This window comes from Tachyglossus aculeatus, chromosome X2 (assembly GCF_015852505.1).
Source record: "Tachyglossus aculeatus isolate mTacAcu1 chromosome X2, mTacAcu1.pri, whole genome shotgun sequence".
In the NCBI taxonomy this organism is placed as follows: Eukaryota; Metazoa; Chordata; class Mammalia; order Monotremata; family Tachyglossidae; genus Tachyglossus; species Tachyglossus aculeatus.
In genome coordinates this window covers 6147536-6391328 of record NC_052100.1, presented here as the reverse complement: position 1 = coordinate 6391328, position 243793 = coordinate 6147536, and the positions used below count along the sequence as shown (strand labels likewise).

General features: G+C 46.5%; 2 protein-coding genes across 3 annotated transcripts; one reads left to right on the top strand and one right to left on the bottom strand.

Annotated features, from left to right (window-relative positions):
* Positions 1-1706: 1706 nt before the first annotated feature.
* ADAMTS2 (ADAM metallopeptidase with thrombospondin type 1 motif 2) lies at positions 1707-145356 on the top strand. The gene is given in 23 exon segments (XM_038771086.1): positions 1707-1729; positions 3300-3661; positions 62928-63090; positions 104767-104969; positions 111989-112072; positions 119182-119338; positions 121629-121734; positions 123079-123222; positions 124161-124293; positions 125656-125769; positions 127035-127180; positions 127864-128039; positions 129551-129684; positions 130103-130226; positions 130505-130585; positions 132197-132360; positions 132835-132994; positions 134166-134298; positions 136151-136358; positions 139576-139705; positions 140532-140621; positions 144415-144644; positions 144646-145356. Coding segments are annotated over 21 exon segments (3000 nt in total). The 5' UTR covers positions 1707-1729; positions 3300-3661; positions 62928-63050; the 3' UTR covers positions 144889-145356.
* Positions 145357-157290: 11934 nt separating this feature from the next.
* CNOT6 (CCR4-NOT transcription complex subunit 6) lies at positions 157291-205716 on the bottom strand. 2 transcript variants are annotated; one of them, XM_038770830.1, is made up of 12 exons: positions 205544-205716; positions 181678-181791; positions 175318-175504; positions 169631-169716; positions 167955-168059; positions 167804-167872; positions 166954-167111; positions 166072-166226; positions 165056-165210; positions 164270-164500; positions 160840-161042; positions 157291-159604 (listed from the first exon to the last, which is right to left on the bottom strand). In XM_038770830.1, exons 2-12 carry the CDS (start codon positions 181787-181789, stop codon positions 159392-159394), a joined length of 1674 nt encoding a protein of 557 aa, XP_038626758.1. In that variant the 5' UTR covers positions 181790-181791; positions 205544-205716; the 3' UTR covers positions 157291-159391. The 2 variants fall into 2 exon arrangements, with proteins under 2 accessions (XP_038626758.1, XP_038626759.1); XM_038770831.1 differs by having other exon boundaries at positions 167970-168059.
* Between the last annotated feature and the right edge of the window lie 38077 nt (positions 205717-243793).

Below are 243793 nucleotides of genomic sequence, written 5' to 3'. Positions count from 1 at the left end.
AGTAGACTGGAAGCTTCTTGAGGTCAGAAATCACGTCTACTGACTCTACTGTACTCTCAAGCGCTTAATACAATGCTCTGCACACAGTATTTTGGTAGTTTGATCCCTTGAGGGCAGGGATCATTTATAACGAACACTTTTGTATCGTATTCTCCCATGCGGTTAATACAGTGCTTTGCAAAGTAAGTGCTCAATAAATACCACTGGCTGATGTTGTGATAGTGAAAGCATGTTCCGATCAGCGTGAACACTGTAGCGGATTGCCAAGCTTGGGGTGGGGTCGGGTGTGTGTGTGTGTGTGTGTGTGTAGCGCCGGGTACCTGTGAGCCCGCCCGTTGTTGGGTGGAGACCGTCTCTATATGTTGCCGAGTTGTACTTCCCAAGCGCTTAGTCCAGTGTTCTGCAAACAGTAAGCGCTCAGTAAATACGACTGAATGAATGAATGAAGGTGAGGAGGGAGCGCGGAGTGTGTGAGGACAGAGCGCGTTTTTAGGGGAGGAAGGAGCGGGGTATATCATCATCAATCGTATTTATTAAGCGCTTACTATGTGCAGAGCACTGTACTAAGCGCTTGGGAAGTACAAATTGGCAACATATAGAGACAGTCCCTACCCAACAGTGGGCTATGTGAGCGTTTAGTCCAGTGCTCTGCACACAGTAAGCGCTTAATAAATACGATCGAATGAATGGGAGGAGGGGGCGCGGTATATAGGAGCGCTTAGGCCAGTGCTCTGCGTACAGTAAGCGCTTAATAAATACGATTGAATGAATGGGAGGGGGGAGCGCGGTATATATGAGCAATTAGTCCAGTGCTGTGCACACAGTAAGCGCTTAAATACGATTGAATGAATGGGAGGAGGGAGCGCGGTGTATACGAGCGCTTAGTCCGGTGCTCCGCACACAGTAAGCGCTTAATAAATACGGTCGAATGAATGGGAGGAGGGAGCGCGCTTGTATGGGAGGAAGAGCGATGGGTTGGGGCGTGGGGGGGGGAGGAGGGAGCGCGATTTTAGGGGCGAGCGCGGCGGCCTGGCTGGGAGGAGGGAGAGCGGACAGTCGGGGAGGAGGGGGAGGAGGAGGAGGAGGAGGAGGAGGAGCGGGGCGGGGGCCAACGTGCCGCCGTCGGAGGCAAGGCGGGGGCGGCGGCGGCGGAGGGTTGAGGGCGTCGGGCGGGCCGTGCCGGGCGGGCTGCGGGCGTCGGGCGAGCCGGGCGGGCTGCGGGCGTCGGGCGGGCCGAGCCGGGCGGGCTGCGGGCGTCGGGCGGGCCGAGCCGGGCGGGCTGCGGGCGTCGGGCGGGCCGAGCCGGGCGGGCTGCGGGCGTCGGGCGGGCCGAGCCGGGCGGGCTGCGGGCGTCGGGCGGGCCGAGCCGAGCCGGGCCGGGCTGCGCCGGACGGACGGGCGGGCGGGCGGGCGGACCCTCGCGGCGGCCGCCACATGCGGGGCGGGCGGCGGGCAGCGGGCGCGGAAGTTTAGCGCCGCCCGGACCCCGGGCCCGCCGCGCCCACCGCCCCCACCGCCCCCACCGCCCCCACCGCCATGGGCCGCCCGGACCCAGCCGCTCGGGCCCCGCTCCGCTGCGCCGCGCCGCCCCCGGCCCCGCCCCCGGCTCCGGCCCCGGGCCCGCTGCCCCCGGCCCCGCCGGCCCCGTGCCCGCCGCCGCCGCCGCCCCCGCTGCCGCTGCTCATGCTGCTGCTGCTGCTGCTCCTCCTGCCCGGCTCCGGACACGGAGGTAGGTGCGGACCCCGGCCCCCGCCCCCGCCCCCGCCACGACTTGGGAGAACTCCGCTCGCCCCGCCGGACGCTTCCCAACTTTTGGGGCGGGCCCCGCCGGACCGGACCCGGCCATCCCCGCCCCACCTGGGGGCTCCCGTTCGCCCCCCGCCTCCGTGCCGGCCCCTCATTTGACCCCACAGTGCAAGGCAAACTACCGACTCGTGCCTTCTCTGTCCGCCGGACAGCCGCTTCCCGCCTGGGCAGACCCCGCCTGGGCAGCAGACGCCCCCTGGGCAGCAGACCCCCCGGGCGCTCAGCTGGGGGCCGAGGGCGGGGGGAGATGCCAGGCGGAGCCACCCGGGTGGGAGGGCAGCTCAGGGAGGACCAGATTGGGGGGAGCGTTGGGGGGGGGGGTGTCAGCAACTTGGGAATCTGGCAGGGGTGCCCGCCCAGGTGCGGAGATCTGGCCGAGGCGTCCAGGTGGGTTGATGGGTGGAGGTGCCCAAGTTGTGTTTGGGGGAAAGGGGGGCAGGTGGAAGGTGCCAGGGCCGGGTGCCCAGGTGTGGGTGCCAGGAGGAGAAGCCCCGGTGGAAGTGCTCAGGTGTGGGTGCCAGGTGGAGAAGCCCGGGGGAAGTGCTCGGGTGGGGGTGCCAGGTGGAGATACCAGGAGGAGGTGCCTAGGTGGGAATGCCAGGCGCAGGTTCCCCGGTGGTTTGGCAGGTGGCGGAGCCCCGGTGTAGGAACCCAGGTCGGGGTGCCGGACGTTTCCTCAAAGGGTTTACACTTCGCCCTCCCTCCGGCCCTTTCCCAGTCCACCACTCTCTCCCGGTCCCGGGCCTTATTTATTTTATTTTATTTTATTTTATTTTTTGGTGTGTGTGTGTGTTTGCGTTGCGGGGGGGAAATGAGTGGGTATTCGTTGGGTGTTTCCCACGTGCCAAGCAGTGGGGTAGACGGACAAGACAATCAGATCGGGCAGAGTCCCTGTCCCATAGAGCGTTCCCAGTCTAAGGGGGCGAGTCCTTTTCCCTCTCCCACCTCTCCGCATCCCCGCACCTTCCTCCTCCTCCCCTCTTCCCCCCTCCCCGCCGCTTCTCTCTCTCTCTCTCTCTCTCTCTCTCTCTCTCTCTCTCTCTCTCTCTCTCTCTCCACACACACACACGCCCACCGCGGCCCCGATTCGGGGGGTGTTGGAAGGCGAGCGGCCCACGCTTCGGTGTCTCCCATTGTCCGTTTCCCCCCGCACGAGTTTCCCATGGGCGGGAGGGTCCCCCTTCCTTTCCCGGGCGTTACAAGAGAAACCCTGCCCAATTCGCCCGCGGACGGGACCGAACCGCTCAGGATGCCGTTCGGAAAAGCAGCGGGGGGAAAAAGGATACTGAGAACTTACGCTGATGGACTCCTCCACTTTCCACCGCCCATGGCCCCAGTTCCCGTAGACAAGCAAATTCTGTCCTTGGGCCAAGGGTGTCCACCCCCTCACCCCCAGCATTAAAATCCAACCCCGGGGAGCCACAGCAGAATAAAAGTAATTCCCTCTGTCTCTTCCCCCTCTCTCTCTCCCCACCCCCCTTTTCGCTGCTCAGGTTCCCTTTGGGGGAGCATCGAGGACTACAGCTTGGTCATCCCGAGCAGCACTGATGCCGGGGGGAGATTCCTATCCCACACGGTGTCCGGAGCCGGCAAGGGCCGTGTCCGCCGGGATGCCATCCGCCTCCCGGGCGAAGAGGCCAACGAGCAGATATTTTACAATGTCACGGTGTTCGGGAGAGACTTCCACTTCAGGCTGAGACAGAACTCCAGGCTGATCGCCCCCGGAGCCACGGTTGAGTGGCAGGAAGACTCGAACGTGACCTATGTGGAGCCTCTCCTGGGGAACTGTCTGTACACCGGAGATATTACCGACCTGCCCAACACTTCGGTGGCAATAAGCAATTGCGATGGACTGGTAAGACGCCTTCTCATAATTGTGGTATTCGTTAGGTGCTTACTATGTGCCAGGCACCGTGCTAAGCGGAGCACATCTAAACAAAGCAAATGGATGCAAGCCAATTGAGTTGGACACAGTCCCCATCCCGCAGAGGGCTCACAGTCTACATCCCCATTTTACAGATGAGGTAACTGAGACACAGACAAGTTAAGTGATTTGCCCAAGGCTACACAACAGACAAGTGGTGGAGCAGGATTAGAACCCGTGACTTCCCGACTCCCGGCCCTGTGCTCTATCCACTCCGCCATGCTGCCCCTCTTACTCGTAGTATAACGACGACGGCTCTGACTTACTCTTCTGTACAGCCTGAGGATGAAAAAATCTCTTTGGGGAACTGGAAAACCAGATCATTTCCTCCATAATAAGGAATTCAGCTTAAACTGATGGTCTCCTAAAGCCAAAGATGATGATGATGGTGATGAGAGCAGGCAGTGGTAATCATCAAATAAAGGCACTTACTGTAGGTGTTAAGTGCTGGGTTAAATACATCCTAAGGAGTTCAGACTCAGTTCCTGTCCCACACGGATTCACAGTCTCAGGGTGAGGGAGAACAGGTATTTTTTATCCCCCTTTTATGGATTAGGACACTGAGGCCCAGAAAGGCTAAGTGTCTTGCCCAGGGTCACACAGCAGGCAAGGAGAGGAGCAGGGATAGAACCCAGGCCTTCTGATTCCCAGGCCTTTGCTCCTTCCACCAGCTCTCTCTGTTACAGGGATTTCTTCTTTTCTCACTTGGGAGAAATTTATTTGGCCCTGATGCCCACCACAAGTTGAGCTGCTTCCCAATGGGTTCTTTGAAAAGAAACTTCATGCCTTTCTTGTCGGTTGGTTCGCAGGCACGTTTCATCAATTCATTCAATCGTATTTATTGAGCGCTTACTGTGTGCAGAGCACTGTACTAAGTGTTTAGCACTGTAATCAGTCAGTGGTATTTATTGAGCACTTATTCTGTGCAGAACACTGCTCTAAGCGCTTGGGAGAGTACCCTACAACAGGATTAGCAGACATGTTCCCTGCCTATAATAAGCTTATAGTCTAGAGGACACTTTTGTATCATAATTTCCTCCCTGACTTTCAAGGATTCAGTGCCAAGCATCAGATCCTGAAAACACCTTGAACCTTCCGAAATGTCATCGTCTCTCCTATCTCCATGATTCGGGGGATTCTTAACAAAAGAGATTATACCTAAAACAGGCCACTGTCATACATTAATTTGAAGCGTGCTTAAGGCTTATTTTGGATCTGAAAAAAAAATGTGATCAGCTCTAGCCCTGACCCAGACCTAGGAAAGGTCTTTACACTTACTCTGGAACAAAGCCTCAAATGAAAGCTTCAATTGAAAATGCGATTCCGACTTTTGTGCAAGGAAACTGTTGAAATCCCTGGGGGTGAGAGGTTGGGTGTGGAGAAGCTGTTTGCAGTTATCTATTTTGAACTGTATGTTCAGTGGTCAAACTGTGTCTATTTGGGCCAGATACCTTTAAGCCAAGGCACTGTGTTGAACACTGATTGCTATGTAATGTTAAACTAAACCTTCAGTGAGGAAAGGAGTTTTTCATAGTGATTTCCCTCTCTTTGCCAATTCTTCTTGTTCAGTTTGGCAATCTCCTATTTGGGGAATATGTAATTGTCAGATGCATGTGGTGCTTAAATGACCGTTTACCAAGCATAGGCCCTCTTTTTATGGAATCTTTGAGAAAACTTGCAGTTGCAGTACTAGAAAGCCACAGAGTTAAAGAATATGCCTTTGTCTAAATATATTTCATAAACTTATACATCTATTTGAGGAAAATAGTCAAAATGATGGACCCACTCCCTCTCTAATTTTAAGATGTAAGATTATGTCTTCCTCTTGAGGCAATGGAATCATAAGCCCTCTTTTAGGGGTTTTATACCGACTCACCAAAACAATCTTTCAGCATGGCCTTCTAGACTGTGAGCCCGCTGTTGCTTAGGGACCATCTCTATATGTTGCCAACTTGTACTTCCCAAGCGCTTATTACAGTGCTCTGCACACAGTAAGCCCTCAATAAATGCGATTGAATGAATGAATGGCCTAGTGGAAAGAGCATGGGCCTGGGAATCAGAGGACCTGGGTTCTAATCTTGGCTCTGCCACCTGTCTACTGCGTGACCTCTAGACTATAAACTTGTTGTGGGCAGGGAATGTCTATTGTAATGTTATAATAATAATAATAACAATGATGGCATCTGTTAAGCTCTCACTGTGTGCCAAGCACTGTTCTAAGCGGTGAGGGGGTACAGAGTAGTCAGGTTGTCCCACATGGGGCTCACACTTTTAATCCCATTTTACAGGTGAGGTAACTGAGACACAGAGAAGTTAAGTGACTTGCCCAAAGTCACACAGTTGACAAGTGGTGGAGCTGGGATTAGAACCCATGCATGACCTCTGATTCCCAAGCCCGGGCTCTTCTCACTGAGCCATGCTGCTTCTTTATTATAGTTATATTGTTATAATTATAACAGTTATATTACTCTCCCAAGCACTTAGTACAGTGCTGTGCACACAGTAGGTGCTCAATAAATATAACTGAGTGACCGTGGGCAAGTCACTTCACTGTTCTGGGCCCCAGTTTCATCAAACGGGGATTCAGTAACTGTTCCCCTTCCTACTTAGACTGAGTTCCACGTGGGACCTGATGATCTTGTATCTACCCCTGTGCTTAGTACAGTGCTTGACACATAATAAGCACTTAACAGATACCACAATTATTGTTGTTATTATAATCGTTATTGTTTCACCAGCTGGGCCTACCTGATTAACATTGAGGATAATAAAAATTTTTCATGGGAATGGATGGGAATGGGTTGCTTTTCCCAGGGTTACTTATTGCTTTCAGGTAACTGTCTGATTGGATGCCAGTGCAGAAGGTACAGCCTCAAGCCAAAGAGTAAAGCATATCTTTGTAAAAGACTGTCGGTTTCCAACAAATGAAAGCCGCAGAGATTCTGTGACATATGCACTGCCGCGTTTGGCAAGGGATGCTGGTTGTTTAAGGTAGGTCAAGGGAAGGAAAGACAATTATATCATCAGGGGCTGGCTGGCTTTCCCTCTAGATAGAGTAAGACTACCACTGCATTATCATTCCTGCAAGGTGGGATTTTATGTGTTGAAGCTTGTTTAGGCATATCGATTAAGCAGTAGTATTTATCAAGTGCTTACTTTGTGCAGAACACTGTACTAAGCACTCTGGGTAGTGCAGTAGAAGTAGTGGACATCAGTCGATCAGTGGTATCGACAGAACGCTTACTAGGTGCAGAACATTGTACGACACCCTTGGGGAAGGACAAAAGAGTTAATAGACCCGGTCCCTGCCCTCGGGGAGCTTGCAGCCTACTTTGTGCGGAGCACTGTACTAAGCACGTGGGAGAAGACAGAGATAATAGACCTGATCCCTGTTCTCAAGGAGCTTGCAGTCTAGTCGGAGCTTATAGTTGGCTGCTTCCACTTGTCCCATGGTCATTTCAAATCGGGAAATAAATTATCCTAATAAAATGGCAGACCCAAGGAAGTTTTTGCCTGAACCTTAAACAGAATCTTCCTGTTCATCTTCTAACGCTGGTCCTTTTCCCTTTTTTCCTCGCCTTTGGAGTCCATTGTTTTAGGACCACTGTCTTGGAATGGGGATTATATCAAAGAAGTAGGAAGGAGATGGATTGAATCCCTATCTCACAGTTGAGGTAACCGAGGCACAGAACAGTTAAGTGACTTGTCCAAGCAGCAGACCTACAACAGGCAAGTGGCAGAGCCGAATTAGAACGCAGGTCCTCTACCCAGTCCCGGGCTCTTTCCACTCGGTTGCTTTGACTCGGTGTGCCCAGAGCATTTTGGAAACGCTCTAAGGGTTATGTAATACCTGTGAATGTGGAGAGAGAGAGCTTCCTGAGGATGGATCCCGGGGCAGGAGGGTTAAGTTTAAAGTTGTTGCAGTGAGGCAAAACCAGTTGATTTCAGGGAGAGAACATGAGTTGATTTCCATTTTTAGGTTTACCAGGCTGACAAGTGCGGGAAGGCCTTGAACACATGAAATTAATCTGCCTCCCTCCAGGCCCTAATTACCGGCTGAGCCCCTCCGTTCTCTCCGAACTGCGGCATCTTCTTTTAGAGGGCTCATTAAAAACTCCTTTAGAAGGGGTTTTAAACAGATGGTGCCTCTATAGTATGTCAAACTTGCACAGCTCGGAAGAGGTCTTCCAAGTCACATCTTAGTACAGTGCTTAGTACAGTGCTCTGCACATAGTAAGCGCTCAATAAATACGATTGATTGATTGATTGACATCTCTCCGTTGGTTTCTGCCTCGGAAACCCAGTCAGCTTTAGGTCAGTAGGTGGCAGTCTGGATGGATTTACAGATTATGGGGATACCCCCCTCCCCGCCCCTATTCCCATCCCCATCCCTGATATGGACTGGGATTTGTGGAACAAAATGTGCTGTGTTGGGCTGCTTGCAATGGAAGGAGGCTACAGCGGCGACGTCTTGGAGAGTTGGATGGAGAGCGGCAGACCCGCGTGGGAAGTTGTGTTTGATGCTTGTTTTGTGGCGTAACTATGCAACTGGAAAAGCCTCTGATCTGAGATCATTGGGAAGAATGGCCGCGCTGCCTAGTGCCAGGTTTCCCCTTTCAATAACTCGGACAACCAGGAGGGAAGATTTGATCTCCCGATGTCTGTAGGGAAGTCTGGATTCAAGCAAATGGGAAGCAGGTTTTTTTTTTCTCCGTGTGGTTAGGTGTCCGGAAAGGTCAACTTCCAAGCGCCTGTTTGGCCGGGGGCCCGGAGGGGCAGTGGAGATCCCGGGATTACAATGCTCCCAGACCTGGAGCTGTAGATTGGCAGGACTGGCCGGGTATGATGCTGCCTCTTAATTCATTCTATTCTCCCAACGTCCTTTGTACAGTGCTCTGAACAGGTCCGTGAATACCATTGATTGCTCTTAGGCACTCAGAGGTGAATATCCACTGTAGGTCGAGGCTAATGGGAGAGATCTATACAGGACATATGACCTAATGGATAGTTCTCTACACTGGGAGTCAGAAGGACCTGGGTTCTAATCCTGGCTCCACCACTTATCTGCTGGGTGACCTGGGGCAAATCATTTAACTTCTCCAGGCTTCAGTTATCTTGTCTGTAAAATGGGAATTCGGACTGTGAGCCCCATAAGTGACTTGGATTGTGTCTAACCTGATTATGGAACAGTGCTTGGCACATAGTAAGTGTTTAACAAATATCACGAAAGAAAAAAAGACACTAATTCTAGGCTATGAACGAATGTGAATGTTCAGACCTCCATTCTAATGTTAAGCCAAAGATTGGAGTGCCATTCTTGGTTTCCTCTTTTTCCCCCAACCATATTTTCCTCTTCCTTATACTACATAAAGATTGAGGATTCATTCATTCATTCATTCAATTGTATTTATTGAGCGCTTACTGTGTGCTGAGCACTGTACTAAGCGCTTGGGAAGTACAAGTTGGCAATATATAGAGACGGTCCCTACCTAACAGCAGGCTCACAGTCTAGAAGGGAGAGACAGACAACAAAACAAATTAAAAAAATAAAATAAATAGAATAAATATGTACAAGTAAAATAGAGTAATAAATATGTACAAGTAAAATAAATAGAGTGGGTTCTAGGTTCACTGAGGTTCATCAATGACACATGGTAACTGTGTGCGTTAATATTATATTTTAGGAAGATTATCAATCTATCCTATTTATTGAGCACTTACTGTGTGCGTAACCCTGTACTAAACACTAGGGAAAGTACAGTATAATAGAGTTGGTAGATGGGATCCCTGCCCTCAAGGATCTTACAGTGTACAAGGGGAAACAGACATTAATAAATTACAGATAGGGGAAATAGAAGAGGGTAAGGATATTTATATTAATGGTGAGTTTTCTCTGAGCTCCTAATACATACTTTTAAACCTGTATGAGCTGTAAACTGGGGAATGCAGTAAGGAGAGAGCGTTCTGTGGGGAGGGGGAAAGAGACCACCAGGAGAGGGAGAGTGGTTGGGATTTGGGTTGGCTGAAGGAAGAGAAGAGCTGGCGGAACTCTTAATCCTTTAATGCCATTAAATCACAACCACATCAATGTTCTTCTAGAACTATTTACGGAAGGTTTTTATTGGCTGCATGTGTTTTACATTAAATGTCCCCCTGGCCACTGTACCTACAGGGTTTCTATTTAAATGTAAAGTTCTGACACCTTGAATCAGTGTGGCCTGGGGGAAAGAGGAGACTGGGGTTTTAGCCTGGGCTCTACACTTCCCTGCTGTATGACCTGGGGCAAGGCACTTAACCCCACTGAGCCTCAGTTTCCTCACCTGTAAACTGGTCTCTCTCCCCCTTAGACTTGAGGCCCATCTGCCATGGGGGGTGGGAGGCTGCATCCTATCAGCTTATATCTACCCTGGTGCTCGACACAAAGTAGGTGCTTTAATAAATACCATCCTTAAAAACTTTGGTGGTTACTTTAATTCTTGCATGAGTTGCAGTTGCATTCTGGGTTTTCAGGATGCTACATACAGTACATTCCTAAGATAGGAGCTCTCTTGGGATACACAAGAACGAGGTATTTTGATTGGCTTCTTCAATGCTAATTCCCCTTTAATTCTTGGTATCCTGCGTTTTAGGGTCTCTGTGCAGAACACAGGGTGGTGAATTAATGACACTTAGCAGACAGCCATTAATTCCACAAAACAGTTGTTTTTCAATCTTTTAGTTCAGGTGTATGTTTTGAAAATTGTCCCAGGTGGTAATTGGGATATGTAGAGTTTTAATTTATTTTCAGCTGAATAAGAAGGCAACAGGCAGCCGGGGAAAGTGGCACTTTGCTTAGGATCACACTGTGAACATTTTTGTTATGCTGGCAGCTAATCAGACTTGTTGATAGTCCCTAGACCAGGCACCTGGACATCTAATATTGCATGATGGGGTTGTGGAGTGTTTAGTACAGGGTTGTGCACATAGTAAGTGCTCATCAAATACAATTGATTGATGGGGGGAGAAAGGCACGTGGAGCATCTGAATCAGGGCCTATATTTCCGGGGGTGTTGTCTCCACAACTGATCCTTTTCATTCATTCAGTTGTGTTTACTGAGCACTTACTCTGTGCTGGGCGGGGTGGGGGTGGGGGGTCAGGCGGGCCTGGGAAAGTGGTTTTTAGGACCTTTGAAGTGACTGTAGGTGAGATTTGGTTTGGGTTCACAAATTTGGAAAAACTAGAGGAGCCAGCTGAAGGTTAATTGTGTTCAGGTGTGTTAATTATGTTAATGCAATTAACTGTTAATTAATTAACAGTTAATTAATTGCATTAACATAATTAACAGTGTGTGCCAGCTGGCTATAGGAGTAGGTAATTCCAGGGACATCCTTTTTGCCCCACTTAGGTTCCTGGCCTTTACCTTTATTAGTAAATTGAATTTGCAGCAGGACAACGGATTCGCTGATCTCTAACTGCATTTTCTGCACATTTTGCCCTTCCTTCATGACCAGGATCGATGAAAATTTGTTGCTAGGGTTGTCAGGTTTGGTTCCTGAATTGAGGGCAGTCCTAGTTGCCGATTTTAAAAACAAACAAACAAAACTAGCAAAAAAGACCCCAGATGAACTCTCAAGTTCTGGGAATACTGAAACAACTGCTAAGCAGCAGGTTGGTAATAATCCACTACAGTGTTGGAGTGATTTTATCTTACCACTTAATGTGCAAATACTTGTGTTTCTGTTATCAGCGTGATTGTGGCAAAGATAATTGTGGTATTTGCTTAAGTACTTACTCTGTGCTATGTACAATACAGACGCATCCCCTGTCCCACGTGGGGTTCACAGTTTGAGGAGGAAGAACAGGTATTTCATTCCCGCTTTCCTGATGAGGAAACTGAGGCCCAGAGAAGTCAAATGACTTACCCAAGGTCACACAGCAGGGAAGTGATGGAGCTGGGATGATTAGAACTCAGGTCTCCTGGCCCTGTGCCCTTTCCACTCGGCCACACAGTTTCTCTTGCTGGTACTTTATTTTTTTCTGTCTTTTCAAATGAGTGAAACCTCCAAACACCTGTCAGTTCTCTGCCTCTAGTGTCAGACAGGTGGAGCAATCAGAATGGATCTGCCTGAGAGCGCGTCTTGAGAATAAATCAAAGCTATTTCCTTATGGCTTATTTTGACCTTCTCACATACAGCTCTCCCCACTGCTCAAGCGCCTCAGCTGTTAGACACGGTTAGGTTTGTTCAGTGCCTATTTTGTGCTAAGCGATGATATCAGGTCAGGCACAGTCCCCATCCCATTTGAGGCTCATAGTCTGTTTGTGATTCCCTGAGGGATAGGGACTGTGTCCAATTTCCAACTGGGAATTCTTTCCCAGGGCCTAGCCCAGTGACCTGAGCGCAGTAAGCACTTAATAAATGCTAGTACTGCTGCTACTTGTAAGTAGGAGGGAGAATGGATTTCTTATCCCCGTTTGACAGATGAGGGAGCTGAGGACCAGAGAAGTGAAGCTTCTTGCCCAAGGCCACACAGCTGGCAAGTGGCGGAGCCAGGATTAGAACCCAGGTCCTCTGCCTCCCAGGCCCGGGCTCTTTCCATCGGGCCCCACTGTTTCTCTAGGGAACAACCCTTCAGAGGATGGGGCTTGCCCAAGAATGAAGGTCCTCATGACTCTCTTTGGTTTTCGTCCGTTTTCAACTTTCCAGATTCAGACGTTAATTATGACAAGGTCACAAGAGCTTCAGCCAGTCAGAGAGTCTATTTTGAGAGGAGAGTTGCTTTTACCTCAGCCTCCAGAGCACACCCTTGGCCTCCTGTCATCCTCCAGCATTAAAGCCATTCGGGGGTGTGGTTTGTGGTATCCGCCCAGTGCCCACAGCTTCCTCTGGAGAACCAACAAGGCAGATTTCAGCATTGACGTTGCCTGCTTTAGCCTCTGAGAAGAGGTATTTGAAAATTCTCCCTATTCACATAGTCACCGGACATATCGCCCCATCTTGCTCGGTCTCTGTTTAGTTAGAGCACGTCTTCAACATCGATAGCATTTGCAAAATGCTTACTATGGGCAAAGCACTGGCACACAATCCAATCGGGCCTCTCTGTCCAATCAGCCAATCAATCAATGGTATTTATTGAGTGTTTACTATTCGTGTCTCTTGACCCCCAGGCCTGGGCTCTTTCCATTAGGCCATGTTGCTCCTTAAAGACAGTTGAATAACAGGGAGAGGGGAGGAGTAGAGTCTCTCCCTCTCCCTTCCCCCTCCCTCTCCCCCCGCTTCCTTCCTGGAGTTTCCAGGTGCTCTAATGGAGCACAGGTTGCCTACTTACTGTGTCTCAATCTTGTCTCTCCCGCTGTCGACCCCTTGCTCTAAACTCTCTGAGGGCAGATATGTCTACTAACTCTATTGGACTTGCCCAAGCACATAGTACAGTGCTCTTCACCCGGTACACTGTGAGCTCTTTGAGGGCAGGGATCATGTCTACTAACTCTGTTGGACTCTCCTAAGCACTTAGAACAATGTTCTGCCCCCAGTAGACTGTAATATTCTTGAGGGAAGGGATTGTGCCTACTAACTCTCTTGGATCCTCCCAAGTACCTAGTGCGATGCTCTGCACGCATTAGACTGTAAGCTCCTCGAAGGCAGGGATTGTGTCTACTAACTCTGTTGGACTCTCTCAAGCACTTAGTACAGTGGTCTGCATAAAGGAAGTGCTCAATATTATTATGCCATTTTTATTATTGAGATGCTATCGATTGACTAATTTAGGTGTTTGTCTCCTCAGCTAGATTGGAAACTCCCAGTGGGCCAGGCTCATGTCTACTAACTATTGTACTCTCACAAGTGTTTAGCTCAGTGGTCGTCCATGGCAGACTGTAAGCTTCTTGGGGGCAGGGATCGTGTTTGCTAAGTCTGTTGTGTTTTTCCAAATGCTTAGAAGTGTCCTGTACATAAAAATAACTCAAGTACTACTGATTGATTGATTGTAATTTTGGTGTCTGACTCCTCTGCTGGCTTGGAAGCTCCTGAAGGGCAGGATTGTATGTATGAACTCTACTGCACTCTCACAAGCACTCTGCATACAGTAGATTGCAAGCTCCTTGAGGACAGGGACTGTGTCTACTAACTCTATTGGACTCTCCCAAGCACTTAGTCCAGTGCTTTGCACGTAGACTGTAAGCTCCTTGAGGGAAGGTACCATGTCTACTAACTCTATTGGACTCAAGCGCTTAGTACCACCGCTCTATGCACAATAAACACTTAATAATCACCAGTGATTGATTGAGTCACATGCCAGCCAAGGGCACATTTCTATCTGCCATTGGAAGCCATCAGCCTGGGCATTTGCTCTCACTGAAGTACTGCTCCTTGCATCTTGGATTTTTCTTTTTTTAAATTTATGTCCAAATCAACCCTGAATGGGCCATTCCTCCTAAGGTCCGGGGAGGGTTATCCGAGTTCTACTGGTTTGTCCTTCCCACATCCCAGTGAGGGAAGGGGGAGGCAGGTGGATCCTTCCTCACCTCCCATGGGGAAACCAAGGCTTAGCGAGGTTAATTGGCTCGCTCAAGGTCACGGAGCGAAGTGGTGGCAAGCCAAGATCAGGAAATTCAGGTCTCCAGATTTTCAGTCCATGAGGCGAAGCTCCTGAAATGTTCACTTTTCCCAGATGGGCTTAATTTATTCGTGCCCCAGCAATTGTGTTTTTGAATTCTTGCCCAAAGATCCTGCATAACAAACTCATTTTCAATAAATCCTGTGGTTTTATGCAATCCCAGCTTGATTTTTATATAACGCTTTTAATTTCCCAAACACTTTGACGTTAATTCATTCATTCATTCAATCGTATTTATTGAGCACTGTGCAGTGCAGAGCACTGTACTAAGCGCTTGGGAAGTACAAGTTGGCAACATGTAGAGACGGTCCCTACCCAACAGTGGGCTCACAGTCTAGAAGGGGGAGACAGGGAACAAAACAAAGTATATTAACAAAATAAAATAATTAGAATAAACATGTACAAATAAAATAAATAAGTAGAGTAATAAATACATACAAACATATATACATGTATACAGGTGCTGTGGGGAGAGGAAGGAGGTAAGGCCGGGGGGATGGGGAGGGGGAGGAGGGGGAGAGGAAGGAGGAGGCTCAGTCTGGGAAGGTCTCCTGGAGGAGGTGAGCTCTCACTAGGGCTTTGAAGGAAGGAAGAGAGCTAGCTTGGCGGATGTGTGGAGGGAGGGCATTCCAGGCCAGGGGGAGGATGTGGGCCGGGGGTCGACAGCAGGACAGGCGAGAATGAGGCACAGTGAGGAGATTAGCGGCAGAGGAGCGGAGGGTGCAGGCTGGGATGGAGAAGGAGAGAAGGGAGGTGAGGTAGGAAGGGGTGAGGTGATGGAGAGCCTTGAAGCCGAGGGTGAGGAGGTTTTGCCTGGTGCGTAGGTTGGTAGCCACTGGAGATTTTTGAGGAGGGGAGTAACATGCCCAGAGAGTGGGCATGACAAAGACAATCTGGGCAGCGGTGTGAAGTATGGATTGAAGTGGGGAGAGAAAGGAGGATGGGAGATCGGCGAGGAGGCTGATACAGTAATCCAGACGGGATAGGATGAGAGCTTGAACGAGCAGGGTAGCGGTTTGGATGGAGAGGAAAGGGCGGATCTTGGCAATGTTGCGGAGGTGAGACCGGCAGATTTTGGTGACGGCTTGGATGTGAGGGGTGAATGAGAGAGCAGAGTTGAGGATGACACCAAGGTTGCGGGCTTGTGAGACGGGAAGGATGGTAGTGCCGTCAACAGTGATGGGAAAGTCAGGGAGAGGGCAGGGTTTGGGAGGGAAGACAAGGAGTTCAGTCTTGGACATGTTGAGTTTTAGGTGGTGGGTAGACATCCAGATGGAGATGTCCTGAAGACAGGAGGAGATGCGAGCCTGGAGGGAGGGAGAGAGAGCAGAGGCAGGGATGTAGATTTGGGTGTCATTAATTAGGTCATTTTTGCCCTCACATCATACCTGTCAGGAAGGGAGAGGCGGGTATTTTATCTCCATTTTACAGACGAGAAAACTGAATGAAGCTCAGAAAGGCTAAGGGATCAGCCCAAAGTCACAGAGCAGACAAGTGGTAGAATCAAGGCTAGAATCCACACCTCCCAGATCTTGAGCTTTTTATCATTCCACTCCACGATCTTGTCTCTCCACTATTTCTGTGGATGAGGTTCTGCTCTCCACTTGGGTTGTACTAAGCAGGCTTAATTTAAATTCAGTCAATCAAACAATGGTATTTGTTGAGCACCTACTGCTTGCAGAGCATGGTACTAAGCGCTTGGGTGAGAGTTCAAGTCAACAGAGATGGTAGACACGTTCCCTGCCCACAACTAGCTTTCAGTCAGAGGGAAACCCCTTTTTCTTGCAGTTTTTTCACGATCCTTTTCATTGAGCTTCCTATCAATCAATCAGTCAATCAGTCGAATTTATTGAGCGCATCTCTCCAAGATTTCTCAATTACCAAATCTTAATATGGATAATAAATCTCAAACCACTACCAGAGTTGTTTCGTGCTGGATCTTAAGTGGATGTGGAACAAAGCAAGGCTTTATCAGTGAAGCTTTGCTGTAACTTGAGAAGCCGTGTGGCCTATTGGCTAAAGCCCAGGCCTGGGAGTCAGAAGGACCTGGTTTCTAATTCTGACTCCGCCACTTGTCTGCCATGTGACTTTGGGCAAATCACTTCACTTCTCTGGGCCTCAGTTATCTCATCTGTAAAATGGGGATGAAGACTGTGAGCCCCGTGTGGTACAGGCACTATGTCCAACCCGGTTAGCTTGTATCTGCCCCAGTGCTTAGTACAGTGCCTGGCACATAGGAGGTAACAAATGCCATGAAAAAAAACAAGAGAACTTCATCACAGCTCATAGGATTTGCTCATAGGTTTGAAAGAAGAATTTTTACATGTAGGATATTTCTTCATTTTCCCCAAGAGTGTGATTCCTAAATTCACTCAGGAAAGCTACAGATCTAAAGGGAGCTCTGTGCTCTACAGTGATTTTGAGCCTTCAAAAAATACTTAGAATTTTACTTCTATCGTATATTTGCCAATACTCTACGAGGGTTGAAATCCCAGGAAGAATCTTGAGAAAGTAATTCAGTTCACATTAGTCATTCTGGGTTAACTTTCATTTGAGGGCTCTGTTAGCTGCATTTTTAAAAAAAAAATGGTACATGGTACTTGTTTAGCACTTACTATATACCAGGCACTACCAAGCACTGGGGTAGATACCAGGTAATTAGGTCTGTCTCAGTTCCCATCCCACATATTGCTCACAGACTAAGTGGAGGGAGGAAGAGTTAATCACAATTTTTTAAATAACCTGAGGCACAGAGAAGTTAACTTATTCAGGGTCACACAGCAGACAAGTGGCAGAGCCAGGATTAGAACCCAGGCCCTCTGACTCCCAAATTGGTGGTCTCTTCACCAGCCCACACTGCTTCCCTACATTGAAACCAAAGCACCCTCCACCGTAGTGAGGTCTAAAGATTTCTTTCTTAGCTGGAAAGGCAAAACCTTTGGTTTATGTCCTTTAACAGATTCCTAAAAGTTCTGAAGGAATGTAGCCAAAATGTCTTTATGGCTTTAATGAGCAGAATGCCACATCCTGAACCTGCCTGAGGTAATAAGTTGGAAGGGAATCCTGTGTGGTGGTGGTAGGGGTGGGGAGTAAGAGGAGGACTCACATCAGTACATTAGTGAGGTACAGTGATGCACAGCGTTCAGAGCAAAGGATAATTTGACCGGGAGCTTAGAATCTCAAAAGATGCTTCAGGGAAGGAAATTTGGGTTACTTTATAGAGGACTTAGACCAAATATGCTTTTTTAACTTTTTGGCTACAAAACTGTACCTGAATTTAGTCACTTGAAGTTGCCCACTTCTGTCCATCTTTTCCAGGAAGCTGGATTAAATGGATAGGAGTTGTAGAAAGCTACCTGTCTATCAACATAGTAATGACTGGTATTTGTTAAGCGCTTACTTTCTCTGTGCCAGTCAGATGAGACAGTTATTGTCCTGCCTGCGACTCACATTCTAGGGGCAAGGGAGTTGAATCCCCATTTTATAGGTGAGGAAATTGAGGCCCAGAGAAGTGGAGTGACTTGTCCAAGGTCGCACAGCAGGCAAGTGTCAGAGACGGGGTTAAATCACAGATCCTCTGACTTCCAGGCCTGAGTTCTTTTCAGTAGACTGCTCACCTTGAAGAAGATTTTCCTTTCCTCCTTAGCATCCAACAAAGTAATAATTACGTTACTTATTAAGGGTGTCTTCTGTACAGGCATTATGCCAAAACCTGGAGTAATTTCATGATACTCAGATCAGATAACAGTCTCTGTCCCACGTGGGGTTCAAAGGGAAAGGGGTAGAGATTTGGCTTATGTGCTTTCAGTTGTTTCACTTTTGGGTCCTTGTTGGTCAAGAACACATACATAATAATTATAATGATAACAATAATAATAATAATTATAACAGTGCCGATTGTAGTATCTGTTAAGCTTTTACTATTTGCCAAGCCCTGGGGTAGTTATGAGATAATCAGGTCAGACTGCCCCTGTCCAACATGGGGCTCACAGTCTGGGGGAGTGAAAATAAGCATTGAATATCCATTTTACAGATAAGGAAGCCCAGAGAAGTTAAGTGATTTGCCCAGTGACTCACAGCTGTCCCTTGGCAGAGTTGGGATTAACCCTCTGACTCCCAGAGTTCTTTCCAAGAGGCCACGTGGCCATAGAATGAGCCGCTCTCTGCCGCTCTTCACCCATGACTGACTTCAGTCCGTCTTAGAGCTTTTTTTGCTCTTCTCACTCCTGGAAGTTCCCCTCCATGTTGGACGTGGCTTTCATATAATGCCACGCATCATCGACTCATCTCAGCCTGGGAATAACATTTTGGCTGGTCTTTTGGGCAAATGCCACAGGAAATATAGTTCATTTTTTTTTTCTTTTTTAAAGCCCAAGAGTTTGTCAGAACACAGTCTTCTTTCTCAGGCATTCCAGGGAAGAGGGCACCATATTAACATTTAGTTCCTTATGCTACTGGCTAAGATATTCTGCAGGGAGAAGAATTGGCATGGAGTTTTATCTTGGAGCAATCCGGTTTTTAAAATGAGACACCGTTGAGGATTGGTGTGGGTGACCGGCTTGACGTGTTAGAGGGGGTTAATTATCTGTGTGTAGAGACACAGATATGGGCATCTAGCTAGTTGTAAGGTGAGGCTCAGCATAGGAAGGGGGTGGTGAAAACAACATGGTGGGAAGCAGCATGGTGTAATGGATAGAGCCCAGGTCTGGGACTCAAAAGGTCAAGTGTTCCAATCCTGGCTCCGCCACTTGTCTACTGTATGACCTTGGGCAAATCACTTAACTTCTCTGGGCCTCAGGTACCTCATCTGTAAAATGAGGATTGAGACTGTGAGCCCATGCCTGGCACGTAGTAAGGACTTAACAAATACCACAATTATTGTTATTATTATTATCCAAGGAGAAGGGTTCAGGTGCAAAAGCATGATATACCAGTCAGTCAGTCGATTAATTAGTGGTATTTATTGAGGGCTTACAGTCTGAAGAGCACTGTACTAAGTGCTTGGGAGAGTCCAACAAAATAGAGTCGGTAGACATGATCCCTGCCCACTAGGAACTTTTTTATGGTATTGATTAAGTGCCTACTTTGTCCCAGGCACTCCACTAAGTCCTGGCGTAGATACAAGCTAACCAGGTTGGACAAAGTCCATGTTTCACGTGGGGCTCACAGTCTAAACTCCCATTTTACAGAGGAGGTAACCGAGGCACAGAGAAGTGAAATGATTTACCAAAGTCCACACAGCAGACAAGTGGCAGAGCCAGGATTGGAACCACATTCTTCTGACTCCGTCCCATGCTGTATCTGCTGAGCCACACAGCTTCTCTGATAGAGCTTATCAGAGCTATCAATTAATCATATCTATTGAATGTCTGCTGTATGCAGAGCATTGTACTAAATGTTTGGGAGAATAATACAATAGATGGTAGACCTTTTCCTACCCACGAGGAGCTGACAGTTTCCAGGAGAGCTGACAGTCTAAAGAGGTTTGCTGTGCTGGGATGTGAAGTTCGAGAGACAAAGCATCTGATTTACATAGCTTTGTTCGGAATTCAGCTGCCTTCTATAGGGGGTTGATTTTGCAATTGAATTTTGGTATGAAATATGAGGGGAAAACCATAACCTAGCAAGAGGTAAGTGTGAGGCATTTGTTATCAAAGGAAGCTGTTCAGGCGGGACAGATTGGTCTGTTCCAGAAGGGTTTGAATCCATTCATGGTCCAGAGCTTCAGAGGTTCAAGAGTCATCCCTTTGGAGACCAAATAATAGGATAGATCACTGGTCTGATCCAGAATAATTGTGCATTTTGCTTACTTGGTGACAAGCACTGTACTAAGCTCTGGGGTAGAGACAATATAATCAGGTCCCACGTGGGTCTTACAGTTTAAGTAGGAGGGGGACAGGTATTGAATCTCCATTTTGCAGAGAAGGGAACTGAGTGCAGAGAGGTTAAGCAATTTGTCCAAGGTCACACAGAAGGCACGTGGCAGAGCCCGAATTAGAACCAGGTCCTCTGGCTCTCAGACCCAGCCTCTTTTCACTAGGCCTCACTGTTTCTCTGTCAGAATATTGACCAGGGCCAGAATTGTTAGTATTCTGACTGTCACTACAAGTAGGAACATGACTCTTACTCAATTATTCTGCCCAGGTTGGGTCTCTTTACTTTAGAACAGGATATGGGGAAATTGGAGAGAGTTTGTAGTGATTCGAGGGAAGAACACTGTATCTATCCCAGAAGAAAGAGTTAAGCAATGAAAGAAGTTTGGTTATCTCTCAGAAGAGATGGTTAAGGGGTGATTTACTGGTGCAGTGGAAGAGGAGAAGAGGGAGTATTGGAAGCCTCTCCTTTACTCTGACCTGTTGCTGCTATTTTTGTCTGCCTCAAGCCAAATCAGTTATCAGGATGAGTGTTTCTGGGTTTAAGAATTGTGGCATTTATTAAGCCCTTACTCTTTCCCACACAGAGCTCAGCATCTCTTTTATCCCTGTTTCACCAGTGAGAAAACTGAGGCCCAGGGAGGTTATGTGACTTGCCCAAGGTCACACTGCAAGCCAGTGGCAGAGCTGGGACTAGAATCTGGGGCTCCCGTGCTCTTTCCACGTTTGTATGAGTGAGCTGATGTGTCTGTTTATGTGTTGGGAGCTGACTGTGAAGTGGTGTGTGCCTGTCTTTCCCTCTCTGTTATTCTTCCTGTCTCTGTCTCTTTCCCTCTGTCTGGCTGTCACTCTCTGTATGACTCTGACTCTGTCCCCATCTGACTCTTTCTTTATGTCTATCTCTGCTCATCTGACTCTCGCGGTCTCTGACTCCCTGCTTGACTCTCTCTTGTGTCTGTCTCTCCCCGTTTGACTCTCTCTTGTGTCTGTCTCTCCCCATTTGACTCTCTCTTGTGTGTCTCTCTCCCCTTGTCTGCCTCTTTCATTCTCTTTCCCAAACTCTTTGCCTTGATTTTGCAATCTTTCCCTGTCTTTCAGTCTGTTTGTCTCTCCTTCTTGCCACACACATCTCACAGGATCAGAATGACCAGGTGGGTCTCCAGGACAGCCCTGGCTCTCCTGGGAGAAGGCGGGAGGGGATCTCTAAGAAAGGAAGAGAAACTATCTTGTTCTGTAAAGTTCAGTTATCTTTCTCCCTGCCTAAAGACAGGGATCAGGATTCAATAAAAACCATCATCATCCCTTCCAGTTCTGTATACTCTCTGATTTTATAATGATCAGATCACCAACAACTAATCTGAAAGTCCCCTTTCTTCTTGGTCAGAGTAATTTTTATTTTTGGATCCTGCACTCGGGCCTTATTTAGCATTCTGATTGTTGAATGCTTCAGTTGCAAGAGCCAACCTTAAGGGGAAAACAGAATTTTTCCCATTGAGTCCTCCTATCTGAAAAAAATTAATTGGTCCAACTGCCCATGAAACATAAGATTTTCTGATGTGGAGCCAGAGGAAATTGCCTTAACCTGTGAATGGTAACCTTAAAGAGAAGTCCCAGATTGAAACAAAGGTCTGACTTTAATGAAGACAAATGGACTGCCTTGAATAGTAATGAACTTGGAGGAGAGAGAAGTTGACATTTTAGGAAGGGAAAGGAGTCCTTTACCTGCAACAGGCATAGTCCATGAAGTGAGATAATGAGAAGCACATTCTGATAGTCCTCAACTGCAGCGTCACGCTGTGTACCTGATCATTTTATCTTCTTCAAGTGAAATGCAGCGGTGGAGTGGAGAATGGGAGGTCAAGATAAGGGACAGAAGGCATTGGAGAGACCTTGGGAACCTCTATGGTGAAAACTAGCAATTCTTGACCCAAGATGAGGGTTTGGGTCTGATAAGCAGCGTGGCTCAGTGGAAAGAGCACAAGCTTTGGAGTCAGAGGTCACGGGTTCAAATCCTGGCTCTGCTAGAAGTCTGCTGTGTGACCTTGGGCAAGTCACTTAACTTCTCTGAGCCTCAGTTACCTCATCTGTAAAATGGGGATTAAGACTGTGAGCCCCACGTGGGACAACCTGATCACCTTGTATCCCCCCCAGCGCTTAGAACAGTGCTTTGCACATAGTAAGCGCTTAACAAATGCCATTATTATTATTATTATATAATTTGGTTTGGAACCTAAGTCGTCTCTTCCGTGTCCCATATTGATTCCCAGATTCCTTCTCAAATCCTCTCGTCTTCCTAACTTTCCCATTTCCGTTGACATCACCACCATCCTCCCTGACTCTCAAGCCCATAATCTCGATGTTATCCTTGACCTTTCCCTTTCTTTCAATGCTCATATCCAGTCCCCAGATCCCGTCGGTTCTCGCTTCCCTACATCTCCAGAATCCACCCCTTCCTGTCCATCCAACTGCTACCAATGCTGCCCCAAGCACCTATCATATTCTGCCTCAACTACTGCATCAGTCTCCTCACTGACCTCCCTGCTTCCAATCTCTTCCCTCTCCAGGCCATTCTTCACTCTGCTGCCCGGATCATTGTTCAAAAACAGGGTTCTGCATGTCTCCCCACTCCTCAAAAATCTGCAAGACCCACCCATCCTCACATGAAGCAAAAACTCCTGACAATTTCCTTCAAGGCCCTTAATTAGCTTTCTTCCCCTACTGATCCTCAGTCCTCTCCCACTACACCCCAATTCATATGCTTTAACTCCTGTCAAGTCATCTTACTCCCTGTGCCTTATTTTCATCTCTTGCCTTCCCTCCCTCCTGCCATAGAATTCCCTACCCCTTCACAACTGGTAGACCACCGCTCTCCCCCTCCTCAAGGCCCTTCTGAAATTCCATCTCCTCCAGGAGGCCTTCCCTGATTCATTTCTCAGCTACCCACCCTATATTCTCCACTACTGCCACTTCAATAATAATAATAATAATAATAATAATAATAATAATGGCATTTATTAAGCGCTTACTTTGTGCAAAGCACTGTTCTAAGCGCTGGGGAGGTTACAAAGTGATCCAGTTGTCCCATGGGGGGCTCACAGTCTTAATCCCCATTTTACAGATGAGGGAACTGAGGCCCAGAGAAATTAAGTGACTTGCCCAAAGTCACACAGCTGACAATTGGTGGAGCTGGGATTTGAACCCATGACCTCTGACTCCAAAGCCCATGCTCTTTCCACTGAGCCACGCTGCTTCTCAATACTTCTGTATAATAATAATAGTAATAATAATGATGGCATTTATTAAGTGCTTACTATGTGCCAAGCACTGTTCTAAGTGCTGGGAAGGTTACAAGGTGATCAGGTTGTCCTACAGGGGGCTCACAGTCAATCCCCATTTTACAGATGAGGCAACTGAGGCACAGAGAAGTTAAGTGACTTGCCCAAAGTCACACTGCTGACAATTGGCAGAGCCGGGATTTGAACCCATGACTTCTGACTCCAAAGCCTGTGCTCTTTCTGCTGAGCCACACTGCTTCTGTATCACTTAGGCACTCACCCCTCTCTCCTCTTGTAGCATTTAGGCCACGAGAAACAGCATGTCCTTGGGGAAAGATCACAGGCCTGGGTGTCAGAGGATCTGGGTTCTAGTCCTGGCTCCAGTACATGCCTACTGTGTGACGTTCTCTATACCTCAGTTTCCTCATCTGTAAAATTGAGATTCAGTACCTAGTCTCCCTCCTACTTAGACTATGATTCCCATGAGGGAGAGGGACTATGTCTGACCTGATTATCTTGTATCTATCCCCAGGTGTAGTACAGTGCCTGACATAGAGTCAATGTTTAATAAATACCACAATTATCATTACTACTATTATTATTATTAATAATAATGCCAACAGGACATCTAGTACTTCTGCCAATTCTGCTTTAACTACTACCAGCACTACCACTGCTACTATTATCAGCCCTACTATAAATAGTAATGGTGTTGAGGGAAGCATTGTGGCCTAGTGGATAAAGCATGGGCTTGGAAGTCAGAGGACCTGGTTCTAATCCCCACTTGTCTGCTGTGTGACCTTGGGTCCGTCGCTTCATTTCTCTATGCCTCAGTTATCTCACCTGTAAAATGGAGATTGAGACTGTGAGCCCCATTCTGATGGGTCATGCCCCATTCTGATGGTGTCCAACCGATTTGTTTATATTAATTCCAGAGTTTAGTACAGTGCCTGTAACATAGAAAGCACTTGACAAATTCCATAAAAAGTACCACAAGGACAGTACCATTGCTACTATTACTACTGCTAGAACTACTAATGCTGCTATTACTACTGCTACTATTACTGCTATTGCTACTATAATTGGTATTAATACACTGCTGCTAATAGTTATTGATACTACTACTACTGCTAATACTCCTGCTACCAGCTCTACCACCCCCACTATTACCACTACCTCTACCAATATTGCAACTACTTCTATTAATAATAATAATTTATATCAGTAATTATGGAACTTAGGTGCTTACTATGTGCCTAGCACTGTTCCAAGAGCTGGGGGAGCTACAAGTTAGTTGGACACAGTCCCTTTCCCAAATAGGGCTCACATTCTTAACCCCCATTTTATAGATGAGGTCACTGAGGCCCAGTGAAGTGACTTGCCCAAGGTCGCACAGTAGACATGTGGCAGAGCCGGGATTAGAACCCATGACCTTCTGACTCCCAGGCCCGTTCTATAGCCACTAAGCCATGCTGCTTCTCCAAGTACGACTACTTTTAATACTATTTGAGAACTGGAAAGAGAAAACCCTAATCCCCTTATCCCCAACCCCCAGCTCTTTCCACATGCCAGTACTTTTAGCTTTCCACCCCAGGAACACTTAGTTTAGGCTGCAGGGTTAAAATGCTCAATGCACGATGAATTTAGGAATTAACAATTGAATCAGGTTGCCTGGTGTTATGTGGGTTTTGTCAGATTATAACATCAGCAAATAGGAATTTGGGGATGACATACGGATTGCTGATGTGGCGACAGATGTAGAACCCATCAGAGCGCCAGATTAAGAATAATTAATAAGCGTGGAATTCCCAAGCCCTGCCAGCTGGATGACCTGGTATTTAAAACATGAGACTGCTGGGTCTTCGTTCATTGGGTCATAAGCCATTTGCCCTGGTGGTTAACATCTTCTTCAGGGCTCTGGGCTATGTCATTGTTCAAGAGGGAAATCTGCCACCCAGAAGAACAGAATTTTTCACTCCGAACAGGGTTCCATTCTGGAAAGGAGGACGTTTGGAGGTATTCGTGTCTGAAGACTTTTCGTCCTCTCCAAACTTCACTTTTTGTTCCATTCCTTTTGTTATGAGAGGGAAGAAGAGAGGAGCGGCTTTGTGGGCTCCAGTTGCTGATATGGAGAGAGACATTAGTTTTAGTTCTGCCCATTCCAGTGCTTGGGCATTTTGGAGCAGAGCTTAAAACCCCCCAGATTCCTCCCCCTTTGCTTCAGTTCCTTCACCAACATAAATCCTGATGTGATGTCCTCTGGATCACAATCAATCAATCAGTGATACTTACTGAGTGCTTACTGTGTAAAGAGCACTGTACTAAGCATCTGAGAGAGGACACTACAACAGAGATGGTAGACACATTCCCTATTCACAAAGAGCTTAAAGTCTAGAAGGGGAGAGAGTCATTTAAATAAATGACATTTGGATATGTACGTGAGTGCCGTGAGGTTGAGAGTGGGTGAATATCAGGTGCCCAGGGATACAGATCCAAATGCATAAGTGATGCTGAAAGGAGAGGAAATAGAGGAAATGAGGGCTCAATCAGGGAAGGCTTCTTGGAGAAGATGTGATTTTAATAAGGCTTTGAAGGTGTGGAGAGTGGTGGCCTGTCAAATAGGAAAGGCGAGGGCGTTCCAGGAGAAAGGCAGGGCGTGGGCAGGGGGTCGATGGCATCCACATATTCAGTCTGTCACCAAATCCTGTCAGTTTTACCTTCACAACATTGCTAAAACCCACCCTTTCCACTCTATCCAATCTGCTACTGTGCTGATCCAAGCACTTATCTTATCCCACTTTTATTACTGCATCTACCTCTGCGCTGACCTCCCGGCTATCTGTATCTCTCTACTTTAGTCCACACTTCACTCTGAAAAAAAAATGTTCAGGCCGTGTTTCCCCTCTCCTCAATAACCTCCAGTGGTTGCCCAGCCACCTCTGCATCAAAAAGAAACTCCTTACTATTGGCTTTAAGGTACTCAATCCCCTTGCTCCCTCCTACCTCACCTCACTACTCACCTACTACAATTCGTGGGATCCTGGGCAGAATCTGGTAGGATGCATTAACGGCAGGGGTCTGCTCTGACCGTCAGGAAGAAAGCAGACCGAGGACTCATCCTCTTCAAAGTCCTCCTCAAAGCCCACCTCCCCCAGGAAGCCTTCCCTAACTGGTTCACAATATCCAAATTGTGCCAACCCAGCCATCCCTCTTGGCACTTCTATATTTTATTCCTCTCATGAGCACTTATGTATTTGTTCAGCCATTCCATCTTCTCATATTTATACTACTACCTCAGAGAAGCAGCAGGGCCTAATGGAAAGAGCAGGGACATGGGAGTTAGGAGACCCGGGTTCCAATCCTGGCTCTGCCACTTACCTGCTGTGTGACATTGGGCAAGTCCCTTCAATTCCCTAGGCCTCAGTTTCCTTACTTGTAAAATGGGGATGAAATAACAGTTCTCCCTTCCCCTTAGACTCTGAGCCCTGTGTGGGACAGGAACTGTGTCTGATCTGACTGTAGAGTATTAACTCCACTTTCTAGCACAGTTCATGGCACAGGATAAGCGCTTAACAAATGAAACGATTATTATTGTTCTTCCTCTTGCTCCTACTGTAAATCCTTTTTTGTCCATCTTTCTGATTAGACTGTCAAATCCTTGAGGGCAGGAAATTTGGGTCTTTCTTGCATGTCTGAGGACTCCCAAGCACTTAGTCCAGTGCTTTGCCCTCACTGAGAGCCCAGTAAATACCATGGAAAGATTGTTTTGATTGGCTGAATGTGGGTTGTATCAGAAAGAATCTGGCTCAAGGTTCTCACTGCTGTACGGAGAGTGCTTGGGAAGAAATCAGAATTTCCAGTCTGATGAGTCAGCCATGGAATTAGCTTGGATCTCCACGTCCTCATCCTGAGAGAAATCGGGCTGTGGACTAAAAAAAGTCAGCTAATGTGCAAGAAGAAATACTAATCAAGACCTTGGTCCTGATCTTCTTACAGATTTATGGGGTCATCACCCTCTGATGATTAATTGATTGATGATCAGTTGATTAATCAGTACCACCTCATTCCCAGGGAAGACTGGTAAAATCTTCATTAGATGAATTGCTTTAGAAACTCTAACTCCAGAGCTGTGATAATGAGTTATTTACATTCACTATGGATTCAGGTCTGTATTTGCCCTGAGGAAAGTTGTTTGAAAAATGGAGGCTAGTTGGTTTGGGATCAATAATCTGTTGACAAATCGATGAACTGCACAAGACTGAGAAAGTGATACTATTTTTCTTTCCCTCCCCCTTTCTCTCCCTCCATCTGTTTCTCTTTCCCAGGCTGGCTCAAATCCAGCATTTAAAGTTCTCTCCTCTCCTTTATATGTGAAAATTTTACATTGCTTCTTCCCTACTGAAATAGAATGGTCTTATAGTGTTACTCCTTGACTATATATGACCTAGTTCAGTTCACAGTAGATATTTGTCCACAGAATGCTAACTTAAGTAGTAGTGGTGGAAGGTATGGTATTTATTGATGCGATGCACTGAGTGCCTGCTTGAGAAAATACAAGAGGAGTGAGAGATGACATTCTCTGCCCACTAGGAGTTTACACTCTAACGGGAGAGACAGACCTAAAAATATTCACAAATAGAGTAATCAGAATAAAGCACCCTGTAGATGCCTAGTAAGTGCTAAGAGGGTATGAAGAAATACATAAATGTTAGAAGTGACGGTTAGGTTAATCCAACTTTGGGTGCCGGTAGTTGATCAGGGAAGGCTTGTGAAGGAGGAGGGATTGATTTTCAGATGGTTTTGAACATGGGGGGAGCTGGGTTGGGGGGGGTCGGGGCGGTGTCGGAGTTCCAACCCTGGGGAAACAGCATGAGCCAGAGGATGGAAGCGGGAGAGGAGAGAGTGAGGTACAGTTAGAAGTTGGATTGGGAGAACAGAAGAGAGCCAGGTGGAGAGAAGCGGGTGAAGAAAGCAGGAATGTAAAATGAGATTTGTGCTCCTGGTAAAGAATTGTGCTCTGTACTGTGATTGCATGTAAATTCTAAGGACATCTCATCCAATCCATTCACAAGAGCCACAGTTTAAGGTCACCTTCTTCATTATTATCACCATCAACATTATCATCATTATCATCCATATCATCATCTGTCACCAGGTAGAACCAACCACTGGGTAACTCATGTGTTTGCGGATGGGAGGGTTGGAAATGACCTCACAGACTCGAGGGTTATGGGTAATAGATTCAGGTTTATTAAGATTATAGCAGAAATAATTTGTGAGAAGTAATGTACAAGAGCAAAGCTATTTCTAGGCTAATAAGCATCAAGTACACTGGTCAGCATGGTCCCCAACTTCTAGCAGCTGGTGGAACTGGGAAGGCAACATGGGTTATCTCCATGGGCTACCTTTGAAATTACCCCAACGCGTGTTACCTTTTAAATCACGGGGCAATCGCACTCCCTCCCCGAGGGGATACTCACTTCTCCTTGCTCCAGCCAGGTGGTCTGATGAGTCACTTGGCACCACACAGGGTCTGACAGAGTGGACGTCCCCAACTCTGGGTAGAGGTGACTCTCCATGTCAATGTGACAGAGTTCCATCCTCCTAGCAGGAGTTCATGGAAGCTCCCCTCCAGATATACCAAGCTAATTCTCAACCCTCTTCCTCCGTGGCTGTTTCGAAGCCATATTTTGGGAGGATCAGGTGGCATGACCCATCAGAATTTTCCTTATCACTTGCCGCCAGCCCCTCTGGCTTCAGTGATTTTGTGGGGTTTCAGAATCATAGGGCCCCACAGGTATTGGGTTGGCATTGGGAGATATGTGGTCTGTTGTTCAGAGCAAAAATGGGGGCTTGTTACAAAATGGAGTTGGTCTGACCAAAGCCTGTGTGGTCACTTCATTGTCATCATCTCCATCATAGTTATCATCATCATCCTATCTATTGAGAACCTTCTGACTGCAAAGCAGTGTTCTAAGAGGAAAATTTGTGTCTTCCACGTAGGTGTGTTTCTGTGACTTTGCTGTGGATTTCAGACCCACCAGGCCATTGGAGGATTGATTCTATGTGTTGCCATTCAGGCTTGCTCTTCATTCATTCATTCATTCATTCATTCAATCGTATTTATTGAGCGCTTACTGTGTGCAGGGCACTGTACTAAGCACTTAAGTAAAGTACAGTACAACAATAAACAGTGACATTCCCTGCCCACAACAAAGTGATGGAAGGAGATGGGCAATGTCAGGGAATAGTGCCCTTCCCTCCCTCCCTCTCTTCCTCCTTTTCTTCCCTCCTTCCCTCCCTTCCTCCTTTCTCCGTGAGGACAGCTATGCAGGGCCCCAGAAAAGTAGCATGGTGGATAGCATTTCCAAGAAATACAGTAGTTTAGTCAGGAGATGATGACAGTCTTGAACCAGGGTGTTAGCCATAAGAGTGGAGGAAAGAGCAAATAAGGGAAGTTTTGTGGAAAAAAATTGGCCAAATTTAGCAATAGACTGACTGCAAGAGGTATAAAACAGAGTTAGAGCTGTTTGTATGACTGTGTGTTCAAGTTACCTAGCTTTTCCTATTTCACTCATACAGAGAAGCCAATAACTCCTTTATCATTGTATCCTTTAATGTAGAATTTTGTCTCTAAGGAGAATATGACCTGAACACACAATTGAAATGCGCAGTGCTACTTTGAAATTCCAAACAGCTCCACGGGCTCATGTAATCCCATCCCTTGGTTCTCCAGATCTTGTTCTCTAAATTGAAAAAAAAAAATACGATCAGCAAATTGTTTAGCTGAAGTAGAGGTTACAAATGTTTGATTTCCCGTAATTTGGGATAATCCACCCCAATTTTTATCAGGTATTTCTCATTTGTTTCTGTTTATGCTAACAAACTGGATTTAGAAAATATATTTGTATATTAAAGTATTCCACTGATTTTTCCCTTATGTATTTGTAATAATAACAGTCACATTAAGTGCTTACTACATGCTAAATCCTGGAGTAGATACAAAAGTCATCAGACACTTCCCAGTGCTTTCTCTTCAAGCTTGGTTTGTCTGCTTTTACGACCTGTACATTTAGGTTTGTCTCCCCCATTAGTAAATTCCTTGAGGGCTGGGTCAATGTGCCTTGCTACCATTGCATTGCCCAAGTAATAATAATAATAATGATGATGATGGCATTTATTAAGCGCTTACTATGTGCAAAGCACTGTTCTAAGCACTGGGGAGGTTACAAGGTGATCAGGCTGTCCCACTGGGGGCTCACATTCTTAATTCCCATTTTCCAGATGAGGTAACTGAGGTCCAGAGAAGTTAAGTGACTTGCCCAAAGTCACACAGCTGACAATTGGTGGAGCTGGGATTTGAACCCATGACCTCTGACTCCAAAGCCTGTGCTCTTTCTGATGAGCCACGCTGCTTCTCTGAGTACTTAGTACAGTGCCTAACATGTAGTAAGCACTCAATAAATGCCACTGATTGATATGTGGCCTTGTATGTGGAACCTTCCTTAGGCTATCTTTGCAGTCAGAAATGTAATAAGAATAATAATTGTGGTATTAAGCATTTACTATATGCCAGGCCCTGTAAAAAGTGCTGGGGTGGGTACAAGCAAATTGGGTTGGACACAGTCCCTGTCCCATATGGGGCTCACAGTCTTAAGACCCATTTTATAGTTGAGGTAACTGAGGCCCAGAGAAGTGAAGTGAATTGCCCAAGGTCACACAGCAAACAAATGGCGGAGCCAGGATTAGAATGCTTGGATGCCTTTAAAATGGGGATGGATTAGATAATGAGCCCCATGGGGAATGGGCAGTGTCCAGTCTCATTACTTCATGTCTCTCCCAGTGCTTGACACATAGCTTAGTGCTGAATAAATGCCATGCTTATTATATTCTAATTATTTTTCTATTACTTAAAAAAATACCAGATTGTGTGGTGGAAGCAAAAGTGCAGACTCCTTACAAATTTGATGCTTAGTCGTTCCTTCCTCTGCATTTTTTGCTTTGCCTTTAAGAATGGCTCATCTAGTAATTGCAGGGATTTAATCTAGGCTAAAGCTTTAGCTGTATTTCTCCTTTAGAGCCTAGGTTAATACAATCCAGCAGATTCAACTCTCTCCAGAAAAAACAAAAAGCAAAACAACAAAAAAAGTTTCCCACCCACATCCTGTAAGTATTTCAACTATTTCTATTAAATACATGTGTACTGCTTTCTCTTGTGAATGAAATGTATCCTAGATCTTCATCCTTGTTTTGTACTTTTAATCCTTTAAAATAACGTACCATAAATCTTATTTTGGAGGCCCTGCAGTTCTGTACCTGGAAACCAATCAATCAGTTGTATTTATCGAACATCTCGTCTGTGCAGAGCACTGGACTGAGTACTTGGAAATGGACCGTAGAGTTAGTAGACGTGATTCCTTCCCACAGGGAGCTGACAGTTTTGCAGGGGATGCAGACATTGAAATCCACTACAGGTAGGAGGAAGAAGCAACCCACTAGATTGTGAGAGCCTTGAGGACAGGGATCATTTCTACCAACTGTATTGGCCTCTCCCAAGTGCTTAGTCCAGTGCTCTGCACACAGTAGGCAGAAGACTTTTTTAGAGCAAGGATCCTGTCTAGCAACTTCAGTATATTCCAGCGTATAGTCCAATGCTCAGCATGTAGTAAACACTTAGCAAATACCACTATCATTAATATTACTACGAAGTTGACTATATTTAGTCATGTCTCTCCTCACACTGTTCCCATCAAACTAGTGGACCATTCCAACCCAGACCATACCTGGGCTGCATGGCCTAGTGGATAGAAACTGGTCCTGGGAGTCAGAAGGTCATGGGTTTTAATCCTAGCTCCGCCATTTGTCTGCTTTGCGACCCTGGGAAAGTCATTTCACTTCTTTGTGTCTGTTACCTCACCTGTAAAATGGGGATTGAGACTGCGAGCTCCACGTGGGACAGGGACTATGTCCAACTTAAGTTGCTTGACAAATGCCATCGTCATTATTATTAGAATAAACCCTACATTTCACCATTCCCAACCACAGTGCTTAGTACTGTGCCTGCATTATTCCCCATTCTCTTCTGACACTCCTGGTGAAAAACAGTGTCGGTCCATTCTGCCATGAATTACTGAGGGAGTTTGTGGTATCTTTTTTTCTTTTATAGTATTTATTAATCAATTACTATATCACTGTACTAAGTGCTGGGGTAGATACAAGCTAATCAGGTTGGACACAGTCCTTGTCAGACGTGGGGCTCACTGTCTTAATCCCCATGTTAGGGATGAGGAGACTGAGGCACGGAGAAGTGAGTTAAGTGGTGGAGCCACATTGTAGGCATTTAAACCGGGGATTGTCTTCTTGTGACAGGGGTTAGTTTCAGAGTGGTATCGCCAGACAATAACTTCGTGGTTTAGGAGACTGTTATTGGACTCCTCTCATCTCACTCTGTGGTTCATTAAGACCCAAGAGACTGGAGGGCTCACAAATATTTGGGGGAGCAGATTCAGATTCATTCTGGCATTGAGAGGGCAATGGCACACAGATACATGGATGTGACTGCCAGGAAACTGGAGATTCCACTTCCTTTGATCCTCACTCAATCAGTGGTATTTATTGAGCACTTATTGTGAGCAGAGCACTGTACTAAGCAGTTGGAAGAGTACAATAGAATAGGTAGTAATAATCCTTGCCTTCAAGGGGTTTACAGTGTACTGGGGGTGGGCGGGACCAGCAGTGAAATAGATTTTATACTATTTTAAAAGACTTTTTATTTTTATGAATTCCTTTTCCTCTTCCAGACTGTAAGCTCACTGTGGACAGGGAACCTGTCTATGAACTCTGCACATCATACTCTCCCCAGTGCTTAGTATGGTGTACTAAATGCACACAGTAAATGCTCAATAAATATCATTGATTGATGGATTGCCCAAAGAGATGGTCTTTGTTGTGCTTTTCACTTGCAGCTCCTGGCATCATTTTCGTTTCCTCCTGTTTGTCTCATGACTCTCTCTGAGGCTGCTTAATAGATTGGCTTAGAGCAGCCACTTGCCCACTGTGTGATTGTGAGCAAGTCAGTCAATTCATTCATTCAGTGGTATTCATTGAGTGCTTACTGTGTGCAGAGCACTGTACTAAGCACTGTGAGCCCGTTGTTGGGTAGGAATTGTCTCTATCTGTTTCCAAATTCTACTTTCCAAGCACTTAGTACAGTGCTCTGCACACAACACAGTAAGCACTCAATAATTACGATTGAATGAAAGTACAATACAACAAAACAGACACATTCCCTGCCCACAGTGAGTTTACAGTTTAGAGGGGGAAACAGACATTAATATAAATAAATAAATTACACTTCTCTGTGCCTCACTTTCCTCATCTGTAAAACGGGGACTTAATACCTTTTCTCCCTCATGCTTAGGCTATGAGCCCTCAGTGGGGCATGGACTGTGTCTGACCTGATTATCTTCTCTCTACCTCAGATCTTAGTTCAGTGGTTGGTATATAGCAAGCATTTAGCAAATAGCACAATTGTTATTATTGTTTCCACTCATTCTCTCAAAGGATCCTTATGTTCTGGCCAAATCGATCAATCAGTGGTATTTATTGAGCGCTTACTATGTGCAGAGAACTTTACTAAGGGCTTATTCATTCAATCGTATTCATTGAGCACTTACTGTGTGCAAAACACTGTACTAAGCACTTGGGAAGTACAAGTTGGCAACATACAGAGACGGTCCCTACCCAACAGTGGGCTCACATGATCTGTAGTACTAGATTTGGCTCAAGAGAACAATGAAATGTTGCTGCCATCTCCTCAGGATGCCTTTCCTGTCTCTGATCAGTTTAGAATCATCTTAGAATCAGTTTAGAATCATCCAAAAATAGGATAATTCATTCATTCATTGATTCAATCGTATTTATTGAGCGCTTACTGAGTGTGGAGCACTGTACTAAGCACTTGGGAGAGTACAGTATAGTAATATAACTGACACATTCCCTTCCCACAATGAGCTTTCAGTCTAGAGGGCGAGACCAGACATTAATATAAATGAATAAATTACAGATATGGACATAAGTGCTGTGGGGCTGGGACGGAGGATGAATAAACAGAGCAAGTCAGGGTGATGCAAAAGGGAGTGGAAGAAAAAGAAAAGAGGGCTTAGTCAGGGAAGGCCTCTTGGAGGAGATGTGCCTTCAGTAAGGCTTTGAAGACAGGGGAGAGTCACTGTCTGCCAGATATGAAGGTGGAGGATGTCCCAGACCAGATGCAGGATGTGAGCGAGAGGTCAGCGTTGAGATAGGTGAGATTGAGGTACAGTGAGAAGGTTAGCATTAGAGGAGCAAAGTGTGCGGGCTGGGTTATAGTAGGAGAGTAGCGAAGTGAGGTAGGAGGGAGCAGGAGGGGAAAGGGGTGAAGGTCTCATAATTATCTGTCATTGTCTGGATTTCTTTGACTTATTCTCCTTCCTTTCCTCTCCCCCTTGATTTTAGTCCAAATTTTTCTTCAGCATTTTCCATGTTACTTAGACCCTAGCTCCCCGAAGCAGTTTCTAACTGCAAGAGGAGTTGAACGGAATGTCATTCCAAGTGGAACCTAATCTCTCCCTGACCCTGGATTTTCCACCAGTCAACTCCCATGGTAGGAGTAGCCCAGATGTGCACACGTGGTGGTGCCTGAATTGTGGACTTAAAAAAAACCCCCACAGTTGTTGTCTTCATTTCTTTGGGGAAATTATTGTAGAACAGATTTTCAAAGAAATGGCAACATTCATCACTGGGCAAACTTTCTTTTGTTTGTTCCTCCTCCATCACTATCATTTCTCAGTATCGTTCAGTTTGCCGAAACCATCTTTGACTCCATGAAGGAAACTCCAAGAAACCTGCAGCCTTGTGGAACTGAACACATTCGTCAGAGACAACAGTAAAGGGTCTCTTAAGGAAAATATTTTTCCACATATTGATGTTGCACATCATGCTCTTTGGTTCTGACTGTCTGGGTCTAATTTTCTATTTCCCCCTCAAGTCGTTGCCAGTTACCGGCCCCTCTAAAACAGGCTGGAATGCCGAATTCTCCCAGTATGAAAGCTCGGCTTATATATCTGTGGCTACATGGGATCTGGTTTGACTGAAGGGAAGCAGGAATTTCAAATTGTTCTGAATTTCTGTTGGTGTGTCAGCCATTTCACAGCCACAGAAGCATGAAAAGTACCACGGAAATCCAAGCTTTGTGGTAATCACGTACCCTCAGCCTCCCAAGAACTCTGGGATTTCCAGTGAGGCCCTTATGACCGAAGGCTCCACTGAGGCTCCCCTCTACTTCCCATCTGTCTGATTACCATGCCGTCAATAAGTCACTTGTATCTATTGAGCACTTACTGTGTGGAGAACGCTGTACTAAGCGCTTGGGAGAGTACAGTACAACAATTTAATAGATACACACTTTGCCCACAATGACCTTACAGTCTAGAGGGGAAGACAGACATTAATATAAATAAATAAAATTACACATATGTACGTAAGTGCTGTGGGGCTGAGAAGGGTGATGAATAAAGGGAGCAAGTCAAGGTGACACAGCCGGAGGTCAGATATTGTGGTTTCCATGTTGAGAAATAGTCTCTTTGTCAATCGATCGATGGTATTTATTGAGTACTTACTGTGTTCTGAGTTGTGTAATAGGTGCTTGAGGCAGAACAATCCAGTAAAGTTGGTAGAGCCGAGCCCTGCACACAGGAGCGAACAATCTAGATGGGGAGACAGACATTAAGATAAATTACCAATAGGGGAATGGACGAGTGTTAAGATATATGCATTTGTGTGGTAGGCCTGGGGTGGTGTGAATATCAAGGGCTTATGGGATACAGATCCAAATTCATAGGTGACGCAGAGGGGAGGGCAAAAGGGAGAAATAGGGATGTAGTCAAAGAGGGCTTCTTGGAGGAAATGTGATTTAAATAAGGCTTTGAAGGTGGGGAGAATGATCATTTGTCAGTTATTAAGGGGGAGGGAGCTCCAGTCAATCAATCAATCATATTTATTGAGCGCTTACTGTGTGCAGAGCACTGTACTAAGCACTTGGGAGATTACAATAGAACAATAAAACAGAGTTGATAGAAACATTCCCTGTCCACAAGTTTACAGTCTAGAGGGGGAGACAGTAATATAAATGAATAAATGATGGGTATGTTTGTAAGTGCTATGGGGCTGAGGGAGGGGTGAATAAAGGGGGCAGAGAAAGCGCTTAACAAATACCACCATTTCATTATTATTACTATTATCACGGAGCTCTACAGGTTGCTAGGGAGGGAATCTTCTGCCTTTTATAATTCCTTTGCATCCTTCCTCACTCTCCTCCTGCCCATCCTCCAAGGTCCTCCTCTGCCCACTCCGATTCTGACTTAACAAGTGCCACAGTTAAGCACTTACTTTGTGCCTGGCACTGTACTAAGCACTGGGGCAGATAAAAGCGAATCAAGTTGCACACAGTCCTTGTCTCACATGGGGCTCCCAGTCTTGATCCCCATTTTACAGACAAGGTAAATGAGGCCCAAAGGAATGAAGTGATGTGCCCAAAGTCAAAGAGCAGGCAGGTGGTGGAATTGGGATTAGAACCCAGGTCCTCTGACTCTGAGGTGTGGGATCTTTCCACTAGGCCACACTGATCCTCAAGGTAAGCTCAGCAAAAGACCTGCTCTTGGGAGGTCTGAGTTTATTCCCATTATGTGCTAACAGTAATCAGCACTTAGAACAGTGCTTGGCACATAGTAAGAGCTTAACAAATGCTATTATTATTATTATTATTAGGAGATTTTCTCCTGGGAATTCACACTTCCAATGTCTAGAATCTCATTCCAGCCAAAGATTTGAGCTTTATAAAAATCACTGTGGAATTCATTAGCACTTACTACATGGCAAGCACTGTACTTAAGCGCTGGTGGCAGAGATACAAGATAATCAGGTTGGAAACAGTCCCTGTCCCACACAAAGTTCATGGTCAAAGGAAGAGGGAGGTCAAGTATCCTATCTTCATTTTAACAGCTCACCAACTTAATCCCCATTTTACCGAGGTAACTGGGGCACAGAGAAGTGACTTGCCCGAAGTCACACAGCTGACAAGTGGCCGAGTAGGGATTAGAATTCAGGACCTCAGACTCCCAGACTTGTGCACTAGGATATGTTGCTTCTCACGTTGATTTTCATGCTCTACTCTTTAGCTATGTCCTCTTCTTACCTATAATTCATTTTTTGTCTGTCTACCCCCTTTAGTTTATAAACTCCTGGAGGGTGGAGATCTTGTCTCTTAACTCTGTTTTATGTTCCCAAGAGCTTAGTACAGTTCTCTGCACAGAGTAGGTGCTCAATAGATACCATTACTAATGGTAACAATCCCAAGTCTAGGCTATTTTAAAGATTCTTGTACCTCCAAAAAAGTGAAATGATCTTGGAAAAAAGCAAAACACAAAGTTTTGCAGGCTTTAGGTGTTTTTTTTTAAAGGTTTTAGCAGTATTCTGAAACGAGGCGAATTTCATGTTCCTTAGTTTCTGACTCAAGATCAACAAATTTACTCTTGTTTAAAAAAGAAGGGAAAAAAGAAGGGAAAAAAGCGGTGTCTGTTCCAGGCTCCCATTGGTTCGGGAGGCAGGCCATTTGTTTGGGCTTCCCAGTCTCCACTTATCTCATTCTTGGCAGCATCCCATTTTCAAGTGAGACGTGGCAGCAAAGTATTCTGAGTCTGGGCCAGAGAGCGGATTGTTTTAGCAAAAAATGCCCCTTGTGGGCTCGGCCGAGGTACAGTTCTGCTGAAAGAGGCTCGCCCAGAGAATCTTGAGGTTAAGGTAGTAAGGGGCCACAAGGGCTGTTTACCATGGCAGCAGAACGGAGAGGGGATGGCTATATCTTGTTTAAGATGAGCAGTGTGGTCTAAGTGAATAGATTCCAGACCTGGGAGTCATTAGGACCTGGGTTCTAATCCTGACTCCATCACTTTTCTGCTGTAGGACCTTCGCTTTTCTAGACCTCAGTTACCTCATCTGTAAAATGGGGATTTTGGGTTTTTTTTCTTTGAATTAAGAATTCAGAGAATTTGTATTAAGCACTTACTACATACCAAGCATTGTGATAGGTGTGAAACAATCAAATCAGGCATAGTGCCTGTCCCACATAGAGTTTGCAGTCTAAGAAGGTGGGAGAACAGGTTTTAATCCCCATTTTACAGATGAGGGAACTGAGGCCCCGAAAAGTGAAAAGACTTTCCCAAGATTACCTAGCAGGCAGGTGACAGAGCTGGGATTAGAACCCAGGTCTTCTGACTCTCAAGCCCACACTCTTTCCCGTAGGCCCCGAGGGTTCTGTATGCCCAAGGATCTTGATTTCTCCTTCCACCAATTGAAACTCTCCATTTTCAGGGGGATCTGGGCAAGAGAGCCTGGTTCAGCTGAGCTGTAGGGAGGATGATGCAGATCTGCGAATATAAGGTGCAGTCAGCCTGACAGCCCTGGACCCTGCAGGTGGCCCAACCTGAGATGTATTTCTGGAGAGCGGGCAAGGGCAAGGGCATGGGCTTGGGCCAGAACCCATGGAACAAAGTCACTGCAGAAGGAGTCTTCCAGGGAAGGATGGCGTGAGATATGGTGGCATCCAGCTGAAAGGCTGTCCTTGTCCCGGATCAGCGACCCACCCCCAACCCCGTCCCCAGTCTCCACACTTGGAGTTTTCCAGCAAGAAAGCCATGCTCCTCTCCTAGCAATCAGTGGAATTTAAGGTGCAGAGCCCTGTACTAAGCTCTCCATGAGGGACAGGTACTGTGTCCAACTTGATTAACTTGTATCTACCCCAGTGCTTAGAACAGAGCTTGGTGCATAGTAAGCGTGTAACAAGTATCATTATCATTATTATCGTTGTTATTAATAACAGTTTTTGACACATAGTAAGTGCTTAACAAATACCACAAAAAAATACTAAGCACTTAACTGGGCAAAGCACTCTCCTAGCCCTTAATCAGCCTCCTGCAGAAAGACCAAAAAATTAGCCTTATTAAAAGGACATCTCCTGCAAAAGACCTTCTCCAACTAAGCCTCATTTCCACTTCTCCCTCTCCCTACTGCATCTCCCTTGAACTTGGATTTATGTCCATATCTGTCATTTATTTCTTCATATTAATGTCCGTCTCCCTGTCTAGACTCTAAGTGGGCAGGGAATGTGTCTGCCACCTCTGTTTTTACCATCCTCTCCCACGCGGTTAGTTCAGTGCTCTGCACACACTAAGCACTCAATAAATGCTGTAGACTGATGGATCGGGCAATCTACCCTGAAGTCAGTCTTTGCACCCGATCCGTTCTTGGGCAGGTCTAAGATCCTGGTACATCAAAGGGGAGATAGGCTGAGGGGGAAAAGGGAAAAATGACTTTTATGTTCAACATTTGTGTCGTCCTGTGGATAAGCATCTGGTGACTGTGTGACTTTAACATCAGCAGCAAGCAAACTTGAGAGAGAGCAGTTTGCTTTAAGCTGCATGATTGATGGATCTGTAGACTTTGCAGGAAAAGAGAGCAAACTGACAATTATTCAAGGAAAATCAGCCCAGGAGCAGGGAAAAGTATTGGTTTGCCTGACTTCCCCTTAAACACTCTGATACTCATTCCACCCCAAGCCCCGCAGCACTTTTTTAAAAAAAATGGCATTTAAGTACTTACTGTGTGCCAGGCACTGTTCTAAGTGCTGGGGTAGATACAAGCTTATCATTTTGGACACAGTCCATGTCCCACATTTTTACAGATGAGGTTAACTGAGGCACAGAGAGGTGAAGTGATTTGCCCAAGGTAATGCAGCAGGCAAGTTGTGGAGCCAGGATTAGAGCTTAGGTCCTTCTGACTCCCAGGCCTGGGCTCCATCCAAAAAGCCATACTGCTTCTCTGTCCACTTGTGGATAGATCCTTATACTCTGCTACTTCCCCGTCTGTACTGTCTCCCCCTCTGGACTGTCAGCTCCTCGAAGGCAGGGATCGTGTATACCAACTTTATTGTCTACCAGTTCTCTAGACTGTAAGCTCGTTGTGGGCAGGGAATGTGTTGGTTTATTGTTATATTGTAACAGAAACAGTGCTTGTAACACTGTTAGTACAGTGCTTTGCACACAATAAGCACTCAATAAATACAATAAATACAATATAATTGATTGTACAATAAATACAATAAATAATACAGTTGTACAATAAATACAATTGAGTGAATGTTGTGTTGTCCTTTCCTAGGCACTTAGTTCGGTGCTATGTAAGCAGTGGAGTGTAAGCTCTTCGAGGGCAGGGAATAACATCTGCTAACTCTATTGGACTCCCCCAAGGGCTTATTACTGTGCTCTGCAGATGGTAGAGTGAAAGCTCCCTGAGGGTAGGGATCGCATCTACCAGCTCTGTTAATACCACATTCTCCCAAATGCTTAGTACAGTGCTCCGCATCCAGAAAGTGCTCAATAGATACCATTGGTTGATTGGTTATAGGTGAAATCCGACTGCCAAAAGAGCTGTTCTTGGGGTCCAAGAATTTAAACTTGATGTTTGCAAGTGGGCAGCCTCTCTGCCTTGAGCAGATTGCTCCATGTTCTCCTTTCAGAAGTTCAGGTCTCCATTCCTCCTCTTCTGGATTCTTTGTTCATGGCTCTGAGGTCCTCAGTCCAGTTCCATTTCCCATCCTGGCCCTTGGGAATCCAGCTGTTTCTTGTTCCAGCTGACGTTCATGACCTTCGGTGCTGGAATGATATAAAGGTCTCATTTTCTGGATTCCTGATCCTGGAAGGGACCAGAGGCAACAGTATATTGGGCCTGTAGATCAACAAGGATGTTTTTCCTATTTTGTTTGGAAGTTTGTCCTTTTGGTAATGAACCTGAATTGTGCTTTCCAAGCACTTACTACAGTGCTCTGCACACATTAAGTGCTCAATAAATACAATTGAAATATGATTGAATGAAAGAGCTCCAAATAATGATAATAATGATGGTAAGAATAATGATACTAATAATAACAATAATAATAATAATAATCAGCTCAACCCTCTCAGGCTAAGAATCAAGCCCAAGTAGCTGTTAAAGAAACATCTCTAGTGGATACAGCACAGGTCTGGGAGTCATAAGGACCTGGGTTCAAATCCCAGCTCCGCCCCTTGTCTGCTGTGTGACCTTCACTTCACTGTGCCTGTTACCTCATCAGTAAAATGGGGATCGAGACTGTGAGCCCCAAGTGGGACAGGGACTGTGTCCAACCTGAGTTGCTTGTATCCACCCCAGCGCTTACTGGCACATAGTAAGTGCTTAACAAATACCATAACTATTATTATTAGTAATAGTAGTAGTAGTAGTAGTAGCAGCATTAGTAGTAGTAGAAGAAGCCCTAGTAATGCTGAGCTCTGACTGAATGAAATATTCTTTACTAGGTGTTCCGGAAAGTACAACTGGTGTTAAAGGTTTATTCTTTGTCCGTGAGAAGCTTTCAATCGGATTTACCTTTTTGGAGGTTGGGAGAGAAGTTAAGGAGGCCAAGGATACTTAGATGCTAGGTGCAATGGGGAAATGAAATACGGGCCGGTTGTTGGGGATCTGCTTCTGTTTGTTCATTCAAAGAGAGAACAATTTCCCCAAAATTGCTCACTGAATCTCATTACATCTTTCCTCCAAAGAATCAATCAATTATTCAGATTTATTGAGTGCTTACTATGTGCAGAGAACCATACTAAGTGCTTGGGAGAGTTCAATATAGCAATGTAACGGACACATTCCCTGCCTACAAAAAGCTTGCAGTCTGGAGGGGAGACAGACATTAATATAAAATAATTATCTACATGTACATAAGTACTGTGGGGCTGAGGAAGGGGTGAATAAAGCTTGCAAGTGCTAGGCAACACGAAGGGAATGGGAGAAGACGAAATGAGGGCCTAGTCAGGAAAAGCCTCTTAATCTTTCCCCTTCTGCTCTATTTTAACATTTTTGATTCACGGACTTCCTAACCCTACCTTAGCTGTGTGGCTGAGAAGCTGCGGGACCTAGTGGAAAGAGCCAAGGCTAGAGAATCAGAGGACCTGGGTCCCAGCTCCACCACCTTCCTGCTGTGGGACCCTGGGCAAGTCACTTACCTTATCTAGGCATCAGTTTCCTCATTTGTAAAATTAGGATGATACACCCAGAGGCAGTAGTAGTGGTGATGGAATTAATTGAGGACCTGCTGGGCTCACCTCACTGTATTAAGCATTTGGGAAAATCCAGCAAAAAGAAGAGAGACATTCCATTCCCACAAGAAGTCGACACTAGGGGCTCCTCTGCTGTGTTTTGGCTCCTCTGCTCATGTTGCCCCATCTCTTTTGCAAATGTTCCCTGTTTGCCCGCTTCAAGTAAAGGCTCCTCAACTCTAGAGTGATGGCTCCCAAACTGTGCCCCAAGGGTGTTGGGAGTGGTTGCTTCAGCCATTGAAGTAGTACGTACAGATCTTTGCCACCATTGGGTTGGGAGTGGGGGGCAAGACAGTAAAATGGGCTTGTCTGTCTGCCTAAATGCAGCCTCTTCACGGCTTCTGCTTCTCCCATCTTTTCACACTACTGAATCACGAGCAACTCTTTAAACAGATGCTTTTAATTAAGAAAGAAGTCGGAAGAGTCCCAAGCCTTTTTATCCATATAAAAGTAAACTCGTTCATTTACTTTTACTCTAATAGGCTGCAGCAGCTCCACTCAAATCTCTTTTGGCTACTGCTCGATGTGATTCAGTTTTTGTTTTTGGTTTTTTTTTTTTTTAAAAAATGCTTAGCGGGAAAAAATCTGAAACAATACCTTCATTTCCCATGTCCCAGTCCACCAGTGCAAATGGCTTGGAAAATATGGTTTGGCTTTGAACGACTGGAATGTAGGACTTTTCCTCCTCGAGTTACTGAAATTGGAGCATTTTGACCACATTGGGTGGTTAGGTTCAACCCCTGGGTTCTTTGTACCCGAGAAAATAACTCAGTCCGGTTTGAAATAGTGGAGAAACTCTTGAGGGCCTGCTTGCGTTTAAGACAGCGTGGCCGAGTGGAAAGAGGTCGGGGCTGAGAGTGAGGAGATCTGAGTTCTAATCCTGGCTCTGCCATTTGCCTGCTGGGTGACCCTGAGTGAGCCACTTCATTTCTCTAGGTCTCAGTTTTCTCATCTGTAAAATAGAGATTCAATACATGTTCTCCCTCCCATTTAGACTTGGGAGCCCCGTATGGGGCAGAGACTATAGCTGACCTGATTAACTTGTATTTAACTCAGTGGTTAGTGTAGTGTTTGGCACATAGTAAGTACTTCAGTCAGTGAGTGGTATTTATTGAGTGCTTACTGTGTGCAGTTAAGCACATGTCAGTTGGTAGACATTTTCTGTCCACAAGGAGCTTACAGTCTAGAAGGGGGAGATAGGTATTAAAATAAATTACAGATAAATACATAAGTGGTGTGGGGCTGAGGGTGGAGTAATTAAAGGGTAAAAATCTAAGTGCAGGGGTGACACAGAAGGGAAAGGGAATAGAGGAAATGATGCCCTAGTCAGGGATGGACTCTTGGAAGAGATGTGATTTTAATAAGACTTGGAAGGTGAGGAGAGTAGTGGTCTGTTGGATAGGAAAGGGGAACAAGTTCCAGGCCAAAGGCAGGACATGGGCAAGGGGTCAGTAGCGAGATAGACGAGATGGAGGTACTGTGAGTAGATTGGCATTAGAGGAGCCAAGTGAGCATACTGGGTTGTACTAGGAAATCAGTGAGGTAAGATAGGAAGGGGCAAGGTGAATAAGTGCTTTGAAGCAGATGGTGAGGAGGAGGAGGAGGATGTGCAACCACTGGAGGTTCTTGAGGAATGGGGAAACATGATGGCCTGAATGTCTGTGTAGAAAAATGATTCGGGCAGCAGAATGAAGTATATGGACTGGAGTGGGGAGAGACAAGAGGTAGGGGGCTTAGTAAAGAGGCTGGTGCAGTAATCAAGGCAGGAGAGGATAAATACTTGGATCAACTTGGCAGAAGTCTGGATGGAGAAGAAAGGACAGATTTTAGCAATATTGTAAAGGAAGAACTGTTAGGATTCGGTGACAGGTTGAATGTTATAGGCTTGTGAGACAGGGAGTATGATGGTGCTTTCTACACTGAGGGGAAAGTCAGGGGGAGGAAAGGATTTGAGTGGGGAGGATAGGAGTTGAGAGGAAAGATGAGTTGAACAGGTTGTTTGAGATGTTGATGAGGCATCCAAGTAGAGCTGTCCTGGAGGCAGGAGTAAATACTGTGAACCTGAGACTACAATGAACCAATACCACAATTGCTATTTAAGTAAGGATGCTTATAGTCGTAGGTTGGGTGCCATTTGGTTCAAGTGCTTTTGATTCCAATTACATTGTTATGATACCCTGTGTTTTCCTTTATAATCTCCTTACCAGTCACTTTAAATTCTGTTAAGCAACCGGCATCAAGCGTAGACTCAACTATGTACAAATGCCTTTTTTTGTTGTTGTTTTTCTGCTTTCTGGGAGCTTTTCTGCCCTCCTCTGGCATTTTCCCTCTTGCAGGAATATTTTCCTGTATCTCGGGAATCTCCCTTGTGTGCCCTAAGAATTTAGATGTGGCACCGTTTTTGAATTCAGGGCTCATGTGCCAAAATGGGGCCTTGTCAGTGCTTAGAACAGTGCCAGCGCTTAGAACAGTGCTTTGCACATAGTAAGCGCTTAATAAATGCCATTATTATTATTATTATGAAGAGATTAGACTTTGGATGCCCCTCTTTCTCATTTCCCCCAGTCCCTTTTGGTCTGTTCCCATATGCTTTTGGGTGGGGCGTAGTGTTGAGGGGAATATGTCCATAAGCCACCTCTCACCTTGTCTGGAGCAGGCACCCAACAAAAATGTTGACAGAGCAGAGGATTAAATAACTGGGTTCAGGGTTGGCTTTAGTTCAATGAAGACAGAAAAAATCCCTCCACCCACTCATGTTCTGTCTGATGTCAAGACAAAGCGTTTTGTAGAAGTCTCTAAGAAGAGCATCATGACTTGATGAAAGGAACACAGGACTGGAAGTCTGGAGGCTGGGGTTCTAATCTTGGCTCCACAACTTGTCTGCCAGGTAACCTAGGGCAAGTCACTTAACCTCTCTGGACCTCAGTTTACTCATCTGTTAAAGGGGGAGTTTTTCCTCCCCCTTAGACTTTGAGCCTCTAGACCATGAGCTCACTATGGGCAGGGAATTTTGACTTTTTATTGTTGTATTGTGCTTTCCCAAGTGCTTAGTCCAGTGTCCTACACACATAAGTGGTCAATAAATGCGATTGATTGATTTTCCCAGAATTGAGACAATCCAGTGGCCTGAGGAACAGGTCTAGAGCATTTCTTATGTCCTTTCATACGCATTTGTCTAAATCACCAATCCTTACCAATGGGTTCATATCCTGTATTCCCTTTCCCTCTGTCTCTTTCCCATCATCCAACGTGGCAATTACCTTAACTGTCTTTCTGGGCACCATTTTGGATGTTCCTTAACCAGCAGCACTCAGCATCTAGTAGGCTGGGAAGGAAGGAAGGGCCATCGATTGAGAGGTCTTCCTCCATTTCAGGTGACTTTTTTTAACGCCACGTGGCATTTGGGTGCCCCAGGAGAAGGTGGAGAATACCTGACTAGGTCACGAGCCCCTGATAAATCCAATTATCTCCCCATCTGTAGGTGGGCCCTGGTGCATCTCGGTCCAGATTCCCTCTCTCAGTCCCTGTCAGTGCCAATGCTCCCTCTCCCCCTATTCACTGATTTTCATCATCTGCAGAATGAAGCGGGGAATTGGGAGTTGTGCTTTTATTTTATCTCTTTTAAAGTCTGGCATGTTGGCAGGGCCCTTTCTGAACACTAGAACTAGAACTAAAGTCTGGAGAATCCAGCCTTTTTGTTTTGCCTGGGAATCATCGTCATCACCATTAATGTCATTTATTGATTGCCTCCTATTTGCAGGACCCTGTAATAGGCTCTTGGGAGAGTACCATAGAATTAGTAGGCGAGATCCTGCCCTCAAGGAGCTTACAATGCTACTGTGGTCAGAGTACTGCACTAAGCACTTGGAAGAGTAAAACAGAGTTGGTAGACATGAAGTGTTGCCACGGAGCTAGTTGAGGACTCCAGTGATTGGTCACTTGGTCTTCTAGAGTTGAAGATGATGAAGTGACTGACCTCCTCTCTCCTCTCTTCCTTCATTTTGAACTCTTGGAGGCCTGTGCCCTGAGCACAATTCCCCAGCACTGACCCCTCTGTGCCAATTGCCAACTTTTATATCGTACTCTCCCAAGCTCTTGGTACAGTTCCCTGCACACAGTCAGCTCTCAGTAAATCAATTGATTAATTGATTGATTGCAAACAGGCCAGGTAATCTTGCAGGTCAAAGTATGGTAAAACTTTTTTTTTAAATGTCAGGACCCCCATTTTAATTCTTGGCGAAGAAATTCTAGTGCAGTTGGCATCAATGGATAAGGTAGTGGCGATCCACCATCCTGCCAATTGTTAGCTCCTGCCTGGCTGCTCCCAGTTTCCCCAGGTCACCTGGGTCTCTAGGCATGGGAGAGGGCCGGGTCGGGGGCTGTCACAGGAGGTGGATTCATTAACTGAGACTCCAGGCCTAGGAAAGCAGTGGAGCCACATCAGATAATAATACAGGATATGAAAGGGAGAGTTGGATTTATCAATTCTGCTTCAGGAAATGATTTTGAGAGACCCTATGCGCTTTATAACTCGAAGTACCCATTAAAATCAAAGAGTCCAGTTAGAGAAACTCGATCATCAGGGAATGCCAGCTCTTGATTATTGGCTTAAACACAATATGTCTGGAGTTCAACAGGTTGGTCCCTCAACGGGCGCTGATATGGCACTGGGAAACTTTATGTTCTGGTGTGTCTTACTTCCGAGCCCAGCCGCTCCAGCTTATCCCCAAGTGCCATAGCTCAGAAGCAGTGTCTGTGTTCACGAGGACGGGAGGGAGGAGAACAGGCCCGGAATAGTTGAGGAAGGGGTTCAGAGTTGTCTCCCCAGCCCCCATCTATCAGCGACACCCTCTTGGTTCGGCAGATTTCCCCCAAGAATCTTTGTAGGTAACATATAATGAGAACATAGGTGTTACTTTCAGCTCGGCTGAGAGCTGAATAATAATAATGTTATTTGTTAATCACTTACTATGTGTCAAGCACTGTTCTAAAACGCTGGAGTAGATGCAAGCTGATTAGGTTGGACATAGTCCCTGTCCCACATGGGGCTCACAGTCTTCATCTCCATTTTACAGATGAGGGAACTGAGACATCAAGAAGTTAAGTGACTTGCTCAAAGTCACACAGCAGACACATGGCAGAGCTGGGATTAGAACCCAAGTCCTTCTGACTCCCAGGCCTTATCCACTAGGCCATGCTGCTACCCCTCCTCCCCTCTTGAAAATACAAGGCTGATAATTGTGCAAGTTGGAGTCATTGTAGGATCTTAGCATTGGAAGGATGCTAAAAATTCATGTAATCCACTAAATCACTATCAATGAATGGTATTTATTGAGCAAGTGCCAAACACTGTACTAAGTGCTTGGGACAGTACAAAAGAGTTAGAAACAGATTGCTGCCCACAAGGAGTTTACAGTCTACTATGTGCAGGTCACTGTCCTAAGCGCTTGGAGAGTACAATAGACTTAGTAGACTTGATCTCTGCCCTCAAGGAGAAACAGCATGGCCTAGTAGATAGAACATGTGCCCGGGAGTCAGAAGGACCTGGGTTCCAATGTCAAGTTAAAGGGGGTTCCAATGTCAGCTGTGCTACTTGTTGTGTGATTGTGGGCCACTTAACTTCTCTGGGCCTCAGTTCCCTCATCTGTAAAATGGGGATTAAGACTGTGAGCCCCATGTGGGACTTGGATTTGGTTTAACCTGATTAGCTTGTACCTACCCAGCACTTAGTACAGTGCTTGGCACATAGAAAGCGCTTAACAGATACCAAAAAGAAACGCAAAGGGCTGCCAATCTAGCAGATTGTCATCAACCTTCCTCTTCATCTTGCAGTCTGGTGCCCATTCTCCTCATGTCCTGGCCTTTGCCATAACCTCCTTCCCGGCCTTCCTGCCTCGATTCAGATCCACATAGTGTCTTTCTAAGACAGTGATCAGAGTTAATCACTCTCTCCCTTCTAAGTGCTCTTCTGCTTTTTTTTAGTGGTACTTGTTAAGCACTTACTATGTGCCAAGCACTGTAGTAAGTGCTGGGGTAGATACAAGCTAATTAGGTTGGACGCAATCCCTGTCCCACCTGGAGCTCCAAGTCTAGGCAATTTTGCAGTATAGATAAAATCGAAAATAGTCACATCGAAAACATAGCCTACTGGGTTTGAGCTTTGAGGCTCTTCATCAGCTGAGAAGCAGCGTGTCTCAGTAGAAAGAGCATGGGCTTTGGAGTCAGAGGTCATGGGTTCAAATCCTGGCTCTGCCAATTGTCAGCTGTGGGACTTTGGGCAAGTCACTTAACTTCTCTGGGCCTCAGTTCCCTCCTTTTAGACTGTGAGCCCACTGTTGGGTAGGGACTGTCTCTATATGTTGCCAACTTGTACTTCACAAGTGCTTAGTACAGTGCTCTGCACACAGTAAGCGCTCAATAAATACGATTGATGATGATGACCCCCTTTTGGCTATCTGCTCTCTTCCCCCTCCACACCGCATGTCACGCTCACTGTTCTTCTGGGACTGACTCTCACTCTCAACACTCCCATCTTGAGAGGTTCCTCCTGCTTTTTCGCCCTCCTGCTCAGCTCCTCCAAATTTCATCTCTCCCCTCTTTCAAAGTCCTCCTGAGAGTCAGAAGAATCTGGGTTCTAATCCTGGCTCTTGTCTGCTGAGTGACCTTGAGCAAGTCCCTTCACTTCTCTGGACCTCAGTGATCTCATCTGTAAAATGGGGATTAAGACTGTGAGCCCCAGAAGGGACAGGGACTGTGTTGAACCTGATTTGCTTGTATCCACCTCAGCACTTAGTACAAGTGCCTGGCATATAGTAAGCACTTAGCAAATGTTATTATTATTATTATTATTATTATTATTAATTTCCCCTCTCCTAGGCTGTTCCCCCTTGATCCACCCTCTCACCTTCTCTCTGCACCTCAGCATCCACGCATTTATCAGCTTAGTTACCATCGATCAATTCACTTGTGTGTATTATTTATATCATTCTGGACCAAGTTCTATTTGTCAATACACCTACTTTTCCCCAGCCAGTTTAATTATTTAAAGTTCTTCCCCGAGAAAATGGACAGTTCAGGCAAAACAATTTCATGGTCGGGGAGTAAAGCCCGAATGAACAATCGGCGAAGGTCAGCAAAGGAATATGGTCCAACAGGTTTGTCACCCCTGGAGTATTTCTGAAGAACAGAGGTTAGGGTTCTAATGCTGCTTTACCACTTGTCTGCTCTGTGACCTTGGGAAAGCCACTTCACTACTCTGAGCCTGTCTCCTCATCAGTAAAATGAGAATTCAGTACTTTTTCTCCCTCCCGCTTAAACTGTGAGCCCCTTGTGGGACAGGAACTGTGTCTGATTTGATTATCTTTATTTACCCCAGTGCTTAACTCAACATTTGGTTCAGTTGTACTCTCCTGAGCAATTAGTAATACAGTGCTCTGCACTCAGACTGTAAGCTCCTTGAGGTCAGGGATTGTGACTACTAACTGTACTACACTCTCCTAAGTGCTTAGTGTGGGGCTCCTCCCACATTAGATGGTAAGGTCCTTGATGGCAGGGATCGATCATATCTCCCAACTCTGTTGTATTTTCCTCTCCAAAGTGCACAGTACAGAGCTCTGCAAACGGTAAGTGCTCAGTAAATACCATTCACTGATTGATTGAGAAATAGACCTCAACAAACTGTCACTAGAATTTCCCCAAGTAGCCCTCACAGGTGAAGAAAGAAATGATGTCTCCTTTTGTGGAATGAGTAAATAAAATGTAGAAAAATATCTTTGTATCTTCCCAAAGGGATTTAAATATTGCATTAGATTTAGGTCATGTTGAAAAGTGTCAGCTTGAATTTCATGAGGGTTATTGGGAATAAAAATATTTTGCCTCATTACGAAACAGTGGTATAAATCACATGATGTAACTTCACAAAGATTTTTATTGTACTCTCTATTGTAAAAATACTTCTCCATTGGCCACTTCCCCCTGTGTGAATTCTAGTGAAAGTCTGGGGCAAATGGAAGCATTACTTGGAAAGGAGATAGTAATAGTAATTTTAAAAAAAGCTGTGGAATTTGTTAAGCTTTTACTATGTGCAAAGCACTATACTAAGTATTGTAGTAGATACAAGATCATCAGGTCAGGCACAGTCCTTGTCCCACATGGGGCTCGCAGATTTAAGTAGGATCGAGAACAGGTCTTGAATCCCCATTTTGCAGATGAGGAAACTGAGGCCAAGAGAAGTAAACTGACTTCCCCATGGACAACAGGCAAGTAGCAGAGCAGGGATTAGAACACAGGACTTCTTTCTCCCAGGCCTGGGCTCTTTCCACTAAGCCACAATACTTCCCAGGTCTTAAATCTTTTCTCACTCAACTTTCTTCTCCTATGATTTTCACCCAATTGAACACAGTATGTGCTCAGTTGATACTATTTTTATAAAAAGACATCTGGTCGAGGTTACCTTGGGTCTTTTACCGCACCGAGATGGCAGCTGGGATGGAGCATTGATCGAATCAAGTCTCTTGAAGGCCAAGTCCACTTTGAATGGGATTTTGCTTCCTGCTCCTGTAACTGGGTTTCTTAACGTTCCTGTGCCTCTCATCACCGGTTCTGCCCACGCATAGTTGTGCCCGTCTGGGATGGATCTGAAGCTTTCATTAAAAGAAAACTCAGTTCTACTTTTTGTGACCACAGTTGACAGCCGGTTGGTAACAGAACAGTGCTGTCTCCAAGACTGAGTGCATTTAACAGTCAAACAAATCAGGGTTTTAATGAAAACTGTAGCCTGAAATTTTTGGATGGTTAATCAAGGTGTGGTGCGTGGTTAGAAAAGACAGGCTTTTTTTGGATGAGACTATTGCCCATTTCAGTTTTTCACTTCGATTGACTTCTTATTTCTGAGCCTGGATTTTGCCAATTTGGCCCCAATAATGTCATTTTCTGAGTACAGTGAGAGCTCCGCAATAGACATTCAGAATAAGATGACCTGTAGGATGTTTCGAGCACTTACTAAGAGCCAAGGCCTGGCTTAGATACGAGATAATCAGATCAGGCACAGTCCCTGCCCCACAAGAAGTTCACAGCCTAGGGGAGCGTGTCCTGGTGGAAAGAGGCCAGACCTGGAAGTTTCACTCCCAGCTCTGCCACTTGTCTGCTGTGTGACCTTGGGCAAATCACTTTTCTGTGTCTTTTACCTCATCTGTAAAATGGAGACTAAGACTGTGAGCTCCATGTGGGACATGGACTATGTACAACCTGATTAGCTTGTATCTACCCCAGCACTTAGTACAGTGCCTGGCCCATAGTAAGCTCTTAACAAATACCATAAAAAAAAGAGTGATGAAAACATGGAGACTGGGAGACTTTGCTCTAGAGAGCTCTTATTATTGTTGCCAGAGATGCATTTTCTCTTCTGTGGAAGGCAGAGTTGTGAAATGGGGTTTTAGGGTGACCTTGCAAAAAGAGCCCGGGCCTGTGAGGCAGGAAACCTGGGTTCTCATCCCAGTTCCTCCTCTGTGTGACCTTGGGCAAGTCATCTGACTTCCCTGGACCTCGGTTTTCCCATCCGTAAAATGGGGGTTCAATAACCGTTCTCTCTGCTACGTAGATGATGAGCTCCCTGCTGTACGGGGACAGAGACTGATCGGATTGTCTTGTATTCCCCCCCCCCCCCCCTTAGCACAGTGCTTGGCACAGAGGAAGCACATTACAAATACCACCGTCATTATTACAATAGGTCAGAGGCGAACGTTTCATGCCGGATCTTGGTTTTTCCGTTACTTTTAGAAATAGGCTTGAACACCCTCCTTTCACCTGGCCAAGAAAATTCTCCAAGCTGCCCTGCCAGTTGGGGGGTGGAGGCAAGACTTCAGGGAGGGTCTTTGTGGGGGTGTCGGGGGGACTGGAGACATTCCTCATTCTATTGGTAGGGATGGGATGGCTCTGTATCAGCCAACTGAGGGTATTGATTGAGCACCGGCTGGGCACTTAGCACTGTACTAAGTACTTGGGAGAGTATAGCTGTAGCAAAGTCCAAAATCTTTGCCCTTGAGGAGTTTACAATTTAATGGTAGGTGGGGATGCGTGGAGGTAGAGACGTGCAAAAATTATGTGAGGATAGAGCGGGACCCGCAAAAGCTAAAAGTTTTATCTCCCAAGCTCTTAGTACAGTGCTCTGCACATAGTAAGCACTCAATAAATACCATTTATTTATTTATTCATTTTTAATGGCATTTGTTAAGCACTTACTATGTGCCAGGCACTGTACTAAGCTCTGAAGATCATCAGGATGGGCACTGTCCAAGTCCCTCATGGGCCTCAATCTTACATTGAGACTGTAGATTTGGGGTTGCTTGCCATGGCATTAGAACAATAATGTGGTTTTAGATAATGTTTTCATCTCCAACAAGCTCTCACGATACTTATCTTTCTTTGGTTCGTACAACCACCCCACGAAGTAGGTAGAAAGGCAGGCGTTGGTAGTGCCATTTTTGCAGATGGGAAAGCTGAGGAACAGAGGTTCTGCAGGCTGTGGCAGAACTCGAACCCGTGTTCCCACCTTCCAGGCCGACCCTCAGCCCTTTACACCATGCTGCCTCCCCCAATACCTCTCTGGTTCCCCAAGGAGACCATCTGCTCGTGGAGCCAGACAAATGTGGGCTTCATGCCCTCTTGTAGAACAGTTACGGGCCAACCGCTTTCCACTGGGGTTGCCCTTCCAACAATTCCCTTAATGCATTCTCTCGTCTGGCAATCTTGTGATCAATTGCATGCAGAGTGAGATATTCCAGTCCTAAACTGGAGTTTGCCAAAGAGGGAAAATTGCACAATTAGTCTGGTTTATCTCCTCTCTGTCTTTCCCTCCTCATCCACAACCCCTCTGATAAGAGTTTTTTTTTTCCACTGTGCCTCGATCTCAACTCTCTCACCATCGACCACTTGCTCACGTCCTCCTCTCTCCCCCTTCACATAAAACGGGGATTGAGACTGTGAGCCCCATGTGGGACAGGGACTGTGTCCAACCTGATTTGCATGTATCCAACTCAGAGCTTAGTACAGTGCCCAGCACATAGTAAGCACTTAAAAAATGCCACAATTGTTATTATCTGGCAGACCCCTTCCCTCCCCATCATCAAAGCCCTTCAGAAGCCACATCTCCTACAGGAAGCCTTCCCCGATTAATCTCTCATCTCTCCTCATTATTTCCCTGATCTCTGTCATGTCACCTAGACACTAAAACTTTTACCTCCCTCCTCCACAGCACTGATGTACAACTCTGTTGCTTCTCCCCAACGGAATTTTTTTTATGTTTCCACTTCCCCTGCTAGATTGTGCGCTCCTTAAGGCTGGGATCGTGTGTACTAACTCTGTTGTAGTTTCCCAATCTTACACAGTGCTCTGCACACAATGAGCCCTCAATAAATGATATTGAACCTCCAAAGCTTCATGGACTTGGTTTCAGAGAGGGCTGTTTAAGGCGTGGAGCTATACCTGCCTCTGACCTTGGATCTGAATGGAGTTTGGAGATTATCAAAAGAACTGGTCTGGCACCCTGATCTGCTGACCATTTCCCACAGTGTATAATGCCCCCTGGAACTTAACACTCCTACATTTTTACTTAAAATCTCTCAAATAATCAAAAAGCAAAATTTGTGGTTAGTCCATTATGCCTGCAGAATGTGTTCTGTATTCTTACCCCCATAAAATCAATTTAGCTCCAGTAAGAAAAATCAATATTGAATATATTTCACCTTTTACCAAACTTTTTGGGATTTATTGTTTCTTTGGAAAATTTGGAAGCCAGGAAGTAAAAATAATTGTTTTTCTGATTTTTGTCTCCTGGGAAAAAATGGGTGAAACTTTTTTTTTCTTCCTGGCTTCAAAATTCCTGGGAAATTTTACAACTCTTGTTCATTTCTCTCGTAATTCATAGTGAAAAGAAAAGGAAAAAAATAGTTTCCAAGAATGAAAATGTTTGAGTTGGTGGCTCACCCAATTTACACTGACTTCTGAGTAGTACTTTTGGATTCAAGTGAGGAGAGGATGTTCAGATGAATCGTAATTAAGCTGTTACTTACATTTAAGTTGAGTTATATATTTAAACTCAAATTATGTGACATCTTTGGTTTATTTTTAAATCCCATTTCACCGTATGTAACGCACGAGCTCTTCGTCACTCAATCAGCTCACCCTGTTCTACTGTACCGCATTGATTTCCTACTACAATCCAGCCCGCATGCTTCACTCCATTAACACCAACTTACTCACTGTACCTCGATCTTGCCTATCTCATCGACTGCCCCTTGCCCACATCCCCCCCCCCCCCCGGCCTGGAACTCCCTCCCACTTCGTGTCCAACAGACCACCAATCTGCCCACCTTCAAAGCCTTATTAAAATCACATTTCCTCCAAGAGGTCTTCCCCAACTAAGCCATCCCTCTCCCTTCTGCATCAACCATGCACTTGGATTTGTATCCTTGAAATATTTGGTATTCACCCCATCTTCAGCCCCACAGCATTTATGTCCATATCTGTAATTTATATCAATGTCTGTCTCCCCCTCTAAACTGTGAGCTCCTTCTGGAGTTGTCCTCTCCCAAGCACTTGGTACAGTGCTCTGCATACAGTAAGCTCTCTATAAACACCATTGATTGATTAATTGACTGATTTTTCAACCCTCTGGATTGCTAATATTTCCAGATCTTTCCCGGGTCCCTCAGATCACTTTTCTCCTTGTTTAGAATTTCATCATAAAGGTGTGTTATTAAAGATAATTAACCAGGTGTCTTTTACCCTTCAAGCCCCGGGTTTCAGTCCATACACCCATCTCTTTGCAGATGGAATCTTAAATCACTTATTGAAATAAGAGGACTTCTTCAACTTATTCCCAAACAGTGCAATGACTTTCAATCAGCCAGTCAATCAGTGGTATTTTTTGAGCACTGTACTAAGTGCTTGGGAGAGTACAAAACAAAGGAGGTGGTGGACACAATCCTTGCCCACCGGAAGCTTACGGTCTAGCAGGGGAGACAGACATTAATGTAAATTGTGGCTATGTCCATAGGTGCTGTGGGGCTGAGACCACCACACTCTTCACTTTCAAAGCATTAATAAGGTCACATCTCCAAGAGGCCTTCCCTGATTAAACCCTCTATTCCCTGGCTCGCTCTCCTTTCTGTGTCGTCTATGCACTTTGTGACCTTTGGACGTTTGATATTCACCCCACTCCCAACCCCACAGCCATTATGCATATGTTTAAACTATATATTAGAAATTACTTATTCATTCATATTAATGTCTATCTCCCCATCTAGACTGTAAGCTGGTTATGGGCAGGGAACATGTAATCTAGTTCTGTAATATTGTACTCTCCCAAGGACTTAGTACAGGGCTCTGCACATAATAATCACTCAATAAATACCATTAATTGATTGATAGCAGTGGGGTGATTATCACGTGCTTTAAACAGATGTCCTATAATTCATTTCTGTTCCTTCTGTCTGTGCACTCAGGGAAGTTTTCCCCAGGATCAGGTTCACACATTGAACACTTCTGTTGAAAGGGAAAACACTCATTAAACCAAGATCCCAGCTTCTTTCCCCATTTGTTTATCATCCAGTGCCTGACACATAGTAAGCACTTAGAAAATATTATTAAAAAAAATCTTAAAAGAACAAGACACTCCTCAGGTGTGAATCAATTAATTACCTCAACTGACTTGATGGAGGAAGACATAGCAACTTGGGCGTGTTTGTGAAAATTAGCACAGTGTTCGTGTAAGTGAGAGAGTCTCTCAAGTCAAACTGTCCCAGTCATGGGATCACCTTTTCAAGCAGGGAACATGTCTACCAACTCTGTTATAATGTACAGTGATTGGCACACAGGGCATTTCTGCCAACTCTGTTATATTGTACTCTCACAAGTGCTTAGTACAGTGCTCTGCTCACTGTTCTGGGAGAGATGTGTCTGTGGTGTTGCTATGGGTCGGAAACGAATCAGCGGCATAAGACAAGACAGTAATGGTAGTAGGAGGAGTTGCAGTACTAATAGTACTCTAGTAGTAGTAATAGACAGAGGAGGGGTAGCAATAACAATAGTAATAGTAGAAGCAGCAGCAGCAGTTGTAGGAGGAGAAGGAGGAAGAGTTGTGATGATATCTGAGCTTCCATTGAGTGAACTAAGTTTTTGGTAATGTACAGTAGCAGCAAAACATGTTCCGTGCTCACATGGTGCTTAGAATAACCCAGGAATATGTTTCTTTGTTATTTTGTATTTTCCAAATGCCCAGTACAGTGCACTGTGATAACTACCACTATTACGGCTACTATGACTACTACAATCTAATGGGGGAGACAGACTTTTTTTTTGATGGGTTCCTGAGTTAAAGTGTGAACTGGAAATTTCTTTTTCTTTAAATTTTCCAATGCAATCAAGATGTGGTGAGTCTCAGATGTCTACTCAGAATTCATTAGTCTTGCTCTCGCCAGTACTGTTACTATAGTTTTTGAAAAAAATAAATATCTCCTAGAGTTTGGCAGGTGTGTACGCCTGTCCCTGAATAACTTTATGGATGAATATGAATATGAATATTTAGTTCAGCATCTGTGATTTGAATTGGGGCCTCTATGCTGCTTTGTTTAGCCAAAGTCATTAATAAGAAGCAGTTTGGCCTAGAGGAGAGACCACAGGCCAGTGTGAGGAAGGGACTGCTTGTGACCTGATTATCCTGTATCTACCCAGGCAGGAGGCACAGGTTCCCATTTTTATTAGTATAGCTTGTAATTAGAAGATTGAGGGGAAAGCTCGCTGGTTCCAGGGAAGATGTCGGGGTGGGCATGGCAGAGGGGCTAGATCATAATGGTCTTCCCAGCATGGCTCAGTGGAAAGAGCACGGGATTTGGAGTCAGAGGTCATGGGTTCATACCCCGACTCTGCTGTCAGCTGTGTGACTTCGGGCAAGTCACTTAACTTCTCTGTGCCTCAGCTACCTCATCTGTAAAATGGGGATTAAAACTGTGAGCCCCCTGTGGGACAAGCTGATCACCTTGTAACCTCCCCAGCGCTTAGAACAGTGCTTTGCACATAGTAAGCACCTAACAAATACCATCATTATCATTATTATTCTTATTCCCTAGAAGTCAGTTAGGCACTTTGGGAGCAGTCACTCTTTCACACCTCGTAGGATGGTGTAGTGCATTGTGTAGTGTCTGAGGGTGCTGTCTGATGGTGCCGATCCACTTAATTGTTCCTTAGTGGTCTGAGCACATGGATGCACCTCCCAAAGTGCCCAATTTGCCACCAGAGAGGGTCTTAGTGTGTTAACCCTTCCCCCCACTGGGTGGGTTGAAGAGTTGATGCTTCTAAAAAGGGACCAGTTGTCCACTGAAGGACAGAAGAGTTAATGCTCCTCCCTAAGTGCCCAATTTGCCTCCGGATGGCGGGAAGACTGTGTTCCCCTCAAAGTGCCCAATTTACAACTGACGGGGAGAGGGGCAGAAGAGCTAATGCTCCTCCCCAAGTGCCCAAGTTTCCAACAGGTCAGAAGGAATTGGGCCTCACTCTCTTGGCAGAGGCCGGTGAGGGTGGGTGCTGGGAAGGACAGGCTCCAGTATATCAGAGCCAAGCTTTGAGGGTGGGAGATGGGTTTTCATTTGGGCTCCTCCAGTGGAAAGAGCTCAGGTCTGGGAGTCAGAAGGACCCAGGTTTTAATCCTGGCTCCACTACTTGTCTGTTGTGTGGCCATGGGCAAGTCACTTCACTTCTCTGGGCCTTAATTACCTCATCTGTAAAATGGAGATTAATAACGTGAGCCCCATGTGGGACATGGACTATGTCCAACTTGAAAAGCTTGTATCTACTCCAGTGCATAGTTCAGTGCTTAGCACGTAGTGCTTAACAAATACCATTTGTAAAAAAAAGTTGACATTTGTGTTTGAATAAAGTATAGCTCAAACTCTGCAAATATTTAAGAGCCATCCTCTCAACTTTAAACTCATTGTGGGTAAAGAATGGGTCTACCAACTCTGGTCTGTTGTACTCCTCCAAGTGCTTAGTACAGTGCTCTGCACATAGTAAGCACTCAATAAATATCACTGATTGATTGATAGATTGATTCAGTGTCAGGGATTGACATTGCCTGGATCTGGAAGGAGAAAGGTGAGGGTCCAGCTGTGCGCCAGGTGTTTCACATTGATGATATTATTTTATCCTTATGGTCTAGTGAGAGGCAGCATGGTCTAGTAGATAGAACCCGGGCCCGGGAGTCAGAGGGACCTGGGTTCTAATCCCGGCTTTGCCACTTGCGTGCTCTGTGACCTGGCAAGTCACCTCCTGTCTACCTGTCTACATGTTTTGTTTTGTTGTCTGTTTCCCCCTTCTAATAATAATAATAATGATGGCATTTATTAAATGCTTACTATGTGCAAAGCACTGTTCTAAGCTCTGGGGCTGTGAGCCCGTTGTTGGGTAGGGACCATCTCTATATGTTGCCGACTTGTACTTCCCAAGCGCTTAGTACAGTGCTCTGCACATAGTGAGCACTCAATAAATACGAATGAATGAATGAATGAACCTCGCTTCTCTGGTCCTCACTCATCTCATCTGTAAAATGGGGATTCGGTCCTCCTCCCTTTGACTTAGACTGTGAGCAGGGCAGGGCAGGGACTGTGTCCAACCTGATGATCTTCTATTTCCCCCAGTGCTTTGTTCAGTGCCTGGCACATAATGAGTGCTTAAAAGTACCATTTTTTAAAAAAAGAAAAAGGAGAGAGATTGAGAGAGAGAGAGAGAGACCCACCTCTAGTGGAAAGACACAAGGCTGAAAGGGAGGAGTCCTGGGTTCAATCCTCAGCTCTGTCTGTGCATTGCTGGGTGACCTTGGACGATCGAGTGATCTTTGTGACTCAGTTTCTTCATCTGTTAGAAGGGGATAATGTTACCTGCTTCTTCCTGTCTCCTAGGGATGTGGTGAGGATAAAATAAGATCATCAATGTGAAAGCTTTCTGGAAAAATAAGGGTGGCAGAAATTCAAGGTATAACATTGTTATTTTGAGCTGTGGTGGAAGGAATCACTTCCTTATGATAATAATCACAGCATTTCGTTAAGCACCAGGGTAAATACAAGGTTATGGGATTGGACACAGTCCCCCTTCCACCTTAACCCATTTTACAGATGGCAAGACTGAGGCCCAAAGAGGTCTGGGGCTAGAACTCGGGTCTCCTGACTCCAGGTCCTAGGTTCTTTCAAACCACTTCAAACGTCCAGCTTTTTCAGTGGTAAAATAAGACTCTCCTCTTCATACCAACAATATCTACTGAAGGGTTTGCTCTGTTCCACGCCTTTCCAAGGCCCAGAAGGGAGTGAGAGGACAAAGCTCCTACCCTCAGCGAGTTTAGAATCTGGTAAAACATAGTTGTCCTTTGTAGTCAAAGAAGACACCTCTTACAGTGAAAGTCACCTGTGAGGATGTGTGTGACTGAAAAGGCCACTGTGAGACCCAGTGTCCTGGCCACCTTGGACACACAAGAAGCTTGTCCTTTGTTGTGATGTTGTGTTTACTGCTTCCAGTGCTGTTAGCTCTTTTGCCTCCTCATCTTCATGACCCCGATGAAGCTTCTTCACAGAGAGCTGCTCAGTGTCTTGAAGGCGGGGTCCTCAGCTGTTGGCTCCCAGGGTTCATCTGGGCTGCAGCCTTGCCTCAGGCTTGGCTTTATCCTGTCTTTAAGGCACTTTCTCTGCCCTCCCGCCTTCTGGCAGCTGTTTGAGTCTCCTGCCTTAGTTCATTCTCCTCATAGGTCCCACCCAGTGAGGCCGTACTAAAGTGAGTGTGGCTTCGATGCTAAGAGACTGATGGAGTTCCAGAACTTTATTATTCATGATCTAATCAGTACTGGGATGAGGCCAGGGCTTCAAGCTCATGTGGGAGTGACCCATTCTGCTTCCTGCCCCAAAGTTCCAGATTCTGAGGCCCTGTCTGTAATTTCTTTTAAGATCTGTCTCCTCATCTAGTTTGTAAGCTCCCTGTGGGCAGTGTTCATGACTACTAACTCTATCGTATTGAACTCTCCCAAGCTTTCAGTACAATGCTGCACATATGGTTAGCACTCAATAAATACCATTGATTGAAGGAACGTTCAGGTATAGAACACCAAGTATGGAGGTCATCCTGAGCTTAGAGGCTAGTTTACTGATTAGCTCTAGATGGAGCCTAAGGAGAAGGTGTTTTCCTTTGAGTGTGACATCATTAAAAGGGAGAAGAAATGTAGAAGGGAATGAGGTCTTGAGGGAGGGACAGCAAACACAGTCAGGCCTCGAGCATGCTGAGTAAAAAGTGGAGACCGACTTCTTGCTTTCTCAATGAGCTGGGCAGCTTCCATCCATTCAGCATCCATCCAGGAATTCTGACTTAGCGACCACTTAACTATTCATCCTCTTTCTGGTCATCTTGACCTCCAAGCCTGACCGCCACCGAGGCTCATGTCTGGAGCAGGATCCAAGCTGATTAAGAAAAATTGGGACCGGATTTCAAATTTGGTTGGCCAGCTTGGATTTCCCACAGCATTGTTACAGGCCGGATGATTTGAAAGCCATTTCATCTCTTTAAAACATCTAGAGTTCCAGTTTGAGCCACTAGTCACTAATAATTATGGCATGTATTAGGTGTTTCCTATGTGCAAAGTGCTGAGATTGCTGCAGAAATATGAAATCATACAGTCCCTGTCCCACACAGGATTCAAATCCATCATCTTCCCATTTACAGAGGAAGATGCTGAGGCCCAGATAAGTTAAGCAGTTTGGCCAGTGCCACACAGTAGGCTGGTGGCGGAGGTGGGACTAGAACCCAGGTTTCCTGACTCCCAGTTCTGGGTGCTTTCCACTAAAGCCGCACTGCCTAGGCCCAGACTCCCGGAAAAAGCCATGCTCTGGGGCCCAAGAAGAAGAAACAAGGTTGTCACTTTGAAGAATCAACTTCATTCAGTCAATCAATTGTATTTATTGAGCTTTTACTTTGTGCAGAGCACTGGACTAAGTGCCAGGGAAGGGATAATAAATTAGAGTTGAATAACAGGAAGCTTGTGGAAAGAACTTGGGTGATGCAGATTCTAGTCCTGGCTCTGACACTTAAAGGCTGGGTGACCTTGAGTGAGTCTCTTTAACTCTGTCTCAGTTCCCTCATCTGTAAAATGGGAATGCAGTCCCTCAGTGGGACTGGGACCGGTTCTGTTTTAGTGGCCTTGTGTCAGCCCTAGTGCTTAGCAGAGGGCTTGTCACAAAGCCCACACCCTTTGCTCCTCTAATGCCAATCTAGAGGAGCAGTGTGGTCTAGTGGATAGAGCATGGGCCTGGGAGTCAGAAGGACCTGGGTTGTAGTCCCGGCTCCACCACTTGTCTGCTGGGTGACCTTCAGCAGATCATTCAATCAATCAATCAATCGTATTTATTGAGCGCTTACTGTGTGCAGAGCACTGTACTAAGCACTTGGGAAGTACATGTTGGCAACATATAGAGACAGTCCCTACCCAACAGTGGGCTCACAGTCTAGAAGGAGTTCTCTCAGCCTCGGTTACCTCACCTCTGAAATGGGGATTAAGACTGTGAGCCCCATGTGGGACAAGGGGTGTGTCCAACCTGATTATTTGTATCTACCCCAGTATTCATAACATTGCCCGGCACATAGTAGGGGCTTAACAAATATCAAAAAAGAAAAACATAACCTACTTGCTGTACCTCGATCTCATCTACCTCACTGCCGACCTCATGCCCATATAGTTCCATGTCTGTCATTTTATTTCTTTACAGTAATGTCGGTCTCCTCCTCTAGAGTAAGTTCACTGTGGGCAGAAAATATGTCTACCGACTACATTCTATTGTTCTCTCCCAAGTGTTTAGTACCGTGCTCTGCACACAGTAAGTGCTTGGGGTAGAGCAGAGTCTTGGGAGTCAGAAGGACTTGGGTTCTAATCCCATCTCTGCCACTTGTCTGCTATTTGACCTTGGGCATGTCTCTCTACTTTCCTGTGCCTCAGTTACCTCATTTGTAAAATGAAGATTAAAACTGTGAGCTCCGTGTGGGCAGAGACTTTGTCCAACCTGATTACCTTATATCTGTTCTGGTGCTGAGAACAGTGCCTGGCACATAATAAGTGCTTAACACATACTATAAAATATGATTGATTTAGTGATTGATTGAGAAATACCCATACAAAAGGGCAGGAGTTTAAAATGTTCCACCTGTGTCCCATCCCTTTAGGCAGGCCTGATTCGCACGGACCAGGATGAGTTCTTCATCGAGCCCCTGCAGAAGGGAGAGACAGAAGAACAGACCGGCCGAACCCATGTGGTGTATCGCAGACCCCCGCCCTCCTCGGCCCCCATGCCCCTTCCTCCAGAGCACAATGAGGGCCCACGTGAAGGTAAGCTTGGGTTTCGGGGTCCTATACCGGGAGCTTCTCTGGCTGGGCCGGCGTCCCCCCTGCCCCCAGTTTCCTGTCCTTGGGGCCTCAGTGCACCTCATCACTGTTTCTGCTCTTCCTGCTTTAAATGGGAGAGGCTATGGGAGACAGTCCTGATTTTACAGTCCTGGCAGCAGGATGTCATATTTATTCACATAATTGCTCCACTCTTTTGCCTAATATTTGCAACCCTCTAAACAGGGGAGGGACTTTGATGTGAGGAGTAATAATAATAATAATGGTATTTGTTAAGTGCTTACTATGTGCTAAGCACTGTTCTTAGTGAACCACTCCCTCTCCCACATGTCCTTTCTCCTCTTCTTGTTCAGGCCCCTCCACTTTGATGCTCCTCTGGTAACCAGGCTCTTGACAGTCCCCTGCAGCAGTAGCAGCTCTGATGCTCTTCTTGGATTCAAGCTCCCACAGTGCTCTGGTTCTGGTCTTGTATCCAAGCCCAAAAGTACTCAGTTGAGTACCCCTATGTCTAGCAAAAGAGGAAGTGTGAGGGGGCATCTCTGGTTTCCAGCTCAGTCTCCAACCTAGAGATTCAGAATTCCAATCAGGGAAAACATGTGAAAGGGAATTTGTAGAGTCACCCTATTCCCAAATGGATGGAAGACTCTAACAGAATCCGCATATTAATCAGTTAATCAATCAATCATATTTATTGAGCATTTATTCTGTGCACAGCACTGAATGAGGTACTTCGAAGAATATAATACAATGGGATCGGTAGATTACAATCCCCATCCTTAAGGATCTTACAGTCTAGCAGGGGAGGTGGACACTGAAATAAATTATAGGTGGGGGACGCAATATAGTACAAGGAGATGGATATAAGTACTAGGAGAGTGATGTGCAGGGTGATTCCCAAGGGCTTAGGCAATGAGGACTCTAGTGCCTAGGTAATGCAGAAGGTGGGGAGACAAGAGATGAATCAGGGAAGTCTTCTTGGAGGAGATGGGATTCAGGAAAGCTTTGCAGATGGGAAGAGCCATGGTCTGCTGGATGTGAAGGGGGAGGTACAGGAAGGAGGGAGGGTGTGTTCACCAGATCAGAGGCTAGAGTTGGCATTTTACGAGAGTCCTGGGGGTACAGTTAGAGGTGAAGGCATAGGTAAGAGACCTGGAAAGTGGAACCATAAAAGGTTGGAAAGATCTGCTTTCGCAGGTTTTGATGATTATATTTTTGCTTGGGGGGTGGGGTAGGGGAGGTCATCCTGCCAATGCCACCCATTAATCCCCTGACAGTGTGGGCTTCCTAGCATATCGCCGCACTCTGAAGAAACCACTGGCCATTTATTTGCTCAGCACCACCCAGAATGATGAATAAATAGGCCTGGAAAGTCACCAGTATAATTTACAGAGTCTATGCCAGTTACCTCTGCAAGGGAATTGTTCTATTAGGAAACTCAAGTATCTCCAGGTCCAATCGACAGTTGGGTTTTTTTTTTTTTTCCAATTCGGGCTTTGGATGATTAATCACCGTTCTCTTATTTTTAGAGTCAGGGAGAGATGGCAAGATTTTTTTTTTTTTGGTCTACTGCCTGCATCACATCTGCATTAAAAAAAATCCCTTGATTTCTTATGCTGGGTTGCTTTATGGTTTTTAAATTGTAGAAGCTACTTGAGGGGACGGAAAGTGTCATTTTCTTGTGTTGCACTTCCCAAGCCCTTAGTTCAGTGCATTGCGAACAGTGGTTGCATAATAAATACCACAACTCTAATAATAATAATTCTGTGTTTGTTAAGCACTTACTACTTGCCAAGAAATAGTAAGTGATTAATAAATGCACATATTCATTATTTTTTGAGTAGAAATATTCATGGTATTTATTGAATAATAATAGTAATTGTGATATTAGTTAATAATAATTATGGTATTTGTTAAGCACTTACTTTGTGCCAAGCACTGTTCTAAGCTGCTGGGGTAGATACAAGGTAATGAGGTTGTCCCACGTGGGACTCAAAGTCTTAATACCCATTTTACAGATGAGGTAACGGAGGCACAGAGAAGTGAAGTGACTTGCCCAAGGTCACACAGTAGACAAGTGGCAGAGCTGGGATTAGAACACATGTCCTCTGACCCCCAAGCCTGGGCTCTTTCAACTAAGCCACACTGCTTTTCTGTTAAGTGCTTTCTATGTGTCAAGTCCTGTACCAAGAGCTGGGGTAGAGTCAAGATAATCAGGACCCACATGGGATTCACAATCTAAGTAGGAGGAAGAACAGGTATTGAATTCCCATTTTTCAAATGAGGGAACTGAGGCTCAGGAAAGTTAAGTGACCTGGCCAAGGTAAGTGGTGGAGCCGGGATTTGAACCTAGGTCCTCTAGTATAGTATTGTAGTGTAGAATAATATTTATTGTGTTATTTATTGTTTTTGCTAGTATGGAATTTATTGTGTTACTTTTTTACCATGTACTCTAATATAGTTTTGATTGTGTTATTTACCGTCTACCCTAGTATAGTATAACTACATTACATAATAATTACACAATACTGTAAATTCATTAGTTGTGTACTCTAGTATAGTATTTATTGTTTATTCTAATATTAATTGTGCCAAGCCCATAGTTAGAGCCTTGGCCTGGTAGAAAGAGCAGGAGACCAAGGAGTCAGTAGACCGGGGTTCTAATCCCAGCTCTGCCACTTGGGGACCTGGGGCAAATCGCTTAACCTCTGTTCCTCAGGTTCCTCATCTTATAAATTGGAGATTAAATACCTGTTCTCTTTCTCCCTTAGACAGTGAGCCCCATGTAGGACAGGGACTGTGTCTGATCTGACTATCCTGTATCCACCCCAGCGCTAGCACTATCCTTGGTACCATAGAAAGCATTTAGCAAATACCACAGTTGTTATAATGAAGAACTGTGCTAAGCGCTGGAGTCGATTGAAAATAATCAAATTGAATGCAGTCCCTTCCCCTTGTGTGGCTTACGGTCTAAGGGAGGGAGGAAGAATGAAGATTTTATTCCCATTTGGCATCTTAGATTTTAACAGACCATCCTCACAGTCTAAGCGGGAGGGAGAATAGTTCTTTTATTCCCATTTTACAGATGAGGAAACTGAGGCCCAGAGAAGCTTAGGGACTCAGCCAAGGTCACACGGCGAGCATGTGGCGGATCTGGGAGGAGAACCCAGGCCCTCTGACTCCCAGGCACATGCTCCTTCCCCTCGGCCCCACGTCTGCTCTGACCAGCTGCTCACAGCTAGTTTGGCTTCTGTCTCTGCCAAGGCTCGGGGCCTCTTCTGGCTTCAGTCTCTTGCTCCTGCTCTCCTTATTCCTTCACTCTGTTTTCACTTCCCGCCCCTCTCCTAGATCTCCCTGGGTAGAGTTCTGCTAAGAATAACTTCGCTCCTTCACCCACGGTCTGGGGCCTGGGCCACACCTGGGTTGGGAGGGGTGGGTGGAAGGGGTGGGGAATTCCAGGAGGGGCAGGGGCAGGTGGAAGCCAGAAGTGAGGAGATGAATTGTGGAGGACGGGCTTGGCGCCCAAACTGCCTCAGGATGTCTCTCCTGGTGGCATCAGTGGTGGCGGCTCCCTCTTGCCTGCAGCCGATCTCTGGGAAAGTCATTTGTGCTCCTCTGCAGCCAACATCCCCGTCTGAGGTTTGTGGCCCAGGCTCATTCTTGATTCGTCTTTCCCTGGACCGGAGCCCGCCTTCCTCCCTGCTGGATGGCCGCTGTCGAGGGCCTCATTTAACGAGGGATTTGGGAGTAAAGGGTTGGGAGGCCGAGGTAGCCCCGTGTGTCCAGGCACTAGCCAGGATTGGAAGGAGTCCCTCTAGAGCAGTGAGCGATGGATGGACAGGGGACACTTGGGGCTGGGAGAGGTGCGTGGCCTAGTGGATAGAACACAGGCCTGGAAGTTGCGAGGACCTGGGTTCTCATCACCACTCCACCACTTGTCTGCTAGGGGACCTTGAACCAGTCCATTTTTCTGGGTCTCGGTTCCCTCATCTGTAAAATGGGTATGAAGACTATGAGCCCCAGGAGGGACAGGGACTGTGTCCAACCTTGTATCTACCCCAGCGCTTAGAACAGTGCCTGGCACAGAGTAAGTGTGTAACAAAAACCATAAAAAAAGCAGTTTGGGAAAGCAGACGCTGACGTTAATCCCTGCCTCTAAGCCAATTTAACACATCTTGAAAGTCGGTCTTCTTGGAAGCGGATGACCAACTGGCCAGCCATCGTCCCTGCCCCCACCCCCTCCCACACAGGATGAATGCCTCCATGGGACACCTAGATGAGTTTTCAGTTCCAACCCACCTTTCTGGCTGGACTTTCTCCGGGTCCATCCGAGATAAGTTTGGAGAGTCAAGGGGCCAGCAAGTTTCCTCTCAGAATTTCCTCCCACAGCCTGGCCCGGTCCCCGAGAGTTATCTGTGTCCTCCTGGGGTGGTGGCGGAGGCAGAGTAGAGTCAGAGGGCCGGGCCAGAGGTCAGGCGGCCTGGTGAAGCCAGCTGGTCCGTGTCACCCCTTGCTTGCTCTGTGCATTCCCAACTTGACCAAGAGCCACGGCAGGAGCCCCAGGCAGCTGCCGGGTGGGGAGCTGAAACTGGGAGAGTGAAAGCCAGCAGAGGGAGAGAAGGCAGTTTAAGGACACAGTATAACAAAGCCTCAGACAAGACTGCCTCCCAGCTGAACCCTGGGAGCCAGCTGCTGAGGACTGAGGACGGACCCGCCCGGCACCCCGCCATCCAGAAGGGAGCGGCTCTCTGAGCAGAAGCGTCCTATGGAAAGAGAGTCGAAGAGGCGAGAGAGAAAACAGTGCCAGGCGCTGCAGACATTAAGTGCAGTATCACACCAGAGGGCATCCATTTTGTGTGCCCACCGTGGCCAGGGCTGCGGCCCCCGCTTGGGCTTCTTCAGTCACACAGGCCAGTGCACTAGTGAACTGCACTGTCAGCAATGTTTTCTTGGATTGCTCAGGAAAGAGGCAGTCAATCAGTCAGTCGTATTTATTGAGCACTTTGTGCAGAGCACTATACTAAGTGCTTGGGAGAATACAATATAACAATAAACAGGCACATTCCCTGCCCACAGCAAACTTACATACATTTTTCTGGGTCACTGGGTTGGGGTAAGATTGGGGCATGTCCTTTTACGATCCCCCTCTAGAGGCCTGTTTCTGACGTAAGCCTTGTTTGGTGACACACCCCTTCCAACATCGTCTGACCTCATCTCTCCATACCTCCGTGGGTCCTGGGAGCCAGGTCTACTGAGGCTTGAACTTCTCAATGGGGTGCTTTTCACGTGGGTTAAGGGGGCGTTTCAGGAGGAAGGAATGGGGTCCCTCTTTGCTGGTCATTTCTTGGGGAACAGGAAGCCTGGGCTGTGATCATCATCGGTGGTATTTATCGACCGCTTACTGGGTGCAGAGCCCTGTACTAAGTGCATGGGAGGGGACAGTGCGACAGAGTTGGTTGACATATTCTCTGCCCACAACGAGCTTATGGTGTAGAGGATGTGATGAGGAATTTCAGAGGTGGAATCTCCCAGCATTGGAATGATGGCAGAGGTGATGGAGGATGGAATTCAGCCCATTTCCCTAATGCTTTTCACCAGACTTTCTTCTTGATTTCTACTGTAAGCCCCTCAGACTCTCCTAAGGCGCATCTACCTGTCCTGTTTAGGCCACTTTGACAGCCATGTTTTAAAGATGCCAAAGTCCTTTGGTTTGTAATGGAGGTGCCAAGGTCCATTGCAGTATTTTCCTTATTATTATCAAAGAGACAGGCAGCTGGTCAACTCTGGGATGGATGTGGTATCCATAGGCATCATCATTGTTATCTTTATCATCATCTTTGTTAAGCACTAACTATGTGCCAGGTGCTGTACTAAGTGCTGGAGTTGATACAAGATAATCAGGTAGGACACAGTCCCTGCCCCACATGGAGCTCACAGTGTACGAGGGAAAGAGAACAAATGTTGACTCCCCATTTTACAGATGAGGAAACTGAGGCAAAGAAATATAAACATCAATATCAAAAATAATATATCTATTAAGCCTTTACTCTGTGCTAAGCACTGTACTAAGCACTGGGGTAGCTGCAAGATAATCAGGTTGGACATAGTTCCTGTACCACATGGGGCTCACAGTATAAGTTTGAGGGAGAACAGGACTTGAGTTCCCATTTTACAGATGAGGAAACTGAAGTCCAGAGAAGTGAAGTGACTTGCCCAAGGTCTCACAGCAGGCAAGTAGTAGAGCCGGGATTAGAATCCTGGTCCTCTGACTCCCAGGCCCGTGCTTCTGCCCCTAGGCCACATTGCTTCTCTCTGGACCTTGCTTCAGTTTCTCCACCTGTAATTTATATTAGTGTTTACCCTGCTTGATTATAAGACAGGAATGATGTCTAACTCCATTGTAATGTCTCAAGTGTTTAATTCAGAGCAAGCACTCAGTAGATTGATAGATTGATTATTAAATCAGACTGCCACTCCTTTCGGAATGACAGGGTTTGCACTTGCTTTCACCAGATCAAGGGGGAAAGCAAATTGCCAACTCTTCAGAGACAATGGACAAGCATCCGTACTGGACATTTGGAAAACAATTTTCAGTGTTTATACTGATGGCATGTATTAAGCGCTTACTATGTGCAAAGCGTTTATACGTCCCGAGTTCCCTTTCCGTATATCGTGAGGACACGTGTGATTTTACAAGAAACTTAATCCACATGCTCTTGCTCGATTTGTTCTTGGAATGCCGCTAGAATTTGATCCCCTCACTTGATTTCAAGGAAATTGTTTTTGCGAGGAAATAGGAAGTTTGGCAGAATAAAATTTGGCCCGAAGATGTTAGAGATATATTTGAAGCTTAGTCTGCAGTTGTCAAGGCTTAGTGGATAGAGCGTGGACCTGGGAGTCAGGAGGACTTGTGTTCTCACTGCAGCTCCCCCACTTGTCTGCTGGATGCCACGGGCTCATGGCTGTAGTTGATCGGCTAAACCGTGGCCTCGTGGAGATGTCCAGGTGAAGCTGTCATTGGAAAGTGCTGGCAAAAGTTTCTGTCATTTAAAGGGAGATGAGTCATTTTCGCCTTGGGTTTTGCCATGGAAGTTCATCGATTACCTTCTCAGCGGCAAGATTTTGGTCTGGGAGCTGTGAAATGCTATTGAATGTGGACACCATGCCACTAGGAAAGAAGTGATCTTTCGAGCACAGGCTTGGGAGTCAGAAGGACCTGGGTTCTAATCTCAGCCCCACCATTTGTCTGCTGTGTGAGCTCACTTCTATGTGCCTTAGTTTCCTCATCTATAAAGTGGGGATTAAGACTGTGAGCCCCATGTGAGACGTGGATTGTGCCCAGCATGATAATCTTGTATTTAGCCCACCACTTAGTGCTGAGCCTGGCTCATAGTAAGTGCTTAACAAATACTACTAAAAAAAAAAGTGATCATTGCCAAATTCTGACAACTTGGCGAGTAAGTTTGTGACACTTTATCTTGGTGTGCCCGGAAGGGGAAATTGTCTGTGTTGGAACAGAATGCACTGAGGTGTATTACGAGACTTATTTTACTGATCCACAATGTGGCCCCCAGCTGGTCTCTGCCCTGGAGCAAGTACTTGATGAAGCAGTGTGGCTCAGTGGAAAGAGCCCGGGCTTTGGAGTCAGAGGTCATGGGTTCAAATCCCTGCTCCACCAACTGTCAGCTGTGTGACTTTGGGCAAAGTCACTCAACTTCTCTGTGCCTCAGTTACCTCATCTGTAAAATGGGGATTAAAACTGTGAGCCCCCCGTGGGACAACCTGATCACCTTGTAACCTCCCCAGTGCTTACAACAGTGCTTGGCACATAGTAAGTAAATACCATCATTACTATTATTATTATTACTTCAGAATTACAGCCGCTATCATTCCCAGAAAAATGACCAGAAAGGAAGTTTCAAGCTTGAACATTTCCTCGTGGGAAGAAATGTATGTCAGTTGTTGCTTGGCTGTCTGATGGCCTTTTCTTTTAGAAGCCCTGTCACCACTTGACTTCTGGGTGACCTTGAGAAAGTCCTTTAATCTCTTTGTGCCTCAGTTTCCTTAGTAAAATGGGAATAAAACATATATTTCATTAATTCATTTAATCATATTTATTGAGCACCTACTGTGTGCAGAGCACTGTATTAAGTGATTGGGAAAGTACAGTGTAACGATAAACAGGCACATTATCTGCCCACAAAGAGCTTACATTCTAAAGGGGAAAGCAGATATTAATATAAGTAAATAAATTATAGATGTGGACATACCTGTTTTCTCTTCTTAGACTGTGAGTCCCATGTTGCACAGATACTATGTCTGATTAGATTATCATGTGTCTATTATAGTGCTTGGAATGTAGTAAGTACCTATTATTATTATTATTATTGTTATTTCTTATCCTATCTTTGTAACATCCCCAGTGAGGTAGGGAAGGGCAGGTGACATCTTTTCCACTTTTTCAGTTAGATGATGCTGCAGTTCAAAATTCAGTTAGTTGCCCAAAGCCCCACAGCCAGTGGCAGGATTGAGGTTAGCACCCAATTCTCCTGATCCTGGTGTTCTTTCTAGCCTTGTATGTGAAGATGATGTAGTGGTAGTGAGTTTTCATCCCCATAGAAGTAGAACACATATTTAAGTTCTGCTTTACAGAGTAGGGAAACTGAGGCCCAGGGAAGTGAAATTTGCCCAACGTCACACAGCAAGTGGCCAAGGTGGGATTAGAACCCACATCTCCTGACCCTCAGCCTGGGCTCTTTTTTATGGAATTTGTTAAGCACTTACTATGTGCCAGGCACAGTACTAATCCCTGGGGTAATACAAACTCATCTGGTTGGGCACAGTCCCTGTCCCATATGGGGCTGACAGTTTTAATCCCCATTTTACAAATGAGGAAACTGAGGCCCAGAAAAGTGAAGTGACATGCCCAAGGTCACCCAGAAGACAAGTGGCAGAGCTGGGATTAGAACCCAGGTCCTTCTGACTCCCAGGCCCGTGCTCTATCCACTAGGACGCACTGCCTCTTTCCATTAGGGTCTGAGCAGAGGAGTCTTTACCTTGGCAGTTGGCTCATGAAAATCAAGATTCTTCCCCAACTGTTGAGACAGCCTGTAGCCTAGTCAAAGTTTCTGGATTTAATGACATTCCTTCAGAGTTCTACAAGCGCACCAGGGGTTCATGCTTTGAATACTGCCTGGGGTTTTTTCCTACATCTGGAAACCTGAGGAAATGCCCCAGGACTTCAAACATTTCACCAGGATCATTATCTCCAGCAAGAAAAGAAGTCGACACTGAGCGTTGTTGGGACACTTCAGAGCTCTTTGTCACTGGCAAGATCCTAGCCAGAATCCTCTCGACAGGCAACTGGAGGATCTCAATAACCAGGGACTCTGTGAATCTCAGCATGGCAACAGTCCAAACCACAGCAGATGTTCACAGCCCCAAGTGGTTAGAAGATTCCAGGGGATATTATTAATTCTGCTCTCCTGTGTGTATGTAGACCTTACAGACCTATTTCACCCACTATTGCATCACCAATGCACTTGATAATAATAATAATTGTGATATTTGTTAAGTGCTTATTATGTACCAGGTACTGTACTAAGCCCTGGGGCAGATACAAGCTAACCAGCTTGGACAAAGTCCCTGTCCCACGTGGGGCTCACAGTCTTAATACCCATTTTACAAATGAGGAAACTGAGGCCCAGAGAAGTGAAGTGACTTGCCTGAGATCACACAGCAGACCAAGGGCGGAGCCAGGATTAGAACCCAGGTCCTCTGACTCCCAGGCCCAGGTTCTTTCGACTAGGCCACGCTGCTTAGGTTAAGGGATCCCCTCTCTAACCCTGCAATCCATCTCTCCCATCTGTTCATCTCATGGATTCAAGGAAATTTCCTACTGCCCCTTCACCTCCAGCAGACTTTCATTTATTTATTCATTCAATTTTATTTATTGAGTGTATACTGTATGTAGACCACTGTCCTAAGCTCTTGGGAGAGTACAGTGTAACAATAAACAGACACATTCATTCCCTGCCCACAGCGAGCTTAGGGTCTAGAAGGACCACCACTCTCCTGTAATCCCTCCTCTAGGAGGTCTTCCCTGATTTCTCACTCATCTCTCCAACTCTTTATCCCTCCCAACTCCCACCTCTATGCCTAACCCAAGCACTTGAGTACTTTCCTTCTTCCCCCTCCTCCACCTCTCAGTGCATTCATTTACTTGGCATCCATGTTTCCGCACTCCTCCAGAACCTCCACCTCTGCATCGAACAGAAACTCCTTACCATAGATTTTAAAGTACTCAGTTACCTTGTACCCTGCACTTATGTCCATATCTGTAATGTATTTATATTAATTTCTGTCTCCCCCTCTGGACTGTAAGCTCATTGTGAAAGGGGAATGTGTCTGTTATATCAGTACATTGTACTCTCCCAAGTGCTTAGGACAGTGCTCTGAACACAATAAGCTTTCAGTAAATACGATTGATTTAGTGTTAAACTCAATTGCTTCCTTCTATCTGTAATTTCGTTTAGACTCTGATTCCCCACATTGATTGTAAGCACCTGTAATTTAGTGTAGGCTCTGGTTCCCCACATTGATTGTAAGCACCTTGAGGGCAAGGATTGTTCTGTCTTCACCTCTATGCAACTCTGATCTGGGCCCGGCCCCGGGTCCAATCATCCCTAAATCGGCCGGATCTCTGCACTGCAGCCCGGGACTCACGTAGACCTGGATACCCGACCTAAAATGCTGAGTTTTGAAGTGATTCCCTGAAATTTGCCATTTCCCATGGCCTGTTTCTTTCTGCAATTAGTACCAAGCAGCCCTGTTCCCTTGGTCCCCAAAGAAGCTCTTAGGAAAAGTTCAAGTAATTAGGCAGACTGGAATGAAAACATGAGGTCCTGAATGTCAGTGGATAAAAAAGCGTTTTACGTTCTGGGCTGGATCTGATTTCTACAAGCTTTAGTTGGGGAATCGCCGAGTTGAGCCCAAGACAATTCATATTATGGAAATACTGGCCTGGAATTTATTCATATCATCAGTGATACTTATTGAGCGCTTACTGTGTGCAGAGCAGTGTTGCATAATGGTTAGGGTACGGGCCTGGGAGTCAGAAGAACGTAGGTTCTAATCCTGGCTCTGCCACTTGTCTGCTGTGTGATCTTGGGCAAGTTACTTCACTTCTCTGGGCCACAGTTCCCTCATCTGGAAAATGGTGATGAAGACTGTGAGCCCCATGTGGGACAGGGACTGTGTCCGACCCAATTTGCTTATATCTGCTGCAGCGCTTAGTACGGTGTCTGGCATATAGCAAGCACTTAACAAATACCACAGTTATTATTATTATTTTTATTATGCACTTGGGAGAGTCCAGTACAACTGATACATTTCCTGCCTACAACGAGCTTACAGTCTAAAGGTTTGTGTTGTGGGGGTGGCAGTGAGGTCACAGGTAAGTGACATCTCACTAATCAGGACTTGACACTCTTTTTAGAGTGGAAGCTCCTTGTGGGTAGGAACCATACAGTGTGTTTCTGTTGTACTTTCCCAGGCCCTTTAGTACAAATCATTAAACTCATTGTGCGCTTGGTAAAAAATAATAGTGGTCATATAATGATGATTGTATTTTTTAAGGGCTTACTATGTGCCAAGCATTGAACTAAATGTCGGGGTAGATTAAAAAATCATCAGGGCGGGCACAGTCCCTACCCCCATAGGGCTCGATGTTGAAGTGGGAGGGAGAGGATGTATTGAATTCTCATTTTACAAGAGGGAAACTGAGACACAAAGCAGTTAGATGGGTTGCCCAAGATCACATCGGAAAGAAGCGTCAGAGCCAGGATTAGAATCCAGGGCCTCTGGCTCCCAGGCCTGTGTTCTTTCCACTAGGCCCCACTACTTCCGTAACTACAAATAGCATTACTATGACCAGCACAGTAGATAGAGGGACTCAATGGTATTAGTTGAGCATTTACCCTATGCAGAGCACTGTACTGAGTGCTTGGGAGCAAGTGCTGAAAGTCTAGAGGGCAGAAGTGCTTTAGTTGGCCTGTTGGGTCTGGAGTTCAGTCATTGCAATAGGAAGGGCAGAAGCCTCCCAGGTTCCTCAGCCACCTCTGGGTTTCTTCCCATCATTGCATGTCCATTATCCCATCCTGCCTTGCACCTCCATGGCGGGAAAGTAAGACAAAGCAGCGGCACAAGGTCTCCACGAATGCAGGCCGTGGGGAAGTCCGAGGCCTTGGCTACCACTATGGATTCTGAACCACTGGAAGCCTGAAATTGCGCTCCTCTCACCACAGGAGTCAAATGCTTTTTTGGTTTGCTTTGATTCTGTGGGTATGTGTACTGGTCTTTGGTTATTTTGGGTCCTTCTATGTTTGCCACCAGTCCCCTCTCCCCATTTTATTCTTAGAGTATGAGCATCCCCTCTCCCTAACAAGAGCAGGGACCTAATTCTCACCGGTGTATTCTTTCCCAGCACCTAGTACACTGCACACCAAAAGCTCTTAAAAAAGAGATTCTACTACACGAAAATAAATTAGACAGGAAGTGGCCATACAGTATAAAGATAGGTAAGTCCATAGGGACTGTGAGTGAATACCCAAGTGCTTAAATCAATTCATAGATCAGTGGTATTTATTGAGCATTTACTGTGTGGTGGTTGGGAGGGTAATAATAATAATTGTGGTAATTGTTAATTGTTTTCTCTGTGCTAGGCACTGTACTGAGTGTTGGGGTAGATACAGGAGTACAGTATAACAGAGTCGATAGACATGTTCCCTGCTCACAGTGAGCTTAAAGTTTAGAGGATTCAATTGTATTTATTAAGCATTTACTGCAAAGCATTGTACTAATCACTTGGGAGAGTACATTATAAAGTGTTAGAGTGCTGAGCAGGGGGTTATAAAGAGAACTCTGATCCAGTCAGGTCCCCAAATCCAGCCTTGTCTTGGGCCCAAGATAACCCCTGATCGCTTGCAGACTCAAACGGAAAATCCAGTCACCATTTCAAACTTGAGCAGCGTTCTTTCTCAAACTCCACAGGCAGGAGGCTTATTTTCCATTCTCAGCACTGGCTTTGCACCAAATTCTGCTGAATCTAAAGGAAACCTTCTGGGCTCTAAGAGGCTCAGGATCTCCGCCAAGGAGGCCGGTCGGTTCTTGTTATGGGCATGGGTAGAGTTCTGCCCAAAAGTGCACTCCCGAGGGCCTGCATGCTAGCTAACCTCCATATGAAGGAATACACTAAGATCCTTTGTTCGCCCTTCCTTTCTCAGACAGATCATTCTTGGATTCAGCTCAGCTAGCAAAATAGCCACGTCTTCTCCAATTTTTTCCTAAGGAGGCTTAGGTGCTTTTTGAGAGAGCTTTTCAGTGAGTGGTTAAATTAAGTGGGTACTCCTCCTTTCTTGATTTTCTTCAGTCTTGCTAAAATTTCTTACGCCTCTTTCCTCTCTCTCCTCTTTATTCTCTTCTTTCTTCTTTTGTCTGTGTCTTCTCTGTCCTCTCCTCTTCTCTCTCCATTTCCTCTTTTTTTCTCTCCCCTCCCCTTTCATCGTTTCCTTTCCTCTCCACTCTCCTTTCCATTCCCACGCTTCTCTCCTCTTCACTCTATCCTCTCTCCCCTTTTCTCTCTCCTCTCTCACCTCTCCTGTCTTCAATCTCACTCCTCTCTTCTCTCCTCTCTTTCTTTTCTCTCTCCTCTTCCTCCCTCCTCTCCCCCCTTGCACTTCTCTCCTCTCCTTCTCCTTGCTGCCCTCCTCTGTATCCTCTCCTGTATCCCAAATTCTCTTCTCTTACGCTTCCACACACACAAACATTTGTATATATTCACACACAGACACACACAGGTACACATTCTATATCTGCTGTATCCTCTCCTTTATCCCTTATTCTCTTCTCTTACCCTTCTCTTAAGAAAATATAAGAACATATTCACATACACGTACACACCCACATGAACACATTCACGCAGTCATATACGTATGCACCCACATATACACATGCCTCCTACTATTTTGTTTCCTTACCATTCATGCCCATATTCTGGATCTGAGTTCATGACCCAAATAAGTTTAATTCTGTCATCGGAGCTGGTCTATTCCTGAAATGCCAGCTGGGCTCTGGGAAACTGTCCTTCAGGAGGGTTAACCTTGTCATTGCCTGTGGGCACCAGGGCACATCAAATGTCTCCTTTGAGCAAATGAACAATCGACTTGAGAGGGAGCCATGTTTGATCTTTTTTCCTTTTTTTAATGATATCTGTGAAGCGCTTCCTGTGTGCCTGGGAAATGAGTTAGAAGCATGGTGGCCTAGGAGAAGCAGCATGACCTACAGATAGAGCATGGTCCTGGGAGTCAGAAGAACCTGGGTTCTAATCTTGGCTCTGCCACTTGTCTGCTCTGTGACTTTGGGCAAGTCACTTCACTTCTCTGGGCCTCAGTTCCCTCATCTATAAAATGGGAAATGGGACATGGACTGAGTCCAACCTGATTAGCTAGGATCTACCCTAGCACTCAAAACAGTGCCTGGCACATAGTAAGCGCTTAAAAAATATTATAAAAAAAAAGAACCAAAGAACCATTCACTCGCTCCTCCATGTTGAGTGGGGATGGAAAATCCCCTGCCACGCTGACCTGGGAGGAGGCCGGACCGTCTCATGGGAAGCTTTGTTTATCTTGGTCTTAAGATAGCATTGTGGTTCTTCATAAAACTTCACCCCAAAACCACTTTAAAAACATGCTAGTGGATAATGACTTGTTGAACAGACTAATTGTCGTAGCCAAGTAAGAGTCCAGATCTTTGGGCCAAACCAAATCATCCGGAAACCTCCTTTTCTATTCGAGCAAATTCCAAGCCATTTGGGTGTCCAGGTTGCAAGCTTGTTCTGTTCAAACAATGCCATATGAATCTCCTGGCCCAGTGATTTCATCCCATTAGGTCCATTTGATTGCAAGCTCCTTGAGGACAGTGGGAAGAACCCCAGACTTGGAGTCACAATCTGCCACTCGCCTGCTGTGTGACCATGGGCAACTCACTTAACTTCTCTGGGCCTCCGTTTCTTTCTTTTCTTTTAAATGGTATTTGTTAAGTGCCTACTAGGTCACCTTACCATGTGCTGGGGTCAATACAAGATAATCAGGGTCGACATAGTCCCTGTTCATTCATTCAATCGTACTTATTGAGCGCTTACTGTGCGCAGAGCACTGTACTAAGCACTTCCGCATGGAGCTTACAGTCTTCATCTCCATTTTACAGATGAGGCACAGATATGTGAAGCGACTTGCCCAATGTCACACAGCAGATGAATGGCAGAGTCATTCATTCATTCAATCGTATTTATTGAGCGCTTACTGTGTGCAGAGCACTGTACTAAGCGCTTGGGAAGTACAAGTTGGCAACATATAGAGAAGGTCCCTACCCAACAGCAGGCTCACAGTCAAGAAGGGGGAGACAGACAACAAAACAAAACATATTAACAAAATAAAATAAATAGAACAGTAAATATGTACAAATAAAATAGAGTAATAAATCTGTACAAATATATATACAGGTGCTGTAGGGAGGGGAAGGAGGTAGGGCGGGGGGATGGGGAGGGGGAGAGGAAGGAGGGGGCTCAGTCTGGGAAGGCCTCCTGGAGGAGGTGAGCTCTCAGTAGGGCTTTGAAGGGAGGAAGAGAGCTAGCTTGGTGGATGTGCGGAGGGAGGGCATTCCAGGCCAGGGGGAGGACGTGGGCCGGGGATCGACGGCGGGACAGGCGAGAACGAGGCACAGTGAGGAGGTTAGCGGCAGAGGAGCGGAGGGTGCGGGCTGGGCTGTAGAAGGAAAGAAGGGAGGTGAGGTAGGAGGGGGCGAGGTGATGGATAGCCTTGAAGCCGAGAGTGAGGAGTTTTTGCCTGATGCATAGGTTGATTGGTAGCCACTGGAGATTTTTGAGGACGGAAGTAACATGCCCAGAGCGTTTCTGCACAGAGATGATCCGGGCAGCAGCGTGAAGTATAGATTGAAGTGGGGAGAGACAGGAGGATGGGAGATCAGAGAGGAGGCTGATGCAGTAACCCAGTAGGGATAGGATGAGAGATTGAACCAGCAGGGTAGTGGTTTGGATGGAGAGGAAAGGGTGAATCTTGGCGATGTTGCAGAGGTGAGATCGGCAGTTTTTGGTGACAGATTGGATGTGAGGGGTGAACGAGAGAGCAGAGTCGAGGATGACACCAAGGTTGCAAGCTTGTGAGACGGGAAGGATGGTAGTGCCATCAACAGTGATGGGAAAGTCAGGGAGAGGGCAGGGTTTAGGAGGGAAGATAAGAAGTTCAGTCTTGGACATATACCGGGATTAGAACCCAGATTCTTCTGACTCCCAGGCCAGGTTCTTTCCACAAGGCCATGCTGCTTCTGATCTGTAAAATGGGGATTCAATCAATACTTGTCCTTCCTGCTCCTTAGACTGTGAGCCCTGTGTGAGACGGGGACTTTGATGATCTTGTATCTACCGCTTAACAAATAACACAGATATTATTAGGACAATTAGATGCCATTGTTTCCCCCTTTGAACTTGAACTCTAATGGCTAGTTTGGTGAAGAACGGTGCCGTTCTAAAAGCAATCTCTGCTGGGGCTAGAATGCCAGAAACACCCCATTAGCATGAGAGAAAAATATCACTGCCGGTGTAACAACTGCTCTTATTAAATAGTGTTCGGCCGGTTGGGGAAAATTGAAATTGACTGGCACGTGGAGACCCTTACCAGAAAGATTCATGTGGCTCAAGTGTGAGTCTCTTTGAGGCTTATCTCTACTGGCAGGTGGCAATCCAGCATTTCAATCAATCAGTCAATTGAGAAGCAGCATGGCCAAGTGGATAGAGTATAGGCCTGGGAGTCAGAAGGACCGGGGCTTCTATTTCCAGCCCTGCTAACTTGTCTGCTGTGTGACCTTGGGCAGGTCACTTCACTTCTCTCTGCCTCAGTTAACCTCATCTGTAAAATGGGGTTTAAGACTGTGAGCCCCATGTGGGACAGGTACTGTGTCCAACCTAATTCAGCGCTTAGAACAGTGCTTGATACATAGTAAGTGCTTAACAAGTACCATCATCATTATTCACACGTGAATGATAATATGGGAGGTTCAGCCCTAAGAGAGAGAGTGACCCAGAACCCGCCCAAGCCCGTCAGTCGATATGTCTGCTTCTATATGGGGAGTTGATTCATGGAAGATGATGTCGTGAGAACGACGGCCCTTGGGATGGAACCAGGATGACTCACTTGTCTGGAAAAAGAAGGGGCAGTTAGGATGGGGAAATAGAAAGCTGAAATGATGGCTGGCTGGGATGAATTCCTTTCCCTGAGCATGGCAAGCAAGGACTCAGTCATTCAATTGTATTTATTAAGCACTTACCATGTACACAGTACTGTACTAAGCACTTGGGAGAGTACAGTATAACAATAAACAGACATATTCCCTGCCCTCAGAGAGCTTATAGTCTAGAGAACTCACCGAGATTTCCGGTGGAGTGATAGTGAAGATTTGTCTCTCGATGTCCCTGAACATAGTTCGTGTTCCACAGATCAACCGGGGTCTATGTTGGTGTCACTTGGGTGTAGATACTAGGGGCTGGGTCATCTGGGGATTATTTTACCTCCTGTTTGAGTTTAACACTGGCCTAATTATTTAATTGTAGTATTTGTTCAGCACTTACTCAGAGCCAAGCACTGTACCAGACACTGGGGTAGATACAAGATCATCAGGTCCCACATGAAGCTCACAGCCTAAGTAGGAGGGAGAACAGGTATTAAATCCCAATTCTACAGATGAGGGAGCTGAGACACGGAGAAGGTAAGTGGCTCACCCAAGTTTACACAGAAGACAGTGGGCTTCTCGTAGCGGAAGAGGAGTCAGAAGAAGTAGGGATTGACTGCCTTAATGTCGAGTTGGGGTCTCATAGGATCCCAGGCATGTACCCTAAAATAATAATTGTGATATTTGTTGAATGCTTGCTATGTGCCAGAAACTGTACTAAGTGCTGAGGTGGACACAAGCAAATTGGGTGGGGCACAATCCCCATCTCACATGGGGCTCACAGTCTTAATCACCATTTTCCAGAGGAGGCAAGTGAGGCCCGGGGAAGTTAAGTGATCTTCCTAAGGGCACTCAGAAGACACGTGGCAGAGCCGGGATTAGAACCCAGGTCCTTCTGACTCCCAGGCCCTGGTTCTATCCTCCAGGTCACGCACCTCCTCCAAAATGCATCCCACCCTGCAAAGTCGTCTTTGAGACCAGTCTGAGAATTCATTTCAGACAGGCCTGGGATTGGGACCGATCAGATCATCTCCGTCTCTTCCCCAACCCCTAACACACTGCAAAGTGCTTAGCAAACACCACCCTTAGTACTCCTTTTTATTCAGCCTCACCCACAAATAGAAGATCTCTCTGTCAATTTCATTTTCTTTGGATTCCAAAGACAGCTCTATGCAAGTATGACATACATTCTTTTCCTCTTAATGATCTCATCTCGGAGAAGCGCGGCAAAAACACCGGTAAATTCCAGTTAATGGATCACCGACGCTCGCGAGTTAATCTGGCGGGCCTCCGTCTTTAAGTTTTCCTTAGAGTTTGGTTAGAAAGACAAGCTCTGCCTGCAGCATCAACGGGCTGCAAAAAACCTGGACAAGCAGAATCTGCAGGCAAGAAACCTGGCCGAAGATGAAAAGCCTGAGAGGGGTGGGGAGACGAAGGAATCCTATGTTTTAGACTCAAATTCCAAAAAGGGACCCTTGAGAAAAAGTAGGAACTTGGTTGGGAAGGGGCCCGTTTGCTTTCTGGAACAGAAATCTGAGTTTCCCCAGCCAACCCTCGTTCTCACTCATTGGCTGGTGCTTTATTTTACGGGGTATTTTCAATGGAAATACCTTTTGTAGCTTTGAGTCTACCTGGGACCAGGCAGCCCCCAGAAGCCAAACACTTTGTGGGATTTGCCCGGTGTGCACAAAGGATTTGTGGATAATAATAATAATAATAAGAAGAAGAATACTTGTTAAGCACTTACTATGTGTCAGTCATTGAACTAAGCACTGATGTAGATTCAAGACAACCAACCTTGACACGTGCCCGGTTCATACAAAGGGTTTGTGGGAAATAGTAGTAGTAGTACTTGTTAAGCACTTACTATGTGCCAGGCACTGAACTAAGTGCTGGGGTAGATTCAAGACAAGCAGCTGTGATACACATCCAGTCCCATATGGTGCTCACAGTCTTAAGTGGGAAGGAAAATAGGTTTTGAGTCCCTATTTTAATAATAGTAGTAATAATGTTTGTTGTATTTGTTAAGCACTCATTCTGTGCCGAACACTGTTCTAAGTGCTGGGGTAGATACAAGATTATCAGGTCCCACATGGGGTCAAGATAATCAGTTTGGACATAGTCCCTGTCCCATTTAGAGCTAATCCCCATTTTATGGATGAGGTAACTGAAGCCTGGCGAAATGGAGGGATTTGCCCAAGGTCACACAGCAGGTAAGTCATGGAACCGGGATTAGAACCTTGGTCCTCTGATTCCCAGGTCAGGGTTCTTTTCACTAGGCTAAATATGCTTATAACTTATTTCTCTGATCTGTTCTTGGAGCTTGGAAATTTTGAGATCAGCACACCTCTCTGGATGACGGACTTAATATCCGACTTTTCCACCCACCTCTCAAACCCTGTTCCGTTCCGTAACTGCTTTGTCCCTGGAGCTGAGAATTTAGAACTCCCCATTGAAGTCTGTCTGCTACAGACTTTAAGAGAGGCCAATATCACTGCGGAGCCCTGCCCTCATGGAGCTTAAAGGAGTCTGGAGTTTAACTTTCCATTAGGCTCAGTTTAAAGAAGAGATGATGATGGAGGGGCCATACTCAAAGTTTGAGAAGCAGGGTGGATAGAGCATGGGCCTGGGAGTCAGAAGGACCTGGGTTCTAATCCTGGTTCAACCATTTGTCTGCTGTGTGACCTGAGTTAGGCAAGTCACTTTACTTCTCTGTGACTCCATTACCTCATCTGTAAAATGGGGGTTAAGACTGTGAGTCCCACATGGGGCAGGGCCTGTGTCCAACCAGATTAGCTTGTTTCAACCCCAGCGCTTAGTACAGTACCTGGTACATAATATATGCTTAATCGATACCATTAAAAAAAATTTTACCCTGGGCAGAGAGGGACCCGTGGGTTCACTGGGTAGAAAATGCTGAAAAGGCTAAATAAGGAAGAACAAGTAGAAGAGGCAGATGGCCAAGGAGCTGGAATTCAGGGTTTTTTTTGTGGTAGTTAAGTGCTTACTGTGTGCCAGGCACTGTACTAAGCACTACGTTAGTCCTTGTCCCTCAAGGGGCTCACGTAATAAGATGGAGGGAGGAAGATTTAATCCCCATTTTACAGATGAGCGAACTGAAGCACAGAGCAGTGAAGTGACTTTCCCAAGGTCACGCAGCAGGCAAGTAGGTTCAGATAGTGGAGAAAATATTTCAGAAGGCTTGTAGTGAATGGGGAATGAACTTAGAAATAATTGAGTAACAAAAAGTAAATGACCAGGGAAGCAGTATGGCCTAGTAGATAAAGCACAGGCCTGGGAGCCAGAGGACCTGGGTTCTAATCCCAGCTCCACCACTTGCCTGCTGTGTGACCTAGGGCAAGTCACTTCATTTCTCTGTGCCTCAGTTTCCTCAAATGCAAATTAGGATTCAGTATCTGTTCTCCCTCCTACTTAGACTGTGAGCCCCCTGATTAACTTGTATCTACCTTAGTACTTAGAACAATGTTGACATAGAGTAAGCGCTTAACAAAACTGTAAAAAAAACTTGATGAAGCTGGGAGTAGTACCCAGGTCATATGGTTCCCAGGCCCGTGCTCTTTCCACTAGGCCATGTTGCTTCTGTTTAACATCCATGTAGAGTATTATAATGTGGTCCATGTTCAGTTGATAAAATGCAAGATTGATAGACTTCTCAAGTTGGTGCTTGGTCTCACAAAGCCACTTAATTGGATCCAGTTTCTATTGCCTGAGGACTCTTTGGGGTCAAGCTGATGGCAGAGACTCAGCTACCACGGGATTGGATGAGACTGTTCTAATAATAATAATGGTGGTATATGTTAAGCACTTACTGTGTACTCAGCACTTTACTAAGTGCTGAGGTAGTGCTGGGGTAGATACAAGATCATCAGGTCAGACATAGTCTCTGTCCCATATGGGGCTTGCAGCCGAAGTAGGAGGGAGTAGGATGTAATTCCCATTTTACAGTTGTGGAAACCGAGGCCCAGAGAAGTTAAGTGAATTGCCCCAGGTCACACAGTAGGCAAGTGGCAGAACAGGATTAAAACCCAGCTCTTTTGACTCCCAGGCTTGGGCTCTTTCCACTAGGCCAGGCTGCTTCAACAAAGTCAAAAGAAAGTTGCCTGGCAAGATTTTGAGTTGTTAGAGGACCCCGGAATTTGTCTCAAAGAGGTATGATTATATGGGGTACAAATGTTGAAATCTAAGGTCTTTCTGTATTACCTAGACACTTGGATTTGTACCCTTGAAGCACTTGAAACTCACCCAACTCTGAGCCCCACAGAACTCATTTACATGACTGTAATTTATTTTAATGTCTGTCTCCTTCTCTAAACTGTCAGTTCTTTGTGGTCTGGGAACATGTCTACCAACTCTTGTATTATAAGCACTTAGTACAGTGCTCTGTACACAGTAAATGCTCAATAAATAGCATCGACAGAAAGATGGGAAACATTCACTCAGTAGTTCTGTTCACCCAGGTGCCTCATGAGGTGGTGGAGAGAGGGTGCAGGGGGCTAGAAAATGGAATCTTCCTTACTCAATTAAAATGTAACAGGAGGTATTTAAGCTGCATATTGAAACTTGGTTGATTGATTTAATTAAAAATTCATGGCTCTTTGGGATTGTTCCTGGCTCAGGATGCTTTTGGAGTCAGAAATAATCATTTTATTCTTAGAGATGGTAGAAAGACCAAGACGCCAAGGAGGTAGGAATGTGTGAATGAGTAGTGTCGTGAAGGAAAATCTTTCTGAGAGTTTTTCTGTGGTATTTGCTAAGCGCTTACTATGTGCCAGGCACTGTACTGAGCATTGGGATAGATAAAGGTTTGCAGGGACTGATTCTAGTAGTAATGATGGCATTTATTCAGTGTTTACTATGGGTTTGGATAGCTACCACATTGAGATTGGTCACTGTTCCTGCCCCACACTGGTCTCCAAATCTAGATTTTCCCCATTGTACAGATGAGGAAACTGAGGCCCACAGTGGTTAAGTTATCCGCCTAAGGTCACACAGCAGGCCAGTGGCAGAGCCAGGACTAGAATAATAATAACAGTTATGGTATTTGTAAAATGCTTACTGTGTTCCAGGCACTGTACTAAACACTGGGGGAGATACAAGATAATTGGGTTGGACACAGTTGCTATCTCACATAGGCACACACTCTTAATCCCCATTTTACAGACGAAGTAACTATGGCACAGAGAAGTGAAGTTACCCACCCAAGGTCACACAGTAGACAAGTGGCGGAGTCGGGTTTAGAACCTGGATCCTCTGAATCCCAAGCCTGTGCTCTTTCCACCGGGTCACATTGCATTCCAGTGTTGAAATGGGCCAAGAAAATAGCCCAGACCTCTAGCTGATCTATGTGACAGTGTCAGGGTGATGTCTCAAAAGATCTTCCAAACATAAGGTAAAATCAGTAGCCTTGATGTAGAATCACCATCACATCAGCTGAATGAACATATATTACCTAGTGCCAGAGAACTTGAATTAAAAGGTCAGGGTCCCCCACCTTGACCTCTAGGAAAGAAGGGAGCAAGAACCTGAAGTCAGGGTTTTCTCCTGTTCTCCTGCCTGGACCTCATGCTTTTTAGAGACATTAAGGAGGGTAAGGGTTTTGGGGCTGGTTTTGAAATGGTAAGGGATCATTCCTTGGGAAAAATCTGTTTGCATTTCAAAAATGCCAGAGCCAGTTTGGTCTCTCTGCCTATTGTACGGAGGGAGGTGAAGGCCCAGGATATGTTAACTTTCACCCGGTTTAGGGAGGCTTTCCTTCTATTTGAGTTGTAACCGGGCCCACAGACACAGGCCCCCAGATCAGTGGCAATTCTGAATGCTGTGGAGACGGAATTCAAAAAGTTAACTAAAATCATATAACTGTGGCATTTGTTAAGCGCTTATTGTGTGCCAAGCGCTGTATTGAGCTCTAGGGAGAGGTGGGATAATCGGTTCAGATATTAGTCACTGTCCCACATGGGGTTTATAATCTAAGAAGAAGCAACGTGACCTAGGGGAAAGAGCATGGGCTTGGGAGTCAGAGGACCTGAGGTCAAATTACAGCTTTGCCATTTGCCTGTTGTGTGACCTTGGGCAAATTCCTTAACTTCTCTAGGCCACAGTTACCTTATTTGTAAAATGGGGATTCAATATCTGGTCTCCTTCTCCCTTAGATTTTGAGCCCCAGGTGGGATAGGGACTGTGTCCAACCTGATTATCTTGTTATTATCCCAATGATTAGTACAGCATTTGGCACATGGTAAGTGCTTAACGAATACCACAATTACTATTATTGTTAATAATAATGCTAATGTTAAAATTAATGATCACAACTACAGGTGGATTGAATTTTACATGTTGCCTCAACCCCACATTGCATTTGCTCCTTTCATCCACCACCCCCTTCTTTAGTTCTCTCTCCCTCCTTCCTATCACCCAGTTGCTCCTGAAATCCCACCCCATCGATTGAAAAGGATTCCCCATCATATCAATCTCCCAACCCTCCCCTCTGCCACTCCTCCCCTCGTTGAGAGATGTGCCGATTCTCATTAAATTAATCAATGGGTTTAATGTTCAATTCTTTGTTACGTTCTAAATGGTCCAGTGTCATGATGAGCTGCTTAGGTAGTTACATCTGTCTAAATTCCCCAGCCGAGGGGCCAAGCACAATTAACTGCCTGATGATTGTGGGGTTTAATCCGATTAGTTGATCTCTGACAGTAGCTCTTGATTAATTCAAGGCAGGGGTGGAAAATTACTTCTCTGGTCTAAAGCCAGGATTTTCCATTCAGTGGTTGAAATTCATGTCTCAGAAGCCCCCCTTGGGCAAATTTAGGATGACTGTTTCCCAAGCACTCTCTTAGTGCTGGAATGAAGACAGAGATTGCCTGTTGATCAGTCAATCAAGAGTATTTATCAAGTGCCTACTAATCAATCAATCAATTGTGTTTATTGAGTGCTTACTGTGTGCAGAGCGCTGTACTAAGCTCTTGGGGAGAGTACGGTAAAACAAGGTTGGTAGACATATTCCCTACCCGTAATGAGCTTACAGCCTAGAGGGGGAGACAGGAATGAATATAAATAAATAAATTATGGGTATATGCATAAGTGCTGTGAGGCTGAGGGAGGGGTGAAAAAAGGGAGCAAGTCCAAGTGCAAGGGAGACACAGAAAGGAGTGGGAGAAGACGAAGTGAGGGCTTAGGGAAGGCTTCTGGGAGGAGATGGACCTTCAATAAGGCTTTGAAGATGGGGACAGTAACTGTCTGTCCGGTATGACGAGGGAGGGCGTTTCAGGCCAGAGGCAGGACTTGGGTGAGAAGTCAGCAGTGAGACAGATGAGATCGAGGTATAGTGAGTAGGTGCACTGGGTGCTGTACTAAGCTCTTGGGAGAGGTCAGTAGATATGATTCCTGTCATCGAGGAGTTTACAGTGTAGCAGAGGAGGAAGACACTACATTGACATATAGATTTAAGGAAGGAAGAGGGCTTAAATAATATGACATCTCAATGCCGTAGGAAGTGTTAAGTACACAAGTGCCTAGACACTGGAGAATACTAAAGTGATTGTTGGAGGGCAATCTTGGAGACTTGGAGAGACTTGGAGACTTGGAGAGATGAGAAATTGATCAGGGAAGGTTTCCTGGAAGAGATGAGAGGAGGGCTTTGAAGATGGGGAAAGAGGTGATCGGTCAGATTTGAAGGGAGAGGGAGTTCAGTCAGGGGAAAGATGTGGGGAAAGGGCATGAGCAAATGGTGGTGGGAGAGGCGAGAATGAGGAATGGGAGACCATTGGAGGTTTCCAAGGAGTGGGGGTGTGTAGGCAGATTGGAGTAAGGAGTGGAAGGGGGAAGGTTGGAGGCAGGGAAGTCAGCAAGAGGCTGATGCAGAAGTGGAGGTGGGATATGACAAGGATACAAGTATAAATCGCTTAATACAGATAGTAAGAACACAGTAAATACGACTGAATTGAATGAATCTTGACTGGCGTGTTTTGGAGGAAGAGGAAGGGATGATTCTAGATATCCCGAAGAAGAAAAACTGGGCACAGACTAAATATGGGGGTTGAAAGAGAGGAAGGAGTCAAGGATGATGCCAAGATTGTGGTATCGAGAGGTGAGGAGGATGGTGGTGTGGTCAGCTTTGATGGGAAAGTCACAGGGAAGAAGAGGGTTTGGGAGAGAAGGTGAAGACTTCAGTTTGGGACGTGTTAAGCCAATGAGATGCTTCCAGGAGAATCTTTACCTGTATCTGTGGCTTTTAGTGGAGAGAGCATGGGCCTGGGAGTCAGAGGACCTGGGTTCTAATTCTGCTTCCACCACTCACCTGCTGTGTGACCTTGGGAAAGTCATTTCACTTCTCTGGGCCTCTGTCCCCTCATCTGCAAAATAAGGATTCAATGCCTGTTCTCCCTCCTTCTTAGGCTTTCAGCTCCATATGGAACGTGATGTTGGGGCTTAGTGCAGTGCTTGGCACATAGTAAGCATTTAACAAATACCATAACTATCATTATTATTAGTATTATTATTATCCGCTGCTTTGGCTCTTCTTCAAACCCTATTGGAGCAAACTGTTGGTCCTAGGATCTGCTTCTCCCTGACGCAGTTTCAGTGTGAAAGACACAACTCTCCACCTGATGAATTTCTCAAAGTCTCCTCGTTGACGGCAGGAGTTTGGGGCAAGGATCGAAAGTCAAGGTTGTTGTCAAGGAAACTCAGTGGGTGGAGGGGAAGAGGAAAATCAGAAAACCTAGTTTGTGCAACTCTTCTGGAATCCATAGCAACCGTCTCTGGGGGAAGAAGGAGGAGAAGTTGACAGTGTTTTGTATTCTAGAGCAAGATCCATTGTGTGCACGGATGCACACACATACACACACATACACACTCTCTCGCTCTCTCTCTCTTTTGCAGTGTGTGTATACATATACAAGGCTTCTCTCTCATCCCAAGCCCCCTTACTCTCCCTCTGCAGAACAGAAAAGTAACTGAAGTTTTGGAAGTCCTTATTGGAGGCAGTTTTCAGCCTGAATTTTTCCCCCTAGCTAAGCAAATATTGGCATTTTCAGAGTCTTGGCTGGGTGGACTGGGCCTGGGAGTCAGGAAACCTGGGTTCTAATCCTGGCTCTGCCAATTGCCTGCTGTGTGATCTTGGGCAAGTCACTTAACCTCTCTGAGCATCAGTTTCTTGATTTGTAAAATGGGGATGAAATCAGTTGTGATTGATGGAGAAGCAGCATGGCCTAGAGGAAAGAACCTGGGCCTGGGAGTCAGAGGACCTGGGTTCTAATCCCAGCTCCACCACTTACCTGCTATGTGACCTTGGGCAAGTCAGTTTACTTTTTGGTGCCTCAGTTTCCTCATCTGCAAAATGGGGATTCAACACCTATCCTCCTGCCTACTTAGCCGCATGTAGGTCCTGATGATCTTGTATCTATGCTTTCACTTAGTACAGTGCTTGGCACACAGTAAACACTTAACAAATCACTGTTATTATTGTCATCATCATTATAATATCCCCTGTGTGGGAGCAGAGACTGTGCCCCATCAGATTATCTTAGTCTGCCCTAGTGCTGAGCACACAGTGAGCACTGATCAAATATCATAATTATCATTATTACTTCTGACACAAGTGCTGACTCATCCAAAGTTTTACGAGGAAGTGGAGGGATATGAAAACAAAAAAAGAATCGGTCTTCCTTCAAACCTTGGATTTTTCTTCCCTCCCTGGTAGAAACCACAGATGACAAAGGAGCAGAACCTCTAAAGCAGAATAATTTTCTGTGTTTTTTTTTTCCTCCTTTCTTATTTCATTTCTTGTGCTTTCTGAGTGGACACTGCAGTTTGAAATGCTCATTTTCTTTTTCAATCAGTAAACAAAGGGAACATTGATTTCTTCACAAAGCTGGAGTGGATAGGGGAAATCAATGTTTACAAAGTAGAATTGGGCAACATTGGGAAATAAATTTTAGGTACAGGCTTCAAGGGGCCATTAGAGCGAATACAAATACAAATTTTAAATATTCAAACAAAAAGAAAATCCCTTTGGCCACTTTCCTAGCAATCGATGGTCAAGCTGTCCTCTTCTTGAAGATTTTTCTGATGAAAATGAACGATGAGTATAGTATAAAGAAACTCGAAAATAGCAGTCTGGCCTAGTGGAAAAAGCAAGGGTTTGGGAGCCCAACTCTGCCACTTGTCTGCTGCATGACCTTGGACAAGTCACTTCACCTTCCTGAGCTTTAGTTTTCTCATCTGTAAAATGGGATTTAAATACCCATTCTCTCTCCTCCGTAGGCTGTGAGCTCTATGAGGGAGGAGGACAGTGTCTGATCTGATTGTATTCTATCTGCTCAAGTGCTTGACACAGTGTCTGGCACATAGAAAGCCCTGAACAAAACCCACAATTGTTGTTATTATTGCAATATTATCAGAAATAATAATGATAAAAAAAGAACTGTTGAAGCGAATCATAGGAAGACAAGGCTGCATGTCAATTGAGAAGTAGCATGGCATAGTGGATAGAGCACAGGCTTGGGAGTCAAAAGGACTTGGGTTCTAATCCGACTCTGCCACATGTCTGTTGAGTGATTTTGGGCATGTCACTTAACTTCTCTGTGCTTCGGCTACCTCATCTGTAGAATGGGTTTAAGAATGTGAGCCCCATGTGGGACAGGAACTGTGTCCAACCTGATTAACTTGTATCTACCCCAGTGCTTAGAACAGCACACAGAAAATGCTTACCAAGCACCATTATTATTATTATTAGGAGGCAAAGAAAGTCCCTCCCTTTTTTTTAAAAAAAAAAAAAAAAGTGGTGTTAAGCATTTACTGTGGGTCAAGCACCATTCTAAGTGCTGGTGTAGGTATCTGTTAATTAGGTCATTCAGAACTATTCCAAACCATCTTTAGATAATGTGGCTTGAAAGTTGGGGAGGTCTTCCTCGCCTATATTACTAATAATTTTGCTATTTGTTAAGCACTTACTATATGTTAAGCACTGTATTAAGAACTGTGGTAAATGTAGATTAATCAGGTCCCACATGGGGTTGCAGTCTAAGTAGGAGAGAGAACAGGTATTGTATTCTCTGTATAATCACCTCCTGTGGAGGCTGTGGCTCAGAATGCTCTCACCCATAAAGAGGACCACCTGGGCCATTCATCCCAAACAGCTCGTTAAAGGGAAAACGCTATGCCATCTGACCCAGAGGTCTAGCCAAGCTTCAAAGTAATTTCAGAGGTGCAGCTGTAGACCCTAACCCTCCATATATCTTACCCTCCTTATTGTTCGCTTTAAAGTACTGTCACCTTGCCCCCTCCTACTTCACCTCACTGCTCTCCTACTACAACCAGCCCCCCACACACCTTGCTGCTCAATTGTCAACCTACTCACTATGCCTTGATGTCCTCCAGCTTGCCACCGACCTCTCACCCACGTCCTGCCTCTGGCCTGGAACACCTTCCCCCTTCATTACTCTCCTTACCTTCAAAGCCTTATTGAAGGCCCATCTCTTCCAAGGGGTCTTCCTTGACTAAGCCCTCTCTTCCTTTTCTTCCACTCCCTTCTGTGACACCCTGACTTGTTCCCTTTATTCATTCTCCCCTCCCAGCTCCACAACACTTATGTATGTATCTATAATTTATTTATTTATATTAATGTCTGTCTCCCCCTCTAGACTGTAAGCTCATTTGGGCAGGGAATGTGTCTGTTATATGGTTCTCTCCCAAGTGCTTAGTACAGTGTTCTGCAAATAGTTAAGCGCTCAATAAATACGACTTACTGACATATCTGCCTAAGTCACTTTGGGATTAAGATGGTGAGCCCCATGTGGGACTCTGACGGTGTCCAACCTGATTAGTTGGATCTTCCCCAGTGCTTAGTACAGTGCCTGGCACATAGTAAATGCTTAGCAAATACTGTAAAAAAATTTAAAAAACAGAAGTAAAATCTATTCTTGGAGGAAAGAGCACAAGTCTGAAAATCAGGTGACCCAGATTCTAATTCCTATTCTGCCACCTTGCCCGAAGTGTGACCCTAAACTTCTCTGGTCCTCAGTTCCCTCATCTGTAAAATGGGGATAAAATACCTGCCCTTCCACCCTCTCAGGCTGTGAGCCTCATGTGGGACAGGGAACACGTCTGATCTGCTCATATTGTACCCATCCCAGTCCTTAGTCAGTGTTTGTCATATAAAAGGTGCTTAACAATTAGCATCTCAGTTTCCTCCTCTGTAAAATGGGTCTTAAACACCCTTTCTCCGCCTGTAAGACTGTGAACCCGTGTGGAACAGGGACTGAGTCCTATGCGATGATCTTGTTTCTACCACAGGCATATAATAAGGGTTTCAAAAATTCCATCATCATCACCACCATCATCATTATTCATTATTATTCATGATTACAATGATATATTATTGACATATGATATTAATATACAACATAAATAACAGTAATAACAGTGCTTAATAAGATGCTTGGCACATTTCAAGCACTTCATAACTTGCATTACAATTATTAATATTAATAACGCTTCAGGGCAAGACACAGGGAAGCTTTCTGGAGTTCTGGCAAAACCACTTTGGCGACTTGAGAACCGCCTGAACCTGCTGTTCCTTGGGCTCGGTTCTGAACACTGGCCCAGCTAAGAAACATGCTCCAATCAATCAATAAGTCAATCATTGATACTTATTGAGAGCTTGCTGTGTGCAGAGCACACTACTAAGTGTTTGTGAGAGGACAGTATATCAGATTTAGCAGATTTAGCAGAAAAGTTCCCTTGTCCAAAAGGAGCTTGCAGTCTGCCTCTTTGTTTAAAAGCAATAAACTAAAATTCCTTCTCTTTCATGAAGGTTAACCCTTCTGCTCTGCTCTTGCAAGCAGCTTGGCTTAGTGGATAGAGCATGGGCCTGGGAGTCTGAAGGGTCTGGGTTCTAATCCTGGCTCTGCCAAATGTCTGCTGTGTGACCTTGGACAAGTGATTTCACATCTATGGGCTTCAGTTACCTCATCTGTAAATTGGAAATTAAGACTGTGAGCCCCATGTGGGATAGGGACTGTGTCCAACCTGTACATAAGTGCTGTGGGGTTGGGAGGAGATGCTTTGGTTTCAGCATTTTAGAGCTTTTATCCAAGAGTCTGCCTCTAAGAAGAGCAGACATTGGTGAGACGCAATGGATAAAAAATAAAGGAACTTAAACAGAAGAGTCAGGCTGGGAACTTCCTTTTAAAAGCCGAATGGATCAAGAAGACCAGGGGGTGGTTTTGTTTTTCTAATAAAGTGAAAAACAATAGAAAAAATGAAGGGTATTGATTATTTCATGTCAAATTGCATAAAACCACTGTCTGCCATCCATGGAAAGGGAAGCTACCAAGAGCAGCAAGATCAGACTCTCCAGGAAAGTTATGGGTTTCAGCGGCATAGGAGCCAGACAGAATTTTTATTGAATCTGTTTCTTTGGTTTCTTTCTTACTCTCCCAGTTTAATAATAACACAAGATTGCTGCTCTCTAAATGCTACTTCGGGTGACCTTTTGGAGAAACTTTTTCCTCTTAGGAGACTTGCAGGAGTGTTAAAGCGGGGCTTTTTATACTGCATTTCCGGCAAGAGGAGGTTCAGTTTGGGGCTGACTGGCTGCCTTTGGGATGTCTTTGTGGCTAGGGGAACCAAATAATAGTAGTTATTATTAGGGGGAGGCGGGGGGTAGGGCGAGCCGAAGGGCTGCCCCAAACTGGGCTCACGGACTCTTTTATCTGCAGTTGGGGAACCTGAGGTTCAGAGAGGTTGAGTGACTCACCCAAGGCCACACAGCAGGCCCACGGTAGAGCTGAGACTCAAGTGCAGGTTTTCCAACTCCCAGCCCTGGGCTCTTTCCACTAGGCCAATGCTACTGGGTAAAGAGCCCTTGTTAGATTTTATATTTGGCTTGTGGTTCCATACATCATTTTTAATTGTGTCATCAATTTAAGCCTTTATCGCCGGTGTCAAAAATACAAGGGATGTTTGCCGTGTTGCTGCTTTCCCCTATTCTGGTTTGAGCACAGCTTGAGATTTTAGGTGAGCACAATTTGTCTCAGTTAAGATGCCAGCAAGTGACATAAATACTTCAAGGCATTGAGATTCATCTCTGTTTGGCTCTGGGGCCGGTTTTAAGAATCTTACCAAATCACATGGCCCCAAGGTGTCAGACTGAGCTCTGTGAGTGACCTTCACATGTATTGCGGAGATTTTGTCTGTTCTGATTATTGGAGTGAGGTATAAATACCTCACACTCCATCTTGTTTTCTATAATGATAATTGCAGTCTTTATTAAGCACTTACTGTGTTCCAGGCACAGTCCTAAGCCCCTGACCCACATGGGGCTCACAACCTAAAGGGGAGGGAGAACAGGTACTGTATTACCGTTACGCAGATGAAGAAACCGAGGGCCGGACCAGTAAAATGACTTGCCCGAGGTCATTAGGCAAGTGGCGGAGCTGGCACATTAGAAGTGAGGTCCTCTGCCTCCCAGGCCCGCGGTTTCTCCACTGGGCCACACTGCCTCTTTATGAGCTATTCCTCGTTCCATACTATGGAAGAGGGTGTCCCCATCCCATTGCAACCCACTGCAAATCCAACCCCCAAACAAAACCCTTTGAAAGCTTCACCTTGCCATCAGGCAGCCCACCTGCAAGATATATTGGTGCTTCCCATTTCTGCCTCCCGTAAAACAGAGATCCTAAGGAATTCTTCCTTCTGCTGGGAGGAGTAGGTGTCTGGGCTTTGTTCTGAAGTTCAAAGTAAATATTTTCATAAAAAAAGATCTGTTCGTTTCTCCATGAAATACCAGCCGCCATCTGGCCGGTTTGTGTTGGGGATTCACATCGCAGGAGAGAACTTCAGTTTAATAACACACATCACGATGTCACATGTCACAGCATTTCCCATTACAGTGTGTGTGTGTGTGTGTGTGTGTGTGTGTGTGTGTGTGTTGGGGGCGGGAAGGAGGATTGCTTGGGGAGAGGGGAACAAGACAGAGGGAAAAATCTGTAAACCTAAGAGAATGGAAATATGGTATATAGGTTTGCCAGAAGTAAGCTCCTTCAGGGCAGGGATCATGTCTCCTAACTCTTTTGGATTCTCGCAGACGCTCAGCACAGCACTCTGCACATAGTGGCCTGTAAACCTCTTGCGGTTAGGGATCATGTCAATTTATTGTCCCTTTCCATGTGCTTTGTAAAGTGCCCTAAGTACAGTAAGTGATTAATGAATTCCATTGACTGATTAGATGATGCCAATTTGATTTCAGGCATCACACTGGCATTAGAGAGAGTCTGCCAAGGCTTCAGAGAGGGAGCAGGACTCGGTCCAGAGCAGAGCTGGAAATACTGGAAATTCATTCATTCTGTTGTATTTATTGAGTGCTTACTGTCTGCAGAGCACTGTATTAAGCTCTTGGGAGAGTACAGTATAACAATAAAGTGCCACATTCCCTGCCCACAACGAGCTTACAGTCTAGAGGGGGAGACAGGCATTAATATAAATAAATAAATTACAGATACATACATAAGTGCTGTGGGGCTGGGAAGGGGGAATGAATGGAGGGAGCAAGTCAGGGTGATGCAGAAGGGTGAGGGAGAAGAGGAATGGAGGGCTTAATCAGGGAAGATCTCTCGGAGGAGATGTGCCTTCAATAAGCGTTTGAAGGGGGAGAGAGCAATTGTCTGTCTAATTTGAAGAAGGAGGGCATTCCAAGTCAGAGGCAGGACTTGGGCGAGAGGTCGGCGGCAAGATCGACAAGATGGAGGTACAGTGAGAAAGTTAGCATTAGAGGAGCAAAGCATGTGGGCTGAGTTGTAGTAGGAGAGTAGCGAGGTGAGGTAGGAGGGGGTAAGGTGATTAAGTGCTTTAAAGCCAGTGGTGAGGAGTTTTTGTTAGGAGGAATACAAGAACTCAGGACTCAATCCCTGCTTTCCCCTCCGCCCCTTAGTCTGGGAGCCCTGTCTACTACCTCTATTGGACTCTCCCAAGCATTCAGTACAGTGATCTGCACACTGCAGACTGTAAGCTCCTTGAGGGCAGGGATCGCATCTATCGTGTCTATAATCTCAGTGAATAAATTTCTAGGAATTCGCCTGCCCTCCATGAGACCCCCGCCCACCCGATTCGATGCTCCATTAACTGTAAAAATGGCACTGAATTTCGTGACCTCCGTTCGCGCGGGCTAAATTAATTGGTGGGCCATCCATTTAGTTTAGGAAATAAAGTTATGAAATGTTACAGAGCAGCAATTCATAATGAAATTCTTTTAATAAAGGAAGTCACTAGGGTACAGGATTTATTACCGCTTAGCACCGACTTGGAAATGTATTTGTTAGGTTGGTTGACTCTGAAGACAGTTTGGTTGGGGACAGGGGGAAAACTCTCTCTCCTAAATTGCCATTCAGACCCCTCCAGTTGGCATTGTCAGTAGATTATTACGGTGATCTTTTTCTCTGGAAGGAATTTACTAGACGGCGTAAATGTTCAATAGTCCCTTTTATGTATGGGGTTTTTTAAGCTCTTTGTGGCAAGTACTGGTCTAAGCACTGGGACAGATCCCCCTCCCCCCCCGCTCCATCCCCCCCGCCTTACCTCCTTCCCTCTCCACAGCACCTGTATATATGTATATGTGTTTGTATGTATTTATTACTCTATTTATTTTACTTGTACATATTTATTTTATTTATTTTATTCTGTTAATATGTTTTGTTTTGTTCTCTGTCTCCCCCTTCTAGACTGTGAGCCCACTGTTGGGTAGGGACTGTCTCTATATGTTGCCAACTTGTACTTCCCAAGCACTTAGTACAGTGCTCTGCACACAGTAAGTGCTCAATAAATACGATTGAATGAATGAATGAAAGGTTTTCAAGTTAGGCACAGTCACTGTCAGTCAATCAGTCAATCATATTTATTGAGCACTTACTGTGTGCAGCACCCTGTACTAAGCGCTTGGAAGAGTACAATATGACACTAAACAAACACATTCCCTGCCTGCAATGAGCTTACAGTCTAGAAATATTAATAGAAATAAATGAATTGAAGTTATATACATAATGGTGTGGAATTGGGAAGTGGGGTGAATAAAGGGAACAAGTCAGGATGATGCAGAAGGGAGTGGGAGAAGAGGAAAGGAGGGCTTAGTCAGGGAAGGTCTCTTGGAGATGTGCCTTCAATAAGGCTTTGAAGTGGGGGTGGGAGTAATTGTTGGATTTGAGGAGGGTGGGAAACCCCATCCCGCATGGGGCTCACAGCTTAAGTAGGAGGATGTAGGATTTAATCCTCATTTCACAGATGAAGAAACTGAGGTACCGAGAAATAAAGTGACTTGTGCAAGGTCACGCAGCAGACAAGAGGAGGAGCCAGGGTTTGAACCCTGGATCTCTGACTCCTGGACCTGGGCTCGTCCTCCTAGACCCCGCTGCTTTTTTTGAAAGTAATAACAGGAGGTCGTTGAATAGGCCCTGGCTTTGTCCCACAGCAGAAGGAGATGTCAGTAAGAAATTTGATAAAATTCACGCCCTGGACACCTTGTCAGAAACATGGGCTTCTGGAGTCTCCCTCTCCCTCTCCTGTCCTCTGTCCTGTGGCCTTTATTTAGGGCTGAGGAGGCTCACAGCAATAAAAATAATAATTATAATAGTGATATTTGTTCAGCCACTTACTATATGCCAAGTGCTGAGGGTAGATTCAAGATGATCAAATTGGACCCAGTCCCTGCCCCAGATGGGGCTTACTGTCTAAAGAGAAGAGAGAACTGCAGAAATGACCAAAGCCAGGACAAGGGAAAGAATCCATCAGTAGAATCCTGCCATTTCCTGCTTCTGTTTTCCCTCCTTGAACCATATCTTACCCTGGTTGCATTTTATGGCTTCAGTCCAGGACTTGTGCTAATTATATTCTCATCTCCGCTGCATTCACTGGCTCTTCCCCCTCCCCTCTGTCTTGTTTCTTCCGTTCGCCTAATTATTATATTCTCATCTCCGCCACATTTACTCATTTTCCCTCCCCACTCTTTGTGTTTCTTCCGTTCTACTGACTCTTTAATAAGCAGTGACACAGATCCTGATATGGGTTATTCTCATCAATAATAAGCAGGAATCAGCTAGGGCCCACCTGCCACCACGGATGGCTTCTGTTCCCATCCCCACCTCAGATGAGAGGTGGGATAGGATGACCAGGGCTCTCTTCTCTGTACCAATTGGCTGGGCCGGGATCCTGTTTTTACAGCCCCGTCCAGCGACTGTCCCATGACCAGACTTCGGCTGGTTTTCTTTGGCTGCCAGGTGGCTGACTTCCGTTTTCTCAGGTAGTTGTCTTCAGATGAGAAGCTGAGCAGGAATGTATCCGTTTATTGTTATATTGAACTCTCCCAAGCGCTTAGTACAGTGCCCTGTTGCTCTGCACACAATAAGCACTCAATAAGTACAATTGATTGGCTGAGCACCCTGACTTGAGCCTTGCCGCTGCAAATGATAAAGTGTCTCTGTTTTTATCAATAATAATATGTTAGTATTAATTCTTTTTTTTCCTCTGGCATTCATTGAGAACTTACTCTGTGCAGAGCCCTGGGGTTGTTAATACTAATTATAATGGCATTTGTTAAGTGCTTAGTATGTGCCAAGCACTGTACTAACACAGTTCCGGTCCACAGTCTAAATAAGAGAAAGACTAGGTATTGAATCCGTATTACACAGATGGGGAAACTGAGGCACTGAGAAGTGAAGAAACCTGCCTGAGGTCAATCAATTAATCAATCAATGGTATTTGTTGAGTTCTTATTATATGCAGAGCACTGTTCTAAGTACTTAGGACAGTACAAGAGAATAAGTAGACACGTTCCCTGCCAACGTAGAGTTTACCGTCTCGAGGGGGAGACAAACATTAATATGAATAAATAATTTATAATAAATAACATAAAGATATGTACATAAGTGCAGTGGGGTGGGGCAAATATCAAATATCCAGCGGTCACAAATCCAAGTGCAAAGTCACATGGCAGGCAAGTGGCAGAGTGAAGATTAGAATAAGGAAAAGAACCCAGATCCTCTGACTCCCAGAGCTGGGCTCTTTCCCCTAGGCCATGCTGCTTTTCAAGAGACACTCATGTAAGGTAATTAGGTCAGATACAGTCTACAGCTCCTGTCCCACGGGCTCACAGTCAAAGGGGGAGGGAGAACAGGTATTTTAACCCCGTTTTACAGATGAGGAAAACGAGGCCCAGAGAAGTGACTTGCCCAAGGTCACAGCACACAAGTGGGATTATTACCCAGGTCTCCTGGCCCCGGGCTCTTTCCACCAGGCTACACAGCCTCATACCTTTAACTGATGCCTCACTTGGCCCCATTGGGTTTCTGTCTCTCCCAGGCAGTTTCTCCTCTGCATTAAGAAATGTGGGCAGATTTTTATTTGGGTTGGAGATGTCACTTCACATTATTCCAACACCATTTCTCCAAGGGAGTCACAGTTATGACAGCCTTGTTACTGAGTTGTGAACTCCATGAAGCAGAGGAAGAGTTACCTCATTAAAAGAGCAGCGAAGTAGCAGTGTTTCTGAGGCAAATTTAGATTTCAGAAGGCAGCGCAAGGTGGGGAGAGAGGGGAAAAAAAACATCAGTGGGGTCTAGTGGAAAGAGCCCAAAATTGGAAGTCAGAGGACTTGGGCTCTAGTCTCAGCTCTTCCCCAAGCCTGCTGTGTGTTCTTGGGCAAGTCATGAACCTCTCTGAGTCTCAGTTTCCTCAGTGGTAGAATTGGCATGCGATAGATTGGGATGGGGATTGTGCCTGATCTGCTTAGTACAGTGTAAGCGCCTGTCAAATCCTTAGGGGTTTTAGATGTCGAGAGAAATCCAAGTGATGAAGGGGTATGGTAGAATGTGTTTAAGACAAAAAATAATAAAGGCTCTTCTCTCCAGTTTCATCTACATGTATTCAGTTCTGTATTCAGTTCTTCATTTCCTTAATCGTGAACAACTTTTTTTCCCTTTGTGGCATGTTTTCCTCATGGAGGATTATTAATTCTCGAATTGTCAAGTTTTTCTCTCCAGCATCCTTCCCTCCTTCCCTTCCCCCTTCTGGTTTCAAGCCAGAACGTCCCCTGAGCCTTCTGTTGAGCTGAATTTGCTCTTGGGCGCTCTTTCTCTGGTCTTTTGCCAAACTCTCCTTGAAATCAACTTCAGATGGTTTCCTTCCAACTTCTCAACTCCCACATAGGGCATTGCTGTAGAAGAAATAACTTGATTTAAACACACATGCGCACACATTCCGAAGCACACAACAAGCACAGACACAGATACATGAACATACACACACACACACACACACACACACACACAAACACACACACACACATACATACATACACCCTAACCCTAATCTTCTCCTGGATGCCACTGAGCATGGGCCTGGGAGTCGAGGGACCTATGTTCTAATTCCAACTCTGCCACTTGTCTTCTGTGTGACCTCGGGCAAGTCATTCAACATCTCTGTGCCTCAGTTACCTCATCTGTAAAATGGGGATTACTGTGAGCCCTAGGTGGGACAGGGACTGTGTTCAACCTGATTACCTTGTATCTACCTTAATGTATTGTATAGTGCCTGACTCATAGTAAGCATTTAACAAACACTATTAAAAAAAAAAAAAAGTAAAACTCAGGATATCATGCTAAGCATCTAATTTATTCATTCAAGTGCATTTATTGAGTACCTACTGTATGCAAAGCACTATACTAAGTGCTTGGGAGAGTACGCTATAACAATAAACAGACATGTTCCCTTCCCACAACGAGCTTACAGGCTCACCTTTTGTTTCCCTTCTGAGTTCCCTGTGCACTTGATTCCTCACCCCAAATCAATCAGAGATATTTACTGAGCACTTACTGTGTTCAGAGCACTGTACTAAGTGCTTGGAGAGTACAGAAGAGGGCTTGATTTGTTTTGTTTTCTTATGATATTGTTAGTGCTTACTCTGTGCCAGGCACTGTACTAAGCCCTGGAGCAGATACGAGTGAATCAAGTTGGACATAGGCCATGTCCCACGTGGGGCTCACAGATGGAATCCCCATTTTACAGATGAAGTAGCTGAGGCACAGAGAGGTGAAGTGGCTTTCCCAAGGTGACACAATAGACAAGTGGCAGAGCCAGAATTAGAACCCAGGTCCTTCTGACTCCCAGGCCCATGTTCTATCCACTGGGCCACACAGCTTCTCAGAGTTGGTAGACGCTTTCCCTGCTCGCCGTGAGCTTACAGTCTAGAGCACTCTAACCACTGAGGTAGTCACCCCTCCCTCCCCACAGCCCTTATACTCAGTTGCTTCCCCCCTCCCTGGAATTTATTTTAGTGTTGGCTCCCCTGCTAGATTGTAAGCTTCTTGCAGACAGGATCATATCTACTAACTCTGTTGTGCTTTTCCAGATGTCTAGTAGAGTACTCTTCACAGAATAAGCCCTCAAGAATACTACTGATTTGCTGATAAGGAGGTTTCTATAGCCCCTAAGAAGCTAACTGAGGAGGATACTAGTGGAAGTGTCATCCTCATTGATAGATAGCATGTACTGAGCACCTACTGTGGGAAGAGCACTGTACTAAGTGTTTCACGAGCACAAGAAAGGTATTAGACGGTTAGCCCCATGCAGAACAGGGACTGTGTCCTACGTGATCAACTTGTATCTACCCCAGTTCTTAGAACAGTGCTTGACCCATAGTAAGCACTGAGCAAATATAATAATAATCATAATAGGCACAATCCCTGCCCTCAAGGAGCTTACGATCTAGCGTGGGAGACAGTAAAATAAACTGTCTCCCCCTCTAAACTGTAAGGTCATGTGGGCAGGGAATGTGCCTGTTTATTGTTATATTGTACACGCCCAAGTGCTTAATACAGTGCTTTGCACACAGTAAGCGCTCAGTAAATACAATTGAGTGAATAAACTACACCAACGGAGTATAGCAGATGTGGACGTGAGCATTGTGGGGTCACGGTTGGGCAAGAGAGACAGTTTCCTTGGAGGTGCCCGTCAAGGGGTGAGATTTGGTAAGGGCTCGGCCTCCCTCTGCCTTGAAGCCTGCAGCCCAGTTCCAGGGCTCAGAAGCGGCACCCGTGCTTATAGGGACCTGAGAAGGGAAGATGGAGACTCTGGAGAGAGTTGGAGCTGTAAGACAGAGAGGGAAGGGGTGGCATTGAGACCGGAAGGTAGGTCCCAAACACTGACAGTGGTTTTGATTTTTGATGACCAAAAATCGTGTGAAGATGTGTTGTATTCTCCTTGTCGTTCGGTTGTTAGGGGTAACTATGCTCTTATGTGCAGCAATAATCCCTTGTTCCACAAACAAAGCAAGGCATTCCTGACTGATGAGTTGAATGTCAGCTGCAGGGAAAAATCTTGTCCTTCATTTTTGATATTTGTGATAGAGCAAAGTTTGAGAAGGCCGGTTAAAGTGGAGTACAGCTGGAGAAACCACAATTAAATAGTCTGATAATTGTGGCATTTGTTAAGTGTTTACTATGGGCCAAGCCCTGTGCTAGATACATCAGCGGATGACGCGGCCCCTGTCCCTCATGAGGCTCACAGTCTAAAAGGGAAGGAGAACAGGTACTTTAATCCCCCTTTTATAGATGAGGAAACAAACCTAGAGAAGTTAAGTGACTTGTCTAAGGTCACAGAGTGGTGGAGCCTGGATTAAAACCCAGATCTCCTGATTTAAGAGTGCCTTATTCCTTCCAGTAAACTCCACTATTTCTCTAGGGATTATGTCTATTTTACAATACCATAATTATTATTATTAAAGTACTCTCACGGAGCCCTTAGGTTGGCAACTTACCCACCTCATTTCTGAAGCACTTATATGCATATGACCTTTTTGTAGTGTGTCTCTTCCGCTAGATTGTAAGCTCCTTGAGGGAAGGGATCGTATTCTATTGTATGCTCCCAAGTGCTTTGTACATGTTTGAGAGTCAGGAGGCCTAGGTTGTTTCTTTTTTTAAAAAATATTTCTTAAGCACTTACTGTGTGCCAGGCACTGTCCTAAAGGCTGGGGTAGATACAAGGTAATCAGGTTGGACACAGTCCCTGTCCCAGATGGGGCTCACAGCCATAATCTCCATTTTACAGATGAGGTAACTGAGGCCAAGAGAAGTGAAGTGCTTGCCCTAGGTCACACAGCAGACAAGTGGCGGAGAAAGGCTTAGATCTGAGGTCCTTCTGATTTCCAGGCCTGTGCTCTATCCTCTAGGCCGTGCTGCTTCTCTTGCTCTCTGGTTCTAATCCTACTCTGACCCTTGCTTGTGGTGTGACCTTGGGCAGTGCTTGGCACATAGTAAGCGCTTAACAAATACCACAATTATTCTTCACAACCCAATACATGGCATTGCACCAAGAGGACACTCAATAAGTATTACAAGTACTCATTCCATAAATATGTTTCTACTTGTAAGCAGGGAACATGTTACTTCTTTGTTCCATTCTTCCCAAGCATCTGGTATAGTGCAGCACTCCAACTGGCCACTCAGTATATACTCCTCTTCCTCCTCCTGTTAATTTATTTTCCCTCATTAGAGTGAAAATTCCTTGCGGGCAGGGATTGTGTCACTTCTTTATTCTGGACTTCCCCGGCTCCTAGTACAGTGCACTGCACCACATGGACGCTCAGTCAGTGTTACTTAGAACAGTGCTTGGCACATAGTAAGCGCTTAACAAATACCGTCATTATTCAGCATATGCTGCTGCTCCTCTTTCTCCTCCTCTTCTTTTTCTCCTCCTCCTCCTCCTCTTTTTCTCCCCCTCCTTTTCCTCCTCCTCCTCCTGGAAATATTTTTCTTTCTGTCTCTCCCTTCAGATTGGAAGCTCCCTATTAAGTTGGAAGCTCTGTATGGGAAGGGGATGTGTCGTTTTGTTATTCAGCATTTCCCAAGTGCCTAGTTCAGTGCTTCTCACCAAGTGGGCACTCAAACTACTATGCCTACTTCTTATACTGCTACTACTACTACTATTACTACTGTAAATATTTTTCTGTCTCCCCCTTCAGAGTGGAAGATCTCTGTTAGATTGGAAGCTCCATGTGGGTGGGGATTGTATCATTTTGTTATTCTGTATTTCCCAAATCCTAGTAGAGTGCACCTCACCTAGTGAGCGGTCAATATATAGTACTAGTACTACTACTACTGGAAATATTTTTCCATCTCCCCCTTCAGACTGTCATCTCCCTGTTAGATTGGAAGCTCCATGTGGGCAGGGAGTGGGTCATTTTGTTATTCTGTATTTCCCAAGTGGCTAGTACAGTTGGCACCGCACCAGTTTGGGGCTCGGTCTGTGCTGCTGCCCCGATCTGAACTGATGACCGCTGTCTGTCTCGCACTGTAGGGGCTGGCCTGGGCATCCTGGAGAACCTAGGCAGCGGGCTCAGTGGGCTCGAGCACAGCATCGGCAGCTTCCGGAGGAGGCCGAGGCGCCACGCCACTGAGGACGACTACAACATCGAGGTCCTCCTGGGCGTGGATGACTCTGTGGTCCAGTTCCATGGCAAGGAGCACGTGCAGAAGTATCTTCTCACTCTCATGAACATCGTAAGTCACCGACACCCGGCTGCGGGACGGCGGTCGTTTCACGCTCCCCCACTCATTGCCTGCTGGGCGACCTTGGGCAAATCACTTGCCTTCTCTGGATCTCAGTTCTCTCATCTGTAAAATGGGGATTAAGACTGGGAGCCCCATGTGGAACAGGGACTGTGTCCAACCCAATTACCTTGTACCTACTCCCAGCTCTTGGTACAGTGCTTGGCATATAGTAATGTCTTAACGCATACCACAGTTATTACTATTATTATTTGTCGATCACTTACTGTGTGTCAAACACTGTGCCAAGAACTATGGAAGTTTACAAGGCACGGACTCCAAGAGCACCAGAAAATCCTGTGGGAATTGTCACTTTCTTGGGGTGCAGATGTGGCCATTTTGGCCTCCTTGATTTTTAATTTTTTTTTGTCTTCAGCTGAAACAGATGGCTCTGTCCATTTTAAAATTTACAGAAGCTGTAAGAGCGTAACAGCAATGTGGGGAATGACTGCCATGGCAGATTAAACAGTACTCTTTCCATTTCATGGCAGTGGGGTCTATTTTTACGGAATCAGATCTAATCGTAAGGTAGCTACAGAAGTTCCGGCGTTTTGAAGCCTGCCTCCAGAACGCCAAATGATGAGGGAACATGTTCAGCACTTGTTCTGTGAGAAGCAGCGTGGCTCAGTGGAAAGAGCACGGGCTTTGGAGTCAGAGGTCATGGGTTCAAATCCCGGCTCCGCCAATTGTCAGTTGTGTGACTTTGGGCAAGTCACTTAACTTCTCTGGGCCTCAGTTACCGCATCTGTAAAATGGGGATTAAGACTGTGAGCCCCCCGTGGGACAACCTGATCACCTTGTAACATCCCCAGCACTTAGAACAGTGCTTTGCACATAATAAGCGCTTAATAAATGCCATTTAAAAAAAGCACCTTGCTAAGTACTGGGAACAATAAGATAAGCCAATCGGATGCAGGCCCCATCTCCCAGTCTGAAAGGGAGAGTGGACAATCAATCGATCAGTAGGATTTATTGAGTGCTTACTGTGTGCAGAGCACTGGACTGGAGAACAGGGGTTGAATCCCCATTTTACAGTTGAGGAACCTGAGGCACAGAGACGTTAAGTGACTTGTCCAAGGTCACACAGCAGGCAAGAAGCAGAGCCGGGGTTAGAACCCAGGTCCTCTGACTCCTGTGCTGTTTCTGGCCAGAAAGGATGGTGGTGGTGTAGACTGAGATGGGAAAAGTAAGGGGAGGAGTTTGGCTCAGGGGGAAAGATGAGGAGTTTGGTTTTAGACATTACGAGGTGCGGGGAGGCAGTCAAGCGAAGATGTCCTGGTACAAGAGAAGATGTGGGGGACTGCCGGCCTGATGAGAGGTGAGAGGTCACGGCCAGAGAGGTAGAGGTGCTAGTGAAGTCTTGACACTTGGCTGAGCTCTCCAAGTGAGGGAGTGAAGACTCAGAACGGAGGCTCATGGGAAGCCGGGAGATGAGAGGTCGAGGAGGAGCCGGCGGTCGGAACTGGGAAGGAGCCATCTGGGAGGTTGGAGAACCAGTTTGGTACCATTTCAGGAAAGCCAAGGTCTGATAGTGTTTCAAAAAGGAGAGTTAGTGGAGTGGAAATAAAAGCAGCAGGTGAGGAGTTGGTTAGGAAGGGGAGAAGAGAGATGGGGAGATCGCTGAGGGGACAATGGGCAAGAGAGGGCTTTTTTAGAATGGAGAAGACTTAAATATGTTTGAAAGCAGAGGGGAGCGGTCACGGGAGAGCGGAAGCCTGAAGCAGTGTAGCCTAATGGAGAGACACGAGCCTGAGAGTCAGAGAACCTGTTCTAATCCCAGATCCTCCACTTGTCTGTCATGTGACCTTGGGCAGGTCATTTACATTCTCTGTGCCTGAGCCTCATATGGGACCTGGACCACCCAACTTGATTACCTTGTGTCTGCTCTGGCACTTAGAACAGTGTCTGGCACATAGCGCTTAACAAGTACCATTTAAAAAAAAAGCGACTGTGTCCCACTTGATTGTCCTGTATCTACCTCAGTGCTTTGCACACAGCTTGACACATAATGAGTGCATAACAAAGAAATGACAGTGAGGGAGGGGAAAAGAATAGGAGCGAGTGATTTTAGGAGGTGAGAAGGAATGGGGTCAGAGGTCAAGGAGGAGGGTTCACCGAGTAGGACACTTCATTTGTCTGGGATTCTCAGAAGGTCGCATCTGCCGCACTCCGAAACCAAAACACTGCAGGGTGAGAGATGCTGAGAGAAGCGAAGGAAATGAGCTCCGCGTGGTTTCTTTCCTAAAGAGGCTTGGGTGTTCCCGGCTCCCAGCCTGCGCTGGCCCCCTACCAATGTGGTTTTTCCTGGGGGAGCCCCTCAGCGACCCCTTCTCTGAACTAAAATCCAGAATGAAGAGCAGGCCAAGGCAGCCTCCACTTTCCAGCTATCTCTCCCACCACCCCCACCCCCGTGAGCTCATCAGCTCTGAATGACTGAAGTCCAGCTGGAAAGGGTGACTGACATCAGGACGGGGCAGGGGGGTTGGAGGTGGGTTTGTTTGGACACCCCTGACTGAGCTGACATGTCAGCAGACTGCAAGCCGCAGCTGCCTTTGGGAAATACTTGGGAAATTTCCAAATGCTGCGCTGACCTCTCCCCACATCCCTTGCCTTGGATTCTGTTTTGCTTTCTTCGATTCTCTGGGTTTTTTGAGGTCAGGCATTCCTGTCCAGCAATGGGATGGCATTCATTTATTCATTCATTCAATCATTTATTGAGCACTTACTGTATGCAGAGCACTGTGCTAAGCATTTGGGACAGTACAATAGAACAATAAACAGACATTTTCTGCCCACAATGAGCTTACACTCTTAATAATAATAATTGTGGTATTTGTAAAGTGCTTACTATGCACCAAGCACTGTACTAAGCCCTGGAGTAGATATGAGATAATCGGGTCCCACATGGGGCGCACGGTCTAAGTAGGAGGAAGATCAAGTATTGAGTCTTCATTTTGCAGATGAAGGAACTGAGACACAGAGAACTAAAGTGATTTGCCCAGGGTCACTAAGCAGGCAGAGCTGGGATTAGAACCCAGGGCCTCGGACTTCCAGGTTTGTGCTCTTTCCGCTAGGACATGCTGCTTCCATGCTGCTTGACTGGGCTGGTTGGCCCAACCCTCTAGACTGTAAACTTGTTGTGGGGAGGGAATGAGTCAACTAACTCTGTTATATTGTACTCTCCCAAGTGCTTAGTACAGTGCTCTGCACACAATAAGCATTCAGAAAATACAATTAATTGATCTACTGCTACTACTACTGCTAATCCTACTACTCCTACTCCTACCACCACTACTACTCCAGTAGCACTGAAGTGCTGAAATGGCAGTTGAGAGGAACTAGAATTCACAAATGAGCGATTAATCAGGGGAGGCGTCCTGGAGGAGCCATGATTTCAGAAGGGCTGAGAAGCCGGAGACCAGACTGCTCCGTCACTGGTCGGAGCCTCTGGAATGAAGCAAATAGTTCGACAGAAAGACGAGAGGCTTTGCCGAGGGGCTTCCCTGAGGGAAATAGCCCTTCTTCTCCAAACGCCCATAAACCCTCCTTTCTTTTTCTCCCACTCCCTTCTGCGTTGCCCTGATTTGCCCCCTTTATTCACCACCTCCCCAGTCCCATAGCACTTCTATTCATACCTGTAACGTTATTTATTTAATGTCTGTCTCCCCCTCTAGACTGTAAGCTCATTGTGGGTAGGGAACATGTCTGTTTATTGTCATATTGTACCCCCCCAAGCGCTTAAGACAGTGCTTTGCACACATTAAGCGCTTGATAAATATTATTATTATTGTTATTATACAATGACATATATAATCAGTATATGGAATACGTTATTATTATAATTATTAGCTAAAGTGCCACCTACTGGCAAATGGGTACTTAAGCCACCTCAGAGAGCAGCCTGGCATTTCCTTTCAAAATCTCCCCCATGACTCATTCCAGTATCTCACAACCCTGGATTTCGGGGAGTTCTTACTGATGTCTAACCAAGAACATTCTCTGATAAATTGAAGGGGCAGAAAAAGAGGATTAAAAAGTGAATACACTCAGGAAACTGGACCTCAAGGCTAGAAAAACATGCAAGGTACCAAACAGCTCTTTTTCTTGGCTAGAGTAGATTTTAGGAGTTTTTGTTTTGGTTTGGTTTTTTATGGTTTCAATCTTGGGATCATTTTGTTTTTTATTTCTTTTCAAACAAAATAATGGGACCCACTCTGATGCCAACAAATGTATCGTTAGCTGAACCAGAACTAATGTGAAACAGACAGAAGATGATGAAAAATGCCGGAAATGCATCATGAACCATCAATGGCCTCTTACTGAGCACCTACCTAAAGAGCATGAGTCCGGAATAAGAAGGACCTGTGTTCTAATCGTGGCTCTGCCTCATGTCTGCTGTGTAACTTTGGGCAACTCAGTTCACTTCTCTGGGCCTCAGTTCCCCCAGATGTCAAATGGGATTAAGAGTGTGAGCCCCATGTAGGACAGGGACTATGTCCAACCTGATTAACTTGTCTCTACCCCAGCATTTAGAACAGTACTTGGCACATAGTAAGGGCTTAACAAGTACCAACATTACTATTATTATTATATTAAGCAGTTGGAAGTTTATGGTAGTTTATAATTCAATAGATTATTTTTTAATGGTATTTGTTAAGCACTTACTATGTGTTGCTGGGGTAGATACAAGCTAATCAGGTTAGATATAGCCCTTGTCCCACTTGGGGCTCACAGTCTTAATCCCCACTTTACAGTTGAGGTAACTGAGGCACAGAGAAGTGAAGTGACTGGCCCTAGGTTACACAACAGGCAAGTGGCCAAGTCAAGATTAGAACCCATTTCCTCTGACTCCCAGGCCCCTGGGCTCTATCTACTAGGGCCACACTGCTTCTAACCGGATGGTGGATGATGGTGGCTTCCCATCAATGGTATTTGCTGAGCAGCTATTGAGTATTAAAGCACTTTACTAACCTCTTGGAGGAGGAGTACAGTAGTAGTAAGACATATGCTTCCTGCCCTCAAGGAGCTAACAACGGATTTTTCTTTGTCTGCACCCTCATCATCTTTTCCCAGAAGAAATCATCTAGGTGAAGGTGATGGTGTTATTTTTGCGGGTGGGAAGCCCCATTTTGTCAATCTGAGGGCTCTCGCCCCCCAACTCCTTTCATGGCCCCCACCCCCAGCCCCACCACCCTGGTGTGACTGCAGAGAGAAGCTGAGTGCGGCTGGCTTGGCCTCTCCCTGGAGGCCCGGCCCTAGAGGGCGGAGATGTTCAGCTGTGGTCTCAGGGATAGCGGGGAGGAATTCCCAGCCGAGTGCCAAAATACAAGAGTGTTACACTAGTCCCCCGGGGTACTCAATGAATCTGCTTGGAGCTGGCATGGGAAGAGGCTAGAAGTCACGAGGACAGCACGATCAGGCTTGGGCTATCTAAATTACCCCAAGATTCCCAAGCCGTCCTGGGCTTAGGCCAAGATTAGTCCCATAATACATTGCAGGGAAGGTCGGGTAACCTCTCCGATTTGGGCCACAGCCAGCTCTGGCCTGATCATTCTTCAAGGGTTTCAGAAGAGGAGACTAGGATGTGGGCTTCTTCTTCCTCAGCGGCCAACCACAAGAAGTGAAGCCTAGTGGTAAGAGCCTGCGCCTGGGGATCAGAAAACCAGAGTTCCAATCCCAGCTCCTTGGTCAGTCACATATACCTCTCTGGGCCTCAGTCTCCTCCTCTGTAATATGGGAATAAGTATCCGTCCTTTCTTCTTTTTAGATGTGGGCTTGGCACAGAGTGAGCGCTTTATAAATGCCATCATCACCACTACCCATTAAAAAGTGTTCCCAGAAGAGAGGGCCAACAGTTGATAGGATACAGGATACGTCTGGAGGCGTTGGAACGCTTAGTCTGGTGCTCTGCACCACAAGAAGCACTCAGTAAATACCACTGATTGACTGATCGATCATTCCTCCAACTCCTCTGATCATGAGCCTCCCAACCTCCCCCAGTGCCTCTGCCACTCCAGTGTCTGGGGTTAAAGGAACTGCCGTGCTCAAGAAGCCAGGCCTTGGGACCAGACACGAAGTTATCAGGTTGGATAACTTTTCCCTCTTGGGGCTCACAATCTAGATAGGAGGGAGTAGGATTTAATCCCCATTTTGCAGATGAGAACACTGAGGCACAGAGAAGTAAAATGGTTTGCCCAAGGTCACACCAGCAGACAAGTGGCGGAGTGGGATTAGAACTCAGGTCCTCTGACTCCCAGGTCCATGCTCTTTCCAGTAGGCCACATGGCTTCCCTTCCGGTCTGCTGGGTGCAGAGCACAGTATTCAGCACTTGGAAGGCTTTTGAAGAGTCCGTTGGTGGTGGTTTTCTTCCTAAAACTTCAGTTCCCAATTTTGAAGTCAAACGTTTGTCTGGGGGCTGGGGAGGGAACGGGGAGGGATGTAGGCAATAGAACAGTTTTAAAAGCCCAAGGGATGAAATTGGTGATGAAGTCAGCAGAAAGTTAGTGACCTTTTCAAATGTTCAGTTACTGTCCAAGATGACTGGGGATATAATGCCAAGCAGAATTCTTCATAGCCAACACATCTGTCCTGTGGATTTTGATCCTAAATTACTAATTCTGGAGAGGTTTGCTTTCTTTGGCAAGTCCCACACACACACAAGAACTAGGGTGAATCTGAGATGTTAAGCCGCTAGTCATCCACTCATGGTGAGTTAAAAAGGAAAAATCTCTTGTTTCCCCACTCTGCAATTTATTTTAGTGTGTATCTTCCATTGAAAGCTCTTTGAGGGCAGGGATTGTATCTACCGTGTACTCTCTCAAGTGCTTAGTACCATACTCTGCGCACAATGTGGATCATTCTGTCAGAAAATGATCGGGCAGGAAAGGGAAGTGAGGAGCGGAGCGGTTTCGGTGGCCAGCGAGATTCACTGATTGGGCTCGACTTGAGGCATGTCAACCCTATCTTTCAGGTGAATGAAATCTATCACGACGAGTCCTTAGGCGCACACATCAATGTCGTCCTGGTTAGGATTATCATGCTGAGCTACGGAAAGGTAAGTCGAGGTTCACTTTAACAGTAATTCTTGTCTGGGTCTCCTAGTGAGGAAGCGAACATGCCGAGAGAAGCAGTATGGTCTAGTGGATAGAACACGGGACTGAGAGTCAGAAGGACCTGGGTTCTAATCCCAACTCCTCCACTTGTCTGCTCTGTGACCCTGGGCAAGTAACTTCACTCATCTGTGCCTCAGTTACCTCATCTGTTAAATGGGAACTAAGACTGTGAGCCCCATGTGGGACATGGACTTTGTCCAAACTTTGATTAGTTTGTATCTACCTTTGGCAGATAGCAAGCGCTTAACAAATCGGTTTGTGTGTCTGAGTATGTAAGGGTATCACTGTGTGTTTAAGCACGTATGGGTATGTGAGTGTGTGTGTCTGTGTGTCTCAGTGTGTCTGGGTGTCTGGGTGAATTCACATGATCTAGGTTTGTGACGTGACTCCATTAGGGGTTTATTATTGATAAGGATTTGTGTGTGTGCATCTGAGTATGTATGGGTATCCATCCCTCTGTGTGTGTGTGTGTCTGTGTGTCTGTGTGGATGGGTATCTGTGTTGTTGTTTGGGTGAGTTCACATGCTCTAGGTTTTTAATGTGTATTGATTAGGGGTTTAACTTATATTGATAAGAGCTTGAGCCCCGAAGTGGGCTCAAGCCGAGCCGCTCCAGCTGTTGCCTCGGAGCACCATCTAGAGGTCTGCCTGGCAAAACCCTGAGGTTTTCCCAGCCAGCGGAGGGGATGGGCCGGCTGAAGGCTGGGTTTTGGCGAATGACCCCTCGAGGGCCCACGCAGCTCAGGCCAGGAAGGGGTTCCACAGAGGCTCACGGCTCTCTGATTTGTCTGGAAGCCAAGAGAGCCCTTCCTGCCCCGGGAACCTCCATCCATCCATCCATCCATCCGTCCTATTTATTGTGCACTTACTGGGTTCAGACCACTGAGTTATTAAGCAGCGTGGCCTAGTGGATAGAGCATGGGCCTGGGAGTCAGAAGGACCTGGGCTCTAATTCCAGCTCCACCACTTGCCTGCTGTGTGGCCTCTGACAAGTCACTTTACTTCTCCGGGTCTCAGTTCTCTCATCTGTAAAATGGGGATTAAGTCCGTGAGTCTCACGGTCGTGGGACAGCGACTGTGTCCAAACTGATTACCTTGAATTTACACAGCACTTAGTACAGTGTCTGGCTCATAGTCAGCACTTAACAAATACCATCATCATTATTATTATTAATGTGATCCCTGCCCACAAAGAGCTTACAGCCTATAGGAGGAGAGTTAGACTTGTTTTCAACTGCATTGGTCTTGCCCAGAGATCAGAACAATGGTGGTATTTTTTTTCAGCACTTACTATGTGCCAAGCTCTGTACTAAGATCTGGGGTTGATATAAGCTAATCGGGTCAGACCCTATCCCTGTCCCACATGGGGTTCACAATCTAAGGGGAAGGAAGAACAAGTATTGGATCCCCATTTTACAGAGGAGGAAGCTGAAGCACAGAGAAGTGAAGTGACTTGCCCAAAGTCACACAGCAGGCAAGTGGCAGAGCCAGAATAAGAATCCAGGTCCACTGTCTCCCAGGCCCGAGGTCTTTTCACGAGGCCATTCTGCTTTCAAGGGCTAAGCAGCCTAACTATTCATTTTTGAAGCTCACTAGAGGGCAGAAAATTCTAGCTAGCCTTCCAGTCAGGTCCAGTGCTCATTGGCTAGATCTTTGCATTTCTCTCCACTACATTTACCAGAGTGAACCCTTCCTTAGATAACCCTTGCATCTTGATGGGGGCCCTTGGAATGTCTGCCTTTGGCCTCTGAAGGGCATCAAAGAGAAACCCATCTCCGGATTTTCATCCTTTCATTCATTCAGTCGTATTTATTGAGCGTTTACTGTGTGCAGAGCACTGTACTGAGCACTTGGGAAGTACAAGTTGGCAACTTATAGAGACAGTCCCTACCCAACAATGGGCTCACAGTCTAGAAGGGGGAAACAGACAACAAAACAAAGCAAAACATGTGGTCAGGTGTCAAGTCATCAAAATAAATAGAAGTAAAACTAGATGCACATCATTGACAAAATAAATAGAATAGTAATTATGTACAAGTAAAATAAATAGAGTAATAAATCTATTACTAATAATAATAACTATTATTATAATAGTAATAAATCTAAAAATAAAAACATATATACAGGTGCTTTGGGGAGGAGAAGGAGGTAGATGGGATGCTGTGTGACAACTGGAAATAGGACAAGCCTGGGAGCCAGAGGACCTGGATCCTAATCCTGGCTCTGCCACTTGTCTATCCTGGGATCTTGGGCAAGTCCCTTTATCTGTCTGGGCTTCCCTTTCCTCACCTCTAGACTCTAAGCTCATTGTAGGCAGGGAATATGTCTGTTATATCTTTTTAGTGTCCTCCCCCAGGATAAAAGTACAGGGCTCTGCACATAGTAAGTGCTTAATTCACTCATTTATTGTCATATTTATTGAGCACTTACTGTGTGCAGAGCCCTGTATTAAGCACTTGGGAGAGGTCAACAATTGCCAACAACCAATCCTTGAATTCCCTGGAGAACCACAGAGGACTAGTGTGGCTAGCGTTTCCCTGGAGAGGAAACTCCTAGGAAGGAACGATCAGAAAAGCCGGCAGCCTGGTCAGAGCCCAGATTTGGGAAAGAGGAATGGTCTGGAGCCACAGAGCCAGTTGGGCCCAGCTGTTCACTCTGCCTGGCATTAGCCTGGAGCCACAGATTTTTTCAATCCAGCAGGGGTTGAGCCCTGGGTGAGCCCAGCCACAGGGGGAAGGCTGACCTACTTAGTCAGCAAATTAGTGCCTGGAGGGAGGAAGCTTGCCTCTCCTGAAGCTACTCAGGCAACTGTTAATTGACTGTTCCTGGGAACTAAGTAGTTAATGAGCAAGCAAACTGGCTTGGTCATGCTCAGCCCAAGAGAGCCCTCAGTTGGCTTGCCTATAAAAACCCAAGTGAAAAGGTGTTGAAAAATATGCACAAGTACCGTGGCCTAGTGTAAGGAGCACAGAAAAGAGGACCTAGTTCCAATCCCGGATCTGCTACTTGCTTGCTGTGACCTTGGGCAAATCCCTTTATTTCTCTGTGATTCAGTTTCCCCATCTGTAAAATGGGGATTAAATACCAGTGCACCCTACTGGGTTGTCCTCAGTGGTTGGTCTGGTGTCAAGGCTTGGGAGTCAGAGGATGTGGGTTTTAATCCCAGCTCTGCCACTTTTCTGCTGGGTGTCCTTGGGTAAGTCACTTAACTTTTCTGGGCCTCAGGTACCTCATCTGTAAAATGAGGATTAAGACAGTGAGCCCCATGTTGGACAGGAACTGTGTCCAACCTAATTACCTTGCATCTACCTCAGCACTTAGAACAGTTCTTGGCACAAGGAAAGTGCTTAACAAATACCATCATTATTATTAATAATAATAATTATTAGCTGGGCTGCAGGCTTGATGAGGTTTTGTAATTTCGTGTCCTTTAAACAGCTTCCTCTGCCCTGCTGGTTTTCAGTCTCCCAGTCTCAGCCCTCCTTCTGGCAGCAGTTTGGGTCTCCTGCTGACATTTAGTCTTCTCATACTTTCCTCCCAGTGTAGCCACGTCAAGGTGAATGTAACTTCAATTCCAGGAGGCATTCCAGAACTTCACTGTTCGTGATCTGGACCGGCAACTTTACCATCTAGTGTTTCAGCATTTTTCAAGACCCCAACTATCCCATTCAGTGAGGCGTAGCTCCCAGAGCTCTGCACAGAAAGCATTAACTAAAACACTTAAGAAAAATAAGCAAGCTCCTTGAACTCTCCCAAGTGCTTAGCACAGAGCTATAACTCAGTTGGACTGGCTGGTTGATGAGAGGAGATGTTTACTTAACTTAGTAACCACCCCCCCCCCCCCCCCCCCCCCCCCGACCTGCTAGACTGTGAGCCCGTTGTTGGGTAGGGACCGTCTCTATATGTTGCCAACTTGTACTTTCCAAGCACTTAGTACAGTGCTCTGTACACAGTAAGCGCTCAATAAATATGGTTGAATGAATGAATGAACTGAAATGGGAAATGGGGAGAGACCTGGTAAGGCAAAAGGGATCTAGGTGAAAGAGAATCATCAATCAATAATACTGATTGAGCTCTTCCTTGGTGCTGAGCTCTGTACTAAGTACTTGGGACAGTATAGTAGAGTAAGAAAACTGATCCCTGCCCTCAAGGAACTTGCAGTCTACTGTAAGCGCTTTGGCTAGTCAGCTCAGTCAATCAGTTGTATTGAGTGCTTACTTTGTGCTGAGTCCTGTACTAAGTGCTTGGGAGACTACATGACAAAAGAGTAGACAAATTCCCTGCCCTTTAAGGAGTTTTCAGTCTAGAGGGGGAGACAGACAGTAATATCAATAAATAACTTATGGGTGGGGACAAAAATTACAGATATATATATATATATACATACATATATATACATATATATATATATATGTGTGTGTGTGCATATACACACACATATGTAATTACAGGTATGGGTGTTTTTCTCATCAAAACACATTCCCCCTTGCTGGGATGTTGCTATGACTCCTAATTGGTACCTGATGTACCTCAGAGAATCTTCTGAAAGGGAGAGAGAAAATGCTCAGAGCAATCAGTTCCCACCTGGCTACATGGTGATATATATATATATATATACGTGTATATAAATCTCATTATATACTACTATATACATACTAGGCCACCCTGTGTCATATGGTGGAGCCTGGGCCTGGGAGTCAGAAGGACATGGGTTCTAATCCTGGCTCCACCATTTGTCTACTGTGAATTTTTGGTCAAGTCACTTCACTTCTCTGTGCCTCAGTTACCTCATCTGGAAAACAGGGATTATGACTGTGAGCCCAGTTTGGACTGTGCCCAACCCTATTTGCTTGTATCCACCCCAGCACTTAGTACAGTATCTGGCATATAGTAAGAGCTTAACAAATATCACAATTGTTGTTAATTATTATTATTATTATATACTTGGTCGTCTTACCAGGTGACTTTGAGATTACACCCTTCCTTAGGAGGACAGACAAGTGTTAAGGGAGTGGGAAAACCAAACCCTAACTTTTTGGGGAACTCTAGCATCCTGTTGGATTAGTTGGGACTGTCAAAATGTCACCAAAACTTGATCATTTTACCAACAAATACAGGTGCCTGTTGCCAGGGAGAAACCAAAGTTTTTATGAGGCGAGTTTCGCTGTACCCGGTCCCTGACCTTTTTAAGTTATTTGCATCCTTGTAGTGTCTTAATCGTTTATCTCCTGGGCTGCCACCGCTTCTCTGGTTTGCTTGGATTTTTCTAATTGATCATCAGTTGTCACTTTGATGCATCTAACCTTTAAGCCCATTCTTTCTTTGCCAGCTGGGCAGAGCATAATGAATATCATTTAGTGAATAATTGTCCTGTTTCCTTGGAGCTGGCTGGGGTAGCTGGAATGTTGGAATCCAAGACTAGAATTCCGAGTGCCCTAATGAAATAGAACTAGTGAGCAGCCATAAGTAAGGCAAAATACCACAGGGACCAAACGGGGAGTTATTCTTTGGGGAAAAAGCACACATTCCTCAAATATAATATGGGGTGTCCTGATGAAGCAGTAGCAGTAGTATTAATTGTACTAGCAGTAGTAGTAGTTCTAGCGGTAGAAGTAGTAGTAGCAGATAGTAGTAGTAATATTTATTATTATGGCATTTGTTAAGCACACTCTAGTCAGTGATGGGAAAGAATATCCAGGTGGGAATTTGACACAATCTCTGCTGTCATAGGGGAGTAGTGGTAGTTGGACTAGCTATAGTAGTAGTGCGATAAAGCGTAGAAGTACTAGGAGCAGCAATAGCAGTTGTGGACAGGGAACATGTCTACCCAATTGGTTATATTGTACTCTCCCAAATGCTTAATACCAGTGTCCTATGCAGTAGTAGTTGTAGTAGCATTTATTATGCACCCACTTGGTTCTGGACACTGAATTAGACTCTTGAGAAGTGACTGATTCCCACAAGGAGCCTGACACTCTAACGGGGGGACAGGTGTAAATATATATACCAGCAGAGCTGAGTGGTCAAAATGAACCCACCAGTGCCCCATACATGACTATGTGGATCTAGTTTGGATATCCCAGAGCTCAAGGGGGATGGGAAGATGTGGGAGTGGGAGGACTCAATGGAATGTAAGAATGATGGAAGGGGTTGGGGGGGACTTTGGCATTTTTAAGCTCGGTTGGGGAAAGTAGAGATAGGGCTACGATGTAGGTGTTAGACAGCCAGTTCCACTTCTACTGAGATGAGTAAAAGAGGGCAAAGAGTCCATCTTTCACTGAATGAATTAGGTTTAATTAGATCTCATCTAACTATCCCCAAAACATTCCCCAGAACTGTGCCTTATATTCAGTAAGCTTAATAACTACTATGACTACTACTACTACTACTTCTACTACTACTAATAATAATGATGGCATTTATTAAGTGCTTACTGTGTGCTGCAAAGCACTGTTCTAAGCGCTGGGGAGGTTACAAGGCGTTCAGGTTGTCCCGCGGTGGGCTCAGAGTCTTAATCCCCATTTGACAGATGAGGTAGCTAAGGCACAGAGAAGTTAAGTGACTTGCCCAAAGTCACACAGCTAACAAGTGGCGGAGCCGGGATTTGAGCCCATGACCTCTGACTCCAAAGCCCGTGCTCTTTCCACTGAGCCACACTCCTTCTATTATTACTACCACCATTACTAGGGAAGACCACTTGACTGTAAGCTCCTTAATGGCAGGGATCGTGTTTACTAACTCTATTAGTAGAACAGTGCTCTATAGGCCTTAAATTATAATCTCCTTAAGGGCTGGAATCATACGTACCAACTCTGTTGTACTCTCCCAAGCATTTAGTGCAGTGCACTGCACCCTGTAGGCTGTTAGCTCCTTGAGGACAGGGATCACATTGACCAACTCTGTGGTCCTTTCCAAGTGCTTACTTCAAGGCTCTGCACTCAATAAATGTCATTGATGGATTGCTTGGTAAAGAACCTGAGGGGATTTTTCATGTCAGGTGAGAGTGATCGGAGTAACGGCTTTCCCGTCTTCCTTCCTTCTACTCGGGCCAGTCGATGAGTTTGATCGAGATTGGGAACCCGTCCCAGAGCCTGGAGAATGTGTGTCGCTGGGCCTACCTCCAGCAGAGGGCCGACACAGGCCACGCCGAATACCACGACCACGCCATCTTCCTCACCCGGCAGGACTTTGGCCCATCCGGCATGCAAGGTGAGAACGGGGTGACCGGATGGCCCCGTTTTGGCGGGGTGGTCCCCCTGTGACCAAGTCGTCTGGACCCGCTGCCCTCTCTAGTCCTGTCTGGGTTCCCCTGAAAGCATCCCCGGGTAACTGGGTCAAAGAAAATGGTGGTCTAAGACGCCTGCACCACTCAGTCAATGGAGCCCATCTCCCTCCTCATATAAAAGTAGTATGGCCTAGTGCAAAGAGCACAGGCCTGGGAATCAGTGGACTTAGGTTATAATACCGACTCCGTACTTGCCTGCTCTGTGACCTTGGGCCCGAACCCCATGGGCCTTGATTCAGAAGGCCTCCTTCCCTCTCCCTCTTCTGGGGACATTCCATCAGTCTCCTTCCGGCCACCTCTGCCTCCCTCCCGACTTCTCCCCCTCAATAATAATAATACTAACTGTGGTATTTGCTAAGCACTTACTCTGTGCAAAGCACTGTACTAAGGACTGGGTAGGTACATGATTATGAGATCAGATACAATCCCTGTCCCACATGGGGCTCACAATCAAAGTAGGACGGAGAACAGGTATTGAATCGCATTTTACAAATGAGGAAGCTGAAGCCCAAAGAAGTGACTTGCCCAAGGTCACACAGCAGACAAGTGGCAGAGCCAGGATGAGAACCAAGGTCTGCTGACTAAAGCCCTGGGTCTTTCCATCACTAATGGTATTTCATCAGTGGTATTTAGTGAGTTCTTATTATGGGTAGAGCACAGTGCAGTTCTGGTGACAATCAAACCCCCCTCCCACACACACACACAAACACACCACCCTCACTCTCCTTTGGCCTTAGAGTGGGATTCGTGTTTTCTGAAGACCCCGTTTCCCTCCATTCAGGCACTGACAGTTGATCTGTCTTCAGCATCACCCCCTTTCAATGCCTTGTTTTGGGTGAACTGCAGTGTATGTAGGATCCAGCCTGAAACACCAGGAAGTACAATCTGAGCCTGAAAATGGCTGCTTCCCCACATACCCTGGCATCTTCCTGTCCTCTTCTCCCAGCTTTAAGGAGGAAGAGGGTTTCCCCTTCCTGTTGGTGGCAGCAGGAAGCCTGTAACTGAAATCAATCAGTAGTATTTATTGAGCACTTTCAGCATGTAGAGCATTGAATTGAGCACTTGGGAAAATACTGTCGCGTTAGAAGACCCATTCCCTGCCCACAAGGAACTTTCAGAATGCTTCCTCTGGTCTTTCAGCCCCCACTTCTTGTCTCACCTCCTGGCCTATTTCCTATCACACTCCCTATCACATTTTCTGCCCCACTTCCTGTCCTATGCCTTTCCAGATCCCCCAAAGAATAAGCAATTAAGAATAAACAAAGAAGAATTAAGCAATAACTGCTTAATCCGGTAGTTTCTTGAGGAAATTGTTGATTCAGATGCAGATCCTTGAGAGTGAAGAGGCCAGTGTTTAGAAGTAAACCATGAGGCTGGGTTGATATGTAAAAATCTGGGATTTTCACTTGGAGGTCAGGCAGACACAGCCTGACCTGTATTCTCCACTGTGGATTCAGGCCCAGCTGCAGGGAAAGGGAGAAGATTCCTACTTTACGAGGACTTGAACACCTCATCTGATCACTCCCTCTGCTCTACCAATTCCAGAAGAACTGCTCTATTTCGGGTCATCTTAAGCCCTTAGCATGTAGCCCAGTGCTCTGCGCACAGTGGACTGAGTTCCTATAAGAACAGGGATCATATCTACCAATTCTATTGGTCTCTCCCCAGCACTTAGTACAGTTCTCTGCACACAGCTCTTTGAGGACAGGAATCATGTTTACTAAGTGAATTACACTCTCCTAAGAGCTTAGTATAGTGCTCTGCATGTAGTAAGTGCTCAGTAAATTCCACTGATTGATGGAGTCCCATCAAGAAAGCACTGTCTGACTCCATCTGCCTGGCTGCCATCTCTGAATGGAAAGGGAATGGGTGTGTTTCTCCTTGAGCTTTAAGGTGGGAGGCTGGAGGAAAGTTCACATTGAATCCCCTCCTAATCTCCTAATCTCTCTCTGCCTGAGTGTTTTCCAGAGAGGTGGGGCAGCGTGGGTGAGGAGAAATCACCCAGATATTTTGGTTCATCCCACAAAGAGTCAGGAATGGGGGGCCTCGCAGAGTTGTGACTGCCTAGATGGGGGAATGTGAAGGTCGAGAGTTATTCAAATGGGCTTTGGAGTGGAGATTCTCAGCAGGAAACGTGCATTGTCCTGGTTAGAGGGGACCCTACCCCAGGGGACTCTGAGATAGAAATGGTACCTGCTTGTCTTCCATGCTCAGGCTACGCCCCGGTGACTGGAATGTGTCATCCCGTCCGCAGCTGTACCCTGAACCACGAAGATGGATTCTCTTCAGCCTTTGTAGTGGCCCATGAAACAGGGCACGTGTAAGTGTTTCTCAGAGCCTCCCTCTGCCCTGCCCTTCAGGTGGCCAAAGGTTTGTGGCCCAGAGAGTTATTCTAAGCTTCTGCCTGGCTCCCTGACCTGTGTTCCGGCCTTCCTCCTCCCCCTGCCCTGACAACCTCACTGCCAGGGCACATAGGAAATGCCAACTCCTGCCACCAGCATGGCCCAGGGGAAAGAGCATGGGGCTGGGAGTTGGGAGACCTGGGTTTTAATCCCAGCCCTGCCCCTGGCCTGCTCTAAGACCTCGGGTAAATCACTTACCTCTCTGGGCCTCAATTTATCTGTAAAATGGCGATAAAACAGTGTTTTCACCTGGGAGCAATATGTGGGACAGGGACCGTGTACAAACTGTCTTGTATCTATCCTAGTGCTTAGCACAGTATTCAGCACATGGTAAACACATCAAATACCATCATTATTAAGGGACCATGACACTCAGAATATGCCTCCTCTTGGAGCGTGCTTGTTCCTGGCTTCCCTTATCCATGGTCTTGAACAGACGTAGAGTTCCTGGGTTTATCAAAGTGCTTACTACAGTGTACTAGTACAGCGGTCTGCATATAGCCAATGCTCAATCGATATCATTGATTGGTTAATTGGCAGGGCAGAGGGGTGGTGGGGAAGGGAAGGAGATGAGAGGGAGGGAAAGAGGAAGGGCGGGAGAGAGAGAGAGAAGGGAAGAGTCTGGGGTTAGGGATTTTCCTCCCAGCCCTACCCCTGCCCTATCACATGATTTCAGACTGGAGCCCCCCCTCTCCTCCTGCCTCAGTTTCTCCTCCCAGGAAAGGAACAATTTCTACTTTTCACACTCAGGCCCTACTTATTATAAATCGGGTGAGCTTTGCTGCTGTTTCAGTGAAAAGCCTGTTATTGTTCATGGTATTTGTGCCAAGCATGGCCTACGTGCTGGGATAGATGCAAGATAATCAGGTCAGACAGAGTTCCTGTGGCACACAGGGCTCACAGTCTAAGGGGTAGGGAGGGAGGTATTTTCCTAGCATACCTAAGGAAGGGAAGGAGAGAAGTATCATTCGTCTCAGTTGTGAAGTGGGTGGAATGGAGGCCCAGAGGAGGCTAAGTAACTTACCCAGGGTCACACAGCAGCAGGTCATTGGCAGAGCTGAGCGTCTCCTTGCCTGACTCCTAGCCTTGTGCCCTTGGACAAGCTCTCGTTGGGGAAGCGTGGGCCCCCATCCCAGAAAACACCCCATTCTCTTCTGCTGACTGGCAGAGATGTTTGGTTTATCGTGACCCGGGGCAAACCAGGAAAGATTCCCCGCATATACTGATTCAGTGTGCCCACTGTCTCCCTGCATCTGTTCTAGGTTGGGCATGGAGCACGACGGCCAGGGGAACAGGTGCGGCGACGAAGTCCGGATGGGGAGCATCATGGCCCCGCTGGTCCAGGCCGCTTTCCACCGCTTCCACTGGTCCCGCTGCAGCCAGCAGGAGCTCAACCGCTACCTCCAGTGAGTGGCGGTTGGTGGTGGGGGCCCCCTGTCCCTCCCACCCTGTCACCACCTTGCTGAGTCTCCCCACCCCCCAGCCCTTTCCTGGATGTGTCTAGGTCTGTAGGATGCTCACCCTCAAAATGCCCTTCCAGCCCAGCTTCCTCCTACAACAGGCCCAACTCAGGGTTTCCGGTGCCCGGTGCCTGCCGCCCGCCTCCTCTGGGAAGTCTGGTCCCCCCCAGGACGCGAACTAGCTGTGCCCATCTGGAATCTGAAAAAAGAGAAGGATCATTAGTCTTAGTGGTGAAATGGTGGAATGGAGGCCCAGAGAAGTTAAGTAACTTACCTAGGGTCACAAAGCAGCAGCTGCGGGCAGCCCCGGGGCCGAGAAAAGTCCCCTGCCCCACTGGCCCCAGGCTGTCTGATGGTATCACGTATGGCTGTGTCTTTTAGCTGTGTTCTGCCCACATGTGTATGCTCACGGGATTCCTCTCTGTGTCATTACTGGACAGTGCCCATGTCCCCACCCCCCCGGTGAAGTAGACCCAAAGTCCTGGGGCAGGGACCCCCAAGGGTCCCACTGGGGTGGGGTTAGGGCAGCTTGCCGTGCCCGTCTGCCTCCACCCAGCTGGTGGCCTTGGTTGTGCCCGGCCCAGGCCTGCCGATCCACAGTCCCCATCCACACCTGCTCTCCAAGCCACACCTGCTCCCCAAGCCACACCTGCCATGAGTTCCCCACATCACGCTTGCCCCACGGTCCTCACATCACCCCCATCACATGGTCTCCAAGTCACGTCTGCCACACGTTCTCCAGGTGACCCCCCCTTCCCACAGTGTCTGGGTCTGGTGCCCACGGTGTTGGCTGGGCCACGCCCCTACCCTGCAGCCTGTGCTATCTGGGTGCCATGCGCTCCTCCTCACCCCTCAACCCCCGACCACCGCCTGGCCTGTTGCAGCTCATACGACTGCCTGCGCGACGATCCCTTCGACCACGCCTGGCCAGCGCTGCCCCAGCTGCCGGGCATCCACTACTCGATGAACGAGCAGTGCCGCTTCGACTTCGGCCTGGGCTACATGATGTGCACTGCGGTGAGTGCCATGCCCGCTGCCTCCTCACCCGCCTGCCCCTGCCCATCTACCTGTCTTCCCCAGGACAGCGGCCCCGGAGCCCTACCACCGGACGGGCCTGCCCCTCTGCCCATCCGGCCTGTCGGCCTGTCATCACCAGAAGGGGCAAGGCTCGCGGCTTCTCCATTTGGCCTCTAGAGCCTCGAATACGGTGATCTCCCAACTGGGCCATGGGCAGTTGTCTCCCCGTCAGTCAGTCTTTCAGCCATCTCTCCATCAGTCAGCTACCCTGGCCTGGCCCCATCCTTCAAGTCGGGTAGCTAAGGCGGGCGCTCACTCACTGGATGGGAGCGACATCGCCATTCTGGGCACCTGAAAGGCCATGAATCTCTGTTGGAACTGCCATGCCTGGCAGTCCATTGCTGCCAGCTGAAGGAGGGGGACAATGAGGACTGGAGTGGCTGAGAAGCCATGGGCTGGGCCACCTCTCGCCCACAAAGAGTGGGCCCCAGTTTTTTGGAAAAGGCTCAAGGGACTTGTTTTTCTTCAGCTGGAGCCTTAGTTGACCTTTTCCAGAAGGCTGTGAGGCACATCCACCTGCCCACTGGCCAGTTGGGCAGCTTTTATGGGAGGGCTTCCCCCTGAGCCTCTTGGGGACCAGGTACAAATTATTCCCTGACCAGGTGCAAATTATTCCCTGACTTTATAGCCCATTTAACCCCTACTCAATTGATCAATCAGTCATATTTACTGAGCTCTTAATGTGTGCAGAGCACTGTTCTAAGCACTTGGGAGAGTTCATTATAGCAGTGTAACAGAGTAGGCACATTCCCTGCCCAGGTCGAGACTATGGCCTATTCCATTAGCTCATCCCAACTCTTGTGCCATTAAAGAGCTCTGCAGAGAGAACTCATGTTCCTCAGGAGTTGCAGAACAGGGTTTTGTCCTACAGGTCGGTCCCAGGCACCCAGAAAAGGCAGAAGCAGCCCATTTCACTGGATCTTTTGTCCTTCTTTTCCTTTTAATAATAATATTGATATTTGTGGAGTGCTTGCAACATGCCAGACACTTTACTAAGCACTGGGGTAGACACAAGGTCATCAGGTTGGACAGAGTCCCTGGGTCCCAAGGGCTCGCTCCCAGACTAAGATGGAGGGAGAGTAGTTATCGAATCCCCGTTTTACAGTTGAGGAAACTGAGGCCAGAGAAGTGAAGTGATTTGCCCAAGGCCACCCGGCAGGCAAGCATCAAACAAAGCCAGAGTGAGAACCCAGGTCCTTTGACTTGCAGGCCTGCGCTCTTTCCACAAGGCCACGTTGCTTTTAACAGGAGGCTTAGCTGAGCCTTCCCAGGATCCATTGTGCTGGTTTTCTTGTCTTCCAGTTCCGGACCTTTGACCCCTGCAAACAGCTGTGGTGCAGCCACCCTGACAACCCATACTTCTGTAAGACCAAGAAGGGGCCGCCTCTGGATGGCACAATGTGTGCCTCTGGAAAGGTGGGTTCGTTTCTGAACCGCCGGGTGGGGGGGACAGTCAGGAGACACCGGGGACCTCGGGACACTGGATAAGACAGCTGCAGAATCAATCCATCAGTGGTATTTATTGAGCGTTTACTGTGTGCAAAGCACTGGACTAGGGCTTGGGAAAGGACAGTCCAGCAGAGTTGATAGATGCGATCGCTGCCGTCAAGAAGCTTATAGTCTTTGAGGGGAGACGGATGTGAAAATAAATTAGGGATAAGAGAAATAATAGAATATAAGGATATTTACATTCAGTGCTGAGGGGCCGGGCTGAGCAGAAAAGACCTTAATTGATCCATCGTATTTATTGAGTGCATACTGTGTGCAGAGCACTGTACTAAGCGCTTCGAAATATACAAGGCAACAGAGTTGGTAGACACATTCTCTACCTTCAAGGAGCTTACAGTTTGGTGAGGAGCCAGACATTAATTTACAGATTCTGTCACTGCAACTACTTATAATCATTGTAATGGTAAAAGGAAGGATAAAACAGAGCAATTCCCTCAGGCTGCCGTTAAAGTTCAAGCGGGCTCTCCATAAATGGTCTCACTACTCTACTCTGTTCCTCACCCTGTGCACCAAGTCCCGCCTGCTCTCTCTCTAGGGAAGCATTGGCATTATCAATCTCATGGCGTGGACTGATCCATATGCTTGGCTGCCAAGATGCCTGCCTCGTTCTCAGATTCCCAAACTGATTTATGCTGCAGAAAACTTCATGTTGACTTAGAAAAGCAAGGCAAATGATTACACTTGTTACAGATCAACAGATTGATATTCTGTTAGGGTACCACTATTCCTTTCTCCTATTTGCAATTAATTTCAGTCTCGCTGTCCCCTCTGTTAGGTCGATAACTCCTTGAGGGCAGGGATTGTGTCTACTAATTCGATTGGATTCCGTTGTGTTGCGCTCGCCCAAGCGCTAGTCCAGTGCCCTGTACCCAGCAAGCACTCAACGGATACCATTTATCGATTGACTGATCCCCTAGCGCTTAGTACAACACCCCGCCTAGAGTAGACACTCAGAAAACACTCTCGAATGACAGATCAATGGGGAAAGAGGGGCAGCTTTCAGGCCTCACCCAATGAAGGGGGAAGGAAGACAGATGAGTGTCCAGTGGTTAGAATGAAGGGGATCAGTTGTCCCCTTCAGAAGACCCCCAAAGATTCAGGGAGCTGGGCCTTAGGAAGGAAGCCGTGACGTGAAGAGCTTCTCACTGTATCTACGCTGTGTTCTCTTTCAGCACTGCTTTAAAGGTCACTGCATCTGGCTGACGCCGGATATCTTAAAGCAGGATGGAAACTGGGGCACGTGGAGCAAGTTCGGTGCCTGTTCCCGCACCTGTGGCACCGGAGTGAAATTCCGGACACGGCAGTGTGATAACCCTCAGTAAGTTTTTTGGGAGGGGGCTGCGTGCCAGGCATTCCGGGGCAGATTTGGCTGCAGCAGTGCAGCTGTGGAAGCCGAAGCTGCCCTGAGCACCCTCTGAGCACCAGGTGGTGGTCTTTTTTTTTTAATGGCATTTGTTAAGCACTTACTGTGTGCCAGGCACTGTACTAAGCGCTTTGGTAGGTACACTTTAACTAGGTTGGACACAGTCCCTGTCCCACATGGGGCCAGAGAAGTGAAATGACTTGCCCAGGGTCACACAGCAGACGAGTGGCAGAGCTGGGATTAGAACCCATGGCCTTCTGCCCTCCGGGCCCATGCTTTATCCATTACGCCATTTTGGGAGGTTGTATGGGGTCTCGGAAAGGCCCGCCCCTTGCTTCAATGTAGGAGTCTGGTGCTTTCCCAGTGACCCTCTGTCAGCTCCCATTAAGCACCCTGCCTTTCTCTCTGCTCAAGGTTCAGGCAAGAGGTGGCAGCTCCTATCTCCCCTTTCTCCCTTCCCCTTAGACTAGGTGTCCTGTGTGCCACAGCAGCTGTGTTCTACCTGATGATCCTTTAGCTCTCCAGTGCTTAGTACAGTGCTCAGCTACATAGGAAGCTCTTAACCATTGCTACAGTAAATAAATTTAAAATCTGCTTTCCAGTTGAAGCAGATTACTATTATCGTTATTATTCCCCAGCCCAGCCAACGGCGGTCGCACATGCATGGGCCCCAACTACGAATTCCAGCTGTGCAACACTCAGGAATGCCCCTCTGTCCTGGACGACTTCCGAGAGGAGCAGTGCCGCCAGTGGGACCCGTACTTCGAGCATCAGGACGTCAAACACCACTGGCTCCCATACGAGCACCCAGACGGTGAGCTGTAGGCCGGGGGGACCCCAGAGAGGAGACATGGGGAGCCTCATTCCCACCCGCCACTGCCTTGTGGCAGGGGAGGACCTTGTCTGTTATATTATTCTGTATATTGTCCTCTGGGCTTCCCCTTCCATGTAGAAGTCAGTGGTTTGGGCAGGCGGATCTGCAGGCGGCAGGTGGGAATCCTGGGAAGTCTCTGAGCACCAGGCCTGATCAGGGAAACTACGTTTTCTGGGGCCCTGCTCCCGTCTGGAGGCGCCCCTTGGACCTCATAACTTCTCCTGGGGCTGAAAGCGGAACCGGGGATGCCGCCATGTTCTGAGGGGGTCAGGGCCCACCCCCAGGGCCAAGCTTTATAATTCAGATCCCATAAATTCCCTTTCCATGTACCAAAGAGATCTCCATTTTCTCGGTGTCAGCCAATCCTCTGGTTCCCGTTGGTATGAACCCAATTATGGAATTACAGATTTGGGTTTGAGCAGAAATCAGTCAGTGGTTTTTGGGGGGCATCCACTGAGCTCTAGGCACTGTACTAAGCAGTTGGGAGAGTCCAACAGCAGCAAGATACCCATGGCCTGCACTCAAGGAGCCTCTCCAACCTCTGGTCTCACCTCCCCTCTGTGCTCTCTTCTCCCACTATTTCCCGATTGGTTGTCTTCCCTCCTCCTAAGCCAGCCCACTTCTATCCCCTCACTCACACTCTTCCCCCAACTTGAAACTCCTTCTGCTCCTCAGACAGCCCAAAGCTCTCCCCACCTTCAAAGCCCTCCTAAAACCCACCTCGTCCAAAAAGCCTTCCCTGGCTAATCTCCCCAAACTAAATAATCCCTGCAGCCAACTCCAGCACGTAGGAATTTATTTACATCCTCTTCAGCACTCATTATTTAGGAATATTTTTATTCTAGTCTCCTCATTAGAGTAGAGGCTCCCTGTGTGCAGGAAACACAGCATATTATTATTCTGTCCTTCCCAAGAGCCTGCTACAGTGCACCGCACCAAACGGACAGTAATGTGGCCTAGTGGAAATCCCGACTGCAACATTTATCAGCTGGGTGACTTTGGGCAAGTCACTTTACTTCTCTGTGCCTCAGTTATCTCATCTGTATAATGGGGCTTATGACTGTGAGCCCCATGTGGGATATGGGTTTTGTCCAGTCTCATTCTCTTGTATCTCCTGCGATGTTTAATATAGTGCCTGGCACATAATAAGCATTTAATAAATAGCATTAAAAATGGTGGGGGGAAGCATTCAATAAATATGATGGCTAGTACTACTATTATTTCTACCACTACTCTTACTTCCATCTAATGAGTGGTGAGGGGGAGGCGGGAGAGACGCAGGCAACCGCAGGCTGACCAAGCACTTAGTACAGTGCTGTGCACCCAGTAAGTGCTCAATAAAGCTGCTTCATTGATTAAGTGAGCCCCCCCAGAAGGGATGTAAAGCCGATCGCTGCTTACGGAGTGGATGGATCAATACCTGAAGCTTGTGTGGTCCTGTCTCCCTCTAGCTAAAGAGAGGTGCCACTTGTACTGCGAATCGAAGGAGACAGGCGAAGCCGTGTACATGAAGCGTATGGTGCATGATGGCACCCACTGCTCCTACAAAGACCCCTACAGTATCTGTGTTCGAGGAGACTGCTTGGTAAGCGGCCGGACAGCTTCAGCCTGGGGGGTCCCAACAGTGGGATTAAAGCTGAGGAACTGGAGTAGGGTTGGGAGTCAACCGGTTCACTGAGGAGGATTGCCATTGAGTCCGTATAAGGGACTGGTTTATTGTGGAAGATCATACTTAGGCAGGTGAAAGGGACCGATTCATTGCGGAAGATTGTTCTTAGGCTGATGTACGGGACCAGTTCACTGTGGAGGATTGCTGTTGGGGTGGTGTAAGCGACCGGTTCTCTGTTGAGGATTGCCGATTGGCCCGGGTAAAGGACCTGCTCACTGAGGCCGGCATAAGGGACTGTAAGGGAGCTGCAGACCCTTTAACCCTTTCCAAACCAGGCTGCCCTGGACGTGTGGGCCACGAAGAAACTTGGGGCCGTGTCCTTCCTCCCTTCCAGAAAGTTGGCTGTGACCGGGTGATCGGGTCCACGAAGCAGGAGGACAAGTGTGGCGTGTGTGGCGGGGACAGCTCCCACTGCAAAGTGGTCAAAGGGACCTTCTCGCGGTCGCCCAAGAAACCAGGTCAGCCAGCCCCAGCCCCCAATCCCCAGCCATCAGGGGAACAATAGATGGCTTTGGGAGTCCAAGCCTTAACCCTACAGTGGTTCCAGGGGCGATCTGATCCTCTAGTCTGTGTGGCCCTTTCTCCCTCTAAGGAAAGATCCTCTCCATACATTTCAGTGGGTAACAACCTAATGATTCCAACTGGTGTTTTAAAGATCCAGGGAGATGTCATGGTATTATCTACGTCACTTTTCATGGTAACTGAATTTTCTTCCTCTTTCCATATCCAAACGAAGGCTACCTGAAGATGTTTGAAATTCCAGCAGGCGCAAGACACCTTTTGATCCAAGAGACCGATACTACCGTCCACAACTTGGGTGAGCGTTTAAGTTCCTGTCTGCCCCCCTCTAGACTGTAAACTCACTGTGGGCAGGGAATGTGTCTATTTATTGTTATAGTGTACTCTCCCAAGAGTTTAGTACTGTAAGCGCTCAGTAAATACAATTGAAAGAATGAATGAATGCTACCTCAGAAGAGGTCGCTTTGCACTCTTTGGGGATTCAAAATGGATGGCAGGGGAGGGTCTCCTCTCCTTTTCTATTGTGGAATGATCGTTTTCAGGTGTTGTGGTCCTCTAGGCCTGTCAGTCGGTCAGTCTGCCTGCCCATCATTCCTCTGGCACCTACTCTGCAGACGTCAGTACTCACCCAAATTCAGGCAAACTCTTGCCCCCTAACATCCAATTCCTTTTCTTCTCTCTCAATTGGAGGCATCCAGGGCGAACCCAAAGTAGGCTGGAATAGCATCCGTGTTGGCATTGGTGATTCCATCCTGACCTCGAGACTGTAAGCTCACTGTGGGCAGGGAATGTGTCTGTTATATTATGATAGCGTCCTCTCCCATGAGCTAAATATAGTGCTTTGCACACAGTAAGCGCTAAATAAATACGACCAACTGACCTGACTTTTTGTTTTGTGTTGGGATTGGATAAGTGCTTACTACTTGCCAAGCGCTGCACTAAATGCTGGGGTAGATAATAATAATGATGATGATGGTATTTGTTAAGCACTTACTATGTACCAAGCACTGTTCTAAGCACTGAGGTAGATGCAAGATAATCAGGTTGTCCCATGTGGGGCTCACAGTCTTAATCCCCATTTTACAGATGAGGTAACTGAGACACAGAGAAGTTAAGTGACTTGCCCAAAGTCACACAGCTGATAAGTGGCAGAGCCGGGATTAGAACCCATGACCTCTGACTCACAAGCCCGTCCTCTTTCCACTAAGCCACACTGCAAGATGATGAGATTAGATGCAGTCCATGTCCCTCATGGGACTCACATACTGTCCTGCCAGACATGTGCTGTCGGAAAACGTTTCCTAATCCATCCGTCCCGCTCTAGCCAAAGCAAAGCAAAAACATGCACCCTGACAGCATTCTGAGTACCAGCGATCTCCGATACAGAGGGGACCCAAAACTAGAGGCCACTCAGGTTCAAATCAGTGGCATTTATTGAGTGCTTCCTATGTGCAGAGCACTGTAGGGACCGCCTCTGTATGTTGCTGATTAGTACTTCCCAAGCACTTAGTACAGTGCTCTGCACACAGTAAGCTCTCAATAAATACAACTGAATGAATGAATGCAGTACAATACATAGTACATAGTACAATACATACAGTACATAGTAGCCACGATCCCTGCCCTGAAGAAGCTAACAGTCTGCTGTGTGCAGAGCACTGTAATGAGCACTTGGCAGCATTCAATAAAGTTGGGAGACCTGATTCCTGCCCTCAAGGAGCTTTCAATCCATCAATTACTGATTATTATTGAGCTCATACTGGGTGCAGAGCACCAGACTAAGCGCTTGGGAGAATTCAATACAATAGATTGGTAGACATGATCCCTAACCTCAAGGAGCTTACAGGTAGAGTATTAAGTGTGCACTTTTATAGCATCCCAGTGCTGTTTTCTTTTTGTTATGTCCTAGCCATCAAAAACCAGGAAACAGGAAAATTTGTTTTAAACGAAGAAAACATCGTGCCGGACTCCAGAGTGTTCATCGACATGGGTGTGGAGTGGGAGTATCGGAATGATGAAGACAGAGAGATGATCCAGACCATGGGGCCTCTACACAGTAGAATTATAGTGTTGGTAAGTCCCTGTTGAATACGCTCTGCAGAGGACCTTGAGCTGAGAGCCTGCTCCATTTTTTTTTCCTTGATATTTATTAAGTGCTTACTATGTGCCGGGCACTGTATTAAGTACTAGGGTAAATATATGCTAATCAGGTTGGACGTGGTCCCTATCCCATATGGGGCTCACAGTCTTCATCCCCATTTTACAGATGAAGTAACTGAGACCCAGAGAAGTGAAGTGACTCGCCCAAGGTCACGCAGCAGACAAGTGGCAGAGTCGGGATTAGGAACCAGGTTCTCTGACCCCCAGGCCCCTGCTCTATCCACTAGGCCATGCTGCTTCCAAACCCTTTGGAAAATATTCATTCTCAGGTCCTGGATTTCAGCCGCTTTCAATTGTCCCAGCCCGGTCAATGGCCCAGTCAGTGAAGGAACGCCCCCTCCTCCCCCAACGCCTCTCCCCCTCCGGCGTGTGTGCTTGGCTGGCTAGGTCTCCACACGAGGCACTGAGAAGATCACTCTGACGTACAAATACATGATCCACGAAGACTCGTTGACCGTGGATGGCAACAACGTTCTGGTGGAGCTGTCTATCAGCTATGAGTGGGCCCTGAAGAAGTGGTCCCAGTGCTCCAAGCCCTGCGGAGGAGGTGAGTGCGCTGCTTGGCTGCTCTCGCTCACCCGGCAGCGGGGACAGATTCCCAGACCCCAGGCTGGGGTGGCTCCAGGACCATCCCATGGCTGTTTCTCAGAGGTTGTGGAGGGACCACTCCCCCAAGTCCCATTTCGGACAGACCGATCGAATGACGCCTTACCCAGGCCGTCTCATGCCTCTAGACTAGGCCCGTCTCCCCTCGAACCCTTTGCCTGACAGCTTTGCTCCGCCTTGAGGGAGAGATCAGTCCCCAAATGCCTCATCGTTCTGCCAATCCGAGGATTGTGGGGGTCCAGTTCTGGATGTAAAGGTAATCCTAATAATAAGGATGGTTTCTATAAAGCACTTACTAGGCACCAGGCATTGTGCTAAACTCTGAAGAAGACACAAGAGGATCAGGGCGCCCATTCCCAAGTGAGGGGGCAGGATGAAACGGGTAGGGATCAGAGGGGTGCCGAGGGCTAGGGGGTGGGGAGGAAAGGGGCAAGACTCTGCTTTCCAGTTTCGGATCTGGTTATCAGTTCTCCAAGACATTCAGTTGGGCCTAGTTCCACCCGGAACTCATGGACTGAGGGGGAGAACAGGGATTGACTCGCTGGGGTACAGATGAGGACTCTGAGGCCCAGAGAGTTTAAACGACTTGCCCCAGTTCTCACCCAGCTGGCCAGGGGTGGGACTAGAACCGGAGTCAGCCAGCTCCCACTGCCGGGCTCTTTCCACCAGTCCACTAGCCCCCCATTCATCACTCCTACCCACTGTGGCGAGCTGCCGATGGGCACGGTTTGGGGTGGGAGGTGATTCAAATCCCCTGCCAAACCTCCAGCTCCTCAGGGGCGGGCATTGTGTCCTCTCCCAAAGAAGCCTCAGGCTTCCCCAGCCCGGGGCCATTCCTGTGGGGAGTGGCGAGATGCAGGGGGCTGTAGAGGGGCATGATGGGGTGGGAAGGGGCATGGAGAGCGGTGGGGAGCAGAGGGCTACGACGGGGTGCAGAGGGGCATGGAGGAGCACGACAGGGAGTGGAGGGGAATACAGGGGCCCAACGGGGTATGGAAGGGCACAGAGGGGGCCGATGGAGCTTGAAGGGGCATGCTGGGATGGGGAGAGGCAGGGAGCAGAGGGGTGTGGAGGGGCGCAGGCCAAGGCTGTGCTCCTTGGTCTCGATTCAGGTCACCAGTTGACCAAGTACGGGTGCCGGCGGAAGGCCGACAACAAGATGGTCCACCGGCGCTTCTGCGACTCCATCAAAAGGCCCAAGCCCATCCGCCGAGGATGCAACCTACACCAGTGTTCTCAGCCACTGTAAGATCCCGCCTGCTCACCCCCACCCCGGGACCTCTGAGGCTGACTCGGGGTGCAGCATGGGCTGGGGCGGGACACCCCACATGACAGGGCAAGGGCTTTGGAGGGAGGGCTGGGGGCCCTGGGGCGGGGGGGGGTGGGGCTTGCTCTGTGCTTGAGGGAGGGAAGAAGGAAGGAAGGGAAAAGAGGAAGGAGGAAAGGAAAGAAGGAGGGGAGTGAAGGGAAAGAGAGAAGGAAGAAAAAAGCAAGAGAGGGAGGAAAAGATGAAGGGAAAGGAGGGAAATCTTAATCATTCCATCTGTCTAGGCTTAGTGTCCTCTAGACCGTAAGCTCCTTCTGGGGAGGGAAGTGTCTGCTTACTCTGTTATACTGTACTTCCTCAAGCGCTTAGTTCAGTGCACTGCATACAGTGTGCTCAGTAAATACCATTGATCGACTGATGGTGGGGGGTGAGGGAGGGAGAGATGTAGGGCCTAGAGAAGGGAAAAAGAAGAAAGACAGAGATGGGGGGATGATGGCAGAAGGGAGTGAAAGATCAATCGTTGATATTTACTGAACACTTACTATGTGCAGAGCACTGGGTTAAACACTTGGGAGAGTACAATACAACAGAGTTGGTAGCTGACAGTTCCTGCCCAAAGGCAGCTTACATGGAGCGAGAGAGGGAGGCAGGAAAGGAGGGGGAGGAAAAGGAGGAGAGTAGGAAGGAAGGAAGGAGGAAGAAGAAGCAAGCAAGAGAAAGAGAGAAGGTAGGGAGTCAGGTGAGGGGTTGGAATGGGGGAATCCCCAAGGTGAAAACCAAGATACATGTCTTAGCTGCCTGTTTGACCCAGAGGTGTTCCAGCCCCTTAGTTCCTGGAATTACCAGCCAGGGGTCTGTTTGTTCTGCTGGTGCCCATCAGATCTGTGCCAGGAATAGCACTTGGGAGGCAGCCTGTCTCAGGGGCAAAGTGTCAGCCAGCCTCTCCTTCCTAACTCGGCTCTAATTAGATCACACAGGAGGCTTTACCGGGTTTTAAAGAGTGGAAACCGTCACTCCCAAAAATATTTACGGAGTGCTCTTTCAGAGCACAATTGCCACATTTCTCCTCAAGCCTAACCACTAATGAAACTAGATTATTCAATCAATGGTATTTATTGAATGCTTATTATGTTCAGGGCTCTGTAGTAAATGCTTGGGAGAGGACAATACTACAGAGTTGGCAAACACACCTGCCCTCAAAGAGTTTACAGTCTGGAGGGGGAGATAGACATTGAAATGGAGCTCAGAAGATAATATTAGAAAACCAAAGGCAGTGAAAGAGTTTGGATTTTAATGATAACTCTAGAGCCACCTGAGGATTGCCATAGATTCCTCAATTTAGACATCGTATATAGTCTACATGCTTTGTGATTGTTCCGGGGAAGGGGCCGGACATGAATGTAAATTACATATAGAGGGAAGCCACAGAGTTTGAAGATATGTACATAAGTGCTGTTTGGGGTTAGGAGGACTCTTCCAAGCACTTCTGTGATTTGTAAGTACTGGAGTATCAGCCAAGGGTGGAGGGATGAGTGATGAATCAGGGAAGGCTTCCTTGAGGAGGTGCAATTTCAGAAATGCTTTAAAGATGGGGAGGGCGGCGGTCTGCTGGGCGGGAGGGAGGTCCTGAGCAAGAGGTCCACGGCAAATTAGATTAGGGCCACCTTGGGCCCAGCATTCTCAGCCTTACAGGCGGAAGCCCTCATGGTATTGGGAGGATGGGGGAGGACAGTGGGAGAGGGCCAGGGAGAAGAAGGAGGAAAGTACCGAGAGAAGGGTCAGTTCTCGGTCTCTAAGAGGCCTGCTGCTGCTGTCTCCCTGCGGTTCCAGGTGGGTCGCTGGGGACTGGGAGCCGTGCAGCAAGAGCTGTGGGAAGATGGGCTTCCAGGTGCGCTGGGTGCGCTGCATCCAGCCGCTGAGCGACCGCACCAACCGCTCCGTCCACACCAAGTACTGCGACGACGACCGGCCCGAGGCCCGCAGGGCCTGCAATCGCCACCTGTGCCCGGCCGAGTGGCGGCTCGGGCCCTGGTCCCAGGTAAGTGCATCCAGCTGCGCTCACCCACAGCTCGACAGCCTGGCGGGGATGGGGAGGGTCCCACGGGGGCATAGCTGGCGGGGGGGGTGGGGCGCCCAGACCTGGGAGTCAGGGGACCTGAGTTCTCATCCCGGCTCCACCTCTTGCCTGCCGTATGACCTTGGGTAAGTCACTTCACTGCCCTGGGCCTCAGTTTCCTCCCCTACTAAATGGGGATTTCATGCCTGTTCTCCTTCCCTCTTAGACTGTGAATCCTGAATGGAACAGGGCCTGTATCCAAGCTGATGATTCTGTATCTAACCTGGCTCTTAGTACAGTGCTTTGGCACATGATAAGCACCTAACAAAGGCCATGATTATGTAGCTGGGAGAGTATAGTTAGTAGCCAAGATCCCTGCCCTCAAGAAGTTTATAGTCTAGAGCGGGAGACAGACACTAGAACGGACTGTCGCCTAATGGAAAGGGCATGGGCCTGGGAGTCAGGGGACCTGGGTACCTAATCCCGGCTCCACCACATAATAATAATAATAATAATAATAATAATAATAATAATAATAATAATAATAATGGCATTTATGAAGCGCTTACTATGTGCAAAGCACTGCACACTTGTCTGCTGTGTGACCTTGAGCAAGCCGATTCACTTCTTTGTGCCTCAGGTACCTCAGGAAATGAAATAATAATGATGGTATTGGTTAAGCGCTTACTATGTGCAAAGCACTGTTCTAAACGCTGGGGGGGGATACAAGGTGATCAGGCTGTCTCACATGGGGCTCACAGCCTTAATCCCCATTTTCCAGATGAGGGAACTGAGGCCCAGAGAAGTTAAGTGACTTGCCCAGAGTCACCCAGCGGACAAGTGGCAGAGCTGGGATTAGAACCCATGACCTCTGACTCCCAAGCCCGGGCTCTTTGCGCTGAGCCACGCTGCTTCTCTAATACTGTTCTGGAGTACTGTTCTGAAATACTGTTCTCCCGCCCCTTAAATTGTCAGCCTCATTGAGGGACAGGCACTGTATCTGATTTAGTTGTATGTACCCTGGTGCTAGGCAGATAGTAAATGCTTCTATTATTTTGTCCCTAAAAATAAATTACAGGTAGGGGAAGCAATTGAGTAAAAAAATTGAAGTGCTGTAATGGGGTAGGGTGGGGCGAATACCAAGCGCTTAAGGGGTAATGCAATAAAGAGAAAAAGAGGATGAAAGGTTAGTCGGGAAAGAGTTCCTGGAGGAGATGGGATTTTAGTAGCGCTTAGAAGTTGGGGGGAGCAGTGGTCTGCCGGATATGGAGATATCAGAAGAGACAGAGTAAAGTCTGTCCGAGCATTCTCAGGGCTGTCTGTCCAAAGCTGGAGAAGAAGGTTCTGGAACTGGCAAGGCGTCTGGGAGGGGCGAGACCAGTAGAAACAAAGCCCAGAAGCTGAGTTGGCTAGAGAGAAGTGGAAAAGGAAGGAGGTGGGACCTGGTTAGCACCAGACCCTGTGGGAAGGAGTAGAGGCCAGTAAGATAATGGTGGGAGGGAGGACAAGGAGAATTTTGTAGAAAACAATGGGAATCGCTGGCTTGAGGAGAGCTGCCCACAGATTCCAGAGACCCAGATTTTGATCCTTGGTCAACCTTGGCAGATCACTTCACCACTCTTTGTCTTAGTCTCTCTGTGTGTAAAATAGGAACAGTGCCATCTTACAGAACTATCTGATGGGTTTGTTAAGTCTCAGAAAAAATAGACATGATAATTAGGACAAGATAATGTTATGTATTATTTGAGGCGTTGGATTTCAGGTCCTACTGAAAAGTAAAATTGCCCCTTCTCCTCCTTTTTCTGCTGGTGAACAATAGCTTTATATTTATTGACTCATCTATGGGTAGAGACAGCTAGGGGCTGGATTTCTAAAGTCTTTTTTAAACTCACTGCTGGGGTAATTACAGCTAACCGATAGAGCTGTTGAAGCCAGACACACTGGTTTATCGTGATCGGATTACGTGGTTACTCTTTAATGTGCAATTATTTTTTTTTTGGTAAATAAGGCTATCTAAATGATAAATAGCTAAATAACTACCTATATAGATAGGTGTAAGTTGTCATCTCCATATATTTATACATCTGTCAATATATCCATCTATACAAAACTAAGATATACAGAGATAGAAAGATGGGTAGGTAGATGGGTAGATAAATAGATAACTGATAGACAGACAATAGATAGGTAGGTAGATGTTATGTTATGCCAACAGCACCAAGACAATGCGATACTGTCAGAATATTTTCCAGAAGAATGTTTCCGTGGCTACCCTTCCATCAAGAGCTCTGAGCAGCTCAGCTCTGACACCCCGACTTGTGAATTCAATCCCAAAGCAGGGGCTGTCTTTGGAAGGTCCAGAATTGACGGTCGCCTTCGGAAGAGCCAGAAATGGTGGCCGTCTTTGAGAGAAGTTATGCAGTTACCACCTTGGAGAAGGCTTACAGTGAGCCCATCTTGGAGAAGGGCTGTGATGCTGTCTTCCTTTTACGATCTGGAAGGGGCAGCATCTTTGAAAAAAGCAACAGTGAGACCATCTTTGAGACATGCAGAAGTGCAGTCATCTTTGGAAGGTCCAGGAGTGGCACCTATCTTGAGGAGAGCAGCAGAATGGCCATCTTTTAGAGAATCTGTGCAGTCACCGTCTTTGAGGAGGGCAATAGCAGCACCATTTTAGAGATGGGCAGTGGTATGGCCATCTATGGAAGGCCTAGAAGGGGCAGCCGTCTTGGCGAAGGGAAGGGGTGCTGCCATCTTTAAAAGAAGCCTCATGGGACGGTCCCTCGGGGTTCCCCGAGCGGATGGCTTATCCGGTTTTCTGGCTGAAGCTGCGCCTGTTTCTGCCCTTACTCTGCACAGATTCTCCTTCCCAAGGTCCAGATTAAAACTCAAGAGCTCTGGGATGTTTCTGCAGCCCTGGTGCCTGAAGGGCCCTCTTCAACAGGCCCCACAGGGAGATTCTTCTATTGTGGTCTGTTGAGGGTTTTTTCCCCCATGCAGAGTGGGCTGGAGAATGAGGGAGAGCAAAAATGACCCCCTCTCCACCCAGCATCATGAGAAGCAGAAGTTCAGTGTTTAAATGTGCACAGGGCTTAAGCAAGTCATGAGCAAGGATCCGGGGGCGGGGGCGGGGCAGAGGGAGAAAGATTGAGATTATGATGATGATCATGCTGTGTGGATTTTTTTTTTTTCCCTTCAGTGCTCGGTCACCTGTGGCAATGGCACTCAGGAGCGGCAGGTCCTCTGCCGGACCAAAGACAATGTCATCGGCTCCTGCAAGGAAGACAGACCCGAAACGGCGAGGATCTGCAGGCTGGCTCCTTGCCCCAGTAAGTGCTAGCCAGATGGGCAGGTTCGGTGCCCATGCCGCTCTTTTCCCTGTAAAAGGTTTCTCTGAGTGAAGTGACGATCCGACACTGATACGGTTGTGAGCCCCTTGAGGGGCAGGGTCTGTGTCTAATTTCCATCTGTGCAGTCTTTCCCTACACTTAGTACAGTGCCCTGCACTTAATAGACAGTATTCATTCAATCGTATTTATTGAGCATTTACTGTGGGGAGAGCACTATACCTGGGAGAATACAACAGAACTATAAACAGACACATTCCCTACCCATAATGAGCTTACAGTCCAGAGTGTGACTGCTATTGTGGTCTGAGGTGACTCATCTAGGGGCTGGTGAGGTGAGAAGCAGCGTGACCTAGTGACTAGAGCCCTGGCCTAGGATTGAGGAAGACCTGGGTCCTAATCCTGGCTCTGCCACTTGTCTGCTGTGTGACCTTGGGCAAGTCACTTCACTTCTCTGGGCCTCAGTTATCTCAGCTGTAAAGTGGGGATTAAGACTGTGAAACCCCCACGTGGGTTGGGGACTGTCCTGATTAGCTTGCATCTACCCCAGCAATTAGTACAGTGCCTGGAACACAGTAAGTGCTGACCGAATACCTTTTTTAAAAAAAAGTGAAGTGGGGTAGGGAGTGACCAATGTCCAACCGTCCTTGCTGGTCACTTGGGGCAGGGTTTTCGTGATGACTCTCTCCAACATTCCCGATTTGGCCCCGAGGGTCCTAGGTGTTTCTGGCAGGGGTGGGGGGGGGTCCCAGACGCCCGGGAGCCTGTGCCCATGGTGGGTGACTCTGCCTTCCCTTCGCCCCCGCAGGAAATGCCTCCGATCCCACCAAGTCCAACTACATCATCCAGTGGCTGTCCCGACCAGATCCCGACTACCCCATCCAGAAGATCTCTTCAAGTAAAAGACCCGTTTATAACTCTGCCTTTGACCTTAAACGCATGCCACGTCAAATGTGGGTCCTGCCTTTCGCGCTTTTCTTCTCTCTCTATGGAAAATTCCCCTGAGCTCCGCCTCGGATGGAATTCCTTTTTTCCCCCCCCCTCCTTCCCGCTGAGCCTCAGCGCTCGACCTCGGTCTTGTTTGGAGCGGGCGGCAGAGGGCCATGCCCGGCGGACGTAGGCCGGACGAGAGGCGGGGGACCATCGGTTCACTTGAGGCCCGGTGGCAGCGGGGGCGGAAGAAAGGCTCGTACTGGGTTCCGGGATGTGCAGTTGGGTATCCGCAAAAAGAAGAAGAAAAAACAAAAAACCGAGAATTTATTGTGAATGTGATCACATCACAATAATGACACGTACCTTTGCAGTGCTCAAGTTCTCCTTTCCTGCCAAGGCCCCAAATCTCATAACATGCTGGTCTTGGTGTCCTTCTAACAGGGTAGATGGCTGGATGAAAGAATGGAGTCCATTCTCCTTTAGAGGACCATGCATGGTATGCCTGCTTCTTGGGAGGTGGAAGGCAGGGGAAGGGGACAGCCTCTGGTTGCTCCCTCGCTTGAATTTTGTGTTGTTTGCTGGGAAGAACCCGGCCTTTGTTCCTGTGGATGTTTTCAATGCCGCTGTTCTTTTTGTTTCCTTAAAACTCCTCTCTTTTTGAGTTCGGGCGATTCGACTGTTGGCTTTTTTACCCCCACCCGGCCCGCACAATTAAGCAAAAACCATCCCTCCCCATCTTCGCTAGTACACGGTCTGTGCGGAAAGGCTTATCTGGAAACGTATACGGGGTGGTGGTCAGCCATCGTCATAGCGTGCTATGCTTTGAGACGCTCAACCATTCACTTTTGCATTCATTACCTCCTCTGGTCTTTTCTCACCATGTGCATGTTGAGTTGATCGATTATTGCTTGTGTGTGTGAGCGAGAGAGAGAATATGTCTCATGCAAGCGTGTCAACTGGCAAACATAACAGTGTGAACTACAGAATTACCTCAAGCTTTTATTGCTTTTTTGCTGAGAAAAAAAAGATTAGACAAATGCCTTAAAAGTGGAACGAACCGTAATGGCATTAATCGATCCAGCTTTAAATTCAAAAACGTAAGATGGGAACCGTAGGCCCACGGAACTCCCGCTCCACAATCCCCTATCGAGCCGATGCGGACGAAAGGACAGTTTACAAACCCGCCACGGTTCATAGAGGTGGAGGGGGTGGGCGGGAGGAGAAATGGTTTTTCTGCTCAAAATCCGATGGGCCTCGTAAGCCTCCCCTGCTGTATTGGGGTTGAGGATGGCCAGTGAATTCTCAGCGGAGCCATCAGGAGGGTTGGGGTTGATGCGGCCAAACGGACATCATCGGTTTGGTGTGGCCGCCCTCGACCGCAGGGGAACCCCCGCTTGGCCATTGTGGAGCCTGGCCTGGAGAGAGCTGGGAGGGAGGTGAGCCTGGACGCCTGGGTCCTCTGGCCACGTAGCACTTCAAATCTGTCATTATCATGTGATCACATAGCTGAAGTTTTGCTGTCGATAAGAATCGTCGTCCTGGAGGCTGTTTAGTCCATTGCTCGATCAGCTGAGGCGGCAGAGATCCATTTCTGGCACTGAATACTGTTATGTAAAATACTCGGTGTTTAACTGTATAACTATATCCTTGACTGTTAACTTCGAACTTTAATAGACACGTGTTTAGTGGTATTTCAAGGTATGGGTGGCCACGGAGCATGGTGCAATAAGGTATCTGGGCATTGTGCATTATGTCGATATGCACTTTGGTTTATCAGGGACATTTTGTTAGTGTTTTGTATGTATTTAACATATTAAAATGTGCCATTTCCGTTCGCTTTCAATATTTTTTATGACAACTATGGTGTGTACCAAAGTGACTGTGAACAATGACTTTTTTTTTTCTTACTGATGATTGGAAGACATATTGTCATGCATACTACAAATAAAACAAATAAAAAGTTCAGCCCCGATGGATACAGTGGTTTGAGAAGATAGACCAGGAGATTCATTTTGATTTTCCCAGCCTCTGCGGGTCAGGGACATGTGAGTTTTTGAGATGACATTCAGGGCCGCCCCCGCCTGACATCAGGTGGGCCAGGTCATGGAAAAAAACAATCAGGCATTTTTCTAAAAAGTGTTTTGCTATTTTGTCCAAGATTGACTTACCACCAAGGCTTCCCAGCATATGGCCTGAGTTTTTCACTACTGCAAATGCAAGAATTAAATATACATCTCTATTACCTCAGATGTATTCTAAGTATAAATTACATGTGTAAATGTATAGTTCAACATCAATTGAGTATATATCTCATCCTTACATTTGCAGCAAGGAAATTAAATGTAAATTAACCTCTTCTAGCTCTCTGTCTTATAGGTAGGTAGCTAGATTCTGGAGGAGGTGAATTTAAATCCAGGGAGGGTCCTGCTACATGGGACAAGCAAGTTTGGCCCATCTGGTGCAAAGTGAAAGGACTACTCCCACACCGTACCCTCGGTCCAGTCCCATGATTAAAATATGGCACATTAAAGTGGCTTTCGGGGGCAAGACATAAGGTATGCAGTGAAGACGGAGTACCGGGCTCCTGGGACATGTTTTTGGGCAGGAAATGCATCAAGGATGGGGATCCCTCCCCGTCAAAAGGGCCTCTTTTCCAGGATCCGAATGTCAGAAGGAGAATGGGAGAGGATTCCCCCAGCCTCCCCCGGCCCCTTCCCCAACCACCGGGGACTGCTATGTTTGCCATTGAAACACTTTACCGCTCTACCTTCTCCCTCTCAGGGAAGAGGGCATGTCCTCTTTGCTTTGCTGAGTTCTTAACTTTCTGAATCTTCTCAAGGGCTTACGCAGTGCTTTGGGGTGCTTGGGCCAATTTCCTAGCATGAGGGGAACGTACTTTACAGTGCTCTGCACACAGGAAATGCTTCGCAAATACTATAATTATTATTAGCATTACCATCGTTAGAGTTTACAGAGCACCTACCTGAAGCCAGGTGTTTCAGAACTGCAGAAAAACAAAGTAACACATTTCCTGTCCACAGAGAGCTTACGCGCTAATCGGAGAGACACACATAAAAATGCTTACAACCGCAGGGGACGGAAAAATAAACAAAGCCAACATGCTCTTATGAGCGCTAACGTTCACTAGCTCACAGATGTAGTTAGTGAACTAAGCCAATCATGAGGAGACGTGCTGGTTCTTGTTTGGTTTCCCCAATATCACTGCCTGCCCAGATCAGGGTTTGTAATAATAATGAGGATGGTATTGATTATGCACTTACTATGTGCCAAGCATTGTGCTGAGCACTAGGAGGATTGTATGGTGCTTGCCCAAGCGCTTAGTACAGTACTCTGCCCCCAGTGAGTGCTCACCTAATACCACTGATTGGTTAATTGGCTAGATAAGAGGGCACCAGATTGGACGTAGTTCCTGCCCGCCCTGGGGTTCGCAGCCAGGAAGGAGGGGAGAACAGATGTCATGTCCCCATTTTACAGATGAGGAGACTGAGGTTAAGTGACTCGCTCCAGGTCACATAGCTGGGAATTGGTAGAGCCGGGACTACAACCCGGATCTCTATCTGGTCCCGCCGAGTTCGTTGGACTCTTGTGTTCTCTGTCTCTGGGTAACCTCACTCACGCCCACGTGCCAAGGTCTCGGGGCAAGAGTGGGGACAGAGTAAGCCGGCCCCCTCCAGCCACCCACTCTGCCCCCCCTCCTCCCCACACGAGATCCATCTGGCCCTTCTTTTCTCTTCCAGAGGGCCGCTGCCAAGGAGACAAGTCCATGTTTTGTCGCATGGAAGTCCTGTCTCGCTACTGTGCCATCCCCGGGTACAATAAGTTGTGCTGCAAGTCCTGCAACCTGCCCAACACCAGTGAGGTGGGCGACGTGCCCCAGCGGCCTCCCGCCAAGAACAACGACATCCGGGCCCTGCCCACGCCCTCTGGGACCCCGGCGGTTCCCCCCCCCGACCTGGGGGTCAGGTTGGGCCCCCAGCGGCTCCCCGCCGCCCCCCACCCACCTCAGCCTCAACACCACTGACGACCACCCAGAGACCAACGCCCTGGACGGCCCCTACCGTGGCTCTGGCCCCACCCCGGCCGACGGGGCCCAGGAGCACAACGCCATCCCCGCCCCGCGCCGGTCCACGCCCCTGGAGAAGACGCGCAATCGCAGGATTCAGGAGCTCATCGCCGAGAAGAGGAAGAGAGAGAGTCTCGGGAACTTGTAATAAAGTGAAAAGATGGCACCGGGACTGACTCACTCTTTCTCTCAGAGAGACTCAGGCGGTGGAGCGGAGCGTGCGCCGCAACAGCCAGGGGAGGAAGGGGAACAACCGCTGGGAGAATCCCCTCGGTTAAAGTGGGAATGGCCGAGGCCAGTGTACACAGCCACTTACTTTTGCCGCTCCTAAAGTGGCTCCACAGCACACAAGCCTCGGGAGTTCCGTCCTGGGCAACCTTAAAAAAAAATAAAGCAGTTATGATGAAGTGATAGAAAATGATTTTTGACAGGGTCCAAGGCTGTCGGGAGTGGGGGAAGCACCCAACGTTCCACTCCAGAGTGGAGGATTTTCTGGCCTCTTTCACTTGAGTCTGGAAGCTTGGCGGAGGGTGGATGTGGAAAGGAGAGGGAGAGGAAAGAGCGCAACCTTCTCGGGATGTATTCGCTGGGGAAAGAAGATCCTTATAAATAAGAGCTGGACTTGAAATACCCAGAGTAAAGTAAGTTTGTTTTGGTAGCTTCTTGTCTCGCTTCTGGGAGAATTCAGGGTCACGAAGTGATACTGAGTCACGTGGATAATAATAATAATTGTGGTGTTAAGTGCTTACTAAGGGCCAGGCACTGACCTAAGTGCTAGGGTAGACACAAGCTAATCAGGTTGGACACAGTCCCTGTCCCACACGGGGCTCACAGCCTTAATCCTCATTTTACAGATGGGGGAACTGAGGCAAAGAGAAATCAAGTGACTTGTGCAAGGTTTTACAGCAGACAAGTGGCAGAGCCAGGATTAGAACCCAGGTCCTGATTCCCAGGCCCATGCTCTATCCACTATGCCACGCTGCTTCTCAAAGGTGGTTGCAATTTCACCGTTTAGAATGGAGGTGGATTTAAAAATTAAGAAAAACTACTAAGCCTCAATACCAACACTTTGTGCCTACCAACTCTATTATACCATACTCTACCAAGTGCTCAGTACTGAGCTCCGCCCACCCGGTAAGCGCTCAATATGTACCATTGATTGATTGATAGTTGCCTTTGCAAATCAACGTAGGAATCAGCCTACAGAAAATTCTGCAAGAAACCCAATAGCATAAAGTAGGCGTCTTTTGGACTGGTCTGGGCCAGTGACTATTTGCGAGTCTGTTTTAAGAGACAAGACCACTTGGCTCCTCTCCCGTTTTCAGGGTTTGGATCAACAAGCAGACACAATCAGAGAGAATGGAATTCATATACGTAAATTCATCTTCTGATCCGCCATTAGTCACAGGCAAGGACCCCCTGAGAGCAGAAGTCTTAGATGGGCAGGACCTGGATCTGGTTTGGGGAGGCTCTGATGGCTGGGCGTGGGCGACCTCTCCATTTCTTTGGTGAATCATTTCCCACCCCAGCCTGCAAGTTAATTGTGCTGCTTCTTGCTAGGTGGGTCTGAGTTCTTAAGCCATCTGCACCAGGGAAAGAAAAAAAAAAATCAACTTCCCTCTCTCAAACTTCTCTCGGAGAGGACGGTGGGTGGTCCCAAGGTGACTACTGGTATCACAGACAGGACTGTGGCCAGTTGGATGGGGATTCATGGAAAACACTTTGTTCCGAAACATACTTTCACACCAGTGTAGAGGCTTGCAACTACAAAGTCAGAGTAGTTTCTTCCCAGTTCACAATCTGTGGGATGAGATTAGAATGTTGTCACCGTCAAGTAGAATAATCAGATCCCAACCTTAAATGCCACCATTTTCCCTTGCCAAGGTGCTTGAGGTGGGTTTGGGGAAGAGGGGTTGGGAGAACTGTTAGGGTGAGAGTCTTTCCCTAGGGATTTAGATGAAAAATCCCGTGGGCGCTGTGGTTCCTGATTGGCGAATAAAGCGGGATTTGGAGAGAGAATAGGAAGGCAGAGGTTTCACTCCAGAGGAGAGAGCAGGGCGTTAGTCATCTTTTCCATGACCACGGCCTGCCTCGACTCGAGAAACCACATTCCTGACCCTGGAACAGTCTTCTCTGACACGAGCGGGGCCGGAAGGAGCCCCCGTGAGACTAGACCGGCCCTCTCTCTGACTCCAGACTCCCCAGTCAGGGGATTCCACGGGAGGCCCTAGTTTAGGGATGATAACGATGTTAAGCACTTACTAAGTGCCAAGCCCTGAACTAAGTGCTGGGGTAGGTCCAAGCTAATCAGATTGGGCACCCTCCCTGTCCCTCATGGAACTCCCAGCCAAAGGGGAGGGAAGCAGCATGACCTAGTGGATAAAGCAAGGGCCTGGGAGTCAGAAGGAGCTGGGTTCAAAACCCCGCTTCACCACTGTCTGCTGGTTGACCTTGGGCAAGTCATAAGAGAAGCAGCGTGGCTTAGTGGGAAGATACCAGGCTTGAGAGTCAGAGGTTGTGGGTTCTAATCCCTGTTCTGCCACTTGTCAGCTGTGTGACCTTGGGGAAGTCACTTCACTTCTCTGTGCCTCAGTTAGTCATCTGTAAAATGGGGATTAAGGCTGTGAGCCCCACATGGGACAACCTGATAACCTTTGTATCCACCCCAGCGCTTAGAACAGTGCTTGGCACATAGTAAGCGCTCAGCAAACACCACCATCATTATTATTATTTCACTTCTCTGTGCCTCCGGTACCTCAACTGTAAAATTAGGATTAAGACTTTGAGCCCCACGTGGGACAAGAATTGTGTCCAACCTGATTAACTTGTATCCACCCCAGCGCTTGGTACAGTGACCCACACATAGTAAGCCCTTAAATGCCATATAAAAAAGTGTTAGGTTGAACACACAGCTCACAGGCGTTGAGACAACAGAGGTGATAAGCTCTCCCTCTCTCTGAGGACTTTTCAGAGCCAGAAGTTAAATCTTTCAGCCAGAGAGTCTGACCAAACCCTTCCCCGTTCTTAACTGTAGCGGAACATTGTCCCAGGTTAATTTTCCTTATGTCCCTGTCCTCAGCGCCCTTGCATCATTTGTCCACTAGATGTCGCTAGAACTCCAGTGAATTTTCATTTCCAGGAAAGATGGGCTAAACTAAGTCATTACTGAGTGATTTTTTGTTTGTTTGTTTTTTTGTCCTAGGATGCAGAAAATTGCCTTTTGGTTTTCCTGGTTTCCCGGACTCCCAGCGTAATAAAAACAGAGGTTCACAACAATGATTATTAATGGTATTTGTCAAATGCTGCGTTGGATACAAGATAACCAGATTAGACACAGTAGCTGTCTGGGAGACAGGGAGAGTGAGGAGGGGCAGTGGGGGAGAAAGAGGGGCGGGAGAGCGGGGAAAGAGGGAGTCTGACTGAGAAATAGTGGCTGGAGGTTGGTCTAAGGTAGGAGAGAGTGGGGGAAGTTATTCTGCCAATCAATCAGTAGTATTAACTGAGCATTTATTGTGCGCATAGCAGTGTACTAAGCACTAGGGAGAGTCCAATACAATAAAGTTGATAGACCCAATTCCCAGCCTCCAGGTGGACACGAATCAGTTTTTGTGAATTTCCCCAGTCTCCAAAATTCCAAGACTGTCCTAGCCAAACCAGGGCAGATAAAAGCTCACAATTCTACAATGCCAGATCTAGAGAGAACTGAGAATTTAGCATTTAAATAGCAGTTGAAGCACAGGGTCGCTCTGAAGAAAACTTATCATTCCTCTCCCTGCTGGGGGGTGACCAGGACTATTTTTCCCCTTCTATCTTTGTTTTGGTCTTTATGTTTGTTATCTTGGTGTTTTGTTCCATTTCTCTTTACTTGCCTGTTGCCCATACCCTCTCCCCATCATACTTTTAGATTGTGAGTCTCCCCAGAGGGGCAGGGACTGTGTCTAATTCCCCCCTGTATAATCTCTCCCAGCCCTTAGTACAGTCAGCTGCACGCAGTAAGCATTTAATAAATACCATTATGCAGAAAGGCAAGGGAATAGGGGAAATGAGAGCGGGGAAGGCCTATTGGGAGGAAATGTGATTTTAGTAGGGATCTGAAGACAGGGAGAGCGGTGGACTGTCCTATGTGAATGGAGAGGGAGTTCCAGGCCAGAGGGAGGATGTGGGCGAGAGGTCAGCAGCAAGATAGGCAAGATCGAGGTCCAGTGAATAGATTGGCATTAGAGGAGTAAAATGTGTGAACTGGGTTGTGGTAGGGAATCTGTGAGGTAAAATAGTAGAGGGTTGAGCCGACAGAACTCTAAAACCCGATGGTAAGGAGTTTATTTGAGGTGGAGGCAGTTGGACAACCCCTGGAGGTTCCTGAGATACGATATGGACTGATTTTTTTTTTTTTTCCAGAAAAATGGGAAGCAGAATGAAGTGAGGACTGGAGTGGGGAGATGCAGAAGGCAGGAAGGTCAGCGAGGATGCTGAGGCCCAGATCAAGTGACACAAAACACCCCGCCATGTAAGCAAGCCTGGCTCACCCTCCTCAGCAGAAATAGGTCTTTTGCAGCCTGGGGTATTGAGAGAAAAAGACTGAAATAAACGCATCTGTTCCCAGTGAGCTCACATCTAACTCTCTCTTGGAGTGAAACCTGACTTGAAGGGAAGAAAATCCACTGCATCTTAACTGGAATTTATTCAGAGACTTTACGGCGGAATTTAGAGTAGGGCAGCGCCAGGATTAGGGAAGACTACTCCACTGAGCTTTCGCAACATGAACAATAAATCCCGAAACAGGTTTTTTTAAGGGGTTGAGGGGAGATGGGACCATGTGATCGTTTTACCAGCTAAGAGGTCCTTTAGCCATCTACTTTCACTTGCAGTTTCTTCCCTCCCATGGGGAATTTCCTCATGGAGGGGAGATACTGTGGCCAAGGGGTCGGGGCTTGGCCCACCTGATCCCTATTAATAGACGTACATCACCTAGTGACCCCATGGCAAATGTGCAATTTGGATGAAATCACAATTCTTTACACCAATCGGAGGAAGGAATATAAAACAACCTACGTTTGGCTGATGATACTACCTTGCGAGCAGCAAGTGAAGCAGATTTGAAGGACTTATTGTTAAAAGTTAAGGAACAGAGCAAAAAGATGGGCCTGCATTTGAATGTCAAGAAAACAAAGATCATGACAACTGGAAGTTTTGAAACATTTGCAGTGGATGGAGAGAAGATTGAAATAGCTGACATTTTTTTTTCTCCTGGGATCGACAATCGATAATAAAGGAACTAGTAGTCAAGAAATACACCAGAGATCAATGTGAGGAAGACTGGCTGTGAAGAGCCTGGACAAAGTCATGAAAGGTGCTGATGTGACAAATTCTATGGTTTTTCCAGTGACAGAGTCTGGATCCAAAAATTGGACAGTGAAAAAACAGAGTAGAAAAAGCATCGACTCCTTTGAAATGTGGTGTTGGAGAAGGCTTTTATGAATACGATGGACTGCCCAAAAAACAAACAAGTGGATTTTAGAGCAAATTAAGCCAAAGTGGTCTTTGGAAAGCCAAATGACTCAACTTATGTTAGCATATTTTGGACACACAATCAGGAGGACTAATTCTCTGGAGAAGACACTAATGCTAGGAAAACTCCAGGGCAAAGGTGAAAGAGACAGACCAGCAGCTAGATGGACAGAGACCATAATAACAATAACCGTTAGCAAGGTTACAGATTAAAGCAGAAGACAGGATGTTCTGGAGAAAACACATCCATAGAGTCTCTATGAATTAGAAATGACTCAACGGCACTTAATAATAATAATTGGCACAGAAGCTCCATAAATAAAAATGATGGGATTTATTGTGCACTTATTAACAGTAGGATTTGTTAAGCGCTTGCTTTGTGCGAAACATCCAAGCAACATGGCTTAGTTGATAGAGCACACTATGCTGCAAGAGGATGAGATGATTTACTTTTAAATTAATTGATTGTATTTATTGAGTGCTTACCATAAGGCTTGGAAGAGTACAATATAACAGAGCTGGTATGCGCGTTCCCTGGACACAGTGAATTTACATGATTTTTTTTTTTATGGTATTTGTTAAGCTTTTACCATGTGCCAGGTGCTGTACTAAGCTAATCAGGTTAGAAACAGATCATGTCCCACATGGGGCTCACTCCCCATTTTACAGATAAAATAACTGAGGCCCAGAGAAGTGCAATAACTTGCCTCAGGTCACACAGCAGACAAGTGGCAGGGCCAGGATTAGAATCCAGGTCCTTCTGACTCCCAGGTCCAGCGCTATCCACTAGTTTGCACTGCTTCTCCATGATGTTCCGAGCTGGTTGGAACCCAGAAGAGGAAACCAAAGGAGACAGGAAGGCGAATACATTAAATCTTGTCTAGGAGAAGGGAGTAAATTGCTCACCTTTGGGGATGACTCCAGATTTCCACTCCACAGCATTCAGTCCTGCAGTTCAGAGGAGTCTCGGAAAGACACACATCCTCCAAGGGCGCGAGAAAGTTCTGACGGGCGATGGGATGCTATCCTGCTTCATAGTTTTGTTCTTTCCATGAGGACACCCTGCTTCTCATAAGGATGTTTTCACGTGAGGGTCTTGTCTTGATTCATGCTGTTGAGTGGTCTCCGAGCCATAGCAACTCCATGGACACATCTTTCCCAGATTGCCCCATCTCCATTTGCAATCGTTCTGGTAGTGGATCCATAGGGTGGGAAGGCTAATTGGGGCCCAGGGCTTATTTTAGAGCTCCTCAAGACACTGTCACTTAGCAAGGGCTCACAGCATCAGGCTCGAAGACTTCATGGGCTGGGGAAGCCCTTCGGATCCCCTTAGGGGAGGCTGGGGGAAGAATCCCAGACGTGGAACCAGAACACCTGGGTCCTCCTCCCCATTCCTCCATCTGGGTGACCCTGTCCCTTGACTTTGCCAGGCCTGTTTTCACATCTGTAAACCGGGAACGAGATACCAGTTCCTCTCTCTCAAACTGAACACCTCATGAGGGACAGGGCCTTTGTCTGATCTGTTTGGCTTGAATCTGTGAGGGCTACAGGGACAGTTCAGTGCAGTGGTTTGCACATAGTCAGCACTCAGTAAATACCACTGATTGTTCGAATGGCACCTAATCAGAAATGGTAACACACTCAGGCCTGGGAGAAAGGGAAAGGGGAAAACTATTGTCTAGAAGTGCGACTGGGAGTAAGAGCTTTGCACTGAGCTACACTGTCGCCCCCCCCCCGCCCCCCCCGGGATCTGGCATGTGAAACATGGCAGAAGCACTTTTGTTAGAATTCAGTTTCGCCTTTCTTCAGGGATGGACATGGTGAAGACATTTAATTCATAAAAAGCAGGTGAGATACTTTCCAGTGTTAATGCAGTTCCACAAAATTGTGCATTTAACAGGCATCCAGGTCTTTTGGTTTTTCTGGGGGGTGTCATCCGTAGTGTGAAAGCTGGATGTATAAACCAAATAAAGGCCTCAGAGACTCAATAATCATTGTGGTGGTATTTGTTACATGCTTACTATATGCTAAGCACTGGGGTAGGCCAGTAAAATCAGAACAGACACGGTCCCTGTCCCACACGGGGCTCAATCTGAGAGGGGAGGGAGGACAGATATTTCACCCCCATTTTACTGATGGAAGAAACTGAGGCCCAGATAAATCGACTGATTTGCCCACGGTCACCCAACAGGCAAGTGTCAGAGCAGGAATTAGAACCGGGTCTCCTGACCCCCAAGCCAGAGATCTTTCCACTGCTGCTTCTCAGGATCAAAGAGTAGAGCAGTTTCTTGAATGAGCCCGCTTCGAAATGTTGCAGAAACATCTGCATAAAGCAGGGAACAGCTCTGCTCTCTGATAACCTTGGCACTATACTCCTAAAGCTATTAGTGTCTTCTCCAGCTATTTCAAGCCCTATCATCAATAATTAGAAACCAAAGGCCTTACTAAAGAAAACCATTAATGGGCAAACACTTCCATAATGGCTTAAGGGGGTGAGGGGGGAAGAAAAGCAAAGCTAATGGCCAGGATGAATGAAAGCTGGAATGCATAAAAATGCCAGCTGCCTACTGAGTAATTCAAAGGCTAAAGATTTTGAGCTAGCCTAGCAGCAGAGACCCTGGAGGGTCTGTTACCTGCTGGGTTTTAAAACCAGCCAGGTGTCATTTGTTCTGAAGTGGCTGATAAGCCTAGTAGCTAAAGCCTGGGAGTCAGAAGGTTCTAACCCCAGCTAGGCCACTTGTCTTCTGGGTGACTTAAGGCAAGTCACTTGGCTTCTCTGGGTCTCAGTTCCCTCATCTGCAAAATGGGGATTTAGAGTGTGAGCCCCATGCAGGACAGGGACTGTGTCCAACCTGATTAGTTTACATCGACCCCAGTGCTTAGTACATAGTAAGCACTTAAGAAATACCAAAATTATTATTACTATCAAACTCATTGCTGGCCAACATATGCATATTTCAATCAATCATTGGTATTTATTAAAGGTATACTGTGTGCAGAACTCTACTAAGAACTTAATCCTTAATACTTCAGCTCATGAGCTAATTAGAGACTGTAGCTTTGTTGTGGGCAGGGAGTGTTTCTACCACCTCTTATACTGTCCTCTCCCAAGTGCTTAGTACAGTATGGTGCTCTGCATACATTAGGAGCTCAATAAATACCACTGATTGTTTACTGAAAGACAAAATGTTAACTGTGGTATCAAGTGCTTACTATGTGTCAAGCATACTTCTAAGCACTGGGGTAGATACAAGATCAGGTTGGACAGTTTTTGCCCCACATGGAGCTCCCGGTCTTAATCCCTACTTTACAGATGAGGTAACAGAAGTGAAATGACTTGCCTCAGGTCGCACAGCAGAGCCAGGATTAGAACCCAGGTCCTTCTGACTCTCAGGCCCATGCTCTATCCACCAGGCCATGCTGCTTCTATTGAAATTGTGGCAGAGGGAAATTTGGAAGAAAAATTTGTCAAGAAAAAAAACCGATAGCTAAACACACCCACTAATGAACTCAGTAAGCCCAATTCTCAAACTCAAAACTTCCTGCTTTAACCAGACTACGGCTCAATTTCTTCTCTTCAAGCCTCCCTTAAGATTGTCAGGGGAAAGGGGGGCCGGGGGTTGGGGCTCAGAAGAGGCCTTTCCATTGGGCTCGTGACAGGGATGGAGGCTCATCTTACCTGGAGTAGCTTCCTGGACGTCCAAGCCGGGCAGAACTTCAAGCTTCATAGGGAGGAGGAGCCCCAAATGCTTCTGGGAGCAAACACCCAAGTGACGGTCTGGCGCGGCCCATTCCCCTCCGGCTTCCGTGGATCACTTTTAAGATATTCTTGACAATTAATTAAACCCAATCGCAGAAACAATAAAATGATTCTATTGCATGTTTAGTAGATGCGGAGAGCCAAGTGCTGGAATCTCAAAGGAAACAGCGCAAAGTTTATCTTGGAAAGGCTAGAACGAAGTGGGGCCTGCCCCTGCCCGCTCCCCGCAACAAAAAGTTGTATGATGCCAACGGTAATAATAGCTGCTACATTTCATAAGGGTTTTTTTTCCCCTCCTGTGGTGGGGGGAAGGTAAGAGCATTAGAGATACTTCCCATTCTGATTGATTAAAACCCCCTCGTTCCTATTTTTGAAAGGCCACGTCGATTGGACGCTATTGGCAGGTGAGGTTTTTTCAGTGAGCATTACCGAAATAGATGCATTAAGATCAGTTCTTGGAAGCAGCAAAGAGGTCACCTGCCCTTGGGGGTTTTCCAATGGCACCGGCCCCCACCCCCGAGGAGGTAGTTCCCTGGACCATCCCTGGACCAGTCTTCTAGATTGTGAACCCACTGTTGGGTAGGGACCGTCTCTATATGTTGCCAACTTGTACTTCCCAAGCGCTTAGTACAGTGCTCTGCACACAGTAAGCGCTCAATAAATATGATTGATTGATTGATTAATCGATCCATTTATGGAAGAGGTAAGCACTGAGGGGATGGCACCAGGATGTTTAAAGGCTGCCTCCATTCAAAATGTTGGGGTTGCATCCTGAACCTCTCCTCCCTCGCCTACCTACAACCCAAACCCCTCCCCACCCACCCAAACTACTTAGCAAAAAAAAAGCCTGGGCATAGAAGTCCTAGGACTTGGATTCTAATCCCAGATCTACCTCCTACCTGCTGTGTGACCTTGAGCAAGTTACTTTACAGGGCCTCAGTTTCCTCATCTATAAAATGGGAATATACTACCTCTTCTCTCCCTCTCCATTAGAGTGGGAGTCCCATGTGGGACAGACACTGTGTCCAACCTGATGAACTTATATCTATCCCAGAATTAGAATAGGGTTTGGCACATAGAAAACACTTAATTACTCTAAGTCATCACTGTCTAAAGAGAACATCATTGTGTTGAAACAGATGGGGAAAAAAAATTACCAGAAAATAGAATGTTGGATGTACTGATCCCAATAAGACACCCAGTTCTGAGAAGCGGAAAGCCAACCTTTGTTTTCTTTTTCCCCAAATGCGTCTCTAGTGAAGAGCATGAATTCATTAGCAATGCACTTTAGGAAAAAAAAATAAAAGCTAAAATCACAAGCCCTCCCACTCCCACTTTGAAACTCCATTAATCCGAGATTACAAATTACACTATGAAGCAGTCTGAAACAGATATTGAATTTATTGGTCAGCTATGAGTAGGAAAATACATTGGTAAAGAAAAAAGAAGACCCTGTATATAAATATAATACTAGCTAGTTAAAATTTGACCAAGGAGAAAAAGTCCCACTGAAGAGAACAGTAAAAGCCCTTGTTTACCTCCAGACCATAATCAGTTTCCCAATAATCTTATTGAAGAGCTGCCTAGACAAATGCAACATTCTTTGAGCTTTAGTGCAGATAATGTGCTGGTTTTTTGTTACATGAATGGTAAACAAGAGTTAACCCAGTGCATTACAAATGATACAGAAGTATGGTGGATAAACACTAGAGACTATTTTCGACACTACTGGAACATACCAAGACATTTAAATTTACGTAACCGAAAAAAGACTAGCAGAGTTAACGTGGGGTAAAATACTGTTTTCAGGATGGGTGACCAAAGCTTATTACCTAAGCGGTTTTCAGTATAATTTTGAGTCACCGGTCAAACGCTTCGGTGTACAGTTCAGTTGCTCGACACGATCGTCGTTGTTGTCATTGTTAAATATGTCTTGGCTGGACCTCTTTGCCTTGCCTAGCTAAAAAGGAGACCTGAAACCTTCAGTTCCGCTCAAAGGTTTCACCTCAGAGGAATTAAAAAAAAAATGTTGGGACAAAATTCACCTTTTAGAAATGATGAAAAATTCCGTTCCAACCAACCATGGCTGTCCATCAAAGAGGGTTATTTAATTTTTACGATTTACTAGATGTTACTAAATAGGGCCAAACAGTGACAAACACACACCCCCGAAAGATCTTCCCCGCCTTCCTCTCTATTATTTTGATTAAAAGGCGCAATCCAGGGTTTCACAATCATCTTTGTTTCCACAGCTTCAGTTGAGACTTTGCCCCAAATCTAGAACAATGCCATTTTCTTAGAGCAGGAGTGATTCCTGCTACCATGGCAGACTGTACTTCCAAGAGATTTTGCAACACACAATCAATCCAGAGGCCCAAGACATTTGATCTTTTTTTTTAACAGAAAAGTCTAACCCCCAAATGCTCAGAGAAACATTTAGAGGGCATGCTTATTCTCCAGGAACACTGAAGGTGCGTTATTGGCAACACCAAAACCACATTAAATAAATAAATAAGACTTTTTTTAATAAGAGAATATCGTAAATAACCATTTTATGTTACATAATTTTGGGGGGGGGAGGGGTGACTGCATTCTGGGAAGAGAAATGGTTTTTATTGCATTTCTATTTAAGTACGGCTCTCTGGAAATTGGGATGTGCTGTGTTTGATGCAGGACACCGGAAAATACTTTTTTTTAACATGGAAACTCTCTTGACAAAGTATCTACCTTAGTTCAGTTTGGGGGAAGGGTATGTGTGTGTGTGTGTGTGTGTGTGGGGGGGTTGTCCTTCCCCTAGAGGTTCAAGAAACCTCTTCAAGACGGGGAGCGCTGGCTGCTGACCGATCATCTGCTGTTGTGTGTCACTGCGTTCCTAAGGGGTGGGAGAAACCACGCCGAGGGGGGTCCGCGGAGCAACGGCGACGTGGTCTGGTCTACACAGAAACAAGGGCCAAGGCCCAGAGGTCAAACCATTTCCACTAAGCTGCCGTATATTCACATAGACCTAGGACACTGACAGATATAGGTGAAAACCTAATGTGTAAAGCTCAAACCTTTTATGCCCTAATGAGTGCACATAAGGTCAGGCACTCAGTAGAGTGAGACGTCCCCCTCTGACTGATACAAACTGAATTAAGTGCTTCCCCCCTTCCCTTCCGTAAAGCTCTGCAGACCTCTTAGTTCATAATCTAGATCAGAAAAATAGTTCACTCAAGTCTGACGAGCCAAGCTGACTCATCACTACTGGACATTGTCATGATGCACATTTATAACAACACATTCTTCAGGAAACATGAGTAAACACCTTTTATTCACACTTTACAAAAAAAAAAAACCAAACAAAAATAAAAAAAAATCCCAAAATAGCTACGCTTTGAATCTATTACATCACTACTACCAGCATTTCAATGAGTTGATTATAAATTGGACATGTTTGGTGCTTGCACAACTAGAAATAATAATAATTAAAAAAAACAAAAACAACCCACAAAAAACCAGGTCCCAGAAAAGGGTTCAAGATCAAAACTTCTGGTGAAACCTAAAACGTACCCTTTGGGATTTCATCAGTATTTCATTTTATTTTCATCTTAAAAGAGAACGGCTTATGTACACTGAAGTGCAAGGAAATTTTGCCGTAAAATTTCGACTTGTCATTTGGGGATGACTGTCTTAAAAAAAGGGTCTGTGAAATTCCACAAAATCCCCTCTTCATGCTCAGGTGATATGGGTCCTTTTGTTCCCCTGCCTGCAGTTGAAACAAAAGCAGTTTGGACCCAATGTTCTCTGAGCTCATTTGATTGATTTTGGATGAAGGAATATTTGGGGGCCAGGAGGGGCAGAGAATACACAAGGTAACTGCCACGAGTTCTTTTAAAATTTGGCTTTGCGGCGCTCATCTAATGGCACTAGGAGCAAAACGCGGGGGTTGGGGGGGGTCTAATATCTTCGTCTTACTTGACACTTTAAAATTGGACTTGGTCACTTTAAAACCATCTAAAGGATGGTTTTGGGGATCTGTCTGGAATAGGCCCCTAATTTCCACTGCTTCATAAAACCGAAAAACGTGACATCTGTTCAGATAGACACCCACCGCCCCGGCCCCTCCTTCTCCTCGGAGACAGAGGGACACCCGGAACCAGAAAGGATTCGCGGGCGTCGTGTTTCTTTAATGAAAACGTGGTCCTGGGGACGGGGGCTTGGCGGCCGCCATCGGGACCGGTTCAAAACTGGGATGTTTCAATGCTTCCCGAAGGAAAAGAAATGCCACGCCTTATACAAAAAAAAAAAGCATCTTCATAAAAGTTTCATAACTGTCTCAACGGTATTTAAAAAAAACGAACAGAAAAGAGGATGCACAGAGTTTCTCTGCATGCACAGGCAGTGCGAGTTGAGAACAAACTGAGGCAGGCACAGTGGACATAGGTCGGAAGGTATTTTAAGTGAGAGATGGAACCCAGGTCTCCCTTAACGTTCAGCCGAATGGTTAAAGGTCTAAAAGTCTGAGGAGGCCCACTCATCCACCCCTGGCTTTTTCAGAGAGGCCTACTCGCCTTTTCACCCATTCAGCCATGCGCTTTTGCGATAACTTCCAACATGCACGGGAAGGGGGTGGGGGAAATGGCTCGCTCATCAGAGCCGAGGTCTCGAGTTCGAAATGGATTTAGATGGAAAAAGCGATGTTCTCAAGTTTAAAATAAAGTGGTACGAGGGGGCTCACAAAAGCCCAACAGTGCAAATTGTTAGCAGAGAAAGCCTGTGGCAACTTCTTTTACACGCTGGCCTTTTATAACACATGAAACAGATTTAAAAAAAAATTTAGCCTTAGTTTACAATACATTCCCAAATCAGATCTTTTTTTTTCAAAGTACAAAATTTTCATAAATCAGGTCTTCTGTGGTTCATATACAATCGATAAAGGCTAAATTCAAATTCTCTATTTTACAAACAACTCTGAAAAAAAAGGAGGAAAGAGTGAAGTAACGCGGAAGGGTGATCTCTGGCTCTTACTACTGGCCTCCAAAAATAGTCATGCTACAGGTTCCTGTGCAAAGAGGAGAGGCGGGTGAAAAGGGGTCCCTATTTCAAGGCCTGAAGAGGAGAAACAGGAAGGTAATTTGGGACGAAGTCAAGAGAACCGCCAACGCACCCGCCCCTGTCTGAACGGTAAGGTAGAAAAACATGTCGGGCTCAGAAAGGTGTGTCTGTTGATAGCACCTGGCTTTTGCTGGGCTCGTCGGTCAGGTCGTCCGCTCACAAACGAAGACCGAGAAAAGGGAAAAAACCAAACCCAAAACCACCCCCGGGGTTGGCCGTACCTCGCTCCTCTCAGACCTGGGATATTGTATAATTCCTTTCCTCGAGGTCGCCCTCTGAACTTGCTTGACTACCTCCTGTTCGGAAGGTGGAGTCCGTTCACCGGGGGCAGGAAAGGCAGCAAAAGCTCCAGTTGTGCAAAAAGGGAGAAGTGGTCGGAAGGGATGAGGGGGTGCGGGCAGCCGCTAACATTGTTCTCCATTAGCCAATGGGGGTCCAGGGGCCCGAGAATGCCCAAAATATTCAGCTGAGGTTTAGAGTAGAAGATGTAATCAATTATACCCTGAAAGAGAATAATAATAACAATTGTGCTATTTCTTAAGCATTTACTATGTCAGGCACTGTACTAAACGCTGGGGTGGATACACGCAAATTGAGCTGGACACAACCCCTGTCCCACATCAGAGTCTGTCTCAATTTCCACTTTACAGATAAGGGAACGGAGGCCCAGAGAAGTGAAGTGATTTGCCCAAGGTCACACAGCACACACGTGGCAGACCTGGGATTAGAACCAGGATGAGCTCTCCTAACTACGCCTGGCTGTTTCAGAAGAGAAGAGTCAGTCAGTTGGATTTACTGAGTGCTTACCGTGTCCAGGGCCCTGGACGAAGCGCTTGGGAGAGTACAGGGCAGACGCCCATCACCTGACTGGGCTCAGACGTGGCGAGGGCCTCCTCCCTGGGTAGAGCTTCCCCCCTCCGCCACCCTGAATGCCCTCAATAGGCTCTCCCACACACTGACTCTGCAATACCGGTGGATTGATTGTCACCCGGCTATGTTTCTAGAGATGGGCTTGAGCTGCGCCCCTGCCCACTCCTCTCGTTTCAGGTCTCGGTAGGCTGGTGGAGGGGCCAGCACGGTGGCCACGAGGTTCTCCCCCAAATCCTGGGCAGTCACCTCTCTTGGACCACTGTGGGGCCTGGGGCTCAGTTCAGGCAAACCGGCAGGGGAAGGGATGCACCCCGAAAGGAAATCCGATTAGTTCAAATGCAATGGCCCAACGCTGTCACAAACTTAAGCAGTTACAAAAAACCCCAGCCTAAACACAAATGCTGAGTGACTGAAATCATTTTCAGAAGACAGCTCTCGGCGGGGCTTTTATAACACACTGCTCCTGCTGTCAGTGAGGAGACTAATGTAGATAAGTGCTCTTTACTGAACCTGAAACATTCTATACATGAACCAGGAAGTACTCCAGGCAGTGTGTTTCCTCCACCAAGATAAGGGGCCTTCCGGGTAAAGAAACCAATCATGCCCTCCAATAGTCAGGGGAAGAGCGGGGTGGGGGGAAAGGGGTTTATTGCTGAAAGAATAAAATCTGAGGAATGAGATCGGGATAATAATCAACTCCAATGCTTCATGATGAGCTGTGTGACACACCGGCTATGCCCAAGCCTGACATAAATGCTCACCCAACTCCCAGAATTCCCCAGGAGAGACATTAAATATGTGTTAATTAAATGATCGTCACCTGACAACCCCTAGTCTTCTAGTTTGGGATGAGGCCGACATGCTCACCTTGAAATCAAACGTATAATTGGTGTAAGGCATCAGGCCATTCTCGTAGGCACTCTTCAACTTGAAACCGTGGGTGATTCGGCCATTCGTTGTTCCGTTTTTCCCATTGCAGCTGAAGTTGGTGAGACTTTCGTTGTATCGCAGTTCTTTAAAATCTTTGTGGTTTGTTTCCACACCCCCAGTGCTCAAGTATTCCACCACACCTGGAATAAGATGGTTTACTCATCAACCGTATTTTTAAAAAAACTTCTTTAGGGTATTTGTTAAGCCCTTACTATGTGCGAAGCACTGTACTGAGGTAGAGACAAGCAAATGGGGTTAGACACCATCCTTTTCTCACCTGGGGCTCACAGTCTTAATCCCTGTTTTTCAGATGAGGTCAATGAGGTCCAGAGAAGTGAAGTAACTTGCCTAAAGTCACACAGCAGATATGTGGCAGAGCCGGGATTAGAACCCAGGTCCTTCTAATTCCCAGGCCCAGGCTCTATCTGGTAGGCCACACTGCTTCTCAAGCCCTGAGACTTTGCCATCGCAGCCTGTCTGCTCTCTGAAGGCCTCACAAGTCCCATCCCCCCTAAAATCTCCACCCTATTTTATGGCGGGGTATGACCCCTGCCTCCAACCACCAATCTCTATACTTGGAGCAATTCTTCCTCATAAAATAAAAAGAAACCTACAATTGGGGCTTTTGTGATTTGAAAAAAATGGACAAGCAAGTCCTCTCACCTCTACTAAAGGTGCACTGTGCAGGCACTTCTCCCCACAAAACACAATCACACCTAAGACCTGGTACCACAGCCACGATGCCCTGATTAATAAGAAGGTCGCTGGGAAAGTGCTTACTGTGTGCCAAGCCCTATACCAACCACTTGCCTACCATCAGCTGCAGGACCCCAAAAGCAGACCTGCGGAGAAGCAATTGAGCCCACTCTGTTTAGGGGTTCACTCCCGTCAAGACAGCCAAAGACATGGGAAGCAGCATGGCCTAGCAGCAAGAGCACAGGCTTGGGAGTCAGAGGACATGGATTCTAATCCTGGCTTTACCACTTGCCTGCTATTTGACCTTGGGCAAGTCATTTCACTTCTCTGTGCCTCAGTTACCTCACCTGTAAAATGGGGATTAAGACTGTGAGCCCCACTGGGGACATGGACTGTGTCCAACCTGATTAGCTTGTATCTTCCCCAGCGCCTAGAACTGTGCTCGGCACATAGTAAGCATTGAACAAGTGCCATCATTACTGGTATTATTGTCTAGACAAGATAGCTCCCTGTGGGCAGGGAACGCACCCACCCACTCTATTGCACAGCCCTCTCCCAGGCACTTAGTACAGTTCTCTGCACACAGAAAACACTCAATAAATACCACTGACTGACTGATACATGCCATGGAGTTTGGTAGGTTTCCTTTCTTGGTGCAAGATACACCCCAGTGCAAGATACACACGTCAGCATGGTTTTGTGGGGCCCTTTAAAAATACCATGCTGAAACATACGCTCTCGTGAGCCATATTTTCTGGCTACTTCCATATTCTTGGGGAGCTGTAACCAAGTTCCATGTGTTCTCCCATGGATGTGTTAACAGCGAAAGAACGAGCAAACTGGCACATTCGGCGCCGATCAGGAAAGTGCCATTTTGCTTGCAAAGTTCAAGGATGTATTTTCAACATTTCTAATTTGAAGCGCGAGTGTTTTCAAGTGCTTCTAAACACATATGCCGCATGCACTGAAACGTCAAATGAGCCACAGGGAATTCTTCCTGCAAGAACCCCAACTCAGACACCCAAATTCCACAGTAATTCTACCACCTGCTCTTCAACCACGTGAATTCTTTTTTTTTTTCTTTTTTTTAAATGGTACTTCTTAAACCTTATAAGCCAAGCACCATGCTCAATGCTGGGAGAGGCACACAAGATAGCCAGGTCGGACAAGGTCCCTGTCCCACGTGGATGGGGCTCACGGTCTAAGCCTCAAGCACTCAGAACAGTGTTGTGCACCCGGAAGTGCTCAGTAGTTCCCCCGTCTGATTGATCAATGGAGGGGTGGTGGTGGTGGCCTGTCCTGCCCTGGCCCGCCTCAGGACGCATGCCACACTACCTGGGTTTGAAGAGTCCTGGCCAGCGTTCCCCGAGAAGGCCTCCCTTGGAGACCTGTTGTTTCCCGGATGTCCCACCCACCTCGGGGGGGCAGATGGGGACCGGCTAGTACATTCCCACTGCCAAATCCGCCCCATCCACCACTTCCTACCTGCTGGACCCTCCTGGCCCACCCCCGACCCCAGGCTGGACCTGGTACCCTCTCTGTCTTGGAACACCCTCCCTCCTCATATCTGACAGATGATTCCTCTCTCCGCCCTCAAAGCCTTATTGAAGGCACATCTCCTCCAAAAAGTCTTCCCCGACTAAGCTCTCATTTCCTCTTCTCCCGCTCCCTTCTGCATCATCCTTGCGCTTGGATTTGCTCCCTTTATTCACCCCTCCCTTAGCCCCACAGCCCTTATGTATATGCCCATAATTTATTAATATTCACGTCAGCCTCCCCGTCTTGATTGCAAGCTCATTGTGGGCAGTGAACGTATCTACTGACTCTGTCACACTGTACTCTCCCAACCGCTTAGTACAGTGCTCTGCAAGCAGTAATTGCTCAGTAAACTGCATCAGCCTTCTCTCTGATCTCCCATCCTCGTGTCTCTCCCCACTTCAATCCATACTTCATGCTGCTGCCCGGATTGTCTTTGTCCTGAAATGCCCTGGGCATGTTACTCCCCTCCTCAAAAATCTCCAGTGGCTACCAATCAATCTGTGCATCAGGCAGAAACTCCTCACCCTGGGCTTCAAGGCTCTCCATCACCTTGCCCCCTCTTACCTCACCTCCCTTCTCTCCTTCTCCAGCCCACCCCGCACCCTCTGCTCGTCTGCCGCTAATCTCCTCACCATGCCTCTTTCTCGCCTGTCCCGCCATCAACCCCCGGCCCACGTCATCCCCCGGGCCTGGAATGCCCTCCCTTTGCTAGCTCTCTTCCTCCCTTCAAGGCCCTACTGAGAGCTCACCTCCTCCAGGAGGCCTTCCCAGACTGAGCCCCTTCTTTCCTCTCCCCCTCGCCCCCCTCTCCATCCCCCCATCTTACCTCCTTCCCTTCCCCACAGCACCTGTATATATGTACATATGTTTGTACATATTCATTACTCTATTTATTTATTTATTTTGCTTGCACATCTATTTATTTTATTTTGTTAGTATGGTTGGTTTTGTTCTCTGTCTCCCCCTTCTTGACTGTAAGCCCACTGTTGGGTAGGGACTGTCTCTATGTGTTGCCAACTTGTACGTCCCAAGCGCTTAGTACAGTGCTCTGCACACAGTAAGCGCTCAATAAATACGATTGATTGATTGATTGATTAAACACGATGGATCTATCGACCCGCGCGGTTCTCACCCGAGTCGGGCAGGGAGTTGAGATCTGCGCACAAGACGAGAGGGATGGTCCCCAGCTCCCCGAAACCGCTGGATTTCAGGCCGCGAGAGGCTTTGTCGATAATGTTCTTGACCTCGGAGAGGAACATCATCGTCTGAACCAGCTTCACGTCCGAATACTCGGGGTCCCAGTGCATGTGAGCGTTAGCCACAAGGATAAGCTGCTTTTCCGTGCCAAGCTGGGGCTTACCGGCTGTGAGTGGAAGACAGGAGAACACGCTTGCAGTCACTGAATGCGGGTGGCTTCTTAATGGTTCTAAATTGCTAACAAAAATGCTTTCTGAACCATTTCCGAAGCGCCAGATTGGAAGACTCCAGAAACAAATCACAACTTCAGTCGACAGAAAAGAAGGTAAGCATCCAAAGTGGCCTTCGCCACCCCTGACGTGTGAGAAAAGACTCCAGATTCACTTTAGGCTCGACTACTGGGAGATGGAGGGTCACTGTTTCATCTCGGTATTCCACAGGACTCAACAAAATACAGTTTTAACTTTAGGCCAATTAACTATATTTTGCCCAGAAAATCCTGTATATTGCAAACTTCATGGGTTAGCAAAATTATCTGACCTCCTGGAAGAGAAACTGCAGACTTCCATTCCCACTCTTTTCCTGGGCAGGTGCACTACAAACATAAAAGGTGAGGAACTCTTTCTTTTTCTTTAAACGTTTTTTCAAAATTGCCCAGTGAGAATCCATTTGTATTTTATGGCTCCATGGGGATTCTTTTAAAAGTTAAATGGCCACTTACATGACATTTCAATCAGTTCCTTCCGCAGTTCTAGCAGCACTGCCACGCCGATGTTATCTTTTGTCATGACTCTGTTCAGCATAGCTTCGGACCCTTCTGAATTTGCCATAGCTAGTTGATTGAATTCAACAGTATGTTTCTGAACCAGAGTGAATCTTAAAAAAAAAAATAAATACAGAAAATTAAGAAAATGCACCCTTTACAAACACTGGAACAATAATATTTTCCCTATTTGTGTCCCTGGCTGGCTTTCTACTTCCCAAGGGCTCATCAGCACAGAGCAGGAGCCGGGGAATGCTATGACTTCCACTGAGATGAAACGTACTTCTAACATCAGTCACAGTCAGCCATCTGGTTTGAAACCAGGATCACATTATGAGGAGATATTTATTCACAGATATCCACTTCACAGAGAAATCCAACTCAAACCATTAATCACAATCACCTCAGCACCAATCAGTTTTAACATCAGACTCCCAGCATCATATTCAACTTGCTTTCTTGCAGGTACCAATCCCAATTATTGGGGCCCAATATCTAGCTCAGACTTAAGCAATGTCCTTAGATTCCCCTCCCCGCCCCCGCCCCCAAACCCAAGAAAAGACGAAGAGCTAAAACTACATAAAAATCCCTTCTCCTTGTCCCCAGATGACACCTTCTCAGGGAACAATGTTCCAAAAACCTGCCCTGGTCAATCAATCCATGGCATTTATTGAGCGCTTACTACAAGCAGAGCTCAATATAACATGCTCGGGAGAGTACATGGTGACCTGGGGAGTGGTTCTTAGTTCAATCCTAGATTCAGGAAACCCTTCTCAAGGGAAATGATTCTGGGCTATCATAACTTTTCTCCCAAGAGACATTACCACCAGTAAAACAGTGGGGAGGGAAACAATCAAGATGGAAGCTATCTTTTCTTTATCAATACCCTCACTTACCCACTCCCAAAGCAGATTCTGGCCAATAAAAACCCAAAGATTCATGCCCAAGGCCCCTGGGAAGAAGGATTTACTTACTTTTCTATTTTGAAGAATATTGCACAACCGTCGACATGCTTTCTTTCCTGTTCTGACATTGTCCGGGCTCTGGATTTTGGACTAAAGAATCCATTATATCCACGTTCCTTCAGCTCTACCAGAAAAAAACTGTAATACTGTTCAGTTTCAACCTCCTGAAAAATGACGGAGAGCACGACGTTATCGCGGGCCTGGCCGAGCAGACGCTTCCCTGAAATTCTTACTGAGCCGTGTGTAGGCTCTGAAAAATGAGCCCTTGAGAACGTCAGAGCTTAATTCGGGGACACACCTCAAGGGGCCTGTCCACCACTTTCAAAGGATAAGAACCCGACCCCAGCTCTCCTCCTCCAAAAGCCAAGAACCCTGAGCAGATTCTTTGATTCTGAAAGTTTATCCTCTAGACTGTAAGTTCATTGTCAGTAGGAAATGTTACTATTTATTGTTGTATCGTACTTTCCCAAGCACTTACTACCGTGCTCTGCACATAGTAAGCACTAAATAAACGACTGAATGAATGAATGAAAAATAAGGTGGAGGACACTCATGCTTTTTATTAAGCACCTACTATGTGCCACGCACTGTACTAAGTTCTGGTGTAAATCCAAGCTAACCAGGTTTGACACAGTCCATGTCCCACATAGGGCTCACAGTCTTAACCCTCATTTTTACAGATGAAGGAACTGAGGACAAGTGAAGTGACTTGCCCAAGGTCACCCAGAAGACAGGTGGCAGAGCAGGGATTAGAACCCAGGTCCTTCTGACTCCCAGGCCACACTGCTGTGTCCGCAAACCCCTGACTCGATGGCTGTGAACACAGAGATATCTTGAACATAGAGATATCTCGACAAAAGCGTCTCCCGCCTTTTCAGCACCGTCCCTTACCTGGAGGCTTATGATGTCAGCGTTGCAGCTCAAGATTTCCTGCATGATGGCCTTTTTTCGATAGTCCCAATTCAAGGCCCAGGATGGGCAGTAGCCATATAGCTGCCTGGTCGCATACTTGTCACAGAGAACGTTGTAGCACATGACCGAAAACAAGGCTGCGGAGAGGGGGGGAAAAAACCTCTTTTTTCCTGCCCTCTTTGTTGACACCAAAAAACACAAACACACAGTCCTCTAGACTGTAAGCTCGTTGTGGGCAGGGAACGTGTCTACCACCTCTTTTATACTGGACTATCCCAAGTGCTTAGGACAGTGCTCTGCACTGTCAGTGCTCAATAAATATGACTGACTGATTGGAAACAAAAGATCAAATGGCACAGCTACTCTACCTGATCCTCCGCCAACGGCTTTTAGCTTCAACGGAGAGCATAATGGGGGCCGTGGAGGAAATCCACAGGATCTCACTAAGATAGAATACCCAGGGGACGCACCTGGTCTCACCAACATAAAACACCCTCCATTCCTTGCATCAGCTTGAGGGAGACTTAAACCCCTGCCTCCCTGTAATTAAAGGGATGGGCAGAAAATGGGTAGTTGGAACAAGAAAAAAATTGAATAAATACACCTAGGAAGAAGCCCAGGCATGAGAGGCAGAGGGGGAGAATTTCGCCCTTTAAGAGGCTGATTAGGATAAACTTCCTGATTAATATCAGACTGCCCTTTGCCAAAAGCAAATGGTTTCCTGAGAAGTTTGCTTTAACTAAAGGATATCCACAGGCACCCGTCTGCCTTGATTTTAATTAGCAGGGACTGTGTTTTAATGTAGTGGAAAAAAAAATTTGCTACCAACCAGTTGGCCTTGTTCTGTCTGGCTCTTGTAACATAATCCAAGATCGTGGAGGTGGCTGTTCTGTCGAAACTATTGGAACATTTAACACAAAGTGAAACCACCATCTCTATTTAGTCTCCCAGTTACATTTTCCAGACAAATAAACACTTACTTCTTTTTGCAGTACCTGCCAAATTATCAAGCAAATAATTCAGTAGCCTTCTTGTTCCATCTGGTTCCTGATAAAGGTTCAATATATCTTGCGAAAGTGGATTTCCTGCAAACGTAGTCAAAGGAATTTTTGTGAGACTCCAGAGATGTGGCTGAGCATTTTAGCATTTCTGGGGATACAGGATCTGTTCCTTCTTAGACTGTGGGCCTCATGCAGGTCAGGGGTTATGTGTGACCTGATGATCTTGGATCTACTCCAGCGCTTAGAACACTGCCTGGCACAAAGGATGCACTTAAATACTACAATTGTTCATTTTTATTGTTTCTAGGGCTTAAGAGCCATTTTGCACATTTATGAAGGAAACTTCAAAGTTTTAGGCATCTAATTCATTGTGAAAGTTGTTTAGTGCTTACTATGTGCCAAGCACTGTACTAAACACTGCAGTAGATACAGGATCACATGAGGCTCGTGGCATTAGTACGCAGACTGGTTACTGAGTTCCCATTTTGCAGATGAGGGAACTGAAGAAAGTGACTTGTCGAAGGTCACAGCAGGGCCGGGATTAGAACCCAGGTCCTCGGACTCCCAGGCCTGGACTCTTTCCACTCAGTCACACTGCTTCTCAATTGACACAAACAGGGCTTGTTTGAGTTTATTTTCCGAGTAATTTCACTGTTGCCATCTGGACTAGAAAAAGTGTGCTGCCTTACTTGAAAACTGGTGAAACAGACTTCCTTCAGAACATAACTGCTTTCCTATTCATTAAACACTTGGAGTGGGGTGGATACAAGTGAATCCAGCTGGGCAGAGTCCCTGTCCCACATGGGGCTCATGGTCTTAACTGTCATTTTAAAGACGAGGTAACTGAGGTCCAGAGAAGTGAAGCGACTTGCTCAAGGAGACACGCGCACACACACACACTCCCCCCCGACCGAGTTGCGGAGCCAGGATTAGAACTCCGGCCCTTCTAACTCCCAGGCCCGGACTCTATCCACTAGGCCACATTGCTTTCGACCACTATTAGAGGTCCAAACATGGAATGAAGAGACTTTTGAGGGCACTGTTGATTTAGTTTTAAGTACTGCACGAAGGTGCAAATCCTGAAGTCCTTCATCAAATCCAAAAGTCCTCTACCTTTGCGCTGCACATGGTGTGAGACGTGACTGTTATTTTTGACATTCTCCCCTAAAGAGGAAACAACGGGTCTGGGACATTTTGACCCGTGTAGACTTATCATGGAGCCAGGAGAGCCATCACTCAGAAGGACTGAAAACTGGACAGAGGGAAATTAGAGATGAGAACCCTGAGGGAGGGGAAAGGATTGGGGAAAACTCAGCAGAGAAGAATGAGGAGAGATAAGAACAGGAACCAGAGTTGAAAGAAAATCAGTCTGTGGAGAGAGATATGGTTAACAGCTCGGTGACTAGGACAAAAGAGAGTTAGAGAAGGCCTAATTGATTGACCGCCCTGCCTGCCCCCGCCACTCTATGTAGGGGCCTCATACCTCTGCTGGCCAAATTTTTCAAACCCAAAGAAGTTCCCACTTTCAGTTTAACAGCTTTCCCCTCATAACCCTCTGCCTTCACACCCCAGCTCACTAGTACTTCTACTGTAAAGATCAAAAGCTCAAATGAAAGCAGAAAATGAGGGGCAAAGAAGAAGTCAAAAAATCATACCTTTTAGACCTAAGGTCTGCAACTGAAACAGTTTCCCCAGCTCAAAAGGTAGAACTCGTAACAGGTTGTTATTTAAATGGAGTTCCCTGTGGGACAAACAGAAGCACCATTAATAATAATAATATTAGTAATAATAACAATAATCATAATAATGGCATTTAAGTGCTTACTAATGTGCCAAGCACTGTTCTAAACACTGGGGTAAATAATAATAGTTATGGTAGTTGTAAAACGCTATGTGCCAAGCATTGTACTAAGCGCTGGGGAAGATACGAAGTAATCATGTTGGACACTGTTTATGAAGCTCACAGTCTTAATCCCCATTTTACATGTGAGGGAACTGAAGCCCAGAGAAGAGAAGTGAATTGCCCAACTTTGCACAGCAAACAAGTGGTGGAACCGGTATTAGAACCCAGATCCTTTAATCCACTAGGCCACGCTGCTTCTCAAGCTCATAGTTGACCTTAGAGGCGGGGAAAGAGAATTGATTTCAACAGGAGACCCAACTAGCTGAAGTACGGTGGGGTCAAATGATGCACAGTGACAAACTAGGACAAAAGAGGGGCTTTCTAAACCCCCACGAACTGGACCACGTGGACTCCCGGAACCAGCTGCTGCAACCGACCGACCTGCTTGGCAAATGACATCTGAGAGAGAAATGATTCCCCCAGAGTGAAGGACAGGGGGTGGTCATCATGATGCCAAAAAACAAAACTAAAAACAGCACCTGGAACTGCATATAGCAAATGCTGGATGGCTGAGCAAAGGACAACTGTGGATGTCAATCAATCAAGGGTATCTATTGAACGCTTACTGTAGGCAGAGCAATGTACTAAGCACTTAGGAGAGCACAATTCAGTGAGTAGACACAATCCATACCCTCGAAGGGTAAACACTCCACTGTGTGCAAAGAGCTGTTGTACTAAGTGCCTGGGAGAGTCCAAAAGAGTTAGTTGGCACACTCCCTGACCTCCAGGAACTTCTGTCCTTTCATTTAATCGTATTTCTTGAGTGCTTATTATGTGCAGAACACTATACTAAGCACTTGGAAAGTACAATACAGCAATAAAGGGAGACAATCCCTGCCCACACCAGGCTCACAGTCTATTTGTCTTTTCTTTTATACTTTGTCTGGGGTTACAAAAAAAAAAACAAAACAAAGCATCTCACTCATTAGCATTGTCTTTGAACCTGAAAGACAAAAACTACATATTAAAGAATTACCCTTTTTCAGACCTGACTTTTCACTCAGGACCATTTGATTTATGGATCCCAGCCCAAGACTGGCAGACCTTCCATTGCCAATGTGGAATAATGACGAATAAAGTCCCCACAGCAAGAATTACAGGACTGAAAATAAAACCCAGGTCTACAGAATTACAGGACTGAAAATTAAAACCAGGTCTACACGATCTCCAGAAAGCACCGAGAGGAACTCTCTAGACTGTAAGCTTGTTGTGGCAAGGGAATGTGTCTACCAATTCTGGTATACTGGACTCTCCCAAGCACTTAGTACAGTGCTCTGCACGCAGTAAGTACTAAATACATGATTATACTGTCCTCTCCCAAGCGTCTAGTATAGTGCTCTGCACATAGTAAGCGCACAAATACAATCCACTTACTGGCATTTTGTCCTCTCCCAAACACCTAGTATAGTGCTCTGCACATAGTCAGTACCATCGAATAATCTGCATTAGATGTGAAGAAAACCAATTGTCAATTGGCTCAGCTTTCACCCAGGCCCCCTGGGTACATTCTGGCAAACTGCTCAACTGCTGGCAAAGGAGGGAGCCCAGGGCCTGGGGAATCTGTTGGCCAATCAGGGCATGGGGATTCTGTCACCCAATTCCGACCTGACATTTGGGTGGTGCTTTGCCCCATCACACTTGGGATCCAAAGGGTGCCCTTGGGCCTTCAGAGCAGGGTGACCTACTGCAGCTGCAGGGCTGGGAGTGATGGGGTGGGAGGAGGAAAGAAACGTAGCACTGGATCAACCGAGATATTGGGCTGTGGTCAGGGGAAGTGCCAGCCTACCAGGGTGGGGGCTGAGCCAGGCAGGCCGTGGCATTAACAGCCCTTAAGACGTCATTTGCGTTTCCTGAGGCTGTCCGGGTCACCCACTTCCAAACTCCAGCCAAATAGGATTACTTCCAAGGAAACCCGATTATCCTAAATCCAAAAGAGTTTGATGGGACAGTTGGCTCTCGTTTTCCAAGTGTTAAAGAGTGCTTTGTTCCTGAACTGCTTGTGTGATTCTGGAAGCTGTTATTTTCATTTTTAAGGCACCTACACCTCTGCAATAATGTGGCCTTGTAACGCCGGGACTGGAGCAGAAGAAATGTGAGAGGAGTCGGCTGGGAGAAGAGGTTCCAACAGTAGCTCCATTAACCTGGAGTGGGGGAGAGCGAAGCAGGAAAGAAGAGTGGCCTGGTGGAAGGATCCTGGGCCTGGGAGCCAGAGGACCTGGGTTCTTGTCCTGGCCCGGCCACTAGTCTGTTGTGGGACCTTGGATGAGTCACTTCACTGCTGCTCTGGGCTTCAGTTTCCTCACCTGTAAAATAAGGGTTCCCAAGAGCTGTCTTCCCTCCAGGGACAGCGACTGTGTCCAACATGATCATCTTGGAGGCCTACCGGACAGCTTAGCACAGGTCTTGGCACACAGCGAGTACTTAACCAACATCCTGATTATTGGAGACGTCCGATCCACTCTCGGACCCCCAGGACAAGCTGCCATTCCAGGCGCCACACCTGGGGCCTCTCTGTCCACCCACCTCAGGAGAGGACAGGCTGCCACTGCCACCCTCCCTACACCCATTCCCCACACCCCCCTCTAGAATCCAGCCTCCAGAACCTTCTCATTCCCAGCTGCCTCATGGGGTCAGATGCCTGGCACCCTGGCGTGGAGAGCTAAGTATCCTCCTGTTCTGCCTGCAGGGCTTTCTGGGCTAGGGAAGTGAGGGGGCTTCTGGGCTAGGGAAGTGAGGGGGCTTCTGGGCTAGAGAAGTGACGGATTCAGGGCTAGGGAAGTGACGGCTTCAGGGCTAGGGAAGAGAAAGCTTCAGGGCTACAGAGGAAGGCTTGCGCATACGTGTGTGCATATACACATACATGGCCCTCACTTGGCTTTTCAGGAGCTCTGGAAAAGAGTGTTTGTTTTTCAGGCGTTTCATTGTTTTTTTCCAACAAATACACGCCCTCTCAAATTCTGAACCTCTTCTAACCATCGATTGATGGATTGGTGGCTTAATTCAAAATGAAGCCAATCAAGCAATTCTTTGGGCAATTGAAAGTTCCATCACACTTAAGCGAGAGAAATCCCAAAAGGTTGAAAGAGGTCTTCTTTCTGAAAAAGAGCTGTTTTTCAGAGGGGAATAAAAAAAAATCACATCCACGCAAGTCACTTCCCTGCTCCTCCTATCAATGGGGAGCAGAGAACCCCTCTGAAAGAAGATGTCATTCTGATATTTCCAACGGACTCCAAATACCGGTTACACAAAGATGGGAACTACTGAAGATTGAAAAACTTCCAAAGACGGAGCCCAGGAGTCAGTCAGAATGCTCCCCTGATCCAAAGGGCCCAACCCACCCGGCCCCTCGAATGTGGCAAACTTTGCAATGGTAAGGGAACATTTCACTGACGCACTGATATTTCCCTTCTTGGCTAATGCTTAGACATATTTTTTTTTAACTTCCCTAGATAAGCTCCAGGCAGGCAGATAAAGTAGGATAAGGCAAGCCAGAACCTACAAAGCTAAGTAAGCCTTTCATTTGGAAGCAGATTTTAATTTTGTAGAAAAAAGGACAATTTTAGAAAGAGTGCTTGTGTGCTTTACTCAAGTCTCTGGCCTACTATTAACTCCTTACTTTTATGTGCAAAATGATGAAAACTTAATCAAAATAATCCTGGCCTTGCCTGCAAATTCAACTCAGTCCAAGGAGGTGCTTTCAAGCCAAGTATTCACATCCCAATGACTGGAATAATGAAAATACCTTAGACTGAGAAATGAATCTACACAATGTAAGAAATCTTATATTCCAGAAAAATAAAGGCTAAACCTAGAGCTTTATTTGTTTGGGGTTTTTTTGACATGTGAAAAGATCTTCAGAATCCAACCCTTCCATTTCAATCCAAACTGCTGCCATGCTGATCTAGCACTTATCATATCCCAACAGTAGCCGCATCAGCCCCCTCGCTGACCTTCCTGTCCCTAATCTCTCCCCTCTCCAGTCCACATCTAGCTCTGCTGCATGACCCCTTTTTTTTAATGGTGTTTGTTAAATGCTTACCATTTACCAGGCAAAGTACTAAGCGCTTGGGCTGATACAGGCTAATCAGATTGGACACAGTCCCTGTCCCACAAGGGGCTCACAGTCTTAATTCCCATTTACAGCTGAGGGAATTGAGGTCCAGAAAAGTGAAGTGACTTGCCCAAAGTCACATAGCAGACAAGTGGCAGAGCCAGGATTAGAACCCAGGTCCTTCTGACTCCCAGGCCTGTGCTGCTTTTTCTCAAAATCCTTCACTGGCTGCCCATCCCTCTCCGCATCAAGCAACCGGCCCTAATCATTGGCTCCAAGGCACTCAGTCAAATATATTTATTGCGTGCAGAGCATTGTACTAAGCACTTAAGTATGATAATAACAGACACAAACCGTCTACAAAGAGCCTACAGTTTAAAGGGGAAAACGGACATTAATATAAATGAATAAATTACAGATATGCACATAAGGGCTATGGGCCTTGGAGGGGGAAATGAATAAAGGTGGCAAATCACAGTGATGCAGAAGGGAGCTGAAGAAAAAGGAAAGGAGGGCTTAGTCAGGGAAGGCCTCTTGGAGGAGATGGGCCTTCAATAAGGCCCTGAAGAGGGGGGAGAATCATTGTCTATTGGATATGAGGAGGGACAGAATTCCAGGCCAGAGGCAGGATGTGGGCGAGAGGTCGGCAGCAAGACAGACAAAATCAGCTCCCTCCCCTCTACTTATTCCTGCTCTTCTCCCACCTACCCCTAGCCTCCACACTTCATTCCTTTCCAAGACAACCTTATTCCCGTCCTCCTTCTTGTCTATTTCACCACTGTCCTCTGGCTCGCCCTTTTACCTTCTGCCTGGAACTCCGTATCCACCAGGCAAGGCCCTTCAGAATTCACATCTCCTCCAATGAGGCCCAACCTGATTCAGCTCATCTTCCCACCCCTTTCCCCTCTCTAGACTGTAAGCTTGTTGTGGGCAGGGAACGTCTGTTACACTGTTATATTGTCCTCTCTCCAGTGCTTAGTACAGTGCTCTGCACATGCTAAGTGTTCAATAAATATGACTGACTGACTTTTCCCCTTCTCCGGCCACTTAGGCACTCTCCCATCATCCAAGCACAGGGGAACTTCTGTATGTTTCTTTAGACTTCGCCTACCCCTCGTTCATTTTACACTGGCCACCCCTGCTAGACTGTAAGCTCCTACGTAAGTAGGGGCGGGCCTACTCATTCTACCGTACTCTCTCAACAGCCTATTATAGAATTCTGCACCCATTAAGTTCTGGATAAACATGTCCGACAGATCTATCGGGCACCTACCTACCCGTAAATACCACTCATTCATTCTTTAAATGCCTTCCAAGAAGTCGCAGCCAGTCGACGTCGAATGATCGGACTCTCTACGGCTTTTCTCAGTCTGGTTTGCAATGCTTACCTGAGTGACACCATGCTTCCGAGCTCAGCTGGTAAACTGCGGATTTTATTAGAGGACAGGTCCAGATACACCAGGTTGTGAAGCTTGGCAATGTCTGAAGGGATTCGGGACAGGGAATTGTCGCTGAGATGCAAAGCCGTCAGGTGGGTCAGTGACCACAGGGATGCACTTAAGCTTCTGACTTTTCCTGCCAAGAGAGAACAAAAATTGAGACTTGGGCCTCTGTTACGAGAGAAAACAAGTTTGGGATCTCATTGCGAACAGCTGTAAAAACTCCAGTTGAGTGGGGCAAAGACCACATGGAAAAATATGCTGCTTGTCTCAGACAGTGTCCTTGCTACAAATAAATCCCTGCAAACTCTCTTGGGCTCATTAAGAAGTTCACGCCAAAGCTTTAGTGTTTGGTTGGCTCTTGTCCTGATTTCTAAGAAGGGCACCGTTGGAAGTAAATGTATAATTCAACTGACCTGAGATGAGTCAATATTTCAAGGGAAAACTATGAATAATTTAGGTTTTTAATAAACCCTATCGTATTTGGATTTAAATTTCACCTTTGCTTTATGCCAGGAGGACTGATGATGGGAGAAAGGATCCATTTCCTACGAGGGGCCCACTTTAGGGGGAAAAAAGCCAACACGATACTTTCTGATGACAGGACACCTTAGGGTTCTTAATTTGGTGGGTTGATTTCAGTTCAAGTCAAGGGTAATTTTTAGAAATTGTCTAAATACCCATCACAGAACCAAAAGATGGAGCCATCTGCAAATCTGCAAACCTGCCTGCTCCAAAGGTTTGCTGGCCTGATTCTGAGCACAGCCAAGAACATGTGACATGAGTGACCATCTGACACATTAAATATAGGAGAAGCTGTACTAAATTCAGACAAATCTAATCGTTGGCAGTGGGATGCACACTCTTTCCCAACTGGCAATCAATCAAGCCCTGCATACCACGCTCCTTTTCCTCGGCCAATCTTGAGACGATGAACATGGAATGCTTCCAAAGCTGAACAGATAGTGTACACACAAAACATACAAAATTTAAGGTGTACGGATGTGGTGTTCCTCTGTTATTTGTGGACAGTTTCACACCACTGTCCACTCCAGCCACCATTTTGAAATCCGCTCTGGTTCCTCTCCCTCTCCCCTAAGAAGTGGGAAAGAGGAGCTTGGGGTAGAAAAGTTTTAGAACCCACATTGGAGAATTAAGACAACACAGAGGTAGAGCAAAAGTGACCCCATACGTAAGCCAACTGAAAGAGCATATTTGTCCTTGCAGTACCTAAGGATTCTGGGAAGTTCCACCTCTGGGCCAAGTACCCCCGGATGAAAAGTATGACAGATTTATCAGGCCATCTGGAGGGATCCCAATATTCTTGTCACTTAGGGTGTTGGGAGGAAACTGGAAGGAAAATTGCAGGAGCCCGCTGTGGTTGGGGCCGTTCCAGGTTTGAGGGCAGCTATCTGTTCACCCTCATAAAGGATCCGGTGATAGTCTGCATTTGTACTTTCATGGTTCCAATATCCTACGATGATTAATATATCAAATCCCCACCCAAAAATATTCTGAAGGAAAAATAAAGAAAGGATTTCCTGCAATTTGCCTTTGCTTTCATGACTTGGAGTTTTTCCCACTGTTGGCGGATGAGCATGGCTACCCTTACAATTCTACTACTTCCAGATCAGTTCGGCGGGAAGCACAAGAGTGAAGAGAATAAGGAATTCAAATGACATTTAAGTACTTACTACATGCTAAGCGCTGGGGCAGACAATCAGATCAGCCTTGGTCCCTGTCCCACAAGGGGCTCACACAATCTGAGAGGGAAAACCTGACATGAGGAAAACAAGGTACAGGCAGGTAAAGTGAAATGCCCAAGGTCACACAGAAGGAAACAAGTCAAAAGAGGGTTAGAACCTGGGTCTCCCAACTCCCAGGCCCATGCTCTTTCCGCTTGGCTGTGCAGAGAAGGGTGAGGGATGAGTGCCAGTGGGTAAACAGGACAGCTAGTAGTCATGAGCCAAAAGAGCCCAATCACCCAGGCAGGAAGTAAACCTGGCCAGATCTCAATGCCCCTCTGGCATCCTGATGGGAACCTAACCACCACTCCCACATCTTGGGCTCTTCCTGGAGTGCAGTGACAGAAACAGGAGGGGGTGGGAGAGAGGGAGGGAGAAGAAGGAAGGGAGAGCGAGGGAGGGAAAGAGGGAGAGAGAGGGAGGAAGGGGGGGAGAGAAGACTGTCCTTCTATTTCCTGAGTGCAGCACAAAAGCTCAGCTCAGAGATGGCCAAAGTGGACAGAGGAAATCCTGGCCCTGTAATCAATCAATCAATCATATTTATTGAGCTCTTACTGTGTGCAGAGCACTGTACTAAGCGCTTGGGAAGTACAAGTTGGCAACATATAGAGACAGTCCCTACCCAACAGTGGGCCCACAGTCTAGAAGGGGGAGACAGAGAACAAAACCAAACATATTAACAAAATAAAATAAATAGAATAGATATGTACAAGTAAAATAAATAAAGAGTAATAAATATGTACAAACATATATACATATATACACGTGCTGTGGGGAAGGGAAGGAGGTAAGATGGGGAGGATGGAGAGGGGGAGGAGGGGGAGAGGAAGGAGGGGGCTCAGTCTGGGAAGGCCTCCTGGAGGAGGTGAGTTCTCAGTAGGGCCTTGAAGGGAGGAAGAGAGCTAGCTTGGCGGATGGGCAAAGGGAGGGCATTTCAGGCCAGGGGGATGACGTGGGTCAGGGGTCGACGGCGGGACAGGTGAGAACAAGGTACAGTGAGGAGATTAGCGGCAGAGGAGCGGAGGGTGCGGGCTGGGCTGTAGAAGGAGAGAATGGAGGTGAGGTAGGAGGGGGCGAGGTGATGGAGAGCCTTGAAGCCACAGAAAAGGGAAAGCCGGGGGGCAGGGGGTGGGGGGGGGCGGGCGTGTTTAACAGAATATTTTCCATTATTGTATCACTCACTTCTGTTACCAATGCCTCCTCACCAACATCTAAAAGATAGTTACCAACCACATGGCAGCTATCCAGACTAATTCTTTTCTCATGCACTAAGGATTGTGAAAGAGGAGAAAGGACTGATTCACCTCTTCAACCTAGAAATAAAGCTCCACGGAAAGGATTAAAAGAAACTACCAAAAGCACAAAATGACAAGTCTTTATTTACATGCCACTTTCCATCATTTAAGGTCTTTCCTTCATCTTCAAATTTGAGTATCAGATCCTATTTTCACAGTTCCCCCCACCCCAATCTTCTCAGTTTCTAAGTATATCTTCTCAATTCACCCACTGGGTAAGTATATAATAAGGGTACACAAAAAAGGTATTTTAATATCCTAATTTGCCCCGAACTTCAGTTTCAAGGGAAGAGTTTGAAATTATCTTTAAATGTTTCCTGTCTTCGACTTTTCTCTTCAGAGCCCATCGCAACTGAACATCAGTGGTGTGGACATTTTGTCAAATCCAACAGATACTTTGACATCTCGGCTGGGTCAGTTTTCTTTGAAAAAACTTTTTCAAGAATCATTCTTTCCCTATTCAGCCCCTGGGTTCCATGACAGGCTATTTTAAAGTGTCTGTTTCCTGTATGTACCTGAGGCTTTACGAAACCACTACTTCGCCCCACCACCTCAAAGAAAGATGCCCTAAAAGATAATTACCTAAGGTCATCGGCTACCACAAACCAGGAGTAGTCCAGGTTTATATCGTGGGACAAATTTGGCCAATGACTCATCCCCTCACTAGACTGTAAGCTCCCAGGGGGCAGGGATCTTGTCTGCTATGACATTAGACACTCCCATGTGCTAATAATAATATAGTAATAATAATAATTATGGTATTCATTAAGCCCTTACTATGTACTAAGCACTGGGGGGGATAAAAGCAAATTGGGTTGGACACAGTCCCTGTCCCATGTGGGGCTTCAGATGAGGGAACTAAAGCACAGAGAAGTGACGTGACTCGCCCAAGTGACGTGACTTGCCCAAGGTCGCAGAGCAGACAAGTGGCAGAGCAGGGATTAGAACCCAGGTCCATCTGACTCCCAGGCCATGCCACTTAGTACAGTGCTTTGCACCCATAAGGCAGGAAAGCTCCTTGAGGGCAGGGATTGTATCTGCCAATTCTATTGTATTGGATTCTCCCAAGTGCTCAGTACAGTGCTCTGCATTCAGTACGCTGCAGGCTCCTTCGGGACAAGGATCAGGCCTACCAAATCTATTGTACTGGACTCTCACAAGCACTTAGTACAGTGCCCTGCACACCATAAGCTCTCAATTAATACCACTGATGGACTGCATGCCAACTGCTCCAGATCCCAGGCTGCAGGCAGTGAATTTGGGCAGTGGTCACCTGTGGCGGCTGGCATTTTCCCTGCAAACCCCAACCTGCATACAGGGGACAGGATCAGAGTTCGAATAACAAGCTCCTCGAGATCAGGGACGACTGTGCTCTCTTAAGCACCTGGTACTTGGGTTCTCTGGGCAGGGAATGTGTCTGTTTATTGTTATATTGTACTCTCCCAAGCACTTAGTAAAGTGCTTTGCACACAGTAAGTGCTCAATAAATATGACTGAAGGAACAAATTAATGACTGGCAAAGGAAGTCCGCCTTGGGGCACCCCATTGGCCCAAGGAATGTGGAAGGATGTGCCAGCTCGGCAGGGGAGGAAGAAGCGAGCTGGAGGCTTGAGGGGAAAGGAGGATTTGGCTGGAGATAACCGGGATTGTACCCCCACCCTCCTTCCCCTACCACCTCCCCAGAAGTAGCAACAGAAGACTCTAGTACCACATGGGTGCCAAACCCAATGACAAAGATCAGTCACAGATTTCTGCGGCCGAAACGACAGACAGGACGGTGGAAGGCACATTCAGGGGGAGCGTAAAAAGCCCTCCACCTCCTTGCTTTCAAAGTGCTAGAAGTCCTCTAGACTGTAAGCTCCTTGTGGGCAGGGAACACGTCTATCAATTCAGTTGCACTGTACTCTCCCAAGTGCTTAGTATGGTGCTCTGTACACTGCAGTTACCTCATCTGTAAAATGGGGATTAAGACTGTGAACCCCACGTGGGACAACCTGATTACCTCGTACCTACCTTAGAGCTCAGAACAGTGCTTGGTATAAATACCATCATTATTATTACTATTAATAGGGCTTTAAAGGGGGGTTACGGAGAGAGTAATTTGAAGCCTGCAAGAAAAGCTTCTGTCCCAATCCTTTGCTCTCCAGGCCCCTCTCTCTATTTCAGCTGAAATCCAACAAAATTTACACAAGGGGTGGCTAAATGGGCTAAGCAGAGTCTGAGGTCCTGCCAAGGATGTGCGCTTGTATGTGTTGTTGTTTTTTTAAATGGTATTTGCTAAGTGCTTACTATGTGCCAGGCACTGTACTAAGCACTGAGTTAGATATATGCCAATCCAGTTGGACACAGTCCCTGTCCCACATGGGGCTCCCAGTCTTAATCCCCATTTTAAAGATGAAGGAACTGAAGCACAGAAAAATCAAGTGACTTGCCCAAGGGCAGGCAGCAGACTTGTGGCGGAGCCGAGATTAGAACCCAGGACCTTCAGACTCCCAGGCCTGTGCTCTACGCCCTAGGCCACGTGGCTTCTGAGCTCCACCAGCACATTTCAGCCACCAGCCAACTGTTCTGTTATGGGCGGCGTGGACGGCTTCGCCCTGCATTCCCTTGGTGCATACCCACCCCCTCCCAGGCTGTTGGCTCCTTGTGACAAGGAAGTGCCACAGTTCCCTGGCGCATAAGTCCCACTGGCCCGTCTTGGGAGGAATGGAGGTGGCAAAGTCCAAAACTGGACGTGCCCCCACTAGCCCTAAACTCTGTTTTACACCTGAGCAGAGCCACAGCTTTGACACCGGCCTCTTCTTTTCGGGCAATAAATCTGGTGACATAAACCCATTACCTGAAGGCCATGGCCTCCATCTCCTGGCACCGCTAAAAACCAAACTGCTGTCAGGCCCTCAGAGAAATGGGGCTTACCCCTGCAAGCTGGAAAGTCCAGAGGGATAGGTGAACCCTGATGTCAAGTGATACTCTGGGAAGCAGCATGGCTTAGTGGAAAGAGCTCGGGCCCAGGAGTCACACCTTGGGCAACTCACTTCACCCCTCTGGACCTCGATTTCCTCCTCTGTAAAATAGGGATTTGGTATCTTTTCTCCCTCCTATTTAGACTGAAGACCTCATGTGGGACAGGGACTGCGTCCAGCCCTGGTGCTTAGCAGAGTGCAAGGCACATAGTGAGCGCTTCACAAATACCTCAACAATTAGTATTACTATCACTGACTGAGTTCCACCTTCTCTCGTGTCACCGGCCCACCCCCTTCATCTCTTACCGCTGATCTCCAGCTCTGCCCAGTGAGATTTCTTGCCGTTGGCTGCTTCTTCTGTGGACATAATTGTGTACATCCTCCGAGGGTCTGGAGGGCCGTACTTTTCTTTGGGCATGCCTGTGGAAATAAAAGTCAAAGATGGGCTCTGAACCAGATGCTGTGTGGCTGAATTTATCAAGACACACCACTAGGTTCACACAAGACAGAACCTGAGAAGATGACTTTGACTGAGATGCCACCTGACCAATCAATCAATCATATTTATTGAGCGCTTACTGTGTGCAGAGCACTGTACTAAGCGCTTGGGAAGTACAACCAGACCAGCCCAACCGTAACTCTCACCTTGAACTATACCCAGAAGGAAAATAGATGGTGAGCTTTCAGTGAGTCCAAAGAGGTCTAAAATGGAGTCTAAAAATACAGAGGATGAGTTTTGTTTAGGGTTGCTTTCTTAAAAATATATTTGTTAAGGGCTTACTATGTGTCAAGCAATGTTTTAAGTGCTGTGATAGATACAAGAAAACCAGTGGGACACAGTCCCTGTCCCACATGGGGCTCACAGACTAAGTTAGAGGGAGGAGGATTTAATTCCCCATTTTACAGATGAGGGAACTGAGGCACAGAAAAATTAGGAGATGTGGTCGAGCGGTCTAAAGCGCTGGATTAAGGCTCCAGTCTCTTTGGTGGGGGGGGGGGGGTGTGTCAAAACTGACTGCTGCTAAAAGTGTTTTCCAGCACTTACTACAGTGTCTGGCATATAGTAAGCACTTAACAAATATTATTATTATTAGAAGTTAAAGTGACTTACCCAAGGCCAGACAGCAGGAAAGTGGGAGATACTTGTTTGTTTAGGGGTGGGGTTTCTCAACTCTCAGAAACAACTACACTGAGGATTAGACAAATAAAGTGCCTCTTTGCTTTTGGAAAAAAGAAATGAAATCACCAACAGCAGGTTCCAAAATCTCCTGCTCAAAGTTCTCCATTAGAATTCATGGTTGGAAAGATGACTTGAGGGAGATTATTAAGAAAGCTAAAATATTTCTTCTTTACTCTGTATCTGTGCCCTTAACCGTTATTTGCCTAGGGTCTCAAGATGCACCTGAAAGGTTACAGTAACCAAAATGTCTTTCTCCACCACACGTCTAGACATTGTAGGTTACCTATAATGTGGTCAGAGACAGGTTCAACCAATTACCCATGGCCAAGAGCTGACCTCAGATCATAAAGAACACACCACGATAACTTAAGGCTTACTTCTTTCTGATTTCTGTTATAGGGCTTTTGCAATTCCTTAGTGAAGCCCCATACAAAAAAGTACCAATGAAAGAACACGGAACCCAGCTTGGTAACCTCTTGCTATAGTTTGGAAGCAGGGATGAGTGAAATTGTTATAAAAGATGTGAAAGCCATAACATTTTTTGTTGTTGGTTTTTTTTTTTTTTAATGTCTTTTGTTAAGCACTTTCTATGTGCCAGGAACTGTACTAAGTGCTGGGGTAGATATGAGATAATCAAGTTAGACACAGTCTCTAACCCATACAGGGCTCACAGTCTTAATCCCCATTTAACAGATGAGAGAACTGAGGCCCAGGGAAGTGACTTGCCCAGGATCACACAACAGACAACGGCAGAGCTGAGATTAGAACCCAAATCCTCTGACACCCAGGCAACAGTGCTTCCTATTTCAGTGAAGCACACCATGAGGACATTTAACGTCAGCAAGGCTCATTTTGCTTTCTGTGGGAACACTTGTCTGTGCCAACGACACCTAAATATTCTTAGTAAGAGTCGGCTGAGAATGCTCCTTCACGAGTGAATGAAATCTGATCATCCACATTTACTAAACAGCCAGTGCCACTTCGATGAAGGATCCCTTTTGACTTTGCTCAAAATTGAGGATGCAACCATCCTGCCCTCACGGGTGTTTCCTGAGCATGCCGAATTTGGGATCGGGGGCTACAGGCATTAGGAATGCTTAATTCTAAGCTCTGGAGGACACCTCTTCTTGTACCGAGGCTCTCTTCCAGGCACCAACAGTCACCAGATGGTGATAACGTCTGGCCATTCCTATCTTGGTCCAAATCTAAGCCCGTGATCTAGTGATAGGTGGTAACACATGGGAGCCCCTTTATCTCACCAAGCTGGAACATGTATTTTCAATTGCCATAAGCCAGTTGAAAAGTGATTTTTCTCTTCCAAGAAGTCTAGAAAAAAATTGTTTTTAACCATTTTGACAAACACAAAATCAGTGATATTTACTGAGCATTTACTGTGGTCAGAGCACTGTACTAAGCACTTGGGAGAATTCAATGCAAGAGAGTTGGTAGACATACTCCCTGCCCACAACAAGCTTAACATCCCCAAATTTGCCTTAAACCATTGGTTTGAAGAATTTAAATTACTATTGGTTTTGTTTGCTTTCCTTTACATATCCCACCCTTTCTTATCCACTTAAGCTGAGGTGAAGACCAAACCCCCGACTTATTTTCATTCATCAGAGTCATTTCGCTTTATTCAGATGACAAGATGTGTAAAAAAAAACACTGAGGCAGAATAGAAAAAAAAAAACCAGGGAAAACTGCTGCTTCCAAATTTTAAAATACATACACAGTTCTGAAATAAATGTGTCACTCTGCGTTTCTGTTTCTGAGTCCAGACAAATTGCTGAAAAGCAAAGCTAGCCTAATTTAAAATTGCTATTCCAACTCTGAAATGGCCTGAGACCATCAACAAACTTGATGGACTTTAATCATCTGAGGCAGTGTTTTGCACCAAAATGAGGAACCCGATTCTCTCTTGCACTAAAGGGCCACTTTGTGTATTGCAACAACGTAGGCAGAGTACAATAATACACTAAAATGTCTCCTTTGATCTGGAAAGAAGTGATCCACCCTAAGTGCCTAAATATCTCCTTTTGGTTTAGAACCCAACAATAGTCTAAAATGGCCTAAAAGCTATTTAAAACACTGGGCTTAAACAGATGGGGCAAAGAAGGCATAGCACTGGGGTTTAAAAAAGCCGCCCCCCACCCCCCGGCCCCCCGCAAAAAAACCTGAATACAAGCAGCAGTATGGCCTAGCGGAAAGAGCCTGGGCCTAAGAGTCCAAGGACCTGGGTTTTAATCCCAGCTCTTTCACTTGTGTACCATGTGACCATGGGCAAGTCACTTCACTTGGCTGTGCCTCAGTTTCCTCATCTGCAAAACGGGAATTCTCCACCTGTTTCCCTCCCCCTTACTATGAACCCCATGTGGGACAGGAACTGTGTCTGACCTGATTATTGTGAATCTATCCCAGCACTTGGCATCTAGAAAGTGCTTCAATACCACAATTTTATTATATATATATATATATATATAATATAGCTCTCTGAGGCAGGGCTGTCTATGTACTAAGCAGTGCTCTGCACACACAAGCAATCAACAAATACCACTGACATAGTGATCGACTGAGTGGGTAATAATACTAACTGTGGTACTTAAGTGCTTACGCTGTGTCAAGCACTGGGGTACAAACAAGATAATCAGGTTCCACCTGGAGTTTGCAATCTAAGGAGGAGGGAGAACAGGTACTAAATCCCCATTTTACAGATGAGGGAACTGAGACCCAAAGAAGTCAAGTGACTTGCCCCTGGTCACCCAGCACACAAGTATCTGTTTACTTGTTTTGATGTGTATATATCTGTAATTATATTGATGCCTGTTAACTTGTTTTGGTGTCTGTCTCCCCCCTTCTAGACTGTAAGCCCAGTGTGAGCACAGATTGTCTCCCTTTACTGCTGAACTTTACTTTCCAAGACCTTAGTAGAGAGCTCTGCACACAGTAAATGCTCAGTAAATAGATATTTAAATATTTACTGAGTGCTTACTGTGTGCAGAGCACTGCACTAAGCGCTTGGGAGAGTACAATAACAGACACATTCCCTGAGTCTTCCAGAACCCCTTCCTCCCTAGAATGCTGACTAGACCGAAAAAGCCCGCAATCTTAATGGATAAATTTTTGCCTCCATTTTATTTTGGAAGAATCGTTTCCTTATTTCATTAACGATGGCTCAAGTAGACAGGACGCTCCTTGTGGAACAGCACTCGCATCTACCAACTCTACTGTATTATTCTTGCCCAAGCGAACAATAAAGGGATCTGTACACAGTAGACTACGAGCTCCTTGTGGGCACATCTAACTCCATTATATTATACTTTCCCAAGTGCTGCTCTGCATGTAGTAGACTACAAATTCCTTATGGGCAGGGATCATGTCTATTATAAGAGTATTGGGCTTTCCCAAACCCTTAGTACAGTGCTTCACATACGGTAAACTGTAAACTCTTTGAGGGCAGGGATTGGGACACTTGGAACTTGACATTTTGCAGCTCTGTGCTGTGCATTTCAATGATAATACTACCTGATGAGAAAACATCTTTCCCTCCCCTGGGGGAAACCACTGCCACAGGAAGGAGAGTCAAAGAGCTCCAGTGTACTAGAACAAAATGACAGAGTCACAAAACTAGGACTTCAGGTGGGGTGAGACAGAAGGGGTGGACTTTCTTGTGGCCAGAGAACTGGTCGCTTCTTGATTTGCATTTTCCAAGTGCACTGCCAAGTGGGCATTCAATAAATACTACTACTACAACAACCCCTACTACTCCACCACTACTGCTATTAACTGCTACTCCACTGCTTCTACTACTACTACTAGGAAGAAATTGTTGAGCTCTAAAATAACTTATCCTGCAATAGTTATTGCTTTGTACCATTTTTCCTCCCCCCAAAAAACTCTTTATTTTTAGCTTGGGATTCTGGGTCCAGTGACAGCACTGTCAAACCCCAATAAAGAACTGTACTCGAGTTTATTTTTACATTCTTCTAAACAGATTTCAAAATTGAACTAAAAACCCCACTTCACAGCTTTTATTTGATTCCTCCCCATCTCAAGCCTGCCCTGAATACTCCCACCACTTTTCACATAAAAAAAGATTCAATCACGCACTCCAACCGCCTATCACACCCCAGGCAATTAAAAGGTGGTGGGGTGGGGAAGTGAAAGTAAAATGAAAATGACATCAGTGCTTATTTTTGGTCCAGAGTGATGTTGTGGGCAGGTGTATTGGTGCGTTGCTTCCTGACCGCTGCCCTGGAAGCCCCTTAAGTGTCCCAGGCTTCCTCAAAGGTAGGAAGCTTTCCGGCCTCATCCATGGACAAAGCCGGCAATGGTCCCAGAAAGGCAGGGACCGTGTCCACCAACTCTATCGCATTGTCCTTTCCCAACTGCTTAGAGCCATGCTCTGCACACGGTCAGCGCAAAGTGGAAGCCCTGACAATCAGCATGGCCTCTAAGGGATAGAATCTGGGCCTGGGATTCGGAAGGATCTGGTTTCTAATTCCAGCACCGCCACTTGTCTCCTGGGTGACCTCGGGCAAGTCACTCCACTTCTCTGTACCTCAGATCCCTCAACTGTAAATACTACTATATTGTACTCTCCCAAGCAATTAGTACAGTGCTCTGAACACAGTAGGCACTCAGTAAACAAGGCTGAATGACTGAGTGACTGGAGATTAAAACAGAGCCCCATGTATGACAGGAACTGTGTCCAATCTGATTAGCTTGGTTCTTCACCAGTGCTTAGTACGGTGCCTGGCACAAATACAATTAAAAAAAATAGAAACTGCAGACTGACTGAAACCCAACAGCCGCCACACAACTGCGATCATTTCTTTCTGTTTCCCTTAGGTTGGTCTTGCTTCGAGTGGGACTTTTTAAAAAGAGAGTGATGATATTTGACCAAACAGTCAGGTAATCTCCACACTGCCTCCAAAAACACTCAAGCACTGGCTTTGTTGAAATACCCCCGGTGTTCTTTTCTCTAAAATATTAAATTTACAATACGTACCCCCACCCCTGTAAGTCACTTCATTTCTCTGTGTCTCAGTGACCTCATCTGTAAAATGGGGATGAAAACTGTGAGCCCCATGTGGGACAGGGATTTTGTCCAACCCTATTTGCTTGTTTCCAACCCAGCACCTGGCGCAGTGCCTGCCACACAGTGAGGGATTAACAGATACCACAATTATTCTTCTTCTTATCCCGTGGCCACTGTGTCCAGACAGGCCCCACACTGGACAGTCTGGACACAATCAATCGATTAACAATGGTTTCTACTGAACACAGGACAATCAGCCAATGGTTTTTATTGAACATTTACTGTGTGCAGAGCATTGGACTAAGTGCTTGGGAGAGTACAACTGAGTTGAAAGACATAATCCCTGCCTACAAGGAATTTCCAACCTGAATAACTTCCTCAGTTTACCAGTGCGTCCTATCCACAGTGTGCACTGAAAACACTTTCTGGTGGAACTGAGGGCCAGTGATAACCTGGGCTTCTCACCATGCAGATCTGAAACACGCTTTTTGCCTCCCCGCCTTTTGCCAACGTTCCCTTACATTCCGAGTAGAGGAAAGAAAAACTGAATACACAAAACAGAGCCTTTGAAAAACCTCAGACGTAGTCAAAATGACCCTTTTGAAGTGCTTTTATTGTTATTACCCAGGATGCATCAACGTTTTCCTACAAAATACGTATTAAAATCACTGGGGCACTAAGGGCCTAATCAAGTTAAGTGCTATTGGCTTGCTGTTTTTACGCTCCCCCAATTGATTTTTCTTTTCCTTCCTCTAAAATATATTAAATTTACAATATGCACCCTCCTCCCCACTTCCCTTAACGTCTGGATATATTTTTGTGGCTGAGGGCTACATTAATTCATCAAAATCACAAAGTGAAGGGCCTCCATTTGTGTGGAGAATTTTAACCAGTTAGTAGTGAAAAACCTTTACTTCTCAGTTCAATGCACGGCTGTTAACCTATGGTGACTTCATTACTTCATAGTCTTCGTCTTAGCCACACACATTTGAAAAAGAGAATGATTTGCCAGGTTGAGTCTCTTTTGGCGGGAGGTGGGGGAGGAAGCACATCTGTACCTGGAAGTCACCTAATTTAAAGTCGCAATTATTTATTTTAAATCCAGATTATGGGGACAACAATTTTATTATTTTGCCGATGAAAAAGTGTCAGATGTTGAGTGTCAGAAGTTTTCCTATGTTCAAGAATCTCTTGAGAAAGTGCACCTGTGTTCAGATAACAGTACTGATAAAACTAGCAAAGTCACAGGCACTTACATAAAAAGATGACGCCCAGGTCACAAATGCCAATATTTTTCACAATTCTACTGCACTTGCAATGATTCTTTAGTAAAATCAGAAATTTACATTATTGGGGTACTTGGGGAAAAAATGGGGCTTATAGTAGATTTGGGTGAAGGTGAAGATGAACGTACTCTTCAGCCACGACTCTCCCAAGCGCTCAGTACAGTGCTCTGCACTCAGTAAGTGCTCAATAAATGTCAGGGATGACAATACAGCTGTTGCCTTTGGTCTATTATTTGTTGTTGTGAGGAAGAATGCTCCAAAGGCCCTAGAGATGGAGTGAGAGATTGTGGGATTTTTGTGAGATGGAGCTGCATGACAAAGACAGGAAAAAGGAGGAAACAAACATTGCCCTAAATTCATCTGGGGGAAATAATGAAAAACAAAAAAAGCCCGAGATGCTTGTTATGCCTCCTTGGGAAGCTTTAAATAAGAACCTTATCTCTCTCTCTCTCCTCTCTCTCTCTCTCTCTCTCTCTCATAGGCTTGATTTTCTCTGGGGCCTATCACAACACCACCTTTTATGAAGTCTGAAGTCACCTGTTATGTGAGGTCATATGTGGTAATTCCTTGCCAGTACAGATTCATTCTCCCTCCTCCTTGGAGCACCCACTCAAGGAGTTTTTCCTTCTTCCAGCCTTTATGACTTCCCCAGGGCAGGAGGAAAGTGAAACGCAGCGTTTCTGGGTGGATAGAGCATGGGAGTTATAGGAACCTGGGCTCCAAGCTTCGCCACTTGTCTGACCTTAGGCAAGTCACTTCACTTCTCTGGGCCTCAGTTACCTCATCTGTAAATTGGAGATTAAGACTGTAAGCCTCAGATGGGACATGGGCTTGTCTCCAACCTGATTAGCTTGTATCTCCCCCAGTGCTTAATACAGTGTCTTGCCTATAGAAGGGATGTAAATACTTCATTTGCCTCACCATCCACAACGGTACTTATTGAGCACTTACTGTGTGCAGAGTACCCTGCTAAGCACTTGGGAGAATACAGAGTTGGTAGACACATTCCCTGACCACTCTCTTGCATCCTCTGCCCAGGGACAAAAGGTTCAACTGTCAAGAACACTGGTGCAAATAAACAGAAATAAAAAGCTGCTACCAATTCCAATGACCTGGGGTCAAATGTTCATTCTCTTGGTTTTAGAACCCCCAGAAATTCTGGGTGCCCAATCTATCCATCTACTCAGAGGGACAATGGCTACCGCAGTTCTATGAGCTGGACTCAGAACTCCCTCCTATCCCGTCAGAGTTTGAGGAGGCCCAAAATGGTGGCCTTCAGGCCTATTAACTCTCTGAAGCCTGTCCCCCTTCTTAAAATCCCTGCCATTTTTTGCCCAGGCTCCCCTTCAACTGGCACTGGCAATTCTGTAGGAAAGGGGATGGCATATTGCTGGAGGAGAAGCTTCTTTCAGATTGACGTTGAACAGAAATCCATTGGCTTGAGATGTGTCTATACTGGGCATGACAAACGCACTAAAGCCATGGTAACTGCCCCAGTCGAGATAAAGAAATTTACCGGGTTTGTCAAAGGCCGTCTCTGTTTTCCATTTTCGCATCGCACATCACACCACCTCTCTAAAAACCACAAGAATCACTTTCGTTTTGCCGTGCACTCAAATGACAACAGAGGCCTGTTAACTTACAGCAAAGTTCCCTGTATGTAAACACTAAGCGCTGATTAAACGGCAAGACTCTGCTGCAAGCCCACACGCTCTTTGGGGTTTGATTAAAATTGACAACGCGCTGTTCAGTCGAGTTAAACTTTTCTTGGCGTCTTAGGTTGTGCTACAAATTCAAATTGGGACATTTTACCTCTGGACTTCCATCCACTTTTAACACTCCAAGTTCCCCTTAGAGAATAAAGCCACTTTGTTATCCTGTAGGTCCCGAGTGTCCAGTGCAAGTGCCCTGCATCAAGTGGGCACTCAATAAATGCTACTTATGATGGCATTTCTTAAGCACTTACTATGTGCAAAGCACTGTTCTAAGCACTGGGGAGGATACATGGTGATCAGGTTGTCCCACCAGGGGCTCACAGTCTTCATCCCCATTTTACAGATGAGGTAACTGAGGCCCAGGGAAGTGAAGTGACTTGCCCAAGGTCGCACAGCTGACAACTGGCAGAGCAGGGATTTGAACCCATGACCTCCGACTCCAAAGCCCGCGCTCTTTCCACTGAGCCACGCTGCTTCTCAGTACTACTGAGTACTACTTCTCACTACTACTCGATATTCAAACTCAGGCCAGAAACTGAGAAGGTGAACAGTAGGTGTAGAGCAGTAATGGCATTGTATTTATTGAGCACTAAACCAAGGGCTTGGGAAGTACGAAACAGAGAAGTGACAGTCAATGGTCTTTATTGAGCACTTACTGTGTGAAGAGCACTGTATTAAGTGCTTGGGAGAGCACAATACAACAGACACACCCTCTGCCCACAACGAGCTTCAACGAGCTAGAAATTCCTAGGTAGTATCATATCTTCCCTCTACTGTGTCATACTCAGGACTTAGCTGAGCACTCTGCACATAGTAGGTCCTCAATAAGCACTCCTGATTGACCTTATAATTCCACCTTCCTTTTGGTCTTCTCTTCTCCCAGGGAAAAAAGATATCCCAGTTTTGACTTTCCTTCTCCAGTCTTACTAGAAGAAATCTACAGCGTGAGTCAGAGTATTCTGGGCCCTCTGTATCAGTTTTTGCCCTTTACCTCACTATCCAGGGCTTAGAACAGTGTAAGTGCTTAACAAATACCATCATTATTATTATTATTATCTGCCAAAACACCTACTCTCAGGTAGTGCTGCTCCTTTCTGTGGCTCTTGGGGAATTTTCAAGCTCTAACAGGTGACTTGACTAATACAGAGGATTCAAGGAATCAACAATATTTATTGTTGCTTACTATGTGCACAGCACTGAACTAAGCGCTTGGGAGAGTACATTACCACAGAATTAGCAGACATATTCCCTGCCCATAATGAGTTTACAATCTAGAAGGAAGATTTCCTTGTGTTGCTAAATGCTAAACTACCATTTTGCCACCTCGGTAGCAAGCACGCTTTCTTCCCACGCTCGGTTTTCTTTCACTAGCAGCCGTGCCTTTGCTGGCTCGTGGCCACTCTAACCCCAGAATTCTACCTCACCGGCCCAAAGATCAGTATTCTCAATTTATTCTCAATTTATACCTATGCTGTTTATTTTTCCTCTCCCTAAAAATACCATCCTTTTCTGACCCTCTCAACTTCATTCAGCCTGCTCAATTTTGACAACTTTGGTGAATACTACAGGAAATTTTGAATTTTAATATTCTGCTCCAAAGGTTAGGTCAACCCACCCAGCATGGAGTTATTTGCCATCTTAATAAGTTGTGTTTTCAACGTTGTTATCCAGGTTACCGATTACAGTGCTAAATAACATTTTACTTTGGACTAAAATAATCCAAACAGATCAAGCTTGACATTTCACTCTAATGCTTAATTATTTAGATTTATAGAAAGCTGCACCTAGAACGTTAAAAAACCCACTTAGCTCAGTTAATGATAAAAATGATAAATAATAAAAGCATTTGTTAAGCACTTACTGTATGCCAAGAACTGTCCATTCATTCATTCAATCATATTTATTTTTCATTCATTCATTCAATCGTATTTATTGAGCACTTACTGTGTGCCGAGCACTGTACTAAGCGCTTGGGAAGTACAAGTTGACAACATACAGAGACGGTCCCTACCCAACAGCGGGCTCACAGTCTAGAAGGGGGAGACAGACAACAAAACATATTAACAAAATAAAATAGAGTAGTAAATATTGAACATTTACTGTGTGCAGAGCACTGTGCTAAGCACTTAGCACTGGAGCAGATACAAGATAATGAGGTCCCACATGGGACTCACAGTCTAAGTAGTAGGAAGAACAGGTACTGAAACCCCATTTTGCAGATGAAGGAACTGAGGACCAGAGAAGGAAAGTGACTTTTCCAAGGTCACAGAGCAGACTAGCAATGGGGGTGGGGGCTAGAACATAGGTCCTCTGACTCCCAGGCCCACTGCTCTTTCCACTAGGCTGAACAGCCTCTCCTGATGATGTTGAATGCCACAGTGGCATACAGGCTGCAGACCACTCTCTTTTCTTGCCAAGATCATAAGGCCCTAAACCCTTCCAAACCCTTGGGGATTTCCTACCTCTGTTGAGTGGGAGGTTTAAAAACTTTTCCGGGCTCCACACCCCATTCGTCTTTAGAAAACAGAGCCCAATTCCCCCTCCTTTCCCTTTCAAAGAATAACACATCTCCCACACTATGTGAGCCTCCCCAAACCACTCGGAACTTCATTTTTAAACCGCCGGACTCAGCTGGTGTCATCCTGGAAAAGGTGATCTGGCTGGGTCATTCTGTAGGACAGGAGGAAATTTCACTTCCAATGTAAGGTGTCTATGAAAGCCATTTTTTGGGTTAACTCATTTTGTATGGAGGCTGCTTTTGCAGAAGATTGCTTTAATGCTAAAGAACTCTGCACACAAAGAAGATCTGCAAATGAACTCCATAGACGTCTCTGCTTCCTATCCAACTTCCTCTCCCTCTCCATCAGACAATTTTTCATGTATCCTACGAGCTTGGACGCTTCAAGTTACAGACCTGTATCTCAAAAGATGCCCCAAAAGAAACAAATCTGCCTCCATTTCCCCTGAGTTGGAAACACTGACAGTATTTTGGTACCTTTTAAAAACACACATACATACACACACACACACACACAACCCCCCGCCCCCCCAGATTAGATGCTTCCCCCCTCCCCTGGGGCCCAGTATAAAACTCCTGGAATAAAACTATACCAATAAAAAGGCTCTTCATCCTTTCCAACGAAAGAATCCCGCTATTCAAAGCCTTAAATTTAACCTATTTTTAGGCTCCAGCTTCATTTTGAACCACTTCACATTGTTCTCTCAGAAATCTTTCCTCCTGTTAAAGATACCAATTAAATACACATTTACATTTGTATTGGTTTAAATTATTCTTTTTAAAGTCCCCCCCCCCCCCCAAAAAAAAGTCACTTGATATTCGTAGTCCACTCCCACCCTTCCCCTAAAACCTTGCAGGAAATATCAGGATGTAGATACGTGAACATTATCCCGGGTGAGTTCGCTGATTGCTAATTTTCAAAGATTTGTTTAAATTACCCATGGAACCAGCAGTGCACTTTTGAACTCCAGGATGCTCTCAAGATACACACCACAGGAGGTTCCAGAGAGGAAACTTCTTCAGATGTACAGGATCAGAAGAACCCACATGGCAATGAGGAAAAATAATAATAATAGCACAGGCCCGGGAGTCAGGTTCTAATCCTGACCCTACCAACTGCTTACTGTGTGACACTGGGCAAGTCACTTCAGTCCTCCAGTTTCCTCAACTGTAAAATGGGGATTAAAAACCTCTATTCCTTCCTATTTAGACTGTGATACCCATGTGGTACAGGGATTGTGTCCAACCTAATTAACTTGTACCTGTCCCAGCACATAGAACAGTACTTGATACATAGGAAGCCCTTAATTATCATACAAAAATAAGTTAAGCACTTGCTATGTGCCAAGCACTGAACTAAGCGCTGGGGTAGATTCCAGATGATCAGGTTGGACACAGTACCTTCCCATCATGGGGCTCACAGTCTAAGTAGGAGGGAAAACGGGAATCAAATATCCATTTTAGATGAGGAAACTGAGCCTTAAAGAAGTGAAATGACTTGTCCAAGGTTGCCCAGCAGGCAGGCGGCGGAGTCGGGATGAGAACCCAGGTCCTTTAACTCCCAGGCCTGGGCTCTTTCCACTAGGCCACACTGCTTCCCGCAATCTCATGCTGAATCATGAGTCTGATGGTCCTGTCAACAGATTAAGAGAGGGGATGGGGAACGATGAGAAGGGGGATGGCAGGAAGTTGTGGCAGGAGCAGAAAGTCAGACAAGGAGATCGAAGAGAAGCACCCTGACCTCCTGTAAAGCGCCTATGACTGGGTGCCAGAAGCCCTGGGTTCTAATACCAGTTCTGTCCCTTGCCTGTTGGGTGACCTTGGGCAGTCATCTTTGGAGGGCCCGTTTCCCCACCTGTAAAATGGGGATTCATTACTGGTTCTCCCTTCTCAGACCCTGAGCCCCAGGTGGGACGGGGACTATGTCTCATTTGATTGTCCTGCAGCTATCCCAGTGGACAGTGTCTGGCATACTGTAAGCACTCAACATATCCCAAAATTATGATTATTCCAGAGCTCTCAGGGGACACAAGGTGACAGGGTTAGCTGAGTGGGAGAGAAAGCTGGCAGTGGGGGGACCTGGGATGAGGGTGCGTGGTCTCCCTCGGCCTTTTGCCGTTCCTCTCCAATCTAGTGTAGAGGGCCCAGGCCTGGGAGTCAGAAGGACCTGGGTTCTAATCCTGGCTCCACCACTTGACTGCTATGTGACCTTGGGCACGTCACTTCACTTCTCTGGGCCTCAGTTCCCTCATCTGTAAAATGGGGATTAAGACAGGGAGCCCTATGTGGGACATGGACTGTGTCCAACCTGATTAGTTTGTATCTATCCCAATGCTTAATACAGTGATTAAATACCATTTAAGCTGCCAGAGGCCAGCTCTGAGGCAAGAAGAAGGTTGGTTGGGTAGAAACCTCTCCCTGCAGACACAGGAATATTCCTGATAAACTTTTATCTGAATTCCACAGTTGTTTAGTCTCTGCTCAGTTACCACCTGCCACAAATGTGGGTTGTGTTTAGAGTATCCGACCCCTGTGGGGTCTAAACTTCTTGAGGGCTGGGGTATTTGGACTACTATGCTCCCCCAGGCTTTCAGGGTAGTGCTGGGACTGCCATTTGGTGAAAAGGGTGAACCAAAGCCCTTTGAGTCCCAGAAACGAGGAGGAGCAGGCTGAAGAATTTAGGGTGGTGGTGAAGCTCGATGAGGGATGACCCCACTGAACTGAAAGCCCTACCGAGAGAAAATGAAAGCAGCAAAGCAAATGGATGCTCCACAAAGATCTTGGTGAGTTGAAGGAGATGCTGGCATCGGTCCTGTGAAGAGGAGACGGAGCTGGAAATGGGGTTCAAGAGACTTGGGGGTACCTCAGGGAAACAAGTCCGGGAGCCCAAGAACAGGCCATCCGGATCATGACAAATACAGAAAAAATGGGGTGGTGGTGGTGGGGGCGGGGGGTGAACTGAGTTAATAATAATAATGGTATTTGTTAAGCACTTACTCTGTGCCCGGCACTGTACTAAGTGCTTGGGTAGATTCAAGCAAATTGGGTTGGACACAGTCCTTGTCCCATATGGGGATCATTCCCTATTTTACAGATGAGGTAACGAGCACAGAGGTCACAAGGTCACAGCAGACAAGAGGAGGAGCCGGGATTAGAACCCAGTGTCCATTTCCAGGAAGACAAACGCCACTTCGGGGGTTCAGAGCAGCCACCTGGAGAGGGGCAGCCAGGGCAGGAGTCTGGTCGGGACGCCTGGGTCCAGCCCAGCGGTTGGTGGAGGGAGGGGAGGGGATGGAGAGAAAGGGCCTAAAGCTGGACCATTTCTTGCAGACTCCCCCTTTCCTCCCCGTCCCTGCTTTAAGACCACCACCATTTTTGTTTTTTTTTTGGGGGGGGGTCTTTCTCTTTAAGCTCTCCCATCTACAACCCATCATGCCAACCCTCCCCCCAGCCTGGAAGGGGCTCAGTAAGTCAGTCGATCATATTTGAGTGCTTACTGTGTGCAGAATACTGTACCAAGTGCTTGGGAGAGTACAATATAACAATAAACAGACACATTCCCTGCCCACAATGCACTTACAGTGTAGAGAGGAAGACGGGAATTAATATAAATAAATTACAGATATGGGCATAAGTACTGTGGGGCTGGGAGGAGCGGTAAATAAAGGGAGCAAGTCGGGGGATGCAGAAGGGAGTGGGAGAAGAGGAAAGGAGGGCTTAGTCAGGAAAGGCCTTTTGAAGGACATGGGCCTTCAAGCGTCCCTAAACACCGTCCCATCAGTCAATGGTACTTATGGAGTACTTTACTGTGGGCCCAATATCTGTAATTTTATGTATATATGTACATATCTGTAATTTTATTTATTTGTATCGATTTCTGCCTCCCCTCTCTCTAGACTAATACCTTGTTGTGGGCAGGGATCACCACTGTTTATTGCTGAATTGTTCTTTTCCAAGCGCTTAGTACAGTGTTCTGCACAGAGTAAGCACTTAATAAATATGTCTGAATGAATGAATACTGCACTAGGCACTTGGGAGAAGTTACAAAACAGTGTTGGCAGCTAAAGTCCCACCCCACAAGCAGCTCAGTTGGGGTTGGGGGTGGGCGGGGGGGGGAGGCATTAATATAAATAAAAGAAACGCATGATGTGGGATCAGTAAAGGGCCATTTCCTCCACTAATTGGTCTCTCAGCTACTGTGCATTCTCAATAGGCCCAAAGGAATATATATCTATTTTCACTCTCAGCCCGGTTTTATTAGTCAAATTGTGTCTACCGTTTCCCCATTAGATTAGCCTCTGGACTGTGTGATTGTTGAGGGCAGGTAATGTGTCTACCAATTCTGTTATAACATTCTCCCAAGCACTTAGTACAGTGCTATGATACAGTATGCGCTCAGTCAATACAAGTGATTGATCCGTTAGATTAGAAGCTCCTTGAGATCAAGGATCACATCTTTTGCAGTTTCCTCCAATGGCTAGTACCACGCTCAATTAACACCGTTGACCCTGAAAAAATTTCTTAAGGCCGACCCAGCCATTTTGCAGGAAACTGTTTTGCCTAAGAAACTTCAATAGTCCAAAGCCTCAGTAAATAAAAGGCAGTATTTCCAGCCAACTTTTTTTTATGGTGTTTGTTAAGCACTTACTACGGGTCAAACACTGTTCTCAATGCTGGGGTAGAGGCAAGCAAATGAGTTTGGACACAGTCCCTGTCTCTCATGGGGCTCACAGTCTAAGTAGGAGGTATAGAACAGGAGAACTGAGGCACAGGGAAGTTAAGTGACTTGCCCAAGGTCACGCAGCATGCAGTTGGCAAAGCCAGGATTAGAACTCTAGAGGCTCATGCTCTTTCCACTAAGCCAGGATGTTTCTCTTTTTAAGCGATTTAGGCTATTACTCCCTTTTACCTGATATTTATTAGTAAAACCACTCCACCCAGGCTTAGCAAGGAGAGAAAGAGATACCGGGTACTGCTTGTTTTTTGAACCTTTGGGCACACTGCCAAAAACACTATACCCAGTTTTTACCCTTTAAGCTATCAACATCTGACTAGAAGCATCATTCTTTCCACTTGGGCCTCTGCTAATCCCTCAATCCCTCACCCACCTTAGCCAATACTCCTCCATTTTCAAATAACCATAGACATAACCAGAAGTTACGTGCCTACCAACTCTATTGTATTGGACTCTCCCAAGCGCTCAGTACCGTGCTCTGCATACGGTAAGCGCTCAATAAATACCATTGAGTGATTGATGGATTTTCCCCTGGAGAGCCTTGTTTTAGCCACTGATCCACGTCCGGGTCCAACAGAAATGCCATACTGTTGGCTTTAAGGCTCTCAATCAGCTCTCCTGCTCCTATCTCACCTCGCTGATCTCCTCCTACAACACAGCCCAGACACTGGGCTTCTCTAACGCCAACCCACTAGCTGTACCACCCGGTATCGGCTTATCGCACCGCTGACTCCTTGCCCATGTCCTCCCTCCGGCCTGGAACTCTCTCCCCCATCACATGAGACAGACCGCCGCTCTCCCCTCCATGGGTCTGGTGATTTCTCACACCCTTAATCTGCAGAAGATCAGTCCTGGGTGGAAATACCAAACGAAAAAAAAATTACCAATATCACTTTTAACGATGCATTTTGTTCAAACGGCATCGAATCCTTTTAAACTTTTTACTAAAATGGAAATGAAGGAAGCAGAGAAAAAGCACAGAAATCCAAACCTGGCTAAATTCAGATTTTTTGGTGAGCGGCTAAATCAGTGGGTTTGCTTTGCATGATAGTGTACAGACTTGGGTCAGCCTGGTAGAAAGTTGAAGTGTGAAACAAAAACTGAAGTCATTTTCAGAAAATGACAAGCTCCAAATATCTCCAAAGTCCTAGCGCTACTTCAATAAACTAAAACTAACAATATTCAGCAAATACCAAACAGTGTATTCCCCTTGTGTGCTGTCATGAGAAATCCTGGTAACTGAATTATACAATGGGTAGTCAAGATACTTTGCATTGGCTGGCCTTTCTTCAGTCAGTAGCTTCCTTTTTCCTTTATTGTTCCTGAATTTACACAGACTTCAACTAAATATCAACATCAACTACCCCAAAACTAGTGACATTATGGATTGCACATATTTGGACATTTTAAAATAAATGACCAGCATACCACCAGGAGGAAGAGACTTAGCTTCTAATCCACCCGAAAACATTTTGTTTTGTAAATACAAGAGAGGATTTGAACATTCTTGATCGGTGAAGGGAAATCAGGGCCTGGGAGAAAGAAATTCCCCGACAGTCCAACTCACCCACTAAGCAGGTGTCTGTCCAGCTGGTACCCTGAGGGGAGAGGATTTTGGGAACCCTGGCTGCCAAGGCCCTGCATGGCTCTTCAGGGTGCCTTCCAGTTCCTGCTCTGCCTTTTGGAATTTAAGTAACTGGAGCAAGGGACATTTGTTTCATTACCTGGCTGCGCTGATCATTTGTGGTTTTAAAGTGGGTAAGTTTCGCTTATTTGGAGTGACCTCTGTGGTCACATTTCATGGTTCACGGCCTGAGGAGAACCACAGAACCCTGAATAACAATGTCCACTCAACTGTAAAAACAGCAGTGGGTTTCTGCCCCTGTCAGTGCCTCTTAGGGGGCTGCAAAAGGGTAAGGTATGGACCCTCGGTGGTGGCATTGTTTTGGCCACTTCTGGCAAAGTCAAGAAAACTGGGCCTAGGAACAGGAGTGTGGCAGGGAGAGGGAGAGAAAGGGAGGGAGAGAGAGACAGACAGACAGACAGGCAGACAATGAACACACTACTCCTGGCTAATCGTGCTTTTGCCAGGCAAGGCAAATCTGAGGAATGGACCCTAAATTCAGTAGAATTTACACATGTGTTGTGTGTGTAAGGTATACACCAACTATCTTGAATTTTAAGGTTTTACTTTCAACTGGCAACTCCATAAGCAGACTTTTAGGTGTTTTACAAATTAAGTTTGGTTTTCCTAGCAAAACTCCCTGTAAAAAAAGTCATAACAATAAAACTGCATTCAAAAGCATGGTCCCCAAAATCTACCAAATATAGTGTGACACCTTATGAAGTTCCAAATTTGAATCGTTCATTCTTTCTCCACAGAACTCTGGGTAGAGCAGAGTTAAGACTGGGAAGTGTTCCATTAGTATTGATTTAACACTTTAGCACCAAACTCTTCTGCAAATGAAACCTCTCGCATTGCCCCTTGAAACAGTACCAAGTTACAAAGGAAACGTAAATGGAAGAAAGGGGTAGGATTACCCTCCCAGGGCCACAGAGGACACCAAATTTGAAGGAGCTTTACAATCCACTTTCCAGAATTCTCTCAACACACCCATCTCACCCGTCTCCGTCTCGCACGGAAACAGCCAAAAACCTTAAGAAACAATGACAGAGAGAAGTGAGAATTAGACCTTGGGGAAAAGGGCAGTAGTGGGAAGAAGCAGAACAAAGAGCTGGCCTGTCAGTCCACCTGCTCTGCCAGGGTGACAACCTCTCTGATTAGGACACAGCCTACACCCCTTTCTCCAAGGGCTGCAATGAGGCCAAGAGGGAACTGAGCTGAAAACAGTCTGTCAGAGTGCGTTTGTACCTTTTAGGCACTGAGCAAAACCCAAGTGATCTGGAATAAGATCCCACGGAGGTCGGAAAGACGACCTCTTAGTTCTAAGTTTTCTCTGAGTCTTCTGGTTTCTCGAGACTTAATTGGGGCTCTGGGGGTGGGGGAGGTTCTTACATTTACTCAATTGCTTCTGTCAAATTAGTACCCATCATCATAAAAGGTCACCAGTTTGGTCATTGAAGACATAACTATGTGGGTAACCTGGTCAGCTCTGGGGAGGAACTAAAGACCATCTGGGCATTCTCTTCAATTTTATAGATAAAAATTTAAACTTTTTCTGGCCATCTAAAGTAACAGACAATTCTCTCCCAGGAGAAACTGCAACATGCACACTCGCAGAGTCCAACTGGAATCAAATTTGTTATTCTGGTGGTGGTGACCCCCGGCTGGGCTTGCCAAGAGGAAGACTCATTTATGTACAAGTTAATTGGACTTGAAGTAAATATAAGCTGGAAAACAGTGGGGTTTTCAAGTCTCACCTCACCCCAAAGCCCCAACTGGGAAGATTGATCAATCTTTCAGTAGTATTTATCAAGCGCTTACCGGGATCGAGCACTGTACTAAGTGCTTGAAAGAGCCCGTTGTTGGGTAGGGACCGTCTCTATATGTTGCCGATTTGTACTTTCCAAGCGCTTAGTACAGTGCTCTGTGCACATTAAGCGCTCAATAAATATGATTGAATGAATGAATGAACAGACCTGGTAGACGGGTTTCCTGCCCACAAGATCAGGATTGTTTATTGCCAGTTTATACCCAACCAAATAGAGCTAGGCTCTGAAGAACCTTTTTCAATTTTTCCAACAAAACACTCTTTTGCTGGTCTGTGCTGCATACTTTTAACTGTTTGGTCCTTCTAAACCATTAGCTGGACTACACAGTTTAACACCCCACAACCAAAATCTATCATGCATGAGACCCAAAAGATACCTAGCCTAGTTCTCATGGGGCAAATGCAGCCGGGAGGGGAAAGCAAATAAAAATGTTAGTTGGAATGCAGAGAGATCAATTTCGGGGCCACATGGCTTACCTACACATAGCAAACTGTGGATGGCCCAAATGTATCAGTCAGAATACACTTGGTTATTCTCTGAAGTTATGAAGTTTGACCGTCTCTCACTCCTTAATAGCCTTATTTAATTGTGGCATTTGTTAAGTGCTATGTGCCAGGCACTGAACTAAGTGTGCTGGAGAAAATACAAGATAATCGGGATGGACACAGAGTCCCTGTTCCACATGGAGCTCAGTCTTAATCCCCATTTTCCAGATGAGGAAACTGAGGCACAGAGAAATTAAATGCCTTCCCCAAGGTTTCGCAGCAGACAAGTGGCAGAGCCAGGATTAGAACCCAGGTCCTCCTGACTTTTAGGCCAAGTACTTTCCACTAGGCCATGCTGCTTCTCTAAGCAGACTTAATGAGGGCAGGGGAGGTTAGGAAAAGATACAAGGTTCAACAGAAGAACAGCCTAATTTGGTTCCTACTATTGGAGTAAATTACTAAAGCTTCTTTCCATTCCCTCTGAGGATGGAAGTTTAAGCTAAATAACCAAAATAAAATATATTCAGAAACATATCAAGAATTCCACTCGCCCACCTGCAAATGCCAACCTTTCATCCTTTCTACTTATCGATGTTGTGCAAATATTTGGTTACTCTGCAGAAAGTCGTTAAAGGCTAAAATGCCCGACCTACCCCTTGAGCCACTGACTTGCTGAAAAAGTTCCTCTAATGGATCATCTGATACAAATATCGATAGAAAGGCCAAACCCTTTGCCTTTAAAAGCATATTTCCCTGGGGTTGGACGAGGGGTGAAAAATGCCCTCCCCAAGAATAGATAACAATAATACTTGTTAAGCGTTTACTATGTGCCAAGCACTGAGTAAAGCACTGGGGTGGCTACAATCGGGCAGTCGCATTTTATTGAGTGCTTACTGTGTGCAGAGCTCTGTGAGTGCTCGGGAGAATACAACAGAACAATGCTGTCTCATACAGTGCTGGCAGTCTAAGTCATCCCAGAGAGATACTCCTCCCTAAGTCCATTTTCCCTAGCATTCAGGTAGTTATCCATCCTTGCTGACCATCCACTTAGAGAAGCAGCATGGCTTAATGGATAGAGCATGGGCCTGGGACTCAAAAGGACCTGGGTTCTAATCCCACTCCACCACATATCTGCTGTGTGACCTTAGGCAAGTCACTTCACATCTCTGGGCCTCGGTCACCTCATCTGTAAAATGGGGATTAAGACTGTGAGCACCACGTGGGACAACCTGATTACCTTGTATCTATCCCAGTGCTTAGAACAGTGCCTGGCACATAGTAAGCGCTTAACAAATACCATCATTATTATTAGTAGTAGTGGTAATATTATTTATTCTCTGGGCCTCAGTCACCTCATCTGTAAAATGGGGATTAAGAGTGTGAGCCCAGTGCAGGACAAGGACTGTGTCCAACTTAACTTGGATCTACCCCAAAGTATAGACCAGCGCTTAGCACACAGTAAGAACTCAATAATAATAATGATGTTATTTGTTAAGCGCTTACTATGTACAAAGCACTGTTCTAAGCACTGGGGTACATACAAGGAAATCTGGTTGTCCCATATGGGGCTCACAATCTTAATCCCCATTTTACAGATGAGGGAATGGACACACAGAGAAGCTAAGTGGCTTGCCCAAAGCCACACAGCAGTCAAATCAATCAATCATATTTATTGAGCGCTTACTGTGTGCAGAGCACTGTACTACGCGCTTGGGAAGTACAAGTTGGCAACATATACAGTCCCTACCCAACAGTGGGCTCACAGTCTAGAAGTCTAAACACCATGCCAACCTCGTTCACTTCAAGTTTATCCTTTCCTGCCTTAACTCAGCCCTCTCCTCTGCCAGACAAAACTATTTCTCCTCCCTCATTGACACCCATGCCCATCACCCCCGCCAGCTCTTCCGTACATTCAACTCCCTTCTCAGACCCCCGGTTCCTCGCCCTCCTCCTTCCCTCACCCCCAACGATCTGGCCTCCTACTTCATTAACAAAATTAAATCCAAATAGCATTATTACTGTTATAGTAAGTGTTTAACAAATAGCATTATTATTGCTGTTAAAGTAAGCGCTTAACAAATAGCATTATTATTGCTGTTATAGTAAACGCTTAACAAATAGAATTATTATTGCTGTTATAGTAAACGTTTAACAAATAGCATTATCATTGCTGTTAAAGTAAGCGCTTAACAAATAGCATTATTATTGCTGTTATAGTAAACGTTTAATAGCATTATTATTGCTGTTATAGTAAACGTTTAACAAATAGCATTATTATTGCTGTTATAGTAAATGCTTAACAAATAGCATTATTATTGCTGTTATAGTAAACGTTTAACAAATAGCATTATTATTGCTGTTATAGTAAACGTTTAACAAATAGCATTATTATTGCTGTTATAGTAAACGTTTAACAAATAGCACTGTTATTGCTGTTAAAGTAAGCGGTTAACAAATAGCATTGTTATCGCTGATTAAGTAAGCGCTTAACAAATAGCATGTTATCGCTGATTAAGAAAGCGCTTAACAAATAGCATCATTACTGCTGTTAAAGCGCTTAGCAAATAGCATTATTATTGCTGTGAAAGTAAGCGCTTAACAAATACCGTTATTATTATAAGCGTTACTTGTACCTATTTATTTTATTTTGTTAGTATGTTTGGTTTTGTTCTCTGTCTCCCCCTTCTAGACTGTGAGCCCACTGATGGGTAGGGACTGTCTCTGTACGTTGCCAGCTTGTACTTCCCAAGCGCTCAGTACAGTGCTCTGCACACAGTAAGCGCTCAATACGATCGATTGATTGATTATTGTTTTGGTAGGCGCTGAAATACCGTCATTGTAAGCGATTAACTAATAGCATTACTATAGTAAGCGCTTAAACACCGGCGCTCAATACAGTGCTTTGCAGCCGGTAAGCGCTCAACCAATGCCGTCATTATCACTATCACCATTATTATCACGCTGACTCCGGATGGCTTAAAGGCGCCGCTGTTTCTCGGTCGGCGGGCAGAAAGGCAGGCGGCTGCCTTAAAGGGGAGGGGGCGCGGGGCCGGGCCGGGCGCACTGTTTATTCCGGACATGTGTGAGGCTGGCCGTCCTCCCGACCCAGCCACTACCTGCGCGTCACCGCAAGGCCCGCCCCCGCAGCCCGGCCCCCATTGCACGGGCCGCCTGTCAATCACAGCCCCAACGCGCTCGCTCTCCCTCTCTCCCTCCCTCCCTCTCTCTCTGTCTCTCTCTTCGGTTCCGGAGGCGGCCAGCGCGGGGCTGCCGCCCCCACCCCGCGCCCGCCAGGCCTCGGCCGCTCCACCTGCAAGCCCGCCCCCCTTCCCACCCTCGCACAACGGCCCCGGTTGGGTGGGCGAGCCCCACACCACGAACGACCGAGGGGACCCCCCCCAAAAAAACCAAAAAAAAAGAATAAAAGTTTCTGGCCGTACAGCCCCGACCACTGTTACGACGTTTAAATGAATGAGAGGGAAAGGAAATAAAGCGCGGGGCGGGTTAAGGAACGGGGCCATGGAGGCGACAGTCCCGCTGTCCCGCCTCTGCCCCCTCCGCGACTCGGGGGCGGTCAAACGAGGCTTTCGGGCCCCGGAGGATGGAAAGTGTTTCCCTGAAAAGCAACTTCTGAGAGGCGCCGACGCTCTGTTTCCCCGTGCCCCCCACCCCCGCCGATCCCCTGCTCCTCCTCCTCCTCCTGGCCCAGGCGGAGGGCAGTGGGCACGGCGGGGTGGGGGGGAGCCCGGCCGGGTTCCTTACCTTTCGGGGTTCGCCGCCCTCCTCCGCCTCCCTGTGAGTGCAGCGGGCTTCTACCTGTGAAACCACCATACCAGTCCCCCCCCGGCTGCCGCAGCGCCAACGCCGCCGCCGTCGCCGCCTTCTTGCTTCGCTCTTTGTTTCCCACCAGCGCCGCCGCCGCCGCCGCCACTGGACCGTCAGGAGCGGTCTGCTGCTGCTGCTGCTCCCTTCCTCCTCCTCCTCCTCCTGCTGCTGCTGCTGCTGCTACTCCTGCAGCTAGAGCTGCTGGCGGGGGGGCTCCTCCTGCCACTGCTGCTGATCCTCCTCCTCCTCCTCCTCCTCCTCCTCGTCCTCCGCAGGCCGTGGCTGCTGCTGCTGCTGCTGCTGCCGCCGCCGTCTCCTCCTCCTCCTCCGCCGCCGCCTCCTCCTCCTCGCCCCCCTCGCTTTCATTGAAAGCAAACAAGCATCATGGCGACGGGCGCGGGCTCGGGCCCCGGCCCGGGAGGGGGGACTCGGGCGGCGGGCCGGGGGACCCGGGGCGGGGCCGAGCCGCCCGGCCGCTCCACATTCCCGGCGCTCATTGGCTGCGGCCGACGGGCGCTTCCATTCCCGCACCGACGCGGGGGCACCACAACAAACGCCCCCTTCCTCCTCTCACCTCCCTCGCCCCCCCCCCGCAGGAGGAGCGGTGGGCTAGCCCTCGTCACCCACTTATTCCCTCCTTTTTCTCCCTCATCTTTTCCTCGCCTGTCCTCTCCTCGTCCCGCTTTTCTTCTCCCTCACTCCCTGCTCCCACTCTCTTTCTCTCAATCAGGGCGATTTATCGAGCCCAGACTGTGTGCGGAGGACTGTGAAAAAGTACAAGGGGGTAGAGAAGCAGCGTGGCCTGGTGGAGAGAGCACAGGCCCGGGAGTTAGTAGGATAATAATAATAATGATGGTATTTGTTAAGCGCTTACTATGTGCAAAGCACTGTTCTAAGCACTGGGGGGATACACGGCGATCAGGTTGTCCCACGTGGGGCTCACAATCTTAATCCCCATTTTACAGCTGGGGTAACTGAGGCCCAGAGAAGTGAAGTGACTTGCCCAAAGTCACACAGCTGACAAGTGGCGGAGCCGGGATTTGAACCCATGACCTCTGACTCCAAAGCCCGTGCTCTTTCCACTGAGCCACGCTGCTTCTTGGTCTACAGTCTAGGATCTACGGTCTAATCCCGGCTCTGCCACTTTCATTCATTCATTCGAATTTGTTGAGCACTTACTGTGTGCAGAGCACTGTAGTAAGCACTTGGGAAAGTACAGTATAGTAGAGAAGTGGCGTGGCCTGGTGGAGAGAGCACAGGCCTGGGAGTTAGTAGGACCTACGGTCTAATCCCAGCTCTGCCACTTTCATTCATTCATTCGAATTTGTTGAGCGCTTACTGTGTGCAGAGCACTGTAATAAGCACTTGGGAAAGTACAGTATAGTAGAGAAGCGGCGTGGCCTGGTGGAGAGAGCACAGGCCTGGGAGTTAGTAGGACCTACTGTCTAATAATAATACTACTAATAATGACATTTATCAAGCACTTACTACGTGCAAAGCACTGTTCTAAGCACTGGAGAGGTTACAAGGTGATCAGGTTGTCCCAAGGAGGGCTCACAGTCTTAATCCCCCTTTTCCAGAGGAGGTAACTGAGGCCCAGAGAAGTGAAGTGACTTGCCCAAAGTCACACAGCTGACAAGCGGCGGAGCTGGGATTTGAACCCATGACCTCTGACTCCAAAGCCCGGGCTCTTTCCACTGAGCCACGCTGCTTCTCCCACCAGTCTAATCCCAGCTCTGCCACTTTCATTCATTCATTTGAATTTGTTGAGTACTTTGCTTACTGTGTGCAGAGCACTGTAATAAGCACTTGGGAAAGTACAGTATAGTAGAGAAGCAGCGTGGCCTGGTGGAGAGAGCACAGGCCTGGGAGTTAGTAGGATCTACGGTCTAATCCCAGCTCTGCCACTTTCATTCATTCAGTCGTGTTTGTTGAGTGTGTGAAAAGCACTGTACTAAGCATTTGGAAAGTACAATTTGGCACCAAATGGAGATAATCCCTACCCAACAACGGGCTCACAGTCTAGAAGTGGGGGGAGACAGACATCATAATAATATAGTATTTGTTAAGCGCTTACTATGTGTGTTCTAAGCTCTGGGGTAAATACAAGGTAATCAGGTTGTCACACGTGGGGCTCACAGTCTCAATCCCCAGTTTACAGATGAAGTAACTGAAGCACAGAAAAGTTAAATGATTTGCCCAACATCATACAGCAGACGAGCAGCAGAGCGGGATTAGAACCCACCACCTCTGACTCTCAAGCCCGGGCTCTTGCCACTAAGCCATGCTGCTTTTCATCAGACATCAAAACACTTGTCTGCTGTGTGATCTTGGGTAATCACGTATCTGGGCCTCAGTTCCCTTATCTGTAAAATGGGGATTAAGTCTGTGAGCCTCAGGTTGGTCAGGGATCTGTGTCCGACCTTTTTAGCTTATATTTACCCCAGTTCTTAGAACAGTGCTTGGTACATAGTAAGCACTTAAGTATCATTATTATTATAGCATTGGTAAACACAATTCCTGACCTCAAGGAGCTGACGCTCTAGAGGGGAGACAGATATAAAATAAATTACAGGTAGGAGAAATGGGAGACTGACAAAATAGGTTACAGGCAGGAGAAATGGGAGAGTATAAGGCTATGGGAAAAGTACTGTGGGAGCTGTGGCAGGATTAATATCAAAATGCTGTCAATAATTGTGGTATTTGTTAGGTGCTTACTATATGTCGGGTACTGAACTAAGCAGTCAGTCCATCATACTTATTAAATGCTTACTGTGTATAGAGCACTGTCCTAAGTGCTTGGGAGAGAACAATACAACAATATAAGACACATTCATTGCCCACCACAAACACTAGAGGTTTTTGAGAAGTGGGGAAACATGGCCTGAATGTTTTTATAGAAAAATGATCAGGGCAGCAGAGTGAAGTATGGACTGGAGCAGGGAAAGTCAGGAAGGAGGCTGATACAGTAATCAAGATAGGATAGAACAAATGATTGGATAAGCATGGTAGCAGTTTGGATGGACAGGAAAGGGCGGATTTTAGTGATGTGAAGTCTAAACCGTTAGGAGTTAGCGATGGATTGAATATGTGGGTTGAACGAGAGATAACGCCAAAGAAAACGCCAAGGGTAACGCCAAGATTATGGGCTTGGGGAATAGAAAGGATGGTGAGTGCCATCTACAGTGATGGGAAAGTCAGGGGAAGGGATGGGAAGGTACGGAGTTCTGTTTTAGATATGTTAAGCATGAGGTGACAGCGAGGCATAGAAGCACGTCATGGACAGTCCCTGTCTCATGGGGCTCATAGACTTAATCCCCATTTTACAGATGAGGGAACTGAGATGCAGAGAAGTTAAGTGACTTGCCCAAGGTCACACAGCGGACAAGTGGCAGAGCTAGGATTAAAACCCAGGCCTTCTGACACAAAGGCCCATCTATAAAGCCACACTGCTTTTTTTTTTCCCCAGCCCTCTTTCCTTTTCTCTCTTCTATATTCCCTCTTCCCCACCAAGCTGACCTCCTCTACTAAATCTATGCCACTCACCCTTTCCTCCAGTTCTTTCTCTATCCGCCCCGTTCTCACTCTCTCATTTTCTCGCCTGTTTCGCCTTGTTTTTCTTTTTCCTTTTCTCATGCATCACCAAGAGGCCACCGGGTGGTGCTGTGGAAAATGGGATTTTTTTTCACCTTGTGTTTCTGGCCGGTCATCGATCAATCATTCAATCAATGGTATTTATTAAACGCTTACTGTGTACAGAGTACCTTAATAAGCTTACACAACGGAAGTAGCGTGGCCTAGTGGAAAGAGCAGGGACATGGGAGTCAGAGGACCTGGTTCTAATTCCAGTCAATTAGTCAGTGGTATTCTTTGAGCACTTCCTATTCATTCATTCAATCATATTTATTGAGCGCTTACTGTGTGCAGAGCACTGTACTAAGCGCTTGGGAAGTACACTTCCTATGTGCAGTGCAGCATACTAAGAGCTTGGGAGAGTACATTATATCAGAGTTGCCCACGTTCCCTGCCCTAAATGAGCTTTACAGTCTGGAAGGGGAGACAAACATAAAAATAAAGGGTGGATATGGACATAAGTGCTGGAGAATTGTGGGTGGGGTGAATATCAAGTGCTTTAAGGGTAATAATAATAATGGCATTTGTTAAGTGATTACTATGTGCCAAGCACTGTTCTAAGCTCTGGGGGTATACAAGGTCATCAGGTTGTCCCATGTGGGGCTCACAGTCTTCATCCCCATTTTACAGTTGAGGTAACTGAGGCCCAGAGAAGTTAAGTGACTTGCCCAAGGTCACACAGCAGACCAGTGGTGGAGCCAGGATTAGAATCCAGGACCTCTGGCTCCCAAACCTGGGCTCTTTCCACTGAGCCACGCTGCTTCTCTAAGGGCACAGGTGATGGAGAAAAGAGAGGGGGTAGGGGAATTGAGCACTCAGTTGGGAAGGCCTCTTGGAGGAGATGTGATTTTCAGAGGGTTTGGAGGGGAGGAGAGTGGTGGTCTGTCAGATATGAAGGGGGATGGTATTCTGGACCAGAGGGAAGGCGCGGGTGAGGGGTTGGTGGCGAGACAGATGAGCTTCAGGTTCAGTGAGTAGCCCCGGGACTGTGGCTCCTTCAGAAATTCAATACCGAGATTATGTTTGGCCAGAGAGGATTATAGCAGGTGGTGATCCATTATTCAAATTATGCCTTTCCAGGGCTACTGAGGTGAGAAGACGTTCTGTTCGTGAGGCCGCCATTTCCAGGGGTCCAAAGAAAAGGCCTTCGAGCTGGTCAGAGTGGCTTAAAGAGATGGTCCAGTTGGTATGTCAAAGTAATGTCTGTCAAACCACAAGCCCGGAGGCTTTCATATATATGTACATATTTATTATCCTATTTATTTTATTAATGCTGGGTCTATGTTTATAATTCTATTTATTTATATTGATGCCTGTCCACTTGTTTTGTTTTGTTGTCTGGCTCCCCCTTCTAGACTGTGACCCCGTTGTTGGGCAGGGATTGTCTCTATTTGTTGCCAAATTATACTTTCCAAGTGCTTAGTACAGTACTCGGCACACAGTAAACATTCCGTAAATACGATTGAATGAATGAATGAATGAATGATTATAATCATGATGGTCTTTATTAAGCGCTTACCAAGCACAGTTTTAAGCCCTGGGTAATTACAAGGTAATACGATTGGACCCAGTTCCTGTCCCATGTGTGGCTCATAGTTAAAGCGGGAGAGAGAACAGATATTTTAACCCCCATTTTACAGATGAGGAAACCGAGACCCAGGCTTAGGTCTGTGTTCTATCCAGTAGGCCATGGCATGCAGTAAATGTTCAATATGTACACCTGATTGATTGATTGGTGAATTGACATTGCCTCCCTGCCTGGTCAGGGCAATCTAGTCTAATAATAACAACAGTAATAATAATAATTATGGTACTTGTTAAGCGCTTATTATGTGCCAAGCACTGTTCTAAGCCCTGGGGTAGATACAAGTTAAACAGGCTGGATGCAGTCCCTGTCCCATCTGGGGCTTTTACAGTTTTAATCCCTATTTTACAGGTAAGGGACCTGAGGCCCAGAGAAGTTAAGTGACTTGCCCAAGATCACACAGCAGACACATAGCCGAGCCAGGATTAGAACCCAGGTCTTTCTGACTCCCAAGCCTGTCCTCTATCCACTAAACCATGCTGCTTCTTAATAATAACAATAATAATAATAATATTTAAGTGCTTACCAAGTGCCAAGCAATGTACTAAGCACTGGAGTAGATACAAGTTTAACCTATCAGATACAGTCCCTGTCCCACATGGGACTCACAGTCTAAGGAAGAGGGAGGACAGGTACTGAATCTTCGTTTTACAGATGAGGAAACTGAGGCATAGAGAAGCAAAATGACTTGCCAACGTCACAGAGAAGGGAAGTGGCAGAGCCAGGATTGAAACCCAGGCCCTCTGATTCCCAGGCCCTTGCTCTTTCCACTGTCATGCTGCTTCTCTTCCCTGGGGATTGTTACATTAAAAGCAACCTCAAACGTTTACTAAGCATTCACTGGGCGGCACCATAATAGGAGCCTTGGATGTAGAGGGTAGGGGGAATGGGGCAATACCCGAAGTAGTTTAAACACAGTTCCTACCCTGAAGGAGCTTACACTTCGTGGTGGTAGCTAGACAAACAGAGAGGCATGCATTTGTGTAATACCTAAATCCAACAATAATAATACCTTTTTTGTATCGTGCTTTTATTTCCACAGGATTTTCACATTATTAATGTCATTTCTGTCCCTCACACAACATCCCCATGAGGTAGGGAAAGGCAAATATTATCATCTCCATTTTGCAGAGGAGGAAACTGAGCCTGAGTTTCAGTGACTAGCCCAAAGTCTCATAGCAGGCAGGGAGGGCAGAGCCAGGACTCGTTCTTCACCACACCATCTCTGCAGAATTGAAGTCTCTGCATTCCAGTCAATCAGTCAATAGTATTTATTGAGCACTCACTAGGTGCCAAGTACTGAATTAAACGCTGGGGTAGATTCTAATCTGTGCTCTGCCTCTTGTCTGCTGGGTGGCCTTGGGCAAGTCACTTCACTTCTCTGTTCCTCAATGACGTCATCTGCAAAATGGGGATTGGGACTGTGAGCCCTATGTGGGACCCAGACTGTGCCCAACCTGATTAGCTTACATCTACTTCAGCGTTTAGTACAGCGTGGCATAATGGGTAGAGCACAGACGTGGGAGTCAGGAAGTTCTAATCCCGGCTCCGCCACTTGTCTGCTGTGTGACCCTGGGCAAGTCACTTCTCTGTGCCCCATTTTACGTCATCTGGAAAATGGGGATTGAGACTGTGAGCCCCACATGGGACAGGGACTGTGTCCAAACCGATCTGCTTGTATCCACCCCAGCGCACAGTAAACACTTAACGAATACCAAAATTATTATTACTTTTACAGTGCCTACACATAGTAAGTTCTATAGAAATTCCATTAAAAAAAGATAATCAGATCAGATACAGTGTCTGTCCCACATGGGGCTCAAACTTTAGTAGGAAGGGGAACAGGTATCAAAGTTGAAAGTTCAAACGTTTGTTTCGTGTATGTTTTTTCTCTTTTTTTCCTCTTTTTCAACTGCCATCTGGTACTGAATAGCAATTTTTCTTTAGATAAGGGGTGTGACATGTAGAAGCCATCGGATAGAGCTATTGGAGATAGCCATCAAAGTTTTGTTCAGGATACAGAACCTCCATTTGTGCGGCTTTGGACCTTGAAGGAAATGCAATAGCATTGTCATTGTGATGCTGTGACATTACTTGTTAAATACTTCATCAAGTAACCAAGAGGGTCTCTGTTTCTTCCATCACCAGAGTGGCCTCCCCCATATGAGTTATTTGCATTATTTATTATTCCCTTGACCTACCTCAACCATTTAAAAAAGGATAAAAATTAGCAGGTGACAGAGCGAGTAGGCTAAGAAAATTATCTTAAATTCAAAATAAAAAAAAACAATAATGGTGTGAATTAGGTGCTCACCGTGTGCCAAACACTGGGGAAAATATATTATTATTATACTTGTTAAGTGCTTAATATGTGCCACATGCTGTTCCCAACGCTGGGATAGATTCAAGGCTGGTAGTTGAAGGAAAATATGGGTTCTGAAATTCTGCCTCAGTTCTCTCCTCTTTGCTCCTCTCCCACTCCACCCCAACTGGCACCCATTGCTCTTCTCAGTCAGTCAAGTCAGTCAGTCGTATTTACTGAGTGCTTAATGTTTATGAAGCACTGTACTAAGCGCTTGAGAGATTAAGCTACTTACTGTCCCTCATTCTCATCTCCTTCACCACTGGCCTCTTGCTGATCCTCTCCCCCTACCTTGAATTCCCTCCTTCTTCACATCTGACTGAACACCACTTTGCCCGTCTTCATAGCCCTTCTGAAGCCCCTCTCTTCATCCTCTCCCTCTCTTCCTCTTTCTCCTCCCTCTCCTTCTTCTTCTTCTCTTCCTCCTCCTCCCTCTCCCCCCCTTCTCCCTTCCTTCCCTTCTCTCCCCAAGCCATTTTTACTTCTCTTGCTCTCTCTGCAGGGACCCTTTAGTTTCCAAGAATTATTGCAAGCAGGCTGGTCCCATCTGTGCTCTCTCTCTCTCTCTCTTTCCCTCTCTCTCTCTCTTTCTTTCCCTCTCTCCATCTCTCTTTGCTTTCAGAGACAGCACAGAATAGGTTTCGGTCAGCCCACAAAGACTCCCTGCAAACCTCCGTTTTTCGAAAAAAGCCCCCCTTGCCCCCCGGGACCCACCTTTAACACCACTCAGAAACTGAGTTGAAATTCCCCCAGGTCCTTCTGTTTCTCACCGGTGTCTCCCTTTCCTTGGAAACCCATCCACAATCTGTAAGATCACTTAGCTCGTTACAGCATTTATTAAGTGCTTACTATGGGTAAGTACTGTGGCAAACACTGGGATGGATTCAAGACCATCAGATGATAATAATTATCATAATAATAAAAGATTTTATTGGGGTATTTGTTAGGTACTTATGATGTGCCATGAACTGTGCTAAGCACTGGAGTAGATACAAGATCATCAGATAATAAAAATAACAATAATAATAATAGTTCAATCTCTCATCCTATCCCGACTGGATTACTGCATCAGCCTCCTCTCTGATCTCCCACCTTCCTGTCTCTCCCCGCTTCAATCTATACTTCACGCTGCTGCCCGGATCATCTTTGTGCAGAAACACTCTGGGCATGTTACTCCCCTCCTCAAAAATCTCCAGTGGCTTCCAATCAACCTACACATCAGGCAAAAACTCCTCACTCTTGGCTTCAAGGCTCTCCATCACCTCGCTCCCTCCTACCTCACCTCCTTTCTTTCCTTCTACAGCCCAGCCTGCACCCACTGCTCCTCTGCCACTAACCTTCTCACTGTGCCTCGTTCTCGCCTGTCCCGCCATTGACCCCCAGCCCACGTCCTCCCCCTGGCCTGGAATGCCCTCCCTCCGCACATCCACCAAGCTAGCTCTCTTCCTCCTTTCAAAGCCCTACTGAGAGCTCACCTCCTCCAGGAGGCCTTCCCAGACTGAGCCCCCTTCTTCCTCTCCCCCTCCTCCCCCTCCCCATCCCCCCCGCCTTACCTCCTTCCCCTCCCCACAGCACCTGTATATATGTTTGTGCATATTTATTACTCTATTTATTTTACTTGTACATATTTACTATATGTTTGTGCATATTTATTACTCTATTTATTTTACTTGTACATATTTACTATTCTATTTATTTTATTTTGTTAATATATTTTGGTTTGTTGTCTGTCTCCCCCTTCTAGACTGTGAGCCCACTGTTGGGTAGGGACCATCTCTATATGTTGTCAACTTGTACTTCCCAAGTGCTTAGTACAGTTCTGTGCTTTGTACACAGGAAGGGCTCAATAAATACGATTGAATGAATGAATGAATTCATTCAATCGTATTTATTGAGCTCTTCCTGTGTACAAAGCAGTGTACTAAGCACTGGGGAAAGAACAATACAACAATAAGCGATGACAACCCCTGCCCACAGTCTGGGGGTAGGGAGGGAGACAGACATCGATACAAATAATTGTGGTATTTGTTAAGCATTTACTCTTTGCTAAGCACTGGGATACAAGCAAGATCAGATCGGTCAGGGCTTGTTTCTACTAACTCTACTGAACTCTCCCAGGGCTTTAGTACAGTGCTCGACCCACAGTCAACTTTAAGCTCCTCAAGGACAGGGATCGTGCCGGCTGTTAGCAACAAATCCGCAAGGTGTTTGTTGCTTATCCTGTGGCAAAGTCAGCCAGGTTTCTCCAATCCCGGGGTGAAATAGCAAGGACAACTGAAAGACGGAGAGTTTCTCTTCCGGTTCTCAGAGATGTTTGATCTTCAGACTCTTCCCAAAGGCCTCCTCTAATTCTCATCCCAGAAGTTAATTTGTTAATCCAAAGCAGTATTTATTAAGCACGTACTAAGTGCAAAGCACTGTACTAAGCATCCAGGATGAAAAAAAACCCAAAAAAGAAGAAGAGCACATGCTCCCTGCCTTAAGGGGACAGACATTATTTACAAAGAGAGGAAGTTGGTGGAAGAACCAGTTTATAACAGGCAATTGTCAAGATAGAATAGCTAAATAAATAAATGTCTATACAAAGAAATATACCCATGGGCACAAGTGCTGAGAATAAGATGAAAATATCTAAATGCTAAGGAGGTTGTTGGGGTCGATTAAACCCTCACCCAATCTGAAACCGGAGAAGGATGATAAATGAAACATACGAGAGGTTTAATTTGCTTTCGTCTCAATCTGCTCCATATTTCCTGAAACAAACTCAGCCTCCATCAGGTGACGGGAGGGGAGGAGGAGGAGAAAGAGGAGGAGGAGGAGGGTGGAAATGGGAGACTCCTGAGAGCTCCATCTGTTCACTGGTTGTTCCAAGTTTCACCCAACCCCAGCGGAGAGAAACGGCTCAGATATAAAGTCCGAAAACACCCACGGTTTATCATGGGATGTCTTTTGTTTTGGGTCATTGCTTAGTTCTTTGGCCTCTTCTGTTTTTGCTTTGCCATTCAAGAACGAGAAGCTGGTGGAGGAAATGAGTTACCCATCAACTGAAACAAAATCAAAATGGAGAGACATTATTTTTGGCAGAAGGGATTAGCAGATCTCCTGGCTCCTCCTAAGAGGCAGCAGGAATTGAAGGCTTCACTTTCTACCCATTTTCTCTCCCACCCTGCCCTGGAGATTGGGTAGTTCTTTTCTGAAAGTATGCAAGGAATTAGCTTCCCCATTGTCTTTCAAAAACAAATGGGATAAATACAGGACAAACTAGTGACCCTCCAAAGAGGGACTCCTGTGGCTCACTTCCCTCATCAGCAAAATGGCGATTCAGGCCCTGTTGTCCCTCCTGCTTAGACTGTGAGCCCTGTGCAGGACTTGATTACCTTTTATTAGCCCCAGCGCTTCATACAGTGCTCGGCACACAGTAAGCGCTTAGCGAATACCACAATGTTATTATTTTAATCATTATTTCAGGCAGAGCAACTTTCTTCTCTGTACTTAAGGATCCCTCCCTGGGGGCTGGCAGATTCCCGGATTCCCGACGTACTGTATCGGAAAGCCATCCGGGAGCACCATATTGGCGCAGGAGTGGAGAATGAGACACATAGTGACATGCCAGGTGCTAGAGTTCATGCCGAGACAGCTCCAATTTGAGCTCCCCTCCCTGGATTGCCACAGAGAGAGAGATGGAGAACGTTTGGTGGAATTGAAATAAAACACCTGTATTTTTGTTGGTTTTTTCCCCAGACAACTGGCAATTTATTTTTAAAGGTGGGGGGGATCCATCCGCGGAGGGGAGCCGAAGTACTGATTCTTCCGTGGCTCACTTGGGTGCTCAAGTGGAACACTGTGCTCTTTTCACCATGGCAGATGGCCTTAGTCAAGTCAAGACCTTCCCTGAGGTTTCACGTTCACTGCTGGTCCATTTCTCTAATCGTCTCCCCCTTTAGACTGTAAGCTAGTTGAGAGCAGGTATTCTATCTACCAACTCTATTGGACTCTATTGGTGAGTACTACACTGTATATTTTCCGTAATATAGGGATTCCACAGGACTGCAGCCCTCACATTAGAGAAATGGCGCTTTATTGAGCGCCTACTGGGTACCAAGCACTGTAGTAGGAGCGTGGGTTCCCGCCTTCAGGGAGCTACCAATCTTTGGCTGGAGGCATCTCTTCCATCAGTATCAGTCTCACCAACGCTGACTGCTCCCGGCTTTGGCAAGACACCGCCTGAGACACTTGAAGAACGTATCCAAGGAAATATGAGATGTGAAACCTCCTCGCGGCACTCTTCTTCTGTCTCTGGGGGCCCACTCTTTCACTTCTGTAGGCCGATGCCTCAGCTGGGGTTTCTGAGTAGGCACCTCAAAGTTCGCTGCCAGCCATAAGGCAGAATGGCAGCCATGTTGGGCTTGGCAGCCATGTTACATCTCCTGATAGAGTGTGTAAGCAGTTCCACAGGCAGGAAAATTGGCTACTCTTGTGTCCAACGAACAGCTGTTGAGATCCAGGAGAAACCACACCCATTGGCTTCTGTGCTTTTGGCAACAAAGTGGAGATCGTTACATTATTGCCTGCCGTCTCCTTTCCCACCTCCCTCCCTCTATTTTCCTTCTCATCCCTCCCTTCTTCCTTCCCTCCCTTTCTCCCTCCATTCTCCACCCTCCTCCGGGAAATGTTGTGAAGACACTAGAGTTATCGTTGACAGAACATGTTAAGCTTCTGGGGCAAAGATGCTCTCTTGAAAGAGAAAGTGCTTTTATTAGGTGCACTATTTTTGCTCTGTCGTTAAACTGGCTGTCTATTCCATAGCCATGAGGTGCATTTCTTGTCTCTGTCTCTCTCTGTGGGTCTCTTCCTCGTCCCTGAACAAAGCCAGGAAATGTCTGACAAACAGCCCCAGCAGATGGCGGCATAAGCTCAGGACTTTTTGGAGGACGCCTCCACGCCTCCAGTTTGCCAATCTCAGCTCAGCCCCGACTCCATCTCCCCGGACTCCAGAAACCCTTGGCCTCCTCGAGGTACCGGTTATCTCCCGGGAATCGCCTCCCAGATGCACCATCCCTCGTTGTCATAGCAACCCAGCAGTTGTAGGTGCGGCTGATCCTGCCCCAAGATATGGGATACTCCCAGTTGTCTTAGAAGGCAGGGGCAAGGGAGTTTCCCTACAGCTCTTTCCGGAACACCTCTGGTCCTCCCTTTCCAGCTTACTCTCCCCTCTGGAACTGTCCAAGTGGATGATCCGTAAGGATGATCACCTCAACCTTGCCTACTTCCACCTTTCTATTCGCAGAGTCAAGTATTACTCAGTTATGACGTCCTGAAGGTTTCAACCTTTATCCCTTCTCCTCCTCCTACTCCTACTCTCTGTAGATCCTTATTGTCCATTTCCCCGTTAGGCTGTGACCTCCTCGAGGGCAGGGAGCATGGGGCTGGCCTCTGGAGAACTCTTCCAAACGTTTTATCCCAGTGGTTAGCGCTCAAAAGGCACCCACTCGGAACCACTGATTTGGAATCTTACCCGAGGCGGCTGCGGTGGAGATTTTTCTCACTCTCTTGCCAAAAGCATTCCCAGAGATAAGGAGGGAATGACTAGGCTTCTGGGAATGGGAGGGATTCAGTCCCTTCTGATATATCCGCTAAGGAAATCACCCCTCTGGGTTTGCATCATCTGGCCGGACTGTCATTATAAGATTCTGCATAATATGAATGGGTCTTCTGGGCCCCCTGATCAGCTCCAAACCATTCCCCCAGTGCTCATTTTCGAAAGCGAAAGGGATTTTTTTCCCCAGCTAACACTAATTCCTCTAATGTGCCAATGTGCCAATGTAACACCAATGTGCCAAGCAGCTGAGCACATAGAAGAGCTCTGTCCTTCCTAGAACGTGGGCCTTTATTTTTTTCTTTAATGGTATTAAGCACTTGCTATGTACCAGGCACTGTTCTAAGCGCTGGGATAGGTACAGGCAAATCATGCTGGACATAGTCCCTGTCCCACATCGGGCTCACAGTCTAAGTAAGGGGCAGAACAGGGACTGAATCCCCATTTAACAGATGAGGAAAGAGAGACTCAGAACACTGAAGCAATTTGCCCAAGGTCACACAGCAGGCAAGTGGCAGAGCCAGGATTAGATCCCAGGTCCTCTGACTCCCAGCTCTGAACTCTTTCCACTAGTCCACGTGGCTTTTTTATATAATTACATTAATGTCTATCTCCCCTTCTAGACTGTGAGCTCATTGTGAGTAGAGAATGCATCTGTTTATTGTTTTATTGTACTCTACCAAGAGCTTAGTACAGTGCTTTGCACACAGTAAGCAAGCGTTCAATGAATAAATGAATGATTGAATTCTTCTCTAACATTATGGAGATCTATTTATATCTGGATTCTGGATAGCACACCAGGTAAGAGAATGTTGTTTCCTTGAAAGAAACGTTTTTCCCCTCTGAAGATTTGTAGACTTTATAGAATTCTCATACTCTATTTCCCCTATCTGTAGATGAGCCAAGCAAGATCAGGAGCAGAGGTGGGAATAATCTTCAGGGCTGCTAACTCCCAGACTTGGCTGCTTTCTAGTGAAACCCACTGTTTGTAATGCTATTTTTGAAGATCTTACTATGCGCCAAGCACTGAACTAAGAGCTGGGATTGATACAAGACAACCAGCTCACTCCATCACACCCAGGTGTGAAGCGAGAGTTAGTGAATTGGTGCCGGTTTTGTTTTTCAAATTTCATGTGGCCAAAGAGAATAGTCTCCCCCAGAGTGGAGATTGGCTAGTCCCCACCCACTTCTGCCACTGGAGTAGTAATTACAATAGTAATAATGGTATTTGTTAAGCACTTACTATGTATCAAGCACTGTTCTAAGCACTGGGATAGATACAAGCTAATCAGGTTAGACACAGTGCTGTCCCATATGGGGCTCACAGTCTTAATTCCCATTTTACAGGTGAGGGAACTGAGGCCCAGAGAAGTGAAGCGATTTGCCCAAGGTCACGCAGCAGACATGTGGCAGAGCTGGGATTCAAACCCAGGTCCTTCTGACTCTCAGGCCCGGGCTCTAGCCACTAGCCACTAGGCCATGCTGCTTCCCCACTGGAAGCAGAAGTAATTTCAGTAAGAACTCCCATGGCTTAATGGAAAGAGTCAGAGGACCTGTATCTGAATCCTGGCGCTGCTATTTGCTTGCTGTGTGACCTTGGGCAACTCGCTTCCCTTCTTTGGGCCTCAGTTTCCTCATCTGTAAAATGGGTGTAAAAGGTTGCTCTCCCCTAGGCTAAGCCTAGGGGTGAGCTTCTAGACTGTAATCTCATTGTGGGCTGGGAATATGTCTGTTTATTGTTGTATTGTACTCTCCCAAGCGCTTCATACAGTGCTCTGCACACAGTAAGTGCTCAATAAATAAACTGAATGGTTGAATGAACAGGAACTGACTATCCTGTATTCCCCTTAGTGCTTGGCACATAGTACAAGCTGTTTATGTGAATGGAGGAGCATAGCCACTAATGTAGATTTAATTTAAAAACCTGGTGGAGGGACTCTGGTTGGGAGGGAGAATGGGTCTGAGAATTTGCTTCTGGAGACATTTTTGGGGCATGACATTTCTGTGATACATCCTGAGTCAGTGACCTGTTTTCCCGGCCAAGTGAACTTACAGAATTGGACTAATTTGGATGTCGGGGTTCGAATCACTCGCTCGTGGAGTTCTTGGCCAAGATTTAGAATCCCCCTTTAGAGATCTGATATTGGTTCAATGCTTTTAACTGTCTTCCTCCACCCTCTCCTCCTCCACCTCCTCCTCCCTCTCTCCACCTCCCTCTCCTTCACAGAAGTGCTCCTTCAGCCCGCCTCCGGCTAAGCACAGAGCCAAGAAACTTGCCAAGCCAATGCACCGGGCCCTCATTTCCTCTTCTCCCACTCTCTTCTGCGTCTCCCTTACACTTGCACTTTCTTCACCCCTCCCTCAGCCCCACAGCACTTACGTCCGTCTCCGTCATTTCTTTCTTTCTATTAACATTCGTCTCCCCTTCTAGACTGTAAGCTCACTGTGGGCAGGGAACATGTGTACCGACCCTGTGGTTTTGGACTCTCCCGACCCGGCCCCAGCTCCGTCGTGTCACAGGGGAAGCAGTGAGGAGGAGGCTTCTGGGTTTGAATACCTCATTCCAAGTTGCACAATGTCCACTCAGTCTTTCCCTGAAGCTGAATGAGTTGAGCGGCCCACGGGTTAAGCTGAGGTGGTTACGTCTTAGGATGACGTAACTGGGAACTGAGCTCAGTACTCCCTTCATACGCGGTATGCGCTCCATCAGTACCACCAATTGACTGATGAGATGGCGGAGGGCCAGCTCTCTGGGTTTGAGGCAAATGAATCTACTTCAGAGTTCTGTCTGTTTTGTTTTATTATAGTATTTGTTAAGTGCTTACTAGGTGCCAGGCACTGTGCTGAGTGCTCCAGTAGATACGAGCTAATAGGGTTGGTCATAGTCGCTGTCCCACATGGGCTCACAATTTTGTTGGCACAATCTCCGTCTGTCTGCAATAGCAAGCGAGCCCCTTTAGGAGAGGGAATTGGTTTCCATGGAGACACTTTTCATTTTGGTTGTTAAGTTCAGATCCGGGTACCTCCCTGGAAAGGCTGGCTGGAGCCTTGGAAGTAGGAGAATTCTTACTCTCTCCTTAATATTAACAATAGAATCTATTAAGCACTTACTATGTGCCAAGAGCTAAGGCAGTAGTAGTAGTAGTAGTAGTAGTACTTATTTATCAATCATTTATCAATCATAGTATCATTTGTACTATGTGCCAAGCACTAAGGGGAATATAAGATAATCAGTTCCTCTTCATTCAACCATTCAGTTGTATTTATTGAGCATTTACTGTGTGCAGAGCACTGTACTAAGTGCTTGGACAAGTTCAATACCATTGGCAGCCATATCCCTGCCCACAGAGAGCTTTCAATCTATTTAGCACATAATAACAATTATGGTATTTGTTAAGCACCTACTATGTGCCAAGCACTGTTCAAGGCAACTTCTTGACAAGTGTCAAGAAGGTATATGGGTGAGTTATAGACACGTTCCCCGGGCTCAGTATCTAAGAATAAAGCATGACAGGACTTGGAGATAGACTCCTAAAGAAAGGCTAATGAAAATATAAAATACAAGGATGACAACATAAAAGGATCAGCAGGGTTTCAGGCTGTTCACAGCTCAGACTATCAAACTAGATACAAGATAATCAAGTTGGACACAGTCCCTATCCCACCTGGGGCTCACAGTCTAAGAGGGAGGGAGGACAGATATTCCCATTTTACAGATGAGGAAATTGAGGCCCAGAGTAGTTAAAGGACATGACCAAGTTCATCCCGTCTACTACCTCCCCTCTCTGTAATTGATTTTAATGTCTGTCTCCCCCTCTACACTGTCAGTTCCTTGTGGGCAGCGAACTTGGCTTTAGACTCTGTTGTACTGTCCTCTCCCAAGTGGTTAGTACAGTGCTCTGCACACTGTAAGCACTTAATAGATACCATTGATTGATTGATAAGTGGCATAGCCTCTAATAATAATAATGGTATTTAAGTGCTTATTATGTGCCAAGCACTGTTCTAAGCACAGGATCCCACTAGATTGTGGGATCATAAGCAACTAGATCCTCCAGCCCTTGACTTGTGGCCCCAGGCTTTTCCCACTAGCCACATGCCAGCTAGCACAAAGGGACTATGAGCTCGAAAATCCCCGCATTAAGAGTTTGCGCTATAAGACGCCCTTGTCCGTGACTTGAATTCAGTGTCAGCACTTTGTGGGCAAGAGACTACTAGAGAAGCAGCGTGGAAAGAGCCCGGGCTTGGGAGTCAGAGGTCGTGGGTTCTAATCCCGGCTCCGCCACTTCTCTGCTGTGTGACCTTGGGTAACTCACTTAACTTCTCTGGGTCTCAGTTACCTCATCTGTAAAATGGGGATTAAGACTATGAGCCCTACGTGGGACAACCTGATTACCTTAAATCTACCCCAGTGCTTAGAACAGTGCTTGGCACATAGTAAGCGCTTAACAAATACCATCATTATTAATGTTATTAAGAGACCTCATCTTGAAACTGTCGCGCATTTCCCAGCGTTTAGTACAGAGCCCTGCCCCCAGAGGGCGCTCGATAAATAGCATTACCACCAAATCTCACCCTCCAGGTTATTTGACTAGTTTGGGATCCACTAGGATGACAAAAAGGACACATTCAGGAAACAGTAGCTCTCATTGTGACGATTCATTCATTCAGTCGTATTTATTGAGCGCTCACTATGTGCAGAGAACTGTACTAAGCGCTTGGGAAGTCCAAATTGGCAACATATAGAGATGGTCCCTACCCAACAGTGGGCTCACAGTCTAGAAGGGGGAGACAGACAACAAAACAAAACATATTAACAAAATAAAATAAATAGAATAGTAAATATGTACAAGCAAAACAGAGTAATAAATCTGTACAAACATTCATTCAATCGTATTTATTGAGTGCTTACTGTGTGCAGGGCACTGTACTAAGCGGTTGGGAAGTACAAGTTGGCAGTATCTAGAGATGGTCCCTACCCAACAGCGGGCTCACAGTCTAGAAGGGGGAGACACACAACAAAACAAAACACATTAACAAAATGAAATAAATAGAATAGTAGATATGTACAAGCAAAATAGAGTAATAAATCTGCACAAACATTCATTCATTCATTCATTCATATTTATTGAGTGCTTACTGTGTGCAGAGCACTGTGCTAAGCACTTGGGAAGTCCAAGTTGGCAACATCTAGAGATGGTCCCTACCCAACAGCGGGCTCACAGTCAAGAAGGGGAAGACAGAGAACAAAACAAAACATATTAACAAAATAAAATAAATAGAATAGTAAATATGCACAAGTAAAATAAATATAGTAATAAATCTGTACAAACATTCATTCAGTCATTCAATCATAGTTATTGAGCGCTTACTGTGTGCAGAGCACTGTGCTAAGCACTTGGGAAGTACAAGTTGGCAACATGTAGAGATGGTCCCTACCCAACAGTGGGCTCACAGTCTAGAAGGGGGAGACACACAACAAAACAGAACATTAACAAAATAAAATAAATGGAATAGTAAATCTGTACAAGCAAAATAGAGTAATAAATCGATGTGAATGCTGACTCTATATACTTGTTTTTCACTTCTACTTTTACCCATTGTGGGGCAGAGACTGTCAATTCTGATGGTGTTGTATCTATGCCAGCTTTTGGCATATAGTAAGTGCAGACTCGAAGCTCTTTTTTTTATTTTTTGAGGGTATTTGTTAAATGCCTACAATATTCCAAGCGCCTTGCTAAGCACTGTTCTAGATACAAAAGCCACCAGGTTGCTCACAGTCCGGGTGCCATGTGGGGCTCACAGTCCAAATCCCCATTTTGCAAATGAGGTTACTGAAGCACAGAGAAGTGACCTGCCCAAGGCCACACAGCAGAAAAGTGGCAGAGCCAGGATTAGAACTTCTGATTCCCAGAACTGGGCTCTATCCACTAGGCTACGCTGCTTCTTGTGTTGCATCTACCCCAGCATATAGTATAGTGCTTGTCACATGATAAGTACTTAACGAAGCCCACTGTTATAATAATAATGGTATTTGTTAAGTGCTTACTATGTGCAAAGGACTGTTCTAAGCTCTGGGGTAGATACAAGGTCATCAGGTTGTTCCGTGTGGGGCTCACAGTCTTAATCCCCATTTTACAGAAGAGGCACAGAGAAGTTAAGTAACTTGCCCAAAGTCACACAGCTGACAAGTGGCAGAGCTGGGATTAGAACCCACGACCTCTGACTCCCAAGCCCGGGCTCTTTCCACTGAGCCATGCTGCTTCTCAGCATTACCTTGGACAGGCTGCCATCCAGGTACCCAGATTCTGGGAATGGGATCAAAGAGGGTCAATCCCATGCCCCATGCCCCCCACCCCCTCAATTAGGCTCCTTCATGGAGTACCAGGGTGTTCGCTCCCCAGCTCGTCTTCCAGATGACAAGGAACATGGCCACCCCAAAGCTGTCGAAGGAGAGATGAGGCGGGCGCCAGAAGCAGCTCAAGGGACGCTTGGGACGTTCTTCCCCTGATGCCGAGCATTTGATATATTATCCCCACACATCTGCCAGCTCCCAGCTTTAAAAACATGACACATTTTTAAGACTCAGAGCAAACACGGTTGTTAGAAAACGCCTCAGTGAAACACGGGGAAGCACTAGACTCTTCCGGCCAAACAAACACCGTCTCAGCCCCACAAGACTGGAGAAGTCTGTTTTGAGTGAGAGGTAGCAGGGAAGGGCCCAGACTTCTGAGGGAAGGTGCCCCCGGATAGCGCCAGATAATGACTTTCTGAAAGAAATGGACACGACAGCAGTGCTCACGCAAAGCCATTTCTAAATCCTCTCTAGTATTGGAGGTCAGAAGAGAACCAGAAGAAGTGAGAGACTAGTGGAAAGAGGCTGGGTCTGAGAGTCAGAAGGACCGGGGTTCTAATGTCAGATCTGCCAGCTACGTGCTGTGTGACCTTGGGATTGTTGCTTCACTTCTCTGGGCTTCAGTCACCTCAACTGTAAAGTGGAAATTCAGAGACTGTTCTCCCTTTGCTTGGACTGTGAGCCCCATGTGGGATAGAGACTGTGTCCAGCCTGATTAACTTGGATCTACCCTAGGGCTTAGCACATAGTAAGTGCTTAATAAATAACATAATTATGAATATTATTCCTACTACTGTTACTAGTACACAGTACTGCTACTGGTACACAGTAAGCACTTAATGAATACTATTACTACTACTATCATTCCAGGGTCAGAAGGACTTTTTCAGCCCCCAGCTCCTTCAGTTAATCAATCAATCAATCCATGGTATTTATTGAGCACTTACTATGGGCAGAGCACTGTACTAGGAGCTTGGGCAAGTACAATACAACAGAAGGCTCAATGCCCTGACCTCACTGGGTGGAGACAGGAGGCTCCTCTCTAGAGTGTAAACTCACTATTCAGTCATTCAGTCAACCGTATTTACTGAGCGCTTACTATGTACAGAGCATCATACTGAGCGCTTGGGAGAGTGCAATATAATAATGTAACGGAAATATTCCCTGCCAAAGTGAGCTTACAGCCTAGAGGGAGAGACAGATATTAATATAAATAAATAAATTACAGCTATGTATATAAATGCTTTGGAGCTGGGAAGGTAGATGAATAAAGGGAGCAAGTCAGGGCGATGCAGAAGGGAGTTAAGGAAAAGGTCTTAGTCAGGGAAGGCCACTTAGAGAGGATGTGCCTTCAGTAAGGCTTTGAAGAGGGGGAGAATCATTTTCTGTTGGGTAAGAGAAGGGAGAAAATTCCAGGCCAGAGGAAGGACGTGGGAGAGAGGTCAGTGTCAAGTTAGAAGAGATGGAGGTTCAGTGAAAAGTGAAGAGTGAAGAGTTAGAGGAGTGAAGTGTAGGGGCTTGGTTGTAGTAGGAGAATAGCAAGGTGAGGTAGGAGGGGACAAGGTGGTTAAGTGCTTTAAAGCCAATGGTGAGGAGTTTCTGTTTGATGTGGAGGTGGATGGGCAACCACTGGAAGTTCTTGAGGAGTGGGAAAACACATCCTGAACATTATGGGCAGGGAACATGTCTGCTAATTCTGTTGTATTGTCTTCTTCCGAGTCCTAAAGCAGTGCTCCGCACATAGCAAATGCTCAATAAATACCATTGATCGATGGATTGATTGATTGATTAAGACTGAGAGGCCCCAGTAGAGAGTCACTCACAGCTCCAGATGATCCACTGGAGGAAACCCAGGCCTGGAAGTCAGGATGCTTGAGGTTTTTTTTGTTTTGTTTTTAATGGCACTTGTTAAGTGCTTACTATGTGCTAAGTACTGTACTAAGCATTGGGGTAGAACCTAGACAATCAGGTTGGACACAGTCCATGCCCCATATGGGGCTCACTGTCCTAATTGGAGAGAGGAAGACTCGATCCCCATTTTACAGTGAGGTAACAGAAGCACAGAGAAGTGCTATGCCCAAGGTCATACAGCAGGCAAGTGGCAGAGCTGGGGTTAGAACCCAGGTCTTCTGTCTCTCCTATGAATCAAAGCCTTAACCATGACAGGAGAGTTCGCATATGCAATGAAGCTTAGAGTTATGCCACTGAGAGATACTATCTCATCAGGGTTATCCATAATGGAAAAAGGTCTAAGCCAAAGCATCAAAGACAACGGCAGAGACTTAAGCTTTTACTGCACAGAAGGCGGCAATGGTAAACTACCTCCTTATTTTTACCAAGAAAACTCTGTGGATATATACACCAGAATGACTCAGAAGATAGGATGTTCTGGAGAGAATGTGTCCACAGAGTCGCTATGCATCAGAAACGACTCGACGGCATCTAACTACTACTACTACTACTACTACCACTACCACTACCACTACTACTACTACTACAACTACTACTTCTTCTGTTTCTCAGGCCTGGGCTCTTTCCACTAGGCCACACTACTTTTCTTCTCCTGCCACTGGCCCACTGTGTGACCTTGGGCAAGTCACTTCACTGGGCCTCAATTTTCTCGTCCCTAAGGCAGGGGATAAAATACCTGTCCTCCCTCCCTCTATGGACTGAGAGTCCTATGCAGGATGGGGACCGTGTCCAATCTAATAATAATAATTATAATTGTGGTATTTGTTAAGTCCTTACTATGTGCCAGGCACTGTACTAAACACTGGGGTGGATACAAGCAAGAAAGATTGGACAAAGTCCATGTCCCACATGGGGCTTGCATTCTTTATCCCTATTTTATAGGTGAGGTAACTGAGGCCCAGAGAAGTGAAGTGACTTAACCAAGGTCACACAGCAGACAAGATTAGACCCCAGGTCCTTCTGACTCCCAGGCTTGTGCTCTATCCACTAGGCCATGCTGTCTCATACCTACCTCAGCAATCCACCCGGTGCTTGGCACAGAGCAAGCACTGAACCCAGGGCATCGGAATGATCTCCAGCGGAGGAGCAGGGAAGAGGGCGGGGGGGCGCGGGGGGGACGGTGATCCAGGAGGCTTGAGTCATCCCAGGAGCCCCGGGTTACACAAACGCAGAGGCAAAACGGGATCTGGAAAACGGGAACAAAACATTCTGAAGGCAGAGCGCTTCCCTATGGGCTATCAAGCACTGATCAAACACAGATGGATCCCAGCAAGGCGCTCAAAGGATGGGGGTTAGTTCTTTTTTCCTCAATCTTCCCTCCCTCCGTGTAAAACGCATGAACACACGGAGGAGATGAGAAGATCTCGGCGCCTCTTGGTTTGAGGGAAATACTGGTTTCTCAGTCCTCTGGCCAAAAGCAGAACATGCTGAGATACCTAAAACTGGATTCGATTTTCTTTTCCTTTAGGCGCCTCTGGGATCTCACTAACATATGTAGGGTTTAGGCAATCAGAAAATTACCAACCCACAGACGAGCGATGTTTGGACATTGAGAGTTGCAGGGGTCTGTGACATAATAATAAAAAGAAATATGCTGACAGATCCAATCAATCAATCAGCAGTGAAGCCTAGTGAATAGAGCACGGGCCTGGGAGTCAGAAGGACCCGGGTTCTAATCCCTACTCCACCACTTGTCTGCTGTGTGACCTGGGGTGAGTCACTAAACTTCTCTGGGCCTCGGTTACCTCATCTGAAAAATACGGATTAAGGCTGTGAGCCTTATGTGGGACAGGGACTGTGTCCACCTGATAAACTTGTATCTACCCCAGCACTTAGTACAGTGCCTGGCACATAGTAAGCACTTAACATGTGCCAAAATTATCCACATTGTTATTATTATTAATAAGGAGTTTACAGTCTGCTGTGTGCAGAGCGCTTCACAAGTGTTTGGGAGAGTACAAAAGAGTAAGTAAACATGATGTCTCTTACCAAGGAGCTTGCAGTCTTCTATGTGCAGAGCACTGGACTAAGGCTTGGGAGAGCACCATAGAGTTAGTAGACACAATCCCTGCCTTCAAGACTGCTCCAGTCTACTAGGTCTCCCTTTCCCAGTGAATATGCCCTGAGTCCAAGCCTGTGGAATTGGCTTGGCTCTGGGAGCATTAGACTGTAAGATCCTTGAAGGCAAGGAGTGCGTACTCTGCATCTAATGTGTTTTCCCAAACTTTGTCCTCTGTAGGCGCTTGGATAATACTGTTGTCGAGTGATTGATTGATGGATTGATTGATTTCCTGCCAGAACTGGGCTTTGGGAGCCCTGGCCAAGGCCCTCCCCAACTCTCCTGCTTCTCTGTTGTTGGTTTGTTTGTTTTTTGATGGTATTTGTTAAGCGCTTGTTATGTGTCAGGCACTGTACTAAGCACAGGGATAGATGCAAGCTAATTCATTCCTTCAATCGTATTTATTGAGCACTTACTGTGTGCAGAGCACTATACTAAGCGCTTGGGAAGTACAAGTTGGCAATATATAGAGATGGTCTCTACCCAACAACGGGCTCACAGTCTAGAAGGATGAGACAGACAACAAAACAAAACATGTAGACAGGTTGGATGCAGTCCATATCCTGTATGGAACTCAAAATATTAACCCCCATTTTGCAGATAAGGTAACTGACGCACAGAGAAGTGAAGTGACTTGTCCAAAGTCACACAGCAGACAAAGGGCAGAGCTGGGATTAGAATCCAGGTCTTCTGACTCCCAGGTCCAGGCTCTTTCCACCAGGCCGTGCCGCTTTTCCTTTGGTTATTCCCACCACTCCTGACATGAACTCCTCAGCCCAACCCTCCTCTATGACCTTTCCATCCCCATGATTTGAAGGGGATTAATGATGGTAGCTTGTAGCTCTTCTTATCACATCACTCTTAATAATGCATTCATTAATAGGCTGGCATGACTATTTCACTTGAAACAATACTACTGGCTTCAAACCAGTGTTTGAGATGATTCATTTAAATTCGTCGAGGAAATGATCTCTTTTCTGTCCTCCTTCATCCTCAGTGGTAAAATACTTCTGGAAATAGGAAACCATATGAAAACGAAGACTTGCACCATAAAGTGGCTCTGATTTATAAAAGAATGACAGCTGACTGCCAAATATCATGCCGGCATGTGAAATACATTCTCCTCTTAGAAAACAAGCGGCATTACGAATTTGGGATACATTTCAGGGTGCACTTGCAGATGAGCTGGTTGCCAGCAGTGAGCGTGTCTAATGACTCCATTCTATTGTCTTCACCCAAGTGCTTGGTACAGTGTTCTGCTCCCAGTAAGTGTTTAATCAATACCATCGATCGATCAATTGATTAGAAGTCGAGGCTGGGTTTAATGACTTCCCCGAGTGTAATTACCAGAACTGCAGGTGGGAATGGGTGAATTTCCATGTGGAAAAGGTAGTTATGTGGTGGTTCAAGGGGCGTGGAGATGGAAGACACCACACTAGCAAGCTGGGGTTGGGGGAGGGGGTCACGAGAAGGCCTAGGCAAAGGAAAACAGAGGGGAGGAGGTAGCAAAGACCACACAAGCAGTGGTGGGGGAGGGGAGGAGAAGGAAGAGGAGCAGGAGGCCTCTAAGCATAGGAATTGAGGAGAAAAGGCCAAGATTTCCTAATAGAATTTTCCTCAACAACCCCAGAGCTGAAAGTTCTGCATTCGTCTTCATCCAGATTACACTTTAGGCTGGTGTGAACCTGGGGGCATGTCTTTCCAAGACAAAGTGTGAAATTCATTGAGAAAAAGCTATATTTTGGGATTAGCTGGGTGGGATTCCATGATGCCATCAATCCATAAACCCAGAAAGACCTGGATTCTAAGGAACTTCCAATTTACAGGCTGTATTATCTTTCTAATGGCTTTAATACTTTCTTTCCTTCCCATTCTAGTCCTTTGCTTCATGAGTGGATGGGGAAATGATGAGGGTCAAGTCATTTTCCAATTTGATCTAAATGTGGTTAATGGCAATTACTCTCCCCTCCTTCAAAGCCTTACTGAAGGCACATCTCCTCCAAGAGGCCTTCCCTGACCAAGCCCTCATTTCTTTTCCCTTCTACATCCCCTGATTTGCTCCCCTTATTCCCTTCCCCCTTTGTATCTCCACAGCACTTGTGTCCATATCTGGAATTTACTTTTATTTATATTAATGTGTGTCTCCCCCTCTAGGCTGTAAGCTTGTTGTGGTCAGTCAGTCAGTCAGTTGTATTTATTGAGCGCTTACTGTGTACAGAGCTCTGTACTAAGCACTTGGGATAGTACAATACATCAATAAACAGACACATTCCCTGCCCACAACAAGCTTACAGTCTAGAAGGGGAGAAGGGACTGCGTCTGTTATAGTGTCGTGTTGTACTCTCCCAAGCTCTTAGCCCAGTGCTCTGCACACAGTAAGTGCTCGATAAATACCTCCGTTACAATTACAAATATCCTCACCCTCCCCCGGATCTGAACTAAAGGAAACAATCATTGCACATCAACAGGCCCCAAAGTAAAGCCAAGATCAGTCAAGATGCGTCGTTCGTCGGCCGATCTTCAATTAGCTGGCCTGGTGTTAGATCATGGACAACACCGAAACCCCTCCATGACCTCTCTCCTCTGGGCTGCTTTCAATCCAGCTGTCTCTACACTGGCTCAGATCCTAGGGCACGTACATTTCCCCGTCATCGGTTTGAATCAATTTCTGAAGTGAGAGATTTTTCTCCCTCTCTGGTGACGCCAGGCCCTCATCCCAGCCTGGGCCGAGGTCAGCGGCCTTCCCGGACTCCCGGGCATAATGGGAACCAGATGGGCAGCATCCAGTCGTGGGGTGAACCAGAAATCACTTCAGTGAGTCTAGGGAGGAGGGCACAGCCCAACGGGGGCAATGGTACCAGGGCCCCCACGTTCCCACCGGGCCCGGAATGTTCTTTTTGCTCCTCAGGACGGGGGCAAGGCCCCGGGAGTCACCACTGAGCCATTCGAGAGGCTGGGTGGGGTGGGTCCGTCCATGGGAGGGGCCGGTGAGGTCAGCCCACGGGGGGGACTGGACTCTGGAAGCCTTGCCCGTCCGAGAGACGATGCCTGGTGGTGACGGGGGGGACCTGTGCTTGCTTGGGGAGGATAATAGGAAGCAGCATGGCCTAGTGGTAGCATGGCCTAGCATGGCCTGGGAGTCAGAAGGACATGGGTGAGTCCGTCAGTCAGTCGTACTTATTGAACAAATGAAATCACTTGCCCAAGATCACACGGCAGACAAGTGAAGGAGCGGAATTAGAACCCAGATCCTTCTGACACCCAGGCCCCATGCTCTATCTACATCTAAAGACTTAGATAAAGCCCATTCTACTTATCTAATCCATTTCGTTTTTTCTCTCAATAGCAATGCATTGTGTTACTCTGAACAAAGACCTTTTTATTCATTCATTCATTCAATCATATGTGTGTGCAGAGCACTGTACTAAGCGCTTGGGAAGTACAAGTTGGCAACATATAGAGACGGCCCCTACCCAACCGCAGTCTAGAAGGGGGAGACAAACAGCAGAACATATTAACAAAATTAAATAAATAGAATAAATATGTACAAATAAAATAGAGTAATAAATATGTACAAACATATATACAGGTGCTGTGGGGAGGGGAAGGAGGTAAGGCGGGGGGGATGAGGAGGGGGAGAGGAAAGAGGGGGCTCAGTCTGGGAAGGCCTCCTGGAGGAGGTGAGCTCTCAGTAGGGCTTTGAAGGGAGGAAGAGAGTCTCTTCGCCCGGCGCATGCGCCGCTGCAGACCGGCCTGTGGGGCCAGCACGCCCGGCTGGCTTTTCACCCGGCTCATGCAAATTACTAAATTTTTAGTAATTTGTAGCTTGTTAAACCCATCTAAGAATGTATAGCCACCTAGACAGTCCATCCCCAGGAAAGAGCTGGACTTGTCTGATTTATTGAGCTGTGATTTGAAAATGAAAGACATCTCTGTTATACAGAGAGGAAAGATGTTAGATCTCTGCCTGGTAAGTAGTTCAGTCTGGCCATACTCTAGTTTTTTCATGACAGGAAGTGGGGCAAGGCAGTGGAGTGACTTTCATGGCAATACTATTTCCCAGTGGAAGCTCCATTTAAGAGATCCTATTTCCCTGACGGAGAACTGGAAACCAGAGCTTCCGTGCAGGTTCTGTCAGAAATTTTACTGATGAAACTGATCACCTCAATAGTGGACAGGCTTTTACACCTGTCAAGAACAACACTGATTCTGATTTTCAACAGTCTTTGACCTTTGATATGGTTCGCTGTGCTGGTCACTAATTGATTTTTATGTTTTAGTCATGTTCCTTTGAGTCAGAGCCACTCATAGACTGGGTTATTTAAAAATACTGCTGCCATCTTATTACCTCATTTGCTCTGGGATTTACCAACTGGCTGAGAAGAGAGTTACTGTCACAAATTCCCTAGGTTTTTGGCTGAAGGAATGTCAGGGAAAACCTGTTCAGAGTCCATAGTGCCCATGTTTGTGCTGGGCTTTCACACTTGATTATCCCAGGTCTCTGACGAGATCAGAGATTGGGCTGAAAAGATCCCAAATGGTGGCTTTCTGGCCTGTTCACTTTTCAAAGCCTGCCCTCTCCCAGTCCTCCTTCCCGTCGAAAAACCCTAAAATCTTTATGCCCCTGGTTTCAAAATGAAAAGTGGGCAAGTGTGCTGAGAGCTGTCCTCAAAATGACCCTCAAAGCTCCCCTCAGAATCCCCTCAGGGCCCCTCTCAGAGCTCCCTCCCCTTTGAGTCTTCTCAGACTCCCTCCAGGTTTCCTCAGAAGCCAACTCAGAAGCCCTTCAGTTTGGCTTCTCCAGCCTCCCACTGTCCAGATAGATATACACCAATGTGGGCCAGGGCTGCTCTAACCATTGGGTACGATAGGCAAATGCTCATGTCCCTTTACCCAGGGGCTCCTCTTCTGCCACATCACCAGGCACATCCTCTCTGACAGTACCACAGACACACACTTCAGGGAGAATAGGGAGAAAGTCAACTTCAGTCTGGAGAACCAAATCTCTACTGTGCCTCAGTAAGAAGGTCTAGGTGAGTGTGTTTGTACACATTTGAGAGTGTGTGTATGTGTGTGTGGTGTGTGTGTATTTGTGCATATATGTATAAGACTTTGTGTGTATGATGTGTGAGAATGCATTTATGTATATATGTAAGTGACTTTGTGTGAGAGTTGTTCATGGATGGGTGGTGTGTGAGAGTATATTGGTGCATGTGTTTATTTACGAATGTGTGTCCGGTGTGTATGTGAGAGTGAGTGTAAACTCCCCGAGGGCAGAAATTCTGACTTTTTCTCCATTTGGAAGTCCTAACAGGGCCTAGGATACGGTGCTTGGAGTTGCGCTCCACATATGCATTCTCCAAATGTCCAGCCAAATATTCTTTGGCAGTTTTATCACTGAAGGGTTAAGGGAGTTTCTCTAGGTTAGAAAGATTTCTTCCTCTTTCAGTAGAGGAATTAGTTATTTCTCTCTGTTTTCTTCCTTTCCACTGCCTTCGCACCGTGACTTTCAGTGATGGGGTTGGGATGTTGGGTGTCGGGGAGCGAGCCCGGGGAACGGACCTTGGCATTCGATTGGGTCAGAGTCGATTCCAGACTCCTGATTTTCTATCGGCCGTCTGACCAGGGGCAGGGTTCCATGACAACATGAGCTATGGGCCACAAGGGAGCAACAAGGGGACACACAACTCTCGCCTGGCACCACACCCCGTTGTATCACATCCTGCTGTACCACACCCTGTTGTATCACACCCTGCTATACCGCACCCTGTTGTATCAGGCCCTGCTCTATCCACCCTGGCAGGATACGCCTCCATTACGTGATGAGCTAATCTTTTCTGGAGCTGGTGGGGAGATGGAAGAAAACAGTTTCCATCTTCCATTTTAGGGTTTGCTTTTTTTATGGTATTTGCTAAGTGCTTACTAGGCGCTGCACTGAGCACTGGGGTGGATACAAGCTAATCAGGTTGACGGAGTCCAAGAAAGAGCGTGGCTCTGGGAAGCAGGGTACCTGGGTTCTAGTCCCACCTCACCCTCCTCAGGGGAAGTTCGTGTATCAGAGGACCACCGAGGACATCTGGGACCCCCGAGATGTCCTCCATGGAGGGCAGAGACCACTGGGTCAGGGAGTCTACAGCTTCATATTAGCCCGGCCCTGTGGGCATCATGGCCATCAGCGGGCTCTGCTTTGTATCAGGACTTCACAGCATCCTGCGCCACTGCCTGTCTACTTGCCCATGGCATCTGGTGACCCAGCAGGAACAAGACGGGGGGAATCACAACGGGCAGGGGATAAGAGAGGGTGAAGGATTTTCCACAAACCCCCAATTCCTGATTTCGATTTCTTTATTCAGGTTCTCAGTCCTGAAGTACTCCTCCAAGAGGCCTTCCCTGATTAAGCCCTCTTCCGTCAGTCAATCGTATTTATTAAGTGCTTCCTATGTGCAGAGCACTGAATGGTGTAGTGGTTAGAGCCCGGACCTGGGGGTCTGACAGTGGCTCTGCCACTTGTCTGCTGTGTGATCTTGGGCAAGTCGCTTCACTTTTCCGCATCTCAGTTCCCTCATCTGTAAAATAGGGATGGAGACTGTTGAGCCCCACGTTGGACGGGGACTGTGTCCAACCTGTTTGGCTTGTATCCACCCCAGTGCTTAGTACAGTGCCTGGCACATAGTAAGCACTTAACAAATACTATGATTATTATTATTATTACTAGGAGCTTGGGAGAGTAAAATATAACAGTATAACAGACACATTCCTTGCCCACAACAAGCTTACAGTCTAGGGGGGAGACAGATGTTAATATGAATAAATAAGTAATTTATAATATATAATTTAAAGATATGCACATAAGCCCTATGGACTTAATGTCTGTCTCCCCCTCTAGACTGCAAGCTCGTTACGGGCAGGGCACGTGTCTGCTAATTTTGTTGTGGTGTACTCTCCCAAGTGCTTAGTACAGTGCTCTCTCTGCACATAGTATACACTTAATAAATACCATTGATCAATTGATTGTTCAATTGAAGTCTCAAGTCCGAGGTCCGAGGTCTGTCTCTCTCGACAGGAGATTCAAATGCTGACAGAACTCAGAGAATATGGACGGTGGAGCCAAAGCAACCTTCTGGTCTACCTCTGCCTCTCTCCCCTCCCCATCAACCTTCCAGGAAAATAATAATAATAATAATGGCATTTATTAAGCGCTTACTATGTACAAAGCACTGTTCTAAGCACTGGGGGGGCGGGTTACAAGGTGATCAGGTTGTTCCACTTGGGGCTCACAGTCTTAATCCCCATTTTACAGATGAGGTAACTGAGGCCCAGAGAAGTGAAGTGACTTGCCCAAAGTCACACAGCTGACAATTGGTGGAGCTGGGATTTGAACCCATGACCTCTGATTCCAAAGCCCGTGCTCTTTCCACTGAGCCATGCTGCTTCTCTGGAAAACCAACTGTTGGCTGGAAATTCTCTTCTATCTTTGCCAGGGAGTCTTCAGAGAAGCAGCTTCCTCTGTGAAACGGACAGATGGTGTAATATTGCAGACTGGTGTTTACGTCCTGTTTAATGGACCATTGTTGGAAGGGAGACAGGTATTCTACTGAGAGTCCTAGCCCTGGAAATCAAAAGCCTTGAACCCGATAAGCAGAGTCCGCTGCCAAGCGTTGGAGCAGTCAGTATTTGCAATCCACTCTCTTAGATAGCCTGAGGAGCTAGTTCCAAGTATTTTAATATTTGAAGCTCCCCAGGAAAAGCTCCAGGAAAAAACTGACAACAAATGACTGAGTGGCTGTGGTAGCCAGAGGGGAGCACGGAGGGTTAACTGAAGCTGGCTAAGCCACTGATTTATTATTTGACACTGGGGCTTGTCCGCTTTTCTCCAACTGCTAACCAGATGGGCCACTGAGTCTGGGCGTTCTGTGAATATCCACACCAAGTCCCATCAGCCTGAACTCCCTCCCTGACCTAATCCGGCAGACCACCGCTCTCCTCACTTTCAGTGCCCTGGTCATAATAATAATAATAATAATAATAATAACAATAATAATAATAATGGCATTTACGAAATGCTTACTATGTGCAAAGCACTGTTCTAAGTGCTGATCTCCTCTATCTTAAGTGCTTGGGAGAATCCAGTATAACAGTACGTTCCCTACCCACCATAAGCTTACAGTCATTTTAAGTCCTCACAACCTCTCATAGATAGCACTTAGGTACATAATGTACATTTTTTAGCCCTTCCTTCTATTTATAAATTATTTTAGTGGCTGTTTCCCCTACTAGCTCATTGAGGTAGGGACTGTGAGTACTAACTCTATTGTATTCTCCCAAGCGTTTAATACAGTAGACTGAAAGCTCTTTGAGCTAACTCTGTTGGACCCTCTCAAGCGCTTAGTAGAGTGCTCTATGCATAGTAGACCATAAGCTCCTTAAGGGTAAGGATCGTGTCTACCAACTCTTTTGGACTCTCCCAAGAGCTTAGTACAGTGCTTTGCACACATTAGGCACTCAATAAATACTATCAATAGGTTGATTGATTGGGTAACCATAGCTACCAAATTTTCATTTGGAATTCAGTGGTCAAAGGGGGCAGGGATTTTAAGTGGGGACGGGGCCTGGTATCAGGCAGATTTCAAAGAGCAAATAGGCCCCAAAGCCACCATTTTGGGTCTTCTCAGGCCTGACTGGAAAGCTTCAAGAGTGAGATGGGGCAGGGATCCAGCAGATTTCAAAGAACCAGTGGGCCCCAGAGCCACCATTTTGGGTCTTTTTAGGCTTGGCTGGAAATCTTCAGGGCTTGTCAGAGTTCGACTCGGTATGGGGTGATGTGGAAATCTATAGATAAAGCCCAGAAACAGAGCCATGGAACATGCTGTCCTCCCACCGTGGACTGTCCAAGTACTCTCTCAGTGCTAACTAAGTGGTCTCTCCAGGGCCTCCTCAGAGCTCCAGTTTCCAGAGCAAAATGGGAGCTGGCTTGTGCATACATACCAGCCTTGCAAAGAACAGAACATTTAATGGGTAGTTGGATGGGGATGGGTTAACAATTCCTTTCCAACAGCTTGAATAGCATGGTCATGGCAGATGCTCTAGACAGTGTTTGCCATGATTGGGGCTGATTAATTGTGTTTACATTCAGAGAAAGGCCCCACACTCACTACCCCAAACAGGAAGAGCCTCACTGCTGCCAGTCAGGATGCCGGAACCTGGGAATGGCCCCTGGCCAAGTTGGATTCTCCAGCCAGTTTTTGCTGAGGGAAACCGTGGCCCAATGGCTAGAGCCTGGGCGTGGGCGTCAGAAAGACCTGGGTTCTAATCCTAGCTTTATCAGTCAGTCAGTCAATCATATTTATTGAGCACTTACTATGTGCAGAGCACTGTACTTAGCACTTGGGGAGTACACTATAACAATAAACAGAAACATTCCCTGCCCACAATGAGCTTATAGTCTAGAGGCAGAGACAGATACTAATATAAATAAATAAATTACAGCTTTGGACATAAGTGCTGTGGGGCAGGGGGAGTGATGAATAAAGAGAGCAAGTCAGGGCGATGCAGAAGGGAGTGGAAGAAGAGAAAAGGAGGGTTTAGTTAGGGAAGGTTTCTTGGAGATGTGCCTTCAATAAGGCTTTGAATTGGGGGGAGAGTAATTGTCTGCTGTGTGACCTTGGGCAAGTCTTCTTCTCTGTGCCTCATTTCCCTCATCTGTAAAATGGGGATTAAGATTGTGAGCCCTATGTGGGACGGGGACTGTGTCCAACCCGATTTGCCTGTTGCCTGTATTCACCCCAGCACTTAGCACAGTGCCTGGCACATAGTAAGCGCTTAACACGTGCCACCATTATTATTATTATGGAGCATACCTGGATCTTGGTGAGGGAGTACATTCCCAGGTAAGAGGCATAGGGAGGGTGGGGTTAGAGGCCAAGGTCAGGGGGCGGTGGGGATGGGAACCCAGGGCATTTCAAACTGCAGAATCCCCCCAGCATGAACTCACTCCAGAGAGGATCAGCCTTAACTTCTAATTTCCCGGGTTGGCTTTCCGGTGTCACCTCCAGCTGCAAGAGCTATGATCTTTGTGGAGGGTCATAAATGTTTTCACATGAAAGAGCAGGAGGCTCCTGACTCTTGGGAAAATCTGGGTTTCACAGGAAACACAGGAGCCAGAAGAAGTTCTTTGAAAGAGAAATACTCTCCCCTGTGTGGTGGTTGACTCCCTTGGAAACATTCGAAAGAAATCCTCAACCTTCTCAATCTCCTTCGCCGGCTCCTCCTCTGCCTCCCACCCTCTAACTGTGGAAGTCCGTCTGTTCTGGGGACCCCTTAAGCCCCTTGATTTTCCCCCCACCCCCATAGCACTTATGTATATCTCCATCTGTCATTTATTTCAAAGTCTATCTCCCCATCTGGTCCATAAGCTCCTTGTGAGCCAGGATTGTGTTTGCCAATTCTATTGTATTGCACTCTCCCAAGTGCTTAATACAGTACTCTGCACACAGTAGGCTGCAAGCTCCTTGAAAGCAGAGATCGTTTCTACTAGCTCTGCTGTTCTCTCCCAAGTGCTTAGTACAGTGCTCTGCACACAGTAGACTGTTGGCTCCTTGAAAGGAGGGATTGTGCCTACCCACAGTATTGGACTTTCCCAAGTGTTCAGTACAGTGCTTTGCACCCAATAAGGACCCAATAAATACCATTGATTGATTGAAGACTCAGCCTGGATTAGCCCTCAGGAGTAGATAGCAATATACTATATTCAATATAATATATATAGTAGATAGTACTATATGCTATATACATGTTATTATATGCTATATATATTAGCAATTCCTCTCCTCCAGATTCACTTCAGGTTTTTCAGGGGATGGAAGTGGGTGTAATAGGAGCTTCTTCAGGGCCAGAGAGAGAAAGAGGGAGAGAGGGAGAGAGAGAAAGGGAGGGGGAAGGAGGGGAGAGAGAGAGAGAGAAAGAAAGAGAAAGAGAGAAAGCTCTGTTTGTTTTTTTTGGCTTCAGGTGTTCTCTGTAATTTCTGAACAGCACAGACTTCCATAAGCCCAGAGGGCATCACTACTGGTTAGGTCAGGCTCCTTTCATTCATTCATTCAACCGTATTTACTGAGCGCTTACTGTGTGAACAGCACTGTACTAAGCACTTGGGAGCAGTTCCCAATGCCAGCATCACTTACAGGCCAGACGTGACATCAAATGGTAAGACAGGATCGCGAACAATAAAGCTCAGCAATCTTGTCAGTCTCCTAGCATCAAAGCTACACTCATCTTTTTTTTTTTAAAAAAATTGTGGTACTTGTTAACCACTTACTATGTGCCAGGTACTGTACAGAGTGCTAGGGTGGATTATTATTATTGTTATTATTATTATTATACTTGCTAAATGCTTACTATGTATCAAGCACAGTTCCACTATTAGGTGAATACGACCTAATTAGGTTGGACACAAACCCTGCCCCACATGGGGCCTTCCCATTTCTCTGTCCGATAGCCATTTTGGGCTGCCACTGTTCATTCTCCCCTAGGGTCCCACCCAGCACAGCCAGGTTAAGGTGAAGCAGCATTCATTCATTCATTCATTCATTCAATCAATCGTATTTATTGAGCGCTTACTGTGTGCAGAGCACTGTACTAAGTGGCCTAGTGAATAAGAGCAAGGGCCTGGGAATCAGAAGGATATGTGTTCTAATTCCAGCTCTGCCGCTTGTCTGCTGTGTGATCTTGGGCAAGTCACTTGACTTCTCTGGGCCTCTGTTACCTCATCTGTAAAATGGGGACTAAGACTGTGAGCCCCATGTGGGACAGGGACTATGTCCGCCCCGATGATCTTGTATCTACCCTAGCACTTAGAACAGTGCTTGACACATAGTAAACACTTAACAAATACTATTATTATTATTATTATTAATACTAATTCCCCCTGGGCCAAATTAATCAGTCATAAATGGTATTTATTAAGAACATACTCTGTGCAGAGCACTGTACTAAACGCTTGGGAGAGTACAGTACAACAGAATTAGGCCCTTGGCATCTTTAGAGAAGCCCTCGCTGACTGAGATCCATGAGAACAAAGTTGAGACGGTCGGGGGAGTGCTCCGGAATCTATTTCGGCAACATGAAAAGGCCTCTGTGGCCGCTGAAGTGGCCGCTCTCTCCTGAATTCCTTCCCCACTCACTCTCACCAGAGATCTGAGCTTAGCAGGGCCCTGCCGCCTGTGAGATTCGGTGTTTGAGACTGAAACAACTTGTGGGGGTTTCTGGCCAGAGTGCACAGGGTCGAGATGAGGGGGTGGGGGGTGCTCAACACAGAAGCCTTGTCTGTAGGGGGTCTGGCGGGGTTCTCTAAAAGAAAAGGGAAACAAAAGCTAGTTTCTTTCTGTGGGTTCACGTTTGGGGAAATCAGTAGGGAAACTTGGTGGAAAGGTGGAAATGGGCCGTTACATGCTGAGCTTTTAGCAGAACAAGTGAGTGATTTATTCTTTATTCAATACCTGTTCTCCCTCCACCTTAGACTGTGAGTCCTGTATGTGGGGAAAGGACTGGATCTGACCTCATTATCTCCAATCTCCCCCAGAATTTAGGACAGTGCTTGACACATAGTGAGCATTTACCAAATATTATTATTATTATCATTATCACTGTTATTGTTATTATTATTATTCAGCAGACACAACCGTGACTACATAGACCCCTCTCCTGGAGTTTGGTCCCTCGGGGAACTTTTCTGCCAGCCTATTTTGCCTCACTTTTTTAAGTTTTAAAAAGGGAACAAGTAAATCAGATTGGACATAGTCCATGTCCCACATGAGGTTCTCAGTCTCAATCCCCATTTTACAGATGAGGTAACTGAGGCACAGAGAAGTTAAATGGCTTGCCCCAGGTCACATAGCAGACAAATGGTGGGGCCGGAATTAGAACTCAGGTCCTCTGACTCCCATCTAACCTTTATCTTTTGCCCTAAAGCCCTGTTTAGCTAGGTTTACAGAGAGATATGCTTTTGTGAGGAGATTGATGTTGTGTTTACACTAGCAAGTATCACCAATCTGGGGGGTACAAGTCAATCAATCTATCAGCAGTGTTTATTGAGAGCTTACTATGTGAGGAACACCGTAGTAAACTCTGTACAAGTCGATTTGCTGAACTGTGTCCATGTGTGGGGTGATAGTTCAGCTGTGATGTTGCTAATAAAAGTTGTGGTGTTTGTTAAGTGCTTTTTATGTGCCAAACACTATACTAAGCCCTAGAGTATACAGAAGATAATCACAGGGTTGGGGGGGGGGGGGGCACAGTCTAACAGTCTCACAGTCTAAGGGGGAGGGAGAATAAATATTTAATTCCCATTTTACAGGTGAGGAAACTGAAGCACAGAGCAGTTAAGTGGCTGACCCAAGGTAACCCAGCAGGCAGGGGGTGGAGCCGGGATTACCCAGATCCTTCTGACTACCAGGCCTCGGCTCTTTCCGTTAGGCCACACTGCTTCTCTACCCTTCCCAGCCTTTGCCTCAGCCCTATTCGAGCCACACTTGTGTTTTGGCAACTTTACCGGATTTAATCAATAGTATCTATTGGGCATTTTCTCTGCCCATTTGATATTCGCCCACCCCCAACCCTACAGTACTTACATATCTTTAAATCATTTATTATAAATTACCTGCTTATTCATATTAATATCTATTTCCACCTCCAGACTGTATACTCGTTATGAACAGGGAACGTGTCTGCAAATTCTGTTGTATTGTACTTTCCCAAACCCTTAGAACAGTGCTCTGTACATAGTAAGTACTCAATAAATACCACTGATGAGGAGGAGGAGGAGAAGGAGGAGGATGGCGGACAAGACCCTAAACTCTCCAAACTGAAACCTATCTTCGTCTTGGCTCTCGTCTCCCTTGGCTTCTGAGACCAGTAGCGCAAAATGCAAATCAGGCTCCCAGAAGATGAATGGGACATTATATACGCCTGCCCACAATTCCCGTCTTCCTGTCTTTCGGCTGCTGAAACAGCCACTCTTCACCAGAGGTCTCGGTCTCCAGGATGGAGAGGTGAACGTATGCAGAGCCCAGTTAATATCTGCTTCAAACCTGTTCAGCAACAACTCCTTCCCTGCGATATTCTGGCCCTCAGTAACCTTCTGCCCACACAACCCTGCCCCATCACCTCAGCCCTCTGCCCCGATTCTGCCCTCATATTCATTCATTCAATCGTATTTATTGAGCGCTTACTGGGTGCAGAGCACTGTACTAAGCCCTCATACATTCACATCCTCCAGTAGCGAATTGCCTTCCACACCCCACTATTTGAGGTATGGCTCCATTACACTAGCCTGAAAGCTTAGCACAGTGCTCTGCCCACCATAAGTGCTCAATAAATAATACCATTGCTCATTCATTCATTCATTCATTCAATCGTATTTATTGAGCGCTTACTTTGTGCAGAGCCCTGTAGTAAGTTCATTACGGACAGGGAATGTGTCTGCTAATTCTGCTGTATTGTGCTCTTCCAAATGCTTAGTACAGAGCTCTGCACAAGGTAGGGGCTCAATAAATACCACTGATTGATTGATAGTTTGACTCAATCATTTTCCTTTGTCTTCTTCTACCTGTATTTAGATTTCGTCTATCTGCCC

Excerpts from the sequence above, each read along its gene's own strand:
- CNOT6 (XM_038770830.1), bottom strand. The coding sequence starts at position 181,789 with ATGCCCAAAGAAAAGTACGGCCCTCCAGACCCTCGGAGGATGTACACA. Across the intron at positions 168,060-169,630 it reads GCAGACCTTAGGTCTAAAAG|GAAATCCACTTTCGCAAGAT; the intron begins GTATGATTTTTT and ends CTACGTTTGCAG. Across the intron at positions 161,043-164,269 it reads CAACTCCCTGCCCGACTCGG|GTGTGGTGGAATACTTGAGC; the intron begins GTGAGAACCGCG and ends ATCTTATTCCAG.